Here is a 288,358-nt window from a genome sequence, read left to right as displayed (position 1 = left end):
TTCTGGTATAGGAGGATGTTGGAGTCTCTAAAGAAATTTTCTGCATTGCTCTGACCTCTTTCATGATTCTTCTTTTACCCTGAAGAAGTGGACCCTGGCGAGGACATCCGGGGGCGCTGTGGAGGATTGTCTCGGGTGAGTTATTATGAATCTGAATAAATCCTCAACATATCCCCGCAGGTCCGCGTCGGGGATCGTGATGGGAACTCCACGGAGGCGGATGTTATTCCTTCTTGACCAATTTTCAGCGTCCTCTTGCTTCGTCTCCAGCGCCTCACACCGGGCTTCCAGGGCAGCCAATCTATCAAGGCCTTTCTCCAGCTCGAATGTCTGTTCATACAGGTTATTCTCGATGTCTGTAGTCCGACTCTCGAATGACTCCACCCTTTTGTCCAGGGAATTGATTTTTTGCATTACCTCTTCTGTTCCTTTTTGGATTTCCTTCGTTATTGCTGTGAGTAAGTCTCTGAAATCCGATTTGGTGACTGATTGGCTTGGATTGAGGGGCTCTAACCAGGAACCAGGACTTAGATTTTGCTCCCCTGACGGGTCACCTTTCTTCGGCTTCTCCGGGACCGTGCTACCCATAAGGGTTGCAATGTCCATTTGTTTAGATGTTTTGCCGCTTTTCGCCATGGCTTACTGTGCTTCAGTGCTCCCTTTCCTGGCCAGGCCATGTATATCTGCCGGGGGTGAGCGTAGACCCAGGTTACCTCGTCCCACTCTGCTGTTAGATTCACCTTGTGGGCCACTTGGGCGCGAGATAACTTGTTTGCCACCTTTCAAAACTCTGGAGGGAGCATGGTAGTCCCTCATGGGAGCGGGGGGGCTGCTTCCCTAGTGTAATTGTCACAGCGCCAGCTATCCTCTGGCCAAGGCGGGACCAGATGGATGTTGGTGTTCTCCCTCCTCCTCCTTTGTGGACCAGACCAGACCTCTGGGGGTGGGCAGAACAGTAGCCTCAGTGCCTCCCTCCTCCTACCTTTGGTGTCCCTTACAGTTCCCTGTAAGTCTTCCTACAGGACGCGTAATCCACCAGTCCAGTCATGCCTTCTGCCGCAATGTCCACCGAGCGGACTGCGCAGTCTGCACAGATCGTGGATGCTTCTGCCCCGGTGGAGAGGGGGTCATGGACCAGCGCCACGCCGCCCCAGGCGTTCCGGGTTTCAAGGTCGGACGCCCGACCCAGGGGTTCCCACAAGCAGATCTGCATGCCGGGTCTGGATCATTGGATCTTAAATGGCAATGTTTTCACAAGATTCGACTTGCAGCCCTGGGATCAGATGAATATTTGGTGACAAAACAAATGGGAGGATCCTTGGCTAATAGCACCATGGCTGCCTCCAAACTCGGAATGACGCCCAGTGTCTCCATGTTTTGAAGGCTCCCTTAATCGCTAGCAGTTCTTTGTCTGTGATCGCATAGTTCAACTCCGGTGCAGAAAACCTACGGGACCAGAATGCTATGGGATGTAATTGTCTTGTGTCAGGGTCTCTTTGTGATAATACCACCCCCATAGCTACGTTGGAGGCATCGGTTTTCCACCACGTATGGTAGATCTGGTCGAGGGTGTCGAAGAACTGGTGCTGTGGTGAAAGCAAGTTTCAGCTCCTGGAAGGCTTTCTCTGCTTCTGGAAACCAAAGGAATTTCTTGTTTTTACTCAGCAGGGAGGTAATTGGATGAACTATCTTCAAAAACCTAGGAATAAACCCACGATAAAAGTTGGCGAATCTGAGCACACTTTGTACTACTTTTGTGGATGTTGGTGATGGCCATTGAAGGATAGCATCCACCTTGCGTGTGTCCATGTGTACGCCTCGTGGTGTGAGCATAAAACCCAAGAAATCAACTTCTGTTACATGGAAGAAACACTTTTCTAACTTGGCAAACAGCTTATGCTGTCAAAGTTTTTCCAAAACTGCTCTTACATGGCCAACGTGGTCCTCCTTGGAAGCCGAGTAAATGAGAATGTCATCTATGTAGACAAGCGCGCAAACATCCAACAATTCATGAAGCACATAGTTCATAAAAAATTGGAACGCCACCGGGGCATTACATAACCCAAAAGGCATAACTTAGTATTCGAAATGACCATACTTGGTACGGAATGCTGTCTTCCACTCATCCCCTTGTTTAACTCTTACAAGGTGATAGGCTCCTCGTAGATCCACTTTTGTGTAAATTTGAGCATTCTTTACCTGATCCAGAAGCTCCAGAATAAGTGGCAGTTGGTATCCGTGTTTTACCCTGATATGGTTGAGTGCTCTATAGGAAATGCAAGTTCTTAAGTCGCCCTCTTTTTTAGGTACGAAAAAGAGAGCCGAAGAGGCAGGGGACTTAGACGTGTGGATAAAGCTGTGAGCTAGATACTGATCCAGGTCAAATTTTAGATGCTGGTTTTCCTGCTCCTTTAGGGCATAAATTTGACTGCAGGGAATTTGGGCTCCGGGCACCAGATCGATTTGACAATCGTAAGGCCTGTGTGTAGGCAGAGTGTTGGCTTGTTCCTTTGGAAAAACATCCTGGGAATCCAGATATTCTGGCGGTAAGGAACCAGTGAGTCCCAGAATAGTTTTTGTCTTGGGTTTCAGGTTGCCCACATCTTTGTTGTAGCAAGCGTTAGCACACTCTTGAGGGAAGGTCAGAACACGTTCATTCCAGTTGATCCTAGGGATGTGGGTTTCCAGCCAAGGCATTCCTAATATCATCTGGAACTGAGGAGCACCGATGAGATCGAAGGAAATGTCTTCTTGATGACCATCCTGGCACATAAGCATGACTTTTTCGGTATGCTGTGTCACTGGCCCGGATGATAACTGAGATCCATCCACTACTGTGACCTTTTCAGATTTCAGCTTTTGTTGGAGAGGAAGGCCCATTCATGCAGCCAGATTTTGGTCATTATAATTCCCCACAGCTTAATTAATATATGCCTCCAAGGCATGTATCTTTGACGGTAGTTTGTGGTTAACCAAAAGTACCAGGATGACTAGATGTGAGGTCTGTACGGATTCCTTTTTTCGCTTGACAAGTGCACCCCTATGCTTGTCGGGCGTTGGAGTTTCCCAAATCTTGTTCCTTTTCCTCGTCACCATTGTCCGTTGCTCCAACTAATTTCTTGGGTGGTTTCACTGGGAATTCTCAGAGGAAATGTCCTGCTCTTCCGCATTATAAGCAGAGCTGCAGTTGCCTCCTTTTCTCCCTCTCAACCTTGTTGATAGGACTCTGTAATCCACCGATCTGCATTGGTTCAGTTTGTTTGTGGGTTCTGGTTTGATTGTTCCGGGGTCGCATATAGACCGACCTCCCTTCAGCTCTTGTGCGATCCATTTTCCGATTCTGCAATCTGTGATCGAGCTGCACAGTCAAGTTAATGTATTCCACACATGCCTCGGGGGGGATTGACCACATCCTTAAGTTCCCCACGTAACCCTCGATAAAAGAGCGTAGTCCTTTTTTCTTCTGGCCAGTTTCTGTGCTACGAGACGATTGAAAGTGGCGACGTAGGTCAATAGGTCTTGGTTTCCCTGTCTGAATGACAATAATTCATTGTGCAAAGCTTGTCCTTGAGTATGCCTTGTGAACAATTTCTCAATCTCCCGCTGAAATTCCCCAAAGTCTCGAAGTAGCGGATCCTCCTGGTTTACTAATGGTATCGACCAGTCCGCTCTACTACCTCCTAAATATGAGAGTACAAATGCGACTCTGGCTTGATCGTTAGGAAAAGCCCCAGGCCGGCACAAAAAATGGAGACGACATTGGTTCTTGAATATACCGTACTTGTTAGGGTCGAGGTAAAACGTTCTTGTGGGCCCAGTGGCACTGCACCTGGAAGAACCACTTGAACTGGTGGTGATGGCTGCGGCATGGACGGATGGGCAAGTCCTGGTAGTGGCACCTGACCCGCGTGGGTCTGAAGCATTTGTCTTGCCAAGTCGTCAGTTTGTTCCTGCGTTACAATAAGATCCCTCCTTAATGCATTGGTTTCCTGTCTGGAGCAATGGACTTCAGCCCGTAATTCCCCCAGTAGTTGGGCCAACTGGTCTGTTTCCGAGGTTTCCATAACGCCCAGGCAGAGATTTGTAGAGGCTTTGCGTTTTGTTATGCTCACCTGGTCTCTGCGGGGACGTTGGGGCACGGTTGCAGCCCTCCCTGAAGGTGAATTCCCCTTGTCAGGCTGCTTCCCCTGCTCATATGCTGTGGGCTGCGCTGATTGTTGACACTGCACCTGCGTGGATATGAGAGATCGTGAGAATGCTGCTATATGACTGATGTCTCTCTCGAACCCTTCTTCCCAGAATGTGGCAAGTATGCGCCGACCCATATAGTCTCACCGGTAGATTGATGATGACGAGTTCTCCGTCCTGCTTCTCAATGCAGGGTCGCTTTCAAAAGACTGAGTTCCTTCACTGGCCCATGTGCGTGGCAGCCCAGGCCAGCTGTGGATGAACCACTCCTGAAGGTAAGTGTCTTATGGCTTTTAAAATATTGTGATGTTGATTCTTGATTATTATAGTCCATATCTTTTAACAATGTCTTTCCTTTGCTTTCTCCCCAGAGATGAAATGCATCCGAGCGGTAGTTGCGGTGATTGAAGCAAGGCCAAATGGGAAGAATATGGAGTCCACAAAGCTCCGACAGAAGGTGAGTGTTGGTTTAAGGTTAAGCGCAAGGATTTGTCAAAGCGCGACCTTAAACGTAATGTCTTAACAAATTCTAACCTTGTCTTTCTCTTTTTCTCTTGCAGGCACCGTCTTCAAATTGATTGCTCTTAGTGTCACGACGTCGGGCTGGAGTGCTGCTTTCCGGAGGTCTGGCGATGGATGAATGCCAGAGTCAACAATGATGCATGCCGAAGAAAGCCGATACCAAGGTGAGTGCTGCGGCTGGTAGCTGGAAACAAGGTAAGATGCGCTCAAGCTGGTAGCTGGAACCAAGGTAAGATGCGCTCAGGCTGTAGCTGGAAACATGTAAGATGCACTCAGGCTGTAGCTGGAAACAGGTAAGATGTGCGTAGGCAGCGGTGAGTGTTACGCTGCAATAGCAGAATAACGCAAAGCGCGTGCTTGAGGGCTGAACAGGCTTATATAGCCTACCTCTGGCCACGCCCATTAGCCTTGTCTCACCGGCCCCACCCTGCCACTCCTAAGGGATTCTTGCATGTGCAGTCTGACTCTTCCCAGCAGCCACGGCCAACTGAATGCGTGGGGGGCCCTGCAGGGAAAAACAGAGTACTAGCACCAAATAAAAATGTGCTAGTGCACATTTAAACATGATCCTGGCACCAAAGGCTCCAGGACTGAATCCAGCTGGGCCTTCCATGCTGTATAGTCCCTAAGGGACAATAAAAGGCTGTGTTACCCCGTTCTCTCGTTCCTTGATGGTGCGGGATCTGGGGTTCCAGGCCAATGGCCATGACACAATATTACACTGCCCAGCAAAATGTTTTTTAATCTTCGCATTGCAAAGATAAGTACGTTTGTGTGTCAACATAATCAAATCAGACTAGGGGCAAAAACTAGGGGCAAAAAGGATAAACCCTGATTTAAAACATTTACGCTTAGTCAAAATCCTAGATGATGAATTAATAATAATGTCACTTTGTTCAAACCGATACACATTTATATTGGACTGGCAAACTAGAAGAGGGACTCGGACTGCAGTGGGTCATGGTACAGATTTGTTTATTCAAATAATAAGAAACACGCCTATCCGGCCGTATCGCTATGAGGGATGTTCCCTACCTTCTAGAACAAAAACTAAGGGTGCTTGTCAAAGTCCAAACTTAGAGTCCTGAGTCCAAATTCTAGTTACTATCTGGCCCTACCACTTTAGAAAATCTAACTAAAAGGAAAAGGAGGCTTGCACAATAGCCTCAGAATGTGCTTATTCTTGTCCTGCCTCGTTGAAGACTAATCATCTGTCTGAGTTCCTTTAGAATGTCTTTACACAGTTCGCAGTATTAGTATAGAGTTTGTCAATTAAAATTATAAATGTCTTCTAGATGGTGTTCTCCTCCCCTTTGGGAAAAAGACAAATTCTTCTTCTTATGTGTTTCAGCTTTTTACCAATGATTAAATCCCTCCAGGATCACTTCAGCTTTTTAACAGTAGTCACAATCCCTTCAGGATTATGTTGCACACCTTCTCTGTATCCCACCTTTGTGGCACTGAGACTTCCCAAAGTCCTGTAACTCTTTGGTAGGGTTATTGGTTCACAGTCCAATTAATCTCATTTAATTGTCAGCTTTACCAGCCTTGGTAACAAGCACAGCTATCCCTTTCACTCTCTTGTTCACAGCGTATGTGCCCATTCAATTCTCTTAGATTCTTGTACTGAGGGTGGCTTCCCCAGCCTTGCTATGCAGTGTTAGTATCTCTTCCCCTCTGTTTTACTTGGGTTGCTTGCCCGGTCCACTCTTTCAGACTTTCATACTGCTGGCGACTACGCCGGCTGTGATTTGTAGTACTCGTGTCTCTCTCACTCTGCATTACTTGAGTCTTGTGCCCGTTTCGTTTACCCAGCTTCTCGTACTGTGGATGGCTTCACCACTCTGTGACCCCACAGTTTACAGCACTCACTGGCGTCTGCAGGTCGGGAGAATTTGCTTCCCTTTTGATGCTTGTGTCGTTGGTACCGGCCCTCGCTTGGTGGATCTCGGTGATTCAGGCTCCTTTTTTTATCCTGATTGCAGCGTTGGTTGCTGGGCCCCAAGCCAACCACTGTTCTCTAGTGCTCGCACCACCAGAGAAGATGGTTTGCTTCCTGTCTATCTTCCATGCCTGACCGGAGCCTCTTACTCGGTCAGTGCACACGCCTCATAGCCTCCAGTTAGTAGGTCCTGCCTCTGCTACGCCACCACTGGCTTTGCATATCTCTGCCCCTCCAGGACTTGTCCAGAGGCTTGCCTCTGTGTATCGAGGATTCTCCTCCCTCTGTCGTAGTCACGCACTGCGTAAGAGGTCTCTCTCCATTCACAGTTCTTACTGTGTTTAAATACGTCATCACAATCGAAAAACTTGTGTTCTTCCTTGATGGCGGCATTCTAATGAAATTCAGTATTACTTGAAGCCAACAGGGTGGAAGGAGGATCACTGGCAGTTGTGGTCAAAACATGAGAACAAACAGGTTTTTCAAGTCCCATGTGGGCAGATAATGTAGCCCATTCAGGGAGGTCCTCATTGGACTGGGAGTACTTGTACCTGAGAGTGGAGTCACTCCCAGTGAGGTCTCACTTGCCCAGATCCCTAGGGAGGGTCTTTCGGAGTGTGCTCACCTCCCTAGCCTCACAGTGGATGGTTCCCCTCTGGGGAGAAGGGACGAATTGTCCAGATGGTCACTACTCTCCTATGGCGTAGCCAGAATGGTCTAACATGTGGGTCCTGAAGCTAATGTAGTTGGGCCCACTGCATTGGCATTAACATCTGTAAGTGCCCAAACAGCGCTGCTGAGTGGGCTTTAACAGATTTTTGCGGGGCCTTTCCTGCTAAGGCCCTACCCTGTCTACTACTCTGTATGGTTATAACATTCAACTGTGAATTTACTTCAATAATTGATAAGATGCCAATCTGGTTTTCAACTCTCTTGATCCCCAGTCAACTCTGGAATGTCCTCTACGCCTTGTTTTTCCTCGTTCGGATTAATTGTATCTTTATTTTGAGTTTGTTTAACTGTTTCACTGACGGAACTTCTTGTAACGTCATTTGGTGCCTTCGGGACCAAACAATTTATGATGTCAGATCTGGTGATTCCATGAAATATGCTATTGAATATTCACACACATAGTTTTGTTGGCTTTGGACAGAATGCACAGAGATGCAAGATTCTTTTAGTGCATAATCATCTGCTATCAAGTGGTTAAAGATCCCGTCCTAGAGGAACTGGTGATCTCACTGTTAGATATAATCAGAATTTCTGCTACCATCAAACATGTCCATATGTGGAGAATTAGCTCATTCAGTCTGCTGCGGTGCATGGATCAGGCCTTCATGAACTCTGATACCAGAGATGATGCAGGAGGTTGCAATGATTCACCTATGATGAATGTATTCCATTGCTCGCCACCATCATCATCATCATCATCATCATCATCATCATGCATTCTGAAGAAGCCCTCTTTTGGTGTGCATTGCAATTGGTGGGAGCCTGATTAAGGAAGCGAGTTATGACTACAATGGATGTGCACATACATGGCAGGTCATACCACAAAGGTCCTTTGCTGATGCAAGACATCACCATAGTGCTTTAGTTTCCACACCAGTTGGGCACGGCTAATGACCGTTGTATGCAGAAGGGGTTTGGGTGGTTGTCTTTAGCTGAAACCATGATTTCGCTGAAGGAGAGTGCTTGTAATGGGGTAAGCGAAGAGAATTTCTTTCAGGTTTGGAATTTTTGCCAGGTTACATGTACTGCTGTCTGGGAAATGAAATGTGGTGATGACCTACATAATAAACGGAGCTCAGGAGTACAAGATCGCTATGAGGGATGTTCCCTACCTTCTAGAACAAAAACTAAGGGTGCTTGTCAAAGTCCAAACTTAGAGTCCTGAGTCCAAATTCTAGTTACTATCTGGCCCTACCACTTTAGAAAATCTAACTAAAAGGAAAAGGAGGCTTGCACAATAGCCTCAGAATGTGCTTATTCTTGGCCTGGCTCGTTGAAGACTAATCATCAGTCTGAGTTCCTTTAGAATGTCTTTACACAGTTCACAGTATTAGTATAGAGTTTGTCAATTAAAATATAAATGGCTTCTAGATGGTGTTCTCCTCCCCTTTGGGAAAAAGACAAATTCTTCTTCTTATGTGTTTCAGCTTTTTACCAAGGATTAAATCCCTCCAGGATCACTTCAGCTTTTTAACAGTAGTTAAAATCCTTTCAGGATTATGTTGCATAATTTCTAATTTTGAACAAATTGCATTAAAAAAAGTAGCCTAATTTAAAAAAAAAAGTATGATTGCATCATTTGAGACTATTTGTTCTTTCTAGGAAACCAGTGATCTTTTGGTTCAGGAGAAGCTGGTGCAGGCAGCACAGCAGAAGGCCCAAGTGGCGGAGCTGCAGAAGAAGGTGGAGAGGCTCGAGACGGCTCTGTCACACACGAGTAGAGAGTTTAAATCGGAGCTTCAGAAGTCTGAGGAGAAATCACTGGTTCAGAATCATGCAGGAAAAGTGGAGCTAGAGAAGCTTCAGAAAGTACTGGAAATGAAAGACCGGCAGATGAACCGAGTGAAGAAACTGGCACGGAACATTCTGGAAGAACGGAAGGAAGTGGAGCGCTTCTTTGTGGAGGCACTAGGGCAGGTGAAGATGGAGATTGCATCCAGCAGGCAGTACTACAAACAGGCCGCTCAAGTTGTGTACCAAAGGAAGATGTTTGATGCTACAGCTGGGCGAGAAGAGTTCCCCAGGGTCCGAACCTTCAACGTCAACGAACACAGCACTAATAATGTGCATCAGGACCTGCAGGAAGCTGAGAAATGGTATGTAGTGAACACCTCAGTGTGTACATCTAGTGTGTATGCTTAACTCATGCACTGCATTTCACACCGTGTACATTCCTACCTCAGACGTTTAACCCCTCACTGTATTTGCGCAAACCTCTTGAACTCCGCATCTCACTGTGTGCTTGCCTCCCATATGTATATCTTAATTTATGCGCTCAACTCACCTTGTGAACATCACTCTCACGTGCTAAATCATTCACTATGTGCATGAAACAATGTGTGTTCACCTCACACGCTGCATATCATACTATGGGCACGCTCCCATCATGCACTGAGTAATTTGCCTGGGTGTGTGCCCACCACATGTGCTTCACATCTCATACCTCACATGCTTAACCCACATATTGTTCATCACTCTAAATGATCAGTTACAGCGAGACGAACTTAGTGAGATACTCAGCATATGAGTGTGTCTCATCATGTCATGTGCTGAACTTCTTACTGTGCACATCCTCCCGGCATGTGCACAGCATATCACTGTGTACATCACATTGTGCTGCTGGTGTTAAAACCACCAAATCTTGGGTGGCCTGACTCCACACAGAAGTTGTATTATAGAGGTGAGACTGCAGACACTGTGGACTCATGGCCCCGTCTATTTGTGACTGTAAGTCTGAGACTTGATGAGACTTGGCCCATGAGATCTCTGTGACTGACATTCTCAGGGTCAGTCATTTGAACACTTGGTCCTTGATACATCAGTCACTGTTTTTTCCATTTGTGCAATCATTACCCTTTTCCCATGAAATGTTGTGTTTCCGTAACTCCTGCCTCCTTAGGAATTTAAGGGGATGTGTCAGCCATTTTCTATGTTCGACCTGGAGAACCCCAGGTGTACTCTCATAGGTGGAGGTCTGTATCTGTGTGTGTCCCTGTCCCACTTTCTCTCTACTGCTTTGTACCATATACCATAGGCTTTAAGGCAGTGCGTGTGGATAGCTGTAGGAAGAATGGACCAGTAAAGAAAGTACTCAGGAATGGTTGTATACGAATTGTTCATTTTACAACTGTTCGAATTACAATTGACCGAATTGTGAAGGTCAATTATAAAATATATGTGGGGGGAAAACCCCACAACCCCCCACCCAACGCCAAACCCCCCAAAACCCCTATATATATATGTATGGTCAATTGTGAAAAGGTCAATTGTGACCCTTAAAATTCGGTCAATTGTTCATTCGAACAATTGTAAACGAACTATTTGGGTAATGCCCTCAGGAATATCGACTGAATGGGGCCTGGCATGTGTAACAGAAACCTTCTGCTTGCGCAATGCAATTATTCTGCCATTACAGAAATGTGTTCAGGTAATACGTATTTGCACTGGTACAAATAATTGCACTGCACCGGCCCGTTGTTTCTATTACAGGGCCTCGTTTAGGAGGACGGTTGTCTGACATTTGTCACTCATGTCCCTTAGTCTAGCCCTCGGCACCAAGGTTTACAGGGTTCAGATTTATTGACCCCCATCTCTTGAGGGTTCTGTAATGAACCCAGAGTGTGCAAAGTGTTCTTAGCGAATGACGAAGTTGGCAACTGTGGAGGTTGAATAATAAGAGTTGGGAGAACGTTTGCAGTAGAAGTCAAAATCGCTCCCCATGATGGAATGGGACTTCAACAAAGCAGTGGATCCTAATATGCCCCAACCCGGCTTGCAAATGAGCAGACCGAGGCATTGTAATCTGCTGGGAGTACAGGAGAAGGAACAGGGTGCAAGGCAGCTTCTGCAAGTAATGACAGCAAACGTCCCAGGAGTGAGTGTGGGTAGTACCTTTCAACCAAGTAATTATACATTCATGGTTCATTAATGAGATGGATCTGTAGACTCCAGTTGATTAGCACAAGTTATCTGTCTACATATGACCGCAGCACATTCATCTCGGTCACGCTCCCTGCTCACACATTTGCCAGAAAGTGTATGTTCCTTGTAGAGAAAGGCCAGGTCTATGACAAGCAGTGTTGGTAAGCAACCTCCCAATGAAACACACCTTTGGTGTTCAACATGTTAACTTTGGTAGAGCATGGAGAAAGTCCCTCATCACCTCCAGTGGGTTGGTTAATTGGGTTTCCAGTCCATGAGCAAGCACTGCATGCAAAAGAAAGTCCAACATCTAGGACCAAAAGGGAAACGATTGCTGTGGTAGCAACCGAAGAGCCTTCTACATGTTCATGGCAACCCCGCTCCAACCATCATCGCAGCAAAATCTGCATCAGCAGAGTAGATATTTCTCACGATCCAGGAAGGCGAGGGAAAGCCTTATATTTGGGCACTTGCTGACAAGAAATACACATCAAAACACACCACACGAGATGGGTAATATGAGGTAAATGGCAGGCAGTAGGTGGCATATCACTGAGGCAAATGCCCTGTAACAGTGATGATCAGAGCTCACCGAACTGATTGTGGTCTTGCTCCTCATCCACAATGGTCACAGCATTATCAATGTCTGTGTTAACAGCAATGGCAGCAATGCATCATTGTTGTTGTGGTGGTGGTGGTGGAATCAGCAGGTGCTATAAGGAATGCGGTGTACCGTGTCAGACTCCTTTTAGAGCTTTGGGATTTATCGCCACAAGGCAGGAGGTTTGTGCAAGTGCTGCTGCCATCACATTAGTAATGGTCTACCTTTCTTTCCGCTTTTTTGGAAAGAAGGGAATTTTGTCTTTGAAACAGCTGATCATTGTTACGACTATACCTATATTGTTTCATTAAGTGCATATTATGAAATACATTCTATATATAATATCAATTTTAGAATTGTTACCTCATTCTTTTCATTTTTATTGACATATTTTCTTGCAATTTCCATGTGCAAATGTCTATCTGAATGGTAGGTCTAGACCTCCTGGTAGTAAGAGGAGGGGTTGCACAATTCTGTAAATCTATCCCCCTTCTGTGGTCAGACCACTACCAGCAATTATTCTCTATTAAAGGATCACATAAGGAGAAAGGGCGGGAGGCGACTCTAGTCTGGGGCCGGAGGGCAACGGATTTGGAAAAAATCCCAGGGGAGGAAGTGGAGAAGCAATTGGCAAAGCTAGACCCTGGCCTCCCTTGTGAAGAATTTTTCAATAAAGGAACAGCCATCCTAAAAGAGTTATGCGAAGAATACGCACCGCTCAAACCTAAAGCTAGTAAAAAATCAAAATCCTTTTTTTAGCCCAGCACTGGGGTTGATGCATAAACAGGTATGCCAGGCCAATAGACTATGGAGGACCTCCAAAGCAGATAGCGACGCTGAGATGGCGAGAGCCTGCTTAAAGGAATATAAAACAGCTATTTTTGCTGCAAAAAAAGATTTCCTTCAAATTGAAATCAAGCAAGCAGGTAGCCAAGCCAGAGCCTTATTTGAGGTGGTGGCAAGGTTTAGGAACCCCAAATGTATGGCAGTACCCACAGCTGACTCAAAGGAGCAAGCTAATAAGTTCAATCGCTTCTTTGAACAAAAAATTGTGGATATTCAGGAAAGTATTACTGAAGTAATGACTATAGAAAAGTGGGAAAAACGAAAAACCTGGAGAAGAGATAGAGGTGGAGGAAAATCAGGAAGACGGAGAACTTTTGTTTTCAGGCCATTGAGAAGGAAACATCACAAGCTCTAATATTAAAACTAAAATCCACAAAAGACCTGGCCTTTCCTATGCCAGCTTGTACCGCCATTCGTTTGGCGGCTAACCTTGCCCCATTTATAACTTCATTTTATACATAAATCGTTGAAGGAGGGCTGCGTTCCCTCCCTCAAAGGAGCCTTGGTAAAACCGTTATTGAAGAAGCCGAATTTAGACCCTGAAAAACTATCGCCCGGTGGCCAATTTATGTTGGCCAACCAACATTTTGGAAAAAGTGGTTTGTAGCCAATTTCAGCAGTTTATAGATAGCAAAGACCTGTTAGACGAATGCCAATCAGGGTTTCGTCCCAACCATGGGACAGAGACCGCCCTCTTGGCGGTCCAGGACGATCTACTGGAAGTTGCAGACAGAGGAAATTCTACCATACTTTTGATGCTTGACCTGTCTGCGGCTTTTGATACAATCAACCACAAGACCATCCTTCAAAGGATTGGAAAAATAGGGAGAGCTGCCAAAGTAGTGGTGGACTGGTTCGATTCCTTTCTGCAGGATAGAACCCAACAGGTGACCCTGGGAGCCTTCCTATCGGAACTAATACAGCTGAGCTGTGGAGTACCCCAGGGGTCAGCGCTTTCACCTCTGATTTTTAACCTGTATATTCGACCACTGTTTGACATCTTGAGGAAACATGGCCTACGTTTCCATTCTTATGCCGACGATACACAGATTTATGTGGAGACAGTGAATCTGCCCGAAGCATTTGAAGGGAATAGATGTATGCAAGACATTAAAAAAATGGATAGCATGCAACCAGTTGCAGCTTAATGCAGCCAAAACAGAGGTGCTACTGTTCAAATCAGAGAAAAAGAACAAAAACATAGAACTAAATATTACACCACAGATTCTGGGCAAAGAGATTCCATTCGCAAAGAAAGTGAAAAACCTTGGATGTATATGGCAAGAGAATCTGGCTAGTGAGGCATAGGCAGGGGCCAAAGTAAAAGCTGCATACCATTCCTTACGGATGCTCAGGAACATACTCCCCTTCATAGCAGCCCAAGATCACTCTGTGGTTGGAGCGCTGATAAACTCACATCTTGAGTATTGATTGATTCCGGCGAAACAGATGTTGAGACTTCAGAGGGCACAGAATGCAGCAGTTAGACTTATAGCCCACTTAAAGAAAAGAGATCATGTTTTAACATCTCGGAGAGCACTCCATTGGCTTATGGGGGAGGATCGAGTAAAATTTAAAGTGGCATGCCTCATGTATAAGTGCTACTATAAAACTGCACCCAGATACCTGATCACAAGAATTCACCATCACCAACCTATTAGAGACCTCCGGTCAGGAGATAAACTTCTGGTGGATGTTTCACATACCAAATGTACCTCGAAAGGCGATAGGAGGTTTTCTGTATCTGGCCCAAAAGTATGGAACGAGCTACCCGTTGCCATACGATCATGTAAGTCTCTAGAGGGTTTCAGGAAAGAGTTGAAAACCTACCTATTCAAGTGAACCTAACTATAGGGCATATACAGCCCCCCTCAGCTCCCCACAGCCAAATGTCATTTCTTAGTTAACAACTGCGCCCGAATGCAGTTCGGTCTGCCTGGTGCGCGTTTAGAAATAATCAAAATCAAAATCAAAAAAATGAAATGTTGTAATAAACCTGTGAATACATTGATTAACTTTGACCAGCAATATCAAAAATGTTTCTGAGATTAGGTTGCAGGATTTTTTTAGCTGCGCTGATCATTAATTTTCAAAAGAACCATCAAGTCTTTTCAGCTAAAGGGAAAAAAAACAAAGGGGTGAGGCTGCTCCTTAATGTTGATTTTTTTTAGGGCAACATAACTCGAATATTGCTAAAATGTGTCTGTGACACTAAGCATGAATAATCACTTCATAAGTACCTCAGTTATAAAGACACCTAATTCTGCATATTTTAATTTCAATCATAATGCTTATGTCCTTTCTTTATGACAACAATGTTAAAACACCAATCTCTTCCCATCGTGTGTATACACAATTTATTTAATACTCAGATTCTTTCAATGATCGAACATACATTATATCCTCTATCTGTTGTCGAAAATGTCATCGTGCCTGACTTTTCCAATGCTCAAATTGCTTCAATTTCCAAATATAACTAATACCCTGAGTATTTCTTCATAAATACCAATTTCATGTCAGCAACAAGGATTTTATGAAACAATGCTCAGGATATGAATTATGCTTGATAGAGGGTGCATCACATGGTGTTTTATATTAAGCAGTTTGACTTTCTTTTCCCGTCTACTCAGACTGATTTATTGGACCTAGGACCCATTGGGGTCCACCCTATTTTGTACAAAGAAAAATCACAGCATGGAATATCCTAGGTAACATGGAACAGGCGGATCACAGGCCCAGTTACTCCTCTGTAACAAGGGAGTTTGAACAGACTTCTGCACCAGGTGGTTTCTCACTTTATCTGAGGTTTACCACCTCCTGTTGTTCTCCCTGAGGAGGGCGTCTGATCTTTGCCAGCCATTCCCATTTGTCACTTTTACTTTGAACTTGTATTCTTTTAGGCGATTGGATAATCCTGAATATTTTCTAATTGCTTTAACTATGTTTTTTTGTTCTCTTTATGTGATTGGTTCTTTTGTTGCTCCATCTGGGGTTCTCCCATTGGTGAGGTGTTAAAGGACTGAGTGGCATTTGTTGCCATCTTGGAGATCCACTCGGTCCACTTTGTGAGGCTTCGCACCTCAGCCTCTGTCTGCCTCCAACTGCTGGTGCTGCGCAGGAGACCACTCCATGCAGCATGCCTAGTTTGTCTCCTGGCAGTTTTCCTTCAAGTAATGTGTTGATCAGCGCAGGTTTACGAACTGAGGAAGATGTCAACCCTTGTTCATAAGTCTGGTCCCCAACTTCACGGCTTCTCTCTGAGTCTTCAGACTTCTACCAGAGTTCCTCTATTGAGTGCATACCGTGTTTAAGGGGTATTAGCAGACCAACTGGCTCTGCCATGTCCACCCTCCGTGAAGCACATCAGGGTAGCAGTAGGGCCACCCCGGCCCAAGCATCCCGCTACCCCCACATAACAGCGTTGGGAAGTCAGGAAACTTGCCATAGTATTCCTCCTACATCACAGCATACCGATTTTACGTTGAAATCTATTATTTATGAGATTGGGTTAAAGATGTTGATATTCCGACTGTATGCATAAAGAAGTACAGCCCCTTTATTGAATAGCAGCATCGAACATAATTGAAACTTGTACCAGTCCCCGATGCAAGCGGTTTCATAATATTAATCAGCAACTGGAGGAACTGCATTAACCTTCATTACCTCAACATAACTTCAATATGTCCAAACGGTTCTACGTATTTTCATAGACAGCTGTTTAAAAGTTTGCATTTGTTTTGTGCACTTTATGTCAACATCAATACGTCCATTTTTATTTAAAAAATGGGGGCTCCCCCATTACGTTCCCATGCCACACACACACACAACACCGCCCTCAACCTCCAACCCTTCTATTTCCACATATAACTGCATATCTTTATGCACGTATTACGTTTATTTGGAAATCACATTTCCGGGAAAAACCCAATATAAAGTCGCTACACCAATCAAATACAAAACAACATGTAATCTAAGCAAGCTTTGAGGTCACCCTTCCATAAAACAAAAAATCATTTGACTCAAGACCAAGACCTACCTGTTGAGGATAATATATACACATATATCTCTTTCGAGGCTTGTGGAATCTGCTTAGATCACTAGATCACAAGCTGTGCATAGGCCGACATCTAGTGGAAGCTGCGGAGTATTAGTTTGTTTTTTTCGAAACTCGAAAATGGGCGTCGACACAGGGCGTGCCAGTAATACTATCCCTAGTGTGACGTCCACTGTACCCATGATCCCTCACGCGTCTAGGACCCTCAGATTGTTTTTTTCCGCCATACTGATCGGAAGCATCCTGCGCAGTTCCCTGGCTTTAGCCATAATTTTGCATAATATCATATTTCCCCATTTCTCCATCCCAACATCGAGTCACCGATGTTCGACGCTTGACGCCGGCCCGGAAAAGAAAACAACCGTCGAGAGCTGCACGACAGACTTTGGGCCTCAGAAGGCCTCTGGCCTCGGCCCAGGCCTTGGAAGGCCTCTGGCCTCGGCCCTGCAAGTAGGGAGAGTGGGGGGTGGTACATACTCTACACTCATATATATATATATATATATATATACACACACACATTTTCTTATATATTCCTACACAAACTAGTCCGCTGCCACAAGGTGCGTATGGAGGGTACCCCTTTCCAATTTTGCCCCAAGTACAACCGCAAATACCCTTGGGTTGACAGACACGCCACCTGTAACCTCTGCTTGCCGAGGGACCACCCCAAGGCGAACTGCAGAGCGTGTAGTCGGTTTAAGCCGAAAACCCTAAAGGACCGTTCGATCAAACGTTGGGCCCACCACACCAGGCAACGAGAGGCCATGGAAGCGGAGGGCGCCTTTAGTGATGGCAGCGTCGCCGTGCTATTGGACGGCGAGGGCAATGTGGCGTCGAGAGACAGCCAAGCGCAAGTCCCCGATGAGTGATTGCCTTTTCTTCTGTTCTTTTTTTCAAACACCATAATCTTTGTTTTTTGTTTGTTGACTTCCAGGTTGTTAACTTTAGTATATTTAGTTAAAGCGGTTAGTTGGCGTTGTAAGCCAATAGAAGTCTGATCCAGTTGGATAAGATCATCGGCATAAAGGATTCTCTGCACTTTTGTGCTGCCCATTACTGGGGGGGAAAGATCTTATTTCAGCATTTGCTTCTTTGTAGTCCCCGAAATATGCCAAGAATAGGGGTGGAGCCAGCGGACAGCCCAGTTTACCTCCTCGGGAGGTTGGTATCGCCGCAGAGAGAAGCCCCTTTGAAGTTAGCCGGACCTGGACGCTGGTATTGGAATGTAAGGCTTGTAAAGGGCCCAAGATCTCTGGCGGGCAGTTCCAGGCGCTCAGCTTTTTCCAGAGTTTCCTTCTGTTAACTAGATCAAAAGCCTAGGTTAGGTCTATAAATGCTAGGAATAGTTTCTGATTTCCCTCCAGAGTTTTTGATTTTAGAATACTCAGTAGCAAGTTGTTAATGCTGGTTCTTATTCCCTTTTTGAACCCAGATTGTAAAGGGTCCTCACAGGGTGATTTTTTCACCCAAAGGTTGAAGTGTTTCAGAAGTAAGGTACCGTAAACCTTCCCTATGCCATCTAAAAAAGCCACTGGGCGGAAGTTCCTTGGATCGTCTTTTCTTCCTTTTTTTAAATATTGGTATAATCACCACTGAGGACCATGAGGGCGGGATCCTCCTATATGATGAACATTTTTTGAAGATCAAATTTAGGAGTGTTACCCAGTCTTCCGGAGCAGATTTTAAATTTTCGTTCGAGAGGCCATCAGGCCCTGGGGCCCTGGAGTTTTTGAGCTTGTTTATTAATAGTAATATGTTCATTGGCTCATGAAGGTCAACCCAGGGTGCAATTACAGGAGGCATCGCAGTTGGCAAAAGTGAGTCTGGAGATCTAAACAATGATGAATAAAATTGGATCCATGTTGACTCTGCAATACTGTTTGACAGATCTGATTCTGTCACTTTGCTCCATGGGTTTATCAACTTCCAGAAGTCTCTAGAATTACTGTTATTGATTTGCTCCAGCATGGCCTCTGAATCCTTTTGGTAGAGCGCACACCGATATGATTTTATCCAGTTTTTATAGTTTCTAATTGCCTCTTTGGCATACGTTCTGTTGGTGACCGTGTTGTGTCGTGCAGCGGTTCTTTTTGCTTTGCGGACCATGTTACGTTTCGCCACCAGTAGCGCATCAAAAGTGTGAATATGGCAGAGAGGTTCCGGGTTGGACTGCTTTGGGCCTTTACCAGTAGATCTGAAAGGTTCTAGAAGTGGTCGATAATCCACTTCGGAGCAGTTTCCACGTTGTGAATAAGAGACTGTAATGTCCCTAATATTTGCCCGGTTGACCCGAACCCTGTTTCCCTTTCTTTCTGGTTCAACTTCTCCACGATAGTAAGTTGTCGGTGGTTTAATTGATGACCATTTTATGAGCAAAAGATTATGATCACTCTGAGTTGTTTGTTGAACACTGAATTCTGCCAAACGAGCAAGAAGTAGTTGTGAGGCAAAAATGTAATCAATCGTAGAGTGGGCCAATCCACGCTTCCACGTTGGAGTCTTGTTAGTTTCTGGGAGCGTGGTTGCTGTATTGTATAATTGCCTTGATGCCATTAAGTTAGACCACTCCTTAACCCGTTGCCAACCTTGAGAGGGAATCAAATCTGTTGGAGCTATTGAGCTCGTAGGGCATTTGATGTTAAAGTCACCGCAAATTATTACATTGCAAGCCTCCCACTATAAGTGAACCGAGTCCAGTGTAGCTGTTACTAAGTGGAACAATGCATCCCTTTGAATCGCCTTGGGATTCCAATAGATGGTCATAACAAGGAGATAGGTTTGCGAAATATTTTCAGCGCCAACCTCTTTGTGGAGCCATGAGAGGAGGACCGCTAGAACAAATGGCGACTTCAAATTGTCTTTACAATTTGAAGACCACTTCCCATCCGAACCGCGATCATTAGTCCCGGCGAGGGCCTGCCTCCCCCCCCCCCCCATCAATGCCTCAGAGAAAGCAATTTCGAAGGTTTAGGTTGAAATGCTCTAAAAAAAAAAAAAAGGTCGAAATGACCAAAAGTTCAAAAAATGCTACCACCAAAGGATCGAACACCAAAAGTTTGATCCTTTGGTGGTAGCATTTAATAAAAACGGGGGCTGCGGGGATGTCCCCCTCATTGCCCCGCTCACTATACTTTATGGTATAGTGAGCGGGGGCTGCGGGACACCCCTGCAGCCTTCTGTTAAAAAAAAAAAGAGAAGAAAAGGACCCTGCAGAAGTGAAAGGGAACTGGCGCTGCAGGAACCAGCGTGAAGATGAAGGTAAGTGGGGGGGGGTGGGTGGGTGGGGGGGTGGGTGTATATGTGTATGTATATATATATATATATATATTATCGCAGCTGTAATGTCCGAAAACAAAGTGTTCGAACTTTTGGTTATTCGAACACTTTGGTTTCGGTCATTTCAGCCTCGATAATTTTGACTTCGGCCAAATCACTGGGATTCATTTCGAACCCGTCGAGTGTAGGTTTTTCTAGTAGCCACAGCTCTTGTAGGCACAAAACATCATAACCACCAAGATTGATGTCACCTGGGGTTGTTAAATGGAGAAAACCCCCTGTATTCCAGCAGGCCAAGGAAAGTAGCTGAAGGTCTGGTGGCTCAAAGGCCAGCAATGGTGGCTAGTTGTTGATGTAAGCTGAAAGTGCTTTCGGAAGCCACGACCACGTTTGTGACTGGAGATCTTGTCTACGTGGATCCTCCTTCTTTTGGGCAGTTACATTTCGTGCTGCCTCCACTGGATCCCTAGAAGGAATGGCCTGAATAGTTCATCGTGATGTTTGAATTTCCCTTAGGGAAGATCTGTGGACTGAAGTCGGCTTCCATTGAGGCCCTTCTCTTGAAGAAGTTTCCAATTTCTTCATCCGGTCTCTGGTCCTGGAGGAATATTATATTGTAAATTACAAATAACTTTTAGATAATATGTGCTAATAGTTTTTTATGGTAATTTGTAATTTTCTTTTTTGGTGGATGCTATGAAGTAGGCACTGTTTTTTGGTTGTTTTTGTAGATTTGACAGCGAAATTGCTGAAATGAATCATTAATGATATGGCTATGAATCTGAAGTGTACAGTATTTCTATAATTCAGATATATAAAGTAAACTCTGTGAAGCACTTATGTATAGCGTCTCAATGAAGGAATAGTTAATTCCTCTTTTTCTGGCCCCATTGTACCGATTTAGTGTCTTATTTGCATTAAACCCATCTCTTTTCCTTCATGGGGAGCTTCCCTCATACGCCTCTGTGGCCTCCCCCCATAACTCTGTAAGGTTTGGGGGGCAGAAGTGAAAATACCAGTCACTTTTGGCTGAAGGGGGTTTGCTCTTGTTCGTTTTTCTTACTGCCAAAATGTTTTTTTTTATTTTATGTGGTTATTCAAACTTTTACAATGAGCTTCTCATAATCAACATATATCCAACTCACTAATATTACAATATACAAGCAACATAACCTAAAAGTAGTTAAGAGAAAAAAAGAGAAGCAAAAGTAAAACAAACGAAGATACAAATAGAAAAAGGAAAAAAGAGATTAAAACCATTGTTCTCAATCAAATAAAAAAATGGAGGGCAAGAGGTAATCTCACATTATAGCGTCCCTTCTTCAAAGCCGCCGACCGAATATATTCAGGTGAATTCTTTCCTGACTAAAGTTCGTAAATTAACTCTGGCGACAACCATAACATACAAGATGCCTGAGGCTAGTTGGGATGCGGCGTGAGTAAGGAGCATGACAGACGATTCCAAAGGCAAAGGGTAGTTATGTGACTATCCTAGGAACACCCGGCTATTGGCAATAGGGTTATCTAAACAAAAGATGACTTCTTTCCCGAACCTGGACCACCACTATAGCCAATGCTGTATTTATGTCCCCAGGTCACCCAATCCCAGAATGTTTCCGAGAGTATGTCGTCTTCTCTCTCCATAAATCTAGTGAAGAGGGTTGACCTAGTTTGCCAGGTCCCCTCACATTCCATCAGGAGATGTTTCAGATTCTGTCTGCTCGGGATGGTACATAGGTCACATAAAGCGATTGCGGCAGTCCCGTGCGCCCTTTTATCGAGGATTTCTCCCGTGTGAACTATATTGAGGTGTATTCTCAAAAAATTCTTTCTCATTTCCCAACATGGGAACTTCACCAGATATCTCGGCAAAGTCCCTAATTTTTTGTCAACTTTCAGAAAACTATTTTCAGGGATTGCCGATCTCATTCTACTAATTGTGCTTATCCAATCCGCTGTAAAATTTCTTCACTTTTGAAGGATTAGTGTAACCAGATCGGATTCAGCTTTCCCCATAATCTCAGATGTTTTCTTAATTAGTTGGGCAAGGGATTTAGATTTGTTGTGCTCCATGTGCACTTTAATGTCCTCATATAGTGCATCTTTCTGAGCTGTCACAATAGGTCGATAAAGCGAGAGCATTTTCCAGTCTGCCAGTATTTTCCAGTATCACATACAAATGCCTGACCACAAAAGGACCTATCTATCTTAACAATACTCTACACCCCAAAGTTGACAGGAGATCACTAAGATCTAATGACAAATTCCTCCTGGCTCCCCCTCGCTTCAAATCCACTAGAGCAGGGGGTAGCAGCTTCACCACTTTAGCCCCCAAACACTGGAACACCCTACCCATTGACATCAAAAAAGAATCTTCCTTCACGGCTTATAAGAAACTGCTAAAAACCTGGTTATTCAACCAATATTAGCACCTAAAGACAGGATTCCGCACCACTGAATATTATTGTGAATATTTGTAAATTGTATCTTTGCACCAACTGTCCACTAATGATGTAATATAATCAATGTAATGATGTTTCTATTAATTTCAAAGTTGTCTTACAACCACGCCGTGACACCCGAGGGTCTGGGTGTGTAACAAATAAAATAAATAAAATAAATAGATAAATAAAACTGCCAGAGTTGTCAAAGATTTCAGTCCCAATTCAAATCTAAATATGGCCTTTGGAAGACTCATGGGGAGGCAGAGAACCCTCTATCTTTTGCCAGTATGTGTCCCACAAATGGGGCTTAGCTTCCAGGCCATACAGCAGAACTGGGTTGACTTTCGCTGAGTAGAATTTAATTAGAGGTAGGAGTGAGAATTTGTAAAATTTGAAAATAATCTTTTTCATTTGCGGAAGCAGTTGATCCTTTTTTTTGTACATCTTTTCCACCGTAAATATGGATGGAGAGGCATAGATTTATATCCCAGGTAAGTTAATTCTTCCACTCTTGGTATAATCTGATCACTCAAGATCCATTATGAGTAATTAACATGCTTCTGTTGGTGCCTAAAAGCCACCACCTTGGATTTTTTGGGTTTTATTGTGAGCCCATTTTCTTTTGCATAATCACTCAGCCTATTTAAGAGACACTGAAGTCCCACGGCTGTGTTGTCCACTAAGACAATGTCATTGGCATAGGCCAGCCAGTGTACCTTTGACAGGTTGATCTTAGGGCTGGCGAGTGCCGATGACTGTAGGCAGGGGCCCAAATCAACCAGATATAGGTTAAAAAAACAAATGGCGCACCCAGGCAACCTTGTCTGACTACCTTCTCCACTCTAATGGCGTCTGATAGGTGTCCCTCCTCGTCCAAACGGACTCTCACATTAGTGTCCCTGTGTAACTCTGTTAACATGGACACTAGTCCTTCTGTGACCCCCCACTTCCTCATTTTCATCCAAAGGCGCTCCCTGATGGCATTATCAAACGCCTTTGAGAAATCTACGCATGCGCCATAACGTTGACATTTGCCCTTTTCCTTGGTCTTTTCACTAATTAGACTAAGAACCAGCCCATTCAGGGCCGTTGACAGACCCCTCCTAAACCCCATTTGGAACTTAGAGAGAACTTGTGTCTCCTCCGCCCATTTATTCAACTCACTCAACAAAATGTTCATAAAGATTTTACTTTCGATATCAAGGAGGGCGATCGGCCGATAACTTTCGGGCTGTAAACGATCGGCCCCCCCTTAAAAAAGGGAATGATCGTTGCTGTTTTCCAAGAGGCGGGAAAGGTCTTTTTCTCTAGGATCTCCTCGAAGAGCCTACAGAGTAGTCTTGCCCAAACCTTTGTTGTCTTTTAGGACCCGATAGGTCAGCCCATTTGGGCCTGCTGCTTTTGAGGAAGAAGATTTAAGAATTAGCTCTGCTATGTCCTGTTCTTCTATGGGCAGATACCACTGGGTCTCTTTAATCGGGGCCTCTATGATGTTAGCTCGATTTGAACATTTTTTAGTGTGGTATTCTACCCATTTGCATTCGGGAACTAAATTGCATTGGACACTATTAACATTTCTTTCTGATTGGTTAATGAGTGACAAGAAGTTTCTGGTGTTATCTTTACCTAGCGCCTTTAACATTGTTTTGCCGTCTTTTTGAAGATGCATCATCTTTCTATCCCGTGTCCAACGCTTATATTCAGATGTCAATCTCTTAACTTCCACTCTGTATAGCTCTATACCGAGTGTTGATTGTTTTAACTTCCTTAACTTCTGTCTGTGTTTTTTTCTGTAACCAGGTGCCCTTGTCGAAAGTGTGACAGTGGATTGAATGTTTCTCCATTTCCCCTATACAGGGTGGGCTAACGGGCCAAATGAACTGTTTTAACTTGCCAGGCTGACAGTTTTCTAGCTGTTCCGTTACAAATACAGCCTTGAGTTTATTGTTTAATGTTCTACCCTCTCGCCTATACTTTACGAGGCGTGCACTTTTCATAGTCATGTCGAATTCCTGCCAGTGTCTGTCAACCAGACAATTCTCAATGTCTGCAATTGATGGCCTTAGCCATGAGTGGTCACTCCCTCCCTCTGGATTAATCTTCAGGGAGCGACTGTGTGATAATAAACCCTCTGACATGAAGAAATAATCCAGATCGGAGGAGCACTTTCCTCACCTCCAGGTCTTTGCCGGTGGAATGTCACCCGGTACCACCCCGTTTAACATTTTCATTCCCCACAAGTCCAAAAATTCCAGCCAGTGAATTCCTTTCTTTGAAATTCCAACACTTCTCGGTCCCTCCCTTTGTTTTGGAAGATGTAAGCATTGTGCATTTAAGTCTCCGGCCAGAATTAAATATGCCCCCCCCATAAAGGAGTTTGATCTTTTCAAAAAGTATTGACAGAGTGCTGAGAAAGGTCTGAAGGCTGGTACAGGCGGGGTTCCAATATATGTTTATAACTAACACCTGGATGTCATCTTGTGTGGATCTTAATACAAATTTACATGCCTGGATGCCCCGAGTATTATTGAAAATCAGGGCTATAACCCTCCAAGTTGCGTCTCTAAGGGCCATCAACAGGCATCCTGATGGTCTACCTTTTGTTGAGCAGGTAGGGTGAAAACCAAATGACCCTTGATCCCAATGGGGTTTACTAACCAGGTTTCCTGGAGAATTACAATGTCTACATTACAAAACAGGCGTTCTCTCATTAATTGTTACAAAATTCTTGGGACCCCACGTATTTCAGCTTATCAAATTTAGGTTGGTTTGACTAAAGATGTTGTGTCCCCAGTCGCAGTTTCTGCAGCACTTGCGAAATAATTTCTGGCAATAACATAATCGTGTTGGTTTTGTTGTTTTGATAACCATCCCTCCCTTCCCCCAGAGATGTCTGTGACTCTCAAATTTATTTTGGGTTCAAGCAGAGGTCTGCTCGTGTGGCACTGATTTCTCCAGTGATCATTAAACCTCTCTGATCCAGCTAAGGGGGAGACAATTAAACAATGTCTCTCCAGTTCTTCTTTTGCATTCAGTATGGCTAGCGGAGCGTTTCCTGATTAAGGCCCACTTCTACTGAGTCAGGATAGCTTTTATCCCGGAATTTCACAAATTCCACCTTCTCTGTTCCCAGAAGATAAAGATTTGGTACTCTCTTGTAAAATGATAAGATCGCACTTCTACACATGGTGCTGTGATATAGGTTCTTCCCCATTAGTCTAAGCCAAACTCTCGCTACTGCAAATGCGGAGGCTCCTGTCTCCAAATGCTCAGTGGGCGTAATGCGTTTCCCCCAGATACATTTGAATTGGATGTGTCTGGTGCTGGTGACTTTAATGTTATCTATTTCCTAAAGCCATTTACATTCTCCTGAAGAACCAGAGTCTTACCCTGGCCAGGAAAGCTTCCTGTAACCATTACGATTTTAGATTGATCTGGTTTCTGGTGTTTCAGGAAAATTGGGGCTCTTTTCAGGCTCAAGGTGTCTCTTTCAGCATTGGCTATTGTTGATAATGCAGGACTCTGTTTTTTCTTTAGGAATATCGGGGCCAAGGGCGGCCCAAAAATCTGTGGGGAGGGTTGCTGCTTCCTCCCTGCCCCTTGTAATGGCCCCCATTCAGCACTTTATGATCCATATTGGCTCCTCTTGCTGTCCAGGCAGGATTTAATGCAAGACTTTCATGGTACCTGTGACTTGTCGCCCCCGATTGTTCCCTTCCCAAGCTTTTTCTTCTTACTCAGGTTGCCTAATTGGTTGCGTATTGGGGTGGTGACTGATGGGTGCCCCCTAGTTTCTTCTCCTAAGCCCCCCCTTTCTTCTAACTTTGTTTTGCCCTCTTGGTGTAAACATAAAGAGGATTTGGGGAAGAAGCTCATGTCTGTTTTTTTATTTTAGTATTTTCCTGTTTTTTATTTTTTCTTCCTAAGAGGAATCGGAAAGGCCATTGAACGCTTCTTTCTTGCAGCTCTTTTCTTGGCTTTCCTCCTACCTCGAGAATGTTGTTGAACCTCCTCTGTCCACTCTTGAGGGGAGACTTCATTTTCTCGAGGGGGTGCTTCTATGGTAGTTTGAGGGGGATGATCTCCTGTCTCAACCTCCCCCTCGATTACTAACGTCAACCTTCTAAACTCCTCCATAGTAGACTCGGAGAGGAGGGTATCATCGAAGAGGTTTGATGGATCTTCATGCTCTTCTACCTGCCCCTCTCTCACTCCTTTGCGGTTTTAAAGTTTTTAACTGCGATAAAAGATCCTGAGCTAAAATGTAGTGGGCTCTTCTCCTTTTTCCTTTTCCCTCATGGACACTTGAATAGCAGAAAGATGTAGCCCCTGTTTAACTATCTCCAGCCTTGAGTCTTTGAGGGTCGGAATCACTATTGAATTAATTGTGTTAGTTATTCCAACTATTAAGCAATCAATATTTGCTGTTTCTATGGTTAATTCAAGCAAAAGCCCAGCTTGAGATTGCAACTCCGTTTTCAGATGCTCAAAAACAGTGACCAGGAGTAGCAAAATTCAGTGCTGGCTAGGTGGCTGCATTTGAATGTTGAGTGTCCATCTGTACCAGTGCCATTGGTGGGCTCTTCAACTCATTTCCAAAAGCCACCCTATTTGGCTGCTCAGATCCATGTTGTTCCTGCCTAGGAGGAAGCTCCTCTCTCGGGGTGCTGAAGTCTAGGTTCTCTCTTGCTCCTTGGGCAGTGGTCTCATTCAGACCTTCCCTTGTTTGTTCTTAGGCTAGTACTTCTTGAATGGTGGCGGGCTGCGGGCTCTCTGTTAACATTTTGGTTATCTTTTCCCTCTAGGTTGTTTAGACTCCTGGTTCTTTTTTTACCAAAGTGGTCGTCGATCTTGCTTTTAATTCTATTTGTTGTGGTCGTATATTCTAGGCTCCTTTTCCATGATTTCACTATTTTTGAGGCGGCCTCTGTTCTGTGTGGATGAAGCGCATGAACTTGCACAAAGTTCTGCCCTGGACAGGCCCATTTTGACAGTTTTAAATTCTCTATAGGCTCAGGCACTTAATACGCGGATTGTATAATGTTTGCACTTCCTGTGATGGCCTTTCCAGTGGCAACTATTGAATGCAACTCCGGGGCATTAACTGAAATAGATCATCAGTTTCTACAGTCCGTATACTCGGGGCGCTGAGTAGTGAGGGTGGCAAAACATAGGTATGATCGGGATGTATGAGCACCTCCAGAGGTCGCGCTTACAGACAGCTACCACCTGATGTAAACCCGAACCCCCCCCCCCCCCGCTGTGAAGGAGCTCTGCTTTACACACTTCAAAAAGCTCTGGGCTACAAGCGACAGCAGCAGGTCGGGTCAGGTCTAGGACTAATAAGTTCTGTAACAGTTGTGACAGTCTGTGACAATTAATTCAGCCGTATTACCAAACGGTGAGGATTTGGCAGGAGGGGAGGGATGGGGGAGGATGGACTTTCTTGCTCATGTATCCACTGCGTTCACACGCCCAGTATCCTCAAGCACCTCCTCACCCCTTCACAGCCACGCACATCACCTCCGATTACTTGTTCTTTCGAGGGCAGCTCCTCGTATTTCTCTGCCCTCTGCAAGCTTCTAAAGGTCTACCGTTCAAGTTTTAGAAGTTCAGGTCCAATTTCAATGGGCACACGTGCCGCACGTCAAAAGACTCTTCGGCAGACTCAGTGGCTGCTCCGCGGCTCCAAGCAGTTTATATATGATGAAATAGAAAGAGGACTATGCTCCTGCACACTTCCTCACAGATGCTGGGTCAGCTGAGGATAGAGTCTCCACCAAAAGACTCTTCGGCAGATTATGCGGCCGCTCCATGGCTCCAAGCAGTTCATATATGATGAAACAGAAAGAGGACTATGCTCCTACACACTTCCTCACAGATGCTGGGTCAGCTGAGAATAGAGTCTTCACCAAAAGACCCTTCGGCAGACTCTGCGTTCTTTTTTTTCCCACGAAAATACAGCGCCATTCCGTAGAACAAGTGTTCTCCATGAATCAAACTAGGAAAGTTCACTCTAAAAAAAACTGTATTCTATGTGCCAGGACATTGAGTTATTTTATCATCCTTTGCCTTCTAGGACAAATCTCCAGTCTGGCATGGTGGACATCAGTGACCTGACATGGGAGCAGAAGGAGAAGGTCCTGAGGCTGCTGTTCGCCAAGATGAATGGAGAGAAAATTAGGTAATAATGTGCGAGTTAACACATTTACATGAGACAATCTGTCTCGGAATAGTAAAGGACAGCTATACTGTACTGATGGCAAGAGATATGTGGCTTTGGGTGAAATGTGAATACTGCAAACCGTCACAATAGCTTTACTTACTGCACCAAATCCCCACCGTAGTCGTTTAAGAGTGGATGTGGAGGGCTTATCTGGGAACTAGGTGTATTGAGTCTCCACCAGGGATGACCAGACCTTAGAGGAGTGGGGATAACAAAAAGGGGCACGAAGACGGGTATAGTTTTGACAAACATTGGGAGGGCTGATGTAGCCATGAAGGCACATGTTTGTGTTCGTTTTGGTGCAGGTAGAGCCGCTGGAAGGCCATGTGTCCGCACTTGAAGAAGGCCATGGCTATCTGTTGTGAAAACAGCTGGTAGAATGACTGTCATTTTGCTTGTAAAACCTGTTGAGACCCAAAGCCATTGGATGCATGATAGGCCCAAAGCGTGCTCAAGCTGCACATTGAAAAGAGAAGGCTTTTATCTGGATTGGGTCCATCCTTTTACCAGATCATTTTCCGGCGAGACAGGTCGGGCTGCCAAGCTTGGCCCTGAGAGAAAGTATGCGCTTGGAACAAGAGCAAAATCAAAAGGTGATGGCTCGAAGATTTTGAATCAATTACAACCATGGGCACAGCACTGTGCAACCCTCCAATCCATGGCTTTTAAGCCTGCCAAGCCATTCCAGAAGGTGAAAGACCATATGCAAATCAGGCTTGGTCCCACCGCAAAAGGATCAGTCCAGCGTGAACTGCTAGGTCACATCCCTTCTGCACAGGCCATAAGCATCCCCAAACATGTTTTAGGGCCACTTGGGTCTCTTATCCAGAGGCGTAGCTGAGGGGGTCTTTTTGTTGCAGCCCCGGATAAAAGCCAACTAGCCCAGAGTCCTGACAGTCCCAACATTAGCATACCCCCCCCCACCCCCCCCAGAGCTTTTGCAGACCCAGCAACACCCCTGCTATCGTCCCAGCAGGCTCAGGACAATATCTGGGCAAACCCATCCCTCTCTGACTTAAGCAAAACCAAAAGGTGATGGCTGGAAGGTTTTGAATCAATCATAACCAGGGGCATAGCTCTGGGCAACCGTCCAGACCATCGATGTGCAGCCTGCCAAACCATTACAAAGTGGAGAAAAGACCATATGCAAATCAGGAACAAGAAATGGTATGATCCACACCTCAAATCCATCAAAACCACCATCAGAGCCCTAGAGCGGACGGACCCATCACCAGCTAATAATATTCCCTGACAATCAAACGAAATTCATATAAAACGGCTATTTGAGGGCAAACAGAAATTCTAGGGTAATCAAATTGACAGTCCTGCTAATGCACCCAAGAAATGATTTCAAGTATTACAGCAACTGTGTAACCCTAAGGACTGCACTAAAGCGACACCTGGGTCCACGGAATGGCGGGAGGCCCTAGCCTTAGCCTTTCATAATAAAACAAACACATACGCAATACCATAGCTAAGAAGCTTGCCACAATCTGCGTTAACCTCGACAACTATCCCCATTTCAAATGCATAGATAAGGGTTCTATTCCAAAAATGTTTACGTCAAACCCGTCACCTCTGAACAGGTGTCAGGAGTCATCACCTCTATGATTCTGACCACCTGTCCAGGTGACCCCTTTACCTCTAACATCCTTAAACCAGTGTAACACTACCATCACTCCACTTTTCACACATTTCATTAGCGGTCCCTATCAGAAGGTGTTTATTCCCAAAGATTTTTAAAAGATGTGGTTCACACCGCTCCTCAAGAAGAAGAATTCCCTAGATCCATCAGAGGCCGGTAATTACAGGCTGATTTCTATCCGCTGATTCTCCTCAATCCACCTTACCGGGATTGCTCGATTTGTCAGCACATTTAAGTGGCATTCCGCTTCATGCAATTTACAATCCCCACATGCAAGCCTTCTCACTGAACAACGTTTCAGGCGGTCGAGAGCTATGGGGAGATCGTTTCAAGTCGTTTGCAGCTGAATTCTTGAAGGTATTACCCCCAAATCTGCGGGGCATAAGTAACCTTCGGACTTCCAGAAAGGAACCTTCCAGTTCATTTAACTCCTTCACGTTTCACTCCCTTCCATTCCCGACACAGCGCTTTGATGCCTCATCCGTAAGCGCTATATAAATACCCATAGTTACAAGCTTGGTACCATCCTAAAAGCAGCAGTCCAGCCTGACCGGTTAGGTCACATCCCTTCTGCTCGAGACCACATGCATAGAACAAGAGCCTTGTCTGTGCACTTACAATAAATGCAATTGCAAATGTCAGTAAAATTAGGGTCATGATTTTGATAATAGCCTGCATGCCAGAGTCTAACCTGTACACCAAACGTGGTCCAAATGCCCACCGGGGGCTGTGGCAGAGAACAGTACTGTATGTGATGCAAGGTTCTGGAAGGAGGGAGACCTCTGCGTTTAGTGCAAGACAAACAGGGTTATCCCCGGACAGCAATATTGTCATGGGCCTATCTGTATCTAGGAACCAGTTCTCATTACCCAGCTGTATGCGTTAACCATTGTGTGCTATCAATATCTTCATTTCATAGTTGAACACTAAACCAGCAAGTATTTGCACTTTCCAGTATGCTGCCCTTTATACTTATAAATAAAAGAACATTAAGAATGCACTTGCTTTCTTTTTAAGCATTTGTAAAAAAAAATATATACAATATAGTCAAACAATGTGCAGTTCCCAATATTAGCAATAACGTAGTTAAAGTCCCAGCATCCTGCTCTTCTATTCACTTTTAAAACAACCTATACTGGGGGATGGGGGGGCTTATACATACCAACACTTACATGGAAAGGGTTACACAACTCTGTCAAAGTCCATGGCTTCTAAGGGAAATTAAGTAAGAACAATATAGATGCAATCTAAAGTCATGGCGTAAGAAAATGCAGGTAAAGCATTTTAAGTCCTCTCTTCCATCTTCCTTGCTCTAATGGATTAATTATCCTGCCAAAAGAAATATGTGGGGCAGCACAGGCTGATATGTGCTGTGCCAAAACTCGGGATCAGAATAAACTCAGTGTTTCACCAGCACAGGTATAGGTGAAAGGTTACCTAACAAAAATACTGCATGGAGTCTTCTAATGGTGTAAAGATTAAAAAGAATAATATCTTCAATTTTGAAAAATTGTAAAAATTCTGAAATAGAAAAAAAATAACAATTTGTAAAAATTGACAAAGTGTGCCGAGTGCCTGGAAGGCATCAATCCTTAGCATCCTTCTCTTAAGCACTCCCTTGTGCAACCTCTGCTTAAGAAACCCTCTGCCGACCCCTCCATTCCGGCAAACTACCGCCCCCTCTCTATCAGCCCTTTCCTGGACAAACTCCTGGAGAAGCTGGCTATCTCTCAGCTCACCCTCCACACTGAATCTGCTAGTTGCCTCCACTACCATCGGTCTGGCTTTAGAGCATCCAGAGGCACGGAAAATGCTCTTCTGAACACCCATGAAGACCTGCTCTCAAATCTTGACACCAACGCTCCCTCTGTCCTCATTCTACTTTACTGCTCCTCTGCCTTCGACACAGTAAACCACAACATCCTGATCACACTTCTCTGACACCCTGGGAATCACAGGTCAGGCTCTGGCATGGTTAACCTCCTTCCTTTCTGACTGCCCTTCCCAGGTGGAACTTGGGTCCTTTCTCTCTACTATCACTCTTTCACCCTGTGGCGTTCCCCAGGGTTCTAACCTATCCCCCTGGTTCTTCAATGTCTACATGGCTGCCCTGGCACGTGTGATTGCCACTTTCATCTCTAACTTCCAGTGTTATGCGGATGACACGCAACTCTCCTTCGGGTTACCCTCAGCCACCTCCTCTACCTCACTCATTTCTGACTGTCAGCAATTCAGTCATGGTGTGCTGCAAATGACCTCTGCCTCAACACCAGCAAGACTGAGATCGTTTGCATTGGGACTCCTGCTCTCGCTTTCCCATTCTCCCTCTGGCGGGCCTCACTTGGCCCTGTGCCCGCACCCACATGCGAGACAAATAAACGTTGGGGTCATCTTCGACTCCACTCTCTCCTTCTCCACTCACATCTCGGACATTTCTAAAAAGTACAACTACCAGCTGCACCTCCTCAGATGTACTTTTCCTTGATTTTCTCACCTTCCCCCAGTGGCTCATTGTCGCCAAAGCCCTGGTTCTCACAAGGCTGGGCTACTGCAACAGCGCCTTGCTCAACCTCCCTGCCTCTGCTTTGCACCCTCTGCAACTCATCCAGAACAGAACCGCAAGACTTATCCTTGGCCTCAAACCCAGGGACTGCATCTCTCTGGCGCTGAAATCCTTCCACTGGCTCCCCGCAGCTGCAAGGATCAAGTTCAAGACGCTCTGCTTTGTCCACTAGACTTTCTGGGGCCTGTGACCTACCTATCTGCAATGATGCCTACCTAAATACTGTCCTTCCCGAGCCCTACTCTCATCTACCTCCAACCTTCTCCGAGTGAGCCGCTTCTCCAAGCAGAGATTTGGAGGGAGATCATTATCCTCAGCAGGGGCCTCCCTCTGGAATATCCTCCCTCCCGCCCTCCGTCTTGAGCCTGATCCCCTTAAGTTCCGGAAACTCCTTACGACTTTCCTCTTCTCCTCTTCCTTCTCTCTCTCCCTGCTAACCTCTCTCTCTCCGCTCTATCCCTCCTTTCCACACAGCTTGCTGACAGGCTGCCGGGTGCACCTCAGAGTCTCATAGGTCCCTGGCACCCTCGCCAGTCCTCTCGTACTGCCTACGGTGCCTGTACTTGCCTCCTTTAAGTTCTTACATAAATAAAGTGTATACACTTTATTTATGCAAGAACTTACTTTCGAATGTCCAAGGGTCGGAAACATGTTTAAACCAATGGACACCTTTAGATTTCATCTAGAACTATTGTGAAAAATAGGGACACCTTTGAAACTATTGTGAAAAATAATAAAACCTGGAGAAAAAAAAATTGGATTTTTGTGCTCCGCATTCATTGCAAACATCAATCTGACTTTACTTAATTTCAGAAGTGTAGGGGTGTAACTTGTAGGTAATTCCAGGCGCGAAGGGCTTATTCTATATAAACCAGAACCCACAGCGCTGTGACACTCTTCTTTAATACCCCATTTTGGAATAACTGGTTAGTGTTTGCCCATAGGCAATCATCTCCAGACATGTAGGATCTTAGACAGTAGGAGGGGGGGGGGGGGAGGGTTACCAATCTATTTAGGCCAACCTGGGTTGAATGAAGCCTGGGCTAGGGAGAGAATGACCCACAATAGATGAGATAGAGCGGTACGGCCCTTAGCCAGCTCCTTTACGATTCTCCTAATAAAAACCCTTGGATTCGAGAGTTGCTGTATTCTTAAGGCCATCTGTGAAAAGTGGTTCTCATGTTTAACTTTGTAAATTGAAAATCAGATATCTTTGAGTAGGGATTATTGATGAACGGAAGAAGCTGTATCAAGAATACTGTTTCACTTCAGTGTTGCAGGTCCTGGTGCATAAATAATTTAATTGGGGAAGTAAGAATTGTAATACTAATATTTTAATGGCATGCTAAAAGTATTGAAGAATTATTGTGGACATTTGATAACACCTATAGAAATAGGAGAAGTGGGTAACGCAGATTTGGAAGGATACTACCTAGCAGCACAATTACGTATGATGGTTACCAAATGGCTTTGGGTTCCTAGATCTTCTATTCTTAGAACAGTAATTGAACATCCATTGTAAGGAAATGATGCCAAAATGCTGGCCTGTTCAGTAAATTATCTTTGTGGCCCTCACCACTGAGCTGCATTTGGGCTGCCCGACTTCCTGAAGACATCATGGATACTGACAGATTCAAAGGATGGTATGAAGCAGGTTTGAAAAAAGCAGGCCACCAGCTGAATGGTGCAACGTCTCAGGCAAAGTGGAAACCTCATATTATTAGAGTTAAATCCCTTTAAAAAATGCTGGATCAACATCCCTGAAAATAAAGTATTAATATTGGCCACACATAGGTCAATAATTGCGGTCAAAAGCCCTGGCTTCCCTACTTGCAAGAAGGAGGTCGGTTTGGGCCAGCAAGTAACAGACAAGTTCTGGGTGCATAAAATCAAGCTCATACACTGGTGCCATCTAACACCAGTAAGATTAGCTAGGATACAAGGAGATACAGAGATGTGGGTAATTTTTGGTACATGTAAGTGGGTTTTAGGCACATCCAGCCTTACTTGGCAGAGGTACTAGCATGGGTAAAGGAGATGGATCTAACATCCTATCCAGACCATTTAACTCTGATTCTGTTTGGATTGTTCCCTGAGCAGAGAAAATAGAGCATTAGCCCATATGAGCTCCACTAAATGGCGATTATGATGAATGGCAACTTAAATATAATCTTGCACATGTTACCTCATTACAAGTTGGGTAGTGCTGGTACAAAAATGCAGCAGTGTTACTGTATACCACCACATTACTGCACCGCCCAACTATGAGTTTGGCCTAAAGTTGGTGGATTCACAACCAGCTATGAGCTGTAGGTAAATCTGCCAGAGCTTTCTGCCAAAATTCGGTGGAATTACCGTCACGGAATTGCTGATGAATCCCCCATAGAGTCCTATGTACTCCCAAAAAATGGGGACTTAACCGCTACATGTAATCCACCTGCAATACTGCCAGCCCAAGTGGTGGTAACAGCAATAAAGTTTGGTGATATCTGGTTGTATTTACCACCCAGATACCACCAAACTCGTAATGATCCACATTATTTTGATCATCAAACACAGCAAAGGTTCAGATAGGGTCTGTAGCACCCTAATGACATTAAATCCATCTAAATGGGGTGCAGTTGTGCACCTATTGTTTCAGTCAATTGGTACCACTAAAAGATTACCAGAATCTTGGACACAGTATTGTGGTACCAGTATATAAGAGAGGTCCCATTAATTGCCCAAAGAGCTACTGCATATAAGTTATGCTCGATGTGCCAGATAAAATATTTTCTGGAGTTCTTCTAGATGAAATAAAAACTTGGCTAGAAATTAATCAGGTAACTTAGCTTCCGGAAATCATGCTCCACCATAAACAACATTATGATACGGACTACCATCATTGAGAGTACGTGGTGCTTTAGACAGCAACCACTTTATATATGGCTTTTGTCGATTCTACTGCTGCATTTGACACAGTAAATCGCTCTATTCTATGGAGGAAACTGGAAGCATGGGGAATTCCTCAGGGGCTTCTTGATGTGGTGTGCAAGCTGTATCAAGATGCGTCTGTATATGTCAGAATAAACATGAGGGGTGACTTAACTGATCCTATCACAACCACGATAGGATTGAAACAAGGCTGCATTTTGCCCACACTTTCATTTAATCTTTATTTGGCCGATTTGTCTAACTATTTAAACGTAGTGGAAACTTGCCCACCGAAACTGGAAAATACGAAGATCTTCTGGCTTAGCTATGCTGAGGACTTGATCTTGATGAACTATACTCCCAAGAGCTTCCAAGTACTACTAACACAACTGTCTACCTTTGTTGAACTTCATGATTTGAAAATAAACCTCTCCGAAACTAAAATAATGGGGTTTAATAGTATTAAGAATCCAGCAAAGAATTACAGTTGGTGGTTACAAGGAAGCGTTCTTGAATAGGGTGCAATGCTATAACGATATGGGAGTTACTATGGACTCCAAATGCAAGTGGGGACCTCATCTGGAAAAACTGATCTAGAGATTAAACAGCAACAAGGTGCAATTAAACGTTTTTCCAGAGGATCTGCCGGTTTCTCCCTCTCAGCTTTGATAAAGGTATATGAAATGAAAATCATCCCTAAACTCACATGCGGGGCAGTAGTCTGGGGGAAGAAGTGAGAAAAAGATTACGCTGGTAGAGGGGATGCATTCAATCTTTATTGAACCTCCCTTCTTGTTAGAATATCCAATGTGTGAGCTGGACATTAAAATTGCCAGGATGACAGCAGGGATGCATTAAGCCCAGTACAATTGGAACTTAGCCAACCCAGGTAATAAGCTATGGCAGAATGCTTTACAGACAGAGCTTGAAAAATGATAGCCTATAAAAATTTTTTTAAAAAATGAAAATGTCAATTTGCACAGAACTTTGGGAAGTGGGCAAAGAGTGGGAACACATCTTGGGACTTGATATCTCCCAGGGCACTCTATGGAATTGTAAGATGTTAATAAAAAAGATATCTTGCAGAACTTGAGAAAGTTCAACTTTGGGTAGACCTCTCCACTAAGGCAAACCGTGGAGAATATTAATGGATGACTTATTCCCTCAACCTGGAAAATGTATAAAATCTTTTCCTAATTCCTACCTTAGAATGGAATATTTGAGGTTGCAGTTTAATGTCGGAAACACGCATGCAGTCTTATAACCTAGGATGAAAATAGATCAAGGTGTATGTGGCTATAGCTCCTTGGAGACAGTGAAACAGCTTTTATGTTACTGTCCAAGCATGCATACTGAGCAGATGAAAATTCTGAGAGCAGTGGGATGTGCGAATATTTATAATAATGATCCGACCGAATTATGGCATTTGTATTTAGAAGGGAATGCCATCCCTCTTATTTATCATTTAACAACAGTTTGTGTAGTAATTAAAGGCCAGCTTGTGGAGCATAAAAACATAAGGAGCGAAGTCTGGGTAAAGATGTTCAGATGGATTTCTATACTCTGGCATGGTGGAAAGAGTTTACAAGGCCACCCTAGTTATAGTAAACGGGGGAAACTCTGGGAGCAGGGGTGTTGCTAGGGGGGGCTAGGGGGTCTATAGTCCCTGATCTTTTGGTTGTAGCCCCGGATAGAATCTCAGGAGCTACAGCCAAAAGACTAGCTAGCCCCCAGTCCCAACAGTTCCAACATCAGCGTAGCCCCAGGTCTTTTCCAGACGTAGCAACTCCCCTGTCTGGTAGTATAGCGAAACCTATCAAGGTAGCATGGAGAGTGGTCAGATGAGGTGAGTGGGGTCAGGGGGGTTCTCAATGAGTCGACACACTGAGCACACAATGATTCAACTTAGTAAGTATAAAAATACCATATTTATTATAGACCCAAAAATCACACTAGGAATATGAATAAAACAGGTAATATCACACAATACTAAAATTATAAAACATATATACAGTCACAATTAGAGAAAAGTGTACAAGTCAGCCCCCCAAAACCTGAAAGGGAAGGGAAGACAAGTAGTTAAAAATTGCACCAAGGGTCCACAGGAATAGGAACCCCAACTTGTAAAGTCCAACCCTAAGTTGAATGTGGGCTTGTGCCCAAAAGTTCAAGTATGTTTGCAAGTTGGGAATTAGTTAGGGAAATGTTTCAGTGTATGTGAAGATCAGTCCAGAAGACTTTCCAAGGAGTTTACTGGTGTGTAAAGTACTTTTCTATCGTTTGGAGGGCTTTTGCAACAAGTGTTGCCAAAGCAAAGTAGTTTAAAACAAATCAAAGTCCTTCACAAGCTAAAGAATGGAGGCGATGGGGGCACCAGTGAGGATGGCGACTGCTCATCACCCGTTCTCCCATTTTTTCCCCAGACTTGGCAGGTCGAAGGGGGGAGGGAATGGGGTGGCATAGTCGCTGGAGGGAGTTTTTCCCCACCATCGGTTCTGGTCAAGGGTGCTCAGGAGCTGCGGGTGCAAGCCAAGTTCTGGTCAAGTCCAGGAGCGGAGTGTAAAACTTTCCAGTGTAGAAATGCAGCAGGCACCAATGCAGCTTACTTCAAAACACTCGACCAGATGGGGGAGGCTGGTTCCAGCAACAGCCACTCAAGCACACGACAGCAGGCATCTCAGTAATCGTGGTCAAAGAAACCCTTGAAGTTTCAGTCCCGTTAATGCTGGGACGTTGAATCTTTGCTGGAAGGCCACTTATGTGACTAGCTGGCAACCACCAAGGTTACGGGCGAAAACAGAGAACAATGCCACTTCTGGCACGGTAGCCCAAAATGGATTTTCCCAGCCCACTGGTTGGCCCACGGACGCTTCTGAAGACTCCAGGCTGCAGGGACACGAGAAGATGTTCCCACCAGTCCTAAGAGTCATAGCACCAGCAAGGGTCTTTCGAGATCTGTAGCCAGACAGGGCTCCACCAAGACAGCAGCGAGAATCGGTCACCAGGCCTCTTAAGGATTCTTCCTCGGGTCTTCTGTCATCTGCACAGCTTCACAGGATACTTCACTCCTCTTATGATCTGCTGGAATGGCTGCAGGACTCCTCTTAGCCTAAATTCCTGAGTGCCCCCCAATAGAAAGATCTGTCCCTCACCCATGCACCAGCAGTGGTCAAATTGGGGACCACTGGGGGGTTGGGGGGGGGGGGAGAAACTCATGCATACACTCCAGACACACCGAAACCAGTATGTGGATTGGGACCATTATGTCCCAACCCACTGCCAGACTTCCAACACACATGGCCTGTACCAAACTGAAAAAACACTGCTTTCCCAGGCAAATTCATGACCATAAAAGGAAATTCGTGACCTGGGAAGGCCAAAGAACAAAATGGCCAAAGAACATGCAAAGAAAAAAAAAACCTTGTGGCACGGCCATGTTAGGACACTAGCCACAGTTAGTAGCCAAATGCAGTAAACGTGAGAAAACCAAAAATATAGCACAAATGTTACAAATATAACTGCTGCCACCAGCTGGTCTTTAGGCGCATTTAAAAGTAACCAAAGATCCTTTGAGCATAGGTCTAGGGTGTGCGAGAAACCTGAGGGTCTTCTCACTTTCTGTATCCTCTATTCAGGTGGCTTGGGAAAGGCCATCACTTTTACATCCTGCCCCTGGAGGCGGACAAGCGAGGGAGGATCACCTGGATGGAGGGTCCTTGGGGATTGGAAGTGTGACACCCATGGGTGAGACACAGTATTCTCCATCCTCCTTTCAGAAAGAAACCCCTACCCAGGGGTGTTGCTAGGTCTGTAAAAGATATGCTAATTTTGGGACTGTCGGGACTGGGGGCTAGCTAGTCTTTTTGATTGTCACCCCTGAGCTTCTATCCGGGGTTACAACCAAAAGACCCAGGGCTATAGCCCCCTCAGATCCCCCTAGCAACGCCTCAGCCCCTATTACAGAAGTGGTTATGGGATATTGTTCATCTGGTTCCCTGGTTTCCGAGGAGGGTAAAAGACATTATCAAAGCAGACATGTTAACCAGAGGAAGAGAATGAGTAGGGATAAGATAGTTTGTAAGAAATCATGGTATCCCCCGTATCCCCATGATAACCAATCTAACCTTCCCCCGACCTTTATGGGCCATTATAAAAGTGTTCCACTTCATCCCCCATTTAAAAAACATTAAAGTATTGAGATGAAGAAGCAGAGTAGTAAAGATGACCTCCTCTCGCCAGTTTGGTACTGGGACGAAGACGATGCATGAAGGTCAGGCATGAACTACTGAGAGCCAGGCAACACTACTTGGTGGGACACGCCTGCAGTACATTATTAGAGCACAGGTGTATAAAAGGTGCAACTATGAATCTGAAAAGGGAGTGTTGGAAGAGGAGAGCAGTGGAAGAAGGAGCCTTGCTGGGGCAGGAGAAGCCAAGACATCGGAACGCCTGCTGAGTCCATGGGGAGCCTGTCAGAGAAATAGTGCAGGTTGGAGAAGCCCCTGGAGAAAAGGCGAACAGCCAGAGCTGTCAAACCACGTCGGCTAGGCTCAGCACAACCGCCAGAGAGTGTTGTGAAGATCTCCCAGCAAGCAGGCTTTCACACAGAGGGGGTGAAGCTGTATGGTGGAGCGGCAATGCCCAGGTAAGTGTCAGGGATACTTTACTCACTCAGAAAACCTATGAACACAGTAAGCGGGATATGGGAGCAAGTGAAGTAAACCAAGTTACTTCTATTGAATACCGGAATGAGAGAAATAAGTGAAAGTAATTTACTGCATTGAATGAAACACGCAAGGAGGTATTCAATTAAGCAACAGTAACCTTTATTGAATACAGAAGTGAAAGAAACAAGCAAAGGTATACTTTATTAAGGAAAAGGCACATTTACAAGTGAAAGCAACATCTTTGGCAAACTGAACCACTTATCTGAATGCAGGAAACTCTGAATAAAGCAGAATCCAGAATAAGAAACAACAGATGTGATAACATGGTGAAGCTGTGGCTTAAGGAACTGCCTGTTGATCAAACTATTAAACTTTATAAGAAACCTGGAAGTTCATGGTTGCGTGACCTGTAGTGGGTGGACTGTGAGGTCTGAAACTGCGCTAAGACCAGAGAACTAATATATGGTGAAGCAAGAACTACTGAAAGGGAACCCCTAGAAGGTTAACAAGGAAGTTTGCTGTGGTGAAAGAAGGTCAAGGTCAAACAACTTTATTCGGCCAAAAAAAGACCATCAAAGTGCATCCTACAAAAACATTTCTAAAAATAATAAGAATACAGTTCTGAAACCGAGTTGCAAAGAATAAGCAGCAAGGAAAACTACAGACCGGTACAAACAATCCACCACCTCCAATGGAAACCCTAAACAGATCTTTGGGCCCATAGTCAGGTCCCACCATCCCCTTGCCTCCTCCAACACCCATGGCGCCTCGGGCCTAAGGCAGTCAAATTTGCACCTGAAAGGAGGCTGTTGCTAGGAAAGACCCCGATCTTTACTATGGCAGATCTAACAGGGGCGGCAGAGCTGAGAAAGGAGGGCATACTGATTGAAATCCCACTCTTCGATGACTGGCCTGCCCGTCCACGACCTCCCAAAACCCTGTGCGCTGTACTACGGTCCCAGAATGACAATTTGATGCTGTCCAGGGAGTTTTTGCCCATACTGGTAATTCTGCTGCACCCCGCCAAAGCCTCTCTACATACAAACGGGCAACCTCCAGTGGTTTTCAGCCAGAATAGGCATTTGTTGAGTAGAGCGTCCCTTGGCTCTGGCTTGTCTACTGCCAGTTTGGGCACCCCCTGGAGAAAGACTGTTGTGCAATTGGGTTTTCCTGGATCCGGCAGCTTGTGCTGAACCCCCGACTTCCATGAACCCTGGGCTTTGGATTCGGTGCAGTCGGAGTCTATGGGGGCAGAGGCCTGTACCTGATTTTGGTCAACAGCAGTCCCTTTGGGGGTGGTCAATGCCAGGGGGACCTCTACAGGTAGACATTCCAAGGGACTTTCCAGGGGTGGGCACTTGTGCCCTTCATCTGCTGGGGTGGCGATCATGGGCTCCTCCTCTTGAACAATTCTGCCTCCCTTCCTTTGGGCCTCTACCAGGGTAAATAACAGATCCTTAATGATGGCCAGTTCCGCCAGAACTTGGGTATACCCACACCCCCTATGCAAGGGCGCTTTCTCGATGTGTCGGTCAGAGGTCAAGTTGGGCTTATGGTTACTAACAGCAGATGTTTGGTTTTGGTTAATGACCTCGACCGACCGAAGTGGGGACACACCAAAGGGGGGGCTAGCCCCTGAACTTGTAGGCAAGGGTATATCGCTCCACGAACTATTGTGGGAGCTTGAGGAGGAATTGCCCCTTTGAGCAGGGAGGGGCCCTTCCAGAGGCTGTGCAGATTGTACAGATTGTGTAATGGGGCCAACAGGAGTTAAGCAAATGGGATTGTCCAGCCGGGGCCTGGGGGGCCAAACAGCCATGCTCCATGCGGGTAAGGGGAGGGCTCTACCCTTGGACTACCCAGAAAATGACTGATCTCGTTGATCAACTATGGGTGCTGTGACCTCATGGGTGGTATCTGGTACACAATGTGTTGTCAAAGCAGCTGTGGGACCCGCTTTCAGATTCCTCTTTAACTGTCTGATTTTCCTCATGGCACCGGGAGGGGGACCCGGTCCGAGCTCAGGTCCAAAAAACACAAGGGGTACAGGGGTTGGGGTCCCCCCAGTGTCTTGAACAGGGTGGTCCGGCATAAAGACCCCAGAAAATGGTTTCAAAAATAGGGCAGAAATGACGCCAGGAGGGATATGACACCTAGGTTACCTCCTTTGCAGACAGCATACAGCAGCAGCTACCATACGGTGTGCAGCGGCTTCAAACTCCAACCTCCCACTGTTCAATGTTGGCGTGTCATCTTGGCAGGCGTACATGGGGTGCAACGCTTCCCTTCTGCGGCCCGCAAACACCCCGCGCCCTTTCCCCGCGGGCTTCACCAGACGGGTATTGATGTCCAGGAGAAGTAGTGGACGGGGCGTGGCCGAAGTACGGAGGCCCTCCTGGGCCAAACCAAAAGTCCCCCTGCGGGACGCAAACACCCCGCGCCCTTTCCCCACGGGCTTCATTTTGTGTTGCATTTCTTAAAATTGAACTCTAGCTGGAAAACCACTCAGAACTTTGTTTGTTTGAATCACTGCTTAGTTTATGGTTGACATCCCTACACATTGTTTTGTATTAGTTGTGAGGGCAAGCATAGGTTTTGTACACACAAGCTTTTCAGTTGAAAATTCTGATACAGACGTTTCTTTAGGTAGGGAAATCCTACTGTAGTTTCGGGCAAGATAGGCCTTACTCCATCCTGACATTTTCTTAATAAAATATTATTGTTAAACTTTGAATCTGTTGTCTGTGTCTCCTTCCATGATGCCAACCTCAGAGGTGATACAAACATATCCCCACTGCACTGGCTGGAAGATGATTTGTGCAATATGAAAAAGTTACCCAACCAGATAAAGTAAAAAGACAAAAAGGAAACAGTTTCCCATTACTGTCTGTCTGAAGGACTAGTCAGTTTCCCCATAACCAATGAGCAGAAGGCCATTGGCATGAAGCTGAAGGCTTAAACTCACTGTAAAAAGTCAGGACAAGGTGTAAAAACAAAAAGCAACATGTTTGGGGGGGTCCATAAAATATGGAGCAAAGGTTGCTCAAAGAGAAAACATTCTAAACAAAAGCCCCCTGTGAAATTGAAACTATATTGGACATACTGTGCTTGTCCTTCTGCTTTTATGTTTTATTGTCAGTGATCTCATTTTGGAACAGCACCAATCTATTTTATTGATATGTTACGCTCACCTGGTATCCACAGGGATGCCACCCAGCCGGGTTACTCGCTGGTATGCTTCTTAGCTTTGCCCTGATGTGGTCTGCGGGGAAGGTTCTGCCTTGTGGTAGAATTAGGCGTGCTCTCCGTCCTGCCTTCTTTGGAGGGGCGCGTTGTCTTTCTTGGGCGAGTGCGGTCCAGTTACTTCACTGACGCCGGCCCGTTTGATATTGTTCAGATAGGTCTTATTGCTGTTATTTAGTTTTGTTGCTATCCTGCATGCCTTTCTTTATTTAAAATGTCTCTTTTTTTCTCCCTTAGGTATGCGGAGCTTCAGCGCAGCGAAATGGCTTGGTTGAGCCCTGCTGGTAAATGATGGCGCATTAAGAGCGTTATGATGCGGTAAGTAAGCGCTATGCGCAGCGCTGCAAAGTCTTGCCTTTGCTAATCTGTGTTTGTCTTCCTTGTAGGTCGCAGTGTTCTTCAGCGCGAGTGGAATGTCCGGAGTGGTGCCAGCCAAGAGGCGACCAGCCAGGTAAGCCTTTTGAGCAGTTCGTAATTTGTAAATGTCTCTACTGCTTTCTTTAATGTTGCCTCTATCTTCCTCTTTCAGGTCGTTCTGTCCGGGAGGCGTGCAGATTCGAGGAAGCTGTTCTCAGTAGCTGCAAGTGTTTAAAGATGAAGACTGCAGGTAAGATGCTGCTGCTAATGATGTTCCTTTTGTCTCCTTGCAGGTTCCGCTTCTCCGAGGTTCGAGGGAATAGCTGGACACTGTGAGCGTCACGTTGCAAGCTATAAGTAACGCGAAGCGTGTTGTCTTGCTCGGGTGTGGTTTAAATAGCCCCAACAAAATAGTCCAGGTAAAGTAGTCCCTAAAAAAACACTAGACCGCATAGCTTGGTTCTTAGGAACCAAGCTATGTGGATGCCTCCATGTTGGCTGACAATGTATGAGCCTGGCGCCATAGGTGCCAGGACTGGCCCCATGAGGGCTTTTGAAGAGGATGCCAGGCTCTAGAGGGCCCAAGTCCTGACTCCACCTGGCCAATAGGTTTTGGGCAAGGGTCGTGACATGATCTAAAAGAGTATTGTTTTGTATAAAAAGCCTATTGGCTACATTATAATAAGAGTGTCAGAACCTGCCTAGCAACAAGTTGGGAGAAGCCTCAATAACCAAGAAATTTGGAATGGATCAACAAAGCACGAGACATATCAAATGGACAACCTAACTCAGTGCTCCATCTAATGATATCCATTTTGGAAGGAATATAGCCCAACATAGAAGAATGTTCTGAGGTTGTAAAGCTCCGTGTATGAAGGGGAGTTCTAATATGAATGAGCTATCTGAAGCGAAAACCGGAGTAGCTGTTATTGATGAAATATGCATGGGTTCACACACGGGGGGTGGCTTGGAAATCCACACAGAATTGGCATGACCAACCTGTTGATTAGAGGATGGGAGTATACTAAAAGATTTTCAGATGTTTGTAGTTAGTAAATCTGGGACTTTGATTGGGTTAATAGGTTGTTGTAAAACAAGGAGCTTTTGGAAGTCCTATATGAATTTACATATATCATCTAGTTGATGTAACCCTTTTAAAAAGCAGTTAAACATTTCCTTAGGGTTCAACTTTAGGTTGAGATTATTTTCAAAAGGAATGTGATCCAGTATGCTTTAAGTAAAGAAAGAGAAATGCTATTATGTTGTTTATTGTACATCATGTTTCAACGTTGAGATGACCGTTATCTGTATTGCAATTATTCTAAAAATAAAAATACAAAAATGAAATTTAGAAAAGAAAGTTTAAGAAAAAAGACCAACTCAAATGGACCCGACCAGCCTCTGGGAACAACAAAAACCCTATCCATCGATTTAGATTTCAATAACAAGCAACCATCAGAAAGCTCTGAGCTGTTCATCTTCATAGACCACCCATCTCCAGTCATTACCTCCGTTTTAAACGTTGGTTTTAATGGTGGGCTAATTTTAAAGACAACATTGTCTCCCTTCAAATGAAGTCTAAAGTGCAGTTTGCTGCAAATTCCAAAAATTGGCACATGATACCCCCAGTGTCATGTGACGGGAATACATTGCATCTACTTATGGCGCATACACCAGAGTTAACTCTTTGAGGTTGATGTTTTCCATCTACAAGTGAATATCCAATAGTTTAAGATTACAAAAATAATTCTTATTGAGTTCAGTAATATCATAAAAGATTTGTAATTTTTAAAATTAATTTAATTGATCATTGCATACATGTGCAATCACAATATTAGGCCCACACAAGTGTCCCTCAATTTGGGAGATTCTTCAGGGCCTTAGAATATTTTACCAGGGTAATCAAATGATAATAAGTAAACACAGCCGTGTAGAATCTATCTTCTCGTTTTATTGAAATATTCATTTTGCACTAGTTGATGTTAATCATCTCTTCAAACACTTTTATTGGGACAGAACTAGTCCTCTAGTGCATTTTTGTTCAGATTCCGATTAAAAATCTCATTGTAAATATCTCAAGCAAATTAAAAGGACTTCTTCATTTATAACTTTTTATCATGAGTTACATACTTTGGTATAGACTCATTATAGATAAAGACAAGTTGTATGGACAACAGGGTTAATAACGTTTTGGTGAATTGAATCTGGTTCCACCTGGTACTCTGCTCAAAATGGAGTCCTAAGAAGCGGCCTTTCCACTGAGCTGTTGCAAAGTCACAGGAGATGGGTAGCACTTGCCCTGCAGAGGTCTCACTTGCACCTTTAACCGGTTGGAAATCAGTTTGGTTGCCGAGTCTTGCAGAACCAAAAACTCAGGGCCATCTTTCAATTGGCTGTAGAGATTCAACTTCTAGATGCTTGTGTTAGCAGGATATATCGTCCCTTTGTATCGCCAAGGAAATTCCCCAAAATTGAATAGGATCCCAACATTTCTCAGTAGTCTTCATCTATGATGCCTGCTCCCACATTAATGAAGTTCTTTAGTGTTAGGCAGGATCAGGGTATGGTTCTCCCCTGGTAGTTAGTTGGAATCATTAACTATGTCAATCTAAATCAAGTACAGGGAGTGCGCTGGGACAGTAGACTCATATGAACTGTATAGGTCCATTCCGGCCCCTTTTTCTGAACCTTGTTGCTTTTGTGAATTGGAATTCTGAGTCAGGTGTAGTTGCATCCTCCTACTTCTAAAGCTCTTTTTTAACAGATTGAACAAAAAAACAATGACAAAAAAATATTATTAAAAAATGATATAGTAATGGTATAAGATATACTTAAAGTGATCAAACGGATGGTAATTCGAGCGCAGAGGGCAGTTGTTACTGCTCTCTTGTTTTAGAAGCTGTGACCAATTGCCCTGCCTGGCCTTATGGGTAAGGGACAGGGTGACAGGCTGGATACCACCACGCGCTAAATGATGCAGGACCCCGGAACAGTGTGAGGAGGATCCCCGGTCTGCCCCACCATTTACAAACGCGTGCAGAAAGGACTTCCACCATCATACCATCAACAAGCCCTGTCCTTTTAAGGGACCCTCTGAAATGCAAACAGACTCTAGCACAGGAGGGTTATAAGAGGAACCGCCACAGAACAGTGCTTAAGGCGAGAAGACAGCCAGGGAGACACTTTACAAGAAGGTGTTCGTGCATGCAGCATACCACGTTTGCGAATATTGGGACATGCAAACTGAGAAAGCTCACAAAGAGCACAAGCCAGAGGTACTGAGAGCATGACTTAATTCCAAATCCAAAATGGCGCCAACTCAAGATATAGGCTCAGTTTGCAGAGCCATGTTTGGAAAGGGAGGAGCCTACAACATCGACAGAGTGCCACCCATGAATTCAAGTAAATATATCCTATTTGCCTAGGGGTTATGTCACACAACCGAAGGATATTGATGAGGCAGGGCCAGGCCTCTGTAAAGGATGCAGGGATTGACAGGAGCATGTGGGGCCCAGAGAGAGCAGAGGTGAAGAGAAAAACAACTATTGGGGTGGAGAGACTAAGGTTGGCTTGGAAGTGGCTGAAGGAGATGAGGTGATTGGGAGTGATGAAGAGAAGTAGTCTTAGAGGAGGTTGGAAGCAGCAGGTGAAGGAAGAGGTGGCAATTACGGAGGAAGGTGCTGAAGTATCTGCATGAGCAGGAGAAGCTGGTAAGTTAACAGGAGAAGAGAAGGAGCGATTATAAGGCCGAGGTGGTGAAACAACAGAAGGAAGTGAAGGAAAGATATCAAAAGGTGGACATTGGGGAGGATCAAGGGTATTAGAAGGGGTAAGGAAAACAATAGGAAGCGATGTGAGAGATGCTGAGAAAGTGGTGAGACAACAAGAAGAGGAATTGAGGGAACCATGTGACAGATATTGAGGAGGGAAGGTCCAGGGAGAGGTGACAAGCCCCTAATAAAGATGGCAGGGTTCGGCAGAAGAGCGTGAGAGTCCACAGAAAGCAGAGGTGCAGAGGAGGAGTGTGTTTGAGGAAAGGCCCCGTTTGGAAGTGGCAGAAGGAGAGGAGGTGAATGGGAGTGGAGAAGAGAAAGTGGACTTGGAGGAGAGGAGGAGGAGGTTTGAAGCAGCAGTTGAAGGAGAGTTGGCGATGGGGCTGCTGAAGTATCATGATGAGGTGGAGAGCAAGAGAAGCTGGTGAGTCAACAGGAGGAGGAAAAAGAACAATATAAGGAGGAGGCGGTGAGACAACAGGAGGAGAAAAAGGAAACATATCAGGAAGAGGTAGTGAAAGAATAGGATCAGCCAGCTGGAGGGACAACAGGAGGATGAGAAGGAAAGATATCAAGAGTCGGTGAAACAAAACGAGAGACATTGGGTAGGAGGAAAGGTATTAGAAAGGGGTAGTGAAATAGCAGGAGGCGATGCGAGAAATTAGAATAAAGTGGTGTAACAAGAAGAGGGGGTGAAAGATCCATACACCCGAGAGATATTGGAGTGGGCAGGCCCCATGAAAGGGGGACATGACCCTATAAAGGTGGTAGGGTTTGGCAGAAGGGTGTGGGAGTTCGCAGAAAGCAGCGGTGCAGAGAAGGTGTGTGTTTGTTGCGAGAGGTGGAGAGAAGGGGATTGGTTTGAAAGTGGCTGGAGTAGTGGAGGCATTTGGGAGTGAAGATGAGAAGGTGACTTACATGAGATAAAGAGGAGGACGTTGGAAACAGTAGGTGAATGGAGGAGGTGGAGATAAAGGGGGATGTTGAGAAGTATCAGGAGTATGTGTCCACAGACCCGGTGAAGTAGGTGGGTCATCAAGAGGAGGTAAAGGGAATATATCAGAAGGAGGTAAGGAGAGAACAGGAGAAACTGTTAAGTTAATAAGAGGAGGGAATGAGAACAGGAGTATGCAGTGAGAAAAAAGGAGGTGGTGAAAGAAAAGGTAAAAGTAGTGAGTAAACAGGAGAGCAGTGGGGAGGCAATAGGAGGAGAAGGAATGATGTTAATACAAGTGATGATAGGAACAATAGGGTAAGGTGAGACAGGAGGAGGAGATAACATGTTTAGAGGAGGAGGGGAGAAGACCACCATGGAGCAAGGCAGTAAGATATTAGGGGATGTGGTTGAGCATAATCAGTAGGAGGTACTAGTGACAGTAGAGCAGGATGAGAGGAGGCATTTGGGAGTCAAGAAGAGAAGGTGACTTGTGTGAGGTAAAAAGAAGGTTGGAAACAGTGGGGGAAGGAAGAGGTGGAAGTGAAGTATCAGGGGTGGCTAGAAAACCAAAGAAGCTTGCAAACTATCAAGTGGAGGTAGTGAAAGAACTTGAGAATCTAAGCTGGTGAATCAACAGGAGGAGGAACACTTCAGGATTAGGTTGTGAAGAAATAGGAGAAAGTGGTGAGACAACAAGAAGAGGAGGAAGAAACAACCAGAGAAGGTTATGGGATGACAGAAGGAGGAGCAGGAATGCTATCAGTAGAAAAGGGGTGAGAACAGGAGGAGAAGACGAGATCAAAAGGAGGAAGCAGCAACATATTTAGAGGAGAGGGTAAAACTGCAGCAAGAAAAGGCACTAGGATATCAGGAGGAGGAAGTGGTAGATAATAATCATGATGTGGTGTTAGCTACAATGGCAGAGCTGGAGAAAGGGAGGCATAGCCTTGGTAGTCTAAAGCAGAGCAGAAAGGTACCTGGGGTACACAACACACATGGTGGATGGTAGGGGGTATGAACATGTATGCAATACAAGTTCAAAGTGAGGAACAGTATAGTATTTGAGTAGGAGTGGGAAAAGAGGATAGTCCCCAAGAAATGACACTGTGTCAGGAATGGGAGGAGAGTAGTTAGATGGGGGAGATGGACATCACAGAATTCCCCAGAGCAGAGCTCTAAGAACTTCCCACCCACCCATTCAGTCAAACAAAGACCATTAGGTGGCCGTGGGATTGGTCAACCTCAGCCTCCAACTGGCCATCACGATCTGGCTGTCTGCAGTGTGTAACCCCTGGAACAGGATTCCACTGAGAAGCTTAAGAGAAGACAATGGCTAACTCACATTTTAGAAAGAAGAGCAGGGGGCAGTTAAACACCTAAGAATGTGAGTGACTGAAAGCCCACCAAGGATTGTCAGGAGAGGGACAGACTTTAGAGATTGTGTAAACTCTGAACTTTCATTTGGCTTACTTTTTGTTGGACCCTAAAGAGATTAACTTTGTTTGACCTATTATTTACTGGAGCTTGTGGAGAAGGTATTGTAATTTTGCTACTCCTTTAGTTTTAGAGAAGAAACCATGAGAAAGGTACTGAAAAAGAGAACCAGCTATTCTATTGGCCAAGTTTAGTTTACTCGGGCTGTTTATTATTTTTGCCCTAATACTCGTAATGAACTCTGAATTAACACTACAACCTTGCTAAATTGTGTCTGGCTGATGAGACTACAAATTCCAAAATATACCAGCTGGCAACATTACATTTTTGTATTTGCTCAAAGTGCTTTGGTGTTCAGTCTCCCAGATCTAGGATACAGTGTGTGTTGGTTCACCTTATTCAGTATGCTTCAGGACTATTGATTCTGATTTCCAGCAAAGCAGTTTCACTTTCTTATGGTGCTCTAGAAACTTACACTAGATGTTCAAATATGTAGCATTTGACTCCCCACTGGGTTACTCCCTCAATGTTTGGGGCCCCAGAACCTCCTGTTTATTCCAGGGACTTTACCCCAGCTTCTCTGCTGTTTTGGGCATCTAAGCATGAACCATTGCTTCCATGTGGTCCTGGGCTTTGGGGCCTCTTGGTCCACTCTCCGCTGTGCCGCCTCTCATCAGGGCTCCCATCCCGTCTTGCATGGCCCCAGCAGCTGATGTCTCTCCGGCTGCTTGCCCTCAGCTCTTCTCCACATAGCTCTTATTGCTGCTGAGTGACTTCTTGTTGACGTCAGCTGATGCTGGCCCGCTTGGCCTATATTCTTGCATTTTCCATGGTCCTCCTGCAAAATGTTGCTTAACAGCAATCTGTGGACTTCCTCTCATCTTGCTGACAATTCTGCAGATGAGGGGGTGGATGGCTAGTTCTTGCTTGCCTGGTGGGTGTTTTCTTCTCTCCACGGTGGTGTTGGCCGGTCACATGACCTGGCAGGACAAAGCCTGATAGGTAATGGACATTTCTCTTCTCTGAAAGGATGGTGAGCTAAAGAATCTGGTTGAGACTAACCCGGGTTATCGGCCAGTAGATGGACACTCCCAGAACCCCCTTGCTTGTGCACATTAAGTAGCCTTGGGTTTTCACCCTAAGTTACTAGGGTAATCCAGACTTGCAATCCGTGCTCACTGTTTTTAGAGAGGCACAGCTCCACCTCACTGACAAGGCACAACCAGGCCAAAAAACATGTCTGGGACTGCTGTTGGTACTCTTGTTCAGAAGAGAATTGCCTGGGGCGTGGTCTGGCGCCACAGAAGATGGCCGCCTAGCTCTATCGCTCTGTTTCACCCTTCTTATATTCGACATTACCTTCATCTTCCGTTTCTTTTTCTGCACGGCAAAATCCTGTATCGATGCCCTGGAGGTATAAACTGTGAGTTTCTTGGAAAACTTGATTCTACAATTGTGTCCCGTAACCTGGCCCTCCACACCTTCTGAGTCGAGCGGCTGCTTAATTCCAAAGAGGCAGTGCTGTGTGAGGAAACGCTCAGTGCCCCGCCCACTACACAGCGATGGCTGAGCAAACTCTTCCTTGCTGACAACACCACCTTTGGGGGACTCGCCCAACATCTGCTATTCCTCACACAAAGCTGAGTATTTTATGTTGTTTAATATTGCCTGACATTTGCTGGCTCTCCTCTCTACGTGTGGCTGATATTATTATTGCAGTCACGGTGCAATATTATGAACCAAGCTGCTTGACTGCGCTTTTGAGGTATTTGGATGAAAGGAATTCTAAAGAATAATCTTACTCCTTTAAACGCTCCACTGTTATATAATAAATACTGCTTTTCGAATCAGTGAACAAGGGGAGGACAATCTACAGGATTATTATAGAAGTTAACTGTTGGAACAAGTGGCACACTGCATATTTTATCCTTTGCTGTATTAATTCAAACTAACTAAATTTGATTACCACAAACATACCTGGACATTACCCTAATTATTTATTCAAACCAGTCATTTGAATAATAGCAGTACTTGCTATATTCTATCATCTCTTACTGCTTTTTAAGATACTGTGCAGCCCACACTTCCACCTCTTACCTTTTTTTTCCTCTCTCCCTTTTACACTGTGTACTCCCTAGTACCCATTGCTTCGCTGTACAACGGTCATATTGTTTGTTTAGTGGTCTCTTACATGGGCATTTTCAGCCCGGCGCCTGTGGCCACAATGGCTACCAACAAAGACAACCAAAAAGCAACATCCGTTAACAAAGACCCTACTCCCGCCGCTACTAACCTCAAAAGGCCTAAAAGTGACTCGCCCCGACCGCCGTGTTTAACAGATGCAGCTATTGAGGCCATTTTGCAAGAAATTAGAGCACTCAAGACTTTCATTGAAACTACAAATCAAAAGCTTCAACAATTAGATGATCGATGGAAGGGCTTTGAAAGCAGAATGGAGGAGGTGGAAAGAAGAGTAGGTCTTACTGAAGATGTTTCCCCAAGGAACGCGCACCTTGAAAAAGCAGTCAAAGATCTCCAGAAACATAATGAGGACCTGGAAAATCATTTTAGGCGCAATAATCTATGCATTTCTGGCCTGTCTGAGGGTTGCAAAGATTCTGACCCTATTGCATTCATCCAGAAACTGCTGCGTGCAATACTTCACCTTCCTTTGTAAACATCTTTCAACATTCAGCAAGCTGATAGAATTGGCCCACTAAGAAACTCGGCATCCCCTCGCTCCTCTCCCAGAACTCTGAAATTTGGTGTATTTGAGTAAGTAGAATATCAGTTGATAATATCAACTATCAAAGAAAAGAAATCGGTTATGTGGCACGGAAATAACATACATTTCTCCCAAGATGTTGCGAGAAGCACAGCCCTTCGCAGGAAAGAATTCTTATTGTTCCGCCCAGCATTGAAACAGCTCAATGTTAGATATGGATTATATCATCAATCCTCCTTCAAAGTCACCCATGAAGGACGCACTGCCATGTTTGATGACCCTGCAGACCTGAAAGCTTGTATTTGCTCCATCAAGACTGAAGGCATGGACACATCATCAGCATTTCCCCCTACCTTTTCTGGAACTTGATTTTCTTGCTCCTCTTGTTCTCTTCACCTTACTCAATGTCGTCACTAACTTTTTATCATAACTTGGGTGAGACGGGCGTGGTATCCCTCTCCCGTTGTGAGTCGTCTGCTTTTTCCTCTTGACGGCTCTATCGGTGTCATCTACCCCATTGGCTTTTGTCAAGCTCCTTCTCCTTTTTGTTCCCCACTTCCTGGTCTGATCTTCTCTTACTCAAACACCACACATGCAGTGGCTTCCATGTTTCTTATTCTTGAGGCTTTTTCCTCACTTTTGCCCTTGGTTTAAAATTGCTTTGATCAGATGTACCCTTCATAACCCTTAACCCTTATGTGTTTTCCTCTTATGTATGATCCCTGTTATTGGCGGTTTCTATGGTTGTATTATTCTATCACGTTATATGTTTATGGCATTGGGTATATTTTTTGGTTTGACCATTTGCTTTGTTCATCACAAGCTACTATCCAGTCCCTACATCTACTTGATTGTTTCAATGATATTTAAATGTATAACATGGAATGTCAAGGGGTGTAACAACCCCATAAAGAGGAACAAGATCATCTCCCATCTTAATAGACTCAAGCCATCAGCGGCATGCATACAAGAAACTCACCTATCTAATGCAGAGGCTATGAAACTCAAGTCTCACTGGATCAAATAAGTTATTTCAAGCCCGGCTATTGGTAAGAGAAATGGTGTAGCTATACTCCTCAGCAAGAAGCTATCAAATAAAATACTGGACCAAGGGGCTGATACCAATGGCAGATGGGTTTCGGTCAAACTTTTGATAGGTTCAGTTCATGTTTCTATCCTTAACGTCTATAGCCCTACTCTGCCTGATCCCAGCTTTTGGTGCTCTTTGGAACGATTGATTCTTAAAAACAATTTCTCCAACCTCATCATATGGGGAGATGTCAATCAAGTTCTTGACCCGTTCTTAGATCGTAAATCTAAATGCATGTTCAAAACTTCTAAAACCCATAAAGCCTTCATGAAGTTTCTTACGAAAAATGGTCTTGTCGATACATGGAGGCTTTCCCATCCAACACATTTAGAATATACATTTCACTCATCTCCACACAACTCACTTTCTCGCCTAGACTACATCTTCTCATCCAAATCTCTTACAGGCACCATCATTGATGCCATGATATCCAATATTATAATTTCTGATCACGCCCCGGTTTGCACTTCCTTCAATTTTGAGGACATTTAAAAGCCATCATCTAGATGGAATCTCATCTTTTGCAGGATCAACAATTTATTCAATCAACCCAAGGTTTTCTACAGCAATTCTTTGCTGACAATCTCGATTGTCACACCTCTGTGTTACATATCGGCCCCGTCCTGCAGTACCTCCCGTTTCTGGTGGACACATATGGGGGCAAGCGCGTTCCAGAACTTTGTTGTGGCTTCGGTATCGGTTGCCATGGCGCCTGGCCGTGCAGCAGAGAGCGTCACATCAGCTGAGACGTCCCATACGCAGAGAACACGTAAGGAGGCCCCGCCCCCCTGCACTGTAAAAGTCGAAGGGACTCAGCGGCTTGTTGCTGCTAATTGTGGCATTACGTTCCTTCCGTGGCATTACGTTCTTTCGGTTCCATCCCGTTCCGGTGCTTATTCCCTTTTTCCTCTTGATTACTTGACTTCCTGGATCTTCGACCCACCTTTATCTACTTGGATTGTCATTGCCTGTTCCTTCAGCCTAAATTTGAACTATGTTGCCGACTTCAGATTGTCCTTGGATTGCATTTGCTTTTTCCTCCGGCCTGACCCGTGAACCCTGCTGCCGACCCCGGGCTGTCCCAGGATTTTCCACTGTGCTTTCGCCCTGTCTGGTGAGATTACCTTTTTCTTGCTGCTCTACGCAATTTGAGCTATCTTCCTACGCGGATTACCACGCTGCACATTACAAGACTACTCCGCCAACTTGGCCTGTGTTTGTGTAATTAAGGGAAAACTCATCCAATTCTCCTGTATTGTTCATTACCTGAAAATCATCAGTCCTTCTCATACGTGTGGATTCCTGGAACTATATCATTTATTCTTGCCTTTTCCACCTTAACCGAGTGCATAGAAGTGACGCTTTCCAGTGTATGCACCAACCCGTCACTAGTACGACCCTCGTGCCGCCCGGGTATACTCTTCCTTACTAACCTTCCCATTTGTTGTTTTGTACCTGCCGTTGTTTTCCTTTCAACTGGTACCCATTTTTTCCTTAGGAATCCCACTTATCAGGTCTGCTGGGTGTTGTATCAGTCATAGTGAGGTTGTGGTTATCACTTGTGCATACTCATAGTCTTGGGTTCTCTTGTAGGTTCATCAATTAAGGTCCAACTCCACCTCAACCATTGTCTAGGTACTTAGAGAAATATCTGATTGTCTGAATAATTCCATATTGCCTGATTGCTTCTAATCATACTGTGTTTTCTTTGCAGCACTGGTTATTGGCGGTATGTGTTCTCCCACTCTTTTAGGCGATAGACATCTCTGCTGGTTTTTACTCAAACGGCAGAGAGATACATCATAGAAAAGAGCCCCTCTTAGAGGAAGCTTGAATCACAGAATCCAGGGGAGCTGGAATTCTGGAGGCTGAACCCGAACCTGTTAAATCCTACCTCCCTCCACGAGGTCGTCTTACCTAGGCTCCAATCAGCATACGGAGCAGTAAGTAACACTCTTAATAACCAAGATGCGTTCAAAGCCACTCTCCGAGGTCACATTATGGCATATTCTGGGAACAAGAAGACATTACGCTGAAAACACCTTGATGAGCTCTACGCCCAACTCTCCACAGCAGAAAAGCAATACTATTGTGATACCTGTACCTTGAATCTTCATCAAGTTATGGCCATAAGGTTTCAAATCCACAAAGAGCTCACAGAATGAGCTGCTGGTTCCTTACTTCAATATAAAACTAAGATTTACCAGACGTCCAACAACGCAGGGAAATCATTAGCCTCTTATCTTAAATCCAGGAAAGAACGAGCATACATTTCACATATCAAGGACAGAAATGGTACAACCCTTACTCATCCGAATTACATTTTACACTGTTTCAATCAATTGTACTCCAAGCTATATACTCCCGAAACCGTTGTCTCATCGGAAAACATTAACTCTTTTGTCTCTAAAATTAATAGACACCCCTAACCCCAAATTGACCTATCACACTTAGATTGCGACATTTCACTTCCAGACATCTCACATACCATTAAGGGTCTGGGCAGAGGAAAAGCTCCTCTCTACAGAATTCTGATAGTATGGCCCAATTCCTAACCCCCAAACTTAAATATTTATTTACCTAGTTCATATCCCAGCATTCTTCTTCTGGATCCTTTTCTGAAGCTATACTCATCTTGTTTTCCAAAACTGATAAGGATCCTACACTTCCCTGTAACTATAGACCAATCTCTCTCATTAATGTTGAGTGCAAAATCTTCGCCAAAACCCTTGCCAACAGGATTGAATCATCCCTTCCCGCTATGATCAAATCAGAACTGGTCGGTTATGTGAAGGGGCAGAAAATCTCTGCAAATGCGAGATTACTGTTTGATGCCTTTCATTTAATCTCCAAAAATAAGAAGGATCAACATGGCTATGCTGCTCTCACACTTGATGCAGAGAAATCTTTCGATCATGTCAACTGGGATTTTATGTTCCAATCTCTTCGGTCGCACGGATGTGGGGAGCAGTTTATTTCTCTAGTTAAGCTTCTATACTCTTGTCCCAAGTCTTCTATTATAATTAATGACCAATCTTCTTCCTTCTTTCCTTTGCGCAGAGGTACCAGACAAGGCTGTCCCCTCTCCTGTATCCAATATATGCTCTCTCTCGAACCATTGCTTGAACTCATTAGATCCGACAAACTCATTCCCGGTATGCCCTGTGGAAACTACTACTAAAATCGCTGCTTATGCAGATGATATTCTTATCTTAATTTAAGACCTCCCCAACTCCACCTTCCTCACCTGCTCGACAGACTTCATCAGTTTTCCCTTGTGTCAGATACAAACTTAACAAGGAAAAGTCTGAGATCTTACCCCTCAATTCCTTTTTTAGAAGCATGATCTGGATGTCTTCTGCTTTAAATGGTGCAGTGAATCAATCAAATATCTTGGCATTCGTGTTGCCTCTTCAACGTATGACACTATCAAACTCAATAGGCAAATATTGTTAGACAGGCTAAGTGAACTCACCTTAATGTTGGTCTCCCCTCTACCTTTCCTGGTGGGGTTGACTTGACACCATTAAAATGACGCTGTCTCCCATTGTTTTATATTATTTACAACTTCTTCCGGTCCCATTCTCCTCCTCATTTTTCAAAGCCATCTGTTCTATCTATTCTTCTCAATTTCCTTTGGGGCTCCGGTAAATGTAAAAGAATCGCTATTGCAAACTAAAAGCTCTATACGATATGGGTTGAGTGAGATTCCCAGACTTTAAATTATACCATTCAGCATTTCTTCTTAAACAATACCATTGGTGGTTTGCCCTCTCCAATTCCCCGGATATACCCTCCTAGTATTTTTTGGAAAAACATCTTGCTCATCCCGATGATGTAGCTGATCTTATTTATGTCTTCAGCCATCTTTCTTCTGCTCAGTCTGATCCTGTTAAGGCCATCACTGTCTTTGCCCTTAGACGTATTCTCTTTCCACACACCACATCCCCTGCCAAGCATCTTTCCCCATTGCTCTGGCATAATAAAAATATCACTATTAATTAACAGAATTATATGTCACAAATCCTGGTTAAATAGTGGAATCAGATTAATTCAGCAAATTATCAATGGCTCCTCCATTCCCCTTTCCAACAACTAAGTAATCTTTTTTCCATCCCTGTTTCAGACCTTAGTTTTCACAATAAATGTGTTTAATGCATGTCTGGATGCACTCCATCTTTTGTCTGATACCATTTTTTCACCTGATGCCGCTAGACTGTTATTAACCATGGTTTCCGAAATAAAGGCTTCTAAGTTTGATAATGTTTTGTGCTCTTATGATTGTTATCTGGCCTGCACACTTAATATGGGAGACAGACCTAAGCTGTTCTTTAATAGACCATACATGGTCCCTAATGTACTCCAGGATCAGGAGCATATCCGCCTCAGCGAACTTAACTCAACATCAGTACTTCTTCATTCACAGAGCATTTATCACTCCAGTCAAATTATCCAAATCTAAAAATAATACAAATAAATGTTGGTCTTGCGGCTGTGCTCCTGCCTCCTTCAAGCACATGTTCTTCGATTGCTCATATGCATTTGCGTTTTTGGCAGGAAATATGGAAGCTTCTTAAACCCATTTTCTCTGTGGATGTCCCATTATCCTTTTTTAACATAGTTATGGGAAGCTTTGCAGTCATTAATGTTGACTTGCATTCCTTGGCCAAGCTATACGACTTGTTTATTGCCCTTGCACTGAAGTTAATCACCACCAACTGGAAAGATTTCCATAACCTCTCGGTCAAAGGCTGGTGGAATAAGATCAGTCATGTACATAGAATTGAGTCATGTATGGCCATGTGCTCATATAATATTCCCAAATATAATGCCAAATGGGCTTTTTTAATTTGCTATCCGGAACATTTTAACGCTTCATCACATGGAACCTGAGAACTCGCTCTTGCTCTCTGCAGGATATTCTGTAATTGCTTGTGCCTGTTCTCCTGTTGGTGCCAATGGTCACCTCCCTCCCCCAACCCCCTCTGTTTTTGTGTTAGTATCTGGTCTGTCTCTCTCTCCCCCGTCAGTCATGGCACACGAACTATATCTAATATGTGGATTGCAACATTGTTGAACCTACTTCATTAATTAGTTCTCCGCTATGTTGTCTTATACTGCCTCTAATTATACAATTATTCTTTCTTGTTTTTCATGTTTAAGTGTTTTATTATTCATGAATTTCTGTAATCATCTTACTATGTTTTGCTCTAAGGTGCCTAATTTCAATAAAAATTATTAAACTAAAAAAGATGATAATTGACTGGCATTTCGGTGCTGGACTGCCCTTGGGCAGGACAAAGACTGATATGTACTGAAAATGTCTTCTGTGAAAGGATGGTGCGCTAAAGAATCTGGTTGAGACTCTAACCCGGGATATAGGCCAGTAGATAAGAGACACTCCGAGAAACCCCCCTTACCAGGACAAAAGACCCCTGACATGGTGCACACTATACCATAGGGAGGCACATCGTCAACACTCACAATATTCTTTGTTGGTTTGTGGTAGGAACGATCTTCTGTTACACAGTTTTGAACAGTTGAAGTCCTTTTAGGAAATACTATTCTCTGTTTCTCAACATTCACAGTCTTTAATATCAATTCGGCAGCCTGGTTTTCCTTCAGTACCCCTTTGCCAAAGCCCAAAGCTCTATGGCAGTGGTTTGCACTCAGTTAAATCTACATTGAAGCACTACAAATGGTGTACTGCCCGCATAACAAAGGTGCATCTCTCGCACTCTCTCTTCAGAGTCTGAGACCATGTAATTTAAGTCAGAGCATTGCCCTGAGGATGGAGGAGGCCTCCTCAGCTCCCTCTATCTACTACCTCGAACTAGGTCATGGCTCTGGCAAGATTGGGCTGTTAGGCCCGCTTTCCTGGGCTGTAGAAAACCCTCTGGTCTTTGTAAAGAAATTAGAGTTCTAACTTCATCTCACTCCAAGCATTCCTCTGCCAATCCAAGATGATGTACCATATGGTGTCCCAAATTCCGAGCAAGGCGGTTATGATATGCTGTCTGATTATATTGTGTAGGCATACTCTCCAGTTTATTTGTACATCAGCAGTTGGTCAAACCTATTCATGCAGGACCAAGCTCCGTAAATCACACTCAGCTTGCAGTGATCTGCAGTTTAGATACCTGGGCAACTACATATCACTTCTTAAGGATTATCTGTGGAATATTAGTTTCAGGCCAGAATCCCAGTTTAGTAGGGCAATACTGGTAAACCTAGCCACCTAGGTTGTTTGCTGTTGACCCGCCTACTACAATCCTAATTCATGCATCAAAATTCTCCCATATGTATGATGAAATGGTCTGGAGCATAAAAATACTCATGCTTTAACCCATCCACACTAGTACCAACTTCCCCCAGCTTCTCCCCCCCCCCCCACCCCACTATGTTCCAGCATTGTTATACTTCCATTTTCAAATGGGGAAAAGCGGGATTGAAGGAAGAGGACATATGCAGGAATGGTGAGTCATAGCCTGGGAGCAGGGGGAGCCATCCACTCTCAGGCTTCTTTGCCCTGTTGAATTCACTATGCATCACGGAAGGTGCTGAAGTACTAAGAGTACAGTAGATGTAGGTGTATATTTGTATGCAATGCATATAGCACAATACTAGCTAGAGAGCAACCATGTGGAGAAGAATAAAGAGGGGAGAGAGGGTGGTGCAGTTCATACGTGGGGGGAGGGGCGGGGGTCAGTAGGCAACCAACAAGGTGCTCTTTGAAGAGTAGGCTCTTGATTTTCTTCCTGACGTGCAGGAAGGAAGGAGCCAGTCTAATGCGGGTGTGTATGTTGTACAAGAGTCAAAGTGTACAGCATACATCGGTGTTCCCGGTTTTCCTTTCTTGCCCCCCCCCGCCCCCTTCCAGCAATGTTGTGGCTGGTGTTGCACTGGCCATGGGAGATGATGCATCAGGTCAGACAGTGCCGGCCCAGGTTTACCTGTGCCCTGTGTGTGATTTTTGGGCGACTGCCCCCTCCCCCTCTCTAGACTATACGCAAATACCAGACTGCAAAGGAAGAGTATGATTCTTGAAAAGGCGCTGATGCCACGCCTCCGTCACTCACGGTCATGTAAAGTGTGGGGCACTGCAGATAATGGGCGCTGCCAGCTCACACAATGTAAAGTGTCAGGTAATTGATATGACACTTTACATTGTGTGAGCTGGCGGCACCCTTTTATCTGCAGCGCCTCTGTGCCACCGTACCACTTGATCACCCTTTGAGACGGCTCTGAGGTCAAACCGCACATTGCCATTTATTAAAATGTCCTTGTAGGTGATGCAGGCCGTCTTAAAGATGATGCTGGCTTGAAGGTGAAGCCAGTTGCGGTTCCCAGAGGTTTCGGGTGATGTGGTTAAATTTCTACCATTATGTAATGAGGTGGGCTGCGATGAGTTGAGCAGCCTCTGTGGTGTCATGGTAGTGGAATGGACAAGTGAAGAGAGGACCTCTTTAACATATAAATAGTAAGTGCTGGGGGCTTGGATGACTAAAAACATACACATCAGTGTAAAGACTTACAAAAGTATTGTAGGAGTGAAGAATAATTGAGCTACAGAAAATGCACTGAGCATCCTCCACAAATCTGCGCCATTGGCTACATCAAACGGCTATTCATGTATTATTTAATTCTATCTTAAAATGCAGTGAAATGGGGATTCTTTTGTATCACCGTAACATTTTACAATTGTGATTTTTGTTTACTTTTATATGTGCCTAAAGACAAACTGGTGACAGCAATTATATTTTTGTGTTATTGCTAGGGTGCACATTCGCATTTACTGCGTATGACTACAAACCATGGCTAGTGCCCCAAAATGACCAGGCCGTTAGATTTTTGCTTGTTCTTTGGCCTTCTTCCTGCCTCGTAAGGCCATGCAATCCCATATAAAGTCATGCACTAGCCAGAGGGGTGGGGGGAGGGGCAGGAAGAGAACAAACTGTCTGGAGCCAGAGAGTCTGTGCCTGGGGCATGAGTGAAACAAATATTTTGATTGGACAACTACTGGCTGTTTGAGTGTTGCAGATAGTGACCATTGGTAGGCTTGGACTGGATTTTGAATAGGAAGAGGACTCCTGCAGCCATTTCTTCAGATCAGCGTTGGAGCCAAGAATCCCTCATGGAAGCAAGTATCCTGAAGAGGCCTAGCATCCCTTCCTATACCTGGCCCAGTGAAGCCCTGTTGGACTACCTGATCTGCAAAGGCCCTGTACGGTACTTAATCCGCTGGACTGATGGGACTAAACAGTCTTGACATGTTCAAGGATCCAGCCGTCCTGAGCCTTCAAAAGTGTCTCTGGACCACCCAATAGATTGACCAGCTCTAGAGTAGGCTACTTCACTCGAACCGTCACTGTTCCGCATTTGCAGCCAGAACTTTGGTGGTCACCAGCGTGTGGTATAAGGCACCTTCCTGTTGAATTTCGACCTCCCTGCTTCAAGGGATCCTGCTCTGGAAGGACTACAACAACCGTGACTGGAAGGATGCCTACCGTCGTCTGTGTGCAGTGGCCCTCGCTTTCCCCAGTCCTGTGAACTGTCCTGAAAGGTGGTGCGTTCTGTATATACACTATTATTTAATAGTAATGACATAGCTGTAGTCAGGTGCTTGAAGTGTGTGTATATTTAAAGTACACCTAGATGATTTTATGAGGTAGCCGATGCTTTGTACACAGATGAACTGTAAAAGGTAGCTATTGTGTTTTAGCCTTGCATTGTATCTAGGTGATGGCACAACTTAGCCCATAACTTTAATCTAGGTTGAATGTATGGTGCATGTTCAATGTATATCCTCTGTATCAAAGTTATGTTTGTACCTAGAGGATAACACTGTTGAGAACCTAAGCACAAATCTAGCCCTTACCCACTGACTGACATCAGTGCACATTTAGAATATCTTAATGCAGTTAGTTAGGGTAGCCTATGTGTTGCACTTACATGACTTGTGAAGCTAGCCAATGCACCGCACACAGTAGATTGGAGAGTAGCAATTGCACTGCACTAAAATGAAATATGAAGATAGCCAGAGCATTGCACTTAGAAGAATTATGAAGGTTAGCCAATGATTTACACTTAGACGAATTGTGAAGGTAACCTATGTGTTGCACCGAGATGAATTGTGAAAGTAGCCAATGTGTTGCAAATAGAAGAATGTCGGATTGCCAATAAATCGAACTTAGCAGAATGTGATTAAACTGTCCACCGCCCCAGTAACAACGCTCAGATATCCTGCTTACTCACCCTAAAACACAGAACTAAACACACTACACCTCTACCACAGTGAAGCATAAACCACCAAAAACTGCACACACCATGCAACACTGTACAAGAAACCAAGCACGCCATACACAAATCTATATGGGATACATTACTCACCGTAATCGTATTTCTGATGCTTGTATCTGCTTAGATTCACATGCTGTGCATAGGCCGACATCTAGTGGAAGCTGCGGAGTATTACAGTTTGTTTTTCGAAAGTCGAAAATGGGGCGTCGACACAGGCGTGCCAGTAATACTATCCCTAGTGTGACGTCCACTGTACCCAAGATCCCTCACGCGTGTAGGATCCTCAGATTGTATTTTTTCTGACATGAGGAAGCATGAGGAGTAGCGTGAGTACAGATAATCCAAGCAGATAGACAGAAAGGTAAGACTACAAGCAATCATGCGCCTTCTCTCGGAGGGGAGGAAGGGTGGGTCGCATGTGAATCTAAGCAGATACAAGCATCAGAAATACGATTACGGTGAGTAATGTATCCCTTCTGAGGCTTGTGGAATCTGCTTAGATCACATGCTGTGCATAGATTAGCGAGCAGTACCAGAAGAAGGAGGTGGGATGTGAGAAGGGTCATGAGCAAACAGGTGTCTTAGAACCGCTTGTCCCACTTGTGTATCTGTCTTGGAATGAGTGTCAATGCAGTAATGCTGAGTAAAAGTGTGAATAGAGCTCCAAGTAGCCGCTTTGCAAATGGTGTCGAGGGGAACATTTGCAATGAAAGCCAGAGTGGCACCAATGCCTCTAGTAGAGTGGGCCCTTGGCGTAAAAGGCAGAGTCTTTTCAGAAAGAGAGTAACACAGCTGTATACAGTTGATAATCCACTTCGAGATAGCGCCCTTAGAGACGCGATCCCCCTCTCTGCCTGTAGCTACGGAGACAAACAGTTGATCTGTTTTCCTTAGCGGTCTGGTTTTATTTACATAGTATAGGACCGCCCTACGCACATCTAGGGTGTGTAGTTTCACCTCAGCCGAGCTTTGCGGGTTTTGGAAGAAAGCCGGAAGCTCGATGGACTGGTTTACATGGAATTTGGATATGAATTTAGGTGAGAACCTAGGGTGTGTGCGTAAAACCAGTTTGTCCTTGTGGATAGTAAAGAAAGGATCCTGCACTGACAGAGCCTGAATTTCACTGACCCTTCTTATGGAGGTAATGGCTACTAAGAAGGCCGTTTTATAAGTCAGGTGTTTGAGACTACTTTTATGCATGGGTTCGAATGGGGGTCCCATGAGCTTAGCTAGCACCACGTTGAGGTCCCATCCTGGCGGTGGGTTCGAAATAGGAGGGTGAAGTCTCTTTACTCCTTCCATGAAGGCTTTAACCACTGGTACTTTCCACCACGAGACCTTGTTATGGGATGTGGTGTAAGCCGAGAGGGCTGCCAGGTGTACTTTCAGCGAGTTAAAAACCAACCCTGCATCCAGCAGGTGGAGCATGTATGTTACAACGTTGGAAGGAGTGCAATCAACCGGGTTGATTTGTTTATTCTGGCACCAGATAACGAATCTTTTCCACTTATCAAAGTAACAGTGCCTTGTATTTGGTTTCCTGGACTCCTTTAGAATGTCCATACACCTCTGTGGTAATTTGAGATGTCCAAACTCTATGACTTCAGGAGCCATGCTGCTAGGTTCATAGAGTTGGGTTTCTGATGCACTGTTTGACCCTGTTGCTGGGACAGTAGGTTGTACCAGGCTGGGAGTCTGATGGGTTCGCACACCGCCATCCTGCGTAGGTGTGGAAACCATGGTTGTCTCGCCCACATGGGAGCAACTAGGATGAGCGTCATCGATTCCTTGTTCATCTTGTACACCACCTTCCTGATGAGAGGAGTTGGTGGAAAAGCGTACGCAAATATCCCTGACCAGTTCATCCACAGGGCATTCCCTTGGGAGTCTGGCTGGGGGAACCTGGATGCAAATCCTGGGCATTGTTTGTTTTCGCTTGTGGCGAATAGGTCTATAGTGGGGAAACCCCACTGAGAGAAGAGATCTTCTACTACGTCTCTGTGAAGGACCCATTCGTGTTCTTCTGGGAGGGAGTGTCTGCTTAGGGTATCCGCTAGGGAATTGAGCTCCCCTGGAACATGTTGCGATGACAGGAAGATGTTCCGTCTGAGTGCCCATATCCATATTTTCTGGGCAAGCTTGGACAGATTTGGCGAACAAGTCCCCCCTTGCTTGTTCAGATAGAACATGGCTGTCGTGCTGTCCGTCCTGACCTGCACCGACAAGTTCAGTAGATGGGGCTCGAACGCCTTTAGCGCTCGGAATACTGCCAGAAGCTCTAGCAGATTGATGTGGTTCTTGGCTACTGAGTGAGACCAGAGACCCTGAGCTGTGTGGTGGAGATGGTGAGCTCCCCACCCAGTCAGGCATGCATCTGTAGTCACCACGGCTTGTACTTCGGGATCGTAAAAGGGTTTCCCCTTTGCGAGATTCTCTCTTGTCCACCAGTGTAGGCTCTGTACGAGTGTTGGCGAAACGACCACTAGATCGTCCCAATGACCACTTGCCTGAGACCACTGTTTCGCCAACCATTCCTGCATGGGACGCATGCGCAGACGCGCGTGGGGGACCAGGTAAATGCATGACGCCATCATGCCCAGTAACCGCATAGCTTTGCATACTGTTATCTGTTGACCTGACTGATAATACGGAATTTGCAGAAGTATATTCCGAATTCTCTCTTCCGAAGGGAAGGTCAAGCCTTTCTGAGTATCTAGGATAGCTCCTAGAAACTGTTTTGAGGTGCTTGGCACCAGACTTGACTTTTTCTCGTTGATGGAGAAGCCTAATTCGTGGAGGAGGTCGATAGTCCTCTGAATGTTTGACCTGCAAATTCCCGGGGTTTCCCCCGTTATGAGCCAGTCGTCCAGATAAGGGTACACCGGGATTGCTTCCCTGCGTAGGTGTGCAGCCGCCACCGCCAGTACCTTGGTGAATACCCTTGGTGCTGAGGCTATCCCGAAGGGCAGTACCTTGAATTGGTAGTGGCGGCTGTCCACCTTGAAGCGCAAGTACTTCCTGTGCGCTGGGAGCATGGAAATATGAAAATAAGCATCTTTCATATCCAAGTTTGCCATGTAATCCCCCTTTTTTAGGAGGGGGATTACCTCTTGTAGCGTGGTCATACGGAATTTTTGGGGCTTGACATACTTGTTGGCAGGCCGTAAGTCCAATACTGGGCGCATTGTCAAATCTTTCTTTGGCACAAGGAAGTAAGTTGAATAGATACCCTTGTTTACCTGGTGTCCTGGGACGAGTTCTATCGCGTCCTTTTCTAGCAGAATGGCGATCTCCTCGAGAAGGATCCTTTGATGCTCTAGGGAGTGCACTCTTTGTCGTGGAGGATGGTTCCGGGGACGCTGCAGTAGTTCTATACAATATCCTGCGGATACTGTTGACAGCACCCATCTGTCTGAGGTGATCCCTTCCCAAGCTTGGGTGAAGGTGGAAATGCGTCCCCCTACTGGGGTTGCGTGGCAAGGGACCCTGAGCTGAGCGTCACTCTTTTGGTGGAGGCGTGCCACCTCCCTTGTTGGGGCTGCCTCTGCCTCTTCCACGACCTCTCTTGTTACCCCTGCCGTAACTCTGGGTAGACTGCTGGTTGTTATTCCATTGTGTACCCTGTCCCTGGGCATAGTTGCCTCTTTGTGAATTTTGGCCGCGTGGGCGACGAAAATTACTGTTCCCCCTCTGGTTAGGGGGTTTGTTGGTAAGCTGGCCAAGGGATTTGAGAGTCTCATATTCATCTTTGGCATTTTTAAGTGCGTCTTCGACCGCTTTCCCAAACAATAGGTCGGGTTCCACTGGCTTGTCTATTAAAGAAGCCTGGGTTTCTGTCTTGAATCCCGACTGCCGTAACCACGCATGTCTCTTGATAACAGTACCTTCTGCTATCAATCTCCCTGCGTTGTCAGCGGCGTCGAAAGTTGCTTTTAAAATGCAACCAGACACGGCTCTCCCCTCTGCCGAGATCCGAGCCAGCTGGCCCTTTAATGGTTCTGGAGCAGAGGCAATGAGCGCCGCGACTTCTTCCCATTGATGGCAATTGTAACTAGCCAACAGGGTGGTGGAATTCGCAATCCTTGCTTGGTAGGCGGACGTTGAGGCTACCTTCCTGCCAAACCCGTAAAGTTTTTTGCTCTCCTTGTCGGGAGGAGCTTCTGATGAAGATAAGGGCGTGCCAGCCCTTTTTCTAGTGTTGGTAACCACTAGGGAATCTGGTTTAAGATGTCCCCTTATATACAGAGGGTCAGACTGGGCTGCCCGGAAAATCTTTTCAATTCTGGGGTTGACAGCTCTGGTGAGGTTCGGATTCACCAGGGAAGGATCTATTCTTCGTTGGATGGATTTGAGGATAGGGATGGTCTGAGCGACCGGTCTTCTCTCTCCTACAAACTCCTCCGCGAAGTCCCTTTCCTCCTGTACACCGTGGGTGTCGATGTGGAAGTGTTCCGCTGCTCGAGCGAGAACCTCGTTAAGGAGGGGCTGGTTATCAATTGGAGAGTCAGTAACTGGGGCTTCGCTTTGTACTGGGGAATCTACTCTGTAAATTTCCTGCTCATCTTCTCCCTCCTCCAGGTCCTCATCCTCTGCATAGTAATCTGTCCCGGTTTGTTCTTCCATAATGTTAAACTCCTGGTCCTCTTCAGGGAAAACTTGTCCCTGGTAACTGGGGAGTAGAATATGGAGTGGAGTAAGGCTGAACCTCGAAGGGTTCAGGTCTTTCGAACCGGGGCTTTTTACTTAGCGGGATAGGATCGGAGGAGCCTGAGGGTGTGGCCCCTTGAGGGTTATATGAAAGAAAGTGTTCTGGGTTCTTATCATAAAAATCAGCCAAGGAAGACATCCTAGACATAACCCTGTCTATGTCTTCACTGGACCATTCCCTGGAACAGGGTATTACTTTAGCAGGTGATGATTTATGGGACTTTTCAAGGGTAGAATTGTGTTTGCTTGTCTGCCTAGGGTGAGAGGATGGCTTTACAGGGGTTGAAGGCTGTGCTTTCCGCTGTTTCCCCCCCTCCCCGTGCGTGGAAAAATGTTTTCCCTGTCCCTTGGAGGCCCCAGAGACTTTCGACGCCTGGCGCCGAGGGTCTGGAGAGGTATCTGTGTGCTTCGGGCGTGGGGCCTCACTGGTGTTAACCGTGGTCTCGGTATCTTGGAGCGCGGCCTGGGGGTGGAAGTCGTCTTCGTCTCCCGACGATCGAACTTCCGTTAATGTGTGTAGCGAGGCACTCTTGGCAAGAGTGGATGATTGCCTTGCGTCGTGAGGCGATCTCTATCGAGAGCGCCCAGAGGACACCGAGTCGGACCGTTCTTTTTGTGCCTCTTTCCGGGAAGTCGACGTCGTCGAGGTCCGGTTGGTCTTAGTGTGTTTAGTGTGTGTTAGGTGTGTAGCGCTTGCGTCGCCGGGGGTCTTCCCCATAGCCGCCCTGCCGGACGACCTTCCGAGGTCGGGGACCTGCGCTCGTCGGCTGTCCTTCGACGCCGTAATGCCCTCGCCGTCCGAAAGTGCGGCGTCGCTGCCATCGCTGAAGGCGCCCTCCGCTGCCATGGCCTCCTGCCTGGCGTGGTGGGCCCAACGCTTTGTCGAACGGTCCTTAAGTGTCTTAGGTTTAAACCTATTACACGCTCTGCAGTTCGCTTCGGGGTGATCCCTCGGCAAGCAGAGATTGCACGTGGCGTGCCTGTCGACCCAAGGGTATTTGCGATTGCACTTGGGGCAGAATTGAAAAGGGGTACCCTCCATACGCACCTTAAGGCAGCGGGCTGCTAAGTGTAGGAATATATAAAATGTAACTATATATCAAGAGTGAAGAGTATGTACCACCCCCCACTCTCCCTACTTGTAAGGGCCGAGGCCAGCGGCCTACTAGGCCCGGGCCGAGGCCAGCGGCCTTCCGAGGCCCAGATCCGTCGTGCAGCAGTCGACGGTCGATGACTTCTCCAGCCGTCGTCGACGTTGGGGTGGGGAAGGGAATGAATAAGAATTATAATTATAATAACAGCAAAAGTATGGCTAAGGCCAGGGAACTCCGCAAGATGCTTCCGACCAGTATGGCGGAAAAAAACAATCTGAGGATCCTACACGCGTGAGGGATCTTGGGTACAGTGGACGTCACACTAGGGATAGTATTACTGGCACGCCTGTGTCGACGCCCCATTTTCGACTTTCGAAAAACAAACTGTAATACTCCGCAGCTTCCACTAGATGTCGGCCTATGCACAGCATGTGATCTAAGCAGATTCCACAAGCCTCAGAAAAATATATATATATATATATATATATATATATATATACACACACACATACATACATACACACACACACACACACACCACAAAACGACTACCGGCTTTAAAACAAACCAGCTCACAGTGACTGTTTTTTTCTGAACTGAAGCTACAACTGCACATCAAAGCTCTTGCGCTTTTCCCTCTCCATCAGACTAAGCAAGCCCTTCCAACCCTCCTTCCTTTTCAAATCTGCCAGGGTGCCTGTAAACCACAAAAAGTGGCATAGATGCACAGTATAAGTCAAAATAACATAACATTTCTCCATCGCCAAGGGTTGCACTCTGCTGCTGGACCCGACCAGAAGAATCCTTGCAACCACAGCTCCTGGGCACCTCTCACCAGAACCAACAGTGGGAACCTCCAGCACCCCCACGGTCAACCCATCCAGTCACCTGGGAAAATCAGTTGTGGGGAAGGATGGGGGGTATGGGGGGTGGGGGGGTTATTCGACGCAATGCATTTGTCCTCCATAGAATACTGTTGAAACCAAGTCTCTTTGTATCCTTCCATTCCACTGCTTCTTGGTCATCGCACCTGAGCAGTAAAACCTGAAATATAAGAACACATTACTTACCGAGTAACTTTGTTGCATTTCTTCTTTTAAACAATCACCAACACAAGTAACTTACTTGCATCGGATACATTCTGGGGAGAAGCATTGTGACTATTGGGCACAAGGCCCATTCTTAATGGTTGGACTGCTGAAGCTAGGGAATATCACGTGCGACTTGGTTCCATGTTACTGCATCACTTTACTTACCGCCTTTGTTGTTTTAAATAAATGAATGTGTTTTAAGAACTATGGTGACTGTATATATGTTTATCATTGAATGTTGTGCGATATCACCTGCTTGTTTAATGTGTGTGTGTTTAAGGCATAGAATAAATACGGTCTTTTTTTTACATTCCTGTATACATTGAATTATTGTGTGCTTCACTGTGTGGACTTAATGTGGACCCCCTGACTCCACTCACACCTTCCTGAGAACAGTCTTGACTGCTCTCCATTGCTACCTTGATTGGGTTTTGGCTACCTCTTGGAGTTCCACAGTTCACTATAACTAGGGCAGCCTCCTAAAATCTGTCCAAAAGTCCAGATTCTTGAATTTCATCTTAACATGTAGTTTTACTGCCATAATCTCATTGTTAAAACACTTTGCATTTTTTGGGGTGGCAAAAATGTTCTACAAATGATTCAAAAGACACGAAGATACCTACAGGAGTTTGTGCATATCCTACCAGTTACAGCCTTTTTCAATTTCTTTTGTTTAATTGTACCCACAGGAAACCGAATAATAGTTTGGTGCATTTGCCTTCTACTGCGGTTGCCGTTAGAGACCAAAGGATTGAAGAATCAGGGTAAATGAGAAGAAAACCATGCATGTCGATAACTATGGGTGTATGCTGCAGGTCACTGGAAGAGACCCATTCACCAATTTCCTTAAAACCATCATTATGCTATACACTCCCTCGTGGGTATTACCTGAAAAAACGTTGTCCTTCCCTTTCAGTACGATTGCAATTTCATCAGTTGAGACATTCAATTAATGGGCTCTTCAAGTAATCTTTATGACCTTCCACTGGTCTCCTCTCACTAGAGAACTCTGTTCTAGCGAACAGCACACTTTAGTTCTTGATCCAACTCACAATCCTAAGAAACATACAAGGCTACTAAGCCTCTGCACGAGAATGCTGTGTAAGCAGTGTCAAATGTGTTTTTCAAAGGCAATTAGACCATATTCATTCATCTTCTGTGACTCAAGTCTCAAATTATACATTACAAAGAATATTTATATTCTTCAAGCAGGGCTTTCCCTGGGTACAACAATGCCACCACTTACCTATGTTTTCAAGAGGGGTCACTCTGTTAAGTGAGGTCTGGTTTACAGGCGCGTTTCCCCCACCCTGCGGCTCATCTGCTTTACTAAAGGCATTATGAACATGTGCTGTGTCCAGCTTGTGTAGCAAGTTAGCCTTTGTCGTTGCTCTGTCTGCACTCCTTGAGTACCCTAGGATGTAGCCCCATAAGGCTCCCTCACTTTAACCATCTTCAGCTGTGGTAGTGATAGCAGCAATCCTTTTTTCATAAATGGCCCTCCATCCACGCTTTCCTGTTGTCTCTTTGCCATTAAACTGGGGGCACGCAGCAATGGCTTTAAGGCATGGCTACACCCAATTGTTATTTGTTCAATGTAATGCAATAGGCGTTTATACTGTGCAGTTAACCACCATAGTGGTCTCCCACTGTCAGGCTTGCCCAAGTGGATATTGCATATTGTGCCTTCAATTGGGATTCCAAACCTTTGGATGTGGATGTTAATGACAATTCGCTTTGTCCTCCTTCACACGTTTTGTTGACTCGTCAGTAACGCAATTGCACCCTTCTACTTTTCGTCACTGCCTCGTTCCATGTATGTTAAAAATAACATTTTCCTTAATTTGCACAGTGCACTGTCCCATCTTGCCAAATATAATTAATACTGGACATCATTTATGTTTTCTCTTTTCAGCGATGCTCAGGGAAGCCCCAGCCTGACCTTCCTCACCCAGAGAGTCCCATCACCTGAGCCTTCATCACATGGGGGGCTGCTTCCTGACATCCAAGCAAGATGCCCAGTTGTGGGGTGAAAGAAGCACTGCATAGACTGTACTCCCAACCAACAGTTTACTGTGAATCCAACAGAGAAGCATTGGCCATCACTTATCTCATCTAACCCTCCCCTACAGGAATGGGAATAGGCCAGGCAGCACTTCAACAGAAATAAAATATTAAGATTAACAGAATTTAATTAAACAAAAATTGGATTTAAACAATTTGATTTCCTTTCATTTTTAAGGGAGTAGATGAAATCATCCATAAGAGGAGAGGGGGCCACGTGTGTTGTTAGGGGAAACTGGAAGGCATAGTCTGAACATACAGTTCTCCTATGGTGGTCTAAGGGGTAACTGTCGATATAAAGCACAGAGGCTCCTTTGAACATTCCTCCTACTTGGTACCTACATAGGTTTGCTAGCTGCGTATAGTGTAAGATTGTTTACCACTGTGACAGCCATAAACAATGTAACCAGTATTTTGATTGGTCGCCCGTACTAGACAAATGTTCATGTGCAGACACCTCAGAGGAGCGGTACAGAATCCAACCAACCAAAGTAAGCACGTGTACCCTGGTGAGGAGTCTGCTAGAGGAATGGTCGGAGTGATTCTCAAGTTAGGCTGCCCTCATTCCAACATAGCACTCTCTGTGGCAGCCTCATCGCTTTGGAACTCTCTGCCCCGTGACTTATGTAGCCTGTCTAATCCTCTTTCTTTCCAGCGAGCATTAAAAACTCATCTGTTCTAATCGTTTCTGTCTATCCATCCTGTCAACACGCGCAAATATACCCCGGTGGCAAACGTTGCGCTTTTATAAATAAACATAAATGCAGTCTGTAAAGGGACCACATGATATGGCATTTATAACACGCCACAAGTGTTTCTGTACACATAATGTGGTCACTGCTTTTGTATTGCAGAACATTGATACATCTGATTAACTAAATGAAAAAAAAATAACAGACATTTCTTATTTGTACTACCTCCTCTGCTGATGGTTACTTACTCATTCTGGTAAAAATGATTTGGTAAGCCCAAACAAATTGAATAAGAATTTAAATGTGCATGACCGGTGGAGCCATACGGCTCACAGAATGTCATGCAACCTGTGGCAGAGAGAAAGGAAATCTTGGACTTGGAGATGCAATTTATACTCTGGGCACCGTCACTTCGGGTGGAGGCCACAAGGGAACTCTTGCGGCACCATGGGTATGCGTAGCATCACTAGACGTAGTAGGAGCATGCTACAAAGATGTCCTAGGTACCAGTCTGCAGGCAGGACATTTCAAAGATAAGGAATACTTGTACACAATGTAACATTCTTTTTCACAGCAGAACATCTACACAACAAAAACAGTACAATGGTTTATTGTTATCCTGCCATGGAGCTGTCCGTACTAGCTATGCCCGCCCGTACGTGTGGTGCCAAACCTTGAAGCATTTTCTTTAATGCAACTAACTTGCTTTCAGGAAGTCCACCAGGAAGGCATCGGTCCTCTAGGGTTGCACTCTGCCCTTATTCTATAATGTGCCCCCTCCCTAGTAGCCCTGGAACCTTTCTTGTTGCAGTAGAGTCCTATGCAAACAAAGTCCCTCAAGTAAGCCAATTAATTCTTCCATATGTTCTAGGTTGCCCCCTTTCAACATGGTACTCAAGTGCTGCACGTGGATCGAGGTTGAAAAGGGGTGTATATGAAGGGGATTCCAAAGGGATCCAGGCATCGTATAGGTGTTGTTCCATCCCCACAATCACAGGTATCCCAAACGGTTTTAGACAAGTGTTTATGACTACCAGCAGGATCATGACCTGGAAAAAGTTACTTTGTTTTAACTACTGTTCTTAGGCATTGGTGTCCTTTATAGATTAAATTGCTTTAAATATTCCTCCCCTATCACGCTGGGAAGTATTGATTACAGTTGGCACAAGTCGCTATAATAAAGAAAAATTGCAGTCCCATTTACACCCAATCTACCTCCTTTTGCCTCCAGGAATGAGGTAATGGGACCCCGACCTCCACCCACCAAGGCCAAGTTCAGATTCTTAAGGTATGGAGTGCTATGAACACATGTAATTTGAGGCTCATAGTGGGTCAAAAAAGGCAGATCGCATGTGAATCTATGAAGGGTGCCAATGCTAGAGTACTGTAGTGATGGGTAACTTGTTTCTTCTCCAGCATTGGATCTTTCATGGGTTCACATACATTGAATAGGTTATTTAGCGGGGCATACAGTTAGGAGACGTGTAGTACACAATGAGCAGGCCGGTGTGGATGGAGGCTCACCTTACTGGAAAGGGTGTTGCAGCACTGCTTGTTCAATCTCTGCATCACTCAACTGCATGCCCAGGGAATAGTCCTTTGAGGTGGTGTGCAGAATAAACAGCGTTGCCACCTGGCAAATGTTTTGAAGCAATACTCCAGCCATCATTACTGCAGTCAGGACTACTGTTCCTGTGGAATGTACTAGGCCTTTGGCACCCAACAGTCCGTTAGCTTTCTTGTGACACAAAGCAATTACAGAAGAAAATCCCCATGCACTGCACGGTTTCCAGATGCCTGCACTTTTGAAGAAAACAAATCTTTTTAGGTTTGTCCCTTTCAGTAAAAGTCTTTTGTCTTATCCTTTTTTTGCAAGGGGGACGGGGGGGGGTTAAATTTTGGGAGATGAGGTCCCCTCATCACTCTGTTCTTCTACTGAGATAATTGTGATCTCCAGAACCAGATTGTTCTAAAAATGGAATTCAATTTGATTACGGTATCTATTGTTCAATCAAGTGACAAATGCCATTCAGGCTGACTTCAGCTGAATGGGTCTATTTGTTTGTGTCCAGAGAACCTTGTTCACGCAATCAGAGGGGACAGCCTCCAAAGGAAATTGTGCCCCATTAAACAGGATGTGCCCTCTGGTACCACGACAATCACCAGATGTTTCAGACTGCCACCCAGTTTTGATCCCATTGACAGAAATATATTTTCTATCAACATTTTGGAGTTCTCCTAGAAGACGCTTGAGGCGGATTTTAGGACTGTCCCAGCTTTCTAGATTGAGTTGGTCAAAAGCTCGATTTGAAATCAAGGTCACCCGTGTCCAACAGAGCTGATAAATCCCAATGACCTTGCATCCAAACAATAGCATAGAATCTACTTTCTTTAGTCTCTATTTCACAAAAAAAGTGTGAGTTATTGGACAGCCCAGCATGAATTTTCTTGATGTCATTTATTTCGTAAACTTCACCTTGGGTCACTACCCTGCATGCACATCCTTTCAGATCAAGTGCACATGAGTTGCCCTGGGAACCTGTCAGAATAAACACGCACTTGGAAATAAAATATGGAGTAAATGTATTCTGCCATTTGAACACCTTTTGCTGCCTGCCGCATTCAGGGTCTCCCATTTTGACCCACTTTTCTTTTGGCAGTGTCACACTATCACTGAACAAGACCATTTTCTGGGTTCTCTGGTCTCTGAATGGTGTCCAAATTATTTTTTAATTTTCTTCAAATGTTACTATTGTTCTTGCAGTCTTGCTGCTACTAGTTTATAGCATTTGTTCCATTTAATTCAGTGGCCTTTTTGTTGGTCCGAAAGGAATCCCCTTTTCCCTCTTCGACTAGGACACTTATCGGAATGGTTTTCCTCTGGTCATTGACCCAATGGGGCACGTGACCCAGACAAGGTATTTTGGGGAACACTGGCAGTCTGAGGGTTCTGTTGAGCCCTCAGCATCTGTCCAATGTTATCTGTCAATTGCTTGACCTGTCGCTCAAGTTCATAGATCTTTTCTTCTCCCTCAGACCTGTAGGAAGGTATTTGGTCACACCTTTGTTGCTAATTGGAAGGGTAACTATCCTTTGCTATTATTGAAAAGATTGTGCATTAACCCTCATTGCTTGGTCTCCACTCCCCTTGTTTCTATGCTCTATTGTCTTGGGAGTAGAAGGAAGTGGATTTGTAAATTTGGATTAGGAAGCTAAGTATTTGGGAAATTTGGATTTGGCAGGGGTGTTGATTTCTTTCCCACAACAAATTCTTATTAGGATTTCCTGGTGAACTGTTCCTTGATTTTGATCCCCCCCCCTGTTGTGGAGGAATCAGTAGCCCACGATGGGCCAGGTACCGTGGACATGTATATGTAATGGAGTCCGAGGAGTCTGTATTTTGGAGCAAGAGTGGAGCACCGCTCGAATGAGACTGGGCAGAGGGCCTCCTCTGTTGGTCATTCTGTTTGGTAGTAAGAGAAGCATTCCCCCCCTGCCCCCGAATCACCCTACCGCACCAGATCCAAAGAAGGAGCATTCTTTACCTGTTGTAGGTGGTTTGGGGTTTTGGGATTATTCTTACTTTCTGTAGGCTTTTGGACCTCCCACCCTTGTAGCTTGAGAAATCATTCATGCGAGAGTTCGCAAATCATTAGTCCATCAATAATTGGGTGATCATGTATTTTGGAAGAGCGTAAAAAAGGGAGTAGATCTGTAACTCCATTTCTCCAGAGTTGGTATCTTTCATGGATTCACATGTTGTGAATATTCCCCGTCAGGCTAGGAACCTCAGTCATTTTAACTTAGTATTTTCCAATGGAAAACTTGACACTTCAGTGTCCCATCAACGTCCTTTTTGGGTGCTTTAGTCACCACCAATAGGACGTAGGGTATAAATAGCCCCACCCCCGCAGCTTCCCTTCAGATTTTAACATCCAAAGTAGAGGCAACCCGAACCAGGTTTGCATGCTGGTGCGGCCGGTGGGCGCATGTGAATCCATGAAAGATACCAACGCTGGAGACATGGATAAGAAACTACTCCCTTCTCCAGCATTGGATCTTTCATGGATTCACATGCTGTGAATAGATTACATAGCAGTACCCATCATGCATGGCGGAGTGTAAAGGCAAACCAATATAGAAACAGAATCACATACATGAGACAAGAAACCCATCCAGTGATCAAGTTCAAACAAATACCCCGAAGCTGCGGGGCTTACCTTATTGAAACAGGCGTTGCAGGACCGCCCATCCGACCTGCACATCCTCACCATGCTGCTGCTCCAGACAGTAATGTCGAGTAAAGGTATGCAGCACTGCCCAGGAGGCCGCCTGGCAAATGTCCACCAGTGGAATCCCCGACCACAATGCCGCCGACGAAGCCGTAGACCTCGTCGAGTGTGCCCTCGGATTCCTCTCCAAAGGCTTCCCAGCTTTAGTGTGGCAGAATGAGATAGCAGATGACACCCAACAAGAAAGTCCTTGCTTGGAGATTCCCCGTCCCTTGACGGACGGTCCATAAACCACAACAGCTGTTTAGAAAGTCTGAACTCTTAAGTACGATTCAAATAAAACTTCAATGCCCTCTTCACATCCAGCGAATGCAACGCCTGTTCTGCAGGCGTGGAGGCTGAAGCAAAGAACGCGGCCAACACAATAGAAGAGAGTTTATGAAATGTTGTTGGCACTTTTGGGATAAAGTGCAGATTAGTAGCCAACACCACCTTGTCCTTGAAGAACCTCAAGAATGGAGGGTCCACAACTAAAGCTTGCAACTCAGACATCGTTTGGCCGAAGTAATAGCCACCAGAAAAGCCACCTTCCAAGACAAAAACTGCAAAGTCAACGACATCGGTTCAAACGGCAGTCTCATCAGACCTGACAGAACCACATTAAGGCTCCACGAAGGCGGAAACCTCTTGATTGGAGAAAATACGGAAACCCTTCAAGAAGTGCTTGATGAGACGATCACTAAACAGAGGCGCTGCATGCCGCCTCCGAGAAAATCTAGACATTTCTGCCAAGTGTACCTTTATGGAGGATAACGCCAGAACCTTTTCCACCAACTGCAACAAGTAGGCCAGAACTTGCTCCGGTGAAACGTTCAAAAGGGTCCACCCAAGGCTGGCCCTTACACCACACACAAAATCTTTTCCATTTACACGCATAGGAGATATTCGTGGATGGAGCTCTTGCCGCCTCCAAAATGCGCCGACAGTCACTGGAAAGCTTTAGCAGGCCAAACTCAGAAGTCAGGAGCCAAGCCGTCAGGCTGAGAGATCCCAGATCATGGTGCCAGGCGAAGCCCTTGTCCCGATACAGCAGGTCCGGCGTCACTTCCAACCGTATCAGCTCCGCTACAGCCAGATGAAGGAGATCCGAGAACCACGGCTGCCTGGCCCAGAATGGAGCCACTAGAATCGCACGACCTGGGTAGCTCCGAATCCACTGGAGGGTCCATCGAATGAGCGGAAACAGAGGAAATGCATAAGCGAACCGGTCTGTCCACGTGAACGAGAACGCATCCCCTAGAGACTCCGGGTGAGCCCACCTGCTGGGAAACTCCTTGCACCGTTTGTTCTCCCTTGTTGCGAAGAGATCCAATGGGGGACAGCCCTATTTCTGGAAGATCATGGACACCTGTTGCTCCTTCAGCTGCCATTCGTGGAGCTGGCCTACATCCCTGCTGAGCGCATCTGCCCGCACATTCAACACTCCCGGCAGATGAAACACCACAATGCCAATGTCATGCAACAGAGCCCAATGCCAAAGTTCTTGTGCTTCTTTCGACAGCACCCTGGAATGCATGCCCCCGTTTCCTGAGATAAAACATTCTGGTGGTATTGTCAGTCAACACCCTCACCACTGAACCACGAATGAGTGGCTGAAACGATCAGAGCCCAATGTACCGCTCTCAACTCAAGCACATTGATGTGGAACCGCGACTCCACCAGAGACCACAGGCCATGAACATGAGAGCCCTAGAGATGCCACCTCCATCCTGTCAGAGGCATCTGCCACAATTGTAAATTGAAATTCCGGTTCCAGCAACGGCATTCCCCGAACCAGATTGTCCGAGCACCGCCACCATCGAAGAGCTGCCACCAGACCGCCATCGATAACCACCTTGTCGGACCACGCACCGCGACTCTGAGCCCACCGGTAAGCGAGGAACTCCTGTACCGGCCTCATGAAGAGACAACAGTTTTTCACCAGCGGAATGCAGGACGCCATGGCCCCGAGCAGTGACATGTAGGTCCGGACTGACACCCTTGTACCGATCTTCACTTTGCCGCCCTTTGCCAGAGCTTCAGAACCCTCTCGCCCGAGGGCTTCACAAGTCCCAGATGAGTCTGAAACTCTGCCCCCCAGAAACACCAAGTCCTTGGAGGGCGACAGAAAGGACTTCTCGAAGTTCACTGCGAAGCCTAGCCGTTGCAACAGCTGCATGGTAGCACCGAGACTTCCCTGCACCTCCCCCAGCGACGAACCACATACCAGCCAGTCGTCCAAGTATGGGTAGACGTGATGACCCTCCAGTCAGAGCCACGCCGCCAAACATTTCGTAAACATCCTGGGAGACTACTTTAAACCGAACGGGAGCACCCGAAACTGGTAATGATCTTCTACAACAAACTGCAGAAACTTGCGGTGCCGTCGACGGATGGGGATGTGGAAATATGCGTCCTGTAAATCCAACCACACCAGAACCTCGTCCGGCTATACAGACCGAATTACTTCCTGAAGCGTGAGCATCTTGAACTTCAGGCGTTGCAGAGTCTTGTTCAATGACTGAAGATCCAGACTGGGTCGCCACTTGCCGTTGGGTTTCTTCTCCACAAAGTAACGGGAATAAACCCCTTGGCCTTTCTCGGCCATCGGAACCAATTCTATAGCATAAGTATAACCTCCTGCTGCAGGATGTGAAGGTGAGGTTGCACGGTATACACTGGAGGAATGGGAACCGGGGAACACTTGAACTCCAGGGAATGGCCTAGACACACCGTGTCCAACACCCAACGATGCAACGTAATCTTGCACCACTCGTCCACGTGCAGCGCTACCCTGCCCCCAGCAGAGTTCCCTGAAGAAAGTCATTGCTGTGGCTTAGCCGTCTCCCCTTGGAGGACTGTGCACCTCTCTTCCTGGAGGCATGAAAGTCCAGACTCTTCTGCGCCGACCTCCTATACCCCCGGGAGGAGTAACCAGACCGACCGTAATCCCGGTCTCTGGAGGAAGTAAACCAAGCATTTCCCCCAAAGCCCCACGGAACGGACGAAAAGAGCGCCCACTCTGCAACGCTCCAACGACTTAGCAGTCTCAGAGTCCTCCTTCATGCCCTTGAGGGCCCAATTACAGCTGCTCCCCCTCACAGGCCATGTCCAGAACTTTATAATGCACCTCCGGCTGAAATTCCGTTCACTTAAGACAGGCTTGTCGACACAGCACAACGCGTTGTTAATTGTTTAAAACCAGACTGTGCCAAGTCAATGGCAATGTTAATACTATGATTGGACGCTTCCTCCCCTTCGCGTACCAACAGCATGGCAACATTACAGTGTTCCTCCGGCAGATGTTCCAACAGAGGCGCTAGCCGATGCCACATCTCACGATCATAGCGAGCCATGATCGCCAACTAATTGGCTGCTTTCACCATCGTCGCCCCAAAGATCAACACCTTCTTACCGAAGGCATCCTGTCTCCTGGTGTCACTGTCCGAGGGGTAACATTTGTGCTGACTCCTGGCTTTCCGGCTAGCCGCCACCGCCGACTCAGGCGTGGGCTGCGACACTAAGCACTTTGTTGTAGAGTCCGGGGCCTTAAACTTCTTCTCCAGCCTCTGTTTGACAGCTGGTTCCGAGAAGGGATGTCGCATCGTGCGCAGGCCCTCCTGCCACACGTGGTCCAGTATAGGCACAGAGAACACAGCCTTCTGTCTCTTGCCCATGTGGTCAAACAGGAAGCACTCCTGCTCTTCCTCAGGCACCAACCCAAATTCCACACACGCCTTCGCCATCATGGTGTGGAACGCCCCAACATCATCGAGAGGAGACGGTTGTACCAGACTAAGAGGCTGTGCCACCTCACCGTCCAAATCCCACGCCAGATCCCTCAACGGCGACAAAGTAGACATGGTCTCCCTAGGCACACTGTCCGACTCAGAGTCCAGTAGGTCACCCTCTTCAGGATAGGGACGTGGACGATCTTCACTCCCCGGCAGAGGCACCGGCAACCCAGCCGTAGCCGCTGAACGCAGAGGAACACCTTCAGCGTTGACGACAGGCCCCACCGGACCCACATTCAGAGGAGGCAACCTGGAATCCAGCTGGCCCACCAAGGATTGCAGTGTGGACAGGATCTGGAGCGACAACATCGCCTGCGGATTCACCAGCGGGTAACTGGAAGGACCAGCCCCCCACACCCATCGAAGGACCAACACACTGCAAGCCCAGGCCCGACGGACCCAACACCAGCTCCCGTTCGTCCTCCACCTCCGATGATACTGAAAAGCAGCAGTCTCTTGATGTAGAAGAGTGTCGGGCATAAGCGCATCAAAAGCAGAAGACGTCCACGCACCACTCGTCGGCAGTAAGCTGTCCATATCCACCCTCGACGATGAGAACATCGGGCTTTTATCAAACCCAGTTGTCACCAGAGCCAATGACACAACCGCCGACGTCAACAGCATCGGAGCTGGCAGAGGAACAGTTGGCAAGGACGTCGTCAGAACCGCAACCTGCAGTGTAGATTTTCCAGGCAATCCCGCCTGCCTGGCCCCACTGGACCAGAGCTTAGAAGACTCCCTGCTAGAGGACGACCTGTGATGTTCCCCTGAAGAGGAGTGTTTTGACAAGTCTTTCTTGGCTTTCACCTGCGACACAGTCTTCTCGGGCCTACCTCCAGACCCCCGGGAATGGTCCGGCCGACCATGCTTTGATAAAGACACCCCCTTCGACAGGGGTTTACTCGAAGAGGAGCGACCACTCTTCCAGACCTCCGAACCAGGGACAGGACAAGACTTCTTAGCCAGAGGCCCAGTCGACACTGCACAGCGATGATCCGCTGCTTGAACAGGCATCCCAGACGACAGGCTTCGAACCGACCCCACCCCCGAGGCAGGGTAGGTACCTTTATTCAGCCAACACACCAACCGCCGATTGCGGTCCTTAAGCGTCTTCTGCGAAAACCCTTTACAGATTTCACAAGAATCAGCTGCATGATGGGGGTAAAGGCAATAGAGGCAGTCCATATGCCCGTCCCCCTCATACACCTTCAGTCCGCAAGTCGCACAGGGCCGGAACAGAGATTTCTTCGTTCCTAAAGACATCGCAAAATCCAATAGCACAAGCACGTGCAAAAACCACAACAAGCACAAGGTGATCCCAACACTTTGGAGACGGTTGAAATCTGAAGGGAACCCGCAGGGGCAGGGCTATTTATACCCTACATCCTATTGGTGGTGACTAAAGCACCCAAAAAGGACGTTAAAGGATAGTTCCGGGACTTTTTTTTAATTGTCCCTACGGTTCGGCCATGTGTTTTTAAGCATAAATCGGTAGATCGTAGAAAACTTTCCTATGGACCTTACCCGACTTTTCATCCATTAACGCACTCGAAATCAGCCGCCATTTTCTGATAATCCTATCATTTCCCCCCCATCGACCTGGCTCACCTGCTTTTGCGGCACTAAATCAAATCCCCCGCCCCTGAGCCTGACATCAGCAGATGCGTACCGCCCATTTCCCAACGCCAAAGCAAGTTTCGTGTCAACAATCGCTGCGCCTCAGCTAACGAGGACGCCTCTTTCCTCAATAAGTATAAACACACCGTTTCACAACACACAGCAGCAGATTTTCGATTCCATTACTCTCTCTGTGTTACTTTGAGTATTCTGTGACTCGTTTCTGTGCTCTGGTCAGCTACCTTCGCCGCTTCTAGGCCTTGTGAACACCTGTAGCATCTCTGTAAATTATTTTACTTTCTTTACCACACAATGGCTACAATAATGCCGTATATGTACGAGCCCGAGTACACCGAGGAAGAACTACTGGAAAGGCAAGCACGCGAAAACGATGGGGATTCGGACGGCAGTTGGGAGGACCAGTCAACGGATGAAGAGCCTGGACCATGTCGCATGGACGGCGTCTCCACCTGGTGCACGTGCAATCGGTGCGAGCTAATGCCAACTGAGGAGGAGAACTGCTGCTGCCGTGAAAATTCCGGGTGCTTGGCCTACATTTCGGAAGGCGAGCCAAGTCCGCAATGCATCACCGAGCTGCCAGAGTTCAGGGAAGCCTGCCTCTCACGGACCGTGTTGAGGATGATCATGGTGCTTATGCACGAACTTCGCGGCACTGTTCGTCCGCGTAATCCGAGTAACGACTAAGTATACTCTGGTTGTGATGTCAGTGATGCCACTACTATTTCATGGTCGTCTCCCACATATAAAATTACATCTACATATCATTCGAATGCATGTAAATTGGTTCCATATTGTGCATTTTCTAGATAGAAAATTTTTCAAAGCAGAATGACATTTTTTACCTGAATCGACAGTGATAAGAAAGTTTTGTCATTTTAATACAGTTTGCATCTTTCTTTTTCACAGGTGGTACAGGCTGGTGGCCTATCGTTGCTTCACTTGGTGGCTTCACGGGAGGCTCGGACACCGCGTTCGGAGAGTAATACCTGCCTGTGCGGTACTTGCCATTAGACATTTCCCCAGCGACAGTGGACAATACCGCGGATTTTCCCTGGATGTGCTGCAACCAGAACTTTACAATGTGTAATGTTTATTATTTATGTTCAATTGAAATTAAGATCTAAAATAAAACCCAATATATATTTTAACAATGGTTGTTTTGATTTTTTAAATGAATCTAGTGTGTCTCCATTGAATAGTCTTCCTGTGCCTTGTCTTGTCACACCACATGTCTCCGGCCAGCATCCTCCCTCACGCTGGCCGCCCACCTTCAAACCACATAACCGTTGAACCCATATGCAGCAGACATACATATGTTATTTTGCGGGTTGGCATCAAGCCTCCCGGCCTTGCCTCCTCCCCCAAAAATACTTACCACACCACTTTGTTCAAGCGTTGGCAATAAAAGGCCGTTGGATTTTATTGATACAAAACATGGTTATAGGTAAATAATCAATATAGTTGATCATAATAAATCATCCTTTTGGGCACCGGGTACAGAGATGACCCCCTCTGGCCCGTGCCGCCTTGCCACCACAGGCCAGCCTGCTACTGACTAACTGCCTAGGCAGCCAGGGTCTCCAGGGTGAACTGCACCCATATATTCTCCTGGGAGGGTGAGGTATTTATAAACTCACCCCCCTGCCTTCCATGTACTAGATCCTGCAGCCTGCCTCTTACAAGCAGTTAGATGGCCTCTCCTTGATGAGGCCCTGCTGCAAACGAGTCTTGTCTGCACGACCACCGCCCCAATCCACCCCCCCGCCCTATCAAAAGGCAGTTCGCACCAGGGTACTTGCGCTGGCAAGTGGAGCTGTCAGGGAGCGATAAAGGCCAAGAGGTGCCAAAGACCATGTACACTTCAAAGTGGTCTATAGAGCATGGGTCGTTGTTCCCATGTCTACCTCCAGACCCCGTGTCTCCAGCCAAGCATCCCCCCTCACGCTGGACACCCCCCTGCAAACTGCATAATGCCACGACATATACACGTCATTCATTCACAAACACACCCCTGTTTCAAATTCTTTATAACCCACTTCATATTTCTAATGAGAACTTCTTTGCGCTTTGCTAGTCAACCCGTGAAGGTGCTGGTTATCTGCTCTTCGTCTCTGTGAACTTCCGTGACCACTTCGAGGAAACTCGTCAGTTTGCAACCTGTGAACTGCTCCCTGTTCTACGACAAGAAACTACTCTGATCCCTGCATCTAACTGTTTGTTCGTCAAGGTAAGGCCATGTACCATAATCATTTTGCGTCCAATTTCTTTTCGTTCAAGACAGTACATGCAAGGAACTAGTCACATGTTCTGAGTTTAGTCAAATTATTTTTCTATTTTTTTAAAGTTATTCAAATACTTATCCGCATGTGAATAACGTGTATAGTTCCAAGAACCAAAACGAACCTTGCATTGAACCTTTTATGTGTCATTTAATTTTTTAACACATTGGTATTCATAGAGAATTGTTGATCTTTACTTTTCAGAACTTTCCACAATGCCTGCCTGTTCCATTGGCGGTTGCCCTTCGAAGACCCATAAAAAAATCTGAAGGTACTATAATGCATGTTTTCCCTAAGACAATAGATCAGATAAGAGAATGGGTCCGATATTGCGGATATCCACCGTCTGAGCTTGAAAGTAGAGTCCTAGAAGTCTTTGCGGACAAGAGGGGTGATCGATACCGCATCTGCAGCAGGCACTTTAGCTCAGACATGTACTCCACATCATTGCTAATAAAGAAGAACACACCGCGAGCGAAGCGAAAATTGCTCTCAACCGCTATTCCCACTCTATTCGTCCACATCCCTCCACTGGTGAGTCAAGTTTACGTATTTATCTCTCGGCCTTGCGGTAGTGTGTAGCATTAGCTAACAATAATTTCCCCATTTATGTATCCACTCAATATGAAGGCGGAAGATTCTCCATCCGTGTCGTTATTGCAGTCATCAGCCACTTCAAGCACCTATCGGGTAATCTTACTTAGCTATTCTGCCACTGACTTGTTTTAGGCATGTAAATCAATAGTTTTAATTTATCGTGTAATTATTTTACATAATGGTACACCCTTGTACTCGTCCTCTAGTCTTTGTTTTCAGTTATAATTATTGTTATCCAAAATAATGCAAGTACTGTCTTTCAGGGAGATGCTGAGGAGTCCAACGCATTGACGACAACCGTTGATGTCACTCAGATGCTCGAGGTAGGTTTCCGGACAGTTCCATCGATGGAGATCATCAGATCTTGCATTCTTGCAGCGTGATTGTTACACACAATGTTTCTTTCATTTTTAGCCATTGATATGTCCTTCTGTCGTCGCCCTCCTATGTGTCTTCTTTTTTCAATATTGTGTTCATTACTAATGAAAGTCCTATGTTTCTGTCAGGAAGGTCAGTAGACTCCTCTTCTTCCTGTGATACCCCAGACTCCCCTTCCTCCTCACCTTGAAGTCTCTGGCGTTGAATTGTCCTTAGTTCGAGTCTTCGCCCCTTTTTTTTGAAGATAGGGACAACCAAGGTAGGACGCCACAGTGACACCCTTTTGGGTGATCTGTGGCAACCCTCCTCGGGCGCAGTTATTCGGGGAAAAAGCCAATGGCACAAAAAACCCCGGAAGAGGCTGCAGTAGAAGGCGAGGAATCGGATGAACACGGTCCAGTTATCGAAGAAATTCCAGGAAGAATCGGGTAAGATCCAGATCAAAGAAAGTTCCAGAACAATAAAACAGAAGAGGGCTAGGCAAAGCAATCCAAATGGCAGGCAGAGGTCGGTGCACGGGAATCAACAGGAGGTAACTCTGGTACAGATTTAGCAGACAAGGGCTGGGCGAGGGAATCCACAAGACAGGCTGAGGTCGACTCCGGGATATCACTGATAGAAAAGAAGGAGGATAAGAGGAGGAACAAGAGTGGAGAAATCCTAACGGGGAGCAGACTAGAAAAGACGGAAAAAGAATAGAAGGAAAAACTCAAGACGGAAGGGAGGAAGGGTGATTAGATGGGAACGGAACCGACAAGGAGGAGAGGGCAAGAAGGAGGGGAAGAAAAACCTAGATGAAAGTTCAGAGCGAAAGAAAGGAAGAAGTGAAACAAAGAATACGGAAAGGAAATCTGTTGCTACTCAGGAAAAAGACAGCGGCGCAGGAACAGGACGAAAAACACTGTACGTTGCAACGCACCTGACCCCGGAAGTGAAGAGGCTTAAATACCGAGTTCAGGTACGCCGCAACGACAACTAGACCTGCACTGCACGCTCAAAATTTACGTGACGGAACCCGCTAGGGCGGGCGCAGCTTCCACTTCTTCCAAAGCCGCCAGTTTCCCTGCGGCGTGACAGTTTCAGGGAGTCGATGGAGCATTAGTCCAAGAAGAAGGGGGCGCATGCAGTTACGGGTCGGCGCAACAGCTTGCAGAAGTGTGCACCGCAGTTACACCCTCCCTTGATGTTCTTATGCATTTCGAGGTATGGATACTGACAGTTCGATCAAGCGAAATCATATGACGTGATTACATCCGCTATACTTCCTTCTTTATTAACGCAAGTACTATGTTTCAGGGAGATGACGGCGCTTCTTCTACAAGAACATCACCCCTAGTAGTTGATGCAGATCTCTGGGTGGTGACACTTCCAACGATCGAGCAAATCGAATCATATTTAGATATCCATTATTTATTTTAGACAACTGATCATTTGTGCAGGTCTATTTAGATGAGCCGTTGACGCCTGCACAAAGTTTATGTTCTTTTTAACAAAATAGAAAACCATACTAATGCAATTACTGTGTTTCAGGGAGTTACTGAAGCATCATCTTCAATAATATCATCAATGGAAGTCTATGAGGAGCCCGAGGTATGGATCTTGACAGTTCCATCTAACTAGATCAACAATGCGTGAATAATTGTCGTTTGAATGTTCTACACAAAGCGTTCATTCGTGTTTTGCTATTGAGATGTACGTGGGTATTGGTCCCCAAGTACATTTTGTGTTTTCAATATTATTATACACACTAATGAAAGTTCTATGTTTCAGGGAGTCGATGGAGCGTCAGTGCGGGATGGATGTGCTTATCATGAAAATATAGTCGTTGCAGCGCAAGAGGAAGTGGAGACATGCACACACGAGTCGGAGCAACAGCGTCCTGATGTTGAAGTTCGAGGCAAGAAAGTTTCAAAGAAAAGAAAGCAAAAGAAGGTTAGTGTCCTGGTCACTATATTATGTTGTTTTTCACTGTTAATAGTTCAATACTGTAAGTTGTGTTTAAACTGAACATCCCTTTTCCAATCTGTCCTCTAGTTGCGAGTGGGTGTACGAACTAGCTCTACACAGACAGTGAAGCGAACGAGAGATGTTGCTTGTCAAACCTTTTGGCAGGGACTTGAGATGCATCGTGCCAATGGGAAGAATATGAAGTGATCGACAACGGAGCTATACCACCACCAGCCATTGATAGTGAATGTCCTCCTGGTAGTTCGGATGCAGTCGGAGATCAATTCACAGAATCCACACCCGCAAAAACTAAGACCGCGAGAAAGTTGAAGAAATTGTTTTATTCACCCATCGCCGGAGAAGGAACAGATGTTGCAATGGAAGAGAATGAAGTGGACGACAATGAAACACCATCAATATCACTGAACATAGCGGAAGACGATATCAGAGATTCTACCTTTCATGTGAGTGACATGTCCTCAACGTTACAGGCCGAACCAGCTGGGATGCAGTGACAGTATAAGGAAAGAGGCCAAATTCATTGTATTCGATAGTTGTTTGATTGATATTATTATTCGGATGAAATGTGGGCATTCGGTTGGTGGGGAAGTATGTGGGGAGCCATTGATTAATGTGACTCGTGCAATTCGAGGCACTAACCTTAAAATACATGCCACCTGTACAAAATATCATCCTTTCTCATGGTCTGCACAACCCATGCTGGGGCAACTGCCAGCAGGCAATCTACTTTGTGCAGCGGCTGCACTTTTTAGTGGTTCAAGTTTTAAAAAGTTAGAGTCTTTCTTTCAGTTTGTGGGAATCTATTTCATTGCGAAAACTCAGTTCTACAAATACCAAACCGATTATCTATTTCCAGCCATTAGCGAAGCTTGGAGAATGGAAAAAATGTCTATAGATAGTACATTCGCGGGGAAACGGTTCAGGCTAGCCGGTGATGGACAGTGCGACAGCCCAGGATTTTCAGCCAAGTACTGCACCTACCACTTTCAGGACATGGAAAGTAAGAAAATTGTGAGTTCGGTGGTCGTGCAGGTGTCACAAAGTACATCCTCAGTGGCCATGGAGAAAGTTGGCTTTGTAGCATCATTGCCAGAACTACAATCGCGGGGAATGGTGATCGACCTGATAGCAATTGAAACGTGTCTGTCCGTGGCTAAGACACTGAGAGAAGAGTACAAAAATATAAATCACCAATTTGACGTTTGGCATCTTGCAAAAACAATCAATAAAAAAATGTCGGCTGCAGGTAAAAAAAAAAAAGATATGCAAGGTATTTCACAGTTGTCCAAGTCAATCAGCAACCATCTTTGGTGGAGCTCAAAAACATGTGGAGGGTCGTTGGAAATTCTACTGGAAAAATGGCGGTCAGTAATGCTACACTGTAGCAACGTTCACCGCTGGACCACAAACCAACATTTCCACAATTGTGAACATGGCCATTTGTCCACAGAGGAGGCACGGAAGAAGAAGTGGTTGATTCCTTCATCACCCACTCACAAAGCCATTGAAAATATTGTATTTGATAAAACTATAACAAGAGATTTGAGGGGACTCACGGAATTCTGCCACACAGGAGATTTGGAGGTGTTCCACAATATGTGCCTAAAGTACAGGCCAAAACGATTTCATTTTGGCATGGAGGGCATGATAAATCGGACTTTTCTAGCGGTCTTGGCACATAACCATAATGTTGGCCGTCAACAAAGTAGGACGACCGGAACTTTAGGGATGCTTCGCTACAATAAGGCCTTCACTAAAAGAAGTAAACAATGGGTGATCAAACCAGTGTTTGAGGATATGCAATATGAGTTTATTGAGAGACTTACTGTTGATGTCCTAGATAGGCACATACATTGAGTTGTGAACGAACCTGTGCAGGGGACAACTGCATTGCCACCCAACATTGCCTCTGTTCCATGTCCACCTAAAGCAGAGCTCATTGAGAAATACACATCACGGTTTAAATGATTGTAATTTGATTGTCTGTTCTCTCGAGTCTCCTCATGTCGCAGGCCCATTGAATATGTGTAGCTATGTATTGTGTAAATAAAAGTGATTGCTCTGCGAGTCCTGTGAGATGGCCTTACACTGAATGTAGCTAACTAGGAATGTGTGCTCGTTCAAAGTGAAGGTCAGCTGCTTTAATTTTTTGCTCGGGTGCCGGAATGGCCCACGACTCAGTATAAGGTTCTATTGTTATTTGACCTTGACAGGCCGGGACCATCCCGAAAGACTTCTTTTTGGGGGTGTGGGGCAATAACGTAAGAAACGATAATGAATATAATTTCAGAAACGAAAGCCATTTAATGTTCGTTCATTAGAAGAAATAACGTCGGCATAGAAGGAGTGGTATTTCAGGGCTGCCCTACGCACAGACACAATGGAAAATGCAAATATAATGGAAGTAACTCTTTAGATGAGTTTATACCGCAATTTAATTACTATACAGTAGCTTTAAAGACGGGTTAAGTTGTACTTGTTCGTTCTATGTGGCATATTGTTTTGTACCGCGCACTATCTTGAGGAGAACCATCTCCTTTTACGGAAGCACCTCAAAACCTTCCTCTTTGCTTCTGCTTTCTCTCTCCCTCTCCCCTGCTACAACTGGTCCACTGTCTGCGACCTCGGTCCTGGGCCCTTCCACTCTCCACCTGCACTGCCTCCCCGTCAACCCCCTGCACTGGGGGACTGTCTCAGTATCCTACAGCCCCCCCCCTTGACGTATAATACCCAGTTGCACTGTCCTAGCTATGAAATAATTTCCCAACCTAATATATAAAATGAATAATTTTAATACAGATCTGATGGTGAGACTAATTTCATTTTTTATGTTTTTAAAACAGGTACATCCTTCATTATTGTATGTGTCACGAGTACCAGACACCGGCGGATGGCTTTTACAACCGCCAGTTGCTTCTCCGCGTGAACAACATTACCACCCTGACCATTTTATGGGACGATCGCCAAGTACAAGTATGCCCTTACGCGGTACTAACGGCTAGATGCAACATACAGACCATTATGGTGGCCTAGTGCCTCGTTGTTGGAACAGCCATGCGATTATCAGTGCGACCGAAGAGCTTATTTTATCGTAAACCAACACCCTGTGTACTGCACATGAACATCGCTTGCCTCAAGACGAACTATTTTGGATCGAGAGCAAAGAAAAATGCAAATCGCTGAATATTCTCTAAACATTTGATGTCCAATAAATGTACTTTTCCAAATGTACAATCTTGCCGTTTGCTTTTAAACCACAGTTTCATATTCCGAATTGTGGCGCTGTATTTTGAGATGATCTAAGACCCTGTGTACAGCAAAGGAACATCGCGTGCCTCAAAACGAACTTTTTGGAATGTGAGCAAATAAAAATGCAAATCGCTGAATATTCTCTAAACATTTGATGTCAAATAAATGTACTTTACCAAATTTACAATCTTGCGGTTTGATTTAAAAGTACAGTTTCATATTCCGAATTGTGGCGCGCTGTGTTGTGAGCTGATCTGTGTTGGTTTACGGGTTCTGTGTGGAGTCGCGTAGAAGACCTGGGCGCGTTTGCCTACGCAGCACAGTCACGTCACGGATAGAGGCGGGGAATATGAATGTTTTGATAAAGTCTGTTTCAGGGGCGGGGGATTTGATTTAGTGCTGCAAAAGCAGGTGAGCCAGGTCGATGGGGGGAAATGATAGGATTATCAGAAAATGGCGGCTGATTTCGAGTGTGTTAATGGATGAAAAGTCGGGTAAGGTCCATAGGAAAGTTTTCTACGATCTACCGATTTATGCTTAAAAACACATGGCCGAACCGTAGGGACAATAAAAAAAGTCCCGGAACTATCCTTTAATAAGACACTGAAGTTTCAAAGTTTTCCATAGGAAAAAGCTAAGTTAAAATGACCGAGGTTCCCAGCCTGACGACGGGGAATATTCACAGCATGTGAATCCATGAAAGATCCAATGCTGGAGAAATATAGTAATTAACTCCCTAATGTCGGTGCTTACCCACTGAGAAATCTGTATGCACACTTCAACTCTTGGGCAAATTCTCTTGGAAATAGGTCTTCTCCACACACAATATTGTATGCAGCTTTATGGTCTCTTGTGGGTTTTTCCGTGTAGACAAACTTATTGAAATGTCTGTATTATAAGTAGATCATTTATTGTGGTGTTGGACATTCTCTCCTGAGTTTTACATATTTTTGGGAAGGGCTGGACCACCATTTGGCATACTCCATGTTATTGACATCATTCCTTATTCCAAATAAGGACATCATTTGTCCGTACAATTCCAGATGTTCCCACGCATATTTCACATTTTTGTGATAAGGGGGGGGGGCATACAATCCGATGGCTTTTATTTGTTTTGTGGGGTCTTTGATTAAACTCTTTGGTTCAAAGACACAGGAAAGGTAGATCACAAGAGTCCACTCTCCCTCAGAGTAAGAGTTACTGCTGGAACCCCATTCCCTGTTGTCGTCTGGGCCCTCTCTACTATTCTGATTTTGGGAATGCCTTCTAGATGCACGGGACGCTGGCTCTTCCCCTTTGTTCTTTTATCTGTGAATCCTCAAGGTCATTTTTTGAGGATCCCCATTTATGGGTCCGATAATGGCGAGTTTCTTACTAAGAGAGTTGACGGTCTCTTCCACTAGATGGCCTAGAAGAGTCCTCCAAGTCACCCTGTTGGGAAGAGTCTTTTAAAATACCCTTCCTGGGGTGATGATTCGGTCTTTCTATCTCAGTTAAGAGGGCTATATGATTTTTCTGAAGAATAATTTTCTGCAGTTCTAGGTCCCTCAATCCCTCTCGATATATTTTTCCTCAGATCCTGATGTCTTGATTTCCATTCCAGTCCACTCCTGGCATGCTGAAGGCCCCCTATCCCACTTCTTACTGTTAAGGGCGAGAATTCAACTAGGTCTCATGAGAAATGCTCTCTTTCTTGATCAGAAATATTTGGGAGAGAAGGTGGATGTGAGATACCTCAGTTCCTTGTTTTTTTTTTTTAAAAAGGATTCAGGCATTACATCCAGCATGCTCATGGGAAGTTTTAGGTAGGTGGAGCGAGTCCTTTGGATCACAAGACTAAGCCCCTCTCAATGTCCAAAGCACCCGTCATTTGTGGTTGAATGCTGGGTGGTTGTAAGGCTTTCTTGCAGTCCCTTACTTCCTGGCATAATTTTTTCCATCCTGATCATTTTCTGCTTAAAGTAGACTAATTGTTCTCTGAACACACACACACCTGATTAGCGTTCAGAATTTTGCTCTGGCAAGTTAAAAAGTCAATTTTAGTTTGCAATTCTGGTTGTAAAAATTCATTCTCATGCTGGCAAAATTTGATTGCACCGATTTAGGATTTTTCTTCGGTCAGTGCAGCATTTAATTTTCTCCATTTGCTTCAATAGGTCTTTTAGGTGCAAGTTTTCATATTTTACTGTGGCTAGTTTTTGGGAAGAGACTAGGCTCCTACCCTCGTTTGCATGTGCCCAGTTTATTTTTTGAATTAGTCGCATTCTCTCATGGATTTAAGCATCACATTCCTGCATAAGCTGATCTGCCTATTTTTATGACACTAAAGTTATGATTAATTTGATGCAATTCAGTTATGGGCTCAACTTCTTTAGAATTAGTTTGCTATTTTTACGTTTTAATCCCAGAATGTGTTTCAGTGTCATAATATTGTCCAACAGGCCATTATTACATGCAGATTGGCCATTATATTTTCCCTGCAGTTTATTTTCGGCTTCCATAACACTAATTGTAGGTGTCCTGTTGACTAAAAAAAAAATTTAAAAAAAGTGTTTCTTTGTTCTAAGACTTGCTCCTCAGAATATTTCTGAGCTGCTCTTTGGCATGGTTTAATCTGAGCATCCGTGTCTGCTAACATGTTAACCAACTGAAGGTGAAAATACAGGTCTGTGGAGAGGCATATCTGTTTAAAATGCTGTTCTTTTGTTCCTTCCAGTAGCCCTATATGGCTTATGTAGAGACTGATTTAAAGGGTGCATTTCATCACAAATATTTGAACCCACAGGTGCATCTCTTTCCATAATTTCTGTCTTCCATACTTCAATATAAGTGGCTTCCCAACCCCCCTTTGAAAGAGCAGGGCTTTAATCACAAGCATTTCTATATCAGACATCTCTTTGCTTAAATGTAGCAACCTACCTCCAAAATTCTCGCTACACAGAAAAATGAACTTTTCTTACTCGTTTTACCACTGTCACTTGTAACTCTAAATTCATACCTTAATCTTTTTCTACACAATTGCTCTAACGCTATACTTCTGTGCATACCTTTCTATCTCTTTGTGATGCTGTTTCATCAACACCATGTAATACGAAGCTTCAATGCACATTCAAGATATCGGCACAACTAGAGTTAAAAAGGTTTGTGCTACAATGACACTAGCAATCTCAGAAATCAAAATCATATTGTGCTGCGACCTCCAATTTGTACGATTTATTCGAGCAACATCTAGTTTGGTGGAATTTTCCATCCACCCCCTAGATTAGGCGTGCACAATATCTATTTAATATAGTTATTTTTCTGAACCTGGGACACCAGTTTAACAGTGTCTATTCTCTACAGCCTCCTTGCCCTTTTGAGACCAGAAATATGACGGTTGCCCAGAAGGTCTACTTATGCAAATGGTTGAAACAGGTTAATCTGATAACAGTATTGGATTTCGACTCTGTGGTCCGAGCTCTCTAACATCAATCTACAGTTCAATGCAGCACTTAAGGGGACATTTGAGGAATGGGCTATGGGGACAAAATTGGATACATCGGTTGCTCTGGCTGACTGTCATCGAACTATCTGGTGTTTAAATCTTACCCAGCCATGGAGACTTATCTGGATTACCCGGTGAGCATGAAGAAGAAATCTCTTTATACCAAGTTTTGAAAGCCATTCTCCCACTTGCAAAATTTACTAGACACTGTAGAACGGGATCAACTGCTTTCTGCCAAGTATGCCCCACCCTGGTGGAAGACTAACTGCACTTTATGATGGCCTTATCATTGTACAAAACCCCTGAGACGTAAATGGCTGAACCCTTTACTGAGTTTAGCTGAGATCAACAATATGCATGAGGCTCTCACAGCTATGAAAAAACGTGCAACACTATTTTCATTAAATGCTGTTTCTATGTTTATATTTGCTGCCCTTAAGAAACGGGAGAACGTTTTAAATAAATGTGTAGTTAATCAGGCCTTCACGCTGAGGGGGTCTTGCTGTGCTTGTTCAAAGGGTGACTTGCCATGTATTCAAGCCTATATGGCATACATTACTCACCGTAATCGTATTTCTGGTGTGTGCATCTGCTTAGATTCACATGCTCTGCATAGTCCAACATCTAGTGGAAGTCGCAGAGTATTACAAGATTTGTTTTCAAGACAGTTGCCAAGACAGTAGCCTGCATCTCCAACACCAGCCCTTCAGCAGCAACAGGGCAGGTTGAAAGGTCACATGTGCATTTCAGATTGCATATTAGAACTTTGTGTTCCAACAGCTAAGTGGGCTTTTTAATTCTGCACCTTCATGTCAAAAACAGAATAACAATATTACCTTGGCAGTCTGGAAGCACATTAAGCTGTAGATATAAGCTGTGTCTGGTAATGACATGGTGGCTACCAGGATCACACAATTACACAGCCCCAATATTTGGATGTCATATTAGAGTCAGTGTGTGGCGCATGCTTTATGGCCCGGGTGTCTCCACAAGAGCGAAGCAGGACAATGCCCAGGAAGCTTCTCTTTGGATTCCCCCCCCCCCCCCCCCCGACCTCCCCTCCCCAAGAACTGCAGACACCTTCACAGCAGGACAGCTCCCTGCCAGGTACCCTGTGAACCTGTGCTACACAGTGTCCTTACCAAAAAAAATATGTCCCTTTCACACCATGGTCCTGATAACTGGAGTACTTTTGAAGACAGCAGAAATCAAAACGGCTCAGAAACACAGTCAATCAGGCCACATCAGTGAAAACAGAAGGCTACAAGGCAATGGCAAGCTCTTCTCCCTACCCATCCCAAGGGCACACTTAGGTTGACTAGCTGGCTTTACCAGACATATTGCAATTGAGACACTGATACCAAAGACCCTGATCAATGGAAGTATCCAAACCCTGCAATCTTCCTCTACAGCCTTCCTGGCTGGTAGGTGCAGAAATAAAGGGCTCACCTGGCACATTGAGATCCTGGATTGGTCTCCCAACAGCCATTAGTAAAGAGGCAGCCCTTGAACCAATTTCCCAGGTTTGAGCCAAGAGCTAGTTGCATCAGGCCCTTGAAGAACACTGTTGATTTGGTCAATCCCTTGAGGGAATCACCTAGATGTGGTGCAGAGGGGGAGGGAAGAAAAAAAATAAATTAAAAATTCTACTCAACTTCTTCAGTGATCTGGATAAGAACTCTAAGGAGGTTTACTATGGACCCCAGTAACATTATACTCAATGTCGAGAAGCCCAAGGAGTTAAGGGAGGCGCTCAAAAATAACATCTTGGCCTGGCTACATCAAAGTGGGCCAAAACTGCATTAGAACTCAGGCCTAGAGTCCTCCGGAGGGTGCAGATTAGTAGATGGCACTCTTTGGGCAACACAGACTGCATTGTTTTAGGATGCATTGAAAGTAACCTACTCCTTTTGAACCAATGTTGACGTCTGCAGAATATGTCTTCCCATACAAAACTAAGAATTATTCTGAAGTGACATTTATGTAATTTGTAGGAACTAAAGATGTCTATTTTTTGCTTCTTTAATATTGGCTGATCATGCCGTTTGGCTCATGTTATGTTTGTGTTGGTTGTACGTTTTGTTAGTGCACTGAGGCCAATTAGCAGGTTGCACTTATTCAAGTAATAAACAAAACTTTAACTGGTAGATCTCCCACCTTACCCACCATTGCTTCTAAGCTTTCTCTGGGCCCACTACAACTCCTTATGTATGCCTTGTGACAACATTCTAAACAGAGATCACAAGTGTTTGCTGCTGAAAAATACCTTTGACCTCGGATACCCACCCAGAAACCCACTTTATGCAGCTTACAAAGGAGAAAGCAGAAGTACTGTGGAGAAGCGAGAAAAAAAATGGTTCAATCAGAAAAAATGTCCCCAGGAAAATATTGTCATGTCAAAATGAAGTCATAGAAAAGTAGTTTTAAAAAATGTAGTCATTCAATACAAGCAATGCAAAGTGAAAATGTTGCCAATGATAAGGTTGCCAAAAAAGCTATTTTTAGATACACAAAAGTAAATGGCTGTAACCTTAAATATCAACCCAACGTCTAACGAAAACTAAAAATCACCCTAACTCCATTCCTAAACCTTTCCCCAACTAATTACAACCCTCATCTTACAGAATGCTAACCCTTCAGCATGCTAAAGCATCATTTGCATGCTACTCAATACAAAGCGAAATAGAAAATGAACAGTGAACCCATCTCTAAACCCATCACCGGCTCGCCACAAAGTACATAGCCCCTGCCCAAACCCTTGCTCTAATACAGACTTTAATCTTACCCTAACCTAAAGGCAACTCTACTGTTTACCCTGTTTTCTTTACCCTAAATACTAGGTTTTTCATGGTATGGTATTCAATTTGGTATTGTAAAGCACCTATACACATGCAAGTGTTCAAAGCACTCCTAACTGCTATCCTACGTCAACATCACCAGCCTTATCCCTTTAACATTTAACTAAACCATCACTCTATTTGCCCTAGCCTTACCATAACCCCCTACCCTAAAACCTAATCTACCCTACCGACTAACCAAACCCCCAACATCTTGACCCTAACCCCTATCCTAACCCTAACCCTAAACCAGGCAATCACAAGCCCACTAAACCCTCCTTAATGCTAACAATTACCATGGTAGTACTGCATTTTGGGCTACCTTTCAACTGCATCAATTGACTACTGTTTGCATGGCATTATTTTCACTGCAGAGGTATTTTCATCACAACGTTTTTAGTGACATTTTTGTGGACTACATTTTCATTGGATACCAAAAATAATGTTATAACACTACAAGGGTGAGTCAACTGAGAAAAATAAACTGCATCAGGCATCCGACCTGAATGATTCAGAGAAAGGGACTGGGGTGAAGGAGCCTGTGGGTGGAGTCTAGGGCAGAGATTGAAATGAAGATTGAATAATCAAGAGCTAAAGGCAGCTCCTGGGTATCCAACATTAACCAGTGGCCAGGAGCTACCACTGCACAGTGAGGAGCCTAGAACATTGCGTTCTGCAAATCCAACGTCCATATAAGATGCAAACAAAATATTTGTTTCCATTATTTAGGGTCCCTTAGGATTTTAATGATGTACAGATGAACCCTCATGCTAATGTGTACATTGGTACAAAAGCACAAATTTAGTGTCACATTGGCTCTCAGTGCAAACTGATGCACAACATGCCTAAGTAGCTCATGATATGGCGTCAAGCAAACCAGGCTCGTCAAGGTTCCAAGCAGGAGCTAAACAGCTCCCAGCTCCTCTTAATTTCTAACCCCATAGGGTGTGGCTGTGCTCCATCTACCTCTGTGTGTAGTGACCCGGCCTTTGGTTACGTTTGACGTTCAAGTATCATTGTACTTCCTGTTGTGCACAGCATACAGGAGAAAAAGAGAACGAAAAAGAAGAACACGAGAGAGAGCGCGAGAGAGAGACTTCTCAGACCCACTTGGACACAAAACTCAAAAGCTTGAAGAGAACCCAAGGGAAAAAACAAAACGCCCCAAGAACAAGGCTGCTGCACCAGAATGCAAACTGAAAAGGGAGCAGCAAAACAGAAGCCTTCTTAAATACTTGAAGGGGGGTGAGGGGGCACTGGGGAGTCCCAGCTCCGGGGCCCCCCGGTGACTAGCTAAACCAGAGATTAGCCAAAGGGAACAACTGATATAAAGGGTCAATGGGAGCCCATAGGAACTTCACAACATGGGAGGCTGTTCTATAGAAAGCAAGCCGGTGCAGAGGAGGGTGAAGGGTGTTCGGTCGAGAGCATAGGAGGTGAGCCAAGAGACCACAGAGTAGGGTGTAACAGGTGGAGGAAACTATTGGAATATAGAGAATGAAGGTAGGGTGCTGCATCTGAGAGGTTGGGACCAATTGAGTTGAGAGTGAGACTGGAGGCAAGGGGAGAAATTGGGAGGGTTAAGAACAGGTGCGAGTCAGGCTGCAAATGTGTGTGTGCATTTGTATCCATGAAAGAGACAGAATTGAGGTGTAGTGGTGGGGATGAGGAGTGAGAGCGAGCTAGAAGAGCGAGGAGAATCTATGGAGTTACCCATTGAAAGGAAACGCACAGAACCACCACCGAATCTGTTAGGTCCCTTAGAAATTCCCTGAGGGAGAGACTTCAATAACATAGCCTTTAGGCCCCCCGTGTGGTAAAGGATGGATCATCTGGCGATAGTTCACCAACATTTGAGAACCATTGCAGTGAATAGGAAAGAGATTATGGAGGTGGGAGACCCTTGAGGGTCACAGTAAAGAGGATACCCATTTTCTTTTCTAACCAAAAACGAATTATTCATTGGTGAGATTCGTGCAGCACAGTATCACACCTCATGCCTTGCATCTGCAGGAGGGCGGCTTCTCCCCAATACCAGGTCACATGATTTCCAACCTCAGCCATCCTTGCTTGCCAAGGTTAGGAACGTATGAAAACTCCCTTCATCTACAGTATCAGTGCTTACACTTAATTCAAAAGGACCTGTACTACACACCTCCCCATACACAGGTCCTATCATTCACTTCCAACCCCCCGGAAAAAAGCCTCCACTCATTCCCAGTTCCAGAAGGTTTGCAACCCCCACAAACTGCCTAGTTTATAGAAAAGAAACTATTACAACAGAGAACTGATTTTCTTTTTTTTTTTTTTTTTAAAGAGAACAAATTCCAGTCAGTTCATAAAACAAGCATATTTCAAACATACAAAAAGTCATACAGAAAATCTATTACGAAGGAAAAAAAAAAGCATCTTCGCCAAAGGGATTCATTATCAATCCAATTAACAGAGGGGAACAACTTCACTAGGCAACATCCTAAGAACATAAACATGAAGGACAGTGCAAAATCAAATGTCTAGATGTTTCCTTAATGACTTTAATTTTGCAAAATCTACAGGATGATTCTTCCAGAGTAATCATTCCCCTCCTATGAAGGACCTCCTTAGTAAGTAATAACCATCAAATACGGCAGAATTACACTCATGTTTAAAATGGCTCACAGAGGACCATCTGTGGAAATGCCACAGAGTCTCAATCCAATCTGTATCGTAAAAAAGATGCGTTAGTAAATCAAGGTCTCGGTGTCCACATCCAGCTTACACAAGGCTACTCGTAGAAGAAAGAACTAGTCGCACATACAGATTTACCAGTGATTTATTGTTCAAAGTGTAAAGTAGAAAACCCAACCGGCTGACTCAGTGCAGCTAAACCTCAATCATCAGAGCAGAAACTGCACCAAGAGCCTGCGCCAAAGTTCTCTAGACCATGATAGAGGATTGCTCCAGAAAGGCTGGTTATATACACACACACACACATCTTTGCCAAAGACATTTCCTGATTCTCCAGTACGTTCATGGCCTCAGAATTTGTGAGAAGAACGCAGTATGAAAAGGAATATATTAGTGTATTATGAAATGGGAGAGCTCCACTGGGGCTGCCGTTTCGCAAGTTACAGAAATCTGCAAACGATGGGAGATTAAAAAAAGTTAAGCTTAAGTAATTCGGGCCCATGATTGGTGTCAATGTATGCTCCATCAGCATCAGGCAACTTCAAACCAATGACAGAAGCTAGCTGCATTAGATCTGCGCAGCTTAGTTCGAGCAGCGCTGGCAGATCACAGCCACAATGTGAATCTATAGTCTGTCCGCAGAGAAGCAAGTGAACTTTGGCTCCAGCCTTCTTTGAATCTCTTGTGCTAGAAGTTCCAATGAGATGGCAGTTAAACTTACTGCAGCATTGACCTCCCTTCATGCCCAACCCTGGATACTGTCTAAAAGGACAGTGTAGGCCTGATGATGCAAAAGAGTACATACCAGAAAAAAGGCTCAGGCTGCTTGCTTTGGCATCACATATAGGTCTGACCACCAGTAGGATTCAGAGATGCAATGGATGTACAAACATGAAGACCAGATCACAATCAAAGTGAGGAAGATGCTCTAGTAGAGGTCCTGAAATTGCTTCATCTAAAGTAGACCGTGTCCGCAAGGCAAAGCCACACACATCAGCAGGACAATGAGGTTTCCAACTGACCCAAAAGCCAAGTGCGAGTCCTGCTTTGCTGATGCAATGTGCCCTGGCACATGCAAGCCAGTCCAGAGTGCAGATAAGAGTATAGGCAATCTAAGGATGTCATGATGTAGGGGCTGCTGAAATTAATGAGGCGTTGCATAGAGAACGGACAGGATGCCACAACTAAGTGATGACCAGCTGAGATAGTCATATTGCAGGTGACACACTGTCCGGGAGAGGCTTGTACCAGCCACAGTAGAAAAGATTAATCCGTCCATGATGGTTAGCGACCCATAGTGGGCATTACAACTGCAGGGCTAGTAACTGTTGCATCTTCCTCTTTCCATTGGGAGATCACGGTCTTCAGGTGGGTGTAGAACTGCACGCCCTGCAGAAGGGACAGAAATCTCAAAGGTTAATGCATGTAGAGGCACAGCAACTATGTTCAGCTTAGCAACAGCATGGCAATAGTTTACAGCCTAGGGCTTCCCTGTCCACAGATGCATTGATCCGGCACTGTACAGAATCCTCAAAACAAAAAGGTGAAAACGTTACTGTGTGTGCCTTTTCAGAAAATGTACGCAGCATTTTGGAAAATCGGTTTCTGTTGTGTTGGAGGTATTCTCATAATTCGTTAGTCCTAAAATTCCTTCAGGTAATAAAAACACGAATTACTGCCTGCACGGTCTGCTGGGAAACATATGCCAACACTTATATTTAGGGCCTTAGTTTACCCTTTGCAACATTCATTCTGGAGGCCACCTTTCAGCGTTCTGCTTTGCATCACCCTTCTTCTATCCTGACATTTTCTTCCTTGCTCAACAGCTCATCACGAGAATTACAATAGGGTAGAAAAGATACAGGAGGAAACCTACTTGATTGAAACAGTTGGTTAGGCAATCTTTGAGAACCACATCCACCAATCGCCCACAGAAAGTGAGCCACAGATTCTAACTGTCTAGCAACAGGGCATTTGTACACAGGATACAGATTAAGATACACTACAAAAGGAAGTTTGAAAAATGTGTTGCAACCTACAGTACCACCAGGTTCTTCAATGGTCTTTCTATGTACTCCCCAGACCACCAGGAGTGTGTTATCACACTATAAGCCTGTTCCCTACCATACCCAAGAAAAAGCCATGCTGCCATCCTTCAACCCGTTAACCAAAAGAATAAGGTTTGGGATGCATTTACGACCTTTGCAAATAAAAGTAACCATTTAAAAGGTTTTAAAATTCTGCAGCCAAGGTTTAGCCTGATTCAGCCTCTAAATCCCTGTGCACGAAGGACTGGTGCAAAGGCGTTTTGAGTCCTGAGCAGTTCACCCCGATCGTGACTGTGGGAACACTTTTTAGTTATCTTTGAAGGAGTCGGCTTTCCTCCCTCTTTTTCCCCAACGGCATCTGTATTTTACTACTGCAGCACACAGCACCTTCAGTGCAGTGCTGCTGGGAGCTCCTTGAGCTTTCCTCTCTGGATTTAATTTATTTTCTTGTGCCAACAATGTTACCAGGATAGGGGGATACTTTGTATCCTACCTATGCTTTTCTTTTGTGAGAACAGACCACCCCACCTTCTGTGGAGGGTTGAGGAACCCATAGTATACCTTTTCTCACTTCTCCTGTAATATAGTTACAGTGGCAAGTTTGAGTGGCTGTGGAGATTTTTACATGCAGGCTGCTATCGCAGCTGCCGTAGGGGGGACACATGGGTCACCATTAACCTAAAATGGTGACCGTCTTCTTTTTTCGCCAACTCACGATGGCTTACCCTTTCTTCAGCCTTCCTCTACTTAAAGGAGTGAGCAGAACTTCCCACTCAGGTGTCTTCGACGGGCTCCCATTGGGAAGCCCGCACAGAGGTGCCAGTGTGTCTGGGAGGACACCAAAACACCCCATGTCTTTGTCTCCAGTGTGTCTGCTTGGATCCAGTTCTAAATGGGACAGCCACCACCCAAAGTTTGAATGTTGCATTCATGCCGATTGTCTGGGTTCCTGCATAAAAAAAGGAGCGCGTCTTGATACTGAAGCCAGAGTCGACCACTGAAAGATCCATTCTGAAGAATAAAGTAGAGGACATCTGCAGCTACCTCCAGCGACCGCCAAAGCCGACTGATTGACCGCTGCTGCTTGAGTCATATCTTCTTATAGGACAGGGAAGATCCAGACCGGACAACTTCCTCCCTTGGACTAATGGGCCTAACCAGTCTCGACACCAGCTACAGTTTGAGCCATCCCATGAAGTGCTGCGACATTCCAGGCCAGAAAAACACGAATACCATGGGACCTCTGGCACTGCTGCAGTGTCTCGTTCAGCACGGTTCTGGTTGCAAACCTGTGGTAATCTGTCTGGGCCTACAGAGACTCCATTCTGATCGTGGAAGTCCTCAGAAGAGTCGAGTACCAAGAGAAGGAAGACAGTCTGCCGGGTGACAATAGTCACTGTTGCAAACCCTGTGTCGAGCCTCCACAACCAACTGCCACGAAGATCATCTGCAGGGCATCCCTGTGACAGAGTTGGACTGTCTGCTCCCGCCAAAAGTTCTTCCTCCAGGAACCAAGGTCAGAGGCCCGAACTGGAGCTGCCGTCATCTTCCCGTGGGGACCTGCCAGTGACATTGCTTTTCTTCAACATACAAGGTACTGTGACTTCTGGGTACTAACCTGGGCCTTTGTTGTGTTGCTGTTTGCTCCTTCTGAGCTTGTAGTCACATTGGGGAGAATTAACCAACCATGTTCTCCCAGGCCTTAGGACATCCATCCTTTAGGCTAAAAACCTTCATGTGGCCTACTCAGTCCCACTGAACCGTTTTAAAATAAAAATATTTTACTTTCTACGAAAAGCATAATCTGTGCATTTGACAACTCTTGACAGAGTACGCCTTCCTTTGTTCTGTCGCCCAAAGGTTAGTGGTCCACTAGTGGCGCATCTGACTTTTGATCATCTCATCACCCAGATAGATTAATTACTCTATCAGTATTGCTAGTTTAGTAAATGTTGGTTAATGTATGATTTTCTGAGCTGAAACTACTCCTTTACATACCGGATCATCTACAGGTCTAATGTTTGAAATGAGTTTTGCTACAGCAAATATCCAGTGTACATATCTGTGTGAACTGTTTTTACTAACCTGAATCCAACATTGCCTAGTATATATGATAAGTAAATTGTATACAACTATATTTCTGCACTTGCACGCTCTCAATGTCACCTGGCCTAGTAAGATTGTTGTCCGTCTTCCCTCCGTTTCCCCCTCCTTTGCCTCGTCGCGCCTTAAACACTTATTCATAACGTGCCTGTACACGCCATATAGCAAGTGTTTCCTTGCCTAGAAGTGTGCTCAAAGGTCTTTGTACTCAACTACAGCCCGTCTCCCTCTTAGACTAAGCCTGGCTGCTCATCCATTGCTACCAAAACCCTAGGCCAAATCTAAGAAATGGGGCACTGTACTTATGAGTCTTCGATATTCCTAGCACAGGTGGACTTTAGTAAAACTCCCTTACAAGGATCGAGCACATTATGGTGTGTGGGGTCTAGAGAAGGCTAGATTACAAAAAAAAAAGTACATAATGGGAATTTGTATTGACATTTATGACACATTTACATTCTAAACACAGACAGTGATTTTCTAAGAACTTTTCCGATCAAGTATTGAGGTTGATCAATTAACCAAAAGATTATATTTGCAGTTTAGCTACCCCCGTCCCCCCAACATCTGCGTGGTGGGATGAACTGCTGCCTCTGGTTGCTTAAAGACATTATGATGGAGAAGAAAACAGTAGAGTATTGGAGAAAGTATGAGGAGGCCAACCGACATTGGGATAGGAGTTATGCCTGCAGCATCATCCGAAAAGGTGGCTTCTGTGGCAAAGATTAGTTTGCAGAACCATATCCCCTCCCACTCATCCCAATTGGTTTTCCCCTCTATTTTTGGTCCTATTTTCTTGTTTATCTTTCCCATCACCTCCTCCCCCAACTTCCCCTTCCTTTCCACAGAATAAAGTCTGGCGACACCCTGTCAGGGTCACAATATGCCACCTTTTGGACAAGGCCAAGCACTGCAACAACACTATGGTGGTGATTGGGGGGGGGGGGGGGGAAACTCATCTGGTTGACCTCCTTCCTCTCTGATCGTCCCACCCAGGTCCAATTAGTGTCCTTTCTACCGACCACCTCTCTCTCCACTTGTGGTGTTCCCCAGGGTTCCAACTCCTCACCCTGGCTCTTTAACCTTTACTTGGCATCTCTGGCCCACTTCATCTCCACTTTCTCTCCTAACTTTGTGTTCTGCGGATGACCCTGGTCTCCTTCAGGCTCCCCTCAGTCTACTCTCCTCTCTCGCTCATTCCTGACTATATGCGATTCAGGAAAGGTGTGCCTCCAACGATCTCTGCCTTAATGCCAGTAAGACTGAAATAATGCTCAGTGGGACACCGGCTCCCGCTTTCACTCTGGCCGCCCTCCTTAGGCCCTCTTCCTGGGAGGCAAAAATCCTTGGTGTCTTCTTCGACTCCATCCTCTCCTCATATCTCAGACATCACTACCAGCTTCACCTCCTCAGAGGTATTCTTCCTTTTGCCACTTTCCCCCAGAAGCTGACCGTCTCCAGAGCCTCTAGGCTGGAAAACTGCAATAACTTCTTTCTAAATCTGCCTGCCTCTACACTTCACCCTTTGCAACTAATCCAAAACAGTTCTGCAAGTCTAGTCTTTGGCGACAAGCACAGGGATGGTATCTCTCCACTGGCTGCAAGGATCAAGTTGAAGACCCTCTGCATTTTCCACAAGGCTTTCTGGGGGGAGGAGTCCCTCTCGCCTCACTCCCCTCTTCCTTGAGCCGGCCACCCCGGCAGCACTTACACGATCTGAATGACACAAGGCCTAGTAAGATAGTTTGCTTTGTCCTCCCTTCCTGGTCTTGTCGCGCCTAGAAATACTTGTTTACATGCACATTATAAATGACCCATCATATCACCTTGCCTCCACTTCTGCATAGTGATGGCTGGAATAACCACTCACCAAGTACTACGTTTGCAGCCTGAGCTCTGCCTATGTACAGTCCTACTAGAAGCATACATATAACTGGTTTCCAGGGACCTAACTTCCATCACATCTTTAAGAAGCAAGCATGTTGTAATATGTACCTGTTTGCCATAGAAGTTTGTGTCTCCCCTGAAAGAGGATCGCGATCCAGTGAAAGAAAACATTGGCAGTGGGACAGGAATTGGAACATTCACACCAACCTGTAAGAGTAAAAACACATCATGAGCAGGATTCCAGGAAATGCCTGAACAGCAGGTCCGAGGGACATGCATATGGGACAACAGTACACGAAAGTGAGAAGCGTATGTTGCAAGCACAAACACGGAGCGCATGAAGTGTAGTAATGCAGCTTCTCAGCAGACCAGAGCTTGCAAAGCCAGTGTAACTAATGTATATACGCAGAGATTGGTGGTGTTAAAACCTAAGTGTTGAGCAGCAAAGAGACCACTTACGAATATGCAACACAAAAAAAATAAAAAAAAACAAACAGTGTACGATGGCACATGATTATACAGATACACAATCGTTAGGAACACTTTTTCGTAGCTCTTTTTGCAGCTTTCCCTCCATTGACTTCTAGAAAGTCCCAAACATTTTGCTAATTCTTCAACCATGCTGTCTTTTGGAGGGAACTAAAGTATTTTTGCTTTACCTTCCTTGCTCCGCTCATCTCTTTTGGGGGACCTTGGTCAGATCACAAGGTTACCAGTGTATGGGGGACGTTATTTTACTGTAGCACACATCACTTTGCAGTCAAGTGTTGCAGGGGTACTTGTATCCCTTTTGTAACATTTGTATGACTTTTACGAGATGTCGAAGCAGATATTTTTCTTGCGTTTATCATTTTTAGAATGTGCACTTTTGCATTTTACTGCATAATGCCATTTCACGTACCATATACTCAAAAACAGCTGTATTTTTTGCCCTGTCCTTTGACCATCCTGTCTTTTGGCCTTCTGCCTGCCTTTTCAGGTCAAGTCCCAGTCCACACATCAGCTGGGGGGGCATGCCTGTAGCTGGGCAGTTGGGGCAGTAGACTTGTCAATGACTGCACAGGCCTTGACAGTTTCAATGGTGCAGATCCTTGTTATTGGCGGTCTGGGGACAATCCCAGCTGCAATTTGGAGGCAAGACCACTACAAAGAGTTGCAGCCTGCAGAAGTACAGAGTACAATCCTTGAAGACATCCTGCTCTGCCTTCAGCCAAGTCTGGGTGAAGCCCTATCTCAGCATCCATGTCCAGTAGACCCTGGTCTGTGCTTTGACACTTGTGCTGGTAGGACCAACCAGTCTGGACCCCTGCAGGAGACTCATGCCATCATAAGACTTAACAAACGTCCTGGAACCATCCAATTGGCTGACCAGCTTTATGCGGGTCGTCTTGGGTGGATCAAACCCCATTCCGAATTTTGGCTTGGAATTCTGCAGGTCCTCAGCTAGTGGGCCAAGACCCATTCTTCTGTAGCTGCTGCTTTCCAACACGTAGGGGGGGCCTTCCTACAGCAGTGTCCTCCTCCTCCTCCCTATGAGTATTGCTTGCACATTCTGATCAGTGTGTTCTGCGCTGCTGCCCATTTCAGTTGTGTCCTGTGGGTCTTTTATTGTCATGGGACTTGTGGGGGCCACTGTCCACTGGTAACTGGATCACCCAGCTTTAAGGTATCCGGAACATTCTCTTTGGAGCGCAGAGCCGCCTCCAAGCCAAACTAGAAAATTGGACCCTCGACTGATGCGAGTGGGCCCAGTGAATCAAAGAAGCCTAGAGGAGGTCTCTCAGTGAATCGGAGTAAGGGGTGGCTAAATAGCTGGCTTCACCCCTCTGCCATAGGGATTGTGCATATGTAAAGGACACTAACTCTCCCTTGCCTGGTCATGATCAGTGGAGTTTGGGGGCTTGAGAATAGTGCCCCTAATCTACTGAACTAGACCGTTTTCATCTTCACAGCAACATTTACCTACTCCTTGGCTCAGACAATACTTGTGCTTCACTGGACTTTCAGCTCCCTGCAACAGGTACTCAGCTGGTACATTTGACTGAGGAACTAGGGCCTACCTACTTTACCAGGAAAGAACCTTTGAAGTGTTTGGGGTCTTGTTTTAAAGGCAGAGTTTTTTTCCCCCATTGCTTTTCTACTGTGTTTTACTCGCTTTACAGCCAAGTCTGTTTTATTGCTAAACTATTTGTACTGGTTTCTGTAGGGGGAATCTCTGAGAGGCTATATATAGATATTGTTGATGAGCTCACTAATCAAACATTACCTACCCAGTAATAATCTTTCTGGGGCCTTGTATCTGCTTAGAATCACATTCTTTGCATACAACGCCATCCTATCCCGTTCCTACGTGTATATAATTTTTGCTTTAGCGATAATTACTTATCTGTGATGTTACTAGTTATGCAACCCCCCCCAGCATACTTGTTCAGCGATTTGGCGTACAGTGCTCACATAAAATAAATCCAAAATACAAATGCATGTTTAGAATGCATTTTTGTACATGGTCCAATTTGATTAATTTGAGTTGTGTGTGTGGCTCACTGGTCCATTACACCACCCCCCCATATCTTCAGAAGTCTTGCTTTACTGCTCTGCTACACTACCCTGAGAAGAGTTTTGCTAGACCCAAGTGTTAATGACCCTGTTCTTAACTTTAGCCTATGTCACATCTAGATAGAAATATGAATGTTAGCATGCACCACACTTCGATGGAATGCTTAACTTTAGCCCTCGTCACACTTAAATAGGATTGTGAATGTTACCAATTACCACACTCAGAGGGAATCATGATCACTAGCCTGCCTCGCATCTAGATGGGATATTGAAGATTAGCAAGTGCCACACTCAGATGGAATAGTGAATGATAACAAGCATCAAACCTAGAGACATAACTGCAAGGAAAGCAATGCCAATTAACCGATCCACTAACAATTTCACTCCTCTGCATACACCTCTCAAACTCTAACCAAACACAACCACAAGCCTCCAACAGCACAATCCGCACAAACTTCACTACAAAAAAAAATAAAAAAATAACACAGACTCGCACAACAGCACATGACGACTATCGACCGTAAACACCCCAAGCCCAGCCAACGGACCCACCAGGCTGAGGCTGACAGCACATCACTGCTCTCTTGCACTTTTCCAGCTTATTCCCACTAACCTACCCCCCACCCCTTCCCTTCCCTTTTTCAGAGCCGCCAGAGCGCCAGTACAAATATCCTTTAACATTAACTAACTGGGTTGGCCTCTCACCCCCCCCCCCCCCCAAACCCTCCAGGTCTGGTTTTGAAAATTCATCTCAACAAGGGCGCGCAGGGCTTTCACTCATGCGTGAGACACTAATATCAGCCACACCCATATGTTAAACACATAAGACACGTCAGGAAACTGCAGAGTCTGACTGGGGCCCACACGTTCAATCAAACCACAGGGCCTTGCAGCTGCTCTCCGCTGTAACACACGCAGAGGGTGGGGGCGGGGAGAAAATCATTGAGACGAACTTTGATGATGCTTTATAACCTTTTAAATAAAAGGATTTAATTCAGTCACGAAATAAGTGGTCCTCTACTCGGGTTGCAAAATGTTTGGATGGCTTCTTAGGTTGGAATAAGCAGGTAAGAAGTCACTCCCTTTTGGGCATAATAGTATAAATGACAGGGTACCCTTGGCCGGTAGTCTAGAGGGATGATTGTCCTTTCACAATCTGACTTGGGGTTGTAACTTCACCAATGGCGAGGTCTTCTTCCTTACTCCAGATGAGAAGGGTCTAAGGGCCACTCCTAGTTACTTTCCAAATCGGGGTGACCACTGCTAGGAGTGCTATGGTAACTAAGTACAAGCTGCCCAGTTTCTGTAGGCTAGCAATGGTGTCAGAGTGAGGGACTTGTGCCTTCGAATCTGGGGTTTGCTTGCCAATTCCTAGCTCCTCTTCTGGCTAATTAGGTTTGGAATCCGTGCCAGTGTCCTGACCTCAGCTTGCTCTTTCCTTTCACTACCATCTCCTTCCTTCCCTTTAACTCCTGGTATCACCTAGATGCTTTGTGGGGTGCCAGCACCTCCTACGCTCCATGACTGGTCTGCGAGACATAGGGTACCTCGGCAGAAGCTTCCCTTTCCGTCTCCAACTGTCAGAGTTGCGGTCTTCCACAACGTTCTTATTTAACCTCTATGCAGGCCTTAATCTTAGGGGTGCAGGGGGATCTTTGCGCACTATCCACATCCTGCACAACCTCCGGCAGAACCACCCAACCTAATGGAAGAACAGCGATCACCCAAAAGATAAGACCAGACTCTCCAATGGTAGCTTTAGCAGTGAAGTCTGGATAAAAACGGGAGGTACTACTATTCCCAATACAAACTGCAAAAGAATACACCATATTGGTATTCGGGGGAACTATCACAAAATATTATGATAGGAAAAGCAAGTACTGCAGTTAAACGGAACATAACAGTGCATAGTGTAGGTAAGAGAATAGTAAATGGCCAATTAAGGCCCAACTCATTCCTTACACTAAAATGTAAGTCCCGTACCTGGTGTGAGACACTACACATAGACTATAAGGAGCAGCTTAAAGACTGCTCTCCCCTATACAATCTGCACACAGTAATTGCCATAATGTTCAGGATCCAGGGAGGCCACACAGAACTTTTGTTATAGCTTTCTTAAAAGTAGGATACATATACTACAATTCTAGCACTTCGAGGTAGAGCAAAGTGGAACACTGTTAGGTATGATTTTTAAAGTAATGATAAATCTTCCTGACCTGTGTCAACCCCAGGACTTTTTGCTTTACTGGTGGATTTTTCCTTACAACTCAGTGAGTGGGAACCTTTTTCCACAGAGTATTTTACTCTTTTTATGGGTGTCATTTTTTTAGATTCTCCATAGTGCCTTCTTAATTCTATCCTCTTTGACCACTTTTGGCACATGCTGCCTATTGTTGCTGGGTTGCCCTTTGGGCTCCCCTTTTTAACTTTCTCTGGCTAACCTTGTAAGAACTATAGTTCCCAATGGTAGAAAGGATCTTTGGATCCCTTTTAGCATATATTAGGTGAAACCAGCATACCCCACATTATGTGGAGTGCTGGGGAGATACAATGTTCACACTAAAACTAACAATTATGTTACAGGGACAAGTTTACCTTCAATGGCTGGTGGCAGCGATACCTTTTACTAATTTGGTGCACCTTTACCGTGGGCTGTGTGCACAGCTGCAGCAAAAGCCACCCAAGGGTGCTCATTTTACCAAAATGAGCCCCACTCTTGCCATTTTAGTGTTCCTTGTCTTTCCTTCTTCCTTCCCCGACATCCAGGGTGGGCAATTCCTTTGTGTGATCTTTTTTGATCTTCAGCAGGAGTCCCCTGACTCCCCGCCCAGGCTCCAGACTGTCTGAAGGCAGGAAGTGAGGGAAGAGTCCAAAACTCTAGCCCTGTGTCTTCCTCCTTGCCCGAGTGGGGACAAATCCTTGTGGGGGGCTGGCTGTCCTGATTGGACAACCAGGCTGCCCCTTGTTGTAAAATGCAGAAGTTGTGCTGCAGTTCCTGTTAAATACTCTGAACCTGGAAGCTGAAGACAAGTCGACCACCGGAACCAGAACCAAAACCAAAGAGGATGAAGCAAAAGCAGTGGAGAGCCTGCTGTGTAACCGGAGCCTGCTGTAGCCCTTCCTTCCAATCAACCTGGGGACTCTGAACAAGACAACCCAGAGCCTGGCGAGACTCAATAGACTTAAAGACCTGCATTTTGAGCCATCCCACGCCGTGCTGCAACCTTGCGGGCCTGCATACCCCAATACCATGAGACCTTGAGCCATTGCGCGGTACACGGTCTTCCGAATTTCGCTGAAACTTTATGGGCATCATGCTGGATCTCCAGAGACACGAGTCAAGTCTGAAAAGTCCCCTCACCAGAGTGCTGGACCTTTGTAACAACGAGAACCCGACCAGCAATATTTTGTCTTCTGTGCTCCTGAAAAAAGGCACAACATTCACAGAGCCACCCAGCTGCAAGGAAAACCTTCCAATGTTCTGTTTTCAGTCACCACGACAAGGACAGCGACTGGATTTTTAGCTTCAGATCCTGAAGTTCTGCTGCACAATCTTCTGTGCTGAGGTACTGTGCTGGCTTGGGTATTTACTTACCAGAAGTCTCTTGAAATTCCTGGGTAGTTTTGGGGCGTTTTCTGTGATTGGGAGTCCTCTCATCCAGTGCACCCAGACCCCTGCTGGAATCCTCCTAGGGTGTCTTCTGTGAAGCCCCTGGACCCTCAACTAACTCTAAAAATACTCACCTGTTTGAACAGTCTTCCTTAGGAACTCTGACCCTTGCTACTTAAGAACCTATCCTGACACCGTCTGTTGGACACTGGACCCCCCCCCCCCCACTTCTGCCACCGAAAACATTCATGCTCCAGGAATAAGGGAAATACCTTTACAGGATTGTGCCTTTTGCCTAGAAAAGAGAATAGATGTTTAAAAGTTACTTACTTATAAAAGAGTTGGTTTGTAACTAACTCAGAGTGAACAGTTACAAAAGTTATTACTTACCTTAGATATGCTGTGCCATTCTGAAAAGTATATGTAGCATCTTTCTTTCCTTGGAAACTGTTTCGCCATTCTAACAAAAAGTAGATGTAATGGTATATTACTCACCTGTGATTTGCTTGTGCTTCTTCCCAAAAGTAATGCTGTTGGTTTCCCTTCACTATTCCTGTTAGGATATATGAATGGGTGCTCCCCAACTGGGCCTTGCTTCCCCCTTGACTTGCTGTTCGCCTGTCCAGAATAAGTCTGCATTAGGCTTTACCTACCTAGAAGGACCTGTACTCATTTATAAAGCGTACTGGGTTTTGCTTTCCCTGTTCTGTATTAGACAGTCACAAAAACAGTCTTAGGTTTATACCTACCCCAAGTTTCTATTAGGTCCTTGAAAAAGTATACGGGTTTTACTTACCCTTGAGTTAAGTGTGTCCCATCCTAAAATAAGTTACAATAGTTACTAATTATCTCATTCTGTTGCACTGATCTCAAAAGCACCTGTATTTGAATAGAACATACTTAAGTTATACTAGGTGAGTAAAACCTATCACAAAAGTATTTATAGGTTTTTACTGTACCTACAATAAGTGTTACACTATTTACAAAACGTATATTGTCCAGTTGACTGATGTGATTTGCAACAGTCTGCACAACTGGTAGGGTCTACCGCCCTTGCATTACTGAGTGGAATTGTGAAAGTAACCATTGGTTTTACTCCCCAAGAATAGGTGCAGCCTATACTGAAAAGGTTCAACTTAGAACTACTGGTAGGTGTTTTGTATAATACTTCAGGTTGTCTGTGTTTCTAGTGATACATTTGTGCGTTATAGATTCTGTATACCCATCTACAGCCCTCTCTCCCTCCTAAGATAAGCCTGGCTGCTCTGTCTATGCTACCATGAACTCAGGTGGTACAGCCTTCCACTAAGAGTGGAGTCTTGTACTGTCTCAGTTGAATGGTTTTGATGACATCTGGTAGATCTTCAGAAAAACTGCTCTAACAAACGATATCGAACAAAGCAAGGAGGGTTACCAAAGCACAGGATATATTTTGTTTATTCTAAGCCCAGGAGGGCATGCCACACACCAGTAGCACCACAGTGAAACACTGCATTGGACCATAGTTTAAATACACATTTAAAATTACTAAGTAAATCGGGAGCATGCATATATATATAATAAATAAATTAAAAAAAACAAAAAAAAATCGAGGGGTTGGTAAAAAACACGTCAGGGGAACCTAGAAAAAAAATAAATGCCACATTCCAGTTGTTGGGTACTTTACAGTGTCACTTTAAGGTCTACAGTTGACAGTTGTCCATAGGAAACAGAACTATGTAGGCTGACCTGTGGCTATGATTAGAAGCCTTACGAGTCCTAGTTCCGACTGCAGGTACCCAGAACAAAGTCGACCCCAGGGGACACAAGCGGAGAACCAGAAGAAGAGATCCAGTGGAGGGTAGAAGGCCCAGCAGTCCCCGGAGCAGAGAAACAGAGCTGCACCCCAATGGTTAACCAATGGGGAATGCAGTTGAAGGCAGCTGCAGAACCAGACAGAGTGGACCCCACAAGAGGGGGGGGGGGGGGGTCGGGGGGGAAGAGTATTTTGAAAAACCCAACCCATGGCCCAGAGGTAAGTACTCCCAGTGTTTGTTTCCAGAAGGTCGGTTAGCAGTGTGTTATGCAAGAATTGATGTAGTCACCCTGTGAGAGACGACACAAACCATGTCCTCCTGGTATTAGGTAACCCACCTTTTGGTATAGGCCTGTGCTATACAAGTAGGTAGTGTGACTGAACAACCAGCCTTATCTCAAGAGGGGTAAATGTGAGCTGTAGAGCTGTAGCAATAAAAGCCACAAATACAAGTAGCCAGGTAATACTTCCACTCAAGGTTTGTGGTTTAATTATTTATGTAACAGCAGTTTTTAAATAAGCATTCTTTAAAAAGGGCAATGTATGCAACAATCAAATCTACTTTAACATACTTTTCCAGAATAAACACAAAGCTAGTAGATACTCTTTGGAGATGCTTCTTCCTACACCCCGAGGAGACTTCACTAACTAGGACAGCAATGGCATTTATATATCACTAGCACACTTTGTAGATTCTGATGTTTGTAGAAAGCAAAGGTTAAGGAAAAAGGTGAAACAGGTTCTCCGAGCATGTGAGCACTTAAATCTTCCAATGGAGTCTAGATAAAAAACCTTTCCCAGCAATGAGAGTTGAAACAAAGTATCACCTATGAGGGAGAGTAAGAATCAAAGCGAAATGGACTAGAACAGTCTGCAGGTAGACAAGACAGCCAACGTCAATTGGAGCACAGTCTATGGAGCTGAGGCACTTCTTAGATAGTAAACTCTTGCACAAAGTTAGAGAGTTTGTTGAAGAAAAATCACTGTAGGGTCACAAGCTGTTACACTTGTGGAGGGTAGAGCTGAGATCAACTCTAGCAAAGTAGCTACTGCAAGTCTCAACTGAGAAGAACAAAGCTCAAGACACTGAGGTAAGTACCCCAAGTCAGAACAGTACCTTTGGTTAGAGGAAGAGTGGTACAGCTGGCTTCTGTCTGGTTGAATCGATGCAGATGCTGGGTTCCTGGGGCTCAGTCGTGGGGACAAGAGAGGATGTCTGGTGACTCCTGCGGAAGCAATTCGGAGGCAGCTACGGGCTCTTTTCAGATCACCAGCACTTTGCTGTTTCAGCGCTCAGTAAACAGCACCACTGCAGATCTTGGATACCGGTTGGGCTTCTCACTGTTGTCCGTCTGTTTCTTCATATACCCAGTTTCTCCCTCAGTTTCCCACTTGCACACTTGCGAACACCGGAACACCGGAACACGTATACGGAGCAGTGCGAGTCCTTCCATGTATGTTACTACTCTCCATCCTAGCAATCGGTTCAGGTCGTATTGCAATCACCTACATACTCACCGATCTCGGTCTCTCTCGCAGTTCAGAATCCACATACGTAATTTCCAAACTACACGTACCAGCAGTCCCAGTACATGTATTGCGACAGTCTTCTTCGTTGGGTTATCACAACGCTCAATTACCGGTAGGTTACACTGCATCTATACCTGCCCTATCCTTTCCTTACTTCTTTATTCTAACTCCGGGCTTTTCTTATTCCCATCTCATTCCATCCCCTGGCAGAGGGCCATCTTTGGAAGCGGTCGCCCCGTTAGTACTCAGTCAGGATCCATTGACTGCTGATGAGCATATTGCATGGCAATTCCCCATATAGTTTCCTCTAAGATAGTTGTGGTGCCAGAACATCCACTTAAAGTAGGCATTCTCCTTCCAGTAAAGATAAGCCGAGCAGAAGGGAATCCACCTGGTACTCCGGTCTACAAATCTGGGACAACGGGCTGCTGATCTGACCTCTCAAACCTTCGCTCCCATGCCACACGTTTCCCCCCCCCCCCCACAAGGGTTTCCCTGGCGGACTCTCTCTGCTCCAAACCCTACCATTGGAGCACTGAGGGGTGGCCAGGTATATTCTCCTAGCAGCTGGCCATCATACGGGATATATCAGGTTAATGGATGTCGGTTGTCCGAACTGTGTATGATATATTGCATACTTGATAAGGCATCTGGTTATTGAATGATTACATTCACTCCTTGAGTCCTGCACTCTGGTGAGGGGACTCAAGCTCTGGTTGTCCTGCTTCTGGAGTGGCCTGGGGAGACTCCCGGAGCTTCTGGACAGACTGCAGATGTTGCACGCGACTTTGGATTCCTCGACCCCTGGAACTCGGTTCAAGCAGCAGCAAAGTAGTACAGCCAGTCAGGGAAGATGGTCCAGTGGAGTTCGTCTCAGGGTTAGTTGGTCCCACTAACCCAAGGGAAGAAGTCATCCCTTCCAGAGCTTCTCTTGTCGATTAGAAAAAGGAGTTTCAACACAGCAGCAGGGCTTCACCAGGCGATTCAAAGGTCCAGGAGGATGCAGCAAGCTTCATTCACAGTTTCTTTGTTGGGTTGTTCTTCCCAGTGGTCAACCGTCTTCAGTCCCAATAGCCCCACTTTTTAAGCAGATTTCTCGGATTAATTACTCAAACAGCAGGGTGGCTGCCCTTAAAGGCCAGCCAATCAGGACTGGGTGCATTCAGGCACTCCTAGAGACAAAGGACGGGAGTTTCGGGAACCTCCCTCACTTCCTGTCCTTCCAGACACTGGCGCCAGAGGCGGGTTTCAGTACTGAAGCCCGCCAAAGGCAAAACTAACAAAGGGGCTCAAACCTGGCTTGGCGCGCAAAGTAAAACCCAAGAAACACCTCACAAACTGAAAATGGCAAAAAAAGACGACCAGGGCCATTTTGACAAAATGGTCACCCATGGGTGCTGTACTGCAGCCGAGGATTCAGTCTGCAGTAGAAAAGCACAATAGTAGGAAAATGAAACCACTGCCACCAGCCATTTAAAGTAGTGAGGGTAACAAAATATGTTACATAAGTAGGTAGGATAAGGGGCTTCTAAGTAACCCCCTTCACGCCACATAAGATGGTGTGTGCTGTACCTACAAAGCGAAAAGGTAAGTAAAGCCAATTTCACTTTACTATTCTTGGGAACAATGTACGCTTCATTGCTATGTGCTTACTCACCTGAAAAAGGGTTGCTGAATTTTCTATTGCATTGATTAGTTTAAACAGTACTTACACACCTGAATATAACTTTGCCTTGTGTATATAAAGTAAATGTCTATGTTACTAGAACTACAAGTGTGTGAGTTTCTTTGGGCCTATGTATTGCCAGAGTTCATTGTACTGACCTACAGCTCACTTTCTCCTCATAAGCCAAGCCTGGCTGCGCTGCCATTCTACCAATCCTTTGGGGGGTACAGACTTACACTAAGAGTTGTGGCCTGTATACCAAGGGATAGTTGAATAGACTCACTTGTAGGTAGACTAAGAAAACTCCCCAAACAACCAGAAGGCGTCACAAACTCGTACAACACCTACAGCCCAAAAAAAAGAACTGTTCATTAAACGAGTTGGACACCACCCAGAAGCAGAATCAGCGATCATTAGTGACAAAGATAGCTCCCGATGGATGGCAGAATCTGCACACGGCACACCCCTGCATATTAGCAAGCTTGGCTGGCACAGCAGCAAACAGGAACAGTTTCCTCTACATGAACCTTCGCTCACAAAGGCTGGTTCCGACATCCCACCAATCCCATTAGGGGATTTCAAGAATCATTCTGGCAGCCAGTCAATCGGGTAATTCTCAAATTGCCAAACACCCTGGCCCACCCCCACAGAAGTGTAGAGGCCTGTCTAGGACCAGGAACTGGTATAAAACAGGATCCATCTTGAGCTCATAAAAGGACCCTCTCACCCCTTGGCAGAAGGCATAGTCCTCAACCTTGTGTCCCCAGAGCAGGGTAAATACCAAATTTTGTTTTTGGTGGGCGAGAGCTCTTTAAGTGCATGGCCATGTATGGGGCTCGGCGTGTGAGTAAAGTGATTACAGGGCAGGTGTCAACCGTCAAAAGCATGCGGGTTGAGAGGTATGCAGAAGGGCCATTTTAGGCCAGGCTGCGATTTTCCCTGAACAAAGAAAGCACCAAAAACAAAATGGACAAGAAGGGAGGTGCCTCAAGAGTGTGTTGGTTTTAGCCACTTCGAGCTCCTCTTTGGACATCCAGTGAGGTGGCACCTTGCCTTAGTACATGCAGATTTGGAAGCCACCCCTCCAGGTCCTGCCAAGCAAGTGGGGGCACTATGTGTTATGCCTCAGAAGGAGGATGGCACAGATGATGGGTCTGGCAACAGCACATCTTAGGACAAGCCTTTGAACAAGTACTGGGATGACCTTAAGGTCTGACAAGTGGACTGGACTCCTGGTCAGGAGATCCTTGTGATGGAGCATACCAAGACCAGAGCTTTGTGGACTGGACCCTTCAGAATAATCTCCAAGATGAGCGTGGTCAACTATCTGGTTGACATGGGTGTTCCTGGGGTTGCCCCTCAAGTCTTCCATGTCAACATCGAGCCTTTCCACAGGAGAGAAAAAGTATCATGCTTCTTGCTAGCTTCAGAGCAAGGAGAGTGAGCCCCTTCCATATTTGCTGCATAGCAACCCTCAGGATGGCTCAGTGGACAGAGTGCAACTCTCCAGATCTGACACCAGAGCAGCAGAGGGCCTGCAGGGCTTTGCTCCGGCAGTATACCCCTCTTTTCTCACTGACACCAGGCCTCATCCCATGGTGTAGGACTGATATGGACACTGGTGACAGTGTACCCACTAAAAATAGATGCTACAGGATGTCAGACACTGTTAAGAACCACATCCAGGCAGAGGTTGCCAAAATATTGGACTTGGGTGTTATTGAACCCTGGTCCAGCCCATGGTCCAGCCCATGGTCCAGCCCATGGTCCAGCCCATGGTCCAGCCCATGGTCCAGCCCATGGTCCAGCCCATGGTCCAGCCCATGGTCCAGCCCATGGTCCAGCCCATGGTCCAGCCCATGGTCCAGCCCATGTCCTTAAGGCAAGTTCCCAGGCAGGTACCAGGGATGGTACCAAGGATTGGAAGTTCTATGTGGACTACAGAGGAGTCAATGCAGTCACCAATAAATTATAAGTTACTCACCTAGTGAGTAACATACTCTTATTCCATAGTCCTTTCCTCCATACTGCATGGGCGTCCCATCCAAGGGATGGGAGACAACCTTTTTCACCAGAAAAATCCTTCTTCCCCTTTAAATTTGGAGGTGGTGCGGCCCTGGGAGCATGCGCTGGCCTGACTCCGCCCTCCAGCACCACACCTCAGTCCCCATTGACGCATCGACAATAGATTTAACATTGCCTAAGGACACCAGTATTACTAGGGGGCAGGGGGTGGAGGATAGTAGGACGTATGGAGGAAAGGGGACTATGGACTAAGTACGTTAGTCACTACGGTGAGTAACTTATAATTACTCTTACGTCCCGTCCGCTTTCCTCCATACTGCATGGGCGATTACAACTGAATGTAGCCCCAGGGTGGAGAGGAGACCCTCCTTAAGCAAATGGGTTCCTGAGAACCGCCTGTCCGAAAGCCGCATCAGATCTAGAGCCGGCATCCAAACAGTAATGCTTGCAGAAAGCCGAGGTAGTGGCCAAAGTGGCTGCCCTGCTTATGACTTGCCAAGGGACATGGCGCTGGAATGCGATGGCCGTTGCCTTGGCCCCAACTGCGTGGGCGTGCAAGTTGGCCGGCAGCGGCTTGTGCTGCCCCTTGTATGCTTCTTTGATGGCAGAGTCCATCCAGCATGCTATGGAGGCCTTGGTGGCCTGATCTTGCACAAACAGGACATCTGACTTGCGAAAGCCCTTGGTCCGGTCAAGGTAGAATTTCAGGGCACTCCTGACATCCAGGCAATGCAGAACTCTGTGCCTCATCCTTAGGATCGGCAAAGAACATAGGAAGAACTATTTCCTCGTTCAAATGGAACGAGGACGGCACCTTGGGCATAAATGCTGGTCACATCCGCAGACTACTTTGTCCCTTTGAAAGGTAGTATATGGTTCTGAGGCGCCCAGCGCCTGGATCTTGCCGAGTCTTCGCGCCGAGGAGAGGCCTACCAGTAAGGCCGTCTTGATTGTGACCAGCCTGTCAGCGGACGCCATTGGCTCAAACTGTTTGTGCGCCAGGGTGCCCCAAGACTATGTTCAGGTCCCACACGGGATGTGGCCTCTTGATGGGATGGTAGAGCCTTGCGAGCCCCACCAAATGTTTGACAATCGGATTGGAGGAGAAGACCTCCTCCTCAGTGTTCCTGTAAGCCCTGATGGCTGAGAGGTAAGTGCGGCAGGTGTCCACCTGCATGCCCGAGTGGGCGAGGTGCGCTGAGCACGTCGTCCAGAGTACATGCCAGGGGGTCGATTTCCTTGGAGTATGCCCAGTGGCAGAACCTGGTGCATTTACTTTTATACTATGCCCTGGTAGCCTTGCTCCTGGCGCCCTGTATGATCTCCAAATTAGCCTGGGAGAGGTTGAGGTGCCCCAGCGTAACTGGCTCAGGAACCACGCTGTGAGGGCTAGTTTGTGGCGCAGGGTGGATGACCCTGCCCCCCTGCTGCGCCAAAAGATGTGCTGGGCCTGTTGGAAGGTGAATAGGTGGCATATCCGATAGGCTGAGCAGCTCCGGGAACCATGGCCTGGCCGGCTACCATGGAGCTATTAGAATGATGTTGAGCTGGCGAGACTCCTTGATCTTGCCAATCACTGTGAATCAGCAGATTGGACGGAAAGGCGTACGCGGTCATGCCGTTCCACTGAATCTGAAATAAGTCGCCCAGGGAGCCGGGGTCCTGTCCCTGCCAGGAGGCGAACTGAGGGTACTTCTTGTTGACTAGGCGACACTGTCCAACAGGAACTAGATACACCGGAACAATTGTTTGTTAACGATACTTCAATTACAAATGCTAAAGATAAACTAGCTGAAATTAACAAAACCTTTCAGGACTTCAAAGATACCACTTTGGCCAAAAAAAACAAAGAAATTGGCCAAAGACATTTCAGAATTCAAAGCTGAGGTGATCTACCCATATCTTGACCCAAACTTTACATCCATTACTGCAAGCCAAAGGAACCAAACGGGTGCTGCACAACAAAGACGCCGAGTAACTTTCTCAGGCAGTAGTAGCTCATCAGGGTCAGATAGCGATTTTTACTACCGCCACTTCTATAATCCCTTTCAAGCCCCCCCCCCCCCCACCCCCAACCTTTTTTAGGGGTAGGTCCTTCGCGAGGACCCGGTCCAGGTTGGTTCCCTCCCCAATTTCAACCATGGGGACAAACCCAGAGACTGCCCCGATACCGCAGGAGGAGCAACCGACCCACAGTCAGTAACTTTACCTGTATTCAATTTATCTCAAATTCTGCTTACAGTGATGGAATTACAAGTCCTCTCCAAAGGACTCTCATTCATCCCTACTCATCCCACTGATTGGTTCAGTGTGCATTCTGAGATTAGAAGATTCTTTAGATCAGTAATACTTAAGATCTTCTTCTCAGATAAACTTGATGAAAGTGAAACGGGTTTGCACCCTCCATCAACATTCACTCCGGAAGATAATACTATGCCGGCTGAACTCCTTACATTTGAGAAATGCATTCTAAGAGACCTTAAAAATCTACAAAAACAACATAGGTCTACCCGTTACAATCTGTCATAATTAGACAGACAAGCTTTAAAATCTCTCAGTAACAATCCTCATATTGTTATCAAGCCTGCGGACAAGGGCGGTGGCATAGTAATACTGAATCAGTCTCAATATCACACTATGGTCCTAGACCTCCTTAATGTACCAGGCAGTTACCGTCTTCGTAAAGATCCAATAAAAGATATCCAGAAGACCATCTCAGAAATTACAAACTATGCCTTACAACACTCTTGGATTACCCCAAAAGAAGCGCAATTTCTTAACAAACCTGATTGTTCCGCTCCTAAATTTTTGCAATTCCTAAAATTCACAAAGATTTGGTAAAACCACCTGGAAGACCTATATTGGCAGGTTGTGGCACCATTTTGGAACCAGTCTCAATTTATTGATAAGTATCTACAGCCCATTAGTCAACAAACGGAGACATACCTTAGAGACAGTACTGCAGTGATCTCTCTATTTGAAGGTAAAGCCTTCGACCCGTCTACCAGCCTACTGGTCACACTTGGCATTACAGCGCTCTACACCAATATCCCACATGACAAGGCCATGGACTGTATAAGAAACAATCTGACTCATTCCACACTGAGATTTAAAGCCCCCTTTGAATTTATTACGGAACTACTCTCCCTGGCACTCACTAAGAACTATTTTAAGTACCAAAACCAGTTCTATGAGCAAACCCAAGGAACGGCAATGGGTGCAGCCTTTGCCCCTAGTCTTGCTATTAACTTTATGGCTGATTTTGAGTCTAAATTCATTTTTTCTGATCTCAATCCATCCCGCCAACACATTGAGAGTTGGAGGCGCTATATCGATGACATTTTCATCTGGCATAGTTCCTCTCAAGAACTTGACTAATTTTTACTTTGGTTGAATTCCTGCCACCGTACGATCAAATTCACTCATGTCATGATTAATATCCAAATTCCTTTTCTTGACTTACTTAAGGCTAATCAATTAGTCTGCTCTCTTTTCACTAAGCCCACAGACCGTAATACTTTATTGCACTATGACAGTTACCACTCACGTACTTTAAAAGAAAACTTAGCTTACTCCCAATTTTTGCACATAAGACGAAACTGCACATCTATAGCAGACTATGACCAACATGCTATCAATCTGACCACTAAATTCCGACAGCGAGGTTATCCCAAGAAATTGGTTACTAACTCATAAACGAGCTAGATTTACCCCCTGGGATACTCTATTATTGCCTAAAGATACTGAGCCACATGACAAATGAGTATGTGCTCTCACGTACAGTCCCCATACTTTTCTCATCAAAAAAGCCATCAAGAAGCATTGGTCGGTGGCTCAATTATCTTTACCAGCAGAACCACTACTGATCTTCGCAATGAAGAGACAAAAGAACCTAAAGGACCAATTGGTCCATGCATCTTCCTCACAAAAAGTTGCGAGATCTTCTACTACAAGTTGGGATCTCCGCCTATTGACGGGACATTTTCCCTGTGGGTCATGTTCTATCTGCAAATTTGCAGTTAGGACCAAAACATTTTCTGTGCATGGCAAACCATGGGAGCTACGACATTACTTTAACTGTAAAACCGCGTGGGCTATTTACTGTATTGAGTGCCCCTGTGGGCTCAAGTATATAGGAAAAACTACACGACCAGTCCATACTAGAATCACGGAACATCGTTCCAGGATTCACTGCAAGTCAATCAACTCACTGTTAGTGAGCCACTTTATGGAACATAGCCATACTACGGAGGACTTACGATGGTGAGTGATTGACATTGTTAAAAATTCCCCCAATCCCCCTCATGCTTTATCTAATAAGGAGGCTCGATGGATTTTTCAATTGGACACGATCGCCAACGGTTTAAATGAGGCATCTCCATTTTGGCGCTAAAGTGCTTCGTTTTATCAATTTTTATTATGTCCCCACGTTTCCAGTTTTATTATTCAAACATTCTGTTTAATTTCTGTTCACCTCTTGCATTATTTCTCATCCATGACTTGAGTTTGTATAAACATAGTAACATATGCCTGAGCATACATTTTTCCTGCCAGAGCACCGTTAGTCTGAGTCCGCTCTCTATGCACATGAATCTCTGAATGTGGTCTACGCCCCCCCGGAAGAACGTTACGTTTCTATACCGGCGCCGCACGCACACTGTCGGCAACTTGCTGAAACTTGTAGGAGGCTCCAGAAGTAAGCTCTGTGCAGCATAGGCTATCCTGCACGTTTTCGGAGGAGGCGCCAAGAAGTAAGTTTCGTGCTGCACATGTTGCCATGCACGTCATGCTTCATTCTTTCGTTTGATTACTTTAAGCATTCCGCGTCTTTCGTTACAGTCACGGCGCACTTCATATTTCCTGACTCATGGCTTGACGGAAGCCGATATATGCTCCGACTCTTCGCTCCCCCGGCGCTGAACTTGTGCAACGCGCTTTCTCTAATAAGCACGGTGGGTCCATGTATTTTTTGCCCGATTTTCGTTCGGTCCATAACTTGTGCCAGTTCTGTACATATATGCTTGCAATATTTGTGTTTTTGCAGTTCTGCCTCATATTGAGATGCGATTATATTCACGCTGTCACGTCACCGCAATGTACTGACTGCGAGACACATCTTTTCCTTTGGCGAGCATTCGAAGCGCCATCTGAGGTATGACTCCGTACGATTATATCTATGTGCCTACTTTCCTTCTGGTTCCTCTTTTTGTATCTTCACTTGTTTCTTAAATGGCACATATACTTTATTCTTTCACGAGGGTTCTTCTAGCTCCCTGTACCACTAGGGCTACTTCATATTTTTATGTCTATTTATGGGTCATTGCCTGCCAGGTGTTGGGTTATTGAGGCCTTATGCTTTTCACCATACATTGGTATCCTACTTGGTCTATCTCCCATGTCTAGCAAAACTTCTGAGTTTAATATGTCCCCTGTAATTACTATTTTAGGTGGACATCTTATTACATTGCTTTCATAAGGGCTGAATTTGAAGATCCTAATACCTGAGGAAGGTGGTTTGCATCCGCTACTACACCACCGAAACGCCACGTAGTCCCATGTGACATTTGCAGGCGCTGTGTGCTCCTGCCTTGTAGGCGTAGTACACCCCTTTCAGCTTGTGACATAATTCACGTCAGCTTGTGTAATTATTACTTATTCAACTGTTCAACTAAAAAGCAATTGTATATTTTGTTTATGTTGCTGTTCTTTTTAGCTAAAATTAGGCTCAATACACAACATTTTGTGTGATATTGTTTATGTTGCTGTTTTCTTTAGCCGAAATTAGGCCCTATACACAGCATCTATTGTTTGTTGTATGATTTGTGTCACTGATGCCGTCTCTTTTAACAAGGAGACTCGCCACGAATGTATGGATTAATTTTATCCCTTAGACAGTAAGGGTCAGCTAGGGATAGTTCAACTCTCATTGGCTATCTCTGAATTTTTTGTTTACATTAAATAATTTTCACACTTTTGCTATACTTAGTTACACTCTATGAATAATTATCGTTATTGGTCATCATTGACCCTTTTTTTTGTTAGTGTCCATATGTTGTTTGCATATGTACAATCCGTTGTGGGGTTGTACTCCTACTCCTGTTAATTTTATTCATGTATGACTTTGTTTCCATTAACCTAATCAACCAAATATTTGTTTTTTTCTGTAAATTTTATCCTTCATGTGTGTTTGTTGCTCTATTTTCCATTTATTAAATTGGTTTATTCTTGTTCCAAATAATAAAACAGAAATTGTATTTTCAAATTAGTGTACCTATTCCCTTCTTATAGGTTTACTTTGATTGGTGAGATACCAGAAAATCAAACACTGACAATTTGACGTATTGTGCTGTTTAGGCTATCAGTTGAATAAATACTGATAGCTAATGTAAATGATACCTTTACTTGAGTTTGTTCAGGATCACCCTTGTGTTTCAAGGTACTTCTTGTGCCAGGTGGCAAAGAGATCCACCTGCGGGAGGCCTCATCTGCTGAAGATCTCCTGAATAATGAGGTTGTTTAGCTGCCACTCGTAATGGTCTGCTCCCAACCTGCAGAGCCTGTCCGCCTCCAAGTTGGAATCCCCCGGAAGGTGGAGTGCCGTGAGGTAGATGTCTTTTTCCAGGGCCCATTCCCACATGCCGATTGCCAGTCTGCACAGTGGAGGGGGATCTGGTGCCTCCCTGCTTGTTGACATAGTACATGCTGGTCGAGTTGTCTGGATGAGGACAACCTTGCCCCCGAAAAGTGGAAGGAATGCTCCGAGCGTTAGCCAGATGGCGTTCAGCTCCGACCAGTTGATGTGGTACTCCTGCTCCTGTCGAGTCCAAGTGCTGTGGACTGAGATCGTCCAGGGTGGCTCCCCAGCCCTTGAGCGAGGAGTCTGTGGTGATAGTGACCTGCGGGGTGGGAGGCCGGACGGGCTTGCCGGTCCGTAAGTTGTAGTCCCTGGACCACCATGGAGATGGAGGAACGTTGATCATCTCGGATTGAGAGCCCCACTCCTGGTTCCATGATGCCGCAAAGTGCAGCTGAATCCTCCTCATCCTTAATCTCATGTGTGGGACAGCTAGGACGACTGCTGCCAAGAGACCCAGGAGATGCTGGTACCACCAGGCCAAGGTCACTTCTCGGCTGAGGAAGCGAGTGGTGGCCCTCTTGATGGCTGGGATCTTGTCCTCAGACGGAAACACTTTCTCAGATCACATGTCCCAGATGAGGCCCAAGAATGTCAGATTCTGCGTGGGCTGCAGCTGCGACTTCTTGAGATTGAGCGAAAATCCCAGATCGTGCAGTGTGTTCTTAAGAGCATGGGAAGAGTGGTGATCCACTTCCAGAGATGTAGCCCCGACGAGCCAGTCGTCGAGGTATGGGTAGATGGAGGCCATGAGCTCTGAGGAGGGCAGCCACAGAATTCATGAGTCTGGTAAAGACCCTGGTAGCAGAGTTGAGGCCAAAAGGAAGGACCTTGTATTGGAAATGGTAGCCCAGGATCCTGAACCGTAGGAACGAACGATAGGGCTGCTGAATCGGGACATGCAGGTACACGTCCTTCAGATCCAGGGAGCACATCCAGTCTCCCTTGCACAATGTCTCCGCTATAAGAGCTGGCGTAACCATCTTGAATTTTTGTACAGGTATGGAGAGGTTGTGGGTGGAAAGGTCCAGCACAATGTTACGCTCACCTGATCTCTGCAGGGGTGTTGGGGCATGGTTGGCCCTCCCTGGACTGGACTCTCTGGTTCAGGCTCTACCCTCATCTGCGGTAGTATGGACTGCTCTGGTTGCTGGTAATGCCCTTGGGAGAAGTTAAGAGGCAATGAGAATGCTGCGGTGGAATTGCAATCCCCCTCGAACCATTCGTTCCAGAATGGGATGAGCATGCGTTTTCCCATATGACCTCATCTGGTGTTTTGTAACAATGAGCTCTCCGTCTTGCTTTCTCTCAGCAGGGGCGCCGTTGAAGGACCGAGTTGCATCACTTGTCCGTGGTGGCCCGGGCCGGCTGCAACCAATCCACCTTGAAGGTGCGTTTTTGCAGCAATGATTATTGTCCGTGTCTTTGTCCGTAATGTTGTAATGTCCTTTCTTTCCCCTATAGGTATGGAGATGGCCCACAAGGTCGCAGTGATGGACGAGAGTTCAAACAGTGCCTGAGAGGATTTAGAAGACCCCACTAGAAGGTAAGTTGGGTTTCCCCGATGGTACGCAAGGTTTGCGAGTTGCGCAACGAAGCATTAAAAGTTTATGCAGTTGCTAACCTTGTGCTTTCTGTCTCCCTTGCAGGTTCGGCCAGACGGCGCTTGATGGCGAGCGGTTATCAGAGCACCTGTCGGCAGCCAGATAGATGGATCAGTGAAGATGCTGACCCGGAAGAGGTCTCCCGTGTTGCTGGGTGTTCGGGACAGGTAAGGATGCGAGGCGCTGCGGGTGGTGAATTTGCAGAGACAAGTAAAATGTGCATGGACGCTACAGAGTTGGAATCAGGTAAGCAGTGCTTCGAGCGATGGCCTGGCTGGTCTCCGCTAAGATGCGCGCAGTAGCTTCAGAGTTGGAATCAGGTAGGTGCATGTTGAAGATGGAGCTCCAGAGACTGAAGAGAAGAAAACAGGTAAGGAGCTGTAGACGGCGGTAAGCGTTACGCTGCTCCAGCAGACTAATGCGAAGCACCAGCATGCAGGTTCGGCTGGCTTATATAGCCTGGCCCCAGCCACTCCCTTTAAACCCCACCTTGTGGCCCCCACCTAACCACTCACCCAGACTTCTGCACGTGCTTCCAATGCCTTCGTAAGGCCACACCCGGCCTAGATGCACGTGCCTTAGGCACACTTTCACATGAGCTGGGTGCCAAAGACGCCAGGACTGGGTCCATAGGGACCCTGTAGGGCATAAAGGTAGTGGCCCTGGACCAGTGGCCATGACAACTCGGGTCCGCCTGGTCCTTTTTCTGAATTGCGAAAATCCTGGGAGGCTGGGACTTCCTCCACTGTCTGGCTCTCTACGAGCGAGCGGACTTCTGCAAGAAGAGTGGCTGTCCCAACTTGAGGGAGTGGAGGGGTGGAGACGAGAGGCTGGGATGGGATGGGTAGGCGGTACCCCGTGGATACTACAGAGACGAGTCTAGGGGTCCACAAAATTCTGGTGCAAGAAATGTGCGTGGAGAGCAAGCTTCAACCCCACTGGAGACATGTGGACCCAGAGGGACGTGTCATGCCTTCTTTCCCTCAGAGGCTGATGCGGAGGAGGGGGACTGGATAAAACCCTTACTACCCTCCACCCCCCTTTTTGTTGCTTGCGCCGATTTGGAGTCTGAGTAGTCTGGCTGCCTGGACCTCCGTTCTTGGAAGCCGCGGAACCCTTTGTACGTATACCCCCCTCGTCGAAGCGCTGCTGTGACTGGGTGTACAATTTGGGCATGGTCTTGTCAGGATGGATAAAGACTTGGCCGTATGTGAGCTGTTTTTCTCTTTGTCCAGCTCCTCCCCCTCCCACCCCCCGAACGGCAGGTCTAATATGTGTTCCTGGACATCTGGGTTGAATTTCAGTGCACAGAGCCAGGCTGTCCTCATGTCCGTGGCGATACAGATGGCACGGCCAGAGGTGTCAATGTGGGCCACAGTGGACTCCATGAGATCCTGTGCCTCAAGCTTGGCCTCGGCCAGTCCCACCTTAAAATGTGATTGGCTTTGCGTAGGGAGTTCGCGATTTCCCGCCATAACCTTTGGTTAGCGGCCGCCAGTATGGCATTGGCCTAGCGAAGATGCAAGGATGCGTTGGAATACAGCTTCATCCCGTATGCCTCCAAGATCTTCTCCTTGCCTAGCAGCGCCGCAGAGGAGGAGGCTGAGGATGACTGAGGCTTGGAGTATAATGATGCTGCAGCGATCACCGAGGAGTGGGGCTGAGGATGGGCCGATAGCAAGAGTGTATCCCCCTCCATCTGCCTGTACTTGGCATCCAGGTGTCGACTGACCGGCTGGGGAGAGTGGGGCTTGAGCCAACCCTTTTTGGCCAGGGAGACTACATCAGTCTGCAGTGGAATTCCGTTTTGGCAGATGGGCGTTGTGTGAGGACTTCAGCGAGGACCCCCTCTGCTGGTTGCCTGAAATCAAGTTGAGGCAGGCCCAGGTACTCCACCAGCCCTGCAAGACAATCGTGGTAGGCCTTGGCTGACGGGGGCGTGTCAGGGTCTTCTTCCTTGCCCGTGTTCTGTTGGTCAGGAGGATCCTGCGTCGGTGGAGCAGTAGCGGGAGCTGCGGTACCAGGACCAGTGGCTGTGGAGGAGGCGGGTACGGAACAGTCTGAGGAATTGGCTGGGGAGACCAGAGGCAAGGGCTGCGCCGGGGCACTGGCGAAGGGGCCTGAGGTGCCAGAAGCATTGGCGGGAGCACATCCCTGATGGCACCTCTGAGGATAACCCCCATCCGAGGAGACTTCATGAGCCTGAGGAGCCTCTCAAAGAACCGGTCTTCACAGGCTGGAGGAGTGGTAGGGGATATAGACGGGTAGCGGGAGGCTGCTGGAGCTGCTGCATGCCCTGCCCGTATGGACGCAGCAGGAACCTGCCCTGCGCAAATGAGCGATAGGCTGTAGGCCACATACCTGGTTGAGGCCAGACCCACCAGACATTCGTTCCTCGCCGAATTCCTGGAAAGGCGTCGGACGGACTGATGTCTGGCACAGCGGCCATTTTGTCCAGCTGCCGGTCACGTGCCTGCGTTGTGTTGCTCAGCTCGCTGGGCCCAGCCTCCTCCAAGAGTGTGGATTGCGAGGCTTGCCCTGCTCCTTGGGCCTAGACCTGGTAGGGGCTGGTAGAGGTGCGTTTAGGCGCCCCATAGTATTATGGTGTGGCCCCTCGGGTGAAGACCAGGTACAAGAACCTTTTGGTCCCTCAACACTGTCACTTGGAGGATCCGAGGAACCCTCGGCCTGGCGGCCAGTAGCTGAAGCAGCCTCGGTGCACGTCCCGGTACAAAAACTGGAGCGGTCCCTCCAGCGCGGGAGAGTCCTTGGGGAAGGAGTCTCCCTTGGGAGGTGCGATGAGCATAGAGGCCCTACCTTGGGCCTGGATCAATGTTGAACGAGGTCCTTGAGGTCCTCTGGAGGCGACATCTGGAACAGCTCCCTCCAACTTGCTAGCCTGTTTTCAGAGACCTTGACAGCTTTGCACGCTGTACAAGCTTGCCAACCGTGGTCTGGGCCAAGGCACCGTAGGCGGAGGGCATGGGGGTCTGAAGTTGGGGGAAGAGCCCGTCGCAGGATGACACCTGGTGAACCCTGTGGAAGTCGACATGCGCCGGGGAGGAGCACGACACCCGAGGACCGAGTACCTGCATGATCAAAGACAAAAAAGATAGAAGTATCAGCGCGTGGAATTACATGGCCAAAGCCAAAAGCAGGAGCGCTGGTGAATTCAGCCAGTTCCCGTCAATGTGGAAAAGGGGACTGAGGTGTGGCACCGGAGGGCGGAGTCAGGGCAGTGCATGCTCCCATGGCCACCCCCCCCACCCCCGCACGCCTCTAAAATTAAAGGGGAAGAACGTTTTTTCTGGTGAAAAAGATTCCGTTTCCCGTCCCTTGGAAGGGAAAGGGGACGGGATGTAAAAGTAGGATGTCCACTAGCACATCAGCCCAGGGCAATGGGTGTGCAAGGTATGTGATGCCAAGTTTGTGAGCACCTTTGACTTCACATCAGGCTATTGGCAAATAGCTTTGACTGATCAGAAGGGCTCTACCAGTTTAGGGTTATGCCTTTTCGGTTGAAGAATGCCCCTGCCACGCCACCTTTCAAAGGTTAGTCAATGCGCTCAGTGGGCCGGAGGCCTCAAGTGTGGCATACCTGGATGACATTGCTGCCTACAGTTCCACCTGGGAAGAATTTGACCCACTTGGATAAGGTGTTGCAGGCCATGAAAAAGGCCAACCTCACTATCAAGGCAACCAAGTGCCACATAGCAAGGGTACCTACCTTGGTCATGAGGTAGGGCGCGCGGGGGGGGGGGGGGGTTCATCTACTGAAACCCAAATGAGAGCTTGGGCCTCACTGGGTACTACAGAAAAATCATGGCAGACTATGGCACCATAGCTGCCCATCCGACTGCTCTAACATCACCCAAACAGCCCAAGAAGGTTCATTGGAGGGAAGACTGTCAAAGGGCATTCTGTGTGTCTTGAATGAAAGTCTGTGCAGGGCACCCGTCTTGTGTGCCGTTGACTAGAGCAAACTCTTGTGTGCAAACTGATTCCTGCGACACTGGAATTGGAGCGGTCGTTTCAGTTAGATGACAAAGGGAGAGGACACCCCATCATTTTCATCAGTAGACTACTCGAGGGAAGTTTTAGACCTTTCAGGGTCTGCATTTAAGGTCCACACTTACCATAAGCTCTTAAAGTAGCTTATGCAGATGAAGGGTGAAAACAATGACGTCTCCATTAACCTTCAAGGGCTAGACTTCACCATTGAGCATGTGTTAGGCACAATTGTATGCAGTACCCTTTGGGTACACTACAATAACCTTGACCTCCTGGCAATAGGAACCCAACCTTTGGTATAAGTGTGTACTACACAGGTTGGTAGTGTGGCTGAGCAGCCAGGCTGATCTCAAGGGGAGGCGGGGGGGGGGGGTCCAATGTGAGCTGCAGGGGAGTTACAGATTTACAGTGACAAGTATTCAAATAAACACACGGTTTCTTGAATAAACAATTATTAAATGTGTCAGTCAGTTAGAATAAGCCTTCCTCAGAAGGGAGCAATATAACAGTAACACTCAAATAGATTTCAAAACACACACTTAATATTCTTAAATCAGTAAAGACCCTTTTGGGATGGTCCACAGTCACAACCTACACCCTCAGGTGACTTCAATAGCTAAGGTGCTGGGGACATTAATAGAATACTTTTAGAAATTGGTTAAAGGAAAATGTTATCAGAACAAACAAGAGATCACAAATATTCTTAAGCAGGCAAATACTTTTAGATCCCCTAAGCAGTCATTCAGTTATAACAGGTTAAGCCAAAGTCAATGGGCAAAAGCACTTCTGGTAGGTATGTAGAAAACGTCTTTGCACAGTGCTTTAGAACTCTTTGAAGAAAAGAAGAATCAAATGTAGTGCAACAAGCTGTTTAGGCTTGTGAGTAGTAGAAGATGCAAGCAACTCTACAATGAGAGGTACTTTTTCCTCAGACTTGACAGTACCTTTGTATTGAAGAAAAAGTGCAGCAGATGACTTCTGTTCCTGTGCAGCTCTGCAGATCTCACTGTTCCTGGGCCTCAGTGGTGGGGACAAGGAGGACTTCTCGGGACTCCTGCACTGCAATGGGACGGTGGTCACCACTCGCAACTAGCAATCTTTCCAACAAGAGGCCCTTCAGTGTTTCAGCTCCTCCAGACTATCGCAAATAGCACCACCCCGGTTTCTGGCTGTCAAGATGGACTTTCCTTGCTTCTGGGGTCCCACTCTGTTGAGGCGGCTCAGGCTCACTCTTGGCCAACTTAAAACCAACGCACACAATCTGGTGTTCCTCTCCCTGGCAATTCGGTTTCCAGCAGCAACTCTGGAAATACAACCAGCTCGAAGAGAATGTCCAGGTGGCTTACTTTGGAGTCGATTGGTCTCAAGGGGAGAAGTCGTCCTTGCAGGGGCTGCTCCATCGATACAAATTTGGAGTTTCAGCACAGCAGCAGGGCTTCACTGGGCAAACCAACGGTCCAGGAGTTGCAGCAGGCGTCCTCTTCAAGTTCTTCTTTGGTTCCTTTTTCCAGTAGTCGAATGCCTTCCAAGCCAAAAGACTTGCCCTTTATTCAGTTCTCTCCCATTCATTCCAGCCCAGCTGTCAGTCGCCCAGCAGGGTGGCTGTCCTTGCTGGACAGTCAGCTGGCCAACCACTACAGAGTGCATTTGGGTCTCCTGGGAGACTAAGCACAGGGTGTTTCGGGCACCTCCCTCACTCCCTTCCTACCCAGACACCCTGGAGCCAGAGGCGGGCTTCACTCGTGAATCCCGCCAAAGGCAAAGCGAACAAAGGGACCAAACCTGGTTTGGCGCAGAGTAAATCTGAAGGACCTTTCCACAAAGAAATGGCAAAAAAAATAAAACCGGGCCATTTTGAGAAAAATGGCACCCTTGGGTGCTTTACTGCAGCTGCGAAAGCAGTCCGCAGTAAATGAACACCACAGTAGTTGCCACCAGCCATTCATAGAGGAAAGGATAACAAAAATGTTACATGAGAAGCTAGGCAACGGGGCTACTAAGTAACCCCTCCAGCACCCTTTTGTAAGAGTGTGTGCTGTTTCTAGAAAATTACTTTACTGCTCTGGGAAACAGTAGTTTATCCCAGAGAAGGTATTTAAACCTTTGGGAAATCTGAAAGACTTCCCTCTGCCACTGCACTGAAGGTGCAGTGTGACAGTGTAAAAGATATTGCCTATGGAGTTTGTCAGACTCCACTAGCAAAAGTCCCCAAAATCCAGCAAAGTTGGGGGTCTCTAGGTGGAGAGAATTGGGAAATTTCTGAGAATTCTCCCTAACAGCATGGGCCCGCCAAACGTCATGACAACGCAGATGCCCTTTCCAGAAGGTACGTTGGCAGTCTGAATGAGGGCAACATTCGAGGGAGTTCAGTTGCCCCAACCTCAGTTAAAGGAGAGAGGTTGGCGAGGGGGTTTGGGGTGCGTATGCGATGCTGGAAATTCCTTCTGGACCTCGTCCTACCATTTCTCTGCATGTGTGCTCTATGTTTTCTGCCATCGAGGTCAGGTTCAGCCTGGACCTCTGGCAGTTCAGCTCTTCATATTTTCATTTTTGGTGATCACACCACACCCATGGGTTACCCTTATGGCATCCATGGGTGGGGGGGTCCACCATTGTACCCCTTATGTGCGTTTATGGGCACCCGTGTGTTGCCCAGAGAGCAGGGTTTGGGCTGGTGGCAGCTATATGAGGACTTGGTAGTGGCTCGGAGTATCCTTCATTTTTTGGGACACCCAGGCCCTGCCATAGGAATCGCTTATTTTCCTGAAAGAAGGCAAGAGGGCCACTGTTGTCTCTTGGTTTTAATTGCCTTTTACTTTGTTTCCCAAAGTCCTGGGAAGCCCGGACTCTGTCCCTTCCACCTGACTGGCTGTTGGGTAGAAATACCATATATGGCTCTGGGGCGGCCTCCTGTCAGACTGACTGGAGCCTTCCCAGGGGCTATGTGTTGTGGGACCTGTGTAAACGGAGTCTGAAGTGAACTCACATTCTGGGCTACGGGTGTCTGGTGTCTGTGTGACGCAATGACTGAGACAGCCCAAACTTCAGTGAAGTGTGCTGAAAGGCTGGGTGCAAGGGCCGTCTTCCCGGCTTCAACGGGCCGAGGAGAGTGTGGCGTCAGCGGCCGACCTGTGTTGAAGGACAGCTGGGACATGCTCTGGAGAAGCCGAGGGGAGCCCGGCGGCATAACATAGCTGCGGAGCCGGTGAGGAGTATGCAGCGCTGCTGCGGACGGAGATCTGGGAGGACCTTTTGGCGTGAGGGGCGGCAGTGCTCCCCTGGAAGATGGTGGACGGAGGAGTGCTGTTGGAGGCGGCCTCTCCATAAACAGTGGAACGCTGCGTTTTAGCAGTGCGGAACTGTGGCCGGCGGAATCTTAATGTGATAAGGCAGCAGGTGCGGGGCGCCTGCAGGGTCGAAGGTTTGTGACTGCCTCCTCTAACAGGGCCGCATTCCATAGGCTTTACATTGAGCAAGGATGTAATTGGATGAGCTTGTAAATCCTGAAACATTGCTGCTCATCTTTTGCACTTACTTTGGCAGTAATTGTGTTCAGTGCACGTCTGGGTGATAACACCCGAACTCTGCTATTACGTACTGGAGCGCTGTGGAAACATGCCACGGAGATCGGCTCCCTGGGGTGCCCAGTACCTCCTGCTCGGAGTGGTGGAGGACAGTGGTGCTGCATGTTGCAACATAAAATGGACAGGCTGCTGGCGTTGGGCCGCTGAGGTGATTGCTGGTGACGAGACTGGCGCCCATATAGTGGTCTCTATTGGAAAAGGATCAACTGTCCTCAGAATTGAGGAGGGCTCGAGTGGGCGTTTGATGTCACTGCTGGACAGAAGGGAGGGCAGTGTGGAATATTTTGGAGTGCCATGGTGAGTGCGCCTAGACACAGCCCCAACAAGTTGATTGTCCGGATATAGATCAGTCAGGGGTGTCAGTGACCAGTTGGGCTCTGCAGGGAGATATGGGCAATCAGAAGAAACAGGCGAGGATGGATCAGTTCGCTCCTGCAGACCAGGCCCAAGCCCCGGCCAGCCGCTGCTCAGACGCAGACTCCTGAACAGGTGGATATGGCTGCCCTGAATCAGACCCTGTTAGCACTTAAGGGGCGCACGGACTCGCATGGGGTCAAGATAGACATCATCATGTGTAAGGTGGATATATCAGCGGTACAGATCGAGAAGGTATGCGGGCGTATGGAGGAGGCGGACCAGAGAATCGGGACCGCTGAGGATAGTCGACGTCCCTTTTTGAGTTTTCGAAAACAACTGTAATACTCGGATGAAGAAGCTGTGTTATCATCCAACAGTGTATGTACATTCCTTTGTTGGGGGATGGAGACTCGCTGTACTTAAAAACATGATTGCTTCACCTCCTGAGAGCTTACGTGTTGGGTGCTTGTCCATTCTAACATATAGAGAACCTTGGCTGGGGTTGCTCTGTGCCTTTGTCCCAACCATAGAGGACAGACGTACAGCTACCCCCTCCAGTCTTTACAGTCTTTACAGCCACCCAAGAGCACAAAAGAGGGTGCTCAAGAAGCACCCTCGGGCCTGGAGGTTTTATTTGAGACTCAGGACCATGTACTTGAGTACAAAAAGATGTAGGGCAGGAGGATGTCAAAGAAATCTGAAAAGGGCAGGGAAACTCTAGCCTCTGGACCAGAGTATTATAATTGCATAGAACAACAGAAGAAGATTGTCCAGTGAAACAAATCAATTTGAAAAAATGTGTATCAAAATTTATTGAAAGGGATAACAATTTAAACAATGGTGAGTCAAACAAATAATTAAACACTAATCACTTAAATACAGCAAAACAGCAGCAGCCATATGCCTAAAGTCGGCTAAAACATTGTCACACATACTTGCCATTCATAGTGCACTCATTCAAACCCAACTCAACATACCGTGACATACATCCAAAAGCTTAAAAGACAAAGGAATCATGCTAAAAACCTGTGGGGAGAAGGAATTCATAACTGGTCCCCATCAGACAGACAATTTTTATATTCATAATCAATAGAATTAATTATCTATTGCCAGGGTGGATCGGGAGGAAAAGTGCAAAAGATCACATCCCTGTAGGGTTTATCTCTCAAACCCTACAGGGATGTGATCTTTGGCATATGGTTGCTGCTGTTTTGCTGTATTTTTCTTTTTACTCGTTTGAGACATGGTTTCCTGCTGGTTCTGGTTTCAGGCCATGCCCCCTCCTCTACACAGACAGCCTTCTTTCCAGCAGGGAAATGGTCAGATGGTGTGGTTTTAGAGGTAACTACAAAGCATATGGCATTTGAAAGCCCAGGAACATTTTTATCTGCAGCTTCCGCAAGGTGCGCAATAACACATGGGCAAACATGGCTTTTGGGTTTGAGAAAGTGTATGCTTGGGGAAAAAGTTGGATGTGCGTGCGGCACACAGGCTACCACCAGGAGTTTGTGCCCTTGAAAATCTTGGATCTGCAGCATTGGTGTCTCTGCAGGTATTCCTTCTGCTTTTCTCTGCAACTCTACCAACAGCCTTAATCTACTTACAGGGGCCACATTGACTATGCTGACCTTGTGACGTGTCCCTGCCAAGCACACATGCTGGGGTGGGGTAGCCAGGGGTGTTCTGCTGCTGCCACAGGCACTCCATCACATAGCATGTAGCGACACATGGCCCCCTTGGTCCCAAACAATCAAACAGCTAGAGCAAGGCAGACACTGCCTCACAGACCACGAGATGTACGAAATGGCAAGAATTTACCCATATTGTAGTACAGAAAAAGCATTTGTTAAGACCATACCTGCCCAACATCCACCAGGTGGCTGTATTTGCGAGCTGTAGCTCCATTAGTGGTGAAAATTGCGGTTCCGTTTCCGTAAGGGTTCTTGTTGACTATATCAATAGCCTCATCCAATGTATCAGCTTCCAGAACCACCAACACTGGGCCAAAAATCTCCTCTGTGTAGCAGGTCATGTTGGGCTATAATGAAAAAAAAAAACACTTGACTTAATTGGCAAGGAGGGTGGGACATTTTACTACAAAAGACACACATAGCCTAAAATGCCATATCATTTCAGATGTGTCCCAGTGACCCAACTTGGATTCCAAACCAAGATCAGCATTATTGACCACAGAGCTAGTCCATATTGCTGGCTGGCATCCATAACCAAACCTATGGTCTGCAGCTGAATAGGAGGTGAGCAAGGAACAAAAACTGTTTGCAAGTTCAATAAAGCAAATAAATAGGTTGTTTTCACATGTGTTTAGGTAGTAACCTCCGCTCTTTTCAAAAACGGTTTCCACTGATTTTATCCTTTATGTCTTGCCATTGTAGCACACAGATTCATTTGACTATTAGTCAGAGTCTATTATTCTTGCTCGTAGTGTGCAATGGTGATCTTTTCTGCAGTGCCCGTTTTATGTGGCAATTCTGTGGATTTTTATTACGCGAGTTATTGGTCATGATGTGCATTTGGCTCCTTTGCAAAATTTTGATCAGAGCTTATTCCAAGCGTGTTTTCCTAACAGATTGTTGTTGGTATGCACACTTCATAAGTGAAATCAGGTTTTTATTGAATGCTGTTACTGCGCATGTTCGAATATAGAGATTGACTGGTCGTTTTCCAAGGTAAGGGTATGCATATGACAAAACCTTTAAAGTGTCCTGAAATGTTATTGTGGTCAATGGAAAAGTCAATGCAAAACAACCAAACGTTTTCCCCCCAAAACGTACAGGCAAGTGGGGCATAGAGAGGAAGGTTGAATAGTGCCAGAGGGCTAGCTAAGTCGCAAGACCTCCAGAACCCTACCACTACACTCAAAATCCTGTCACCCTGCACAGACATAACACGAAGAAGCAAGAGCGAGGGAATTCCGGGTGCAATGGCATCTGACATTTTGAGAGCAACATCTGCTAATCTCCCAAGAAACTACAACAAACTAAACAGAAGAATCACAAATGGAACTTCAGCACTCTGGAGAATGTATCAGGACTGAACCACAGTCGGCGAAACACTTCTGCATCCAAGACCACCGAAACTGTGCCTCCACCAGAATGGTCAGTTGCATTGCACCTTAAGCAGTTCGAGACCTTCAGTGGCTTCACAGCACTTTTGTTTGACTGAAGAACCTCCAACAGCCACTTCAGAAACCTCTTAAGAACCGAATACTGGGAACTGCTGCAGTTGACCCCACACCTTCACTGAACCAGGGCATTAACTGGCTAAATTAAAAAAATTGCCAAAATGTGCTGAAGGTGTGCAGGTGAAACAATACAAGACTGCTAGGGCTATCTTTGCACAATCTTCTGGCGAGGGCTGTGTAATCATCTAACCTAAATGTAAGGGAGGTAGTTATTCCCAATAGTAACCCCAAAACAATACACCACACTGCTGTACTCAGATATACATTTATGTTAACCTCCTAGATGTGTGACCTTGTAATAAGTACTCCGGTTAAACATAAGTAGACAGAGCATAGTGTAGTCATAAAAACAGTACATGGTCAATACATTCCATACTTATTCTTGACCCTAAAATGTAATTCCATACCTGGTGGCAGACACTACACATAAAGACTTAAAATAGGCAGACAGTGCAGACGAGGCAGGTTTCTTACTACGCTCTAAACACAGATAATATACATACTACATGTTAGGGAGAATGTTCAGTTTAGTGCCCTCCCACCTTAGAGACCCCCATCTCTTTAGCTGAACTTTGAGACTTTGTACTTTTAATTGTGTGTTTTTCTGTGTTTCTTTTGACTGACAAACTCCATAGGCATCATCTTTACATTGCGACACACAGCCCCTTCAGTGCAGTGACACAAGGAAGTCTCTTATGTCCCAAAGGTTTAAATACCTGCTCTTGGTGAAACTACTGTTGCCAAGAGCAGTAAAGTGAAATTGACTTTACTTACATTTTGTAACTTTCTAGACCCAGCACACACTATTTTACATTAGGGTGCTGGAGAGGTTACTTTGTATCCCCTTTGTCTAGTTTCCCCATGTAAAATTTGTATGTTACCCTTTCTACAATGAATGGCTGGGGGCAGTGGTTTACTTTTTCCTACTATTGTGTGTTTTTACCGGGGGCTGCAATTACAGCTGCAGTAAGACACCCATAGGTGCCCATTTTGTAAAAAATGGCCCATTCTTCTTGGAACTGCCCTACTTGAGATTTACTCTGCGTGCCAAACCAGGTTTGGTCCCTTTGTTTGGTCTTTGGCAGGATTCACTGGTGAAGCCCGCCTCTGGCTCCAGCATGTCTGGCAGGGGCAAGAAGTGAGGGAGGTGCCTGAAACTCCCTGTGCTTAATCCCCTTGGTTACAGGAATGCACCCACAGGTGATTGGCCAGCTGTCTGTCCTTGGAGGACAGCCACCCTGCTGCATGAGTGACAGCTAGGCTGCAAATGAATGGGAGAAGCCTGCATAAAAAGAAAAGTCTTTTTGCTTGGAAGGCAGAGTCGACCACTGGACAAAGGAATCCGAAGGTGATCTTAGAGACGCTTGCAACTCCTGGACTGTTGGTTTGCCCGGTGAGGCCCTGCTGCATTGTTGAAGCTCCAAATTCGCCTCGACTAGATCGCCAGGGAGACCACCACCAGATCGAGTGCATCGCTTTTAAGGCAGACCTCAAGCTCCAGGAAGATCATCCTGATTTCCCCCCCCCCCCCATATGAAGCAGGACTGACCAAGCCTGAGCCACCTCCACAGAGTGCTGGACCCCAGATGCGAGGAAAGTCCATTAAGGTATCCGAGAACCGTAGTAGTAGCTGGAACCACAAAGTGCCGCTGATCTCGAGTTTGCCCATTGCCGCCACCAATCTTCCATTCGTAGTGCTGGAGTCCCCAGACGTCCTCCCTCTTGTCCCCATGACTAAGGCCCAGGAACACAGGACCTGCAGACCTACAAAGGGAACAGAAGCCAGCTGGATCCAGTTTTTTTCAAACCCAAGGTACTGTAAAACTACAAGGAATGAACTCTTGTTGTGTAGCCTTGCTAGCGCTCAGTTGAGGCTTGTCTTGGTTGCCCCCAATGGGTATCAACTGATTTAGTGAAACTGAGAGGGTGTGTTTATTGAAGAATATTTGGTGTTAAATGATTGATCCCTTCTAAAGAAGGCTTATTCAACTGACTGTTAAATACATTAATAAATGTTTAATCAAGAAACCTTGTGTGTGTTTATTTGAATAACTGTCATAGTGAAACTGTTACAACCTTACATCTCACATTGAGCAGCCATGCTTATCTCAAGAGGGGTCAGTCACTCTACCAACTTGTGTAGTACATGCTTATACCAAAGGTTGGGTTAACTATTACCAAGAGGACACGCATGGTGCAGTCTCCCACAGGGTACTGTTGCCTAACTACATATGCCCACAACAGTTGTATAACCCAGAGAGAAAGGAATCCAAAGTACACATGGTCCACCTAAGCCAGAAGGGCTACCAAAGCTCAGGACACACCTTAGGCTCTCATTACCTCATGCCAAGAAGGGCATAATACACTCAAAGGAAAGAAAAGTGTAGCTAAAAGTTATAAACTGTATATCAAGAGGCAGTAGTGTAATACATACATGTACAAATGTCTATAGTTGCTTAAACTCCTAGCTTTGGTGAAAAACTCCAGGGACCCTAAGTGGACCCAGAAAACATGCCACTGTTGAAGAAGTACCTTAGAATTGCATTTGTCTGAGTTATTTCGTGTTTAGGAAAGTGCCCATGGGAAGCAACAAGAATGTCTGTAAGCAGACCAGTGGTCATATCCCAGTTCTGTCCTACAAATGCAGATACATCTGCAAAGTAACCCGGGGACAACAGGGGAAACCCTAAAGAAGAGGCACAGAGGCAGGTTAAAAAAACAGCAGCCGAAGAAGATGTAGCACAGAAGGATCAGCTCACAATGGAAGTCAATGGGGAAATGAGGTTAAGACCCACCTGCAATAAGTCTTGAAAGACCAAAGAGCGCTCTCAGGGCAAGTATGGCTAATAACCCACCAACCCAGAAACCAATGGTAACTACTCAAGGTGATGGTTTATAAAAAAAGTGTTTAAGGAGAACTGAAACAACTCTGAGTAGGATGCTTCTTTCACAGGATGCAAACAGCCAGGGACTTGAACCCCAGACAGACGAACATCCAGAGGGTGGAAAAGAAAAACTAAAGACCTTCCCAGAGTAAGTCCATTGGCAAGCATGGCTAAAGGAAGGCGTACGAACCAGCTCAAGCACATTTTGATGTCTCAAAGGGCAAGATGGGGCAGCAGAGCACAATCTCAAGACAAGGACACTGGAGGCAGACCAAACAAGGTGGGATACTGGTGTCCCAACCCCCTTCTGGATAGTGGCAGCTTCCTACCCTAAAGCACAGGACCAAGGCAGTAAACCGTGAAACAGCAGTAAAACAGCCCAGAGAAGCATGGATTTCTCAGCCCAGCCGATGTGGAGGGCCAGGGAGCAGGACGAGGTCAGTCTAGGAAGATCTTTGAGCAGACAGAAATCCAAACTGGACATCAGCCCAGGACAGAGCATCCAGCCAGTAAAGCCAGATCTGCTCCTTAAAATGCAGCAATGGCTCGACAATCTTGTGAATCCTTTAGCAGGTAAGTAAAACTGCAGAACCAAACAGGATTATCAGGAAATGTAACAGCACTTAGGCAAAGTTAGGGTTTCACCTATATGGCAAATATTACTTATGCAGTAATAGTCTGTGAGGATTAGATCTGCTTAAAATCACATGCTTTGCATTGGCTGCCATCTAGTGGTTGGTGTTGAGGATTACATTTTGTTTTTGGAATTCAAAAACTGGGGTGTACCTGTAGCATTATCCCTATCCTAAGAGAACGGGTACCCAAGATCCCTATGTGTCTATGTCCTCAGATTGATTGTTTTTCTGAAATGATGTGTAAGGTAGTGGATAGTTTTTTTAATTTTTGTTTTACTTTACATGCAGAGCCACCAAGACTATTACTTGATAAATGTTTGCCTTTCCGAGGATTGTGAATCTACTTGGATTCACATGCTTCGTATATATTAGCAAGCAGTACCTGATGTTGGAGGGTGAGCTGAAGAAACATTAGCAAAATACAGGATTTAAAATTGCTTGTCCCAGACCAGAGAATCTGCTCTCACTTGTGTGTCTACACAAGACCGCCATGTGAAAGTATGAATAGAACTCACGTTGGTACTTTACAAATGACTTCTAGTGGAACATTAGCAATGAAAGCTAGTGTTTCTCATGTGCTCCAAGGGTAATGGTAAATTCTTGCTTTTCATAGTTTAACAAAGTTGTACACACCCAACAATCAATCTTGCAATGGATGCTTTTGTTACAGGATCTTGTTCTCTCCCAATTGCCATTGACACAAATAACTGGTCTGTTTTCCTTAAATTATGTTGTTCTATTTAGTTAATACATGACTGCTGACCGTACACCTTGCCCCTTCTCCCCGGTTTTGTGGATTTTGTAAGAAAGCTGGCTATTCAACATTTTGATTGACATGAAATTTGGATATGTATTTTGGCGAGAACCGTAGATGTGTCCTAAATACTAGTGTGTGTATTGAGATGAAAGCTTCTGAAATTGGCAATGCTAAAAAGGTCCTTATTTTCTGATTGAAGTGACAGCACTGAGAAAAGCAACCTCATTAAAGTTAATTTAAAGGAGCTTCGTGCATAGGCTCAAAGGTAGGGCCCATTAACCTGGATAGTACTGGACCTAGATACCAACCGTGAAGAAGATGCGCCACTGGTGGATATATGCGTTAAGACTCCCTCCATAAATGCTTTGACTACTGGCACAATATTTCATGTTATGTAGGTGTGTATGCTGCCAATGCCACCATATGTATTTTGAGTGAGTTGTATACCAGACCAGAGTCAAGTATGTGAAGCAGGTAGATGACATCTACTGGTGAACAATGAATGGGACACGGTTGTTTCTGGTCACACCAAATTACAAACATTTCCCATTTATTGAATAACTATGCCTAGTGTTTCATTTCCTGTACCAAGGGTGTAACTGTAAATGGCAATTCATTGACCCCAGGAGCTAGGGTGCGAAGCTGGTGGTTTGTGAATTTGGATGGGTTATCTGCTCTGTTATTGGGGGAGCAGATTGCAGGAATGTAATGCAATTGGTGGGCATCTAGACTTATTCAATAGGTGAGAGAACCACAGCTATCTGGCCCTCACTGGAGCATTGAATATCATTGCGTTGGGTAAGAATTGATGCAATCACTGTCTGCGTCTACACAACACTTATCTGCTTGGTATTCGGTAACCCCACCCTTTGGTACAAATCTGTACTACACAAGTTGGTAGTGTGACTGAGCAGCAAGGCCCATCTCTAGAGGGGTAAATGTGAGCAGTAGAGCTGTACAAAAAAATCCGTAAATGCATGTAGCCAAGTAACACTTCCAATCAAGGCTTCAGTTATAGTTATTTATTTAATTAATATCAATATTTAAAATAAGGGTTCTTTAAAAAGGCAATTCATTTTAACAATGTAAATATATATATCAAATTACTTTCCAGAATGAAAACAAGTTAACAGATAACCTTTGGACATGCTTCTTACACAATTCCTACACCCTGAGGTGACTTAAAGGACAGCAATGCAATTTATATATCCCACTAGTATACTTTGCAGATTCTGAGGTTGCAGAAAGGAAAGGCTAGGGAAGGAAAGAGGTTAAACAGTTTCTCAGTATGTGAGGACAACTAAATCGTCCAATGAAATCTAGAAAAGCCTTTCCCAGCAGCAACCGTATATAACAAGCTACCCCCTATGAGGGACAAATATCAAAGACAATGGACTGGAATAGTCCTCAGGGAGCCAGAACACCCAAAGTAATTTGGGACACAGTCTATGCATCTGTTGCACTTCTTAAAGTCTTGCAAAGTTAGAAAGTTTGTACTTGTGAGGTCGCCGCCAGCTACGTGCTCTTCTCGGTTCAGCTGTACTTTACGGTTTCAGTGCTTAGCAAACAGCACTGTTGTGGATCTTGGATACCGGTTGGACTCTTGCTCCCTTGGTCCTGAACTCTGTTGAGGGGACTTTATCTGGTGGTCCTGCTTCTGGGTGGTCCTTAGGAGTCTCTTGGAGCTTCTAGTCTGATTCGTTCCACGGCACTCTGCTACGGACACTCAACCCCTGGCATTGTGCTCTCACAGCAACGAAGAAACACAGTCAGTCTGGGATGGTGGTCCAGTGGACCACGTCTCGGGGTTAGTTAGTCCCACTAACCCAAGGTGAGAAGTCGTTCCGCCCGGAGCTTCTCTGTTGAGTTGAAGCACAGCAGCAGGGCTTCACACTGGGCAATTCAAAGGTACAGGAGGTTGCAGCAAGCTTCGTCCATGGTTTGTCAGGTGTTTCTCCCAGTGGTCGACTGCCTGTAGTCCCAAAACCCTCACCTTTTAAGCAGGTTTCTTCCATTCATGCACAGCCTAGGCTGTCATTCACAATAGGGTGGCTGTCTTGCAAGGAGTTGGCCAACCAGGAATAGTTGCATTCAGGCATTCCTGGAGACAAAGGACAGGGAAGTTTCGGGACCCTCTCTCACATCCTGTCCTTCCAGACACACTGTAGCCAGGAGCGGGCTTCAGGGCTGAAGGCCACCAAAGGTAAGACTACCAAAGGGCTCAAACCTGTCTTAACGCACAGAGTAAAACCCAAGAAAGTCCTCACAAACTTAAAATGGTGAAGAGACGCCCCATTTTGACAAAATGGTCACCCATAGATGCTGTACTGCAGATCAGGGATCAGCCGGCGGTAGAAAAGCGATGGTAGGAAGCATTAAACCACTGCCACCAGCCATTTAAAGTAGTGAGGGTAACATACAAATCTTACATGAGAGAGTAGGATAAGGGGCTACTAGGTAACCCCCCCGCTACCTCCCAGCACTCCACATATGATGGTGTGTGCTGGACCAAAAAAGAGGAAAAGTAAAGTCAATTTCACTTTACTATTCTTGGGAACTGTACTTCACACAATAAAAAGGTAGTTAAACCTTATGAGAAATCGAAAAGGATTCTCCGACACTGCACTGAAGGTGCAGTGTGTCACCATACAAAAAGCAAATGCCTATGGAGTTTGTCAGACTCCAAAAACAGTGCAAACTCAAGAATCCAAATCAGATAAAAACCCATGAGTGTGAGTAAAAGGTCTCGCTCACTCCAGGGGTAAAATTTAAAAGTCTTAAGTCCAGCAAAAGAGATGGGGGCGGGGAGCTCTAAAGTGGGAGGAATTAAGCACCAAAATGAAAATCCTCCCCATCAAATTGCTAAGGTGCTCTTGGTGCAGTTTGTGGACTAATTTCAGGAGCAGTGTTGTCGGAGGGGGAAGCAAATACAAATATCCCCAACCAATTCAGCCATAGTGCAGTGCCTAGGGACCCGTAATCTGGGTACCTGGATGCGACATGTGGACATTTTTATGTTTTCTGATGTTTCTGCTTTTGGTATAGGTCTGTACTAGACAAGTTGGTAGAGTGACTAAGCAGCCAGACATCTCAAGAGGGGTCAATGTGAACTTGAGGTGCAACAGAGATTCACAGTGACAAGTATTCAAATAACACTTCTACTCAAGGTTTCTTATTAAAATAATGATGTATGGCCACCAGGGGGCGCAGGCAAGATGGTCGCCTGAGCTTCGAGTTCCGTACCCAGCCCCGGGAGAACGACGGTGCTAGCACGGAACGAGGTTCCCATGACCTGCGAGACCCCCACCATACACTGTGGGAACCTGTGGCCCCCCCGCTACACCCAACTCCGGTGCCAATCCGACACCCCTGAGCCGAGTTCTACGGGCCTGAAAGTTCCCGCGGCTCCTCCCCCGCGGCTCGGCACAGCGCACTAGAGGAGGCCGCAACTGCCGCACATACGCGGCCTCAAATGGAGTGAGGAAGCCACATGCAAGGAGGAGGCGGCGCCGCACGGAGGAAGAACCCGAGGCCATACACCCGCAGTGCATCGGGGCTTCCCGCCACGGCCCTAGATACTGGGCCCGGTTCTGGCAGAGCGCGACTGACGCGACCCAACGCAGGAGAGGCCTGAATCGGAGAGGGCCTACGGCCCACGGAACGGCAATGCCGCCGGGGGGCCGACGCGGACCGCGACTCAGAGTGATCCCGAGACCCCGGAGCCAGGTGAAAAGAGGGCCACCGGCCCACGGGGCAGCAACATCGCCAGGGGGCATACGCGGGAGCGCGCCCCCCCCCCCCGACCTCCCCTCTTCCGATCCCACCGGGCGGCGACCCGGAGCGGAGTAAAAAAAGAGCAGTGTCGGGGCCCTGGAAATTGGATGCCCGCCCCCCTCTCTATATTGAGCGGACCTACCGGCCACCAGGAGGCCGCCGTCGCACAGCGACCCGTGGGGTCCGAGAACCGGGGGGCTGACGCGGGAGCGCGACCCCCCCAATACGCACCCCTCCCCCACGGTCACCAGAGGGGGGCATCCAGGGCCACTTGTGATCCAGAGCCCCCTAACCACAAAGCCACCACCACAGGAGGAACAGACGGGTCCGGACAGGCCAGACACGCACTGAGACGACCGCGGAAAGCACGCTGCCCCCCCCCCCCCCCGCCTCGCCAATAGCAGGTGGCCAAAACAAGCCCCCCATGAGTTGGAAGGAAAACCTGTCGAAATACCAATTTGTGGCTAGCAAGAACGTCATGGCGACCGGGGGCCCCTCCACCCCACCCCCAGACCTGGGTGCTATCCAGAATAATATTCAGACGATTCTGGAGGAGATCCGCGGGATAAGGACGGACATGGGAGCCAAATTGGCGGACCTCACGACTCAAGTCACCACCTTGGAAGATCGAATGGAGGGAGTCGAAAACAATCAGCTCTCCACTACTCTCCTTGAGACCCAAATGGAAATCAGATTCCGGGACATGGAAAGACGCGAAGAGGAACTCCGGCTCAAGGTGGACGATATGGAGAACAGGGAGAGAAGGAATAACCTGCGTATTTTTGGTTTAGTGGAGGCCGAGGGAGAAACCATACAAGGCCTTGAGGGCAAAGTACATGACATCGTAAGGATTGTCTTGGGGTGGACGCTGAAGGTGCGATTCAGTTTGACAGGGCCCATCGGGCAGGAGGAGGGGGCAGAGGCATGCGTTCGGTCCTGGCCCGGCTACACTATTACAAGGACAAAGCTAAAATTCTGGAGAAAGCGAGGAACCTTGGCAATATTCAATACGGTGACTCCAGGGTGCCCATCTTTCAGGACCGGTCGGCTCTCACCCCGTCAATGAGAAGGAAATGTGGAAACCTCACAAGATGGCTTCAGGGAAAGGGGGTCCGATACCGCTGGGGCCACCCCTTCTGTTTGGAATTTGAATGGCTGGGGGAGAAACATCGCCTGGCGTCTAAGGAAGACATTCAAAGGGCCACGGACGACCTGGCAAACGGGACAGAATCGAGAGTCCCCCCCCCCCCTCCAACGTGGTACAAGGCAGGGATGTCCCCGCTAATTTACGCACTAGTAATGGAACCATGGGCAATCTCAGTCCGCAATGATGAGGCTATTAGGGGAGTACAGATGGGAGACATGCAATGCAAAATCTCCCTCTTCGCGGACAACGCCCTACTCTACGTCACCAGACCGTCCCAAACAGTCCCCCGGTTATTACAGGGGGACTCACGCGCTATGGAGAGTTATCGGGTTATAAAGTCAATCTGGACAAGTCAATGGTGTTTATGGGTGGGAACCTGTCAGATCCAGAGATGGCCTTTGTGAAAGGGCTCCCCTTTAGATGGACTGAAGAGGGATTCCGGTATTTGGGAGTACAGATTACGCGTTACCTTGAGGAACTGTACACAGCCAACTCCCCCCCCCCCTCTGGGTTATCCTGACCTAGACCTAGAAACGTACCACAGAGCTTCTCAGCTGAGGGTTTTGGTTGACCACTTCTCCCCAGATATGAAAAAACAATGGGTTGCTATAGATAACTGGCCCCTTGCCCCGGTCACAATAGAGGAATGGCTTTGGTCCCGAGGAAGCATATCCCCAGAAGCGTCCTGAATCATCCAATCTTGAAGGTATTGTGGTCCTTGTGGGGAGAGGGAGGTTACCATCGGTGGCTCACGACGTGGCCATCCCCGTTGAGCTGCATTTGGGCCCCTCCCTTCCTGGCCAAAATAGCAGAACCAGCACCTATCAGTCGTGGTTCGAGGCAGGCCTTAGCAGGACCGGCCATCTTTGGGTGAAGGGTTCTTTTCTGCCCTTAAGTGACGTTGAGGCGGCTCTGGGAATTGGTACCCTGTCCCCCTTTCGCTACCTCCAGCTCAAGGGTGTCCTCACCGAGCCATCCTGGGGCGATACCCTCAGGAGGGATCTCACGGAGTTCGAAAAGCTTCTCCTATCTGCGAGGGGCTCGAAGGGGATTAATATCTCGCCTTTACAAACTCTTCCTGTTCTCCGTCCCCAAGGATCCTCCACCGGCGCGCACATGATGGGGTAGGGACCTAGGAGAGGAGATTGATGACGAGAGGTGGGCGGAGATGTGCAGGCGGGCCTACCGATCCACGGCCTCCCTCCAGTATCGCCATCAAGCCCTCAAAATACTACACCAATGGCATTACCCCCCCCCCCGCAGAGGATTGCCAGGATAAAACCAAGGTATGACCCACACTGCTGGAAATGTAAGACCGAGAGGGGGGACTACATCCACATGCCCAGTGGTCCAAAACTATTGGGAAAAGGTACTTGCCTGGATCAAAGGGGTGGACGGGGTTGAGCGGTCTCCCTGCCCATGGCTTCTCCTGTTTGGAATCGACATTGGGGAGAGACAGGAGGGCACTCAGGACCATATGCTCCAAATCATGTTGGTGGCGGCCAGATGCTGCCTCGCACAAAAATGGAAATGCCTGGGGAAAAAACGTGGGTGACCAAGGTGCGGGCCATATATGACGGAGTTTCTCACACACTTACTCGATGAGTCCAAGTCCAACATCGAGGAAATCTGGCTCCCCTTCTTTGACAACTATGGCTGATCAATTTAACGCTCCGCGCCTGAGCCGGGGGTCTTCCCCAGGGGCATTGGACCAATGTACACTGACCTGATCGTGAACTTCTCCCAGTCGGACCCAGGACTTCGGCGCGCCAAGTGCATTCTGTAACGATACATCTGTCTCAGCAAAGTCCGTCAAACAAGCAACAAGCAACTAAAGGGATCTTGAACTGTAGGGGGGTCGGGGGGAGGGACGGGGGGGGTGGGGTGTTACGACTGTTTTTCTTTAACTCATGCTTACACATGCTATGTAATGTGCTACATATATAAAACTTAATAAAAAGTGATTTTCAAAAAAAAATAAAAATAATGATGTATTACTTTAAGTCAGTTTTAAAATAAGCCTTCTTTAGAAAGGGCAACATGCAGCATTAAAATATACTTAAAAATACACTTCAGTTAAGTAAGTAGATACCCTTTTGGGATCACACACACACACACACTTCCTACACCCTGAAATGACTTCAATTGCTAGGACACTGGACATTGATACATCACTTTAACATTTAAATGCAATATTGAGATTATGGAAAAAGGAAAAAGGTTAAGGAAACAAAGGTTAACAAGTTCGCTGAACAGGTAAGTACTTTATAATTCCCCCAGTGACGTATAGGTTAAGCCTTTCCCAGCTAAACAAGTAACTTATGTATGACTTTTTGGAGGGACAGAAACACAGTCATAGGGTAAGAAGAGTCTACAGGGAGACAGGACAGCCAATGTCAATTGAGGAAAGTCTAGGTGAGCTGAGGTGCTTCTTGAAGATAGCACAAAAGTCTTGCACAAGGTTATATAGAGGGTTTGTAGAAAATAATCACTGTTGGGCCACAAGATGGAAGGCTTGTGAGAAGCAAAGATGCAAGCAACCCTGCAAAGGGCAGCAAATGCAAGTCTCCAGTGAGAGCAAGCAGGCTACACACAACAAGAGGTAAATACCCCCTAGTTAGACAGTACCTTAGTTCTGAAGGAAAAAGGATCCAGCTGGATACTGTTCCTCTTGCAGTCCTGCAGACCCTGTGTTCCTGGTCCTCAGGCGTGGTGACAAGAGGGAAGACGTCTGGGGACTCGGGATCTTCCTGGAGCTCGGGTCTGGATTAAAGATGATGCACTCATTCCTGGTGTTCCTGTCCCCTGCCACTCGGTTCCAGCAGCGGCGAAGACGTACAGCCAGCAGGGAGAGGTGTTCCAGTCAAGTTCGTTTTGGGGTCAGTTGGTCCCACCAACCCAAGGGAAGAGATCGTCCGTTCCGGGTTGCTCTATTCGATACGAAATTTGGAGCTTCAGCACTGCAGCAGGGCTTCACCGGGCAAACCAACGGTCAGGAGGGTGCAGCATGTTTCTCTTCCAATTTCTTCTTCGGTTCCTTCGTCCAGTGGTAGACTGCCTTCCTTGCAAAAGACCTCAACTTTTATGCAGGTTTCTGCCATTCATTTGCAGTGTAGCTGTCACTCACTCCTCGAAGGACAGCCAGCCAATCACTTTTGGGTGCATTCTTGTAACCAAGAAGACTAAGCACAAGTAGTTTCTGGAACCTCCCTCGCTTCCTGCCCTGCCAGACATGCTGGAGCCAGAAGCGGGCTTCACCAATGAATCCTGTCAAAGACAAAACAAAGGGACCAACCTGGTTTTGCGCGCAGAGTAAAACCCAAGGGCGACCTCACATGCAAGAAACGGCAAAAAGAGAATACCGGGGCCATTTTGACAAAAAGGGCACCCGTTGTTAGGAAAGATTTCGTAATTGTGGGTAATTTTCCTTCCATGTGGCAACCCCTAAACTTTTTGCTGTGGTTTTTCACCATGATCTAGACTTTGCCAGAGAAGTGCAGCCTTCTGCCCCACTCCTCTGGGCTTTCGCTCCATTCTTACGGGGAAACTGACATGCCCTTAAGACAGTCAGGGCCGGGAAACGCTGTTTTCCGTAGTTTCTTTTATCATGTTGCGGCTTTCGTGCAACATGACACAAGAGGGCACTGTAAGCCAAGTTGCCGCTCTCTTGGGTCTCTAGCCTTCTACAGGCCCTAGATACTCTTTTTGGATTGGAACTGATCGGTGCAAGTGAATCACAGACGGGAATGGTGGCAGCGATCGTTTGTGTTTTGAGCTCCTTTTGGCGTTTTAAGCGTGTTTCTCGCGCTTAGCCCAAAATGGTGGCCTGGCTCCCAAAATGGCCAGACCACGAGGCTCCTTTGTCCTGTCCGCTGACCAGCTTGCTCCCTTCACCTTCCCCAAGTCAAGACCCGGGGCCTTCCTTATTTGGGCATGTACTTTCCCGCGAAACACGGATGCTTTCGCGGGCTTCTACAGGCCTTGTGTGTGCCTCCAGGATGTGGGCTGGGATGTCTGGTCCCAATACACATCCTGGGTGCCAGAGAGTCTAGGGTGGTGTGAATGCCTGGGACCACCGTGGTCCGTGATGGGTCCACGAATGGTGTGAGTGTTGATGAGCGGATCTCCCATTGGGTCCCCTCCGTTTTGGCGCGAAGGGAACCGTGGATAAGAGGGGGGCTGGAAACGCCACTACCATGTCGATCTCCCGAGTTCTCACGAACGAAGGAATACAGGAGCCAAGTATCCTGCAACCACGAGGCTGAACCGAGGAATCGCTGGTGACCCGCTGAAGGACTGCTCCTCTGCACTGCTGTCGCCTTGTGAAACCCTTTTTTTCCTCTGATCGAACCAGAAGGCCGGTACTGGTACTTCGACCCTTGGAATAGCGGGAACAGCTATTCTCGGCATCTTCACCATCTCCTGTTCGTAAGCCTTCGGAAGTGTCTCTGGGCCATCCAGCAGACTGACCAGCCTACACAGGAGTCTTGCTCTGTAACCGCCGCCAGGTTGTGTTGTATTTCTAGTCCTTGTCACTCGCACGATTCGTACACTTGGCGTTCCCAGGTCTGAAGTGAGTAGTGTACATTTGACTGAGATACACACGGCCGCTCGGTTGCCCTGCTGTGGTAACAATCTGTGCGGGTTCACTTCGTTTGGGACATCTTTAACTCAACTCTGCTGCTGCAGAATCTACCCGACGACGAGACGTCCCCTGCTCCCCTGAACCTGCCAGCGACAAACTGACGCGGAGAAGCCTGGGTCTGCTTGCATCGGGGACCGGTGAGTAGCATAGATAGGAACTGGTCGCCCTCCTGCAGGAGCCCATAGCTTTTCCCCGCTGTGTCAAAACAGCACGCCTTTCCGTACTCGCGCTCTGCTTCTGCCCACAGTGCAGGCTGCGCTTGAGTCGCGGAACCCTGTTCTTCATTTGTGCACTAAACTGAACTGCCTGATTCCCTCGAAGAGACTCCCCTTTTTGCCCGTTGGCACCAGCGTGTGCAGGTACTTTTTTAGCACAAGGCTCCACTCTTCGTAGGGCTCAGACTTCCTTTTAGTTAGGTGCCTCTGAAGGTGGACTGGGTATAAGCATTATTTCGCACTGCCTGTTTTCCTTCCCTTTTAGGTGGGCTACACATTTCATGCATCTAACGCTATAGACGTGTTTGTGTATATATTGTATTGGTATGGTATGTGTTGGTTTACTAGAGTTGCATTGTGATTTCTCGCTACGGTCATTGTTTTAAAGGCCTTGGAATAAATGTGTATATATTTTTAATATAACACCTGTTTGGAGTAGTTTGTAAGTGTCCTTGCTTTGTGTGCTCATTGCGGGCTTACAGTCACCCTCACCCCTCTTGAGACCTAGTCTTGACCGCCGCGATCGCTACCCTGATTGGTCTGGCTTGTCCAGAGGTTACCCTGTTCCAAGTAATTAGGTTGGCCTTCTGAACTTCTGCGCCGCCGGACAGAGTTCAGAAATCCGTCTTAACACCCGTGGGTGCAATACTGCAGCTGAGGATTCAGCCTGCAGTAAAAACACACAATGGTAGGAAAATTAAACCACTGCCACCAGCCATTAATTCTAGTGAAGGTAACATACAAATGTTACATGAAAAAGTAGACAAAGGGGATATAAGTAACCCCCCAGCACTCCACATAAGAGGGTGTGTGCTAAGAGAAAAGAGTAAAGTCAAGTCAATTTCACGTTACTAGTCTTGGAAACATTTGTTTATCCAAGAGGAGGTATTGAACCAACGGACTTCTCTGTAACACTGCACTGACGGTGCCGTGTCACATTAAAAAAGATGATGCCTATGGAGTTTGTCAGAGTCCAAAACTAAAAGAAACAGAGTCCAAATCAGATGAAAATACTTGGAGTAAGAAAAAGGTCTCACTCCAGAATAAAGATGTACAGTCCTAAAGTCCAGCAAAAGAGCTGGGGTCTCCAAGCTAGAAGGGAATTAGCACAGAAATGATAAATCTCCCTAACAGTTGCCCTGGAACATGCTGCGCTTGAATGTAAATGTTTCCCTGGATGCACCAAGGCCAAATGTTTTGTGAGAGCACAGACGGTTGCATGTTTTCCACCTGGTTTGTTGATGTAGAGAAATGGCTGTAGTATTGTCTGCGTTGATGAGGATGTACTTTCCCATTATAATGTACTAGAAAGAGCAAAGCGACCATTTCCATTGCTAGTAGTTGTGTATGTGGTGGTTAGCTCGTCTGTCCCAGCGCAGTGAGGTGTTGCCAATAAGACTGCAACCAGTCAGTGATGCAGACTTAAATGCTACTTGTACTGGCTAGGTTACAAAGTGTCTTCCTTGCAGCACCTTTTTTAACCACCATTGTAGGCATTTTACTACCTCGTGCAAGACTACCACTAGATCGTCCCACTCACCTATGTTTTGCGACCATTGTTCCATCAACCACCGTTTTAATCAGGCGCATATTGATACAAACTTGCAGGATGATAAAAATGCATATTGGCATCATTAGTAGCTTCATGACCTGACTTATTGTACACCCCTACTGAGTAACATAGTATCTGTGTCTGCAATGCTTGCTCCCTTTCGAGATGGATAAGCCATTCCATTGTTTTGACTTGGTATGAAACTGGATTTTTTTCTCATTGATTGTAAATTCTAGATTGTGGAGCAGATCTGTATCTTATGTATTTTGTACACACTGTACCTCACCCTCCCCTGCTATCAGCCAGTCTAGATAAGCTGGAATGGCCTTGTCGGGCGTATGTGCTCCAATGACTGCAAGCAACATGGTGCATACAGGAGGTGCAGACGTAATTCCAAAAAGGAGCACTTTGAAAAAGGAAAAAAAAGAAAGAAAAAAAAAGTCTCCTCATCTATTTTGAAGAGAGGCTACTTTCAATGACCTGGGAACATTGTAAATGAAAGATGTATTATTTCATATTTCAATGTGGTCATGTACTCTCCCTTCTTTAACAAGGGAATGACTTCCTGTAAGTTGCTCATCCCGATTTTTGGGGTTGTAACATAGTTGGATCACTGGCCTTACGTCTAGAACAGGCCTTTTTGTTTATACATCCCAGTTCCCAGAAAAGACTAAAGAATAAATGCCCATATTTACTGGTTCTGGACATACTGGTTCTATGACTACCTTAAAATTAGACTCAAAACAGAAACTAGTAAATACAGATCAAATAACTAAAAGGGGGATCTGATCTGCCTAAAGAGTAACCGAAGAAACGGGGCTTAAAGACTCCTGCTACACGGTTTACAGTACAAGGACATTTGGGCCAAAGGTTTCTGCATACAAAAATAACTTCCCAAAATAGACAGGATATCAAATTCTACTATCCGCTATCGGTTCCTGGGGTTCTCCCAGGATCTGGCAATTCATACCCCTGCTTACATCCAAAGAAACAATACCTATAGAAAATGCAGAAACACAAAAAGATGGGAGACACTGCAAGATAAGAAAACTTGCCTCCTGTATTACTTTGGTTACAGAGGTCCACCTTCCCACGGCATGAAAGCATTGTGCATTGGAGGAGGACTCACTACACAATAGAACAAGGACTAGAATAGGACACGGACACAGCATTGACAGAGAGGATCCTCCATCCTTAAGACCCAGATCCACTTTAGACAACTATCTGGACCAAACACCAGATCTCAGTAACTAATCAGAGAACAGTCTCTGAGCAGGAGGAATCCATTGATAAAAACATGTGGGCGGCTATCCATTGGATGTAAACATGGAGCAGAAGGACCTCAGTTTGGGAGAACACAACATTTCAAAAAGCACATTGAGCAACCAGTATCCAAGTTCATTTGAGGGCTATCCCAGTGCACCCACCAGAAGATATGCAGCATTCAAACAGAGGGACCGAATCTGGACAACACGCTCAGATGCATCAAGCATGCTCCAGATGTGGATTCTGGCTCTTAACCCCTACCCTATCCAAACCAGTTCCAAGCACACAGGTATCGTTGCCTGGGCTCTCGGCAGAGCCAGAGAACAGGCAGGGCCATATATGGCCATTCCTACCTGTAGATAGGTGGAATACTGCAATAAAAGCCAGCAGAGTTTAGCCTACAAAGTAGTCATTTTAGCTAGTATTTTGGACAACAAGCATCCTTGTATTAAAAATAAGGAGGTGCACCGTAGTGCACCCAATACATATACAAATAAGGATATCACTATGCCACCAGCCTATCGCAGACACTGCCTGGGTGGAAAATCCACCCAGAGAAAAAAGAAAGGGGTCCAGCCAGTCCCACAATCTGGTGCAGTGGCATGCAGGTCATGCAAAGATCTCTGCAACAGTCACTCAACCTGCACTTCCCAGATGTCTACCTAGGTCTAATTTATCCTATTTTTCTTAACCATCATCCTCTGGTGTCCCTTCCTTTTCCCTTGCAGCATATACTCAATGGTCTTTAACCCCCACCCTCCCAAAACCCCCATCCCTTCCTTATAGTTACATTTCAGAACTGTTGCTCCATCCGTTCTCTTGACCACACTGCTCAGTCACTCATTTCTCATCACTCACTCACTCCCTTCCATTGTCCTGGTTCACATGTAGATGAGACATGATTTGTCTCATAGCTTCAGTCAGACATGACAAGAAGCTGTGGTAATTGTGGCTATGGGTCTTTGCTTGGACAGTAGAGCAAAAGGCACCATGAGGTCTTTGACTTTATTGTGCTCCCAAGATGCACTTTGTTGGAAAGTCATCTGCAGGTTTCAATTCATGGAAGCAGAGGCAACTGCAAGAGAAGCATGCCTGGGATTTGATGATGGAGGGAACAAGAGTGATGGCTCATATTTATTTGTGTTTCAAGGAAGACAGTGTGTAGATTTAGGTTTCAGGTTGTGCGACTTTGGTGATGTGTTAAGAGTGTATTTGTGACTCAAACGTATATGTGGAAGGATGCATTCATGTGAATGTTAATTTGTGTATACATCTTTTGTTGGTCCTAGAAGAATGTTCTGGTTGGACAAGTCATTGAAAAATGATCACAGGCTTTGGGGTTATTCAGAGTTGGGCGTCAACGGTAAAAGCTGCGTTACTTGGTAAATACTAAAAGGTTGGTGTCCACACAATTCAGGGGTTGAGTAAATACCACCAGCAGTATTTTAGGAGAATGCCGCTGGAGCCATTTTAGGCAAACGTTCCCCGAATATCTGTCTATTTTTACCTCAACCCAATAATTTCAATTGGCCCAAAATATATATATATATATATATATATATATATATATATATATATATATATATATATATATATATATATATATGGGATACATTACTCACCGTAATCGTATTTCTGATGCTTGTATCTGCTTAGATTCACATGCTGTGCATAGGCCGACATCTAGTGGAAGCTGCGGAGTATTACAGTTTGTTTTTCGAAGTCGAAAAATGGGCGTCGACACAGGGCGTGTCAGTAATACTATCCCTAGTGTGACGTCCCCTGTACCCATGATCCCTCACGCGTCTAGGATCCCCAGATTGTGTTTTTCCTGACATGAGGTAGCATGAGGAGTAGCGTGAGTACAGATAGTCCAAGCAGATAGACAGAAAGGTAAGACTACAAGCAACCATGCGCCTTCTCTCGGAGGGGAGGAAGGGTGGGTCGCATGTGAATCTAAGCAGATACAAGCATCAGAAATACGATTACGGTGAGTAATGTATCCCTTCTGAGGCTTGTGGAATCTGCTTAGATCACATGCTGTGCATAGATTAGCGAGCAGTACCAGAAGAAGGAGGTGGGATGTGAGAAGGGTCATGAGCAAACAGGTGTCTTAGAACCGCTTGTCCCACTTGTGTATCTGCCTTGGAATGAGTGTCAATGCAGTAATGCTGAGTAAAAGTGTGAATAGAGCTCCAAGTAGCTGCTTTGCAAATGGTGTCAAGGGGAACATTTGCAATGAAAGCCAGAGTGGCCCCAATGCCTCTGGTAGAGTGGGCCCTTGGCGTAAAAGGCAGAGTTTTTTCAGAAAGAGAGTAACACAGCTGTATACAGTTGATAATCCACTTTGAGATAGCGCCCTTAGAGACGCGATCCCCCTCTCTGCCTGTAGCTACGGAGACAAACAGTTGATCTGTTTTCCTTAGCGGTCTGGTTTTATTTACATAGTATAAGACCGCCCTACGCACATCTAGGGTGTGTAGTTTCACCTCAGCTGAGCTCTGTGGGTTTTGGAAGAAAGCCGGAAGCTCGATGGACTGGTTTACATGGAACTTGGATATGAATTTTGGTGAGAATCTAGGGTGTGTGCGTAAAACCAGTTTGTCCTTGTGGATAGTAAAGAAAGGATCTTGCACTGACAGAGCCTGAATTTCACTGACCCTTCTTATGGAGGTAATGGCTACTAAGAAGGCCGTTTTATAAGTCAGGTGTTTGAGACTACTTTTATGCATGGGTTCGAAGGGGGGCCCCATGAGCTTAGATAGCACCACATTGAGATCCCATCCTGGCGGTGGGTTCGAGATAGGAGGGTGAAGTCTCTTTACTCCTTCCATGAAGGCTTTAACCACTGGTACTTTCCACCACGAAACCTTGTTATGGGATGTGGTGTAGGCTGAGAGGGCTGCCAGGTGTACTTTCAGAGAGTTAAAAACCAACCCTGCATCCAGCAGGTGGAGCATGTATGTTACAACGTTGGAAGGAGTGCAATCAACCGGGTTGATTTGTTTACTCTGGCACCAGATAACGAATCTTTTCCACTTGTCAAAGTAACAGTGCCTTGTATTTGGTTTCCTAGACTCTTTTAGAATGTCCATACACCTCTGTGGTAATTTGAGATGTCCAAACTCTATGACTTCAGGAGCCATGCTGCTAGGTTCATAGAGTTGGGTTCCTGATGCACTGTTTGACCTTGTTGCTGGGACAGAAGGTTGTACCAGGCTGGGAGTCTGATGGGCTCGCATACCGCCATCCTGCGTAGGTGTGGAAACCATGGTTGTCTCGCCCACATGGGAGCAACTAGGATGAGCGTCATCGATTCCTTGTTCATCTTGTACACCACCTTCCTGATGAGGGGAGTTGGTGGGAAAGCGTACGCAAACATCCCTGACCAGTTTATCCACAGGGCATTCCCCTGGGAGTCCGGTTGTGGGAACCTGGATGCAAATCCTGGGCATTGTTTGTTTTCGCTTGTGGCGAATAGGTCTATAGTGGGGAAACCCCACTGAGAGAAGAGATTTTCTACTACGTCTTTGTGAAGGACCCACTCGTGTTCTTCTGGGAGGGAGTCTCTGCTTAGAGCATCCGCTAGGGAATTGAGCTCCCCTGGAACATGTTGCGATGACAGGAAGATGTTCCGTCTGAGTGCCCATATCCATATTTTCTGGGCAAGCTTGGACAGATTTGGCGAACGAGTCCCTCCTTGCTTGTTCAGATAGAACATGGCTGTCGTGCTGTCCGTCCTGATCTGCACCGACAAGTTTAGTAGATGGGGCTCGAACGCCTGCAGCGCTCGGAATACTGCCAGAAGCTCTAGCAGATTGATGTGGTTCTTGGCTACTGAGTGAGACCAGAGACCCTGAGCTGTGTGGTGGAGATGGTGAGCTCCCCACCCCGTCAGGCATGCATCTGTAGTCACCACTGCCTGTACTTCGGGATCGTAAAAGGGTTTCCCCTTTGCGAGATTCTCTCTTGTCCACCAGTGTAGGTTCTGTACGAGTGTTGGCGAAACGACCACTAGATCGTCCCACTGACCACTTGCCTGAGACCACTGTTTCGCCAACCATTCCTGCATGGGACGCATGCGCAGACGCGCGTGGGGGACCAGGTAAATGCATGACGCCATCATGCCGAGTAACCGCATAGCTTTGCGTACTGTTATCTGTTGACCTGACTGATAATGCGGAATTTGCAGAAGTATGTTCCGAATTCTTTCTTCCGAAGGGAAGGTCAATCCTTTCTGAGTATCTAGGATAGCTCCTAGAAACTGTTTTGAGGTGCTTGGCACCAGACTTGACTTTTTCTCGTTGATGGAGAAGCCTAATTCGTGGAGGAGGTCGATGGTCCTCTGAATGTTTGACCTGCAGATTCCTGGGGTTTCCCCCGTTATGAGCCAGTCGTCCAGATAAGGGTACACTGGGATTGCCTCCCTGCGTAGGTGTGCAGCTGCCACCGCCAGTACCTTGGTGAAAACCCTTGGTGCAGAAGCTATCCCGAAGGGCAGTACCTTGAATTGGTAGTGGCGACTGTCCACCTTGAAGCGCAAGTATTTTCTGTGCGCCGGGAGCATGGAAATATGAAAATAGGCATCTTTCATATCCAAGGTTGCTATGTAATCCCCCTTTTTTAGGAGTGGGATTACCTCTTGTAGTGTGGTCATACGGAATTTTTGGGGCTTGACATACTTGTTGGCAGGCCGTAAGTCTAAAACTGGACGCATTGTTAAATCTTTCTTTGGCACAAGGAAGTAAGTTGAATAGATACCCTTGTTTACCTGGTGTCCCGGGACGAGTTCTATCGCGTCCTTTTCTAGCAGAATGGCGATCTCCTCGAGGAGGATCTTCTGATGTTGTAAAGAGTGGACTTTTTGTCTTGGAGGATGGTTTAGGGGACGTTGCAGTAGTTCTATGCAGTACCCATTGGATACTGTTGACAGCACCCATCTGTCGGATGTTATCCCTTCCCATGCCTGGGTGAAACTTGATATTCGTCCCCCTACTGGGGTTGCATGGGAAGGGACCCTGAACTGAGCGTCACTGCTTTGGTGGAGGCGTGCCTCCTCCTTTACTGGGGCTGCCTCTGCCTCTACCCCGTCCTCTTTTACTACCCCTACCATACGCCTGGGTAGACTGTTGTGAGCTGGTGTTCCACTGTGTACCCTGGGTGTGGGAGTAGCTATTTCCTCTATTGGAATTTTGGCCGCGGGGGCGACGAAAATTGCCATTCCCTCTTTGGTTAGGTGGTTTGGTAGTTAACTGGCCAAGGGATTTGAGGGTGTCGAATTCTTCCTTAGCGTTTTTTAGAGCGTCCTCGACTGCCTTCCCAAACAGGAGATCACTTTCCACTGGTTTGTTTAAGAGCGCAGCTTGTGTTTCTGCTTTGAATCCCGACTGCCTCAACCAAGCATGCCTTTTGATGACAGTCCCCTCTGCTATAAGTCTACCCGCATTGTCAGCGGCGTCCAGAGTTGCTTTTACCGTGCAGCCTGACACGTTTCTTCCTTCCGCACAAATGCGAGCTAGCTGGCTTTTAAGGGGTTCGGGAGCAGAGTCTATTAGTGCTGCCACTTCTTCCCACTGGTGACAGTTGTAGCTAGCCAACAGTGTGGTGGAATTCGCGATTCTGGCTTGGTAGGCTGCCGTGGAAGCTACTTTCCTGCCAAAACCATAAAGTTTTTTACTTTCTTTGTCGGGGGGAGCCTCAGAGGAAGATAATGGTGTACCAGCTCTTTTGCGGGTGTTGGTTACTACTAGAGAGTCTGGCTTAAGTTGACCTCTAATATATAGGGGGTCCGACTGGGCTGCTTTAAACAGCTTCTCCACTCTCGGATTTACGGGTCTTGTCAGGTTTGGGTTGACAAGGGATGGTGCTATTCTGCGTTGAACAGATTTTAGGATGGGAATGGTCTGGGCTACTGGCTTCCTTTCCCCTATTAGTTCTTCCGCAAAGTCCCTTTCTTCCTGGACACCTTGTGTGTCTATGTGGAAGTGGTTAGCTGCCCGAAAGAGCAGTTCATTCAGGAGGGGCTGATTATCTATTGGGGAGTCAGACACTGGGGCTTCCCTTTCGACTGGTGAGTCCATTCTGAAAATATCTGGGCTATTTTCTGGCTCATCCTCGTCTTAGTCTTCGCCGTAATAATCTGATCCTGCAGGATCTTCTGGCGTGTCAATTTCCTGACCTTCTATAAGGGAAGAGTTTCCTTGGTCTGTAGGGAAGAGGTAAGAATAGGGTTGGACCTCGATGGGGTCTAAAGGCCTAAATGGTGTCTCGACCCGGGGTCTTTTATTTGAGGGGATAGGGTCCCTAGACCCTGAGGGAGAATCTTCCTGAGGGTTTAAAGCTAGGAGTTGTTCAGGGTGTCTTTCGAAAAAATTCGCCAAGGAAGACATCCTTGACATTACTCTGTCAATGTCCTCGCATGACCAGAGTTTTGAGCTTGGGGTGACCTTGCTGGGACTTTCTATGGATTGGCCCTGAGAAGACTTGGTCAGTTCTTTTGTGGTGGAGGACTGCAAGGGTTGTTTCCTTTGCTGTTTACCCCCTTCCCCGTGGGTGGAAGCGTGTTTCCCCTTTCCCTTATCTTTCGACGCCTGGCGTCGAGGATCGGAGGTGGAATCCCTGTCTTTCGAACTAGCCTTCGAAACTGGCCCCTCTTTACTCCCAAGTGATGTACCCTTTTCCTGGGGTGCAGGCTGGGGGTGGAAGTCGTGTTCGTCTTCGGACGATTGATCTTCCGGGATATTAATGGTCGAGGCACTCTGTGCAAGTGTGGAGGCTTGCCTGACGTCGTGCGGCGACCTCGACCGGGACCGCCCAGAGGACGTCCTTTCGGACCGCTCCTTCTGTGCCTCTTTCCGAGGTTTCGACGACGTCGAATCTCGGGTGGATTTTTTGTGTTTAGCGTGTGTATGTGTAACGCTTTTGTCGCCGGGGGACTTCCCCATAGTCGCCGGGACGGACGACCTTCCGAGGCCGGGGACGTGCGTTCGGCTGTCCTTCGACGCCTTGGTGCCCTCGCCGTCCGAAAGTTCGGCGTCGCTGCCGTCGCTGAAGGTACCCTCCGCCTCCATAGCTGCTAGCTTGGCGTGGTGGGCCCAACGCTTGGTGGAGCGGTCCTTAAGAGTTTTTGCCTTAAACCTGCTACAGGCCCTGCAACCCGTCTCGGGGTGGTCTCTGGGTAGGCAAAGGTTGCACGTAGCGTGCTTATCTACCCAAGGGTATTTCTTATTACACTTGGGGCAAAACTGAAAGGGCGTACCCTCCATACGCGCCTGTGGGCAGCGGGCAAGTGTGTGTAGGTAATAAGGTGTCGAGTGTGGAAGTGTACCACCCCCACTCTCCCTACTTGTAGGGCCGAGGCCAGCGGCCCAGGCCCGAGCCGAGGCGGAAGCCTCAAGGCCCAATCCGTCGGGTATTCGACGTTGATCTCCTCCCCGGTTCGGCGTCGAGATGTTGATCGACGAAAGGTTGGCCAAACGGGGCAAATTAGAATTAGTTTAGAGTGAAACTATGGCAAAGCCAGGGAACTCCGATGAAGTGCTTCCGACCAGAATGGCGGAAAAAAACAATCTGGGGATCCTAGACGCGTGAGGGATCATGGGTACAGGGGACGTCACACTAGGGATAGTATTACTGACACGCCCTGTGTCGACGCCCATTTTTCGACTTCGAAAAACAAACTGTAATACTCCGCAGCTTCCACTAGATGTCGGCCTATGCACAGCATGTGATCTAAGCAGATTCCACAAGCCTCAGAAATATATATATATATATAGTGAAAAGTTCTTAAAAGTGTCAATTTTAAGGCAGTGAAAAGCTGGGCGGTGAAAAGGTGGGCATCCCTTTCGCCCCCACCCCTTTTACCACCTTATTAGTGTACTGCACTCCATTTCAGAGACCAACATCAGAGCAAATTGGACAATTTTAGATTCTTTGGAGTTTATCATATAAAACCCAATCCACGTGGAGGAAATCGTGAGCTGGAACTACGCCAGATGGAGACGCAATATATTTTAGATTTTCAAACTAAGAAACCAGGAGGGCACAACCCAGCAACCTTAGTAAATAAAGGTTTTCAAACAAACCTTTTACAGTCTGTCTCTCTCGATACCATGCCTGTCCCACAATGGCCATATTGTTGTTTGGCCTTCCTGGCTTGCAAAGTCAGGAAATCCCATATAAGGTCATGCCCTTGCCCAGGAAAAAACTGTTGCTTTCGCAAGCTAGTGATGTCTGTGTGCAAAGCTCAGAAAGCTGGAGGGATGGTCTGGTCCCATTCCACATTCCTGGAGACAGAGAACCCAGGTGTGGGGTATGAGTGAAACCAATAGTTTCCCCAATTGGAAAACTAGTGGCTGTTTGAATGGTGCACATCCTTACCATTGCTGGGCATGGTTTTGCTTTCAGGCTGGATTTTGGATAAGAAGAGTACTCCTGCAGCCATTTCTGCAGATTAGCATTGGAGCCAAGGCTCCTGTGTAGAACAGTCGACTGAAGATCCGAAGACTACTCCTGAAGAGGCCCAGCATCCCTTCCCTGGTCGTGCCCGGTGAAGCCCTGTTGGACTCCCTGATCTGCGAAGGCCCTGTGCATTGCTTCAGCCCCTGGACTGGTGGGGCCAGCAAGTTGCAACATGTTCGAGGATGCAGCTGTCCTGAGCCTTCAGAAGTGTTCCTGGACCACCCAGTGGCCTGACCAGCGCTCCAATGGGCTACATCGCTAGAACAGTTGCGGTCCGCGTTTGCAACTGAAACTTTGGTGGTCGCCAGCTTGTGGTACAAGTCACCTTCCTGGTGAATTTCAGCCTCCCAACTTCAGGGGATCCTGTTCTAGAAGGTCCTTTGCAACCACGACAGAAGGACGCCTGCCGTTGCCTGCACTTGGTGGTCATCACTGGAACTCTCCTTCCCCAGTCCTGTGAAGTGTTCTGAAGAGATCTGCATTAGTGCTTTCTGCACTTCACCATTGTCAAAGGTTGCATTCTGCTCCTGGACCCGACCAGAAGAAGCTTTGCACCTGCAGCTCCTGGGCACTTCTCACCAGAACAAACAGGAAAACCAACCTCCAGCGACACCCAGTCGACCCATCCAGTTGTCTGTGAAAATCAGTCAGGGGGCTAAGTAAATGTAAAGCATTGGTCTCCCTCTGTCCTTCATAGGACATTGGCAACAAATCTCTTTGTATCCATCCTTCCATTGCACTGCTTTTTGGTCATCGCACCTGGCCGGTAAACCTGAAGAACACATTTTTATTTGCAAGTAACTTTGTTGCATCTCTTCTCGTGAACAATCACTAAAAGTACTTTACCTGCATCCAATACATTCTGGGGAGAAGCATTGTAACATTTGGGCACAAGGCCCTCGAGAAGCATTGATGCTTTTGGGCACAAGGCCCCACTCTTCATAGGGATTGGACTTCTGATGCTAGGGCCTATTTTTTGTGACTTGGTACATCTTACCGCATCACTTACCTTCTTTTATTGATTTTAATCACTGAATGCATTTTAAGAACCTATGGTGACTGTAGGTTTATTGTTGTGTTGCGCGATATCACCTGCTCGTTTCATTTTTTTGTATACGTTTGAGCTCCTAGAATAATTAGTGTATTTTTATACATGGTCTAAATGGAATTTGTGTGCACTCGTTGTGGAACCCTGACCCCACGCATACTCTGAGACTAGCCTCGACTGCTCTCCCATTGCTGCCTTGATTGGGTTTTGGCCAACCTCTCAGAGTTCATGTTCACTATAACTAGGGCGCCCTAAGATCTGGCCACCAGGCCAGATTTTAGAAATCCATCCAAGTTGGTGCTCAGCAGTGAGAAGTCATTGGGTACCCCGTGCTCTGCACTGGTGAAGTACTTGCATTCCATTTACAAAACTAATCGATAGATAACAGTTGCCTACTCTTTTTTTTTTTTAAATATGGAAACATTTTACCAGGTCCACTATTGGAGCTCTCAAAGTAGAACATTTTTTTAAAGTTGTGGATAGGATGGGGGCGTGGCTTCGAGTCATGGTGGTCGGTTCGGCTCCGTGAGAGCTCCCGGCTGGCGCCACGTTACCAGCCACAATGCCCGGTGAATTTTGAGTTTGGAGCTGACAAAAAGCTTTGGGAGTGCGGCTCAGACGAAGGAGCATGCCCTGAGAGTCTTCCGACTCGATTCCGTTATGTCTAACGGCTGTTCCGTTAGAGGCAGACCCACGAAGAGCCCGATTGAGAAGTGAGGCCAAAATGGCAGACGCTGCCTAAGCTTTACTCGGCCACTGGCGGATCTTTCCGAGGGGAGCCCGTTAATCAAACGGAGGGCTGAGGAGGTGCTGGGACCAGACCACGACAGGGTAAAGACGCTGCGGTCTCCATCGGACTGAGCGAGAGGCCCCCCGACGGCTGGCTTTCTCATCTCTTCCCGCCCCCTGCTCCCCCACCTCTCCCTCCCGCTACACAAACTCTCCGAGGGCCGCCGGGTGGACACGGCCGGCGTGGGGCATCCACTGCCGGGTCTAACAGCGGGAATCACTCCGTTGCTGCGACACCAGCACGCCTCTGCAACCAACGGCCCCGGACATAGCCTGGAACCTCAGTGAGGGGGGCCTCCGCTGCCCTACGGGAGCAACCGGACGCTACAGACCCGTGGGTCCACTGGTGGGAGGGATGGGGGAGAAGAGTCTGGCCAGAGCCTGGCCCCTGCTGTCATCCCCCCCCCAGGACGCACCTACAGCTGGGGGCTCGGCAACCAGAACCCCAGAATCGCCCACGACGAAACGGCCCGGCCTGCATCCCGGACCAGGCCAGACTGCTGCACAGGCCCCCGGCGCTCTCCCCGTCAAACGCAACTTCCAGGGGGGGGGGGGGGCGGTCATCTTCCGCAGCAGGCCGATTGAGGGCCCTGCCGGCCTTGCCGCTTGTCTGTGCCTTCCCGCCGGGTGGCGGCGGTCCTCCAGCGGGGGCCCATCGGAGCGAGGCACTGCTCCTACAGCAAAGTGATCCCTCTGTGCGCTTCTCCCTCTCACATTGCTCCAAGCGGCAGCGCACTCCGGACACTCCTTTCCGGGTAACCTGCATCCTCCCACGATCGGGCTGCAAGAGGCTGCCGCCTGGGCTCCGGCTCCCCCCTGGATGCTCTGCGGCCTCCTGGGACTTGCCTGGACCGGGTGCCCGTAACAGACACCAAGTAATCCCCTGATAGCAGGGATTTAGTGCTATCGTGCACCCCCCCGTCGAGGATCTTAATCGAAGAATAAGCCCCTTAGGAGGATCCGCTAGAAGTCGTAAGAACCGGACTGGCACGGGCTTACCCCCCCCTCTCCCTACCCTACTTGCACGGGGCCGCACTGAAGCGCCATGACCAAATCCAATAAAACCACCAAGCAAACGGACATCTCAGCGCTACTAAACATGTCTGCTGGGGGGACGGGGGGGGGGACAAAAAGGGTGAGCGCAACGAAGGTGGGATGGGAGATGCTCCCCTCGAGGACCAGGCAACCAGGGCATCCCAGAGGGTTACATAAGATGACTTGCATGACCCATCAGCCCTCACCAGGGAATTTCAGAAGGGCACGGAAGTAAAGAGCCAAATTGCTCGCCTGGACAAAAGAGTGGGGGAAATCGAAAACGAAACCACACTATGCGAACAGAATTTTGAGATCGGAGAAGGAGCGGACAGAATTAGGGCCTTGGAGCGCAGGTGCGAGGCTCTCAAAGCCAAACAAGAAGATGCTGAAAACTGCTCGAGGCGGAATAATATCAGAATCCGGGGAATTCCAACGGCAATTCCGGAGAAAGACCTCCCAGCATACGTATCCGATCTCCTCCGTCATATCATCACCCTTCCAGATAAGTCTCCCCCCCCCCGGAGCTCGATAGGACTCTGCCTGGGTCTTGCCCTGTGCACTCTAACGGGGCAGCTGACGTTCTAGTAAGGGGCCATTTCTATAAGCTCAAGGAGGAGATAATGCAAGAGGCCAGGGCCATGGAACACATCCACTTCCGGGATTCAGAGATAGCCCTCTCCAGATCTGGCAGCATCTACCCTGGCTAAACGAAGAGCTCTCAAACCCATGGCGGACTGGCTGCGCGATCGCAAGATACCCTTCCGCTGGAGCTTTCCCTCAGGCCTCGCCTTCACCTGGGAAGGGTAAATGCAGCAAATCCATTCCCTGCGAGAAGCGGAACTATTTATGAAGGAAGAGGAAGAGGTCCAAGGGGGCTCGAACCGCTCCCCCGAGAGGGCCAACAGGGAGTCTCTCCGCTCCTGGTCCCGGGTAGCGGGCCGTCGTAGGGTGCGCTGCCCGTCTTCCAGGGGGGGGGGGGGGGGGGGGGCGCACAACAATCGCTGAGGGCCCCAGCCGCCCATACCCTGGTGTCTCCACCTGGGAGAATTGCTCTCACTGAATTCAGCAGCCTGGGACTTCCTGATTTGCAGCTCCCAGACAGTCCAACCTCCCAGAACCACACAAAGATCTGGCCTCTCAGGACCCTGCCGGAAGGAACCCAAGTTAGCAATCTTCTTAACCATAAGTAATCCACTGTGCTCTCTCTCGCACTGCATTGTTTTCACCTGTACAGCACGAGACCCCCTTGGTCTCCTATCCAGCTGGTAGCCACGGCCCAGCTGACAGCCCCGTTAGTAGAAGGCTGGTCTGGATACCGATATCTGTTTCCTGTTTCAAGTTCTGTTCTAGTTTTTTGTTGGTTCATCTTGGTGAGAGGGGGAGCTGGAGTTGAGGAGAGAGACGGAAGTAGGGGGGAAATCGGGCAGCAAGACGAAAAGGGGCTCATCCCTTTGCACAGAACCACCATAACAATGGCAATTTGTCCCACCAGAGTGGGGGTGGTCCCAAGCCCTGCAAATAGTACAACTCAGGGTAATTCAGCTATCCAACCTAACCACAAATGGCCCGGCCGAATAGGGATCTCTCGATCCTGACCTGGAACGTCCAGGGTCTCAATGCCCCTCAGAAAAGAAAATCAGTGGCGCACAGGCTCGCCCAACTGGCACCCGACATTGTATGCTTGCAGGAGACTCACCTCCTCAGTATGGAGGAGCGCCACAGCCTTTCAACGCTACACAAAACGGTACTTTGCCTCTGCTGGTCTCAAGAAGAGAGGGGTCACCATCCTGCTGAGCCGAGACTTCCCTTTAACAAACATTACCATCAAGAGGGAGCCAGAGGGTCGGTATCTTCTGTTGAAAGGTCTAAATCCAAAAGGAGAAACCGAAGGCTAATGGAAAAAAAAACATTAAGAAGAGGGAAAGAATATTCCTCCTAACTCACTTTCTGTTGAGGTGGAGGTAGTTTAATAGTCCCTCTTCCTCATCTAGGTTCAGGGCTTACCAGAAATCCTCATGAACACCCTAACTGCAGAGTTTACTTGCAGAAGGAGGTGCCTCAAGAGAAGAGTTTAGTAATGGCCAACGCGAGTGCCCATTACTTGAAGGCCTAAGCAGACAGGCCTGCTCCAAGTTGAAGGGTGAAATCCCTGGGAAGCATATGATTTATTGGTAAGGTGGGCTCCTGTACAGTGAGCCCACAGAGTCCTCTGAAGGGGACCATAAGAGGTTTGTGGTTCCCATTCAGGTGGGACCCTTCCTTCTGCAACTGGTGCATGGGGTCCCCCTTGCAGGTCATCTTGGCATCAAGAAGACCAAGGAGAGGTTAAGCATGCACTTCTACTGGCCTAAGATGGGGGCACAAGTAGAAGGTTATTGCAAGAGTTGTGCTACTCGTCAGGTTTCTGGCAAAGGTGGTGCAAAACTCCACGCTCCATTGGTTCCACTACCAGAAGTGGGAACACCATTTAAGGCGAGGTTAACACTCGAGGGTGGATGGGATGGAGAAATGTATCAATAATAAAACCGACTCAGGATGTTGGCAAAAGACTTGGTCAGTTTTAATAACAATTATCTAAAACAGGGCGTACAACGGACATCAATGGATGTCTGGCAGGAAGATCAACATACTTCATAAAAACACTTGTATACTAAAAATGTGTCATCACTGATGTCGCACTACGTAGCAAACTAAGAAAACTTATGGTTGGTTGAGATTGGGTAATGGGAAACCTTTAGATATACTTTCTATGGGGGTTGGTGTTGTGATAGGGTCTCTGTTGGGTGGGCAACTCTGCCCACCCCTAGTGCAAGTCATTGTGAGCGTCAAATACACAACGTCTTATTGGGTATCCAACTATAAAGCTCTTTGGTATGTGGCCCATTTATAACTTGGTTGGCACGCTTGTAACCTTGGGAAATATTCCACTTGTTGGCAGCATGCAAGTTGGTACCCTAGGTGCTGGTGGTTTCGGCCTGGTCAAGCCTAAACAGAAGCTTCATCCAAGTCTGCTGAGGGAGTCCGGGGCCAGGGATGTTTAAAGTAATGCTGGCACCATCTCCTCTTGGGATATATAAAATAAATAAAACCTTTCCGGCCCCTGCACAGCATTTCAGTGAACCCCTAAAAAGTGATGGCATAGTGACGCACTCCATAGAGCACGTGGGGATGAAACTCTACGCACATCCTTGGGAGGCGACTGCCACCATGACTGTGCAAAAACTTTGCAGTGCGTGCCTCCGTCCAGAGGGCTGCCCGTGTGTGTAAATACTCTGCACCTGCTGTCCCAAGAGACTTCCACAGGTGTAGCTGCTAATGCTCTACTTGTGGGAACATTGTCCGCCCGACCCTTTGGTCCCCACCCGGGACCCCCTACCACCCAGAGCAGTAACTGTTGGGCCACCCCTCCTGGGAGCATGGTAGCTCCCAGGACTCGTGTAATGGTCCCATGTTGCCAACCATGTGACCAACTTAATAAAGACGAGCCATTTCCGGCTCATCAGGCGACAAAGGGACTCTGGTGCAACTCATTGTAGCACCATGCTGGTGCCACACGCCCACTGGCGGCGCCCTGCATCAGGACGGCGCCCCTGCCGGGCAACACAGTCCCCCTGGAAGGATTGTGCAGTGTGACCACTGCGGTCAGTGCAACCCCGGCCTGTGTGCCCCCAGAGCCGGGCTGCGGTGAGCTGGGTGCCCCCACTCCGGTGATCCCGAGCCTGCAGGGTGACCTCTGCTATGTCTGCTGCGTGGACGCCGCTCTATTGTCTGTGTCGGGTGATGCCGACATCAGCGGTGCCACGGTCCCTTACTCAACCCAAAACTGGTTGCCCAGCACTCATTTCTGTTGACATGTTGAGTTACACTGGGATTCATTCTCACTTCCGCTATACCATATTGAGGTCATACACCGTTCTATTCACTCTCATTCAACTTTCACAATAGATTCACGAAGTATTAAATATTTCAAGTGGCATTTATTTTCCAAACAGTAGATATCAGTTTTTTTAACTGACCTTTCAAAACGAGCGGACACTGGTTTGAGGAATGTACAAACCAGGCCCATTCTCATCACAAAACATTATACATATCAGTTTTTACCTATAGGGTGGCAGGTGGGGGCGAGGGAGTACAACCAGCATTGGACTGGGACAGAAAATAGGCCCAGAAATAAGCGTGGCGCACAAATGAAAATTACTTTTCTGTTTGAAACAAACTCATTCAGTAGTGCCCATAGGGGCATTAGCGGTAACAGTTAAAGCAAATAGTACCGTTTAATGCCCATTGTGTGGATAACATTGGTCAAAAGTACAAACTGCACAATGCATAAACTTAATGTGGTCTGCGTTTACCCAGAAAAAAGTGGCTGAAACTTGCAAGATAGAACAGTTGTTTAGCCACTGCCCGATTGGTGGGGTGTTTGGAGATGGGCTCGTCAGAATGACAGGAATTACATCTGGGGGCGGGGCATGCTGGGACTTATCCTTGTACAGCTATGTGTAGTATTTAGAACAATCTAGGGTGCCCCTTGGTTGGACATTTCAACACCTCAATTATGAGTGAGTCACCCAACAACAAACGTCCACTTGCCACAAATTACAGCCCGTCTCTGCATGAACCATGACAGAAATCGCACAGTCCTGCTCTCAGACACCAGGACCGGTACTGTACTTTCTAGACCTTTGAAAAGCTCCAAACGCTCATGGCCAGGGAGCGCAAGGTGGCCCACGTCAGACCTTGCTGGTGAGGGTAGGCCTCAGGGCGATGCCACGTGCAGGTGCCCACATCTCTGGCTGGTGAACGCAACGATAAAGGAGGACCTGGTGGACGTCCACGTCACCCAGCAGCGCCGGAAGGGGGAGGAGGGCAGTGGCACGGGACCGAGAGAGAGAGAGTTGGCCTATATAAACAAACAAAAACCTCAGAAGGCAACAGGAAAGATGGCAGCGCTGTACCCACTCCTGAAGAGCAAGTCCATGCCCCTCCGGACAAAGATCAACGTCTACAAGGCGATCATCAGACCAACCCTGACTTATGCCTCCCCAGCATGGATGACCTGCCATGAGCGACACCAGAAGAGTCTTCAGATAGTCCAGAACAAGGCCCTGCGGATATCGTCTGGAGCTCCAATCTTCACAAGGACAGCAGACCTTCACAGAGACCTGGACATCGAGATGTTGGATGAACACCTAGCGAAGCTGAGTAAGAACTTCTGCCAAGAACTGGATCAGAACCCGAACCCTCTGATCAGAAGACTCACTGCCACCACTGCAAACCCCTTCGACCGCTACCCGCGGCCCATCACTGCGAAGACCCTGTGAAACCAGCCCTACTGTGACAAGACCACACAGACCAAGAAGAATACAAACCCACGACTACACACTCAACCTGAGAAGATGGAGTATAGGCTCAAGCCTCGGTATCCAAAAATCACCGCTGATGGATAAAAATCTATCAGCAAGAAGAACAAGCGCGTTGCTGCCTTGGTCTGTCCCTTGCCCTTCTTCCCGTCAGAGTGAAATTCGTGGAGCTGCAGTTCCAGGAAGGAGAAGTCGCCTGGGGTCCCTGTGGCAGGAGTAGCAGTGTGCGGGAGGAAAATATTGCGATTGCCGGTGAAAGCGTTCCAGAAGGAGGGATGTGCTCACTGGAGTTAAAGGGGTTCGTGGTTCGATTGTTTCGAGAGAAGGAGCGTTGTTGGCGTCGTGTTTGGAATTGAAGGCGATTATGACAGGGAGGGGAGTTTAATGTATCAGGGCGAAAAAGGGCCATTAATGTGTGGGCACGCGTGGCGGAGCAAATCGTTTACCTGCACTTCACTGGAAGTGGCGTTGTGGGAATTCAGTTCGCATTGTTGCTTTGCATCAAGCATCGAGGCCGCAGGCGCCGGAAAAAGTGGTCTAGGCGTACATCGGAGAAACTGGGCCCTCTGCTGTGCTCCCTGCTCGAGTGGAAATGGTGGTATTCCAATTCAGGGAGGAAGGAGCTGCCAGTGTTCCTAGGGCAGAAGAAAGGTTCGGTTTATGATAGTAAAGCTGGTTTATTAGCAACGGTTGGAGGTTAGGCATGTAGTGCGCGTCTGGCCATTTGCGGGGGGAATATAATGTGTGCCGCATCGGGTCGTGTTGTAAGGTCGGGAAGGCACGCAAGGTCATCGGTCGCAGCAATGGGAGTAGTTTTGCAGGTTCAATATGTACAGGGCGCGGGGTGGTATTATAGTAAAGATGTTAGTGTCGGCGGCATTGTAATTAGTTGGGGAATATGGCGCGGCAGGAAGCAGGAGAGAGGTGCGGTGAAATCGCGAGAAATTGGCAAAGGGAACTGTTTTGCAGGGCATTATGGGCACTGTGGTTCGCGGTCGGTATCGAGCCGTGGCTCTAGTGCTTACGCTCTTAACTCCTTGACTGTATGCAAATAAACCTTGCTGTGGCATTGCGATTTCCATCTTGAAAACTTGTCTGGTCTCTTTATTCTGGGAAATTCATCCGGGGGTGGGCGAGGGGCGTAGGTATGAATGTGACAAACGAAATGGGGTGTTTGGTGGGGGAGGGGCAGCAATGGGATGCCCCCGCTATGGGGGCAGACACGCCGTGGTCCCAACCTCTACAATCTATGTTTTCCAAACTGGGTCTCACAATTATTGTAGGTCTCAATAATAAACACGGAAAAAAGATCTCGCTAAAGCTCAAATCGTACCATTCTTTCTATGCAGTTACTGTTAGAACACTAAATTCCCTGACATCACAGGCGTGCCTCTAAACTTGCCAACTATATGGTGCTCATTTGGCACAAGGGACGTTTACACATCGGCTGCAATATCAGGCGTGTGTAAACGACTCGCGCTGAATGGCCAGCGCCGAATTGGCTTGCGCACCACTCCGACTGCACCAAAAGGGGCTGTGTGGCCAAAGTGGTTTGCCAAATCGCCCAGTGCCAAAATGTGGCGTACCAGATCCACAATCCTCCGAAATATTTATTATTCAGTTATGCACAATATTAATCACTGGTCGATTTCATTTTTTAGCGTGTGTTTGAGGCCTAGAATAAATACTGTATTTTTATACATTCCTCTCTAAATTGAATTATTGTGTGCTTCACTTTGTGGACTCATTATGGACCCATGACCCCACCAACACTCCTGAGAATAGCCTCGCCTGCCCTCCATTGCTACCTTGATTGGGTTTTGGCTTCCTCTCAAGAGTTCACCATGTTCACTATAAGTAGGATTGCCTCTGTCCATCTAGACAATCAGCGATGGCCGCTCCAAGTAATGACAGAAGTTGACCCTTGTGGCAGAAACAAAGAAACTGGTCCCGTTAGGGCCCCCCCCTCTTCATGTAGGAGAGTTGCAATTGCAGGCAAGTGCTTCTTGTTTTACAAGAGGCTCTGCACAGTCCCAAGGCTCAACCCGGGGTGATGCCCAATGCAACGAAGTAGCTCAGTAAGAAGCTGGTCAGCCCACGAAATGGTTCAGAGATGCTTCCAAGGGCAGAGTCCTCCACCAGGGGTTTCGGGTTGACGCTCAGATGAAAGCTTTGCAAGGGAGGAGCAGGGCGTTGCCGGGACAACCGAAGAAATAAGTGCTGCATGGCTTCAAATGGCGAGTTCCAGGTCTTCAGCAGGATGCCGCCACTCTATGTTGGGGTCTTAGCTGCAGGAGTTCCCCTTTTATACAGGATTTGAGCTGGAATCGCCACCAAGTCCACCCAATAGTAAGGATATCCACCTTGCAAACTGGCAGGGGCGTTCCAATCTGGGACAGCCTTTAGCCAACACATCTGCCCAGCATCGGACACTCTGGCATGGATGTAATCTGGGACTAAACAGTCCCAGGTCACACATCCGGCTTACAATATATGACAAATCCAGCCCAGGGAGGGCAGGAAGAAGGCCCAGCTAATAGAAGGCCAAAGAGCAGGCAAAAATCTTGCAGAAAGCCCTTTTAGAGATTATGGCAGTCTAGTGCCATTAGGCAGACTCTCCAGTTTATAGCAATTTTGCGATCCCGCAAAATGCTGCGAAAACTGCCCTTTTGTGCAAAAATAGCAACATTTTTATTTTTTTTACACAAGAAATGAAATGCGCCAACACATCTCATCACTTGTGCCCCAAAAAAGTGCAGCCCAATCCACAAGGGACACATGAATGGGCACATTTTATATGAGCGCCGATTCTGATGGCCTTTTTCACCTCCTTGATCAAATAAGGAACAAGTTACTTACAGGTAACTGTTCTCCAGCATGGGTCTGGCATGGATTCACATGCTCATGAATATTCCCCGTCGTCAGGCTGGGAATCCTCGGTAAAGAAAAAACCAGTATCAGTTTCGTTTCTGATCTGTCTTTCGTAGTAATAACCAATCACTGGTCTCTGCGTCATACTGACCACAGCCAATGACTGCCCTCTACCTAAGCACCGCCTCTGGCAGCTATCTTCAGATTTGGAAGCACGTGAAGTGGCAGTATGACCAAGTGAAGAGCCGCAGAGGGGTAGGCGGGAGGGTTCGCATGTGAATCCATGCCAGACCCATGCTGAAGAACAACAGTTACAGGTAAGTAACTTGTTCCTTCTCCAGCATGGGGTCTGGCATGGATTCACATGCTCATGAATAAAGAATACATAGCAGTACACACATGCACAACCACGGGAGGTGGCAAAGGCTCAACATTAAGCATTGCATCAAACTCAACATTAAGCATCTTACCTCCCCACCAGGCTCACCTCAGGCGAACAGGTTGCGCAGCACTGCTTGGCCGACCCTGGACTCCTCCCTGGAATCCCGATCGACGCAGTAGAACTTCGTGAAGGTGTGCGTCGACCTCCACGTAGCAGCCCTGCATATGTCCAGCAGGGGAACACCAGAAAGGAACGCCGTGGTAGCTGCGATCGCTCTGGTGGAATGGGCTCTCGGACGGCCAGGTAGCGGTCGGTTTGCCAACCGATGACAGTACATGATACAGCCGGAGAGCCATCTGGAAATGGAAGCCTTCGAGAGAGCCTTCCCCTGATTGACAGGTCCAAAGTTCACAAAGAGTTGTGACGTCTTCCGAAAACAGTTTGTGCGGTCCACGTAGAACTTCAGCGCTCTAGCCACATCCAGCGAGTGCAAAGTTCTCTCAGCCGGCGACGAAGGCGACGGGAAGAATACAGGCAACACCAAGGGTTCGTTGAGGTGGAAGTCCGACGGTACCTTGGGCATGAAGGAGTGGTGCGTCCTGAGCACTACCCTCGTGTCGTGAAAAGTCAAGTACGGGGCCTTGCAGGAAAGGGCCTGGATCTCTCCCACCCGTCGTGCGGAGGTGATGGCCACAAGAAACGCTGTTTTCCACGACAGAAACTTCAACGGGGCCGAGTGCAGAGGCTCGAACGGAGGTCCCATGAGCTTGGTCAGCACCACGTTGAGCTCCCACGCCGGGGCTGGAGCCTTCACCGGCGGGAACGATCTGAACAGTCCCTTCATGAACTCTTTCACCAGACGATGAGACCACAAGGACGTCCGCCCCGTGGTTCTGGTGTATCGGGAGATCGCAGCAAGATGAATCTTGATGGACGCGTGTGCCAGTCCAGCTTTGGCCAGCGTCAGCAGGTACGGCAGTACTTGGGGAGCCGTAATCCGTAGAGGGTTAATCTTCTGTGCGTGGCAGCAGACAGAGAACCTCTTCCATTTGTGTCCGTAGCATTTAAGAGTCGAGGACGCCCTGGCCTTTGCAAGAACCTCTCTGCAGTCGGCCAGTATGTCGTATCCTCCAAACTCTAGCGCTGCAGGAGCCAGGCCTGCAAGTTCAGCGATTTCGGGTCGTGGTGGAGGATGGCGCCTCCTTCCCTGGAGAGCAGATCCGCGTCCACCGGCAGCTTGATTGGCGGGGACGCTGACAAGTCCAGAAGGTCCGGGAACCATATCTGCCTCGGCCACGCAGGTGCGACGAGGATCATCCTGCACCGTGACCTCTTGAGCTGGTTGACGAGCCGGATTAGCAGTGGCAAAGGAGGGAACGCGTAGAGGAACAGGCCCTCCCAGGGGAACGAGAAAGCATCGCCCATGCTCCTCGCCTGGGGAAACCTGCTGGTGAATCTCCGGCACTTGGAGTTCGTCGCGAACAGGTCGATCTGGGGTGTGCCCCACCGTCGGAAGAGGCGATCCACTAGATCCTGCCGTAGTTCCCACTCGTGGCACGAGCACAGCTCCCTGCTGAGTGAGTCGGCGATTGTGTTTTTTATCCCTGCCAGATGAAACGGCACCAGAAACATCCCTTGGGCGACTGCCCAATGCCACAGGTCCTGCGCCTCCTTGGACAGTGCTGGGGACCTGGTTCCGCCCTGTTTCCTGATGTAAAACATTGTGGTGGTGTTGTCGGTGAAGATCCTCACCACCTTGCCCTTGAGGGACGGAAGGAAGGACCGGAGGGCCCAAAACACTGCACGAAGCTCCAGGACGTTGATATGTAAGGATTTCTCCGTCGGGAGCCAAAGGCCTCTTGCGTGCAGATTTTCGGTGTGCGCTCCCCACCCTTCCAGGAAGGCATCCGTGGTCACTGTCTCCTGGTGGGCTGGGGTCTGGAAGTCCATGCCCGCCGTCAGATGCGCGCGGGTGCCCCACCACCGGATCGCTCGTCGGAAACTCTCGTCGAGTGTGATCCTTTCCTCGAAGCTGCCCGTCGTTTGGATCCAGCGCGCGTCCAGGAACTCCTGCAACGGGCGCATCCAGAGCCTGCACATGGGAATGAGGTAGATGCAGGAAGACATCATTCCGAGGAGGGACTTGATGGACCTCACCTTGGCCGCGTCGGTCACCAACATCCGCTGCACCTTGCCCAGGATGGTCCTGGTCCTCTCCTCCGACGGGGAGGCCAGAAGGGACACTGTGTTGAGCCTCGCTCCCAGAAACAGAGCGTCTTGCGCGGGTACCAGGTGGGATTTGGCGTAGTTCACGGAGAATCCCAGGTCCGTGAGAAGTTGGACGGTCCTTGCTGTGTGAACCACGGCGAGCTCCCTTGTCTTGGCTCGGATGAGCCAGTCGTCCAGGTAGGGGTAGACGTGGATCCCTTCGCGGCGCAGCTGCGCCGCCACCGGTGCGAGGCACTTGGTGAACACCCTGGGTGCCGACCGTAGTCCGAAGGGGAGGGCTTTGAACTGGTAATGACGCCCTTGGACCACAAACCTGAGGAATTTTCGGTGCCCCTTCAGGATGGGAATATGGAAGTAGGCATCCTCCAAATCCAACGACGACAGGAAGTCTCCTTCCTCCAGCTGACCCAGGACGTGCTGGAGGGTGACCATCCGGAACTTTTGCGCCTTGATGAACTTGTTCAGACGTCGCAGGTCCAGGATGGGGCGCCATCCCCCCCGTCTTCTTCTTCACGAGGAAGTATCTCGAGTAAACTCCGGAGCCCCGAAGCCGCTTTGGGACGAGTTCGATGGCGCCCTTCCTGAGCATCGCCTTTACCTCCAGGAGAAGTTGAGGGATGTGAAGTTCTTTCCTGGCCACGGTGGGGGGGGGGGGTGGGGGGGGGACGCGCGGACACTTTCTTTGAAACTCGAGCGCGTGGCCCCGGGCCAAGGCGTCCAGCACCCAACGGTCGGTGGAGATGGACTCCCACACGCTGACGAAGCTCGCCAGCCGGCCTCCCACCGGGGTGCTTCGGTGGGGGCCCGACCCCACGGCCGGTTCAATCCTGCTTCGACGAGGCTTTGCCGCCTTGTCCTTGGCGACGACGGCGGGGTCCGCCAGACTTGCCTCGTCCTCTGTAGGCCTCCTGACGGTAGGAGGAGAAACCGCCGCCGGAACCTTTGGAGGCGTCCTTGCCTCCGCTGCTCCGAAAGGGCATCCGTCGTTGTTGCAGAACTCCAAGGGCCCGGGCCGTCTCGGTGTCCGCTTTAATGGCCTGAAGGGAATCGTCCACTGTTTTCCCAAACAGGTTGTTCCCATCGAAGGGCATGTCCAGGACTCTGGTCTGAACGTCTTGACGGAAGTCCGTAGCCTTGAGCCATCCACGCCGCCTAAGGCAAACGCCGTTGCCCAACTGGCGGAACCCAGTGTCGGCGATGTCCGTCGCAACGGTAATGGCGTGGTCCGAAGCCACCTCACCTTCCTGCAGGATCTCCAGGGCCCCTGCCGTCTTGTCGTCCGGTAAGAAGTCCAGCAGGGGAGCCAGTTTGTACCAGAGCTCCCTGTCGTATCGGGCCACGATAGCCAAGGCGTTGGCAGCTTTAATCGTCGTCGCTGCAGACGAGATGACTCTGCGTCCCATTTCTTTCCCTCGCCGTCCGGTGGGGAAGTCGATGTGGAGGCCGCACCCCCCCCCCCCCGCTTTTTTCCTGGCCGCCGCGGAGACGACGGAGTCCGGGGTAGGCTGCGCCCGGAGGCACAGGGGGGCCGTGTCCGGGACCCAGTACTTTTTCTTGTACCGGTCTCTTCTAGCTGGCGTCGTGGAAGGGTTCTTGAGGAGGGTGAGGCCCTCATTCCAAATGTCGTCCAATAGAGACACTGCGAGGACCGTCTTCCTCTTGGCCTCGCGCCGCTGATAAAGGAAACCTTCCTTCTTCTTCTCCTCAGGGCAGAGTTGGAAAAGCTCGGATGCCCTGGCGATCATGGAGTGGAACGATCCAATCTTGTCGGGCGGAGAAGCCCTGGTGGGAGGCGACGACGGTACATCCTCGTCGTATACCTCGTCGTCCGTACCCGTCGCTGCCGTGTCAGTCCCCGTATCATCCCCTTGGGTGGACGGGGAGGAGGGCTGGAAGGGGCGCACGGCTGAAAAGGAGGAGGAGGGTGGATCCTTCTTTTCTTGGTAGGGGGAACCCCAGAAGGTCCCGGTTCTGGGTCCCCCGACGGGAGAGGTTCCGTCAGCAACGGTAGTCTCGTCCTTATCTCTGAGCATAAGGACTGTATAGCCAACAAAATGGCCGCCGAGCTGTCTCGCGGCGCTGGCAGAGGGGAATCCGACGGGCGATCAGGGGCCCCGTCGGTACCCTCGACGATGTCGTCGTCGCCTGCGTCGGGATCCATCCAGACGGGCCGGTCTTCTTCCACGCCGAGGCCGTGGCTTAAGACTTCGACCAGCTCCTCCTCCGAGGTTGAGGCCGAATCTACGACGACGCCCTGCCCCCCCCTTTTTCTTCCCCACGGGGGATTTCACGGGGGTCCTATCGATGGGCACAAAAGAGGACTCCCTCCGAGGTGGCAGGGAGACTGAGCCCCGAGGTCGCCACCACTGGTGTAGCCTCCACAGGCTGAGCCAGGGCCGCCACGACAGACTCGATAGAGGGCTTGGCCGGATGGATTAAGGCCTTCACCACCTTAGGTGCGCTCACCGCCTTATCCTTGAGGGAGGGGGGGGGGAAAGTGCCTCGCTCCCCCTCCGCCTTCGAGCTCGACCGGGGCCTCTCCAGGAGCCTCGCCGGGTGCTCGGCCTTCCTCTTACCCGACCCAGAGCGTTGGCTCGTTGTTGATGGTGCCAGGGAGGGTGCGCCCAGCCTGGCGCCCGTAGAGCCCGACCGTTCGGCGCTCCCGGTGCCAGCGGACTCGCGGTGCTTGGCCTTATGTTGGACCCCCGTCGCCGGGGCGTCCTCAAAGGTCTTAGAAGACCGCTCGGATTTCTTCCTCTTCTTCTCGCCGGACGGGCTCTTCCCTTCCAGCCAGTTGGCGAGACGTTGATGGCGGTCCTTCATAGTCCGCTCCGACATGTTGCCGCAAAACGCACAGTCCTTCTCCACGTGAGTCTTGTCCTCATGTAGGCAGTAAAGACAAAAAGAGTGTTCGTCCTCCTTGAAGACGTTCTGCAGCTGGCATCCAGGGCAGACCCTGAACAGCTTTCCGGGCGTCGAGCTTCCCTTCTCCTGGGCCATGACCGGGCCTGAGAAACTTCTGGAGTCCTCCAAAAGCGTAGCTCGACGAAATCTTCACCCTTGAGGGGCGCAGACGAATCCGACACGGGTCCCCGTTGATCAGATGGAGTCGGTGGAGTTTGAGGCTCTTTTGACCGAAAAAACGAAGTTTTTGGGAAAAAAACGTGAAAATAAATAGCACTAACGCTCGAGAGCAATAGCACGAGGATCCCAACACATGAACGTGCGGTAAAAATCTGAAGATGGCTGCCAGAGGCGGTGCTTAGGTAGAGGGCAGTCATTGGCTGTGGTCAGTATGACGCAGAGACCAGTGATTGGTTATTACTACGAAAGACAGATCAGAAACGAAACTGATACTGGTTTTTTCTTTACCGAGGATTCCCAGCCTGACGACGGGGAATATTCATGAGCATGTGAATCCATGCCAGACCCCATGCTGGAGAAAGTGGCGTTTGTCAATTTAAAAGCGCATCCCTCATTTCCAAGCAAGATGCACTTTTAAATGTGCAGAAATTGTAGGCAAGCGCACGGGATGTGGGGCTCCCCTGTCATGCATTTCTTTTAAGGTATGAACCGCTGCTGTGTCGCTTGCATTTCTGTTCCTCAGACAGGTTAAAAATGCATTTTTTGGGTCCCATTTTACAGAGGCACGCACCTGGAGGGCCTGTCCCTGTGAAAGGCGCTGGGAGCTTGCAGAACACTGTCGGGAGAGCGATTCTATTCAAAGTACTGCCCATTTTGATGACCAAAAAAAAAAAAAAAAAAAAAAAAAAAAAAAAAAAAAAAAAAAAAAAATCGATTGAATGTTACTATTTGACCCATTTCGTCCAGTACTATTCGATTGATTTTTATAAATACTGAACATGTGTTGCGGGGATATCACCCGCTCCCCATGTTCAGTATTTTTGGTCTAGGGTGGTTGCAGAAGTGTTTTCCCCTTTTTCCTCAAAATTGGAGGCGGGGACAGAAAAAAAAGAAAACAAAAAAGGGACCCTGCGGAGTCGGATCCGACTTGCGTTGGGACGGATCTGGAACCGCAGGGGAAGCAGCAGCTACCAAGCAGTTAAGTAGGGGAGGGGGTGGGGTGGTGGTGATAGGTACATTTTGGGTTGTTTGGCTGAAGTGCAAATCAATTCGCAGCAAAATTGACTACGGTCAATTCCGCCGCAAATAATTATACTTCGGTCAAACAACCCAGAACACCATTCAAGGCAGCTGGCCAGCGTACAATTTGCGCTACAGCTCAAGCCTGTGGAAATGCGCCAGTCACCTTTGAGAATAAGGTGACCTACTCATTTCCAAAAATGGGTTGTCTAAAAATAGCATATCTTCTGTTCTTTTTTTAACTGCCCCATTTTTTGAGGAACTGGGTCAAAATCTACATTTAAAAAAAAATGGTTACACTACGAGAGGGCGAGTGATGGGTGAGATGTGAAGTGATAGGCAAGAAAGCAGAGGGAGAGTAGCGGGTCAGGGGAGGAAGCGCTGCACAAGAGAGCAGAGGAAGCAGTGATGTGGTGGCCCAGAAATCTGAGAGCGAGCATAGGTACAGAAAGTAGAGGGAGCGTGTGGTCAGTGAGCCAGAAAGCAGAGAGGAAGCGATTGGCCAGAAAGAGGCAGTGAGCTGCAGATTGGGAAAAAGGATGAGGGAAGAGTGCGATAGAATGGGAGAAAGGATGCAAGATGCAGAAGCAGCACAAAAGAATGAGGGACTGTATATTGCGGGAGGAATTGTAGAGTGTAAAGGTGTGAGTTGGGAGTATGATTTGGAGTGTGGCAGGGGCTGAGCAGTGCAAATTGTGACTTGGCAGTGTGACATAGCACGTGAGTATCTGTATGACAGAGTGAGAGGTTAAGGAATGCAAGTTGTGGTGGTGAGAGGTGTGTGGGTGTTTGGGGGTTTGGAGAACATAGAAGGGGAATATTTTCAGCATTACAACTGATAATGATCAATTTAGTTAATTCTATTAAATGGGCATGAACATTAAACCAGAAATGTAGCCAAATCAAACACTGTTCTTCCAAGCAAGAGACCTCTGGGACTCTTCCTATTAAATTAATACAAAAGATACATAACGATACCCTGGCTCTCTTATAGCCTTGCACTCTGCCTATTTCCTGCAATGTGGCAATCTTACACCCTCCAGTTAATACAAAATGTCCCGCAAAAAATAAAGGTTTGTGCCGCAAAATTTGCCATTTCATGCCGCAAAATCCTGGAAGGTCTGATACAAGCTCCTCTGGAGATGCCTACATAGCGAGATTTCTCCATTATAGGGTGTGTTTAATATATATTCACCAAGTTCATCTCGAAGATACACGTCTTGTAAGAGAACAACGTCCACCTTCCTTTTACCCATTAAGATTTTCCTCTTCAAGGGACTTTTGGCTCCCTTAATATTCCAGCTTAATATTTGTACAGTTTGCAACAGACTTTTCATCTCATTTTACATTATGTTTCTCTAATATCTATTGACAATTGTTTGTGTGTGGTTGCCTATGTTTCAGGGGGGTGAAGGATCAGGCGCCATCATTTATTGGGGGCCGGGGGGAGGAGGGGGGGGGGGGGGGGGGAAGGTTGGTAATTTGGGATTCATGGCTGATCGAATCATAATCTGCATCTTTTGTAAGGTGTCCTGTGTTAAGAGTCATGAATCCTCTAAACTATGACATCTCCAAAGATAGGCAAGTCAAAGATCTATTACTGGTAGGAGTGTGGTTACAGACTTTAACCCACATCTCAGTCAATGCTACGCCACAAGGCTATTTATTTCCCCACTTGGTTGTGCCTACCCTAGCTCATGTATGAGATCCCAAAGTGATCAGGCAAGTCTAGAACCTGGGCCAGTACACCAGGGGTAATCAGCATTTTTGGATCAACACCGACAGTGCCTCACAAACTGGTGATCCTTGGCAGGAGGAAGGTCTGTGTCTTCAACCTCATTCATGTGTCGGGGTTGGATGGCACGCAGGCCCTCCCCATGAGCATTCAGCCAAAATGAATATCTCCAGAACCGGACAAGGAAGGCTCTGTGTGGTTGACCCAACTTTGGTTTAGGAGCAAGGGAGTGGTGCGCTCTTTGAATTTCCATTAATTTGACAGGTTAAGGAGCCTAGGAAGGGTATTTTGCAGGAATTAAATGTATTTCTTTTTCCATACCTTTAGGGATCCATGTGATCCCAATTATGTTCGATCTTGAAAGGTTTTCTTTCTCGGCTATCCTCCTGTTGGCAGAAACAAACTGTAAGGTTATTCCAGCTCACACCTGTTGCTGTTCCTCTCTGCGCACTTGGTGATGCTATGCCTTGTGGCGTTTGGATAGCGTTAGCGCCTATGGTCATAGGGCATTCCCAGCAGCTTCTCCCAGTTCAGCATTCCCTCCCTGTGGGAGACACCATGACCAGCACAGAGTGCTCAAGTGGGGTACCAGTGTCTTGGTTCCCTGGATGCACTCTCGATTTGGCTTGTTCCATTGCCACAGGCGATGCCAAGAGCGAGGCTGAACCTCATACCAGTGTCTTGATTTTGTGTCACAATCCTCTCATGCGTCAGGAGACACTGTTGGTTAGGCCTTTGTTCCTCTTCTGCTAGTTTCCTTCCCTTCCGCTAACCTCGCTGCTATCCATCCCCCCCCCCCCTTCACGCTCATTTATCTGTGCCCTCTTTCTGGTTTGTGCTTCTTACCCCCGCTTTCTTGACTTGTTTGGCAATCGAAGTATCAGCAACATCTAGTCATCCATGTACAGTGCTTCTACTGACCCAGAGAGATATTGGGGGGGGGGGGGGGGGGGGTAGTCCGGAGGGGAAGCACCCATTTCCGTTGGGTTGGCCATGCCTTTTCTTTAGATCAACAAACAGAGCAGAGGCTGCAGTGCGGTGTTCCTGCTGTCACGGAAGGAGGGTCATACTAGGCCCCCTTCAGTTTTGAAGCAGGAGTTCATTCCAAAGCGGAGCAGCAGCTGGAGCCGGCTGTTCCATGCTGTACCTCGCTGGAGTCTGGAACTTGTGGTAGTAGGATAGTGAGTAGAATTCCTTTGTGTGCGAAATTCTGTCAACCTGCGAGTCGCCCAGCACTTTTTGCTAGACTCTTTTTCCACATTCTCAGGCTATTACTCTATTTGGGAACCTTTTGTATCTCTTTTGGAGTTTCGAATTCCTCCAACTTTATCAACTTTATGCCATCTGTAATTTCTTATTGCAGCACACCGCACTTTCTGTGCAGTTGCTGGGAAGCTCCTTGAGCTTTCCTTTACTTTTCTATGATAACATTTTGTTATCCGGCCAGGGGGATCCTCTTCACCTCAACCTCCATTTTGTCGAATAAGCACATCCCACCTTACGTGGAGTCCTGACGGGGACACAATGTATCCCTTTTCTACATATCCTGTAACTTTCTAGTTACAGTGGAAGTTATCCAAGTGGCTGGAGGCAGTGGATATTTTTCTACCAACTTTTGTGAACTTGTATTGCAGAACGTCTTTGCAGCTGCAACAGGGAACACAGGGTACACCATTCCCTTAAAAAGGTGGTTGTACTTCCTCGCCCTCTCTTGATGACTCTTCCTTCGTGAGGCTTCTACTGCCTAGTTGGGATTGTGCAGGGGGAGGGAGGTGGAGGGGGGGTGGGGGTGGAGTTTCTCTGGAAAGCCTGCAAAGGCCAGGAAGTGGTAGAAAAGACCAAAACTCCACTAGTCTTTGTTGTTGAGTGTTCCTCTTGGAACCAGTTCCAACTGAGTCTGGCGTCCTACTGGATAGCTCACCTCCCATATTGGATTACAATGCTTGTGGTACGATTGGTGGGTTTAGCCAGTTCTTCAACATAAAAAGGTGAGGGTCTTGGAAGTAAACCCCAGTCGACCACTGGACTGAAGATCCGAAGCAGACTAAGGACGGCTGCAGTCACTTCCAGCGACCGCCAGTGCCAGTTGAGTAACCACTGTATTCTGACAAACCTCTGGACGACAAGGAAGATCCGAAAAGGACGACCTCCTCCCCTAGACTGGTGGGATCAATCAGTCCCAGGACAAGCTACATTTTGAGCCATCCCTGGAAGAACTGCGAACCCCGACGGCCTGCAATTCAAGAGTACCAAGGTCAGCCTCATCTGCAAATTGGATCCTGCTCCTGAAAGCCCCTTCAACCGAGACGAGGCCTGAGGAAAGGGCACAAACTCACCGATCTGCATCCAGAGCCTGTGAGGGTGTAAACACACCTGTGCTGTGAAAATCCACTGCTGGGCGTCCTACTCAAGAGCATCCGGCTGCTCCCTGCAAAGGACCTTCTTCAGCCTTCCAGGCCAACAAAACGTGAACCAGAAACTACTATCGCCTCACCTGGTGGCCCTACCTGCATATTCTCCACTGAAAAAGATACTGTGACAAGCCTTGGTCCTTACCTTGGTCTTGCTGTGTAATGTAGTGCATTGGGAGGGCTGCAGTTAAGTTGTTACCTACACCCATCCTCAGGGCACCCTTGCTCTCCTTGGGGTGAGCAGCCCATTAGGCTTATTTGTCTAAAACTATTGTACTCCCCCCCCCCCCCCCCCTCCAAAAAAAGAGGACTTTATAGAACTTTGCTCTATCTACTACTCACCCGTTACCTTCCTCCTCAATCCTGGTCACTGGACCTCCAGTGTCCCCTTGACTGTGTAAAGCACCTAGTATAGGGATAGACTTCTGAAGCTTGATTAAGCAGAGGTTAATTTACCAAAGTGATATAAAAGTTTGCTCAACTGTTTACGAGAAATTTAACATTGCTTTTATCCCATTTTGATTTAAAGGATACAACATTTTATTCTACTGTTATTTCAATGTGAATAGTCCTTACCTTGCTGAACAGCCTTAACATTAGTGTAAGAAAAGTTATTTGTATATAAACTACTAGTGTGTCAGTGTTTCTTTGAACCACCTTGTATGCTCCGAGTCGTGTGCCTACCTACACCCCTCTTCCCTCCTCGGCTAAGTCTGGCTGCTCAGCCATGGTTACCAAACCTATTGGGCCATTCAGACCAAATCTAAGATTTTAAAACATGTACTTCGAAGAGTGAGTCTTCGCTAGTCCTACCATAGGTGGACTTTTGTAAAACTTCCCAAAAAGATAGCTCAAGAGCAGAGAATCAGAATCGACTAAAACTACAAGGGACAGCCTCGGGTCAGTTTAGGTAACGACTCTCCCTCTAAGTTGCACCAGCTGTATGTGTTCTTGCAAGCCTTGAAGGTGAGTGGCCTTTTAATTTATCCTTAATTAACATATGCTTGAATAGATCTCATGAATTTTGCAGCTGTAGTTGGATATACACCCAAATAAACATTGGAAACACTGAAATCGCTGGAAGGCACTAGGAGATGCTTGGTGACCTATGACATTTAGCCGCTTATGGGAGATTTTAAATTTAGCCATGATTGATCGAATGACTAACCCAAGATTTAAATGGATTTTCCAGGCTTACTAACTGAATTATTTTAGGTGACCTATGGCTGCATTTCTTTTCTTACCATAATAGGAGATATTGTACATTATTTCTGAGTTATCAAATATGATCCGTATTCAAGTCTGGACCGCAGGAGATTTTTATATATAGAACCTTTGATAGTTTTTCCTTTGTGGCGCTTTACCAATCCCGCAATCCAAAAAGCATCTCAGAAGTGCCCCCAACCTGATAGTACGACCAATACAAATAATTATTTAGCAACTGATAGCACCTAGTAATGGGGCTAGGTATTACTCAAATTGGCCTTTCTACAATTTACTTTTGTCCTAATTGACCCAAGTATAATAATAAGCACCACACACCGTGGGTAATAAGCAGCGCTCAGATACCTGAGGGTTCGTAGCGCTATATAAATGCCAAATTATTATTATAATGGTCCCAATTGACCTTCTGCACAATTGGCCTTTATATTATTTTTATACATGTATTGGGTTGGTTTTGGATTACAAATGATATAAGGGGATTGGCTAGGCGGTTGCAGTTTTTTTTTTAATTGGGTAGGGGTTTGCGGGTAGTTTCCCCCCCACATATGTCCCAATTGACCTTTTAAATTATGTCAATTCTCCAGAGGTCAATTGTGAAAAAGTCAATTAGTATACAACCATGGGGGTAGTGTAGCAGACTTTGGTTGCCCACGTATACCAGTTGCGCGTTTCCCGCTAAAGCTGTGTATAGGGGGGGCGCTGGGGGGTGCATCAACAGTTTGTAATAATGTTGAAAAGGAAAGCTACTAAACATCACCCTCAAAAAGGCTGTGCCCAAAAAGACACAAACTTGGGACAGTGGATATTAAACCATGACAAGTAGTGGCAAAGCTTGAGGCCCAAATCTCTGCTGTGGAGACTGCTTCTGATCACTTGGTCATGAAGGACTAATCATAAATAACTTAACTATCATGGGGTTTTATCTTCATGTGCCCTATACCAAAGGACCCACTTATTAGATGCAATACTTTCCACAGCATTCTGCTCAGTCTATAGGCGGGGTTGAGCTTTGGAAAGTTTCTTTGGTATGCGAGGGAGGACCGCAAAGCAGTTGTGGACTGGTAGGACAATATGTCCTGGAAACCGCATGTGGCCACAATCGCTATACCTAGGGAGTGTGGGTTCTGGGAGAACTGCTGCATATTTCTTTCAGGAACCATGCCACAAGATGGACCAGGTGCAGAGGAGAGGCTCTGGGAAACCCCCACTTGCCCCACTTAGGTGCTTTCAGTGTGGCTGGACATTCCTGGTCCACTGAGCATAAGAGGAGGCTTTTCCCATGCGAGCTAGAGGGAGGCTTGGTTGTATGACTAACACTGCTTAGAACTCTCCCAATACCGTCTAGTGAGGATACCTCAGGGGAAACGCACTCGCCTTGGAAGCAAGATTATGTGGAGCAACAGGTTCGATACCTGGGTCCGTGCTTATAAACCTCTGAGTATTAAGCGCATTATAAATAACCAATTATAAAATATAGCCCAGCATCTTACTGTACATTTCTTGTTGGAATTTCACTCTGGAGTTGAAGATCCTCATATAGATCTTGCCTCACAGATCTGAGAGCCAGAACCACTTCATGGTGCATGGCTCCTTGCTGCTCTAGATCTTAAGATGGGCAGCTTTTTAGTGTAATGAGTTGGATCAACTGAAGCAAACCAAGATTACACTTCCCGAACGTACACAATTGTTATTAAATGCCAGGTACTGGAAGCACATTTAATAAGCCACCTTTGCACCCCAAAATGGAAGCCTCTCCCACATACATGGAAGAAAGTCTCACTCAAGTCACCTGCACTTTAGCCAAGATGGTGGGGCCAACAAAGTTTCCATTTTCATATCCCTTGACTTTGACATTGCGACCATCCAGCAGTAGATTAGCTCCTTCTTTCACACCACTTTCAATCAGACTGCAGACCCGGTCCCGTGCACTGGAACTGATCAATGGCCCCAAGTCAGCACCAGGTTGGTCTCCTGATAAATAAATACACAATTTTCGATTAGGCTTAAGGAATGAAATGAATGATCACTAGAATTTACTGAATATATTTTCATGAAATGTATGGCTATGCCTCTTGATCATTGCTACCACTGCAATCATACCCACCCTGATCTCACATGACCCATCAATGCCCACCTTCAGAATGCCCAAAAGTCCAACACTTACACCTTGACAGCAATAAACTATTTGTTGACGACATTCTATCTCAAATGCCTATCTTCCCTGCAAAGATCCTCAGCTGCCCCCTTGCGCCTTCCTCTCCCAAGTAAATCTATCTCTTGCTTTGTGCTTCTATCGTGTCAGTCACCCCTTCTCTCCTCCAATCATCAGAACTGTACGCATAGCACACAGGTAGAAACATCCAGCCAGTCACAGCAAACACCTCACATGTCCAAAGTAGCAAACCTAGTCTGGAGACAAACCTTGTATAAACTCATTCACAGATGTCGGTCTTCTCAAAGACTGACAGGAAGGCAGGCCTGCACTTGTGTACAGAAACACTCAAATGGTTACTTCAACATAACCCTACAGGATTCTCACCAGCATTCACACGCAGCTTCTTGGATCTTTCAACCAGTTCTGGGAGCCATTCTCTAGCTTTCCCGACCAGGACAGCAGTGGACAGAGCCATGCATCGCTGCCCAGCTGCCCCGAAAGCCGCTCCAACCAGCTGGTTCAGGGTGTTTTCTTTATTGGCATCCGGCATCACTACACCATGGTTCTTGGCCCCCTGAAATGAAAAGACCAGTTTAATTCAGACTAGTGAGACTACCCACACAACAGAAATGGTGACACTGAAGCTTTGCTACTAGCACATACTGCAACTACACCCAAGGCTTAGTGACACACACACACACACACACACACACCACACTTTGTGTCTATGATAAATCTTTTTGCTTTGACTTGGTAATTGTTTAACCCTGTCACTAGGTGAGTGGGAATATTTCTCCCCCCCCCCCCCCTCACCTAGTGTTACTCTTTATGGGTGACCTTTTTAGGTCACCCAATGGTGTGCGTTGGGTGGACTGACTAATGTACCATGGTAGCACACAGCCTTTTAATGCAGTGGCTTCCTTTTAATTCTCTTAGGTGAACCACTGTTCCCAAGAAGGAATTGATTTAAAGGGATTTATGTGAAGTACTGGAGGGAAGGGGGGAGGGAATACAATGCATCCCCTTTCTTACCTGGTAACATTTTTGTTAAAAGTTTACTTGCATGGCTGGTGGCAGTGGTTTTACCTTCGTGACTTTAGTCTCATTACTCGCAGGCTGGTAAATCAGCCTCTAATGCTGAGAAGTGCCACCATTGTGCTAGAATGGTGGGCTCCTTTGCCATTTCACGTTCGCGGATTGTCCGAGGTGTTCCCCTGCCATTCTAGGTGGCAACAACCTCAGTGGAAGTTTTGCCTCAGGCGGGAATCCTTTGTATTCCACGCCCAGGCTCCAGAATGTCTGAGAAGGCAGGAAGCAAAGGAGGAGTCCAAAGTCTGCTGCCGTTTGTCCTTCACCTTGCCTGAAAGGAATTGTGACCCATTGGAGGAGGAGGGGGTGGGGTTGGGGGGGGGGGGGATGACTATCCGGATTGGACAGCCACACCACCCGTTTCTGTAACTGCAGGGAGAGATTGCAGAAGTGCTGTTCCTGATCAACTCAGATCCTGGAAGCTGCCGACAAGTCGACCACTGGCACTGAATCCAAAGAGGAAGTTTAAGGAAAGACATCTGTAGTGATTTGCAGCGATCTGAGAGCCTGCTGTGTAACCGGAGCCTTCTTTTCAATCGGCCTCGGGGTCCTGAATGCAATGACTCCTACCCAGAGGCTGGTGATATCCACTAATCTCAGGAAGACCTGCATTTTGAGGTGTTGATACAGACCCTGGGGGCGGGCCAGCGATGGAGGATCACACGAGTAGGAGGTACCTAGGAAGTGGGAATAGGATGCCTGAGGGTTAGACACGGTATCCCCTTTATCCATCATCCTACTCACCCTCAGCTTTTACAGGATATTACCATTTCTGTTCCGTTTCCCCCCTCCCCCCTCATTTTCAACACATACTGAGACGAGGAAGAGGCAACCAAGAGTTGGAAAGATCACCTATGAGAAAAGTACTGAGAGGAGAAAAATGAATGAAGAGGCCTACTACCGTACACTACAAGGTTGTCCATTTAATGGGTTCAGGCAGATTCAGGCCCTTAACATCAACCATCCACACCTGCAACACCACTCTAGTACTGACAGGGAGAAGAAAAGAAACCTAAGGGTCAGGCATGGCCTATTCATTGACCTAATGAGTCAGGCAAGGGAGGCCAAGGACTCACACCTGAAACCTCTTGACAGGGCTCAGGTGTATAAAAGGTGGGGCAGGGAGCAGCAGTTAGGAGAGCAGAAGGGAGGCGGAGTCCAGCAGGGGGTCCCTTCTAAGTCCCAAGCCAGTTTTGCCAAGATGTGGGAGGAGAGCTGAGGAGCCGTGGCTGCCCAAGACCAGCTGGAAGAAACAGGGACACAGTGTGTGTGAGGAAGCATCTGGGAGAAGCGTGGCTAAAGACCCCAGTTTCCAGCAAATCAGAGAGGTCCAAAGAAGGGAGCCGAGTGGCGTGCAGATCCCTTGTTGCATTGGTAAAATGAAATGCTCATTCCCTGGACCAGAACAGGAGCCCACGAGTGTCCGAGGGGCAGGTGGGGAGACTCGGACCTCAGATAACATGGATGTTAACCCAATACCGAAGAACTTGCCACCAGTGAGTGAAACGCAGTGAGAGCCCGGTGTGTATTGAAGTAAGCGAATAAGATACAATGTTGCAACCCGAAAGCGTAAGACTGGAGAGTGTCGGGTGACACTGACAAAAGGAATTACAGGGATTCATAGTGGCAGAGTGGTTGCGTGTATGATTACACGTTCTCAAATTACTGTGTAAAGAAAGGAAGTGTCTGCAAAGAGGAGAGCTGTGCGAATACAAGAAAAGGGAGTGAAATAAGAGATCCTAAAAAAGTGGGAGCTGTGCGAGAAATTCAGTTGCAGCAACATTCCCAAAATTGATATAAAAGTATTGACATTTAACAAAGTATGTTGGGAAAGCATTGGGGTGGCCACCAGGCGATAGATGGATCCAGGTTGGCCACATAGACCCCAGTAAAAGGAAAAGAAAGAACTCTTAGGACAAGGCACCTGGTTGTGCGACCTCTAATGGGTGGACAGTGCAGTCTGACAACTGCGCCACAATCAGAGGAGCCAGATTGAAAGCAAGGAGCTGCATGATCTAATAAAAAGGGAAAAGCTAAAAGGACTCGGCTCAGAATGGGGAAGGGAGTCCCAAAAGAAGCCAAGTGAAACTTTTTTGAGTTTAACTTTTTGTGTTAAAAGAAATACGAGTTTAACAGCGGTAACCACAGGAGTCTAAGCTTGGGCAAGGGAAGCCTAAGAGACCCATTGAAGTGTGAACAAGAGGGCTTCTGGTTTCATGAAAAGTAAAAGCCAGAGAAGCCTAAAGAACTTACAGGAAAAGTTAGTAACTTTTTGCCAAGTGAAACCTGAAAGACATGTGGATCTTTATAATCGTGAGTGCCTTAAACTTGGGGAAGGGAGATGTAGAAAGGCTCCATTGTCACATTAACTTTGAACACTATTGAGTTGGCCACATCCCATTCACCCCATTATTCTGGAGAAGTGAGGACAAGCATAGGTTTTGACAGACAGTACTTTGTTTTTGGACTGAGACCGACTTCCCATAGTTTCCTTTCTGTTAGAGAGCATGCCCATCTCAGAGTTAGGGCAAGTTAGGCATTTCACCATCGAGAATAAAGTTGTTCAAACTGTTTCACTGGTCTGTCATCTCTTGATACAATGCCAGTCTCACAGGTGCATTCTGTGAAGTCCAACTTGTTTTGAGAAGATATCCTCTGGAACTTGGACTTTCCTGCAACTGAACCCTATCCTGACTTGCCTAAAGCTGGGCCTACAACGGGGCCTCTTCTGCCTCTGAGAAAACTCATGCTATAGACTTGGGAAGGACTTCATAACATAAGGATTCTGCCTTGAAGTGTCAAAGTACTAGCGTGTTAACTGCATCTCTGTGAAAGAAGTTAAAAAGTGTCATTAAGTTAGTTTACCTTAGAGTTGCATTCTGCCCCTCTAAAAAGTATATAGGTTGCTTTACTAACTTTCTACATCGTTTCCCTCCTTCAGAAAAGTAATAAGTATTGGCACAGTTTTATTATTTTGAACTGAATGATTGTAAAAGCTTACCAATAGGGTTTTACCTACCTTGAATAGCATGGTGTTCTTCTGAAAGTGTACCCTCGGGTTTTGCTTTCCCTTGTCTGCGTTATACTAATCTAAAACAGTCTGAAGTTAATAATGGTCTTTGAGTTGCGTGTAACCCCGTGTAAAAGTATATGGTTCTTTCCTTAGCTTGAATAGCTGCTGCTCTTCTAAACTTTCAACACTGGGTTGGGCTTTCCTGGAAACTGCTCAAAGCAGTTCTAAAATAGTCACAGGGTCAATTACTTACCTTGAAATATACTGCGTCTTTCTTAAACAGGAATTGGGTTTTGCTTCCCTTAATTGCTTAGTGCACTCTAAAAGAGTTATTGGGTGTTCATACATCGTAGCTTAAGTCCCCTCCAGAAAGTATACGTTACTAGCTTTGAACTGTGTTCTTTAAAGTAATACTGGTGGTGTAACTGAATCCATTCAGGAAATAAAAAGTTAGACATGTTGCATGGTAAACTCGTAACAGTGTTTATTAAGTGATTTCTATAACCAAGTGTCACTGCATGACAGGGTCTACTACACTAGATTGTATTCTAAAAGTATATTCAACCTTGTCTTATTCCCCCAAGAATAGTACATTACTATCCTGAATGAATAACCTTAGGTTTGACTCACCCTGACTTGCTTCTTGCTCCTCTAAATAAAGGTTATACTCTGGTTTGAAACCATAGTTATGGAGTTGGTTTATATGATGTTTAACTTAGCCAAGATTCATCTTTGCCTACTTTTATTTAAATAAACCCCTTATTTTTAAAATAGTTTCAGTATTTCTTTGAACCATATGTATACTACAATTTCTTTGTACCAAGCTACTGCCCTCTGCCTCCCAAGATAAGCTTGGATGCTCGGTCTACACTACCAAATGTTCTCAGATGGTACAGCCTTATACTAAGAGTAAAGGTATGTACTACAGCCAAATGTCCACACAATCCATTAGCTGCCCACACTGCCATTACATCTAGAAATCAGCTAACTGCACAGGCTCTAATATAATCGGAGCCTAGCCAATGTCTCACCATGCAAAGGCAAACCGGTCTGCCAGGAGCATATACTGCAATGCATCAAGTTTGCCCGTTAATAGTAGTGTCATGACCCATTCACAGAGCCAATATACCAATGTCAACAGGCTCACATGCTGCACACACAATACAAAGCCAAGTTGTAGGAACACATTTCAGCAGTTAAACCCAGAGCTCAAGTATAACCAACCAGGAGTATAAACTAGGAAGGCTGCAGTATAAGCAGGAAGGGGGTGGGAGGAAGGTTACATTTCTCAACCCCAAGAGTGCTTGACGCAGTGTGCAAGAATCAGAAAAGCTGTGCAAGAATCAGAAAAGCTGTACCATGTTTGACTGGACCCTCTTTCCGTTCTTTGATCCACGTTCATAGATGTACTCTCCAGCTTGGTTGGAACCCACAAAGCTGATGGCCTTGATGGCAGGGTGATCACAAATGAAGTCAACAGCTGGGAAAATGACAAATAGTTTTACATATTTCTTTTCTTTCCACTGGTAGTCATGTAGTCATGCAGCCCTCAAACAGCAACACAGTTATCAAATTGCTCACCCTCATTGCTACACTTGAATGCATCTCTCTTGGAAGATCTGGCTGATTGCTCACAAGCTAAGTGATAATGTCTGAAATGGAGCAACCTGCTCTACCCCTGCAGCATGGCAGACTAAGCCCTTCAGCCTTCAGAGATTGACGAGAGTCCCATTAAATTAGACAGTGCTTTGAAGCAGAAGAAATATGGCATGAAGCTTGACAAACAAATTACCTTGCTATCCTCTGGAGAGATTCTTACAGATCCCACAAAGACACCTTCAAAAACTTACCACACCTTTCTACCCCTTTTCCCCCTTCCCCAGTGAACCGGACAGTAAAATTGGAATTCTACAATCTACATCCCCTGACAACTTCATTCCCCTTTTCCATAAGTAGTCTAATCACATTTTCAAGCATATTATTCTGCATTTTCCCTTGATCCCAACCCAGATTTCGAACTCCATCCCCTTCCTCTCCCTCGCCCTCTTATTCCTCCTCCATCCCACCTACCCATTCCCTGAAATCTCCAACTCATTAGAGTGCCCAATTCAGGCCATCCTCCCACACCATTACCCACTGGAATCACCTTATTAGAGCCACCAGCCCACACCAGTGTCGTCACCTGCATGCTGCCCATGGATGATATTCAAGGTTCCATCAGGAATTCCAGAGTCCAGGAGTAGTTTAGCAAGGAGCATGGTTGCTCCAGGCACACGCTCAGAAGGCTTCATCAGGTAGGTGTTGCCACACACCATAGCCATAGGAAACATCCAGAGGGGGATCATGGCAGGGAAGTTGAAAGGGGCAATACCAGCGCAGACCCCAAGGGGCAGGCGGTAAGTGCAGGTGTCCATATCCTTCGTGATGGAGGGCAAAGTTTCCCCCAGCATCAGAGACGTGATACTGCAGGCATGCTCCACCACCTCTGCAATGGAAAGATATTCTTTACAAACTGCACAGTTGTCAGAACCCACTGTAGCAACCTCCCATCACAGAAAAGCTTTACTCCGAGTTCCCAGACCACTGTACTATACATAATAAAAGAGTACATGGTCACACAGGTTAGGGTCAGGCTTAGTCACACTAACTACCCACCAATCAACAAGCCCACAATGAAAAGGAGGTAGCCTTTGTTTCTAATGGATTGTCCTCCCACGGATTCCTCATCATAGATATAGCCATATTCTGCTTTGCCGTTTAAAAAAAAAAATTAAAAAAAAATAAAAAAAAAAAAAGACAGCAGAGCACGCAGTCTTTTCAATAAAACTTCACCAGGTCTATGCTGAAGACAGGCTGGTGTGCGGACTATGATTCGAAGATGTAGATGATGTGCAAAGGATGGGTTTCTGGTACCTTGGGAAAGACATGGTTTTCAAGGGCGGCTCCTGCCAAAATCAATGACCAGCAAGGCCTCGAAGGCGAGAAGATCTAAACTGTCAGAGTGTCTCCAAGTCCGTCTTCCACACCTTCGAAAAGGAAGTCTTAGAAAAAGTAGATGTCTACTGTAGAAAAAAGTCACCCAAATGGCCCAAAACCATCTACACATTCCTAACGATCAAGATTCAGAAGCAATTCCGGTCACTCTTCCCAGTCCAAGAAAAAGTCGAGGAGTCATAGTGACTCCTCGACCCACCAAGCATCAGGTACGTTTTCTTAAGACCGATTCTGTGGCTGAGATGTTCAGAGAAAAGATTGAGGTCTTTTCGAAGGCGGCCCCTCCTAGTCCGGCAGAGAATCCAGCAAGGCTTCGACCCACTAGTCAGAGTCTGAAGACCTCACGGATGTCGCCTCACAGAGACTTCATCGAAGCAAAAAGCTTCCATGGCTTCCTCCTTGAAGAAGTCGAATGGCTCTTCGATGTCGACCTCAGATTAATTTTAAACCAAAATCCAAGACGGATTCTACAAGTCCTTTGGGTGGGTCCATCTTCGAAGAGGAATAAGTGGATGTTGTACCTTTCGGGCATGAACGTTTTGGAACTCCCAATGTTCCAGAAGAGTTGGCCTTGGACCAATCCCAGCATGAAGACCTAGCCACTTGCCTGAAAGAAGCCAGTGCTCTGGATACATCTCCTGAGGTGGAATTTGACACTACAGACATACAGCCTCAACCTAATATAGCTTTATAGACATGCAGCGAGGGCCGTACCGGGCGTTATGGGCCCTGAAGACTGAGTTAATGGATCGAGCAAAGCAAGGGCTTTTGACAAGGTATGAGGGACCATACTCCGGTACGTCCCGAGCTGCAGGTCTATAAGGCTATTAGAACACCCTCAGGGCCCCGATTCTGAACTTTGCGCAGTGAATTTGCTAAAGAGCAGGATTCACTATGCCAAATCAGGATGCCCAGGCTCCACCAGTATTTTGAAGTGGGCTTGGGTGTCCTCGTAGTGCACGACAGTGCACCTTCAGGATTGCACCCGTTTTTGTCATAACGGGCGCAATCCTGAAATCCCAGCAGCATTTTTGTAAAGTAACGAGATTCGTTATACAAAAATGCTTCTGCGAACACGGGTGTATATAAACACTTTCATACACACAAAAGTAAGTAGCTGCAACGTTGCACAATACAAAGTTGAAGCCACTTACATTTGTGTATGTAAAAGTGTTCATGTACACTAGTGTGGTGTATAGGAACACCTTCATATACACCAAAGCAAGCAGCTTCAACGCTGCTTGCTTTGATGTATGTGAAAGTGTTCACATACGTTTGTCCGGCAGAGTTGCCGGCACGGGTGTAAGTAATTACAACCCAATTTGCGGGCTGTAATCAATCTGCAGGCTATATACCAGTTCGTATAGGTCGCAGATTGACCACTCAACATTGCTAAACACCCGCTAGTGTGTTCTAATGCAGCCTATAAAAGGGTCACAAATAGGCTGATTGAGTATTTGGGTTGGGGGTGCCTGCCAAGGACATTAAACAGGATGACCTTACAGACATTTTTGACAGAGACCCTCCCAAGGAGCCCACGCTGCCCTTCCATACAGCACTTAAAAAGCCAATTCTTGAAAACTGGCAGAAATCAGACACCACTCCTGCTGTAAACAAGGAGTTGGTAAAGCACAGGCCTTCTGTTGACCCGACTGCCTCTCCAGGCACCCTTCAGATATTGTGGTGCAGGACTACTTCCACCTCACAAGGCTGCCGCTTAACGGACCATCCACACCAGATAGGTATGATTAAAAAAATACAACGTGCTGGCTAAGAGGGTATTCTCGGCTGGAGGCAATGAAAGCCATTAATGAATCTTGTTCTCTGGTAAAATACACCTATACATTATGGAACGTAATTTCCCCAGGCGACAAAAAACATTGCCGAAGGGGATAAACTTTTCGTTCTTTAAGAGTTCTTGGTTTCAAGAGCTTACAGGCCGCGCAGCTGTCCTCTTTATGATCGAGGGGCAAGCAACGATAACAGAGCTTGTGTTTGTCCTTCCAAGTGTATTTGCCCCTACAGCGTGGGCAAAACTTAAAAGGTGTCCTCTCCATAGCTGAGGCAATAAAAACTGGTGATAACAACCCCAAGGGAAAGATAGGGGAGAAAGAAAGACATTCTCGACGAGAAGATAAAAGTTCGAACCCCCCACTCTCCCTACTGTATGTTGGCAGGCGAGGCCTGGCCAAGTGTTCAGCAGCGCCGAAGGATCTCCTCGGTCTCTTCCCCTCCGTCGAAAACTTGCTCGGCGGATTAACAGCTTCACAGCTAACGTCGAGGGGAGGGATCTTTAACAATAAGTATAAATTAAGGACCAAGGTCCGTAGTAAGTGTTTTGCAATGTCTCTCTAGGAACTCCGCGTAAGGCGACCATAAGCTGGGCGGAAAAAAACAATCTGAGGGACTTCGACGCGTGAGGGATTGTGGGTACAACACACGTCACTATAGGGATAGTGTTAGACACGCCTTGTCGACGTCCCCTTTTCGACTACGAAAAACAAAATGCAACACTCCGCAGTGACCACTGGATGTCGGACCTATGCACAGCATGTGATTCTAAGCAGATTAACAAACATCAGAAACACCCCTTCACGCATACGCAAGGATTCGACAAGTCTGACGCCACTTCATAGCATTTTGTTTATCCTACTCTAACGCCTACGTGCATGCTTGCGTATGGCGTCAGTTCAATGACGCCATTCTGTTCCATCTTCGGGCGCATGCAATCGCTTGCTGCTGCGCATGCACCCCATTACGCCTTCGGGTATAAATGAAGGGCGTACATGGGAACAACACATCTTCCAATGGCGAGATGTGCGCTTCCATGGCTCCTACATTACCTGGACTTAGGCGAATATTGTAAGTATTTGAGGATCCTTTTTTTGACCATTGGCCAACTTAATGAGTAATAGTGCTAGAACTCATTTTTCTATCTTTACTTGCAGCTTTGTGCTGTTAGGAACCCTTCTTTGTACTACGGATTTCCAGTAGGACACCATTTTGGATGTAAGTGCAGACTTACTTTCTTGCATTCTACTTTTTTACCTAGGTTGAGCACTTTATTCTGATTAGGAGTAAATTTATTTTTTGTTACCAATTAGGGATTTTTCCACTATCGGACGGAATGTCCAAGGAATCATTTACTTGATGAATATTGGCACCGTTAGTCCTTTATCTCAATCTAGACACCCAGCCGCTGGGGTAAGTGACGTTCCCCGTTTTACTACTGACTGTACAGACCGAGACCATTTGACAGTAATCTCTCTAGACTCTTTGGTAAGTGTTACAATTTCTTTTAATGATTACAACCTCCTGTTAGAGCTGTGCTAAACTCACTTATTATTCTGTTGTAAGAAGACCACTAGGCGTATCTAAAATTGAGTAATCATCATATTTATCCTAAGGATTCACTACAGTAGGGGAGACCTCCTCCGATTAGAAGAGGAGCTTAGTTCATCTCCTCTAAAAAATGTGTTCATTTGTAATGAAATACATGTTTGATTATTGAAATGAAGTTTGAAATGATATACTAAGATGTGTTCTTTTCTATCTTTACTCTTTAGAAATTAGAATTGTTACATTGCCCCTGAAGAAGAGTTTGTAACTCGAAACGCGTTGGGCTTTATTTGTATAATGCAATACTATGTTTGCTGAAAATTTGAAAAAATGTAACAATCCCGCATATCAAATTGTTGCTTATGTTTGAAACTATACCAAATGGTTTATATGAATTATTGACTACCCATTTGAATGTTTGGTCTGATGTTCAGACAGTAGATAGTGTGCAGGGGACGGGAGTTCCTAATTGACTTATTAGGAACAACCACTGTTGTGCTTTGGCTTTCTTGCCTTCCGTACAAGGGAAGAACCTCCCGATAATGACAAGACACAGTGGCCATGCATTGCCTCAACAAAAGAGGTGGTGTGGGGTCACTACCACTGTGCAGGGAAGCAAAGTAGCTCTTGTGTTGGGCACTACAGAACAGTATCCCTCCATTGGCTGCTCACCTAGCCAGAGAAGAGAATACGACAGCGGAAGCTTTGAGCAGTCAGAACAATCGCCCACAATTGGGAGTTAACTCGAGAAGTCCTTTGAGAGATCTTTGCCCTTTGGGGAACCCCTCAAGTGGACCCATTTGCATCCAGTATCAACTGGAAATGTGACCTGTTCTGCTCAAGGGAATTTCCTCAGAGGAGCTCCAGGGGACCAGTTTGTAGTGGACATGGAATTCCCACCAGTCACCGCCATTCCTCATGTCATTAGGAGGTTGAGGAAATTTGGGAAGGCCATGATCTTGATTGGGCCGGCAGGACGTGGTACCCAGACCTTTTAGACATGTCCATCTGCCCTCCATATAGGCATCCCCATAGCTGAAGAGGGTGGCAGTCTTCTTCACCAACGAATCAGAAATCAACCTGGTTTTGGAGAGGTTAAGATCGAAGATGTGCTGAGGTATTGCTTTCGGCCAGAAGACAAGCGACAAAAGCACTTTACCGCTACCATTGAAATATGTTTTGCAGCTGGTGTAGAGCTAAAGAGATTGATACGTTCACTTGCAATACAACTGCAGTGCTTTATTTTATGCTGCACCTAGCCAGTCAGGGGCTGCAGGTAGCTACCGTCAAAGAATACCTGGCAACATTATCCATTTCTAAAAGCACGCCAGAGCAAGGCTCTTACTTTAGGATGCAGCAGATTACCATCCTCAAAGGATTTACAAATACCTTCCCCATCTGTACCTTTCCTGGGATTTGAACCTGGTATCCAGCCATCCAGACACATTTACCAGCTTTTTATACATATCCTCACCCTTCAAGGATGTGAGGTTACACAGGCTTGACCTGAAAAGGGCTCTAAAGCTTCTATATTTTAGGATGGTAAACTGCTTATTGGTTATACCGGTCATAGGCTAGGCCGAGCTGTGACCATGTTGGATCATTCTTTGCATTTCAGAGTGCTACTCCATTGCGGGAAAAGCGGTCCCATAAAATCTAGGAGCCCATTCCACCAGGGGAGTGGCAACCTGTTTGGCTCTCCAAAAAGGTGTTACAGTGAAGGATATTTGAAATGCCGCAACTTGGGCCTCACTCCACACTCTGAAAGCATTACTGCTTGGACACTGCCAGGTCAGGACACTGGATTTCAAAGAGCAGTTCTGTACAATATCAATCAATAATCAGACGATTAAACAAAAATTACACTTCTCCCACCTACATCTACAAAACTGCTATGGGAGTATCTAAGATCAAGAATCTGTGATAGGACACAATCAACAAATTACTAACCACTGGTAATGTACTTTCTACTGGATGTTCCTCCCACAGATTCCTCATCACCCTCCCAGCCTATCCCTCAAATTGTGGGTGAAAAGACTTCACCCATGTGGGTTATTTAATCCTCAAGTCGGCTGTGTAGAGAGTAAAAACAAACAAACTGACAAAAAGGGCGTGCTATTTATACCATCAACATCACAGACGCGAGAATGGTAGCTGTCGAAGGACATGGACTCGATGCTGTACAGCGCTCTATCAAAAACAAAATTCTGACACCGTAAAGCAGGATATGGATGTAGCTATCTAAAATGAGGCATCTGGAAGGAACATCCAGCATGGGTGCATCATAAGGGTAATTTGTTCTTTCCATGGTTACAATTTGATATGCAGATTCTTAATATATTAACGACCAGCCTACTGGCTGTGACTCCTAGTCAAGACACACTTACATGTGGCATATGCCTTTCCTACTTCGATCTGTGTTACTGAACTAGAGACTGACATCTGTACAGATCTCTATGTATAAGCAAATGCTACATTTACTACGTCAACTCAAGTCACCTATAGTTCAGGTGAAACCTACGATCACTTGAAAATTCCATGGCTAATAACAGGCACATCTGATGCTCAGCATGAAACCATCACATACTTTTTCTTGGGGCAAAAAAAAAAAACTAGAATGTTTATAGCTTTTAACCATTGGACTGTTTTGCGACAAAGCGTCCCAAAAATATTTTTTACATTGGTTTTCCCATAGGGAACAATGCAGTTATTTGTAACAAATACACAGCCTAAACTGCTGGACACATTTGAAAAATGTATTAAAGCGGCAGAAAGCACCAGAATGCATCCTTTTATTCGTGTGGCAGAAATCAGTAGTCATTTTTGTAAAATTTAGGCAGAGAGTGGGCTGTCCCAAACAGCAAAGTCTTCTACATGTTTCCCATAATGACTTGCTCGTTACTTTCAAAATTTCAAAAACATTCTCTGCTCTACACAATAGACTGTGCAAGGGTTCGATATGAGTGGAGGATGCAGTTCTTGGTGCTACATGCTCTGCCCCAGAGAAGGTATTTAAACCTTGGGAAATCTGGAAGACTTCCCTGTGGCACTGCACTGAAGAGTTGGTTAGACTCCATAACCAAAAAGAAACAGTGTATAAAATGACATTAAAATACGAGAGAGTGGGAAAAAGGGTCTCACTCTCTCCAGGTAAAAAAAAAAAATCAAGTCCTCAAAATCCAGCAAAGTTGCTACGGGTCTCTATGGTGGAGGGAATTAGCATATTTGAGAATTCTCCCTAACATCCCCCTCCAAATATGTTTCAGCCTTCTTGGGCCTCAGTGAGGAGTAGCTTGGGTCTCTAGGCCCAGCAGGCACAGGACCAAAGTTTGGGCATACCCGTCACATTCAGGTGTACTATCACCCATCACTGCCCGACTGTTGTGGCCTTTGTTGGAGACAGTCTTGATGTCCTTGAGATGTCCTGTGGCCATCTCTCCCACAGAACTCTCCCCTGGTCTTCGTTTGGGTCTTCAACTGAAAGCTGTCTGGAACAGATGCCTGCGCACCGCTACAGACAGAAATTAAATCCTGTGAAACAAAAGTATCTCTTGTCTAGATGACCCTTTAAGTAAGAAGAAAAAGTACAAGCCTGGAATAAAGTCTGTAACCGCCAACCATGGTATCCACACAACTCCAAGCCAGGGCATAGGTCTACTTAGCTGTTGCCTTCTCCTCCCGTCACCCAATAGGGTAACTAGGATTAGAGTCCGGACCCCAACACACTCATACCTGACAGTTGGTGGTAGAACCTGGGTGAAGTTGCCTTCCCTACGCTTATCCTAGTGGTTTGGATTGAGTGGAGGACTCCCAAGAACATTACTTGAACTTTTATCCAACTTTGAAACTCTTTCCATTAAATCATACATACTGGCACTGTTCTTTAAGAACTTACCTAAGGAAGTATTTGCTTTGGAACTTGTGAGTTTTGGGCACAAGGGCCCAAACCATCTTAAGGTTGGACTTCATAAGAATTAGGGAAGCTGTTACCCCCCCATCCCACCTCCCCCTTCTCCCCTCCGGTGTCCCGCTTCCTGTTGAACTCTGCAAAGTCATACCAAGAGAAGGGAAGCATTCGCTTGGTCCGGACCAGAGAGACACCTGGGGAAGGGAGTCCTTCCCCCTGGTTTTGCTGAAGTTGTGCAGCACCATAACAGGAGAAGTAAGTCAATTTCTTGGGCATGACATTGTGTAAAGTTACTGGCTGAAACCTACAAGCCAGAGGAAAGGCAACATTAGCCCCTGGTACTTTTGTTGGAAGAAAACAGTCTTTCTGAACACTATCAAAGAAGCTGGAGAAGGGAACTACTCATCCTAAAGAAGGCACGCTTGTTAGTTTACCTTTTAGTTGTAGTGTGAGTGATAGAAGTAGGTTGTGACACAGGACGGTGGAAATTACTTTGACGGACAATCTGACCATTTAGTTTTAGTTTTGAGGCAGGGAAATCCCTCTTAGACGTTAAGGATAGTGAGGATCTTTTATTATTCTACAAAATAAAACTCTAGAACCAAAATCATGCCACCTGTGGGTCAGATTCCTTCTTCGACACCCTTTCATGCTCTACCTTCAGGTTACATAGTTACAGCCCTCACCCAAGGGTTGTGAACAATTCTGCCCAACAGCCTCACAATGTTCTCACCTGCACACTTTGTCTTCTAGACACCCGGCACATGATTTCTACTGTACACCTCAGCATTTCCCGTCTCGTAGGTCTTCAACCACAGATTCCATAAATATCTAGAACAGTGCTCCTCGCACTGTGCTCACCTGCACACCTTCAGCCATCATCCCCGTGCACTCACAGATTCATGTGTACACCTTTATTGATATGAAGCACATAATTATGTACGACTTCCATATAATTATTTCAAAAAATGATTTAAATAGAGCGCGACAGCAAGGCACTATCTCAGTTTGAGCTCCACTCAAGTGTTCATAAAGGTCTGTTCTTTTCTTATGACGACTGTTCCCCCATATTGTTTTCCACGTGTACCTATTTTAGGGAGAATCCAACTCCTCTTTTACAGTTTCTCCTTTTGTCCCGACCCCCGCCTCTTCCCTTTCCAACATGATGGTCAGGCAAACAGTATGTCCAAAAACTCCACCACACTTCCTTGAACTCCCTCTCCCCTCTTCTCCACCATCACCTTCTCCACCAAAACAGTTCCAAAGTGACTACATATATAGAACACATTTCTTTTATTGAATCAATTATGCAGCCATAAAGATATTGAACACATTTGTTGCGACCCCATTCCTTTCAATGACCACTGAGAAGACATTTTTAACATGGACCCCAGCAAATGTCTTGCGAAACTACCATAAACAAAGCCAGCATTAGTATTACAACAGGATGTCAAGAAATCGACAAGAGGGTTATGTCACAAAGACCAATTCCCTCAGATCATCTTGGTTACCAAGGTAAGACACAAATTGCTTCGAGGACAACATCTGCCCAATGATGTGCAAGTCCTACTTAATTCAAATAAATTAAACATTGTCACAAAAGAGGCGCATCAAAAAAGCAGCATTTAAAAAAAAAAGAATCTTGACACGATTAAAAAGTGGGACACCATAGCGAGGGAAAATGAAACGGCACTCATTGTTGGATCCGAACTGCGATGTCTCCTGGTACAGAACAGAAGAAGCGTACAGATCCACCCCATAGCTACCAAGCCATGAGGTTAATTGCATCCATAGATAATAGTTCAGTTAAATAATAGTTCAGTTAAATTGTTAATATTTTGCTTTAATCCACACATGTGAATCAAAAATGGTGATTGCTGGCCATTAGGGATTTGAAGGCTAGGTTTGAACTCTGCTCTCATGCTGCTGAAGAGACAAGCGCTCAAGCCCATACGCTGCAGTACGCATGCTGTGATCCTGAAGTCTGTCAAACATACATAAACTTAAGCACAGCACCTAAGTGTTTGCAATCATGCGCTTGGCCAAACACTTGTGCATAATAAACAGCATGATTTTCATCTAAATCCACCCAATGACCGGTGGAATTACTTTCCATTTAGGCCTATTAACAAAGGGCCAGAAAGGAAAATTCACCAGAGCCCTCCGGCCGGGACAAATAGTTGCATAGGTGCATTGTGTGTTGGACGATATTACATTGTTAAAACCTACATTGCTTACCATCGACAGTCCTTCGGCGGGATGCCAGCAGGAAGAAAAGACTTGTTCTCATCCCTCCCTTGGTGACTGTATAGCAAATGTGGGCCTTTGAGGGAATAGGGAAGAGAAATTAACAGGAATAGAAGAAACCTGGCAGAGTTCCATTTGCTCTTTGGCGGCGACTTAACCACCGGGGTTCCCAAAGGCAATGATAGAGGATGGCAAGGAGGAACCGAGTTCTAAGCTGCAACCTACTACAACTCGTAATGGACACCCCAGGCCCCTTCTTCTGACATTTAAAATCAACCGAGGAGTGGTAAATACTCTACACTAATTTACCCATATCAATTAAGCACTTAGGACAAACTTCCTCCAATTTTCAATGACACGAGAATCTTTTGACACACCAGAGACCGGTGTTCAAACCAAGAACTACATGTACAGAGCCACTCGCACAATACTAAATACAAGACCTCTTAGAGCTGCTTATTACCACTACAGGTTACATCACACAGATGACTGACCACATCCGCAATCCAACAACCCAGAGATGAAACCTCAAGGTCAACAATGTACTTAAGAATGGTTTAAAAAAAAAAAATAATAAAAAAAAAAAGGGATCACATCCAAAAGATTACTGGAGAAACCGAATTCAAGGGAAGTCTCTGAAATAATTCTAAATGAAACATACAAGAAAATAAAGCCGAAAGTACAGCAGTATGTGTTGCAAGAGGGCAGGGCTGTGTATAAAGTTCAGATTTGACAAAGGGTTTTGCCTCGTAATAGACAAGGAACAGAGGGCTACAACTATTACGTAGAGAAGCATCAGAGTAAGGGGTGCAGGCAAAAAGTCCCAGCTAATGGTACACTCTATATTTCCCAGAGAATAACTAGTAAAAGGGCATTAATCACTGGCGATTTCTGCCTGATCTTCAACAACAGGGGAGTTCAACATATGGACTACTAGCAGGTGTACATGTGCTTCGCACAGTAATTCCTACTTCAGTTCTAGTTTGAAGTTAATTTAATGAACTAAACCAATGCTTCTTTGTTGACAGAATTGCTAGTCTTTCCTGTAGGAGCTAGTGTGAACGAATTGTATTTGTTTCCAACTCTGGAGCAAGCCACATAAAGCCAACCATGAGAGAAGCATGAATACCGTAAATTGGTTCCAGCTGCTTTGAGTTGGAGCGTTGAGATAGCGCAGCAACATTATTGGTGTCCCGATCTACAGCCGAGGCAGACGCAACCTCAACATAAGTGCAGGACTGAAGCATGTAAGCTTGAAGTGCCATACCTGCACGTGTACGGCGGAAGCATGCAAGCTTCATATTGTGAAGATGGCATGCATTCATCAACTTCCGTGGGAAATTAAGTTTCTGTAATCATGAGATTCGACACAATATGACAGACAACGTCATTGCGAACACTACTGAAGAGACATGTACCATTTCCGGTCACCCGCAAGACTGCAAAAGTGAGTGCCGCCAATGTCAGCTAAAATGCAGATAGTGTTGGAAGTTCAGGAACAATGAACTGCTGAGCTTTAGGAACAATGAAAATAGAACTACGGTTCTAAGAGCCATATGGCAGGGCTAAGCATTGCAGACCGCCCAAAAAAAAATTACATATATATTTTATACTTGCTACATGGTCTACACCATGAACCTACACATGCCACATTTCAGGCTTGTAGCATGTCGGGAAGTATGCTGAACATTTCGAACAGACACACACATTTCCCTTTTATATACACACAGATAAAAAGTGGCTTTCGTAACTGGACCTTTAAACAAGCTGCATTGTTGCAGAGGTCTGAAATACCTGTATCAGCAGAAAAAAGGGGTTCCTGGGCAGCCACTGCAATCGAGAACTACATTAGAAAAGTCAAGAAATATAAATGTGCAGACCCCAACAGGTGGTATGCATCCAAGCATAGGATTCCCAATAAACGAATTACCCCAAATTGCCCAGTAAGCTCTTAACCTCTTGCATGCCAAAAAAGCAACTTACGAAGGCCACGGAACACATCTCCCTCTGCATCAGCCAGGGTCTTCCCCTGTTCCAGGGTGATTATCTTCGAGATTTCTTTCTACAAAATCAAAGAACACGTAAACAGTTGAGCAATGCCACCACCAATGCAAAACGTAAGAAGATATGAATACTTGAGATGAGGACAGGGTGGAAGGTGCTGCTGCTCATACCAAGTTATCCTTAATGAGCTGCTGGTAGCGCAGGAAGATTTGCTGGCGGCTTAGAATAGAAGTCTCGGACCATGATGCAAAGGCTCGCTGGCAGGCGTTAACAGCAGCCTCCATCTCGCTCCGTGTGGCTTTTGGAACTCTGCCAATCACCTCGTTTGTAGCCTAAAGGGTGGGAACATGGATAAAATGTAGATCTACACAACAAGAACCAAAATTAGGAGAAGAACTGACTCTCCTGTTCTGGCAACTCACTCTGAGACCAGTGCTCAAGCAATCCCCTGCGAGGACAAAAACGTAAAGCTAAGACATTATGCCCTCATCAGTATGCCTACTGCAATGAGTACTGCTGTTAGCTGAGCACACAGACCTGACAATACAGTGAAAGACTGGTCTGCACACGAACACACAAAGAACAATTCTCTCACTGCCAAGCGAGGTCAGGTCACATCTCACAATGAAGCCGAAAAACAAGCACATTCACACAGCATGCAGATGCACAACAGACATTACACAGCAAGGCATTGGAACTCCAGGCCACAACACCACAGTGCTTAGTTGCATCACTCACCGGGTTGTGGATGTCTATCCATTCTGAGGTCTTGGAGTCAACAAACTTCCCTTCGATCAGAAGCTTCGTTGTTGGCTGCATGGAAAATGACATTGTTAACTTTCTTCCGTGGGCTGCATACCTTGCTCTGAGGTCAGACATGGTCAATAAGTACTGCCCCAAGGTATGTGTGCAGAAAACATAGATCCAAGGTATGGTCCAGAGCCAACAACATTAATAAAGAAGGAACGGCCCAGTCAAAGTTCTGCATTTCAGTGTTAACTAACAGGGGTAATGGAGGCAGAGTATGGCTGGGGCACAGGCACGTGGGTACTGAATTACTCAAGTCAGACAAGGCATAGACCACTGCTTTAGAATGGACTTAGGATAGCAGTGGTGGTAAAGAGCAGGAAAGAGTATGAGCTGGCAACAACCAGGACAGAGTACATGTCAGTGTCAAAGAGCACAAGCCAGTGCTAGAAAAGATCTGCTTGCAGGCTAGAGAAAGATAATTTACAAGTCGGGGTAGAGGGTATGAGCTGGGGCTGCAAAGCAGGACAAGGTAGGAGATGGCACCTGAAATGGCCAAGGGGGAGCTAGTGATGAGTATGAACTGATGCTTACAAGTATGTAAATGGCATCAAACGAATATGAGCTGGGAGATAAGAATTCAGAGTAAGAGGCGTGAGTAGAGAGTACATCCAGATGTTAGAGCAGAAAGAAGTAAGGTACTCACCACAGAGGATGTGGAGTAGGCTGTGGAAGGGCAATACCATGCATGCTTCACTTGAGCAGAGATCTGAAACAGAAGACATAAGTTGTGAAAGCAGAAAATCCAACCCACTTTCTGCAGCAAAAATCAACAGAACAGCTCCTCTTTAGCACTAAATGTTACCAAATTCATTAAAAGAATGTTTAAAAAATGACCCAATGCAAGTTCATGGGAGATTGATAATCACCAAATGCATTTCCCAAAATATATCTGTGTAAGGCTTGGGACACTGGAACCAGGGCAGAGGCCATTGCAGCAAACAAAGAGGATGAAATGTAAGGTACAAAGAAAAAACCCCAGAACATATGGGCTCGAAAGGAATTTGTATAGCAGAGTGTTTTCGCAAAGCGGTTGAGAATTTTAGTGTAAGGCGATCAGTAAAGGGCTCAGTGGGCAGCACAGAGAATCTAACAGTTGTGGCCACCAAGTGGTAGGGGTGCCTAGTGACCCTCCAAAGAGGCACTGGCAAGCAATTAGAGGAAAGTACAGAGGTTCCTCCTTTGGAGGACTTGCCAGAGTTCTCTAAAATGGTAGAGGAGCAAGTTGAAGCTGCAGATGCTTGCACAAGTAAAGAAAAAGACCAATTGAGAAAAATATATTTATGGAATACAAAACCCAATGCCACTTGTATGCAGATCAACAAGAATTAAACAAAAGGGTACCCGTTTCAAGGTGGCCCCTTCCATTTATTGATCAGGGTCTTGCACAGGTTCACAGGTCAAAAGGGTGTTTACCACATTAGACCTTACAGCTGGATACTGGTGTGCCTCAGTAGCTGAAGATTAAAGGTTTGCATTTTCTGTTGACGAATAACAATATGCATGGTATCAGACCCCCCTTTTGGGTGCGAGTTTGGGGTTTTCCTGAGCAAGGCACTCCCGGATGAAGCTGAAAAACGGGGGGGGTCAATATTTTCTGTGGATGATGTGCTAATCAAAATTGAATATCTGAAAAGCCACTTCAATGAGATTAGACATGTACTCAGTCAGCTACAGAAGAATGAGGCAAAAGGAAATTTATTGAGAATTATGCAGAGATTACACAACCTTTAACGAGATTACTGAAGCAGGGCGTACTCTGGAAATGGTAAAGGAACAAAATGAGGCAGTAGTCATGTTAAGAGAGCTTGATGAAAGCTCCACGTTTGGCATGTGCAATGAAAAACCAGGATTTCTTTTTAGAAATTGTATTTACAGACCAATGCTTTCCAGCAGGGTTATATCAAAAACATGACGCAAATCACAAAACCCATTGCATACGCTAGCAAAGCATTGTCACAGGTAGAGACCAACTTTTGTGAATGCAAAAAAGCACTTCTGACCACTGTCTGGGCGTTACAACATTTCTCCCCATAATTCAAGGGGAGCGAGTGATTGTTAAAACAAATCACCAGCCTCTGCTATTTTTGCAAAGTAAGAGAATCAGATCAGGGAGTTTGGCCCAGACAAGAATTACTTCCTGCACATTAGCACTTCAGGGAATTCCTGTAGAAGTGAAGTATGGCCAAAATAAAAAGAACCGAGTTGCTCAAGGACTAGCACGGTTGCAGGATTGTGCAGCTGTCTGTGCGCCCGATGACGGAGCTAGAGACAAGTTAGAATGAATTTGAGCAGTCTCCACACAGGGCATTCAACGAAGAAACATGTAAATTAAGGATTTTCCAACTGTGTATGTAGATGGATGTGCATACCATGTAGAAAATGATACAGAAAAAGAGCTTGTAGCAGGAATAGGAAACATGGTTTAAATGCAACAATATTCCAAGAGTAAGCATAAGGATAGGTCCCAAAAGTAGTCAAGTGGCAGAATTGTCCGCCATATAGGCAACATCTACAGCAGTAGAAAATTAACTCAAAGAAATAGTTCTAGTAACAGATTCTGCGCAAAACAGTTTTGTGGAGTACTTATCTGGTTGGAAAGTGAAAGGCATGCTCACCTATGACAAGAAGCCACTTTAAACCTGGCTAGATGATTCAAGCCATAGAAAAGCTTGCATCAGAAAATTGCCGGATAATCCATTGGAGGGAAATATGTGGTCATTTGAAATGACCAGGTGAGGATAAAGAGGGGAAATAAGGCAGGTCAATTAGCCAAATTTGGAGCTCTATATTGAACACCTGCTTGGTGAAATACAGGATGATGTGATAAACTGGTTTTGGAGTCTTGGAGCAGGTGAACAGTCTGTGGCACAATGACATTTTGATACTCCAGATCAAGACTTGATGAAAGCGCAAAAGAAAACCTTATTATAGGCCTATTTTACAACCATTTGTTGGATGCAGAACAAAATCCTGTAACTGAAGAAGAAAAGGGGAAATTGAGCGTGCCATTAAAAAACCAAAAAGAACATTAGATTACAAGACGGACAGATAAGAGAATCTGTGACAGGCCAAATCTAATGGCTAGTGCCTTTGTCATTTTGGAGATTGATGTTACATCATGCCCACAATGCCAAAACTGCAGGACACAGGTTCACGAAAAACTTTGGAAATTTCAAAAGATTACGCCTATTGGCCACACATGTCCCAATATGTTGAGCACTGCACCAGAGGGTGTTTAGTGTGTGCACAGTTTCAACCTGTGTCACCGACTCAGAGCACCGTTGATGAAAAGGGACCAACACTCCCATGGTCTGATGTACAAGCCAAATCTGCTGGCCCCGTGAGGAGATCAGCAAGGGGAAACAGGTACATGCTGACAGTAACAATGGGTGGAGTGCATTCCAGCTCCGGACTGCCGTGCGCAAATGGCGGCCACTTTACTTATAAATCACCTTTTTCAAGATTTGGTTTACTTCAAAGAATAGAGTCGGACTGTGATAGTCATTTCACTAGTGCATTGATGACAAAAATATGTAATCTTGGGTGTGAAGAGAAAGCTACACATTTCTTACTGGCCCTCCTCTTCAGGAGGAGTGGAATGATGTAACAGATCGATAGTTGATATGTTGAAAGTTTGTAGCCAAAGCAGGTTGGGATTTGCAGCTTCCATTGGTTCTAATGACCATCAGGTCAACACCCTCTAAATCAACAAATATCAGCCCCCCCCCCCCATGAAATATTGACAGGAAGGAAAATGGTTCTTCCACAACTTACTTTGCAGAACAAATGAACAGGTGCTTATAAATGTGTTCACAATTCATGAATATGTGGAAGAGTTGAGAAAGCACTTGCAATATGCGTTTACATTTTCACAGCAAAATTTGGAAAAGGCCGCTGACGGTGCAAAGACATATGATAGGAAGGCATCTATGAGAGATAATGACATAGGAGACCAGGTATACAAGTTTAACTTTGGGAAGGGGAAACAAAAACTCCTTGCAGCATGGCAAGGGCCACATGTAGATAAGGTTTCACCTGTGGTCTACAGAATTGCTAAAAAGGGAGGATTAACAGTGGAACAGTTTGTCCATGTCAATCAAATTAAGCCCTCTCACCTGAAAACGAAGTGAAAAGACTAGAGCAAGTTGAAACTAGCAGGGAGTAAAAAATACATTTAAATAAAGTCAGTATACAGTGCAAGTAGCAGTTTTGGCAGGACTTTGGGTGTTACACGTATTGCATGGAGCATTTCGTTCTAGGTTTGGGAAACTGGCCACAGAGCATCTTTGTGGAGGCCAACAGTGTCGTTCACAGTGCATAATGCGTGGTCTACTGGGCAAAAGACATTTTCAACAGGGCATAGAGCATCAGTTACAGAGCAAGCAACAGGTTTAGCGGGGCTGATGGTAACAGTTGGTGCCTAAAGCGTAGTCTACTGTGCAAAAAGCAAATTTAGCAAGACTAATGGCGTTAATGGAATTGCCCAATACATTATCAGCAGGACATAAGGGTTACAGTCGCAGTACAGATAGAATTTACAGCAAGACTTTGTTTAACAGACATAGGGCAGGTAATATTTTTAGCATGGCTTAGAGCATCGCTCTCGGTGCAAATGGCGCCAGTAGCAGGACAGTGTGAAACAGTCTTGATGTATGGTGCATCATTTTCCAGACTGTGGGCATCAATTATAGTGCAAGATAGGTGTTTGGCAAGGCATGTAGCATCATGCGCCTTGTGCAGTATTTGGTCTACTGTGGGCCAACACAGGTAGACAGCCAGGGTGTGTTTAGAGCATGTGTGGCTCCAGCACGAGGAGCATAGGTGGTAGTGGACTGCCAGCGGCGGGTCCTCTATCAGAGATTGACGTTTCTGTGCTGGACAGATGGAGTGATAGTATGCTTGGCGAGCGGGTGGAGAGACAAGTTTGTAATGGGATGTTTGTAGGATTGGCTCCGAGGTCTTGGATCAAGACAGGATTACAGGCAAGTCGCAAGGCGGGGGGGGGCCACATGCACTCGCTCTAGTGGTGCACTCTGTTCCAGGGTCACCTTGCGGCTCAGCATGTCTGGACTGGACAGCGTAATCGTCGCAGAGTGGGCCTTGCCTGGCAGCAGCAGTGAGGCCACTCTGGATACCGTAACTTTGAGCCCCGCCTACTTCCAAAACCCTATGTCGCCCATCAGGGTCAATGTTAGATGAAGGGTATAGTCTCATGATGCCATCCCATTTCTACTCCTCCCTTGGTCATGGGTAACCAACCCCAAGTTATCCTGAATGGGTTAGGTTTAAGGCTCCAGTTTAAGGCTCCCTATTTTTATGGTATTTTTGCACCATTTGTCTGTATTTAGCTATATTTTGTAGTCATTTCTTTCTGTACCCATGTTTTGCTATGAAAAAATAAAATTGCAACTAGTAGTTTTTCTACATTTATTTAAATGAGCAAACACATTAGCATTTGGATGCCTATAATGTGAAGCCATTACCGCCGTGTTCTTGCACAACAGGTCACAGGTTGCAAATGTGCAACCATTTAAGCAATTTAAAAAGTAATTAAATTCCTTTAACATATGTTGCCTTGCACAGCCACTGCCCTGCAACGCATGTACTAAAGACCCAAGCAAGAGAAATGCATTTGTGTTTATCAATTTTTTGCAAATAAGTACTGAAAGGTGATTTCAGTCTGTACTCATGTGTAAGAATCAGTTAAACAGAAGTTAAATTCAGAAGGAAAATCAGTAAAAAAAATAAAAAAATGAAAAAAAAGCCACTACTCCTGCGCCACCTCCCCACCATTCTCACCCCACACTACCACTACCCTTCACACACACACACACACACACACACACACACACACCCCTAGTCCTCACCCCACACTACTAGTGCTCCTCCTCCCCATCCCCACTCTACCACACCTCCCCCTACCCCACACACACACACAACCTCCTCCTACACCACCCTCCTAATACCCGCTCTCCCCCATTGTACAACTACTGTCCCTACAAAGACACACGCATTCTCCCCATTCACCATCCTTTGACTTCCCCAGTCATCTTCTCACACCCTACTTTCCCCTCCATTAGTTTCACTCACCTTGCATGAACATTCCAACACAAGCACCTCCTTCTCCCACAAATCAATATCTCACCTTGCACACTCAACATTTCTCCACCACGCTCGTCTTGCACTGTCCTTTCTCCACCTGGACCTCCTTCAACTCCAGCAGAATAACCCTCACCTTTGTTTCCAGTGTCCCTTTTTATCCCCAACCCGCATTTCTGCAGGTACTTGAGGTTCAATTGAACAAGTAGCCAGAATTGTGCAGTGCAAATACAGGGTGATCGACAGTGCTACTTAATTCAAACATGTAGGCACACAAGGAAAGAGACTGGGGCCCTCCAAACTCCCACAGCCCACCTCTGGGGGAGTACAGACTCGGTCAATCCCAGCGCAGGCTAAGAGGCGTCACCACCCCCTCTTGACAGGGTTAGGTCTCCAACCAGAGTCACATAGGAACAATGTGTTGCATTCGATTGATAAAGGAGAAAACCGTTCAGCGATTAAGAGAAAAGAGTTTAGAAATACCACAACGCCTTATGTGCCTCATTACAGGGTATCATTTACAGTTACCAGCACTTGCTCCCTTGGTTTACCACAGAATTACAAGTGGCGGTAGCGCAGTGCCAACCCCCATTTTTGGAATCCATAGAACCCCATGTGGATTTTGGCAGAATTACTGCAAGAGGCAATGATGTTATCTTTTACATGTGTGGTACAACCATGTAATGACACTAATACAGTATATTGATGTCTGCTTTTTTTGTTTTCTTTCCTTTGATATATTTTTTTAATCATCTTTTTGAACCTTGTGACTCTCTGGAACTACACACGTATATATAAATATAAGTGATATGTATGCTATGATTTATTAACGTTTTACATTGGTGATTTAACTTGATTTGGTATGGTAATCGACATACAACATGGAATGATTAAAGCCCTGAAGATCGCTCCGAAATGCATAGGCTCACTGGCCATGTATAAGCTTAGGAAATGCTTCCAACTAATGCACTTTGAGTTACATAACCCATGATAAATAAAAGGAATCAATGTTCGTAATTAAGAAACTACAAGAAGTATTTATGTTCTGATTATTTTGAATACAGAAAATTACTGACAGACTGAGAATTCAAAAGAATTCTTTATTAAAGTATTGGGCTCGTTGTGAGCATTGTGTGAGCACCAGACGTAGCTAGGTGAATCCGCCCAACTTTTTGGCAGATTAAAGAACGTGGAGGATTTACCACCAGTATCATGCTTGAGGTTAATCCTCCACTTCGAAGTCAAACTCATAGTTGCTGGCGTGGTAAATACAGAGGTAATTCCGTCATTGCCAAAAACATGAAGGGAACAGAATTACTGCTACTTTTTTTTTTTAACCACACCTTCAAACTTGTAATGAGACCAATGGGAGCTGTAAAGATCTCAACTCAGTAACTCCAACCCTTGAAAGTATCAATTGGTCCAATTTCCGATAAACATGAACTTATTTTTAGTCCCTGGACATCAATTTAGCGTTCCAGGAAAACAGATGTTTTTCTTTATGTTTGTAAAGAAGGAGAAAAAGAAAAAAATTAAAGTATGCCATTGGAATATTCCTAGGACAGGCTGGTGCCGTGTTTTTATAGTTCTTTCTGGCAAACTACTAGACACCATTTATTTACGGTCACAATGTCATTTTGAGTACCATATACCCGAAATGGCTCCACTGCGTGTTTTACAACCGGTACTTTGGCCATCTGGCTTCAAGTCATCTTCCTAACCCAGGAAACTCAAAACGGGTGACTGCGCTTGCATGGGGTCCAGTTTAAGACTCCTGGGTCAGTGCGTTGGGTGACTGGAACTGGCATTTGGGCTGTTTGGTCGCACTTCTTCCACAGAATGTCTGTTGCTGTGCCGATGTTGGGTAGGTGGCGGTCCATGATTGGACAGCACTTACCTATTTTAATGAAGCAGTACCTTCCAATATGAGAGCGGGAAAGCCTCCTAGCCCACATTTGTGTTAAGAGGAGAGGGTCTGGAGACATTCAAGTAGTCGACTACTGCAGCCATAAACACAGGATAGACTCCTCCCTCCCTCCCTCCCTCCCTCCCTCCCTCCTCCCCTCCTCCCCTCCATCACAGGTCACACAGGATCCCAGACTCTTGGCTTTGATGCGCCGATCTTTGGCCTGGTCACACTGCATTAATTTATAAAAGTTCAGTTTAAGGGTGTTTTACTCACACTCACCTTCTTAAGACTGTCACACTTGTGCCCTTTTCTGTAATTAGTTTTCACATGCTTGGCCCACGTAGGTCTTTATTCCATTCAACACTTAGAATGCTCATGTTCAAGGTTCCATTTAATTCAGTATGCAATAGGTATGTGTAGGTGCGCCCCCTGGTGCTCTTGCATCATCCTAGAAACTCTGCGGCTTTGCCTTACAGCGGTACCCTCCGCTTCTCCTTCACCGCCAAGGACAGGAAACTCACCCACTCGCCCTCCGCTCACATGCTGCGTGTTTTCTCTGCACACCAGCAACCGGAATACCGCTTTACGGACACAGACAGCATCCCTGGTTATTCGATGCTCCCTCGCAGCACCTGCTGGTGATCCTGTGTCACAGAGGCTCCCGGACTTGCAATACTTACATGGCCACACTGGCTATGGGCTGTGCAAGTCTACTGGGGAATTTGCCAGCATCTTGGCTCCTCGTGGTCCCACCACAGCTACCTCCTCAAGCACCTGCTGGTCTCCCCCATACAGGCCTCCCTGTTGCTCCCTGCTCTGCTTCACTTGTCTCTTTATACACCTCCAGGCCCTTGACAGGCTGCAGGTTTGGATCTCCAATGAGACTTCCCTGACCATAATTAAAAGTGAAATGCCGGACCCGCATAACTCCTAGGCATCTTCCTCGTCCCAGTACAAAAGTGGTGAACTATGCTCCTACGTCCTGTCCCCTTTCCTCCATACTTGTGGGATATTCAGTCCCTCAGGACAGGACCAAACAATTTTTTAAAATCATCAAAAAAAATATATACACATATACATATACACACACTTTGTCCTTTAATTTTTTTACACAGGGCCCCCACACGTGACCGTAGCCCTGTCCCGCTGAGCTCTGACCTGCGCATCACCCTTCAGTCCTTTTCTCCGCGTGGTCGGGGGTCAGACGCACTTGCATCTCAGGAAATATTTTTTCCTTTTTGTTCCCTTGTCCTTCATTTTTCTGCTCAGTTCCACAGTCATCTTTCTTGCGTCTGGGATTCGGGGTCTGTTCATCGTGTGCACGCTTCGCGAGTGCAGATCCCCATTCTCTGCCTGGAGTGCTTAGGCCAGGAACACTGGTGGGACTCATGCTTCTACTGAGACTACTCCGTTCGGGTACTGCAGCGTCGGCTAGTCAGGTGGGAGGAGGGATTCCAGCGGATTCCTCCACCACATTCACAGCAGTTCAACTAAGAAAAAAGGAAACCGCTGGAAAGTTTGTTCCTTTTCAGGACACCCCTGCCAGGGGACCTCTCCTGGGGTCTTTTGGGTCGGGAGGGGCTCAAGTGGTTCTGTTACCAGGCATCTCCCTGAGGTGTCCCGAAAGGGATCTAACCGGCACTCCGGAAGTTCCCAGCAAAAGGGCTGCCAAGACCGCATCTTCATCAAAGGTTCCCGTTTTGGGGGCTTAAGTTGGGCCCAGTACTTCTGGGGTGGTTTGTCACCAGGGTTAGCCCCGAGGTTTCCACATCTGGAGTGAAGTGTACCGAGTCTTACTGCCAAGGTTCCCCATATTGGGGCCAGCAAGATTGAGGGGGGGGGGAGGGGGGGGGGGGGTCATGGCTTCATGTGGTGACTAAGCATTCCCAAACTCAGGCCTGTGGTCGAACCAATCCTGAGGGGGCAACGGAGCCGGTACAACACCTTCAATCTTGAAGTACCGGCTCCGCTGAGCGCTGAGGTTCCCTCACTTGGGGCTAATTCAGCAGCAGTCTCTAAGGTGCAGCAGAAACACTCTAGATCTGCTAGCACCGGCTCTGCCGAGATTCCTGGTCATGAGACTAAAATGGAACATAAGTACCCAGATTCCCCTGTGGTGACCACAGCCCACCGACACCTGTGAAACAGTTCACCTCAGGCCTTAACAAAATGGCGGTCCAACCCCTGCGGTCCACGGTGGCCATTTTGTCTACCACTCTCACACCATAGTTCACAACAGCTGGTACTGAGGGGCCTGTTTTTGGGGCAGGGCAGCCTTTTCCACGTTTTGTGGATACGAACACGTTCTTCCCTCTAATGGATTGGTGTGCTCAGACTCCCGCACAAAGTCTAACTCCCTCCAACATCCGCTCCTTTGGTTTACGTGGATCCAGTTGGTGGAGGACCATCCTGCCAGCCATCCTCTTTGCATTCCTGGTGGTATGCCCCTTCCGAGGTGCCTCTGACCACTCCACCGCCTCGACCAACTGGAGGATGCATTTTTGGCATCCTAAGCCACCTAAACTGACCCCCTGCAAGTCCCGGTAGTGCCACCTCCTCTACCACTCTGTGGGGCCTCCTCGCCTCCACTTTCTCCTGTGGAAAAGATTCCTGTTGTGCAGTCAACCCTGCCTTCGGGGCTTGAGGCGCCATGTGCGGTTGATCAGGTTTCTGCTCCTGCCTCACTGGATGACGATCAAGTGGACCAGGACAGAGACGACCTGTCCAGCTCTATTAGAGCCTTTCACGACTGGGTTGTGGATATGATGGCTTTCGTAGACATCCCAATACCCGAGTCTCTGGCTCCACAAGAAGTGTTACTTTCTGGAGTCTTTAATGTTGACACAGGCGCACACTGGCCTGTTCCTCCAAAAGGATGTCCTGGCCGAAGCCCAGAGTCTGGGGAAAACCTCATTCCGGGCAACAACTAAACAAGAAAATGGTCACTCGCTACAAGAGTGTTACGCTCACCTGGACCCCACAGGGGTGTCGATCGGACCCGGACAGCTGCGGTCTCCGTCAACGTGATGCGTAGTGCAGAGATGACCGTCTGGACTGGCACGCCTAGTCTTGTCTGCTGGACACGAAGTAGTATTTTCCTGCAAGTGGAGACAGGGATTAGCCACCTGTGGGTTTTAGTGATGGCCTCCCAATTGTTCTCGCTCTCCCCCACTAATCACCTCCGATATCCCCTTAGTAACCTCACCTTATGTTTGTAAAAGATGAGCTCTCCATCCTGCGTGTCTTGCAGGGGCGCGTAGATACCAGTTACTTCACTGGTTTGAAGGCGTTGGGAGAGTTCCGGTAAGCATTGACTCTGAAGTCCCAGGCGGGATTGGTAAGTATCAAGTTCAAAGAGTTCAATGTGCCCGATGTTCACTCTTGTCCCCTTCCTTCAGTTGCAACTGAGTTTGTGAGAAGAAGGTCTCTGAGCTGCTGCTGGCGTTCAGGTAAGAGTCTGTTCCCCAATGCTGTCCGGTAACTATTGCATGCGTTAACGTGTTGTTTTTCTCCCTCTTTACAGATGCAGCATATGGAGATATGGAGAATACCACCGCCGGTGGTAAATCAGGTAAGTCTATGGTGGTAAGAGGTATTTGTTGATTCCCTTGGCTCACCTTGTTATTCTTGTGCCCCTAGGTGCCGGAGTACGGCGAAGAAATGGACAGTGCCAGATCGAAAGATGCTGTGAGAACTGGCGAGTATGGCGCCGTGCTGGAGCTGGCGAAGCGACGCGTGCAGGACTGATGTACTTTCCAGGTCGGGAGATTAAATGGATCCGGAATCAGGTGAGGAATTTGAAATAAGTTTGTTTTCTCACCTTGTCCTTTTCTTCCTCTTTATTCTAGGAGCTCCGGATTCGAGGCGGGCGTGGCAGAAGATTGAATGCTAGCTGCAGGCGTGGCAGAAGACTGGATGCTGGCTGCAGGCACGGTGAGAGTCACGCTGCTGGATGCAGAATAACACGAAGCATGTGCTGCTGTTCTGGCGTGGTTTAAATAGCCTCCAAAGTAGGCCCAGGAAAGAAGTTCCCCAGGACCACACCTGAGTAGAAAATAGTCCGGTAGTAAAATAGTCCCATCCAGGCCTCACGTTGGCTTGGATTTATTTGCAGCATGGTCTGCATGAGGTAAGTAATGTCTATGAGCCTGGTGCCTACGGCGCCAGGACTGAACCCAGACAGCCCCTAGCTGGGGCTGCTGGGGTTTTTGTAAATGTCTGGATGCCTTCTCCCGGGGCTGATGGGCTTGATCCGGATGCCCGGGGGTAGGCATCATGACACAATTGGACTCCACTGGCACAACATCTACTCTTTTCATTGACCTTTGCACCTCTCTATCCCTCTCCAAACTGGACAAATGCATTAAATATTTGTATACCATGACACCTCCAGAAAAGGGGGCTATAAAGTCTCTGAACAGCAACAAGATTATTACAATTAAACAAGCAGACAGGGGGGGGCATGCGCAGGAGGCTCACAGGCAACTTTGACACAAGATATTACAAAAAGCTGCAGGAAGACCCAACAAAACAGAACTCAAGATCAAGAAACTTCTGAATGACTTCCAGCAACACATTCAGAGCCTCATACCAGATAACCCAATACCCGGTGCTTTCTACATGCTCCCCAAAATACACAAAGAAAACCACCCTGGATGCCCAATCATCTCTGGGTCAGGCACTCATCTCTGGATAGGTTCGAGAACATCTCTGGCTAGGTTCGAGAACATCTCCGGCTAGGTTCGAGAACATCTTGAAGCCGGTTTATAGTGAGTTTTTCAACAGTCAATAGTTTCTAAATACAAAAGTTAACAAACCTAAACCCTTTACAATTAAAAACAATGCATTCAAAAACATTTTTTTTCCCGAAACTTTGCATTCAACACTGTTATGAAACTTTTTTTCCCCCCCTCACAAAAATGACCTAATACCCTTGAAGCCAGTGACGCCCAGCTACATCCAGGACACCACCGATCTACTCAAACTGGATGATTATAGGCCCCCTCCCAAGGGGCACATTACTGGCAACCATGGATGTGGAGTCACGCTACACAAACATCCCCCACATCGATGGCATGGAGGCATGCAAGAATGCAAGAATGCAAGAATGCAAGAATGCAAGAATGCAAGAATGCAAGAATGCAAGAATGCTCTTGTCGATCCAAACCCACTTGCTGACACTATAGGCAAGTGGAAAGAATTCATCCAGGCCCATAACTATTTCACATTGGTACGGATACTTCTCTCCAAAGGATGAAGACGGCCATGGGCACTCGGAAAGCGCCGCAGCATGCAAATGTATTCATGGCACAATTAAAGCTGGACATCCTCCAGATATGGACTGCTGGTTTACAAGATCTCCTAAACTTACACAGAAGATTTAATGAATTCCATTCAACAAGCAACCTAAAACTGAAGTACATTTCCTCGACACCACTATAACAAAGATGGCCAGCTACAGGCCACAGTATATCGCAAATCAAATGACCATGCCAGCTACTTAGAGTGACAGCTTCCGTCCATTGCATACAAAACATGCTACAGTATTCAGCCAAGCATTAAGATACAATCCAATATGCTCCGAAACAAGGGTCAGAGATATAAACATGCAAATTTGAGATTAGACTTCATAAACCATGGATACAACCACAGAATTGTGGATTGCGAGATCCACAGGGCAACATGGATCTCCTGGAGCAACCTCTTAGAATACAGAGCGAAAGAGACACAAACCCGGGTGCCACTGGTAGTCGCAAACAATCCAGAGCTTGAATGCCCTGTGTAAGATTGCTAAGGAAACTCCAAACCATCCTGCAACAAGCTAAGCCACTCATTGCCTTCAGACAATCAGCCAATCTGAAGGGAATGATGGCCAGAAGCAAACTACACTAAAATAGCAAAGATTATGGAACTGTACCTTGCAGAAACACAAGATGCCTAACCTGCCCACATATCAACATTCTAGACACAATCAAAATAACCCACACAGGGCAGGACTACAACATTAGGGGACTGCTTACCTGTGCATCCAGCAATGTGGTTTACTGGATTATGTGCATGAAGTGTCCTGGACATGGCTACTTTGTTGCAGAAATAAGGCAACCTCTACATAAAACGAATGAACCTCCATCGTCAAAGTGTGAAGCAATGTACCAACGAGAGTGCAGTGGGCGTGCATTTTTCAGAAGCTAAAACATACCCTTGATCTCAAGATTGCTGTACTCAGGGAATTTCAGGACTGACAAAGCCAGAAAGAACTAAGAATTAAAATGCCTGCACATTTTTAATACACTGGCAGGGGGGCTTGAACAGACATTGCAGTTTCAAGAGTCACTATTCCGAATAACAGACTTTCACTTTTTCCACTCAGATACAGGGATCACAACATCCAGGCTCAATACTTCCATAATTATTTTCCAAAGCTATTCACACACATTCAACTGGAACAGGACCAGCCCCACCAGCGCCTCGAAAGCAATGAATTGTTGTCAAACTCCTTCCAACCAGCCCTATCTGCCAAAAGCTTTCCAGAAACTTATCAAGGCCCTAGTCACATCCCACCCTTTCCTATTGATTGGGATGTAACACAATCCCCATTTTGGTATTTCATACAAAGTTACCACACTGGGTTCCAAAGGTCACAAGCCCTTAAGAATAGGCGGATAGGTCCTAGATGGCTATTAGCTCCCGAGCACCCATATAACTCCAGAAATAATCCTAGCGTTAACCGGCCCACCCATGCTTTGATTTGGGCATTTTCTGCTGCGTGAACAGTGTCCGCATGTGTGCGGATAACTGAATCTCTAGCTGGATGTGGGGGGCCCCCAAGATATCCGCAATGAACTGTGAGCAGTCTCAGGCCCTTGGCAACATCCAAAAAAAGAAGGGCTAAGGCGGAGTGTGCAATAATTACAACATGAGGACCCAGTTTTGGGTGCGTTCATCCGTTACTGAAATACTCGCAGTGCAGCAACATCGAAAGCTGCCGAGTCCGCGGCATTAGGCGGAAGGCACCACTGAATCTGAGCTATCCTGAGTATTTGCAAGACAAATCTCCAACTTCTTACAAGGACCTGCTGTTTTTTGTCATGGAGGAAGCGGTCCCTGGCAAGACATCTGAGGCATCAGGAAGGAGGAGTGCCTCTAGGCATCCCTTAAAGTTGCCCTTTACCCGATTCCCACTGTGTGCGACCGTTACTCGCAACCATGGTTTAAAGGCAGCGATCCAGCTGTGTATGCAGCCTGTATATACCAGACACTGTCCACTGCACCACTGAGCAGACCTCATCAGGGGCAGTCGGCAGAAGCAGAGAGGGGATAGGAGACTGCCCAAACGCTGCAACGTACAACCGGCAAACCACTTTGCAGAATAGCAGACAGATCATGGAAGCCTACAGAGGGACGCCAGAGCGTTTGGCGATGGCGTGTGGATAGCAGCACACTACCAAGTGACCACACGTGGCAGCGGAGTGTGGAAAGCAAGAGAAAATCCTAATACAAGAGACCTCGCAGCCTGGAGTGCCAGTCAGCAGCAAGCGGTATAGGGCTGTCAGCCCCCCGGCAGACACCTCCCAGAGCGAAGCAGGAAGCCACCAGTGAATTGAAGACACCAAAGTAGACATGTATGGTCTGTGTGGGGAGCGGGTGATTGAAATAAAAACATAGCACCAGGGAGAACGTGGATTTGAAAACCTTGGAACACACTGAAGTCTCTGCATGTTTACTGGATTCTGCAAGGGGCCATTACCTTTTTTCCAAGCTCTCCAAGATGGTTGTCCCTGCGTAGGGCAGAGGAGCCATCCACTGCCTGCTAGCCTTCCCCCCTCAGCAATTTGCTGCCTCAGCCCACATAAGCCAATCAGAGGCACTGGCAGGCGTAAGCCGGCCCCTCCAGCAAAGTCCCTTCACCTTTCGTCCCCCCTCCTCAAACTATAAATCAGCATCTAGATCTACATACTGCTACCCCATGAACCTCTACACTCCCTGCAGATTTACCAGGGAGTGCTGCTGATCTCCCCCATTGCCTCCTCCACCAACATTATGCACCAATTACTATGCCTATTTACTCAGACTTCCTTGCCTCACCTAACCTACTTCATCTCTCATTGGATTTATGCCACCAATTTTGAAATTCGAATTTAGGTGGGGTGCTTTTACATCTCTGCACCCTCTTTGTATTGCATTTGTGCCTTTTATGACTACTAGGCCATCTTGCGAGTTTAGCCAGAGCTCTGCTGCCACTCTTCTACTAACCTCTGCCCTGCCACACCTATGGATCTCACCCATCTTCTGTAACTCCTTCCCTCCGACTACCATAGACTATGCTCTCAGCAACCTCCATTTGGCCATTACCAGCACGCTTGAAATTATTGCCCCAGTCATGAGGATCCACCTGAATCCCACCTCCAAACCCAACATCTGGTACGACACTGAACTTGCGGCCCTGAAAAGCAAGTGCATAGCTGTGGAATGCAAGTGTCAAACCTCAGGCTTACCCTCTGACAAATTAGCCTGCCGCCTGCTCCAAAGGCAATACAGACTTTCCATCAATACCAATAAAACGGCCCACATCCAGGCTCGGGTATCGGGTGCATCCAACAACACAGCTGACCTGTAAAATCTGCAGGAACTAGCCAACCCTTCAGCAGTCTCCTCCTTGTCTCTGCAACGCACTGGCCACACACTTCACAACTAAAACTCTGGACATCTTGAGCACCCTTGCTACACTCCCACCCTTCCTTCCATTACCAGAGTTGTCCGCTCCATGAAGGTCTCTTCCAAACAGGTTTCCCCTTGCTCCTCCAGAATCATCAAGGACAACATTAGCTTGCTTGCCCCTGTACTTGCTGACCTCTGCAAACACTCTTGCTACCGGATCTTTCCCATCCTACCTCAAGCACTTGTGCACCCCCTCTCCCCCTCCCTCCTCCTCCTCCTGAAAAAAAACCTTCTGCAGACCCGACCTGTCCTGACAAATACCGCCCTATTTCTATCACCCTCCTTGCTTGGGAAACTGCTGGAGAAGCGGGCCTTTCCTCAACTCACCTCGCACACTGAACTGGTTGGTGGTCACCATGACCATCAATCTGGATTTCGGGCATCCAGAGGCATGGAAACTGCTCTTCTGAACACCTGTAAAGAACTGCTTGCTTCTCTCCCTCTAGACCGCTACAGTCCTCTGACACCAACTCTGTGTGTAAAGCGTTTTGCTAAACAGAGGGCCGGAGGCTGATCACTTTCCTCAGCTGGTTCCCCCTTATGGAACAGCCTCCCCTTGCTCTGGAGCAGGATAGCCTCAAATTCCGGAAGCTCCACAAGACTTTCATCTTCACCACCTCATTCCCTTCGTCCGTCCCTCCGTTTATCTCACAGTCGCTGCGATTGGTCGTCAGGGCCCTTATGTATCCCTTCGGGGACCTGGCCTCCCATATCAAATAGGCCCAGCCTCAGCCAACCTCTCAGCACTTGCCTCAGCACCAACGGCCTCACTTGTGTAGGCTTGCACTTTCTACCCAATGCGGCTCCAGGCCGCATAGCACTCAACATACTAAGCACTTCATCTGCTGCTCACCCGAGCATGGACATTCCATCACTCCCAACCCCTCAGATCCCCTCTTCTTGTTGCACTTGCACATTCTGAACAGTCACAAGGCATAGTAGGTTTGTCTTTTATCTTCCTCTGCAATCACTGTTTTCAATCCTATGATCCCCTCCCTGTGTGCGCTTTGAACCTGTATAAGCCCCAAACAAATGCACAATAAATAAACTGGATGTATATTTCCCCCCCCCCCCTCTTCCAGACCTGTAGCGGCACAAACCTGATATGTTGCCGATTGTGCTACCACTGATCTGGTAAAGGTACTGGCCTGACATAATGAGCTTTAACTGGACTACACATACAAAGGTGTCAGTCAAACCAACCCCTGCTGCCTTCCTGAGAGCACACCAACAAGGTGGACTGTTTTAATTTCTTTTCCCTGCACTCCACTTTCACTGACCCATACCCTATTTAACACAGTGTAGCATTTAGGTCTTGAAGATCGCAATGTGTGTGGGGAGTAGAACATCCATTTGGCAAATGAAAATTTAGAAAGAAAAAAAAAAAAATACAAATAAGTTGGATGGAGCCCACTCAAATCGAACCAAAAGACATCCAGCAAACAAATTACAGCATCTTCAAAAGATCATTCTAAACCAATTAAATGTGGAAGTGACTACATAAGTTATGACTCGAGGTATGCCCTCTTGCAGGCCCATATTAGTTGGATTCTGTGATGCAGAAAATACATCCGATTAGTGCAATACCATACCGGCATGCACCCTCGCACTTAAGAAGCTTCCGCACCGCTAGCGCCACCCCTTCAGCATCGCAGCTTTAAAACCTGCACAGGAATTACGCAGCACTGAAAAGTTAATTATTGGCTCTGGAGAGAAGGACCGTTTCAACAGAACACGGCCCGACCTTACATTTTAGGGTCGTGGTGCACAAACTGCTCTTTGTGCTTTGAGTCAGACACAAAATGATTGGTCAGACAGTGCTCTCGTTTTCACTACTCCCCCCGCCGCCCTACGACACACGAAAGTGAGGAATGCAGGGCTACAGTGTAGCCAGAGCCTGCATTTTAGTTTTGGACTGGTCTCCACAGAAAGGCAGCTTTAGTGTGACTGGTGGGGATTTAAGGAGGGGACCTCATCCACTAGATCTCAATTAGTCTACAGATGAGCATATCCACTTACTCCTTGAAAACAGGCAAACATGACCAAAGCAAACAAGCCTTTTTCGCTTTTGTTTAGGCACGGGATCAGCATTTTTCCATGCACTGCCATAATGGTACTACCTGGCAACAGCTGGTAAATGGTTTTAGATCCAAGGCGTATTATAGTAGGGCATGGAAAATGCCCATCAAATGTCTGTAGAAGAGCCAAAACCTTTGCAATTCTCATTTTCAAAAAAAGTTCAGTTCAAGGAACAGATACAAGGACACACATACTGCTTATGAATCAAGTGGCTGAAAGCACACTTCGTTAGGACATGTGTATTGCACAAGCAACTGGCTTATAGCAGCAATGAAGCCCGTTTATAGCTGTAATTAAGCCATTACCCTGCAGAAGGTGCCTAGAAAGCTCAGACCTCCCTCAAAGAGAACCTGGTGGGGGCGTTGGCAGGTAGTGGGCGTTAATGGGAATTGATAATTATAGGGTGTGTAAATAACCAAAACACCCACAGGCTGTGTGTGCCTCTCCTCACATCCCACTAGTCTTTGATCTCACATCCCATGACAATAGTCGTCTTACAGCGCTGCCTAATTGACAAAACTAAAAGACAAGACAGATCGGAGCCAGTTTCCACCGTACTGCCCCCAACAGCTCTTCAATCAATACTGGCTGACCTGGAGAGGAATCTGGAGGTAAACACTGACAGTAGGTTTAGGGGTAACCTAGTTTTATTTGGACATTTGCCATAAAAATCCACAAATACAATAAATAAGCATACACATTACTAATTATACAAGTTCTAGCTCAAAATGTAATTGTACAGTTCTGGAGGTTTTATCAGGTGAAGCCGTATTTCAAATACAGAGATTAAAGTTCATGTACTAAAAGGCAAATCAAGGGAATTCTCCAAAAAGGTAGGTTACAATATGTGGTTCACTAGTTTGCACCAAAATATACCGGCTCCTTGGGTGAAGTACTTATACTAAATGAAAAGTAGTAAAAAAAGGACCATACCCAGAACAGAAATGTGCAATATATAATTATGCATTTTCTACGCATTCATACCACCTACAAAGGCTGAGAGTCCATGAATATATGGCCCATCTACCCCTCTTCTGAAAGTTATATTTAATTGATCTGTTCATTTGCCCATCTTTCACCTTCACACAGGCTACTTCCTTTGCCATCTAAAAGCACCAGCATCAGACTTCTCCGTAGGATTCCATAAAACGGGCATAAAAACAGGAAATGTTGAGATTCCGGTTTGTGCGGACAGAAGGGGCAACATTGTAGTCTTTATTGTCCTCTCATATTTAAGATCATATCCAAATCTAAGTTAAAAAAACAGGATCTCCGCGTTACTATCCTCCCCCGCCCCCCCCAGCCCCTCTCTCCCCCCAGTCCATATTTCTTGGAAGTCTACCAAATATCCTGACGCTCCCAAAAGCCTGGAAAACCAACCCAAAAAGGCTACGAAACCGAACGTACCTTCTTTAATAGGACAACATAGAAGCATCCAAGAGAAGAGCAGCTATTATAGCTGCACAGGAGAAGGCACGATAGGCCTGCTTCAGGGGTCAAAGCTGGTAATAATGCCTTAACGTGCTACGAGTGTGTAATGGCAGAATTCCTTTTGGGTGTTCCATTATATAGGACCCCTAGACTTTTCCCCCTTTTCCTGTTGGTTGTCCTACTTCTTGGACCTTATTTCTGTGGTCAGAGACACTTCTCGCTCGCTCGCCCTCCCTCCCTCCTCACTCAACACTGCAACCCTGTCCTATGGAAGCCCATTTGAAGTGCTTTGAAAACACCCTGCTCTTGGCCCTAGCCTAAACCAATGTTGTGGAGGTGGGCTTGTGGCAGCTGCAAGTAGTGTTGGCTTCACCAGGGGTCTATCACATTTGTATAGTAATCGTTGGTGTACTACTGTATTTTTCTGGAGTCCGTCATTTTGTTTAGGGACAACACACAACAGGCCTAAATGGCTGTTGTGTAAGCATAGGCTAACTCTGAACCCAACCTTGCACCCTTGGGATGGGTTTGTGCTGGTTTAGATCAGTGTCTAGCCAACACATAGTGCGGGTAGACCCAGGTGTTGGCACATTTTATTGGGACCAACATGATTGGCTGGCTGCTAAAGCTTACTTAGGTGCCCCTGTGCATTTGGAGCAACGGCTTAGCCCAACCTATAAGTAAATGGATATATCTAGGGGAGGCCCTGTCCATTCTTCAATGCTGCCCTTCTCTCCAGGTTTGCTTACATGCTTGAGAATTTTGCAACACAACTGCTGTAGTTTTAGGACTGGGTCTGGCCAAAATGATTGGGTACTGTGTTCTCGCCATGATCACTAGTTTCCTCTTGGCTGCTGGACATCTTTCCTCCCCTTTACAGGACAGATGGGGATGTCGGAAGCGTTACCGGGCAGTTTTAACCATTTTACTTCATACATTTAGTTCATCAGAACTTTACACAAACAAAAAAAAAAACATTACATACACATTGCATAATTCAAACCTTACAATTCATCTAAACTATACACTTCAGCAAATTGTTCCACTTATCGCTTAATAAACATACATACTAAAAGCATATCATCTTTTAAGACCATCGTAAAACTCTGACCTCTAAAATCTTCATAAAATTCGATTTCAAGCTTTCAGCTATAAAATAATTTAACATTTTTACGAAATATTCTTGTAAACATACTTCTGAATATAAAGCCATATTTGATGCATAGCAATATGCACATGAACGGAGTGTGAAATAAGACAGTATGTACAGAATTCCTGGTCTAGAATTAATTTGCATCTAGTGCTCAAGTAGCGTTATATATAAAATGGTCCACAGTTTCTTTATTCCCAGGAATCATACAAATTCTACAGGATCTGCAGTCCTCTTGCAACTTCAAACGAGTTCCTATAGTAGCGAGTACTGGTAGTACGGAACAGCCTTAATCTGCAGACTTCAGGATTAGGGTAAAGCATTAAATAAGGCTCAGGTCTCATAACCCTGGTTACCATAGTCACCGGAGCACACCCATGTAATAATTCCAGATAAAACCTATTTTGCCCCACAACTAAAATCAGGGTGCCAATTTATCAAAAGGAACATGTTCTTTACCAGTTGCCAAGTATGTATTACTTTCCTGGTTCCCAATAGGACTATAAGAGATCATACACACCAACTGGTTTGAGTTCTTAAAAACAGCTCTACCCTTTGTCTTAATGTCATGGCTTTCATAGATAAAAGATGCAACTCTAGTCCCAAATACTCCATGGGGTGGACAGCAGATATAGTACGCCAAAAGTAACCCTCTAGTCGGTTGAGCCAATCCAATTTAACCATCTCCAAGGCTTCCAAGCCGTTTAATAAAGAGGGACAAAACCACTGCTTATATAGCAGCAGAATCCCACTCAAAGAAGAGCCGGCCCTCTCTTTCGCAAATCTATTTACCAGGAAAGTGAACCGTCTCGCCGTTCCAATTTTAGACTTTATTATGCTTTCTTAACTAACAGAAGTTATCAATTTGAGGACCAAATATTTATAGGATGGTGTATACAAGTTTCCATTGCTAACCTATTAATTTGCTTAGCAGAAACCAGCAGGACATTGGTTTTCTCTGGGGTAACATCCAACTCGTTTCCCTTATTGTAACGATTTAGTTCGTCAAGTAAACCCTTAATTCCAGCAACTTTATGATATCCAAACGTATCCTAGGTGACCATTTTGCAATGACCTCCAATCTACGAATCAGGTCAACCAAGGAGATGGGGGGCCAGGGAGCATCATACAGCCCTGTTTAACCCCTCGGTTTATACCAATTTCACCAGATAGGAAACTTCCATTTCCAAGCCGTAATTTGGCTGTAGTATTGGTATGCAGGGCTTAATCTGTTAAAGCCACTGAGGGCATCCCCATTTCGTCATTTTTTGGCCACAGTCCGTCTCGGTTTACCAGATCAAAAGCAACATAGCATGCTGGTTTCGGTTCTCTATGCATTACAAATCAGCATGTCCAGAAGTCATACTGGCCCCTGCGTGGAAACGCGTTTGCAGTGGATGTAAGAGTTTATTTTCATCCATCCATACTTGCAAGTGTCTCACAATATTGGCGAACACCTTACCAGTGGAATCAAGTAAAGATAGTAATCTATAATTCTCTGGTAATAAACTGTCTCCAGCCTTATGGATAGGCATCAGTGGAATTACCCAATGCCGACATACCTTTACAAACAGGATACACGCTAACGTTGCCCATTTACATGGGTCGGCCTTTAAGACTGCCATAGCCAGCCCATTTGGCCCTGGGGCCCTTGAACATTTCTCATTTCCAATGATCTTGATTATGTTCTCACTAAAACGCAAAGGCCATGGCAAAGTACCATCCACTGTTACCTCCACAGAGGGCCTCTGGCAGAGAATTTTAGCTTCAATAAACTCACGTCATGTTTGCTCCTGAATTGGATTTATTATTTGTCGCCTCCTTGGGGTCCTTTGCCTATGACATGGTTTGTGTTGTAGTGTATCCGAGTGCTGGCGACATCACTGACCCTGGAATGCTGTGATGTCAGTGAGCGCAGAGTGCTATGGTGTGATCTGAATAGAGGTTCCAACAGTTAGTTTGAGAGTGTAAGCTGGCATGGAGGGACGTGCCGGTGTCTTCCTGGCAACTATCTACCAATAAACCTTCAAGTAACTTAGCTGCTTGTCCGGGTGTTGGTTTATGGTACCACGTTATTTCAGTTTGCCACATTGTTCGACTTTCTGTTCATCATTACTTGAAGTAAAAGCTGCCATTTTGTTGCAAGTCCTTCCGTTTTGCGCTTTTTACACCAATTGCGATAGGAGTATTTGATTTTCTTAATGGCCAAAACCCACTGTACAGAGTTCGACTTCAATTTTGAGTACTGCACCTCTCTACGGGACTCTGGCTTGTCCACTTGAGCCTCCATATCGAAAGGTACTGCCTTATGTTCATGAACAAAGATAGTGGCCTACTAAGACCTCAAAATCCTCTGCCGTGAGCTTAGACAGATTGGTCAGTCCCTCAAACAACAAGTCAAGCCAGTTCTCTACATGCCTTCCTGTTAACTATGGTCCAATGGATACAATTAGCTCCCGCGTTTACCGTGAACTCCCCCGGTCCCCTTTCCTGAGATTCCCCCCTATTCCTTGTAAATTTAGTTTCAGAATTGAGTGGTCACTATACTGTGTCGCAGCTGCTTCCAAGGAGGAGGTAATCTCTATAAAGGGGGCCGTTCCCACATATAATCCAGGGTTCCTAGTTTCTTACCCATATTCCAATTAGGTTTTCCTGGGATATCATTACAAAGATGGCCATTCAGGGGTGTCAGTTCCCAAAGAAATGAAGCTGCTCTCGACCTGTAGTATTAAATTCTTTCAGTGTCAAGATGTTTTTGGTCAATATATGGAGGGAAGATCACCTTAGAGGATTCACCACAACTTGCGTTCAAGTCCCAACACAGGAGGACCACATCTTAATAACGATTCACCCAGACCCCACAAGCTTATCTAAATGTTTGAAAATGGGCTCAGTGAAACCCGTACCTGGTGGGTCGCATATAGACGCAAACAGGCTTTTTGCAATACCTTCTTAAAACTCCCCCACGTTCACTTGCAGAACATTTCCCCGCCTCCAAAGTTTAATCAGTTGCGAGGGCAGGTCTGACCACCATTATCAGCCCCCCCCTACCCCCCCAGAGGGCCGCCCTACGGGTCCTTTCTTTGCCAGGGCCTGGTATATAGTAAAACCCATCAATATGGAAAGAAATGCATAACCACGTTTCCTGTAATAGTTAGAATTTACAAGTAAAACCAATGATTCATTGTCCGATACAAAATTAGAATGGCCCTGTAGAGTCCACAAAATTACGCCCAAATTTACATCGTGGGGAACAACTGCACCCAGTAGAATACCAACTACTTCCATCCTTGTATATTAAAGTTTGTGTTCCCTCGTTCTTTCAATGGCAACAAAGTGAGATTTTCTGCCACATTTGAACACATTTTACAATGGTAATAAGTTTTAGGTTTATCCCTCGAAACAAGGAGCATCCAACTTATATCCAAGAAAGTCCAAGGAGTGAGCTCTTAGAGATGCTGTAGATGGTAAGGGACAATACATTTTTGTCATGTTCTCATAGGCCAAGCCCATTGGTTGCACAAAATCGATAGGAATTTAGGATACAAAATGTGGTGATCTTCACAAACAATTTAATAAAAACAGAGTGATTTATTGTAATTGGTTATATATAACACGAATACCGAGAGGTTTCTAAGCGCGGACACAGGGATCAAACTTCTGCTTCCAAGGAGAGCGCGTTGCCCCATAGCCATCCTCCCGGCTTATTGAATTTGTATTTCTCATAGGTCCCACCTGAATAATGGAAACTATCCTGTAGTCTAGCACCGGATGAGGGGGCAGAGGAATCTGAGGTGTCTCTTTAGTTAGTGAGTTTATTTGGCCCGGTATGGTCCCACTCACAACATTGACTCTTTGCCCCACTAGTCGTAACTTCATTTGATATTATCTTTTACCAGCCAACTAGTTACGAGTTCCCATGCTTTGTTGCATGTGCTTTTTTTCCCCCTTCAATATTTTTCTTTTTTGTCTTCTTCGATTTTGGGAGGACCGCTACAGGGGAATCATTTGTAGAGTTTAGGGGTTGGGTGCCTAAACCAAGCAAAGGAGCAAGTAGAATCTTGGAAGCTTGTGTGTAATAAATTGCAATTTGTTTCCTTAACCAACTTTATTTATGGGTAACGTAATTTAAGGGGGACATTAGGCAATCCTCTGCATCCCCTATATTAACCACCCGCCTCCTGTGAGTGAATCGTAATAGGGACAGCCTCCAGGGCTTCCCTGGCCCCAGGAATATTCACGGGTTCTTTATTGCACTTGGAAGCGCCCCTTCAAGTAATATACTCAAAATATTACCCTGTTTAACCACTTACTCATGTATACGGCCACACAATTTCAATAGAATCTTGATAGAAAAATGCAATACATTGTTATTAAAATCGATCGTAGAGTTTGATGTAATATGCAGGCTATTGGTGTTAGTATTTGCACCTGGGTTATGTATCCTAAGTGGCAGTGGGGTGTGATCCTTGCACAAATTTGGCGATGCCAATAGCTGTTGAGTCATGGGACCGAGACCAGAAATTGAATGGTGAGAGGCACCCAACTAATTTGTTAACACATCAGGAGCAAAGGCTTGCTCACAGTTTAGTGTTGCCGGCGTCTGGTACGAGGTGCACAGAGTTACAATGTAGTATAAATCAAGCAACGAGTGGTTATCAATGGCCCCAAAAGACTTGGAGGTCAGGTTTGCTCGCCAACTGCTCTTCATGCGAAACATGTGCATCAGTCAGGTTGGGTGCCACGATTTTCAACTGCAGAGCAGCAGCCTGTTTTTTGTAAAGAACTCAGAGATTTGCCTTTGTTTTGGGTAAAGAGTTATTAGGGAGATCGGGGGCCACTTAAGTGTGCATAGAAACAGCTCTCAGACTTGAAAATCCAAATGGACGAGGCGAAGGACAAAGGGAAACTAGCGATCCTCCTGGTCCTAGACGTGTCAGCGGCCTTCAACCTTGTCCACCACCAAATCCTAACTGGACACCTCAGCACAGCTGCAGCCTTCTCCACCAATGTGTCTAACTGGGTCAATTCCTTTCTCTCCAATCGGTCCACCAGAGTTTTTTCACCCCAGCACCACACTTTGTGGAGTCCCTCAAGGTTCACACACGCAATTTATGTTATATAACATTCACAAAGCTCCTATTCGATCACCTGGACAACTTGGGAGTAATCTACACGAACTACGCAGATAACACCAAAGTCCTCATCCCCCTTACTGGCTGCTATGATGAGGATTCTAAACTACCAAACGATATCTACCTAGAAATCCAGTCCTGGATGGCTACCAACAGTTTATGCCTTAACGTTGAGAAGACAGAGCTCCCGATTGTCGGCACTCAGGCACGATTGAATTAACTTGACCAAAAAGTTACACATCCTTCGACATTGACGGTAACTTGATCAAAGTTGCCAAGGAAATAAAAACCTTGGGGGGTCTATCTTGACTCAACGCTGTCCCTCAAGAAACAAGTCAGCTCTGTGGCAGCCTCCACAGCCTACACCAGTAAGCTAATCTACAGTTGTAAAACATACTGGTCTACCAGCAGCTGCCCAACACTAGCCAGAGCATTAGCACTGTCAAAAATGGACTACTGGAACACACTGTAGGTTCCTCCAAACTCAACCTAAATAGGCTTCAGGTCCTCCAAAATAACTCTGTGAGGGCAGCACTTAACCTGCCCAGATCCAGTCACATTTCAACTCTTAGACGCAATGCCAATTGGCTGTCAGTTAGAGACAGAATCACTCTCCGCACCCTGGTAATCAAGCACAAGTGCCTCACAAACACAGCACCCAAATACTTGTCAGATAAATTCTGTATGCACCAAACATCTTGTACCACCAGATCTGCACCATCTCACTGCCTTGCAGTACCTAGGTTCAACCTAAAAACTGCGAGAGGAGCCAGCTTCCCAGTCCAAGCAGCTAAACGCTGGGACTCCATTCCCCTCTCCTACAGGCAAGAGCCCTCCTTCCCGACATTGAAATCTGGAATTTAAAAAAACTGGTTGAGCAACAAGTCTTTCCAATGAGGTCCCTCTAGGCTGCCTTTGCTACCATCCCATACTTCCATCACATGTTTTGCTGTACTCATCTGCGCTTATTTTACAAATGCTTCTTGACATCAGACCCATCTGTAACCTAACTGTTACTGGGTTATTGCTTTTTCTCCATGTATGTAACTCTAGTTTTTCCAGTGCCCTTTTACCTCAGGGTTCGGCGCGCGCGATACAAATAATAAACCAATACTAAATAGTTTCTGCACTTTCTTCCATTAAACGCCCCCTGCATCGGACGCGCGTTTAGCCATTTACTTTCCCATATGGCTTTTGCTTAAACTGTGGTTCTTAGTTTTAATGGTGCTTTCCCCAGCATTTTAAATTTAGCAGTTGCAATAGCAAGAGCCGCTCAAACTACCTTTACTTAAAGCGCGGCAAGGTGGCGGAAGAGGAGGAGTAGGAAAGGTGAGAAAACAAAACTGGCCCACCAGCCGAGCGTAAGAACTCCACCGAAATGCCGGATGGCTGTATTCCTCTTTGGCTTAGCTTTAGACCATCCGATGGCGCAGTAGTTTGTATATTTCTTCGCCTAAAATTGGATTACAAACAGTATTTTAGCACTCACTTACTGTACATGCCGAGTGCGATAGTTGGGCAACATACGATGCAAGAAAGGTTCTCAAGCTGATCTGATCCCAGCCCCACTGTGGACGTCACACTGTTTTCACAACTTCCGCCACAGAACACAAGAACACTCTGCACCCCACTCAGCTATGGAACGGTGCTTTTGAATATTTTAGAGTCGGCCTTCTCAGGTCCTCAATAGTAGGCACAGGGTTTCCACAAGAACATTCAGCGCCACACTCCCATTTTATCACCTTGGATTGTATGTCTGAATAGGAAGCTGCCATTGTCTAGAAGGGTTTTAGGACATCATTACCCCACCCAGCCCTACAGATAAGGGCTGCATGAGCCACTTTTACTCCCAAAAAATAAAAATAGGGAGTAAAAATAATCCAATAAAAAATTGGGGTACAGACACATGACCATGTGCCCCTGTTCACCCAGACGGCTCCATAGATATGGTTGGGCCGGTTTATAGTGACTTTCGAATTGCATATTTTCCAATGCCATGAGACACAATTTTGCCAAAATGTGTCCCCCCCCCCGCCCGAATGTTTCTTTTTTTTAATACTTTTGAAATGAGGGGGGGCCGGGGAGTCCACCCACCCCAAAACCCCTTTTTGTAACACTTTTACTTACAAAAACCACACAAAATCCCAAAATTATAAATTCAAAAAAAATAAATATTCGGCAAAATGTTTGACAAAATGGTGTTTCAGAAATAAGTTTTTCGAAAAAATAACCAGATACCGTGGGCCAGCAGTGCGCATAATACCACAGAAAGAAATTGCTATTATTACTGCCTGATCAGAAGAAATAAACGTGCATCTTTAATGTGTATTAATATATAGGTGCAAAGAAATAATTATTACAAAATAAATCACAGTTGAAACATTTTTAACTCGCTGTTATGACCAGCCCTTGGTCAGAGTTCACTCATCAAGGACACTCAGGACAGGTACTCTTAGTGGTACTTTATTAGCTTCTTAGTTACAGGATCAGATGTCATCAAGTCAGAGATATCAAGAGGATCAGGGATAGAAGCCCACTGGCTCCCACCACCCAGGCTCACATATTGCAACTGCCTGGGTTAGAACCAAGTCAACTCCTAACATTCTAACCGCACACTCCACACTCACAGCCTACATTCGAATGATGACATCAATGCTGGCACTGCAAACATACAGGCACAAGAGCCAACCCGAACACCTCCTTTCCTACAACAAACACACGTCAAACTCACCAGAAGGAAGCCAACCCCAACACCTCCTCCTACTGCATAAAGACAAACCCACTACCACACACACACAAACACACACACACACACACACTTTACATAACTTCCTCACTCCAACCAAGTTCCACTTAACACCCCCCCACCCCCCCAGGAAATTGAACCAACAGGCGTAACTAACATCCTACGACAGACCCAGCCACCACAACTAACGCTCCTAACCAATCAAAACACCACAAATCACCTTCCGTTCCCCCTGCCACAAAGGAACCTCGAACTGCCACTTCCGAGCACTAACTCCCAAAGCCGGGAAAAAACCAGGTACTATCGTAACACAAGACACTTACTAAGAACCCAACAATCTACCCAAGTCAACAAGGAACCACAGTCTCAACTCATACCGCTGTTAAATCCACTCAGAAATGCAAGCAAACAAAGACACACCAGGTCACCACTCACTCACCCAATCACACCGATACACAAAGGCAACAAGCCGTCACTAAAACCACCACCTATAGCCTTAGCTACAAATGTTGGCCAGACACTTGAGCTCTTCTAAAGAAATCAAAACACCCCAAAGTGAACACAGCTGCAGATGGAACGTTGCCAGGCTTCTAAAATTGATCAAGAAGAAACTCCAGAACAATCCCAGAGACCACCTAAAAGTTCAAGAAGAGAAAACACAAGATGCAATGTCACCTGTATCTTCACAATTCCAAGCGAAATCCCTGGACCCTAACAACTTCATAAGGACACCAAAAACATCAAAGCTACAGAAAGCTTCACGTGAACTGCACAGAGCCACAAATCACCACAACATTAAAGCTTATGGTACTAGTCTCCTACTAGATACCTCTAAACCCCTCAGTCACAAACCAACACCCATCAAAACTCCAACAAGTTTCCATACTAGCCGGCCACTAGTATATTCGTCTAAGACCTCGCAGGGCCACAAACACCTCCAACTCCGCAGAGTTCCATGACCAACCATGGTCATGTACATAAATTAAAACAACTTCCAAACCCTGCAGGGTTTCTTGACCAAACAATAGTCATGCATCAAACACTCACACATCTCAAAACATATACCACAACACAAAACACAGTCAACCCCTACATAGAATATGAATCTGCTAATGAGTGCTGCAGTCGCCCTAGCAGAATTCTTGGGTTACACATCAATACACCACATCCCACCTACAATGCCTCAAAATAATTCTCAGGACACATTAACACATTGTGAACTCTAAAGTCCATGTTGCCAATACTCGGGCAACTCCAATTTCTGAAATGCCTCAAAATGTTATGCTAAGCATAATATGAACAACAGCTGTCTGTGCTTTAAACCCACACATCTCTCACACCACACCCACAAACAAAACATCTTGAGATAGCCGACACAACAAAACTTTAGACCAGGCCTAAAAGTCCATGTTATCATGAAGGGCAACACTAAAACCTAGAATGCCTCAAAGCTGTTACATCGAACATAAAATGCATCACAAAAATAACCTTCAATACAGCTCAGATTGTCAGTTCAACACATCATGCTGACTAATTCACTTCTCAGGCACAGCAGTGCTTTCCAGTCACAACCAGCACCCAACAATGGCTCATACCATCCTGAAATTTCTTCTACACACAGTAAATAATCATACCAGACACTGTAATAACAACGATCATTTGAAGAAAAAGAAAAAAAAAAAAAAGGTTTTACAGGCACCGTTCCAGACCAAATCAGCATAGCATCCTTTAAACTCATGTGGAAGCACAGCCTTCCGGATGCATTGAAGGCACAACCACACTTACTTGGGATGGGCCACTTGCTAAACCCCAGTCACTTCGGCTCACTTTGACCCTTTACTTTTTTTCGTAACTGCAGCGTCTCAAAAACAGAAGCAATTGCCTTGTTGGATGATCTCCTTGCTGCCGCAGATGAACTCCTTCCCGCATCCATGGTAATTATCTTAATACGCTCATATCACCTAACGCGGCTGGTAAATAACTAGATAGTGTGGATCTTACACATACGTCACCCCGTACAATACGCAGGAGGGTGCCTTTTTCAAAAGTTCCCAAGCTCAATATGGGAAGCGAACAGCTCTGGTATGCATGACTGATACGATGGCAGGGGCTGATGTTCCACGACTCCACCAGATCCCACAGCTGTCCCACTGACGTCATCAGTGCCGTACTGCAGCAACAGCTGAACGGAGCTCTCCGGCCCCAAACGTCACACAGGTACGCGTTAGACACAGGCTCTGGCTTGTCTCCACAGCCTTGCAGAATCAATGCAAATCTTGGAGCGCTCCCAAACTCCTCAGCACTGACGGCGCACAGCGCTTCTCCAAACATTGCCCACAAGCAGGAGACTGTACACGTACACCACACAAATACTCTGCTGGCATCTCAACCTCCAGCAAAAATTCCTTTTTTTTTACTTCACTTCCACAGGCAGCCTTAAATCCGCCTGACAACAGGTACTTCCACTTTCCAAAACCTCTCATTAGGCCATGGATGGCTGCCTCATTCAGCGTTGGGCACTTCACTTCTCCTGACCTTTGGGCAGCCTCTAATGACCCGGACTGAGCTCCAGCTCGTCACTCTTCCTTCTACCCTGGGATAGGCTGCCGCTTCCACTCCTGGGAGGTGGGCACTACACAGTCCATGGGGGGCAGTGGGATCCCCCTCTTTTAACCGTCACTTTTGTCCTCTTGCCTGCACCCCCCCCCCCCCCGCAGGTGTCTCTTTTCATCCCTCTCACAGGTACCTGCTTCTCTTTGCTTTGCTTCTTTGCTCTCCAAAGGGACCATCCCATCCTCGTCGCCAATTGTCATGACCAGCCCTTGGTCATAGGGTTCACTCATCAAGGATAGTCAGGACAGGTACTCTTAATGGTTACTTTATTAGCTTCTTAGGTTCAGGATCAGATGTCATCAAGTCATAGAGATCAAGATGATCCGGGATAGAAGCCCACTGGCTCCCACCACCCATGCTCACATATAGTAACTGCCTGGGTTAGAACCAATTCAACTCCAAACATTCTAACCTCACACTCCACACTCACAGCCTACATTCTAATGTAGGCATCAATGCTGGCACTGCAAACATGCAGGCACAAGAGCCAACTCTAACACTCGCTTATACAATTCTCCCATTGTGATTCATTTTTACTCCCAACGTTGGGACTGAGCTCTGCTGACTGGCTGCCTCTCTTTGCCCTCAGTCATCCTGATAACCCTCATTTGGGTTACTCATCTTCCTGGAGCCTTCTTCACCTTTTTCACTCCTGGCTGGTTGGTCTCAAGACCATAATTTATTCTTTTCCGTGGTCTGAGTCTCCATTAACTGAAGGCTGCAGTCCCTAGTTGACCAGATCCTGTAAATCACCCTGCAGGGAAGATCTTTACTCATCGGGTTACTTTGCCATTTAAGAGTGATGTTGTCGGAAACTGCCACCTTGAGTACTTTACTTCTGGGCCCCGGTTACCTTCAAGGGTCCCGTTGGCGAGTGGTTGAAGGTTCTTGCAGGTCCCCTTGCACCAACCATTTGTTAACAGGGGCCTCAATCGTGCTTTGCTTCCCGCTTCCTTCTTCCCTGGGCCTTGAAGCTGAAACTGGAATTCTTTATGGCGGTGGGACCGCTTCTGGAGTCCTTTGGAGTGGGCTGCACCTTTATCCACCCAATGGGGTACAACAGACTTACTGGGCTTTATCCCATTGTGCCCAATTGAGTTGTTCCGTCTCTTCCTAGGTGGCGTTTTTCTCGTTAAACTATGACTGACCTTTTCCTGGGTCACCAGTGGGCACTACCAAGAAATAGAATTTTAGCTGGTTTTCTACTGACTTACAATCATTGCATTCCCAACTCCTGAAAATGTGTATGGATACACTGTACACCTATGGTTAGTCTAAAACGTTGCTGGTATTGTATTGAGACCAGTAGGCCTGATGCTGCAAGCCTAAACCTATTCTGAACCATTGCTACACCCTAGGTGCTGTTGTGAATCACCCCGTACATCAAGCATATGGCTTACATGTGTAAAGGCAATTTAACTACGTACTATAGGTTGGGGAAATGACCGCAACTATCCATGTGCGACATTTGTGGATCTTGAATACGACTCAATAATATAGGTTGTGTGTGTTGCTCGTGTCTAGTAATCCACTTATTCTCCCCTCCCTCCAGCAACACAAATGTACCGAGTTTACCACCAGGTATAGATCATGCATTGAGCTGGTGAGTGGGAAGGGGATGTCTAGGCCAACTTTACTGTTTCTTTTAATACACTAGTCACAACTCAAGTACTTATTTGATCTATATGTGTAACCCTTTACTAAAGATTATATATTTTCAGGATATATCTGTGTGGTGTATTCTCTTGGGGGGGTGGGGCCTACTGGGAACTTTACATTAACAGCACCTTATTCCCCCAGCCTGTTTACCTCGCTAAAGTGAAGCCTGACTGCTCTGCTATAGCTTCCCATTTAGAAAGTCTGGTCCATCTCTTAGGTGGAACATTGTGAACCCTTGGGATAGATCGTGAACAACCCTCACCAGAGGGTTCATTACAAATGTGCCCATCATGGTGCCCATGTGTCAGTCCTAAAGAAGTCGAGAGGAGAGCAATCCTTGGCCTCTGATCAAGTTGATTTGCTCAGAATGGCTGAAAGCGGAAGGGAATAGACAAGATACTGAGGAGCCCCTCCCCCCTACTCAGACAGGCACCACAACATGCAGAACCTCTGTCCACAATCAGCACCCTCACAATGCTTCTCCACCCCATCCTCTGACTGCTAATACTTTAAAGCAGAACAGTAAACTGAAAAGAGCAGGCTCTGCATGTGACCAGGTCCGCCTCACTATCTGCCTGCTCCATTTGAGAACGGCAGAATGCCTAACACACTCTCCTACACTTCTGCCTGCTGCAGATGCAACCAGGAAGCTGTCCAAAGATCCTTCCAGGAATGGATAAACACCCTGCAGTCTAAGTTGAAAGGGAGGATAGCAGGCAGGCCCACATCTGAAGGCACCTGGGTGGATTAGCTGGTCCGTCCCCCAATCATTATTGCGTTGATAGGATTAATTGGCCACATAATCCTGCTCTACCTACAGACAAGCGATACTACACTTTTGGCAAATAAGGGGTTGCCTTGTGCATGTGGAGAATTGGCAATCATAATAGACGGCTACTGACTTTTATGCCTGGCTAGTATCTTAGAATAAGGAATGTTTTCTTTATTGATAAGAGCCAAATTGTAGATATTTCAAACCAGGTTCTGCAAAGGAATGGCAACGCATATTAATGATTTGATCTTTACTCAATTAAAACATCAAGCCCTACGTATGTCTGGGAGCCTCGTTTACATGGGGTATCCAGACAACCACTTTTAACAGTCAACAGAGATAACATTAGAAGAACGAGCTAGGGCATCAATAATGGTTTACTCAAATTGATAATACTTCTACCACAATGTCACAGTAATCCATATAACACTAAATAACAATGGCTGTTTTTCCTCAAGAAATTTTGGATACATTTTGATATCTAGGAGTGAACATATGCCATGCGGTGCAGGGCTCATATGAACAAAACACAAAAACGCGCTGAGGGGTGTGGAAAGGTCAATGGGATTCTGGCAAAAAACTGCCAGTCGGTAGTGCGTCAGGCGGCACTGATAAAGATGGTGTTCTCCCACGACAGTTGTATTATTTCATGAAAGTTCTGTTTGATATCACTAGGAATTTCTTTCCCACATAAAACACAATGCAGAGTGGTTTTCCTAGGGAGGGCGGGGGCAGTTGGTAGGCATAGACTGGCGCTCAATACCTTGATTGGGGAGAGGTTTGGGGGGTGAAGTTGCTGCACTTTTTAATTGTACTGTTTGGCTGGACAGATGCAGTTTGTGACAGACTGGAGACTGGATGGCTAACAAAACTCCCACTAGATACAACATTATTGCAAGACCATACCTAATGAAAGAGGTGCTGTGGATGAAGAGAAGGAAGAGTGCAATAGCGCACACATATTACAGCTTGGCAGGAGGGTGCAGTCTAGGACCAGGAAAATGTTGGTGAACTGTACACCCAACCCCCATTACCCGTAGCTGCAACCTATGTGCAGGGGGCCTTGGCATCATCTGGCATCACTGGGAAGACAAAGGAGTTGGGCAGATCTTTTCTAGGAAGGGAAGTACTCCGAGCCGCGACAGATATGGGATTCACGTTGGCCAATACCTTATGTATATGAGGCTAATCAAAGAAGCTAGGATTAGATGTAAGGAATTCCCGGATCAGATAGATGATGCTACACTTGCGCTGTTATATGACTTGGAGGAAGGACATGGGGTCTCCTGATTGTATAAGGAATGTTGGCAAAATGTAATTGGCTCGCCCAACATCTTTTATTTCAAAAATAGATAGGCAATATAAAAAAAAAAAAACAATTGGCATTTTTTTTCCGAAGTCCCTATGTAAAATATTGAGCAATTCAAGCTCAAAGATAGCACATGGGGGCATCCATTTTGTGAAATGGATGCCCGCCACTGTGCTCGCTTTGGCTTTTGCTGCACTAATGAAGGAAAAGCCAGCCAGCTGTAGTAAACAAAAGCTACCACTGGGTGGCTTTTCCTTCATTGTTGCTGTACGCGGAGGACGGGGACCGGAGACTACAGGCAGAAAAGCTGCAGCTGCATCTCGGTTAAGTGCTATTTTTTTAAATAAAAATAAACACTAGCTGTGGTTTTTTTTCTAAGTTTTCCGGGCTAGAGGAGCCCGGAAAACTTAGAAATAAAACCGCAGCTTTAGAAATAAAACTGCAGCTTTAAAAAAGTTCTATTTATGTTTGCGGTAGCTTTTGAAGCGACCGCAAACATAAATACAACGTTATTGTGTTTTAAAACGCTGCGGTTTTTCTTTCTAAGTTTCTCAGGCTCCTCCGGCTCAGAGGAGCCTGAGAAACTCAAAGAAAAACCGCAGCGTTTTCAAACACAACCGCGTTTTGTTTCTGCCTGCCGTGGCTATCACTTTAGGTCTCCGGTGCTCCCCCTGGGGGGGGAGCACCGGAGACCCAAAGTGAAAGCCAAGGCAGGCAGAAACACAAGAAACGCTGCAGTGTTTCTGCCCTCAGGGGGCCCCTGAGAGCCCCAAATGGGAAATGCTAAATGCTGCAGTGTTTCTGCCTAAATCTGCTTTCCCATTTGGGGCTCCAAGGCTCCCCGTGGGGAGCCCTAAAGCCCCAAATGGGAAAGCAGATTTAGGCAGAAACAACGCGGTTGTGTTTGAAAACGCTGCGGTTTTTCTTTCCAAGTTTCTCAGGCTCGGAGCCTGAGAAACTTGGAAAGAAAAACTGCAGCGTTTTCAAACACAATAACATTGTATTTATGTTTGCGGTCGCTTCGAAAGCTAACGCAAACATAAATACAACGTTTTTAATTCTAAGTTTTCCGGAAAAAAAACGCAGCTAGTGCTTATTTAAAAAAAAAAAATAAAAAAAAAAAAAAGCACTTACCGAGATGCAGCTGCAGCTTTTCCGACTGTAGTCTCCGGTCCGCGTCCTCCGAGTCCCGGCACCAATGAAGGAACAGCCACCCAGTGGTAGCTTTTGTTTACTACAGCTGGCTGGCTTTTTCTTCATTAGTGCCACAAAAGCCAGCACAGGCAGGCATCCATTTCACAAAATGGATGTGCCCATGTCCTTGCTTTTGCACATTTTTGAGCTTGAATTGCTCAAAATTTTACTTAGGGACTTCGAAAAGAAAAAAAAGCCAATCGTTTTTTTTTTATATTGACTATTTTTGAAATAAAACATTTTGCCTGAACCATTTCTTTAAAAATGAAAACTAAAATGGGACAATGACCTAGCAAGGTCCTTGGGGGGGGGGGGGGGGGGGGGGTCGGGTCGACACACACGTTGCCCTAGATGCGCAGAGGGTAGGGCAGATATGCTACATAGGTTTTGAAATGCCCGGTGATACGACAATTCTGGTCCGAGATAGTTAGACAAGGCATTACCAAGTTTGTAGGGACTCCAGAAGCATGTCTGTTGCGAGTGTCCCCTTGCCCGTGCACCACTAGGCACAAACATGGTTGATTTGGCCTGTATATTGGCAAAATGCAGAATTGTAATGGCATGGAAGTCCCGGCAGGCCGCGGAATAGAGGTATGGTAGAAGGACTGGAAAATGGGCTATAGCGGGGACGACGGTGTGTAAGGGCAATGTGTAGAAGCATGCGATAGGAGAGTGATATTATGACATGGAATGCCCTTGTATAGGCAATGTTCACCCCGTGTGATAGCTCCCATGAAAATGAAGAAGTGGTGTAAAAGGATATTGGCACAGTGAACAGTCTGGGAAGGGAAAAGGTCACCGGGTATGAGATGCTAAGGTGTGATTCAAAAGTAGGGTCCCGTGGCCCTTCCTCAGGTACGAAGATGACTATGGGCTTGATGTAAGGATGTTATGCAAGCTGTAGTTTACGTTTGTAAGTTATGAAGATTAGAGGCATACATTGTAATTGAATAAGAGGTGTTACAATCGGCGCTGATGTAAAAGGCACTTTTTAAAATGGGAATGGGCAGAAGGGGGTGGTGGGAGAGGGGTGGGAGTTTAAGCAATTATGTGTGATTGCCTATTCTTTACTCAAACTTCACGTACCCGATGTGTTCTTATATTTAGTGCAGACTAACAATAAACCTCCTATAAGACACCATGGTTGGTCTATGTGGATGATTATGTTCTTTTTGACCATTCACCGAGTTTTTAACAGTGAATTCCAATTTTTTGGTTAAGAATGAATTGGTTATAAACACTGACCCTTTAATTGTTCAGTGTTTTACTAACAGGAAAGAGTAATGTGGTTTTCTTGGGAACTTGAACACTGCCTTGGAAGTCGTTTTGGAGGTCAACTATGGGAGCTTTATTATAAATACACCATAGAGAGAGGAAAGGCTTATAAAATCAGAGTCCGAGAACAAAATTGGCACCTCTTTATGCCCAGTGTAGGAACAATCCTCACAAAATGTTATAAATTCACATTGTTGCCTGTAATACGGTTTTACACAGATGCTTCATCTGGATTTGAGATCCCATGAGAAAATGCAAGGCCTTTTATGTAGGAGAAACCCACAATTGAGCCTACCTACTTCTATACCCTTTGTCGCCATCATGCATGAACTTGGTCTGCTATCTTGGATCAGTTTATATTTTACATTTTTTTTTTTTTTTAGCATTTAGTTACAATACAAACTTTGGCTTTGTTAGTTTCCAAGCATAAGCCAAGAGAACACCGTACTCCTCTAGTTCCACATCTCACTAAGTCCAGGTGATTCAGGCTTTGGCAGTCCCATGCAATAGGCTCTAATACTTAGCATGCTCAGCCCGTTGTCTTGGCTTCATTTCATGGCAATTTACCCATTAGTCCTGGGAATGGTTCAGCGGTACAGACTCAAATTTGTTGTCAAATGTTGCCTCTAAATAAGCTCCCAATGACCGTATTATTTTTGGGTCGGTCGCTCTATATATGGATTCCCACCATAGGTCAGCGTTCAAACCGCATCGACTTTCTAATTTGTCAAAGAAAAACCTGGTTCTTTCCAAGGTTCTCTTTACAAAAAATCCAGTGTTTTAGTAACTCCTCTTGGTATCTGCACAGTCGACAATAGGTGTCTGTTGTCACACTATTTGTACAGATTCATTTTCGTTCTTAGGATATTTAACCTGAACCTCAGGATTAAAGCTCTGTTTGGATGGTTTGAGATATTCTGGGAATAGTGTCAAGCAGACCGGTCAAAGGTTTCTGAAAGGGTGTATGCCTTTGACATAGGCAGTCTTGTTTCTGTCCAATCAGCGGCAATGAGGAAGATCTTTATTTTCTTTGGATTGTCGCATAAGGTTTGCACCTTTCGTTTCGAGGGACATCAGAATCTCCATGCCTTTGTCTCTCCAGGTTCGCAGGGGCCAGAAGGAAGCTTCCTCACTTCAGTTTTAATGATTTTATACTGGGGGGGGGGGGGGGGCAAGAAGAACGTTCCAATTTGTGAAAGGTGGACAATGCCCTCCAGATGATTCAGGAATACAATGAACAGAGACCTAATTCATGCCTAATAACCGCCATTGGAACAGATTTCGGCAGTTTTAGGACTCTTTCCATAGCTCTCAACCATTTGTGTCGCAAAAGCAGGTGAAAACACCAGATTGTTTTTGGCAGGTGAGGGGCCCATTGAAATGAATGGGGGCGTGCAGGAGGCTTGGCGAGTGAGTCCGCTTTTTACAAGGCGGGTGACACTCGCCAAAAGCGTGCGAGTTGAGAGCTATGCTCTTTTCCAGTATGCTACTTTGCATTTCTCCCATGTTTCCCAGGATAGGCCTAGTCCTATTTCACCAGCATATGACATCCTGGGACCACTTTCCGATTATATGACTGGTTCCAGTGAAAATTTGCCATACTTCCTCTTGATGAGGGCTTGCGCAGGGAGTGGATTAATTTTAATCTTTAGATTTTCAATCCAGGGTTTTTCACCTTGGTTGTCACGGACCATTATGCCCAGATACTTGGTTGTCATGGAGACCGTTTTTTTTGTTGCCCAGCCACCATCTGAATGATTTTTAGTTTTTCCCAGGGTTTTTAATTATCAAGATTTCAGATTTGTTAAGGTTAACTTTTTGCTCATTTTGTTCTGTGTAGGTCTAGAGCACATCCAGTTTTCGCTGCAGGCCTATAGGTGTTCTGTCCAGTAATACCAGGTCATCAGCATATAGCAGATGACCCACCAGTCAACCGTTATTCTTGGGAAGCAAGATCCGATGGACCCCCAATGTGTCATTCATATACAAGATGTAGTAGTTGTATAATATGGACGCTAGGGGACACCCCTGTTTAAGCCCCCTTCTAGTCTGTATTTCTCCGACAGATTGCCCGTTTCGTCGAGCCGGACCCGGAGCAATGTTTCGAAATGAAGGGCTGAAGTTTCTGCTATTAGGTCTCCCGGGCAGCCTTTCTTACGGGATTTTGACCACAGTATGTCTTGGTCTACTTTGTCGAAAGCTGCTTCCATGTCAATGAAGGCCAGAACATTTTTGTTCTCCTTTAGGATCTTTGTTTTAAGAAGGCTGATTAAAAAAGAGGTTTAGGCCACAATCTACTTGCTCTACGAATCGGGGTTGTGTTGGGTCAAAGTTGCCACGATCCATTCTTTTAGACATTTAAGTAAAATGCTTGCATAGATTTTTCCCAGTACATCCAGAAGTGAGATTGGTTGATAGTTTCTTGGATTGGACCTATCCGCCTTCTTAAAGATCAGTACCACTACCGCGTGTTTCCACGAAGAAAGGATTGACCTGAGATGATTTATTCTATTGAAGAGGTTGAAGCAGAAGTCTGCCCACAGGTCTGGTTGTGCTTTTGAGATAAACCCTACAGGGATGCGATCTTTGTATTTCCTTTTCCCGATCCACCCTTACAATAGACTGTCTGAACAGATTCTATTGTTTGTAAACACAATAATAATGTTTGTCATTGTGGGGAATAGTTATGAATTTCTTCCTCATATGTTTTTAGTATGTTCCTTTTGTCTTAACATTTTGGATGTATGTCACGGTATGTTGAGTCGTTTGAATGTTGCACCATGAATGGCTAGCATGTGTGATGATTTTTTTAGCCGATTTTAGGCTTATTGTTGTTGCTGTTTTGCTATGTTGAAGTGATTAGTGTTTAATAATTTGTGATTTATTCACAAGTTCAATTTTTGTATCACCTTAAATAAATTTAGATACATTACTATACATATATTTTTCTCTGGACAATTTTTTCTATTTTTGATGTTATAATAATACTCTGGTCCAGAGGCTAGAGTCTTCCTGCTTCTTTCAGTTTGTGCTTTTAGCATGACATTTGTCATGCCATCAGGACCTGGAGTTCTTGAGGAACTTGCTTTTGCTATACTGAGCTTTATTTCATTGTTTTCGCCGTCTATTGACCAGAGTTTAGTTTCTTGTTTTTTGCCGACATCTGTATTTAGAGGATTGTTTGGGCCCTATATTGACTGAAAGGGCTCTATCCATTGAGTTTCCTGAATTGAAAATTAGGACACCATTGTTGTTTCCTTTATCTTTCAGTGACCAGAAAGAAAGATTTGGCATTTTTAGTAGTTAGGGCCATCATGCATTAACTTGGTCGGCTATCTTGGGAAGCATTTGTTTAGATTACGTAGTCAACGCTATATCGCAAGATCCTTGACCTTCCTAGCCAGTCTTTGATTATGGATCTTCATGTAGCCTTATTGACAAAATCAAGCAAGTTGTTGGTGCAATTTGGGAAGGATTCAGATACTATCCTCTAGGGCATTTAATGGAATAAAAGTTAAATTATAAATCCCTGGCAGGGTGTTCAAGAAAATTAGGCTGGCTCAAACGGTATAGTGATCAAGTAGGAACGATTCCTCTTTACTGCACCTTTGCTTCCATTTCTATGGAACCCCCAAACTTTTTGCATCTAACCCGTTCTTTTTACAGAGCAGTGAAACCTTAAGCTACACTACACTGCCTTTTGCTCATCTGTTATGGGGAAACTTGACATGTGCTTCAGGCTGTCAGTACCGGGAAACATGGTTCCCCTAGTCTAGTTACTTTGCTACTACTTTAACTTTCTACCACGTGTGGTAGTTTTTATCTGTACAATGTATCTTAACCTTCAGTACAACGGGGTACACTTTTTTGCCCTAGACTAAGACTCAAAGGATTTGTGGTTACTCTAGGTGTGCTAAACGGACAAGCTGGTTGCAGCAGTGATTTTTTTTGTTTACAATTTCTGGGTGCATTTTGTTTCAGCCTTACTGCATTTGGCTACTAACTGTGGCTAGTGGTCAAACATGGCCATGCCACAAGACTTTGCTTGTCCTTTGGCCATCTTGTCGTTTGCCTTCTTCCTGGCCTGTGAGACCAGGAAAATGCGTATATGGACTTCCAGCGCCCAGGAAAGCAGAAGCTTTTGGCGGGCTACTTGAGGGCCATGTGTGTTTGCTGCTAGGAAGTCGGCTGGAACTGTCTTGTACCAAGCCACAAACTGGTGCCAGTGTGTCAAGAGTGGGATGCATGAGAATTGAACCACTGCTGGGATGTGTGTGGGGCAGATCGGTCATTGGCCAGTGGTAGCAGCTGCTCTTACCTGGCTATTAGGATAAGAGAACCCCTGCACCCACTCTGGGGATATCCTGGAAGAAACTGAAGGAGCCAAGACTCCTATCCTGCTACAATACTTGCGAGGAAACCGTGGACCCATTGAAGGCGGCTTGGCGACCACCTTCTGCTGCTGCCTTGGTAGAGCCCTGTCCTGTTGGAGATCTCCAGCAGTCCTGCGAAGGAGCTGCAACCCTCGAGTGGAGGGAAAATCCATTCGACATATTTTGGAGTCTTACGAAGAAGAGCCTTCGGAAGTGCCTCAGGACCGCCCAGTGGTTGACCAGCTCTTAATTTGGGGAACCGTGCTGCAGACTTTGCCATTCCAAGTTGAGGCTTGGAGTTGGGGGGGGCTCGAATCTTCAGCTTGTGCAACAAGACTTACTTACCTCTGCGAAATTGTGTGGTCCTAGCATCAAGGGGACCCGAGTCTGACCATGGAAAGTGAACCCCTTTGTGTCACCGTACATCAGTGGCCATCGTCTGAAACTGCTTACCTGTGTCCATTCCTGTCCTGAGAGGGGCCTGCATGGAGTTCTGCTGCATTCTTCAACTGAGATACCTTGCACCAGCATTAGACACCGACTGAAGAGCTGCTCAAACCTGCAACCCCTGGCAATCAAGGGCTGAGGCTGATGACAGGAAAGGTGACATTGGACCTTCTTCAATCGACCTGCCAAGTCCTATCGGAGTACAGTGGGTGAGTTATAGCGATACGTAACTGCTCCTCCAACTCCCTTTTAAAAGTTTTGTAACTTTTAGATTACTTTGGCTTTGCCATTGCTTGTTCACACAAGCACTCCGAAAGTTGGCAACACGGTCATTAGCTAATTTAACTTGTTCGACTGACACTTGGAAATGTTCACTGGACCCCAGAGATCCTACCTTCATTTTTTCCAGCTTCTCAAAACTGTATGGAACTGAACTTTTGGGCACAAGACCACATATATTTTAGGGCTGGACTTCTGAAGTTAGGACTGAATCTATGCAGACCAGTAGTGCTAATACTAATCTATACCTCCCTTTTCAGGGGTTAGATATGTATTATGCCGTACTCCAGCAATTGTATTTAAGTATCTTATTCCTAGTATAGAGTAATAATATTAGCTGTTCTAGTCATTTGACAATGTGTTATGGCCACATGTAAAGAAGTATTTTTCTACCGGTGTGTCGAAGTGTGTTCCTTGACGGATTCAATGTTTGTGCTCGTTATGGACTCCTTACAAGCGCACCGCCTCTTAACCACTCGCCTTGCTACCTTGAACTGGCTTGGCTACAGCTCCCAGAGTTGTCGCCGTCACAATACAGGTTGGTGTTGTGTGCATCTGTCCACCAGGCCAGAGTATAGAAAATCAGTCCCAACATCAAGATGTAATAGCAAGGTTCAAACTATGCTCTGAATTAGCCAAACAGGCTTTAACTTGCCTACCAGGTTTGATGTCAAGATTCCCCAATCCAAAATATTGATTAGTCTTCCTCCGCTTTCGACTCAACTCATTGGGTACATTCCAGTCGGTTACGCAAGAATGTGGATTGTTTGGAAACATTGGTTAGTTTTTTGCCCAGCAGCCCTCAATATGCAGAAACAAAATTCCAGAAATGTGTACGAGATGAGGCATGCCTAGAAAGTAAATGGTTCTCGAGTAGGCTGTTGTGTGGGCATTCAACTATTTTCATTGGTGAAGGTTTTAATTATAGTTCATAAATTGATGGGGAAAAGTTCTATGAATTAAGCAGTAGTTGGTTGGTGGGGACATTTATGAATGCATGAAATGTAGTGAATGTTTCCTTTTATAAAAAGGAATCTATATTGCTTCATAGTGTATGGAGTGCAATTGTGTATATGAATTATAACTAGAAACAACCAAATTAAAAAAAAAATAAAAAAAAATAAATAAGAAAAAATAAAAATCTGCTGCGTCCAAACAAATAAATGTTACATATGGGGGCTTCTCTTTAAAGCCCATAATTTTCTTCTATCTGCAGAAAGTTTCACCATCATTCTGATCATGATGGAAAGGTTGGAGGAGGGGAAGCTATGGACAACATTAGTTTGATTAGCACCAATGCAAGATATTCGAGCAGAATTGGTCCAGTCTTCATTCTATACGACGCCTTAATTAAGAATGTAACGTGTTTAAAGTTAGATTTATCAAACAAATCGTGTTTAGTCATGAGGTCATATGTATTGGAATGTGGAAAATGTTCTGTTGATTTCAAGGAGGTGGCATATTATGACTGCAGACACGTACATTGAAGAAACAAGACTACGCTATGTGACTAGCCTAATTATCATTTGAAACACCACATCATTTTACAATATACAAAGGAATAATCCAGATTTCCTAAACCACATCAATTAACCACTTTCAGACCAAAATTGTAGACAAACTATAGATGTTATTTAAATTCAATATACTGCAAACCTATGAGATAATAGGAGCAAGAGGTTGAATGGGGACACGCAACTCAAATTGTGCAGGGATTGAAATGAGGGGAGCTATTTAGCTCCTGTTTGTAGCCTAAAAGACCCTTTTTAGTTTGACACCAAATCTACAGGAGCTACTTTTGGCTGCAAAGGTCAGCTGATGGCTGTGAATGTAACTTTTTTTTTTATAAACAAGCATTATGACACATCTATATGTCATTTAAACTCTAAGGGGTCATAAATAACTGACAAAATGATATGTTTGCATCTTATGTGGAATCTGGTAGCTCCTGGTGACTTCACACCCAGGAGCTGCTTTTAGCACCTGCTTATCGAATCTTAATTTCAATCCCTATTGTGTAATGACGAGATCAATTGAAACTCTAAACATCCGTGCATCAAGTATAATGCCCCACTAAATCTTGGAATTATTTATTTGTTTGCTTGTTTGCATGATATAACGACCATTTACTTTATTTTTAAATTGTTTTGCTCTAATTTACTTAGTTTTCATTGTTGAAGTTTAGATAAAAAAAAAAACCATAACATGATAAATATTTCCTCACCTGGTTTCAACCAGTGCTTTCTGGGTATTGTAGTCTTATCTGTACATCTAGGCCAAATGGAGGAACCGATGCATATAAATACTACTGTGAACTATGTATTATCAAGTTGACATTTGCAAATAGATGGGCGGTTCCCCTAGAACACAGATTTTCCAGTCTATACTTATTACCTTGAATCCAGAGACAAAGTTATTAGCCCACCATAAGCCTTTCTAATTTTGATTACTGATCCTGTGTCTTGGTACACTCCTCTCCCACCAGCACCCATTCTCTCAGTGCAAGGATTTCACACAACACCTTGGTACAGAGCTATCATACCAACTCTTACACCACCACTAATCCTCAAGTCTTATTCCAACAACCAACTGGCCTCCGCCTTACCGAGCATTAGACAGAATTTAGACAAACTTAAGACTCTGCTATTCCCTCATTACAGCCATTGTCTTGTTTGTTTGGGCAATATGGTTTCTGTTTTCTTGTTCTGCGCCTGGATGCCTTTTGAAGTTGAATGTTTGCACTTTGTTCTTACCATACCATTTTATTCTGCAACTAGCTACACACATACAAACCCTCCCTTCCCTTCAAGCATACATCAAGCCTATGGGATGCAAGACCTTGTATTTCTCGTCAAAAGAGGTCTACATGCCTACAAGGTATTTGGTTGCCACGGTATTGAGACTGGTGCACTAAAGGTATTTCAAAGTATTCTTCAATGCACATAAGAAAAAAGCATTTCTTATAGTCAATCAGGAGGTCTTTGTACACGTAGATGGCATGCTTCTTAATCCATATGAGGAGTAATAGAGTTTATTTAAGGCAAGATTGCGTGCAGTACCCTTTGGGAGACTACCACAGCCTTGAAATCTTGGCAATAGGGACCCAACCTTTGGTATAGCTCTGTACTACACAGGTTGTTAGTGTGGGTGAGCAGCCAGGCTCATTTCAAGAGGGGTCAACGTGAGCAGTAATGTTGCAACACAGAGTTTCAGAGTGACAGTTATTCAAATAAACACTGATACTCAAGGTTTCTTGATTAAACAATTGATTTAACAGTTATATAAGCCTTCGTCAGAAGGGAGAAAAATATGCAACAGTTATAATATACAAAAACACTCTCTAAATCAGCTGATACCCATTGGCACACAGACACTTCCTGCACCCTCGGGTGACTTAAATAGCTAGGACACTGGACAATTATTTATCGCTGGTACATTCAGAGCAAAACCGAGTTTGGGGGCCAAAGATAGAACAGAGGAATAAAACAAAAGTCAACAAATAATTCATAAACTGTTTTTTTTAAACCTTCAATTGCAAAGTAAATTAACCCTTTCCTGGGGGAAAGGCCAAAGCACAAAGTCGGAGGTAAGAAGAGTCTCAGGGAGCCAGGACAGTCAATGGTAGCTGGACAAAGTCTAAGGGAGCTGAAGATCTTCTTTGCAGGCAAGTAAAAGTCTTGCACAATGTTTTTAGAAAAGTTTGTAGAAATAAGATTCACTTGAAGGGCCACAAGCTGGGAGGCTTGTGAGGGGCAAACTGTAAGCAACTCTGCAAGAACAACCAAGACAAGTCTCAACTGAGAACAAGTAAGGCTACACAACAAGAGGCAAGTCCTCTTAGGTTTATAGTACCTTTGAGTTAGAATAAATGGTTTCAGCTGGCTTCCGTTCCTGTGTGGCTCTGTAGATCCTGTTCATGTGCCTCAGTCCTGGGGACAAGAGGGAGGAGCTCTGGGGACTCCTACAACTCAACGGGAAGGTCGGCGACAGCAATGGGCAAACCAATTCAGCAGCACTTCGTGGTTTCAGCTCCTCGCGTCTACAACAAATAGCAACACTGCGGTTCTCGGATACCACTTCAACAGAGTGCAGGACCCCAGATGCGAGGAAAGTCTTAAGTAGCTCTGGCTTGGTCAGTCCTGCTTCAGGGAAATCCGGAGGATCTTCCTGGCGCTCGGGTCAGACTAAAAGCGATCCATGCGGTTTGGTGTTCTCTCCCTGGCACTTCGGTTCCAGCAGCAGAAGTACAGCCAGCTCCGAGAGGTTGTCCAAACGATTTCACTTTGGGGTTGATTGGTCCTACCAAACAAGGTGGAGAAGTCGTCCTTGCAGGGATTCGCTAATCGAACTAAATTCAGAGCTTCAGGACAGCAGCAGGGCTTCACCGGGCAAACCAACGGTCCAGGAGTTGCAGCAGGCATCTCTTCCATGGTCTTCTTCAGATTCCTTCGTCCAGTGGTAGACTGCCTTCCAAGCCAAAAAGCCACGCCTTTTATGCAGGTTTCTCTCATTCATTCCAGACAAGCTGTCAATCACACAGCAGAGTGGCTGTCCTCCCAGGACAGCCAGTCGACAATCACCTTTGGGTGCATTCCTGTAACCAAGGGGATTAAGTACAGGAAGTTTCGGGCACCTCCCTCACTTCCTGCCCTGCCAGACATACTAGAGCCAGAGGCGGGCTCCACTCGTGAATCCCACCAAAGACAAAATGAACAAAGGGACCAAACTTGGTTTGGGGCGCAGAGTAAATCTCAAGAAGGACCTTTCCAACAAGAAATGGCGAAAAAAAGAGACCAGGCCATTTTGACAAAACGAACACCCATGGGTGCCCTACTGCAGATGCAGCCCGCGGTTAAAAACACACAACGGTAGTAAAAAGCAAACCACTGGCAGCAGCCATTAATTGTAGAAAGGGTAACATACATGGTACATGAAAAACTAGACAAAGGGGATACTAAGTAACACCTCCAGCACCCTATTGTAAGATGGTGTGTGCTGGGCCTAAAAAGTTACAAACTGTAAGTAAAGTCAATTTCACTTTACTGCTCTTGGAAACAGTTTTACCAAGAGAAGGTATTTAAACCTTTGGGAAATCTAAAAGACTTCCCTCTGCCACTGCACTAAAGGTGCTATGTATCACAATGTAAAGAAGAGGCCTATGGAGTTTGTCAGACTCCAAAGTCAAAAGAAAGAGTCCAAATCACAAGAAATTACTTGAGAGAGTGGGGAAAAAAGTCTCACTCTCCCTAGGTTAGAAATTAAAAAGCCTTGAAGTCCAGCAAAAGAGCTGGGGGGTCTCTAAAGTAGAAGGAATTAGCACATTTCTGAGAATTCTCCCCAAGTCTATATTTCAGAACGAAGCATGTTGGCCATTTCAAAGTTTATTAAACGTTACAAGTGCTTGCGAGTTAATGTTTACAGCATCTTGCCTTGCATTCCAGATGAGGACGATGTACGATATTGGACATCCTATAGCGGGGACAAAGTCAGGAACGCAGAATATGTTACAAGTGGGTCATAAATAATGAGTCACATTGTACATAATGCCTTACATTGTGTAGTCAAGGTCAACCCCGTCAAACTTTATCTCCATCTTTTGTACACTTTGACGTGTCCTCCTGGAATCAAAAATGGGTAAGGCGGCCACACTAAACATTTTTTGTTTAGCAAAAGCAAAATAAAATGCCCCATCTCTAGTCCGTTTTGTGTGCCAATTTAGAATGACTTGCTACATGTAGGAATTGGTCAACACACTCATTACGTGGCCCAAGCCAAAGCCATCAATAGCCTTCAGTTCATACAACATGGGTGTGTAATCTCCATCTCCCAGGTTCTATAGCCCTGCCCGGTCTATTACATACACGTTTAGTTTCATGCGTTTGGTTTTTATTAAACCGCACACAATCGTATTAAAAGAAAAAAAGGAATTCAAATATAAATCCATACTCTATCCATCAAATTATTTCATCATTAGTTACAACATCCATTTTAAATTCGCACAAAAAAGTAAAAATTCAGAAAATGTATATCCCGTTGGAAAGTTCAATTTTCATTCCCTTGGTGCTTCACTTGCACATGAACAGTGTCCTCGACTTGTGGCATGGAAATGTAGACAAATAAGCTTGGACACTGTTAAATGGCTTTTCCTCAACTGCAATGAAGTACCAGAGGCGATATTTGCAAATGCTCTACTACTGTTATACCAATCTAAGTCATATTTAGCTCTTTTAACCACATCAGGTCTCTCTAGCAAAATTGTACCGTTAGATTCACAGATCCCAAAAACCATCTTACAATTAGAGGCCCAGTTGTCCAAGACCGAGCCTGGAGACAGTGAGAAAAGGTAGAATGCCTATGAGGAGGTTCAGCTGGAAGTGGGCCTTCTTGGCAAGGTCTGCGATATGAGAATAGAAGGAGAGAATGGAGTCGAAGCTGACACCAAGGGTTTTTGCCTCACCAGAAGGCGAGGGTAGGGGGTCCAAGGAGTGCTGCCAGAGCAAGAGTGGGAGCAGGGGTCCCAATGAGAAGGATATCAGTCTTACTGGCCTCAAGGCAGAGATCGTTGGAGGCGCACCATTCCTGAATCGCAGAAGGACAGTCAGGAATGAGCGAGGAAGGAGAGGAGGCTCAGAGAAGCCTGAGGAGAGCAGAGTGTCATCTTCATAACACTGAAAGTTAGAAGAGAAGGTGGAGATCAGGTGGGCCAAATGGGCCATGTAGATATTGAAGAGCCAAGGTGAGAGGATAGAGGCAAGGGGGACACCACAGGTATAGAGAGAAAGGACCCGAGTTGGACATGGCAGGGTCGGTTCAAGATGAAGGTCAGCCACGCCAGGGACTGATCTAGGATGCCCAGGTACTCGGGAGACTAGATTCCGTGCCTCTGGCTGCTCTGAAGACAGACTGATGTCATGGAGACAACCAACAGGTTCAGTGGGGTGTTTAAGATGGGAGATGGCCAGCTTTTCCAGGAGTTTGCCCTGGAGTGGAGTTCTAGAAATCAGGCTGTAGTTTGTCAGACAGGTAGGATCAGCAGAAGGCTTTTTTTTTTTTTTTTTTTTTTTTAAGGAGGTGGTGCACAAGGGAGTGCTTGAGGAGAGAGGGGAAGATCCAGTGGCGAAGAATGTTTACATAAATCAGCTATGGCTGGAGTGAGGCTGGCAATGTGGTCCTTGATAGTTCAGGAAGAGCAAGGGGCAAGGGAGCACCTGTTTGGACAACACTCTCATAGATCAGACTGGTCTAGAAACATTGTCAGGTGGAAAGAGAAAGCGAGAAAAAGCTCCTTGCAGATTTTAAAGAGTTTGGCTGTGTTAGTAGAGGCTGCAGAGACGCATGCTTTAATATGGACCCCCCTTGGAGAAGACAGTCTGTGTTGCCTTTGGAGCAGGTGGCAGGCCAGTTTGTCAGAGGATGCGCCCGACGGCCTGCACTGCCTCGCGGGGTGGGGTACACTCAAATTGAAGCAGCAGAAGGGCCACAGAGGTGGTAGAAGGGAAGAAGTTGGTAAGAAATCAAGGAGGAGATTGGGCTGAGCCCTGGACCATGACAGCACCATCAAGATAGACATTGATGATGGCTTTGGAGGAATCGAAGGAGGCCAAGAGGACCTCCCATAGGGTCCACCATTAATGGGAGGGGAGGTGACAGGAGAGAGAACAGAGACCATAAGAGTGGTCCATATGAGGGAACGTTAAAGAGGAGGTCAGTGAGAGTCTGTCTGGAAGAAGCACTGATGTAGTTATCAGCGATACGAAGGCCTGGGTTGAAGACCAGTATGATCCTCTTCCTTACAGACTTAGTGAGAGGGATAGGATAGGAGATTAGAGTAGCATTTAAGAGAAGGTTGAGGAATAAATTGAGAGCGCCATATAGAGTGCGAGAAGGGAGATAGCCCAGCGCTGCACACTGTAGGAAGCACAGAAGGGGGGGGGGGGAATCTCAACAGTAGGGACACAGCAGAAGAAGCACAAGCAGATAACACCACAAGAGGAAGACAAGAAAACATTGAGGACTAAGAACAGGGGAAAGGGGGCAGGGGGGGCGACCAAGTGGACACAGCAGTAAAAGTGGAAACCTAGAGATTGGGAGCAAGCCTAGTGGAGCAGCAGAAAACACAGTAACCAACAGTGGAGTGGGACCCTAGAGGGGGCAAAACAGAGCTAGAAAGCACAACAGTTAACATTGTGGCGGCACAGTAGCCTCAGAAAACAACAGACTCACAAAACACAAAGTACGGCTAACCACATGAGGGGAAAGCCTAAGGTTGCGCAGAGACGGAGCATATTAAGCAAGTCGGTAAGTAGAAGTATGCGCAAAGGCCGGGCAGTTTAGTAGAGAGCCGTAGTGGCTGCTCCCACTGCCCGCACCTTTCTTACAATAGGGTCGGTGCTGGTCGACGGCTGCGCAGCATGCTTGCACTCTGCGCTGCTACCCCTTCGTCGCCAAACACCTGCGGACACAACACTGCAGCATTGTCATGCGCTGACTTCGCAGCAGAGGGTCCGATCCGCAGCTCTAAAAGGATCGGTAGCGTGTACATAGCAAAACATCATGGATTAAGATTTGGGGAGGGCTATAGCTTAACCGACAATTCGTTGTTCCAGTTTGTTTAAATCTCTGCTCCATATAGTAAACTCGGAATAACTCATTTTATAATAGGATATGACCAGTGTTAAGTAAAAACGACCTAACCACTGCCTATTTATTTTCTTCATCTGGGCTGCAAACTAGGCATTTGTTACATAATCTGATATACATATAAGATACAGCAGGTTTCCGCTCAAAAGTGAAACCTAGGCATTTCTATTGTACAACTACTTCCAACCTAGTTCCTTCTAGATAACACGAAAATGTACATGTTTTATTAATACATATTTTAGGTTTATTTCAATTAATTCTGAGGTCATTATCAGACATGTAGTCCTTGTGAACGGTCAGGCTTCAATCAGTGCTCTGTCCAGGATTACAAAATCGTCTGCATAGGCTATACACTGCATCCTCAACTAGCCTAATTTGGGCAGAACGGCCTTTGCTTCCTTTAATTTGCTGCCCAGGTCGGCTAGGTAAAGGTTCAAAAGAGATAGGGCCAGGACGCAGCCCTGTCAAAAGGCCGCTGTGGGTCTGACATTCTGCCCCATCTATCCAACCTAACTCAGTAGCCAAATACAATTGGACATCAGGTCTACAAGAAAGACAGGTTTTCATCTTATTCCACAATAGTTTCTGATTTACCATGTCGAGTGACAAATCAATAAAGGTCACACATTGGGAATGTCTTACTTTTGGCTTCCTGTTGAAAAAGAGAGGAGGAAACCCTTTAACTGGGGTGCCACTCCTTTACGGAATCCTGCTCGATATTGACCACAGTGGACAAAATTCCCTGTCCAATTGTCCAATTCCGACAGCAGTATGGAAGCAAAGACCTTGCCAACCACATCAAGTAGGGGGAATAATTATCAGGCTGTAATCTATTGCCCTTCGTGAACATAGGAACAACAAATCTTCCATGAGAAAGGAATTTTCCCGGCCTGGAGAATATCTTTAAAAAACGCATAAAAGTATGGATGCCCAAAGTACAGAATTCCCTTTCAGAAGGGAATTAGAAAGGTCATTTGTCCCACCGCCTTTGACAGATTCGGCCTAGATATCCTGTCTAAGATGTCCACCTGTGCTAATTCAGTTTTATATGGGTTAGATGAATCAGTAGGAGGGGTCTCATAGTAACCTGCTGGGTTGGCATAAAGATGTCAATAATACTCCCTCCATGTGTTTATTTTATTTACTGTTGAGCTTATTAGGCGCTTATACAATTAGCAAAACTGTTTCAATGCAGCAAGAATAAATAATTGCAATAATAGTAAAAACAAATAATGAGAAAAAGGGAAGGGGAGACAAACTTACTATGCCTTGTGAGTGTTCAGAACATTCAAGTGCAGGAGGGTAAGGGGTGAGAGATAAAGTGCTAAGAGGCTCAGGCTGAAGTGCTCAGGTAAGTGCTAAGAGGAGAAGAATGTAAGTGCATAACGTAAGTGTAACCACCCATGGGTAGAGTGTGCCGAGTAAGGGTAGAAGACAGCGGCTGGGATGAGTGATGTGGGAGGTCAAGGCCCCAGGGGACATAAGGGTCTGCACATCAGTCACGCTGCTGTGAGATTAGCAGGGAAGGGAGGAGGAGGAGAATGAAGATGTAAAGAGAAAGGTATTGAGATTTTTTTCATAACATAAGGAGGTCTTGCTTAGGACGCAGAGGGAGGCTGTTCCACAGAAGGAAGGGAGCCGAGGAAAGTGATCGCCCACCAGCTCTCTGTTAACAAAGCGCTGAACCTGCAAGGAGTTGGTGCCACAAGAGGAACAGAGGAGTCTAGATGGAGTGTAATTGGTCAGGAAGCGTTGACGAAACAGTGGTCCGCGGAAGCCCCAGATCACAGTGTGTATGATACAGAGGGATTTGAATTGAATCTGTGCTGAGACCGGGAGCCAGTGAAGGCTTTGTAGGGCAGGAGAGATGCAGTTCCTGGGCTTGAGGCCAAGCATAAGTCTCGCTGCCATTAGGTTTATTTGACAAAGATCCTGATTTGTGTCAATCGAGTTGATTAACTTCCAAAAGCATTGCTCCTTTACAAGCAGTTGTAGCATTAGCTTACAACTGTTTGCCCAAAGAGTGTAATCATAATTCTTGAGCCAGTTTTTATATAGCTGTTTAAGCATTTTTATCATATTAGTTGAGTTAGGCAAGCTCTTTTTTTTTTAATATCTCTTAGCTTCCTACTCAAAAGTCTTTCCTCCTCTAATATGATTTTACTAAAGTTAAACCAATGTGACGTTAATCTAGACGAGGGGCCAGTATGGATCAAAGTAATCTCCCTGAACAACTCAAGAGTAATTAGATATATCCATGGGTCGCCATTTGTCAGGAACGCATGGCAGGGGGAAGATTGGCCCTACAAACAGAAGCTCTAACCTGGTAAAAAGGAAGAGGCGGCAAACGAGGTGCCAGAAATCCATGTAGCTCCACCCACGCCACCACCCAGGCTCGTGCTGGCCTATAGAGCAATAGGCCCATGGCTGAACCAAAAAAAACAAAATGCTGGTATGGGCCAGGTTTTTAGGTCAGTGGGCCACTTTTTTTGGCCAATGTGGGCCAGTTTGATGAGTTACTTCACTATGCGGCTAATAATTTATTCAGCAACACTAGTCTAAACTATCTTTAAAATGCACAATTTGCATCACATTTCATCAAAAAACTTTCCCTTGGTACTATTCGAACAGTGTCACAAAAGGAATGACTAGTCATCTGCAACTGTGAGCCACTTTTTATTGGTACACGACACAGTTGTGTGGCCCAGTCCGAACGTGCCCGTACCCCCAGCTTGGGGGCTTAACGGGCATAGGCCACTGCTCAAAGGGCCGGTCAAACATGCAAGTGTAGCCTTTTTTGGGCCAAAGAAGATCAGTCTAACGAGTTACTGCACTGTATCGCTAGCGATTTAACCAATGGCACTGATCAAATGTGCTTTAAGACGCACTATTTGCAGCAACGTTTAAACACACGCAAAGTTAAGAACTGCCATTTATGATAGGGGTCATTTTCTTACCTTTTCGCTGGTCACAGGTAATTTCCCAGCAGAGGCGTCCTTGGGGGAGGGCTGGAGGGGCTATAACCAGGCGTCTTTTGATTGTAGCCCAGCTTCCGTCCGTGGCTACAATCAAAAAGCTAGCTAGCCCCGTGTCCCGACAGTCGTGTAGCGCCAGATCTTTTCGAGGCCCAGACCTAGCAACAGCCCTGTGTCCCAGTCCTGTCCACCCCCAGTTATAGTGTCTCAACCACAAGCTCTCTGCGTTATAGGGCTTGCGAGAAAACACCTATGCTCGGCAAAGAGGATCTACAGGTGCCGCCACACAAAGTCCTGACAGACTCGTCAAACAGGACGTGAGAACACTTCGCTGTACTGCAATTACTGCAGTGTACTTAGCACCCATGTGGTATGCAGTGCACGGAAAGACATAACTTTACATTGGATCCCGTGACACGAGGTACACCTTACAATAGTCCCGAACATTTCCTTCACTTTAGTGCAATTAAACCGACCCAACATGAAGACTCCTAGAAAGCAATGAATCGAGTAATAAACGCCCATGACTAGATAGAGTATGCACCAGAGCAAACATTCAGTCTGCATCATGAACAGTTTACACCCATGCAGTACCACGGCCCCACTCCCCCTCCACGTGGGCCAGGCTATATGGGGATATAGAGTACGCATTTTGAGGAACACAACAGACGACTGTGCATAACCTTTTATTTTACATCCTATTGCCCCTCACAAGGGCAGCCGATCTACAGATCCCATGTGCCCAGACTATATACCCTTTACAACAGTCCATATAGGGCCTGGAAGGGGCATTACTAAAACCAGGTGTACATCCGTAAGTAATAGGGAGTAACCCTATGCAACTCGATCCAGTTACCCGCAGTGCACGTGCTGCCCGCATCATGGTTTTGGCACTCCCGGATCTAATCTTCCGTAGCTCGAGACTTTCGTCGCCTTCACCCGACCCTTTCCACCTTCAACCAGCAGTGGCTTATTCTTTCGAGTAACGGACCCTAGCTCCACATGACCTTTAGTAGTTTACGCCCCCTTGCTTTTGGCTCGTAAGACAACACGTGATCTTCAATGTCACGTTCACGAACTAGTCTGGAATCCTTAGCACCGGCCCCACGTAGACTAGTCAGACTGGTGTAAATAAATCTGAGCCGAAACTAGATTCCCAGTAGTATTCATACACAATCGGAACGACAAAACTGCAACTCATTCAGTTTCCTAGGAAGCAACCATGCGTTCTGCACCCTAGAGGGATGTGGTGGGCGAGAAGTCTGGGTAATATTTTAGAGCATTTTTTTCATGTAGTCAATTATGGGTATTTATGGGGCAAGAGTAGGGTGACCAGATTTAAAAAGTAGAAAACAGCGACAGGGCAACTAACATAAAAGTAGGACTAACTCTTGAAAGTCATTGTCAATGCACTACACTTTGAAGGAGAAGGGGTTTTAAGTCTTTTTGTTCAAATAAACACATATTATAATGAAGATTACCCCTGCTAGCTGGGCAGGGAGTATTAATTCTATTAAAGACTAGGAGGCGAACATTATGCTGTAACTTCTTTTATTACTACTCCTCAGCAGTTTCAACAAATGTAACAAAAACTCTGAAAAGTGTCCCAAAAGTGATTTTTCTTTTCTGAAACTACAAATCCAAGTGTCTCTGTAGTCCATCTCCACACAGCCCAGCTATGACACACATCCATTCCCTGGGCTCCTCATCTCTTTTATGTGCTCTGAACCATAGCTCTCAACTCGCACGCTTTTGGCAGGTGTCACCCGCCTTGTAAACAGCTGACTCACCCGCTGAGCCTCCTGCACGCCCATTCATTTCAATGGGCTTCTCACCCGCCAAAAATGAAATCGGGTGTTTTCACCCGCCTTTGCGACACAAATGGTTGAGAGCTATGTCTGAACTGTCACTTGAACTTTATAACCATGTCCCGCCAACAGTGCGAAGACTCCTCAAACTCATCAACTGAAGTGCCGATACTTCCTGGGCTGCCTGTTTCTCAACTCGAACCTCAATGGCCTTCACCTCCACTCTCAATTATTCTTCTGCTCTTCCCCTACGGAACATACAATGATGAACATCAGGGTGGCGTCCATGTACTGTTATAATCCATACATGTTACATTATCAAACAATACATGATTGGGTGGGAATGTAATGCTCGCCTCCTAGTCTTTAATGGAATGAATACTCCCCGTACAGCTAGCAGGGGTAATCTTCATTCTATGCATAGCTCTCAACCATTTATGTCGCAAAGGCGGGTGAAAACCCCCGATTTTATTTTAGGCGGGTGAGAGGCCCATTGAAACGAATGGGAGTGCAGGAGGCTTGGCGGGTGAGAGAGCTGTTTACAAGGCGGGTGACACCCGCCAAAAGCGTGTGAGTTGAGAGCTATGTCTATGACAAGACTGAAGGCGAGCATTATGCTTGTTCAAAGCTTCCCCAACACTGTAACAGCTAGACTTTCAGTTGGCTTGAAGTAAAACTCTTTAAAAATACGATCACTAGCCCAATCTGCTGCAAGCATAATCTCTCGTAATGATACTCCTGTCTGGAAGCCATAGCACCCCTTACAGAATGCGCCCCAGACCTTCTCAAATCAATACCTGCTTCTTGCATTACCTGCTTAAGCCACCTCGCAATGGTGGCTGTCATCACTGCGTGGAAAGGCTTTCTACGCGCTATTAGTAATTGGGTAGTGCCAACTGCCCTGCAATCTGCTGTCCTATTCTCATACTCTTTAATGCAGCTTACTACGCACCACTTGGAATTACTTGGGAAATAAGGATAATGAACCGTAAAAGTTCCTTTCTCAGTCCTCTTGACTAATGAAAAGGTTACTCTTTCTGGACCAAAAGATCTCCTATTAATCTCCAGCGCCTTGACATCTGACACACACTTACAGGATATTAAACAAAATAGCATTTCCAGCTTGCCCGAAAATTGCTTCAGGGACAAATACCTGTCCGTTGGCCAGCTCTCCAACAGGCGCAGCACTACTGTCACGCCCCATAGTGTATTATATCTAGGCTCTGGGGGCACCTTAAATCTGGCTCCTCTGATGAGCCTCACCGCTGCCGGGTGTTCTCCTGAAATTGCAGATCTGTACACACCTATGGTTCGAAATGCTCTCCCGTCCTGCAACAACTGTACTAAAAAATTCAATATAGCCACTACAGAGCTTGCACCAAAATGCCTGGTAGTGCCCTGGTAGCGCCCAGCGTCTCCTGATATCCTGCTTGCGATGGGCGGGCAAGTCCCCCTCACTCTCAAAGGATGACATGACCCAACTGGGTCAGTGAGCAGTTGGTCTCCTTCGGGAAGCACCCTCGGCAGATCTACTACCAGCTCTATCAGAGTTTGGAACCACACTTGTGACTTCCACAGTGGCGCAACTAAAATTAACTCTGCTCTCTCCCTCGGACACTTCGCTAGAACTCTGCTCAGCATCACGAAGGGGGGAAATGCTTAGTGTGGACCGCCCAACCATTTCTGTAGGAATGCGTCTGTCCCTCGATCCTCTGGGTCTAGCCCCCAGCTGAAGTAATTGACCCTCTGTGTATAGAGACGAGACACAAAGAGGTCCATGTGTACTGGTCCCCACCTCAAATCCAGTATCTGAAACACTGCCAGGTCCAACCTCCAATCGCTGGAGTCTGTCAGATACTGAGAGTTCTAGTTGGCCACTACATTCAGTGCTCCAGGCAGGTATTCTGCTGTCCCTGACGTCCCTGACTGGAGAAAGAAATGCCAGAAGTCTTCTTCTAGCTACGCCAGCATCGTGGACTTCGTTCCCCCTATATGATTTATGTAGCAGACTGCCGAGATGTTGTCAACCTTCAGCAGAACGCACAACTTCATCTTCCCTCTCGTGAATGCTTTGATCGCAAATGATCCTGCCAGGAGCTGAAGGCAGTTCATGTGAAGGCGAAGCTCCTCTCCACTCCACTTTCTTCCTGTCTGCAGATCTCCGCATCTTGATCCCCAGCCAAGACAGCTGGCGTCTGATTCTATTATCAGGTCTGGTTGGTCTCCGAAGATGGCACGGCCATTCCAGCCGTCCATATTTTTCAACCACTATTCCAATTCCGTGATGGACTCTAGATCCAGTGGCACTTGTTGATGATACTTCAAACCTTGTTGCAAGTGTTTTATTTTTAACCTCTGTAGTGCTCGAAAGGGCAAAGGACCTGGAAATATGGCCTGAATGGAGGCTGCTAATAGTCCCACAATCCTTGCTAGGAATCTGAGAGAAATCACCTGCCTTCTTAGGCACACTCTGATATCCCTTTTGATAACTCATATCTTACGGGCTGGAAGCTCTAAAGTAGCTTTCTTGGTGTCCAGGACGAATCCCAGAAAATCTAGCCTCTGCACTGGTGTGGTATCTGACTTCTCCATGTTCACTAGGAACCCCAAGGACAACAGATGGTCTTGCACCCATCTTGTCTGGTAAACTACCGTGCCTCGGTCCTCTGCTAGGTGTAACAGATTGTCTAGGTATATGATCAACCTTATTCCTTTCTCTCGGATTGCCGCCACTACTGGCTTCATCAATTTGGTGAAAGCCCAGGGCGCTGACGCAAGCCCAAAGGGCATCGTCTTGAATCGCTATAACTGTTTGTTCCAGCGAAAAGCTAGAAATGTTCTGTAATCTTCTTGCGCTGGAAGTCCAGTCTCGTCAGCCAGTCTCCCTCTCTCAGGGAGTCTCTGAGCTGATGAATGCCCTCTATTTTGAAATGGCAGTAGACGATGCACTCGTTTAACCCTTTCAAATTTATAACTGGCCAGACCTTCTCCTTTCTGTCCACTAGAAACATGTTGCTCACAAAACTGGGTGTGCTTGTGCACCTCTCTATGCGTCTTTCTGCGCTAGCTGGGACAGCTCGCGATCTAGGTATCTTTGCTCCGCACGTGCTAGGCGCTGCTTGTGTGGCCCCCCTACCTGCACAGGTGGTTCTATAAATTCCAGATGCAGACCTCTGACGGTTTGCAATATCCAAGCATCGCTGGAAAGCGCATGCCAACTTCCCCACAACATACTAGTCCTCCCCCTACCGGAGGGTAACTTATTGCTCTCACCTTTTGTAAAGCCTTGACCTCGACCGGATTCTCTTCCTCTGCGTCCTCTAGGGAAACGTCCCTTGTCTGGGAAGAAGGTATCCTGCTGTTTGTTTTCCCAGTATTGGGCCCTGGGATTGGGGGGTTTTCTTCCTCCTTGATTCCGACCGGCCGCACGACCCCTGAAGCGGCCGGTCCCGGCAAAAACTCTTTTCGGAAATATCTTCTGTATGGAGGCTTGCGCTTTTTTTCAAGGAAGTCTAGGTGCCGATGAACCGTCCCATCTCCTTCCCAGAGGTCTCTCAGAAGAGGAGGCCTTGTGCTGCTTCACCGGCTTCATATGATGCAAGGTCGCTTAGCTTCGGGTCGATCTTAAGCAGCAAACCTCTCCTTCTCTCCGAGGCGATGGCGCAGTTAGCGTTGCCGAGAAGGCAGACTGCCCTTTGTGCCCAGCCTGCTAAGGCGTCGGGATCCACTTCCTCCGCTGTATCTTTAGCTCTCTCCGCTAGATCCATTATCTTTGCGAGAGGACCTGTTAAATCCAATACCTTCTCCTGACAGCTCCTCCACTATCTGTCAATGCCCTTGCGGGGATCTTTACTGGTCTTGGACATGAATGGCAGCATCTTAGGATCCAACTCGGGGGTCTCTGCTACCTTCCCTGGGAGGTCTGGGTGTGGGCATTCCGCGCGTAGGCATTGCCTAACCTCCTTGTCGAGGGCCTTTCTCAATCTCATCGTCATGTACTGAGCAACCCTGGGAGACGGTTGCCAGTCTGAGGATCTCGGGTACCAGATACTGTCCAGATCGAACATGTCCTCCTGATCCTCTTTGAAGTGTTTCTCCTTGCGGGCTCTCTTCCCCCGCTGGGCTCAGCCCATTCCTCCTCTGCTACCTCCTCTCCTTCTAGCGAGGAAAGGTCTCCCTCTGCTGGCTCCTCTTCCGAGCCTGGGTCATCTTCACAATTATCTTCCCCTGGAGTGGAGGTCGTGAGGCCTGGCAGTGCCTGGCGCTGAAAGTAAGCTTCTCTGATCTTCTCGAAAATGTCGGCAACCTCCGGGGTCTGCTCTTTCACCCCATCTGATGGGCCCTGGGGGTCGCGAGAGGATCTCCTCTTCCGGGTGATGTGTGCGTGGTACCTGGTGCAGGTGTCTTGGCATGCCCACAGTGCTTGGTCTGATGCCTTTGTATGTACACACTTCTTCTCTTAATTATAAATCACTTTTCTGTATTCTAAGTATTATTATTTTATTTTTTTGTTTTGTGGCTGCACCGGGATGTTTACATCCTTTGTGCCGGATAGGCTAATCGTGTGTAGCCTGCTCCCTGGTTTGTGTGCAAAGGGATTCTCTCCTTTCCGCCGGCTGTGGAAGGGGGGAGGGTTACCAAGGGAATCCCCAGTACCCTGGGTATTCCAGGAGAAAGGATAGCTACCCTTCCCGAGAACAACCTAGATTTGATCAAAGACCCCCGTACCAGCCAGAGCGGGTGTCCCAACTGGAGCGCCAGGTCCATAACCTCACCCAGGATCTGAGTTGCATGTTGAGGGCTCAGCAGAACCCTAAAATGAACATGGCAGCTCAGAACCCCTCAAACCAAGGGTCTGGCACCCCGGAACAATGACGGGTAGAGAACTTCGATAACCCACCGGTTCCTAAGGAGGAGGCACGGGAGAAGGGGGGTGGAAATCCCTATAGGAAGCTTCCTTCCTTACATGTGAAAAGCCCCTGGACACCCCGGAACCGAAACTAAAATCTCTTACCCCCAAAAATGTGCAACTTAGGGAACAGAGGGTGGGTATGAGAAAAAGGGAGACCATAAAGGCCAATTTTGTGGAGGAAGTCAGTGTCCTCCAGTTTGAAGGGGAAGAATCCTTGGAGGATTCTGGGAAGAAAATCTTCTCCTTCAAGAACGGGACATTTCTCCCAAAGAAAAATGGGTCCCGAGAGACCAGCACCTAGACTGGGTAGGTGTGGAGACTGATTCAGAATTGCCCATCCCTGAAACCCAGAAATGTCATCCTGTGAATGTAACATCAATGGAGGAAACCTCCCCACAAACCAATTCTGGTGACTGCCTCCAAGAAGGGCGGAGCAGCCCAGGATCAGAGGAAAAAGAGTATTTCCGAACTTCACAAACCAATTCTAGTGACTGCCTCCAAGAAGGGGGGGGGCAGCCCAGAATCAGAGGACAAAGAGGATTCCCAAATCCCCCAAATTAATTCTGGTGACTGTCTCCAAGAAGGGGGGGGCAGCACGGAATCAAGAGAGAAAGGGGGGCTTCAAACTTCCCAAATATCAGAATGACACATTTTGATTTCAAATTCCCAAACTTCGACACAGAATACTGTCCAAAATCCCACAGTGTCGGAGTCCAAAATAAATAAATTAACCGCTTAGCTTGCCCAAAATGCCCATTACCTTTGCCCACGGGAGGAGAAAGAAGGTAGGTTCTATGCCCCCCGGGTGCATGGGCAATGTGCATTTTTAGCACTGGTAGACACTGGATCCCAAGTCACTCTTCTGTCCAAAAGGACCTATGAGCAGCTAAATTCAGGAAGGGGGGTAGAGATACCAGATTCCCCTCACCCCTCTTCCTGGACAACTCCAGAACTTCGACGGGAATTAAATTCCCGTTGAGGGGACGGCGGATCTGGAAATAAAAATTGGGCAACACAAGGTGAAGCACCCGGTCATAGTCGTGACTCCAGAGGCGACCCCATATCTATTAGGGAATGACATCCTGCAGAGGTTGTCTCCCCTAATAGACTGTGTGAAAAAGGTCCTCTGGACTCAGACTAACTGGCCAATAAAATTTAAACATAGCATCAACTATGTCAGTTTAAATGGCACATGCCACATGGTTGAACAAAATTCTGATCAAATTGAGTTTAATTTCCAAAATAATAAAATACCCGACATTACAGTAATTGCTGTAGGACAACAAACTGGTGATGGGAACGCCTCTCCATTCTTAAAAAGCAACCTTCCTTCCAATTTCAAGTGACATTCCACACTCAAAGGAAATACCTTGACATTGTATACCAATCCCCAATCCGAAAACCCAAATCCTGTGGTCAAAAGTGATGAAAAACCAGCTCAAAGTTTGGCTGAGACTCGGAAAATAAGAGAACACCTGTTCCTCCCCATTGAGTTAAATGAAGGAAGGGAGGGAGTCTGTTCTCTCCAGAGTTGGCCTGAATAGTGAAGAAAGCTTCATCAGCAAAGCGTTATTCAGGAAACTCCCAAAAGACCAGATCCTTCCCGCTGTTTAATCAGTTTATCAGTGGGTATGGGGCCTAGAAATTCCCTGTTCCAAACATCTTCTGCTTAGCAGTTGTATGCTAAAAATGTCTATCCCTGGTAAAAGCATAGAGCATAACTGTTGGGTCGTACGAGGTGTTCCCTCTTCCTTTTACTTAGACAGTAACATTCTCAACCGACTCAAAATTAATTTGGATCCCAGAAAGTGCCAAGCCCGGTCCCAACTGGATGGTAAACCCCAGCGCTCTGGCAATCCTAACAAAAGCCTTCCAGTTAGCCCCATTGCTACCGTAGGCAGTTGAAGTTCAAAAGTGGAGAGGAGGTCACCATCCCAAGCCTGGCCCTGCAGGATCTGCATCCCCAAATGAGAGCTGTCCGAAGAGAAGTGGGTCCACATCAATCAGTTAAAAAGTTTTCACCTCAGACACACTTTGCAGCTGATTGATGAGCCAAAGGAAAATCAAATGGAGGAGACATCAGGAGAATGGGAAGAAAGAAAAAGAAAAAGCAGAAGGGAATAGGTAGGTCCATAAGTATATCTATCTAAAAGGGAGTACTTTTCTTGATTGTTATTGCAAGAAAAATGTATAATGAAACCATGGTGTAAAAGTCCAAGCATGTCTGTGCCTTGTTAAGTAATTTGTTTGATGATATTGTTCAAATGCCCCTGATAATTGTAAATGTATGCATTGTTCCGCTGTTGAAATTCCTCCGGGAAGATTGCCAGTGAAAGATTCTAAAACCTGTTTTTATCTATCTCCTATTAGATTATTAACTCAATTTCCTCCTAGACTGATGAGCATCTCCCCGGGGACCTGGAAAGGGAAGGAAGGAAAGGTGGTGCTGCTCCATACTCTCCAACGGAATACTTTCCAACTGAAAGACGGAAGAAGATCTTGGCGTACCGCTCACTGATGAAAGAAGAACTCCACCAGATGAACCCAACTTTGCCCTATTCTCCTTCAACAAAAAAACCTAGAAAAGCAGGGGGGATTCTGTGGGGTACATTTATCAGCCCAACAGAAATCCCCTGCCTCACAAAAATGCATTTTAGCAGTTGCAAAAATAATGGCTGCGCTGTGTCTGCTGAGCACATATGGGGCGAGATGGAACATAGACACCCCAAGAATGGCTGCATTTTATTTTCTTCATGTGAATCCAAAGAGAAGAATTCCAAGGCAGAATGGCTCAGCGCTGCTGTGCTGTCATCTCAATAACTTAAAACTGCACAAGAAAATGTCCTGTATTTAAAACAACCTTGCACTGGTGCTACTTTCATCTTTAATCATCACACAGTTTTGTTTTAGTAAAACACAGCCATGTCCATCTATTTCAAGTTGAACACCATGAAATGAGGACCATCCCTCCCTGAACGGCAGTGTTCTGTCAAATAAAGTCTGTGAAGAGCAGGGAATTTCATTTCAGTCTGCACAGCTAGCATTCACTTTGGAAACAAATTAACCCATGCAAAGTACTTCAAAAGAAAGCTCTTTCTCTCTTGCGATATGTTAATTACACAGAAACCATTTTCCAAGCATATCCCTGTGTACAGAAATTGACCTGATCTGTAAAAGCCTTTCAGAAAATGAATGCCCAAGAAATCGTGTTTTGTGAAATGTACATGAGCTAAGAAACACACTTGTAAACCCACTTTTACAAAGGAGTGAAATGAGACTTTGAAAGCTAAATGTGAAATCATCCCAAATACTCGCACAGAAACAGTATTATCTGTGTGGGACTGGGGTGGTTTAATGTATATTATATTAATTTACAAAAAGAATTGAGTTCTGTGGAAGAAAGAGAGAAATATATATATATATATGTTTTTAAACAGCAGAATCAGTTTGGCAAGACAGGCACTTCAAAGGTACCACCCCCCATGGGAAAGGAAGCCCCTTTACAAATATGAAAGGCCCAGAGGTGTGGAAAGTTGCAACCTTGTCAGACCGGCTGGCATTTCTGCCGCAAGGGACAATGGGCCAAGGGGAACTAGCCCTGTCACAAAGAAGTGTGAATTCCTTTGATATCTCTCCTGCGCTTCAACTGTCTAGGATCAAAGGGTGCTATGGTAACCCTGTTGATCAGACTGACACAGAGGGGGCAAGCTGGCTGTGTGGATTTGAAGGACCGCGCATACAGTGACAAATGCCCTCCATATCCTTTGAATGTCACATTTCTTGATTGTCGTGAAGTGTATGAAACCTCCGTCCACAAGTATCGCAGAGAGAGAATATAAAAATACTCCCTATGCAATCATTGAGGCCACAGGTGGGAGATCCTCGAAGCCCGGAACCGCGGAGCGTTGATGACCCCAAGGCTGCTGCAAAGGAAAGCTTTGATTAGCACCAAATGAGCACAGTACAACCAGAGAGACTGAAATAAGCGGGTGCTTACCTAAGCAGGAAAGGTGATGTGACGTATTCCCTGGGTCTGGTGTTGGTTCCGTGGAAGGGGCACGTGAGCTGGTTCCCCGATGACAGAGGGGCGAGGAACAGCGGTCTGGGTGCAAAGCCCAAACTACCCACCTGTAGTGAGTGCAGAAGAACCGGAGTCAATGACTTGAAAACTTGATGTAGCAAAATGAAACGCCAAATCCAATAAGGGCAAAACAAGGCAGTCCGCAATACAATCCGAGGTCAGGTGATCTATCGAGGTCGAAGAGCCAAAGAGTGTAACCAGAGCAAGTCCGTGAAGAAATCCGAGTCGTAGTTCCGTGAAAGCAAGTAAATCCTGAGTGCCGTACAGAGTCCTCCAAAGTGAACAGCTGTGAAGCAAGGATTCGCAGGCAGTTCAAGGTTTAAATAGCGGCTGTCTACGTGTCACATAACTCGCTAGAGAAATGGGAAAGCGTGTCATGAGACCCGCGAACGAGGCACATAATCGCGGGTTCCGCCTCATTGATCGCGGAAACGGCTTTTTGCGAGCACCATCCTGCAGACGCCATGGGAGGCGCCAAGAAAGAAACAGGGGACTCCGTACTTGCGTGCCTGCATATGAATGCAGCAGCCCCGGGGGTGAACCCGCTCACGTGACACCCTCCCACCGTGAGTGACAGAGCGTGAGGCTGTGGGTAGTGTGCCTGTAGTGTGATTGCTGCATGACCTAGGTGCTTGTGCATGGTGTGGAGAGGGAAGTCAAGCGGGCGTGACATTGAAGAACTTTGTACATTAAGACATTTATTTCAATAATCTGAATAAGCAGTAATGCGAAATTATAACAGTTTTTATGGGATTTTTAGACATACAGAATGAGACTGGGTGTGTCTTTGTAGTTCCTGGAGAACTGGAATGGCAGAAAAATTGTATTTCGGTGTGAATCATAAATTGTACAGGCATGAAACTTGAGGAAAATATGCCCAATACTAATATGTACATATGGAGCCAGTTGCAGAATTTTAGGTGTTTTGTTTCCCTGGAAAACAGTGAAATTGTGCCTAAAGGGCAAAGCAGCATCGTACAGACTTGGCGTTTGACCCAGAATATTCCTTGTAAAATATGGGATCTGCATATCTGATGTTTATGGAGGCGACGATTGTAAATATAAGGGCTTTTGTTCCATAACTCTTTTTGGTAAAAGTAACTGTGGTGAAACAAAGCATGTCATAAAACACACACACTTAAACTGATGTCACTTCCCTGGAACCAATCCACCTGCAGGGAGGTGGCGACATCCACAGCCTTACCTATCCCATCCAAGAGGTATGTCCAGATTACTTCCGCCCACATAGTAAAAATTGTCTGATGTCATCCTGCTTATATAAGAGGGAGGCATAAGGAGATTCAAGACATTCGCCATTCAAAAATCCACCCTGCAAGATTCCAAGATCCAGAACCACCTATCCTGATCCAGATCCAGGCAGAACCACCTATCCAGAACCTCCTATCCAGGCAGAACCACCTATCCAGAACTAAACCCTACAAAAATCCCAATAATTCAGGGAGAAAGGAGGAAAGGCTGCTGATCCCTTTGGGAGAATCCAGTGACCAGACCTGTCTTTGCCCAGCTGATGCATCCCGCTGTCCACAGTGACCAGACACCTTTTGGCCAACTGTTCCCTTAAAGGAGAGCCCAGCTGCTGCCCAGTGACCAGATTCTTGACTCGCTGTCCAGAGACCCGGATAAGCTGTCCCAATTTCCCAACTCAAGTGCATTTTGTAAATATTACCCTTCCCCAGTAACAAAAACTGCATATCCCGCTCTGTTATCTTGCATTCTGTCCAGATCCTATAAAAACCCTATAAGTACCCTAGTAACATCCCAAATTGTTAGCATCACCTGCTTTTGCGGCACTAAATCAAATCCCCCGCCCCTGAGCCTGACATCAGCCTGACATCAGCAGACGCGTACCGCCCATTTCCCAACGCCAAAGCACGTTTCGTGTCAACAATCGCTGCGCCTCAGCTAATGAAGTGTCGCCATGGAAATGGCAGGACGCCTCTTTCCTCAATAAGTATAAAACACACCGTTTCACAACACACAGCAGCAGATTTTCGAATCGATTCCTCTCTCTGTGTTACTTTGAGTATTCTGTGACTCGTTTCTGTGCTCTGGTCAGCTACCTTCGTTGATTGTAGCCCGTGTGAACAGATACCAGTACCACCGCTATAAATTATTTTACTTTCTTTACCACACAATGGCTACAATAATGCCGTATATGTACGAGCCCGAGTACACCGAGGAAGAACTACTGGAAAGGCAAGCATGCGAAAACGATGGGGATTCGGACGGCAGTTGGGAGGACCAGTCAACGGATGAAGAGCCTGGACCATGTCGCATGGACGGCGTCTCCACCTGGTGCACGTGCAATCGGTGCGAGCTAATGCCAACTGAGGAGGAGAACTGCTGCTGCCGTGAAAATTCCGGGTGCTTGGCCTACATTTCGGAAGGCGAGCCAAGTCCGCAATGCATCACCGAGCTGCCAGAGTTCAGGGAAGCCTGCCTCTCACGGACCGTGTTGAGGATGATGATGGTGCTTATGCACGAACTTCGCGGCACTGTTCGTCCGCGTAATCCGAGTAACGAGTAAGTATACTCTGGTTGTGATGTCAGTGATGTCACTACTATGTCATGGTCGTCTCCCACATATAAAATTACATCTACATATCATTCGAATGCATGTAAATTGGTTCCATATTGTGCATTTTCTAGATAGAATTTTTTTCAAAGCAGAATGACATTTTTTACCTGAATCGACAGTGATAAGAAAGTTTTGTCATTTTAATGCAGTTTGCATCTTTCATTTTCACAGGTGGTACAGGCTGGTGGCCTATCGTTGCTTCACTTGGTGGCTTCACGGGAGGCTCGGACACCGCGTTCGGAGAGTAATACCTGCCTGTGCGGTACTTGCCATTAGACAACATTTCCCCAGCGACAGTGGACAATACCGCGGATTTTCCCTGGATGTGCTGCAACCGCAACTTTACAATGTGTAATGTTTATTATTTATGTTCAATTGAAATTAAGATCTAAAATAAAACCCAACATATATTTTAACAATGGTTGTTTTGATTTTTTAAATGAATCTAGTGTGCCTCCATTGAATAGTCTTCCTGTGCCTTGTCTTGTCACACCACATGTCTCTGGCCAGCATCCTCCCTCACGCTGGCCGCCCACCTTCAATCCACATAACCTTTGAACCCATATGCAGCAGACATACATATGTTATTTTGCGGGTTGGCATCAAGCCTCCCGGCCTTGCCTCCTCCCCCAAAAATACTTACCACACCACTTTGTTCAAGCGTTGGCAATAAAAGGAAGGCCGTTGGATTTTATTGATACAAAACATGGTTATAGGTAAATAATCAATATGGTTGATCATAATAAATCATCCTTTTGGGCACCGGGCACAGAGATGACCACCTCTGGCCCGTGCCGCCTTGCCACCACAGGCCAGCCTGCTGCTGACTAACTGCCTAGGCATCCAGGGTCTCCAGGGTGAACTGCACCCATATATTCTCCTGGGAGGGTGAGGTATTTATAAACTCACCCCCCTGCCTTCCATGTACTAGATCCTGCAGGCAGCCTCTTACATGCAGTTAGATGGCCTCTCCTTGGTGAGGCCCTGCGGCAAACGAGTCTTGTCTGCACGACCACCGCCCTAATCCACACCCCCCCCCGCCCTATCAAAGGCAGTTCGCACCGGGGTACTTGCGCTGGCAAGTGGAGCTGTCAGGGAGCGATAAAGGCCAAGAGGTGCCAAAGACCATGTACACTTCAAAGTGGTCTATAGAGCATGGGTTGTTGTTCCCATGTCTACCTCCAGACCCCGTGTCTCCTGCCAAGCATCCCCCTCACGCTGGACGCCCCCCTGCAATCCACATAAGTGTGTCTCCATTCACGAGTCTTCCTGTGTCTTGTCTGCACGACCACCGCCCCAATCCACCACCCGCCCTATCAAAGGCAGTTCGCACCGGGGTACTTGCGCTGGCAAGTGGAGCTGTCAGGGAGCGATAAAGGCCAAGAGGTGCCAAAGACCATGTACACTTCAAAGTGGTCTATAGAGCATGGGTTGTTGTTCCCATGTCTACCTCCAGACCCCGTGTCTCCTGCCAAGCATCCCCCTCACGCTGGACGCCCCCCTGCAATCCACATAAGTGTGTCTCCATTCACGAGTCTTCCTGTGTCTTGTCTGCACGACCACCGCCCCAATCCACCCCCCGCCCTATCAAAGGCAGTTCGCACCAGGGTACTTGCGCTGGCAAGTGGAGCTGTCAGGGAGCGATAAAGGCCAAGAGGTGCCAAAGACCATGTACACTTCAAAGTGGTCTATAGAGCATGGGTTGTTGTTCCCATGTCTACCTCCAGACCCCGTGTCTCCTGCCAAGCATCCCCCCTCACGCTGGACGGCCCCCTGCAAACCGCATAATGCCACGACTTATACACGTCATTCATTCACAAACACACCCCTGTTTCGAATTCTTTATAACCCACTTCATATTTCTAATGAGCACTTCTTTGCGCTTTGCTAGTCAACCCGTGAAGGTGCTGGCTATCTGCTCTTCGTCTCTGTGAACTTCCGTGACCACTTCGAGGAAACTCCTCAGTTTGAAACCTGTGAACTGCTCCCTGTTCTACGACAAGAAACTACTCTGATCCCTGCATCTAACTGTTTGTTCGTCAAGGTAAGGCCATGTACCATAATCATTTTGCGTCCAATTTCTTTTCGTTCAAGACAGTACATGCAAGGAACTAGTCACATGTTCTGAGTTTACATTGGTATTCATAGAGAATTGTTGATCTTTACTTTTCAGAACTTTCCACAATGCCTGCCTGTTCCATTGGCGGTTGCCCTTCGAAGACCCATAATAAATCTGAAGGTACTATAATGCATGTTTTCCCTAAGACAATAGATCAGATAAGAGAATGGGTCCGATATTGCGGATATCCACCGTCTGAGCTTGAAAGTAGAGTCCTAGAAGTCTTTGCGGACAAGAGGGGTGATCGATACCGCATCTGCAGCAGGCACTTTACCTCTGACATGTACTCCACATCATTGCTAATAAAGAAGAACACACCGCGAGCGAGGCGAAAATTGCTCTCAACCGCTATTCCCACTCTATTCGTCCACATCCCTCCACTGGTGAGTCAAGTTTACGTATTTATCTCTCGGCCTTGCGGTAGTGTGTAGCATTAGCTAACAATAATTTCCCCATTTATGTATCCACTCAATATGAAGGCGGAAGATTCTCCATCCGTGTCGTTATTGCAGTCATCAGCCACTTCAAGCGCCTATCGGGTAATCTTACTTGGCTATTCTGCCACTGACTTGTTTTAGGCATGTAAATCAATAGTTTTAATTTATCGTGTAATTATTTTACCTAATGGTACACCCTTGTACTCGTCCTCTAGTCTTTGTTTTCAGTTATAATTATTGTTATCCAAAATAATTCAAGTACTGTCTTTCAGGGAGATGCTGAGGAGTCCAACGTATTGACGACTACCGTTGATGTCACTCAGATGCTCGAGGTACGTTTCAGGACAGTTCCATCAATGGAGATCATCAGATCTTGCATTCTTGTAGCGTGATTGTTACACACAATGTTTCTTTCGTTTTTAGCCATTGATATGTCCTTCTGTCGTCGCCCTCCTATGTGTCTTCTTTTTTCAATATTGTGTTCATTACTAATGAAAGTCCTATGTTTCAGGGAGTCGATGGAGCATTAGTCCAAGAAGAAGGGGGAGCGTGCAGTTACGGGTCGGCGCAACAGCTTGCAGAAGTGTGCACCGCAGTTACATCGTCCCTTGATGTTCTTATGCATTTCGAGGTATGGATACTGACAGTTCAATCAAGCGAAATCATATGACGTGATTACATCCGCTATACTTCCTTCTTTATTAACGCAAGTACTATGTTTCAGGGAGATGACGGAGCTTCTTCTACAAGAACATCACCCCTAGTAGTTGATGCAGATCTCTGGGTGGTGACACTTCCAACGATCGAGCAAATCGAATCATATTTACATATCCATTATTTATTTTAGACAACTGATCATTTGTGCAGGTCTATTTAGATGAGCCGTTCACGCCTGCACAAAGTTTCTGTTCTTTTTATCAAAATAGAAAACCATACTAATGCAATTACTGTGTTTCAGGGAGTCACTGAAGCATCATCTTCAATAATATCATCAATGGAAGTCTATGAGGAGCCCGAGGTATGGATCTTGACAGTTCCATCTAACTAGATCAACAATGCGTGAATAATTGTCGTTTGAATGTTCTACACAAAGCGTTCATTCGTGTTTTGCTATTGAGATGTACGTGGGTATTGGTCACCAAGTACATTTTGTGTTTTCGATATTATTATACATACTAATGAAAGTTCTATGTTTCAGGGAGTCGATGGAGCGTCAGTGCGTGATGGATGTGCTTATCAGGAAAATATAGTCGTTGCAGCGCAAGAGGAAGTGGAGACATGCACACACGAGTCGGAGCAACAGCGTCCTGGTGTTGAAGTTCGAGGCAAGAAAGTTTCAAAGAAAAGAAAGCAAAAGAAGGTTAGTGTCCTGGTCACTATATTATGTTGTTTTTCACTGTTAATAGTTCAATACTGTAAGTTGTGTTTAAACTGAACATCCCTTTTCCAATCTGTCCTCTAGTTGCGAGTGGGTGTACGAACTAGATCTACACAGACAGTGAAGCGAACGAGAAATGTTGCTTGTCAAACCTTTTGGCAGGGACTTGAGACTGGAGATGCATCGTGCCAATGGGAAGAATATGAAGTGATTGACAACGGAGCTATACCACCACCAGCCATTGATAGTGAATGTCCTCCTGGTAGTTCGGATGCAGTCGGAGATCAATTCACAGAATCCACACCCGCAAAAACTAAGACCGCGAGAAAGTTGAAGAAATTGTTTTATTCACCCATCGCCGGAGAAGGAACAGATGTTGCAATGGAAGAGAATGAAGTGGACGACAATGAAACACCATCAATATCACTGAACATAGCGGAAGACGATATCAGAGATTCTACCTTTCATGTGAGTGACATGTCCTCAACGTTACAGGCCGAACCAGCTGGGATGCAGAGTGACAGTATAAGGAAAGAGGCCAAATTCATTGTATTCGATAGTTGTTTGATTGATATTATTATTCGGATGAAATGTGGGCATTCGGTTGGTGGGGAAGTATGTGGGGAGCCATTGATTAATGTGACTCGTGCAATTCGAGGCACTAACCTTAAAATACATGCCACCTGTACAAAATATCATCCTTTCTCATGGTCTGCACAACCTATGCTGGGACAACTGCCAGCAGGCAATCTACTTTGTGCAGCGGCTGCACTTTTTAGTGGTTCAAGTTTTAAAAAATTAGAGTCTTTCTTTCAGTTTGTGGGAATCCATTTCATTGCGAAAACTCAGTTCTACAAATACCAAACCGATTATCTATTTCCAGCCATTAGCGAAGCTTGGAGAATGGAAAAAATGTCTATTGATAGTACATTCGCGGGCAAACGGTTCAGGCTAGCCGGTGATGGACAGTGCGACAGCCCAGGATTTTCAGCCAAGTACTGCACCTACCACTTTCAGGACATGGAAAGTAAGAAAATTGTGAGTTCGGTGGTCGTGCAGGTGTCACAAAGTACATCCTCAGTGGCCATGGAGAAAGTTGGCTTTGTAGCATCATTGCAAGAACTACAATCGCGGGGAATGGTGATCGACCTGATAGCCATGGACAGACACGTTTCAATTGCCAAGACAATGAGAGAACAGTACAAAAATATAAATCACCAATTTGACGTTTGGCATCTTGCAAAAACAATCAATAAAAAATTGTCGGCTGCAGGTAAAAAAAAAGATATGCAAGGTATTTCACAGTGGTCCAAGTCAATCAGCAACCATCTTTGGTGGAGCTCAAAAACATGTGGAGGGTCGTTGGAAATTCTACTGGAAAAATGGCGGTCAGTAATGCCACACTGTACAAACGTTCACCGATGGAACACGAACCAACATTTCCACAATTGTGAACATGGCCATTTGTCCACAGAGGAGGCACGGAAGAAGAAGTGGTTGATTCCTTCATCACCCACTCACAAAGCCATTGAAAAGATTGTATTTGATAAAACTATAACAAAAGCTTTGAGGGGACTCACGGAATTCTGCCACACAGGAGATTTGGAGGTGTTCCACAATATGTGCCTAAAGTACAGGCCAAAACGATTGCATTTTGGCATGGAGGGCATGATAAATCGGACTCTTTTAGCGGTCTTGGCACATAACCATAATGTTGGCCGTCAACAAAGTAGGACGACCGGAACTTTAGGGACGCTTCGCTACAATAAGGCCTTCACTAAAAGAAGTAAACAATGGGTGATCAAACCAGTGTTTGAGGATATGCAATATGAGTTTATTGAGAGACTTATTGTTGACGTCCTAGATAGGCACATAAATGGAGTTGTGAACGAACCTGTGCAGGGGACAACTGCATTGCCACCCAACATTGCCTCTGTTCCATGTCCACCTAAAGAAGAGCTCATTGAGAAATACACATCACGGTTTAAATGATTGTAATTTGATTGTCTGTTCTCTCGAGTCTCCTCATGTCGCAGGCCCATTGAATATGTGTATCTATCCAACCTTGTTCATTTGCGCATTAAATTAAACCAAACAGTAATATAAATCATTTTTCAAAAAATATAGAATGTCTCCGTATTTATGGTTCTGTGGGGCTGCAAAGCACGCAGACAAAATGCAAAGATGGAGTGTAAATTTCAAGTCCTGTGAGATGGCCTTACACTGAATGTAGCTAACTAGGAATGTGTGCTCGTTCAAAGTGAAGGTCAGCTGCTTTGATTTTTTCTCGGGTGCCAGAATGGCCCACGACTCAGTATAAGGTTCTATTGTTATTTGACCTTGACAGGCCGGGACCACGTAAGAAACGATAATGAATATAATTTCAGAAACGAAAGCCATTTCATGTTCGTTCATTAGAAGAAATAACGTCGGCATAGAAGGAGTGGTATTTCGGGGCTGCCCTACGCACAGACACAATGGAAAATGCAAATATAATGTAAGTAACTCTTTAGATGAGTTTATACCGCAATTTAATTACTATACAGTAGCTTTAAAGACGGGTTAAGTTGCACTTGTTCGTTCTATGTGGCATATTGTTTTGTACCGCGCACTATCTTGGGGAGAACCGTCTCCTTTTACGGAAGCACCTCAAAACCTTCCTCTTTGCTTCTGCTTTCTCTCTCCCTCTCCCCTGCTACAACTGGTCCACTGTCTGCGATCTCAGTCCTGGGCCCTTCCACTCTCCACCTGCACTCCCTGTCAACCCCTGCACTGGGGGACTGTCTCAGTATCCTACAGCCCCCCCTTGACGTATAAAACCCAGTTGCACTGTCCTAGCTATGAAATAATTTCCCGACCTAATATATAAAATGAATAATTTTAATAAAGATCTGATGGTGAGACTAATTTCATTTTTTATGTTTTTCAAACAGGTACTTCATCCATTATTGTCTGTGTCACGAGTACCAGACACCGGCGGATGGCTTCTATAATCGCCAATTGCTTCTCCGCATGAACAACGTTAGCACCCTGACCATTTTGTGGGACGATCGCCAAGTACAAGTATGCCCTTACGCGGTACTAACGGCTAGATGCAACATACAGACCGTTGTGGTGGCTTAGTGCCTCGTTGTTGGAACAGCCATGCGATTATCAGTGCGACCGAAGAGCTTATTTTATCGTAAACCAACACCCTGTGTACTGCACACGAACATCGCTTGCCTCAAGACAAACTATTTTGGATCGAGAGCAAAGAAAAATGCAAATCGCTGAATATTCTCTAAAAATTTGATGTCCAATAAATGTACTTTGCCAAATGTACAATCTTGCAGTTTGCTTTTAAACCACAGTTTCATATTCCGAATTGTGGCGCTGTATTGTGAGATGATCTAAGACCCTGTGTACAGCAAAGGAACATCGCGTGCCTCAAAACGAACTTTTTGGAACGTGAGCAAATAAAAATGAAAATCACTGAATATTCTCTAAACATTTGATGTCAAATAAATGTACTTTACCAAATTTACAATCTTGCGGTTTGATTTAAAAGTACAGTTTCATATTCCGAATTGTGGCGCGCTGTGTTGTGAGCTGATCTGTGTTGATTTCCGGGTTCTGTGTGGAGTCGCGTAGAAGACGCCTGGGCGCGTTTGCCTACGCAGCACAGTCACGTCACGGATAGAGGCGGGGAATATGAATGTTTTGATAAAGTCTGTTTCAGGGGTGGGGGATTTGATTTAGTGCCGCAAAAGCAGGTGAGCCAGGGCGATGGGGGGAAATGATAGGATTATCAGAAAATGGCGGCTGATTTCGAGTGCGTTAATGGACGAAAAGTCGGGTAAGGTCCATAGGAAAGTTTTCTACGATCTACCGAGTTATGCTTAAAAACTCATGGCCGAACCGTAGGGACAATAAAAAAAGTCCCGGAACTCTCCTTTAATAATCTAGCCACTAAAATACAGTTGCAGTAGAACAAATCATTTTGTTAACAAAACCGATTTTTGCTTGTGTGATTGCTTTCATTATAAAATCCGATTTTCATTTCCTGTAAAGAAACCCATACTGTCACCCCATCAGAGTAATCCATTCACTTCAGTATCCTATCTGGTATGTGCCTTTATACCACATCAGAAAAAACGATTTCCGATTTTGACTGTTTAGCTCATTTCTTTTGCTGTTTGCTTGTTTAAATCCATGAAAAATAAGAAATTGTAATTCTGCCACGTGTGATTTTTGCTGCATTGCTTTCCTTCCCAAAGTAGATTTTCTTACCTGTATTCATGTTATTTTAGTATTGTGCCTTGTAGCCTGTAAGCTTTCCTGCTTCTTTAGTACAGCCACACAAATTCCTGTCCTATCCATTCTACCGCACATGTAAACTGACCTCTAACTATCCAGTGAATTCCGAGTGCCATTTTGCTCCTTTTTCAAGGGTTCTGTTTGTTTTGGCCTCCCATTCTGGGGTGGTAGGTCAAATTTCAAATCTGACTTTTCCCTCTTATTTCTCACTCCTTGTTACTCCTGTCCACCCACACAAACCTTGGTCAGCATGTGTTTGGGGGAGTGTTGCAGGGGGAGTGCATACCAGTTGTGCCATCTAAAAGTATGACAAAAAGTGATCTTGCTTTCATTCATATTTGCATTGATGTATCTGATGTCAAAAAGTTAAATTAAGTGTATCATATAATGTTGTTGTGTAATTATCACCACACTGGTGATTGCCCCCCTACACTGGATCTGTTTGATTTTCATTTGAATTTAAAAAATAAATAAATATATTATTTTACACACTGGCCTGGCTCATGGTCCATTGTGACACAGGGTGTTTGTCAAGGGGGGTGTGAGACGGGCTGGGTGCATCCTCAAAGCAGAATCCAAAATTAATAAAATTAAAAGGGTTTTTATTGTGCGCCACATCCCTTGCCAGTGGAAAGAGTCCTAGTCTGGAGTGTGCCGTGTCTATGAATCCGTTACAGCCCGGCCTGGATGGCATGGTGATGAGGAGGTAGGTGCTTGCCTCCCTTGTGGTGCGAGTGATAAATCGCTGAAAACTCCAAAGATGGAAATTGGTAATGTAGATGTGCCAGAGCATGCATGGGAGTAAATTGCGATCGATTTTATGGGTCCCATGAACATGTTGGGACAGGAACATAGATTTGCCATTGTAATGGTTGATTATGCATAAAGGTGGTTTGAGGTGGAATTTGTGGAAAACATTTCTACCAGGTGTGTGATTAATTTTATGGAAAGGTTGTTTGGTAGAGAAGGATACCCCAAGCTGTTGATTTCCGGCAATGGTGTTCAATTGGTGTCACGTGAGATGAGGGAATACTTGGAAGGAAATGACATTGAAAATGGCAAGGAATGGCAATGAAAATCACTTCACTGCCTTATATAATCCCAAGGCCAATGGGTTAGTTGAACGCACTAATGGTATCATAAAGGAAACTATTCAATTGACATTCACCAATGGTCTAGATTGGAAATGAAGTATACAAGAAATGATGAGGGCGTTTAGAGACACGCCACACGTGTTAACAACTGTAACTCTGTTTGAGAAGATGAGGGGCAGGAAAATCAGAGCTTTTCCCTCATTGGCTGGTTGTGGGTAAACAGTGTGTTAATGAACATATGTATGTGGATCGGAGTAGGAGATGCATGGTGGGGTGCCAAAAGGGTGTTCCTGTTTTTTTAATCTTGTTGAGGTGGTGAGAGTGGGGGAAAGGCATGTCGTGACCAGTGACGGCAGAAGGTGGAGCAAAGGCTGTGTTGCCAATGTTCATCCTCATGTGAAGGAGAATTAATCTGTGGAACGAGACAGTGATAAAGTCAGGGAGCAGGTGATGAGTGGTGGACGGGAGACAATGACAGGAGCAATCACATGGTGTCATGTGGGAAGGTGACTTCGGTTTCAAATGTCAATGATTTTGATGGGCTTTGGGATGATTCACAGAAAGGGGCGCAAGGGGGAAAGGAAGCAGACTTGGACATCATGGCAAAGGTAAACTGGTGAGAGCATTTCTTGTTGGTTGAGAAGAAGACCGGAAGGATTAGAGGATTATGTAACATAGCTTTCACTTGCCTTTTCATGCATGCTTGTTTTTTCCACCTGCATTTGTATCATCCTATGGAGACTCATTTTTCAATATATATCTTGTTACTTATGTCCTCAGTTACCTCATCACCTTGTTCCATTTAAATTATTGCTTTTCACTTATATCTTCATCATCTTATTGTATAGCACCATGTTCTCGCATTCAGTTTCATTCCTGTTATGTGTAAGAGGAACCATATGTAGTATCTGCCACACATGCAATGGCATACCGGGACAGGGCAACTAACATAAATGTAGGTCTAACTCTTCAAAGTAGCTGTCAAGGCACTATACTTAAGTAGCGGTTGGAGGAGGAGGTTTAAGTGTTACTGGTGGAATAAACCCATTTTACAACTAATTGATCACAAAATGGCATTATCTTAATTCGTAAAATTCAGTATGTCTTCTGTGTGAGATTGTGCATTCCTGCCTACCAGCTACGAAGGCTTCATACCAAAAAGTGGGACACTGCATATTCCAATGGAAAAATAATCTTGGGAAGAGAGACAGAGGACCCAATTCCGGGACAGTCCCGGCAAAACCCGGGATGTCTGGTCACCCTACCGAAGGGAAACTAATGGAGAGGGCTGTCCGAGTGTAGGACTACGTGGCATTTAGGGGGGATGCATCTGGGTACGAATCGAGATGGGGTGTCTGGGGTAGTGGGACATTTGAGTGTGGATCTAGTGGGAGGGGAGACCTAGGTGTGGGTTTAGGGCTGTCACATAAATGTAGGTCTAACTCTTCAAAGTAGCTGTCAAGGTTCTATACTTAAGTAGCGGTTGGAGGAGGAGGTTTAAGTGTTACTAGTGGAATAAACACATTTTACAATTAATTGATCACAAAGTGCCATTATCTTAATTCGTAAAATGCAGTATGTCTTCTGTGTGAGATTGTGCATTCCTGCCTACCAGCTACGAAGGCTTTATACCAAAAAGTGGGACCACTGCATATTCCAATGGAAAAATAATCTTGAGAAGAGAGACAGAGCACCCAATTCCGGGACAGACCCGGCAAAACCCGGGATGTCTGGTCACCCTACCGAAGGGAAACTAATGGAGAGGGCTGTCCGAGTGTAGGACTACGTGGAATTTAGGGGGTGGGTTACATCTGGGTGCGAATCGAGATGGGGTGTCTTGGGTAGTGGGACATTTGAGTGTGGACCTAGTGGTAGGGGAGACCTAGGTGTGGGTTTAGGGCTGTCACAAGGAGGGCAGGAGGATC

At 46.2% G+C, this 288,358-nt stretch overlaps 2 protein-coding genes across 3 annotated transcripts in view; one reads left to right on the top strand and one right to left on the bottom strand.

Moving 5' to 3' along the window:
* The window catches only part of BBOF1 (basal body orientation factor 1), a 441,525-nt gene extending 368,538 nt beyond the window's left edge, over positions 1-72,987 (top strand). Inside the window, exons 8-11 of one of the 2 annotated variants that reach the window (XM_069637642.1) lie at positions 8,987-9,480; positions 28,609-28,713; positions 70,984-71,058; positions 72,210-72,984. In XM_069637642.1, coding sequence (XP_069493743.1) covers positions 8,987-9,480; positions 28,609-28,713; positions 70,984-71,058; positions 72,210-72,327 — 792 coding nt within the window. In that variant the 3' untranslated portion in view covers positions 72,328-72,984. Of the gene's footprint in view, positions 1-8,986; positions 9,481-28,608; positions 28,714-70,983; positions 71,059-72,209 lie in introns of both variants that reach the window. The other variant, XM_069637643.1, reaches the window with a different exon arrangement.
* Positions 72,988-100,339: 27,352 nt separating this feature from the next.
* Positions 100,340-264,715, bottom strand: ALDH6A1 (aldehyde dehydrogenase 6 family member A1). The gene is made up of 12 exons (XM_069637641.1): positions 264,566-264,715; positions 209,550-209,612; positions 208,835-208,909; positions 208,267-208,428; positions 208,076-208,154; positions 195,788-196,090; positions 194,964-195,085; positions 189,888-190,077; positions 189,138-189,319; positions 137,481-137,660; positions 106,359-106,457; positions 100,340-101,601 (listed from the first exon to the last, which is right to left on the bottom strand). Exons 1-12 carry the CDS (start codon positions 264,590-264,592, stop codon positions 101,497-101,499), a joined length of 1,587 nt encoding a protein of 528 aa, XP_069493742.1. The 5' UTR covers positions 264,593-264,715; the 3' UTR covers positions 100,340-101,496.
* Between the last annotated feature and the right edge of the window lie 23,643 nt (positions 264,716-288,358).

This window comes from Ambystoma mexicanum, chromosome 14 (genome assembly GCF_040938575.1).
Source record: "Ambystoma mexicanum isolate Mex_15411 chromosome 14, UKY_AmexF1_1, whole genome shotgun sequence".
NCBI lineage: Eukaryota > Metazoa > Chordata > Amphibia > Caudata > Ambystomatidae > Ambystoma > Ambystoma mexicanum.
Note: the sequence above shows the minus strand (reverse complement) of the source record. Positions and strands in the feature narration are given on the sequence as shown.

What these genes read in the sequence shown, in the direction of transcription:
- ALDH6A1 (XM_069637641.1), bottom strand. Translation starts at nt 264,592, where the DNA reads ATGATGCGGGCAGCACGTGCACTGCGG. An exon ending in CATCCATGGGCAGCATGCAG is followed by an intron (nt 195,086 to 195,787) that starts GTGACGACACTG and finishes TCATTTTCCCAG; the next exon opens with CTGTTGACTTCATTTGTGAT. An exon ending in AGAGGGTCCAGTCAAACATG is followed by an intron (nt 190,078 to 194,963) that starts GTACAGCTTTTC and finishes TTTTCATTTCAG; the next exon opens with GGGGCCAAGAACCATGGTGT.